Source organism: Macaca nemestrina, chromosome 9 (assembly GCF_043159975.1).
Source record: "Macaca nemestrina isolate mMacNem1 chromosome 9, mMacNem.hap1, whole genome shotgun sequence".
Taxonomy (NCBI): Eukaryota; Metazoa; Chordata; class Mammalia; order Primates; family Cercopithecidae; genus Macaca; species Macaca nemestrina.
In genome coordinates, this window is record NC_092133.1 from 66,606,688 (window position 1) to 66,819,535 (window position 212,848).

The 212,848-nt window shown below is 48.0% G+C and overlaps 4 protein-coding genes, 2 long non-coding RNA genes and 1 pseudogene across 14 annotated transcripts; 3 read left to right on the forward strand and 4 right to left on the reverse strand.

Annotated features, from left to right (window-relative positions):
- Window positions 1–332: 332 nt before the first annotated feature.
- On the reverse strand, window positions 333–32,109 carry LOC105466076 (neuropeptide FF receptor 1). Its single transcript, XM_011714970.3, has 4 exons — window positions 31,892–32,109; window positions 16,971–17,285; window positions 10,874–10,973; window positions 333–7,127 (listed from the first exon to the last, which is right to left on the reverse strand). The coding sequence occupies exons 1-4, from the start codon at window positions 31,896–31,898 to the stop codon at window positions 6,257–6,259; spliced, it is 1,293 nt and encodes a 430-aa protein (XP_011713272.1). The 5' UTR covers window positions 31,899–32,109; the 3' UTR covers window positions 333–6,256.
- Window positions 32,110–47,831: 15,722 nt separating this feature from the next.
- LOC105466075 (leucine rich repeat containing 20) lies at window positions 47,832–135,207 on the reverse strand. 9 transcript variants are annotated; one of them, XM_024788007.2, is made up of 6 exons: window positions 128,633–128,774; window positions 127,261–127,370; window positions 126,837–126,967; window positions 95,685–95,834; window positions 76,293–76,460; window positions 47,832–50,356 (listed from the first exon to the last, which is right to left on the reverse strand). In XM_024788007.2, exons 4-6 carry the CDS (start codon window positions 95,707–95,709, stop codon window positions 50,202–50,204), a joined length of 348 nt encoding a protein of 115 aa, XP_024643775.1. In that variant the 5' UTR covers window positions 95,710–95,834; window positions 126,837–126,967; window positions 127,261–127,370; window positions 128,633–128,774; the 3' UTR covers window positions 47,832–50,201. The 9 variants fall into 9 exon arrangements, 8 of the variants coding, with proteins under 8 accessions (XP_024643775.1, XP_011713268.1, XP_011713270.1 ...); XM_011714966.2 differs by having other exon boundaries at window positions 127,261–127,373; window positions 128,633–128,760; XM_011714968.3 differs by lacking the exon at window positions 128,633–128,774 and adding an exon at window positions 128,207–128,224 and having other exon boundaries at window positions 127,261–127,373.
- Window positions 54,816–55,279, reverse strand: LOC112423897 (non-histone chromosomal protein HMG-14 pseudogene; annotated as a pseudogene).
- On the forward strand, window positions 107,385–121,206 carry LOC105466074 (uncharacterized). The gene is made up of 3 exons (XR_977935.3): window positions 107,385–107,420; window positions 120,883–120,928; window positions 121,102–121,206. It is a non-coding gene; the product is annotated as an uncharacterized lncRNA (long non-coding RNA).
- Window positions 135,208–156,572: 21,365 nt separating the features above from the next.
- On the forward strand, window positions 156,573–184,581 carry LOC105466073 (eukaryotic translation initiation factor 4E binding protein 2). The gene is made up of 3 exons (XM_011714961.3): window positions 156,573–156,975; window positions 175,603–175,788; window positions 177,749–184,581. The coding sequence occupies exons 1-3, from the start codon at window positions 156,831–156,833 to the stop codon at window positions 177,778–177,780; spliced, it is 363 nt and encodes a 120-aa protein (XP_011713263.1). The 5' UTR covers window positions 156,573–156,830; the 3' UTR covers window positions 177,781–184,581.
- A 1,859-nt stretch (window positions 184,582–186,440) lies between these two features.
- Window positions 186,441–204,533, forward strand: LOC139356264 (uncharacterized). The gene is made up of 4 exons (XR_011607831.1): window positions 186,441–186,548; window positions 189,298–189,520; window positions 197,146–197,492; window positions 203,807–204,533. It is a non-coding gene; the product is annotated as an uncharacterized lncRNA (long non-coding RNA).
- On the reverse strand, window positions 189,520–199,295 carry LOC105466069 (nodal growth differentiation factor). Its single transcript, XM_011714951.2, has 3 exons — window positions 199,083–199,295; window positions 191,895–192,592; window positions 189,520–189,701 (listed from the first exon to the last, which is right to left on the reverse strand). Exons 1-3 carry the CDS (start codon window positions 199,273–199,275, stop codon window positions 189,549–189,551), a joined length of 1,044 nt encoding a protein of 347 aa, XP_011713253.2. The 5' UTR covers window positions 199,276–199,295; the 3' UTR covers window positions 189,520–189,548.
- Window positions 204,534–212,848: the final 8,315 nt, after the last annotated feature.

Genomic DNA, 212,848 nt, shown 5'->3' on the forward strand with positions numbered 1-212,848 from the left:
TCACATTTGTAATTCCAGCACTTTGGGAAGCCGAGGCGGGCAGATCACCTGAAGTCAGGAGTTCGAGACCAGTCTGGCCAACAGATAAAATGCCATCTCTACTAAAAATACAAAATTTAGCTGGGTGTGTTGGCAGGCACCTGTAATCCCAGCTACTCCGGAGTCTAAGGCAGGAGAATTGCTTGAACCCGGGAGGCGGAGGTTGCAGTAAGCTGAAATCACGCCATTGCACTCCAGCCTGGGTGACAAAAGTGAGACTGTGTCTCAAAAAAAAAAAAAAAAATTCACAAAAAAAATACCCCTTAGATTTAGGGCAAATTTTTGTGCTAAAATCTCTACAATAAAATCATATTATTATTATTATTATTATTATTATTATTTGAGATGGAGCCTCACTCTGTCACCTAGGCTGGAGTGCAGTGGCGCCATCTTGGCTCACTGCAACCTCTGCCTCCCAGGTTCAAGTGATTCTCCTGTCTCAGCCTCCCAAGTAACTGGGATTATAGGCACACACCACCACACCTGGCTAATTTTTGTGTTTTTGGTAGAGACGGGGTTTCTCCATGTTGACCAGGCTGGTCTTGAACTCCTGACCTCAAGTGATCTGCCCACCTTGGCCTCCCAAAGTGTTGGGATTACAGGCGTGAGCCACCACACCCAGCCAAAATCATGTTTTTAAAAGATAGATTTGAAGATACTTTACAATAAAAGATATAAGAATAACCAATAAACACACAAAAAGATGCCCAGCATCACTAGTCATCAGGGAAATTTTCTTTTCTTTTCTTTCTTTTTTTTTTTTTCTTTTGAGGCAGAGTCTTGCTCTGTCACCCAGGCTGGAGTGCAGTGGTGCAATTTTGGCTCACTGCATCCTCTGCCTTCCAGGTTCAAGTGATTCTCCTGTCTCAGCCTCCCAAGTAACTGGGATTATAGGCGCACACCACCACACCTGGCTAATTTTTGTGTTTTTGGTAGAGACAGGGTTTCTCCATGTTGACCAGGCTGGTCTTGAACTCCTGACCTCAAGTGATCTGCCCACCTTGGCCTCCTAAAGTGTTGGGATTACAGGTGTGAGCCACCACACCCAGCCAAAATCATGTTTTTAAAAGACAGATTTGAAGATACTTTACAATAAAAGATATAAGAATAGCCAATAAACACACAAAAAGATGCCCAGCATCACTAGTCATCAGGGAAATTTTCTTTTATTTTCTTTCTTTTTTTTTTTGAGGCAGAGTCTTGCTCTGTCACCCAGGCTGGAGTGCAGTGGTGCAATTTTGGCTCACTGCATCCTCTGCCTCCTAGGTTCAAGTGATTCTCGTGTCTCAGCCTCCCAAGTAGCTGGGACTACAGGTGTGCGCCACCATGCCTGGCTAGTTTTTATATTTTTAGTAGAGATGGGGTTTTGCCATGTTGGCCAGGCTGGTCTCGAACTCCTGACCTCAGGTGATCTACCCACCTCAGCCTCTCAAAGTGCTGGGATTACAGGCATGAGCCACCACACCTGGCCCAGAAATTTTCAAAAGGCTAATACTGCTAAGTGTTGGCCAGGATGCAGAACACTGGAATACACTGCTGATGGGAGTGCATAATGGTAGAGCGACTTTGGAAAGCACTTTGGCAGCTTCTTACACAGTTAAATTATACACAGACCATGCAACCTACCAATCTCAATCCTAGGTATCTACCCAAGAAAAATGGAAAACATACATACACATACATATAAGGACTTATACATGAATGTTTATAGCAGCATTATTCATAATAGCCAAAAACTGGTGATAACCAAATGTCTATCAACTGATGAATGGATAAACAAAATGTGATCTATTCATACAGTGGAATAGTACTCAGCAATCAAAAGGAAAAACTACTGATACATGCTACAGCATGAATGAATCTTGCAAACATCATTTTAAGTGAAAGAAACCAGACTCGGCTGCAGACTGATTCCATCTACATGACATTCTGAAATCAGATCATTGTTTTCTGGAATCAGGAGCATGGGAAAGGATTGACTATAAATTAGTACAAGGAAACATTTTAGGATGATGGAAATATCTTCAGTGTCGCAGGGACATAACTATATACAGTTGTTAAAACTCATCAAGCAGTACACTTAAGATGGATGAATTTCTTCATATGCAAGTTCTGCCTCAATAAAGCTGTTCTAAGAATGTTAAATATATTGAGAGATACATGCACAGAAAAGGACTCTATGCTTATCTCCTGTGGTAGGATTTGGGTGCTTTTCGTTTTCTTGCCTTTGCTTATCCAGATCTTGTAAAATTTCCACAATGATTATGTAGGGCTTTTGTAGAGACAGAGAAAAACAACAATAAAATGCCATGATCATAAATAATTGGGTTATTCAACAAGGAATGTATTGTTCATTCAACATTGTTTGTTGTAATGAAGCCCATTTAGACCGCCTCCTTCTCATCTATCTTTCATCAGTGGCACTTCTGAGGGGTGAGCTGAGGAAACGGGTGCAAAAAGGTACAGAGCTTAATAGCAATGCTTTGTCCATCCAGCCCTGGGCTTGGCTCTCACCTTGCTTTTTGGATGAATACACAGTAGACTAATGATAGGGGGACTCTCATCTTCCTTTGCCAACTTCGCCCTCCATTCCAATGCAAATTAGCTCATGCATCCTCCAGGCCCCAAGAGAGACTCCTCAGCACAGGGCCGGGCAGACTGTGGTTTGTGGGGTCCGGGCCCGGCATCCGCCTCCAGCTCACATTGGTCTGTTGGGTGCTGCCTGGTCTTGGTAAAGTCAAGAGGCCATTCATCACTGGAGACCCACAATGAGGGTGACCACTCATGCTGCACATGGCAGGACAGGACACAGAGTCCCTCCAGGAGGCCCTCTGGGTGGGGATGCTCAGTGTCAACAGGCCTCTGGCCCTTTTCCCCCATCACACATCCCGTTCATCTCCGAACTTTCCGCTTATGAAAGGGCAGTCACCTTAGGAAACCCAGCCAACCTGGAGGTGGAGGATGGCGCGTCAGGAACGGTCCACACCGCCTGCCCTTGGGTGCCTTGGCTGCACAAGGCCCCGTTAAGGTCCAGGTGTCAGAACATAGGAATCCAGTGAGGATAATAAGTCTATAATTATAAAATAGCTTCATAAAAACATCTTGTAGAGGAAACATACAATTTTCTAGCCACTCTAGTCAAGAAGTAAAGCCCAGCAGAACCCCAGAGCAGCTGGGGTGGGCACAGGTAAGTGAGACACATCACAGCTGTCCTGGAAGCCTCTGTTTTGTCACCCATAAATGGTAAGTTGGGAGAGACCCTGGTTCCCAACCTGGGGTATTTGTCCTCAGGATTCACACAGGCACTATTGTCAGGAACTACTTCTAGCATCTAAAAACTCCAACATTATTCACAGTAGCCAAAAGATAGAAACAACCTAAGTGTCCACTGATGGATGAATGAATAAAATGAGGACTATCTAGACAATGGGATGTTATTCAGCTTTTAAAAGAAAGAAATTCTGACACATGCCACAACATGGATGAACCTCGAAGACATTATGCGAAGTGAAAGAAGCCAGTCAAAAAGGATAATACTGTACGATTCCTCTTGTATAGAAGTACCTAGAGTGGCCAAATTCACAGACAGAAAGTAGAATAGTAGTTACCAGGGGCTAGGAGGAGAGGGGATGGGGTGATACTCTTTATGGATACAGAGTTGCAGTTTGGGATAATAAAAAAGTTCTGAAAATAGATAGTGGTAATGGTTACACAACAATGTGAATATATTTAATTCCAGAACTGTACACTTAAAAATGGCCAAAATGGTAAATTTTGTATTATTTATATTTTACCACATCCACAAAGAAACAAACTCCCTACATACCCACAACGTCTCACTGCTTCATTAAAGCATTAAGTCACACCTGTTATCACTCAGATCTGAATGGGCAGGTATAGCCTAGAAGAAACAAAAACAACAGCAAAATATGTTAATTGTGATCTTCAGTGAGAGTTGAAGGAGTTTTTTGGGCAGTTATAACCTGTCAAAGCATGACATCTTTTGGGGGAGGATAAAGGGGCTGTGATGGAAAGGTTGGCTTGAGTGAGTACCTTGGTATCCGTACCTGCCCCCAGCCCCAAATACTGATTTTGTACTTGGGGAGGCTATGCTAAAGGAGAAACACACCCCATAGGAGACACCAGATGGTGTCTTCAGACAGTTCACACCTAGCCATAGGGATAGGCATTTGGGGTTTGAGATGGCCCTTTCTCTGGCTTACTTTTAGAGCCTGGAGTCAGACTTCTTCACATAAATAGCCCAGAACCAGCTATTTATTCACAAAAATAGCCCAGAACTCTCTGGCCTATGTGACACATGACACTGACACAGTACCAGAAATGCATGGCACCAGCTAATACCACTGAGGGGCAGGACGGCATACCCTCTCTGAGACCCTCATCCATCACCCCCAGGACAAAGTCATGATGGCTCTTGGCAGCCTGCTCAGCATGAGGGTAAGAACAACTCAGGCCGGACATCACGAGAGTAAACACAATAGATTTCTTTCCAGACCAAGAGCTTGGGCACCAGGAGGGGCATTCTGGTTCACTGTTAGGCAAAAAACCTTTGGGGAAATTACCACCTCACCCATCATGCCCACCTTCCTTGAAAGGCAGCATGCAGGGCGGGAAGAACAATCAGAAGACAAATTTTAATCTAAATCCTGCCCCTCTGTGGCCCTGGGAATTTGGCCCCTTTGAGCTTCAGTCACTTTGTGAAATGACAATAACGTTCAATCTCCTTCAACCTCATTACTATGGATTAAATGAGACAGTGTCTGGGGACATGCTTGGAGAATATATTGTACAACTGCTTAGGAATTGTATTCTGCCCCTGTACCTGGAACTTAGAGTGGAGCAAACAGTAAACAGTCATTGTGTATCGGTTAAGGGAACAGAGCCTCAGAGCCCTGACCCCTGGAAAAGTTTCTTTTCTGTTTACTAAATTTCTAGCAACATCGTGTTTTCTATAGAGGTGGGGGGAAATGTCCAGTTAACTGCAAGATGAAGGGGCCTGTGAAAGGACCCCCCAAGGCAATCCCATGTGCCCCTGTCCCCTGGAAAAAAGCCACATTTCTTCAAGTTGATGCAGGGGTGCTGGGGGAAAGCCAGAGTAAACAGGGCTCTCCTGGTACGTCTTTAGGGCACACAAGTCATTTGTGCTGGGGAAGAGTTTAGTGTGTGTCCTTCAGGAGTCTCCAAAGGGCACGCTGGCTGCAGCTTCGGTTGACCAACTTCTCCCTCCCAGGAAGCAGGGAGGAGAGAGACCTTGGGCAAGGCTTTGTACCTGCAGCCCCAGTGAGCAGATGTTTCCCAGTGTGGAAAATGCATACCGTGCTTCCTCTTCCTCGTTGTCTGAGTACTTAAAAGGACACCTCCTGTGGCCCTGCAGCATTACAATGTCTGTGGCATTGTAAGTTCTTGCCTGGGTCTGGGAGTCCCTCCTCCGTTCTCTAAGCTCAGATCCAGAGGGCAAGACCTAGAGTGCCCTGCAACTGAGGCAGCCTCCCCAAGGCTCGTTCTGAAGCTGCCAGGCTCTGAGGACAATGGCTTCTTGGAACTTCTTGGAACAAACAAGACAAACCAACACATTAGAGCTAGCAGCGGGGGCACACCATGTTCTTCTAGAAAAGGATCAAGGGGAGTGGCTTCAGTAACGGAAAATGAAGGACTCCCTCACATGGACACAAAGCATCAAGGGACAGGCCGGCTTTGCTTTTCGCTTCTTCCTAGCTGCCTAATTAGGACTTACTCAGTTCACAGTGTTCTACCTTCCTTACTGGGGCCCTCTTGGAGCCAGCTGGAGATGATAAAAACCACACAGGCATTGGAGTCAGATGGCTTCGCATGCCATTTCCACCTGAGAACCTTGGGCGAGTCACGTCTCCTCTCCAGGCCTCAGTTTTTGCATCTGTAGAAGAAAGAGAAGAAAACCTATCTCCAAAGCGTTGTGACAATTCAGTGAGATGATGTTTGTCAAGCCCACCACACAGAAGGGTTTCAGGGCAAGTTGGTTCCTTCCTGTCCCCCGCATTTGCCTCTACTGAGGGTGAAGGCAGCAGAGAAGACATCACCAGCAGCCGCCCACCACTGCCTGGCTCTGGAGAGGGAGGCACCATGCATCCTCTCCTAACCTCACCAGGCCGCTGTCGCGCGCATGTATCTCGTGTCCAATCGGGGCCCTCAGGCAGGGGCCAGCCCTCCCGGGACCACCTCAGATATCCCAGGCTGGAATGGTGAGGGGCAGGTGGGAGCAGCCAGGCCCTTCCCTGGCCAAGCCGTGGTGGGCCACCCGCCCATTCCGCAGCGGGAGGCGGCCGGGCCTGGGGGCCCCACTGCTAGGGCCCGACTCAGAGGGCAGCCCGGAGTCGCTGGGGCGCACCGCCACGAAGACCCGCCTGTGCAGAAGCCCGCCGGGCCGCTCGGAGTAGGCCTCCTTGTGGTTCCCCAACGGGCGCTGGCAGAGGCTGGCGCGGAAGGCCGCCTGGAAGCCGCGGCGGAAGTTCTCGTTGAAGTAGCCGTAGATAATGGGGTTGGCGCTGCTGTTGAAGAAGGCCAGCCAGTGCGCGAAGGGGAAGGCGTAGACGGTGACCAGGTGCAGCTGCGGCGCGCTGAGCTGCCCGTAGTCGATGAGCAGCAACAGCGCCCAGAGCGGCAGCCAGGACAGTGTGAAGAAGAGCGCCACCATGACCAGCATGTGCACCACGCGCGCCCTGCGCCGCGCAGCCCGCCCGTCCGCCGCCTCCTCCCCACCGCGGGCCGGGCCCGGGGCCTGGCAGAGCTTGCGAGCGATGCGGGCGTACATGACCACGATGAGCGCCAGCGGCGCCAGGTAGATGTGCGAGAAGAGCACAGTGGTGTAGACCTTGCGCATGCCCTTCTCGGGCCAGGCCTCCCAGCACGAGTAGAGCGGGTAGGAGCGGTTGCGGGCGTCCACCATGAAGTGGTGCTCCTCACGGATGACGGTCAGCGTGACGGCCGAGGGACACATGATGAGCAGTGCCAGGGCCCAGATGACGGCGATGGTGACCAGCGCCTTCCGCAGGGTCAGCTTCTCGCGGAAAGGATACACGATGCAGCGGAACCTGCCGCCGAGAGAGAGAGAGGCGGGATCTGGGTGGGTCCTAGGGTCCCCGCGAGGGGAGGGAGGGTCGGATGCGGGCACCTGACCTTCCTTATCGCATCTAGGGCGGCTTCGAAGAACAGCTGAGACCTGAATTGGCTGAGTAGTCAAAGAACAAAGGCAGCTACAGGATTTGTGAGAAGGGAGGAGGAAACCGCAGATCATGTGGGAACAATGAATCCTGTGTGCACTTTTGCACTTTTCTTTTTTTTTTTTTTTTTTTTCCTGAGACAGGGTCTCCCTCTGTCGCCCAGTCTGGAGTACAGTGGCGCAATTATGGCTCCCTGCAACCTCCACTTCGCGGGCTCAAGTGATTCTCCCACCTCAGCCTCCTGAGTAGCTGGAACCACAGGAATGCGCGGCCACGCCGGCTAATGTCTTTTAATTTTTGTAGAGATGAGTTCTTACTATGTTGCCCAGGCTAGTCTCAAAGTCCTGGGCTTAAGCGAGCCTCCGGCCTCGGCCTCCCGAAGTTCTGGGATTACAGGTGTGAGCCGCCTCACGGGGCCCTTTATGTACTTTTGGGGGTAAACTGATTAGCTGGCAGCTAGCAGAGCGATCAGAGTGCACAGTCTGTCCTTGAGAAGGACGATTAGGTGCGTCCAATAACACAGTTTCTGTTTATGGATTCTCCAGAAAACCTCAGGAGGTCAGATGTAGAGCCTACATATCAGGCTGTCCCTATGTCATCTTGGCCATAGTCAGTATCTCCACAATGCAAGGACAAGTCTGCACCATTTATTTCCTCATGAAGACAACTCAGCATCTGTTATTATACCCTTTCTTATTTTTTAAAGGTGAGGCCTTTAAGATAGTTATTATGCTGTTGATTTACAGACAAGGAAACTGGGACTCAAGTGTTAAGCAATTGGCTCAAGGTCACACAGCAAGTTGCAAGGACCAGCCTTGAACCCAGATTTGTCTTGCTTCATATGCCATATAAACCAGTAGCTGTTAACCCTCCATGTGCATGAGACTCTCCTGAAGCATTTCAACAACAAAAACAAAACCCGTTCCTACGTATTCAGGCCAAGGATTCCAACCTAATTAGTCTAGAAAGGGATTTTAGCATTGTTTGTTATTTGTTGTTTTTGTTTTTAAAGCTCCTGGGGTCAGGTGCCATGGTTCATGCTTATAATCCCAGCACTTTGGGAGGCCAAGGCAGGAGGATCACTTGAACCCGGGAGGTGGAGACCAGCCTGGGAAACATTGTGAAACCCCATCTCTACCAAAAAAATTAACCAGGCGAGGGGATACTTGCCTATTCTCCCAGCTACACAGGAGGCTGAGGCAGGATAATCACTTGAGTCCAGGAGGTTGAGATTGAGACTGCAGTGAGCCATGATCAGACCACTGCACTTCAGCCTAGGCAAGAGAGCAAGACCTTGTCTCAAAAAAAAAAAAAAAAAAAAAAAAAGCTCCTGGGGAAGTCTACTGTGCAACCAGAGTTGAAAACAGCTGCTGTAAGGGTAGGTAAAAATCTCCCCCTGCAGCGTGGTGCAAAGGTGATTGCTCAACTGCAAGCTCTTTGAGGGCAGATGCCATGGCTTTTCATCTCGGTAGAGTGTGATTAGATAAATGCCTGAATGACCAGAGGGGAAGTTACTCAAAATACTTTCTGAGCCTTAGTTTCCTCATCTGTGAAATGAGGCCAATAGTATGACCTACTCTATGGGGTAGTTGTGAAGATTAAGTGAGATAACACTATGCTTCTTGAGACATTTCAAATGCTTAATAATGAGGAAAAAGGTGGAGGGCTCCTACTCCCCAGAATGGCTTCTGTCATCTACTGATGCCAGAAAATAGAAACCTGGAGAATGTACAGTCAATCTTACTTGTTTAATGGAGGTTCCGGGAAACCTTGCCCAGTGGGGGTCTTACGGTCACGTGGCTGTTTAGAGTCAGAACCTGCACTGGAACATAGGTCTAGAGCTGACTGTCAGTCAAGTGTCCTTTCCACTTCACTACACTGCGTCCTGCCCTCCTGCCAACCCAGTTTTTGGCCTCATAGCCTGACCTTTTACCTCTCCCACAGCCTGACTCAAGCCTTGTTGTCTTTGACCTACTTTGACCTACTGGCTTCATACTTCACACCCTCAAGAAAGCTCCAGAGAATAGTGGCTTATGCTAGCACTTTGGGAGGCTGAGGAGGGCGGATCACTTGAGACCAGGAGTTCGAGACCAGCCTGGCCAACATGGTGAAACCCTGCTCCACTAAAAATACAAAAATTAGCCATGCATGGTGGTGCACACCTGTAATCCCAGCTACTCCAGAGGCTGACGCACGAGAATGGCTTGAACCTGGGAGGCAGAGGTTGCAGTGAGTCAAGATCGCCATGGCCCTCCAGCCTGGGTGACAGAGCAAGACGCTGTCTCCCCCTTCAAAAAAAAAGAAAAGAAAAGAAATCTCCAGAGAATAAATAATTCTTAAAGCCTGCAGTACTGGCTATGAGTGCAATAGCAGTAAATGGGTAGAGGAGAATCTTGGGGTAATCTGGGCAGGCTTCCTGGATGAGGTGGGACTTGAAGAATACTGCAAACACCACTGGGAGAAGTTGTACACTCTCATTTCATTCAACAATGATAACAAAACAAAGGTTGATGAAAGGAAGGGACTTCTCCTGATCACCCAGCTAGTTAGTGGCCTTATGGAGAGTAGAACCCACTTCATTACTCCAGCTGCCTACTTCACTGAGTTACAAAAAACTGGGCTTGAGGTGGAGAGAGGATGTGAACACTAGATTCTACAAAGGGCAGGGCTAAGATATGCCCATGCTGGGGAGAGAACAAGGAGGAGGGAATGGGTGTGCAGAAGAAACAAAATACTATTAGCAACTGATATTTGGACTCTGTGCCAGGAACTGTGCATAAGCTTTTACAAGCAGGAGCTCACTGAAGCCTCCCAACCATCCTGTAGGGTAGCTACTATTTTACAGGTGAGACTACAGGGGCTCAGAGTAGTTAGGTGACCCACCCAACATGATACACCAAGATAGGAGTGAGCACACCTCCAGCTGATCTGCCTGCCCACCTTTCCCTGGGGTGAAGCAACCAGAGGATGCCCTTCTACCACTAACAATGCTGTGGGGGAGGAGCACTCATGCAGTGCAATATGGAGGCCTCCTCAATAAATCAGTGCTTTATTGATTGCAAAGCCTCCTTGTCCCTGGCTCTGCTCCATACCTCTGGCCACATGATAGACTTATACTTACCAGGGAATCCGATGGAATGTGAAGCTGAAAAACCAGAAGGGGTGAACATGGGGATTGAGTATGGCCTGGGCTGCCAGGAACCAGCAGGAGCCAGTGGGGACAGAATGAGGAGCAGGGAGGAATCCTTCCTCCCCAGCCATACTGAGACCCACCCCTAAGCTGTCCCCCTTAGCTCTGGCTCTCCTGGCTTAGATTCCTGCTGCTCAGGAAATGAGGATTGCTCTTGAGCTCCTCACAGACCCCAGGAATCTCAACGAAAGCCAACTAAGGCTGCCTTCAGGCCTTCCAGAAGGGGGTGGTAGTGTCCTTATCAGGTTCCCCAAGTTTAGGGAGAGGGCAGCTGGGTCCACAACCCTTCTTCTTGCAGGTCAGGATTTAGCCCCACTTACCACAGTGCAGCCCCAGCCTTCCAGCCAATCCAGCATTAGAGGCAGTGGCTCCTCTTAATGCCAGGCCCTAGTTGGCCTAGGGATAATCCATCCAGGAAACCTCTCACCTTTCCACAGCAATGGCCACCAGCGTGAAAACGGAAGCTGACACAGACATGCCCTGCACCAAGCCGCTCATCTTGCATGTGGCATTGTCGAAGGGCCACCCTGCAATGACAGAGGCCCCCACAGAGTGAGAGATGGCCACCCATCAAGAGCCAGAGACCGCAAGCCCTCTAAGCCAAGTCCCCTCTGAGCTTGGATCTTTCCTCCATGTCCTGCAAGCAGTTATCTGGTCTCTGCTTGCACACTTCCAGAAATGAGGAACCAACCAGCCCATAAAACCGTGGACAGTTCTCACTACAGTCATCCCCTCGTTTATACAGTGCATTGGTTGTAGGACCCCCCAAGAATTCCAAAATCTGCACATAATCCATTCCTGCAGTCAGCCTTGCAGAACCTGTGTATAGAAAAAGGAAGCCCTCTGTATATACACGGTGATAATGGTTTGACTGTATCCCCACCCAAATCTCATCTCGAATTGTAGCTCCCATAATCCCCACGAGTCATGGGAAGGACCCATGGGAGATGACTGAATCATGGGGGTGGGTTCCCCCATGCTATTCTTGTGATGGTGAGTAAGTTCTCATCACGAGATCTGATGGCTTTATATGGGGCTTCTCCCTTCACTCAGTTCTCATTCTTCTCTCTCCTGCTGACTTGTGAAGAAGGACATGGTTCCCCTTCCACCATGATTGTAAGTTTCCTGAGGCCTTCCCATCCCTGCAGAACTGTGAGTCAATTAAACCTCTTCCTCTATAAATTACCCAGTCTCAGGTATGTCCTTATAGCAGCATGAGAATGGCCTAATATACACGGGTTTTGCTGTATTTTTAATCTGCATTTAGTTGAAAAAAACCCTCATATAAATGGACCCATGCAGTTCAAACCCATGTTGTTCAAGGGTCAACAGTATTAGTGAGATTTTCTTTATATTGACCGATGATTTCTTTCCATGAGCTTTAGAGCATCCAGTCCTGCCTGGCTCTCTGCTCCCATAGCCCTGGCTCAGGTTCTAGGTCAGTGGTTCTTGACACTGGCTGCTCATGAGAATCACCTGGAGAGCTATGCAAAGAACAAATGCTCAGACCCATGCCAGGCCAGTTACAATCAGAGTCTCTAGTGATAGGACCCAGACATCAGTTGTTTTGTTTTGTTTTGTGTTGTGTTGTTTGAGATAGGGTCTTGCTCTGTCATCCAGGCTGGAGTACAATGGTGTGATCATGGCTCCCTGCAGCCTCAACTTCTTGGCTCAAGCGATTCTCCCGCCTCAGCCTCCTGAGTAGCTGGAACCACAGGCATGTGGTTTGCAAAAAGCAAAGTATAAAGACTGTCTGTAGTATATTACCTTTCATGTAAGAAAAAAGAGATTAAGAAAATATATGCTTATTTTCTCATTGTACCAAAGAAATACAGAAAAGATAAATCAGAATAATGAGATTAGCTTTCTAAACAGAGAGAAGATAAGAACTGGGTAGAAATAGTGGGTGAATGGGCTAGGTGAGATAATGAGAGTGATGCCTCTCTGAGTATATCTTTTTATGGTTCTGACTTTTTAGAACCATGGCAATGTTTCACTCACTCAAAAAATAAACAATTATCATCTATCACAATGTGGTTGGGGAGGGGGACCCAAAGTGAAATACAAACATTAACAAATAAGCTTAATTGTATTACAAATGAATAATATTGTATTTAAATTGAATAATATTTACATTGAAGGGGTGAAGAAGAAACGCACTAACTGGAGTAACTTTGCAAAACATTTTGGCTGTATACTATAACAGCAAAAAGAACTGTATACAAATTCTGTACTGTCACTAATAAATGTGTGTACTCTTGACAAAACTGAATAAACGGGATCTAATTATGGGAAAATATCAGGCAAACCTCAATCACAGAAAGAAGTATGTTAGCAATAATGAAGCTACCTTATGTGTATACTAAGATTGAACCAATAAGTAAATATGTTGTAGATAAATACAGCTAGATTTCTCACTGTCTGAAAATGAAGTTACCAATAAGGAAGAGGGTCAAGTTAAAATGAATCCTGTGACAGTGGGTTGGAATCAAAGGTATCAGTCTGAACTCATGTTAATACACATACAGGTGGACAGATACAGAAATAAAGATATGTGTGTGAAATATTTCTGTTAGTATACATATATTTCCTAGCTCTGTCCCTTGAGAGCACCTAGAAGCAATGACACCCCAATACCCATGAGCACACCTAGAACCCAGACCTTGGCTTCTAAATACTATTCTCAGCCAGTTTAGTAATCCCAGCACTTTGGGAGGAAGAAGCAGGAGGATCACTTGAGCCCAGGAATTCAAGACCAGCCTGGATAATATAGTGAGACTCCAACTCTACGAAAACAAAAATTAAAAATAAAATTAGCCACACATGGTAGCACATTTCTGTAGTCCCAGCTACTGGGGAGGCTGAGGTGGGAAGATCTCTTGAGGCCAGGAGTTTGAGGTCACAGTGAGCTATAATCTCACCACTGCACTCCAGCTTGGTGACAGAGCAAGACCGTGTCTTTTTAAAAAGCAACAACAACAACAACAACAACAACAAAACCCTTGTGGAACTATATACTAAAAAGGCAGATTTTAATGTATGTTAAATTATATCTTAACAAAAATATTTAAATGTAAAACATGCATACATTCACAGCACATTTTCTACGAATGCATACAAAAGACAGAAATATAACAGAATGGCTGCCTCTGGGTCAGAGAAGAGATGGAGAGTGGAATATGTATACAGAAGGAAACAAATAAACAAAAGAAGAGCTTTGCAACAGAGTGGGAAATCACATAGTGCCATGAACTGTAGACTGAATGAATGACTCAACCTTCTGTATGTGAGTTACAAAAAAAAAAAAAAAAAAAAGAAAGGAAGAAAAAGCTGGGCATGGGCTGGGCGCGGTGGCTCAATCCTGTAATCCCAGCAGTTTGGGAGGCCGAGACGGGTGGATCACAAGGTCAGGAGATCGAGACCATCCTGGCTAACACAGTGAAACCCCGTCTCTATTAAAAAAATACAAAAAAACTAGCCGGGCGAGGTGGCGGGTGCCTGTAGTCCCAGCTACTCGGGAGGCTGAGGCAGGAGAAAGCTGTAAACCCGGGAGGCGGAGCTTGCAGTGAGCCGAGATCCGGCCACTGCACTCCAGCCTGGGTGACAGAGCGAGACTCTTTCTCAAAAACAAAACAAAACAAAACAAAAGCAAGAAAAAGCTGGGCATGGTGCCTCACTCCTGTAATCCCACCACTTTGGGAGGCTGAGGCAGGCAGATGGCTTGAACTCAGGAGTTTGAGACAAGCTTGGGCAACATGACAAAACCCCATCTCTACAAAAAATAGAAAAATTAGCCAGTCGTGGTGGCACATGCCTGTAGTCCCAGGACCTGGGCCCAGGGAGGTCGAGGCTATAGTGAGCCATGATTGTGCCACTGCACTCCAGCCTGAATGACAGAGTGAGACTGTCTCCAAAAAAGAGGCCGGTGCAGTGGTTCATGCCTGTAATCCCAGCACTTTGGGAGGCCGAGGCAGGCAGGTCACTTCAGATCAGGAGTTCAAGACCAGCCTGGCCAACATGGAGAAACCCCGTCTCTACTAAAAATACAAAAATTAGCTGGGTGTGGTGGCAGGCGCCTGTAATCCCAGCCACTCAGGAGGTTGAGGCAGGAGAATCGCTTGAACCTGGGAGGCAGAGGTTGCAGTGAGCCGAGATCACACCACTGCATTCCAGCCTGGGTGACAGAGTGAGACTCAAAAAAAAAAAGGGCCGGGCGCGGTGGCTCAAGCCTGTAATCCCAGCACTTTGGGAGGCCGAGATGGGCGGATCACAAGGTCAGGAGATCAAGACCATCCTGGCTAACACGGTGAAACCCCGTCTCTACTAAAAAATACAAAAATCTAGCCGGGCGAGGTGGCGGGCGCCTGTAGTCCCAGCTACTCGGGAGGCTGAGGCAGGAGAATGTCGTAAACCTGGGAGGCGGAGCTTGCAGTGAGCTGAGATCCGGCCACTGCACTCCAGCCTGGGCGACAGAGGGAGACTCCGCCTCAAAAAAAAAAAAAAAAAAAGAAAGAGAGAGAGAGAAAGAAAGAGAAAAAAAGGAAGCTGTGTGAAGTTTTATTTAATTGCAGAAGATTGTATTAGAAACAACATAAATACAAATCAGCATCAATTGTAGTACATTCATACGATGGAATTCTAAGCAGTTGGTGAAAAGAATGAGAAACTCTTTTATCTATTAATATGGGATAACAACATGTAAGTTGATTTTAATGAATCTTTTTTACAGCATACATGATATATTTTTAAGTGGGGTGTGGTGGGAAGTAAAAGTACGGGACTGTTTGGAACCTTAGCATGTGCTTAATTTGCTTGCACTCGCATAAAATATTTTTTGAAAGAGACACAAGAAACTGGCAACATTAGTTGCCTCCCAGGAGGGATAGGAGCCGGGATGCCAGAGGACAGGGGCAGAAGGGAGATTTTTCACTGGAGAACTTTGGTAGCTTTTGACTATTGAACCATCTGAATGTTTTATGTATTCAAACAATATTTTGAATATGAGTGTGTGAAAAAGACTGAGAGACACCACCTTAACCAGGTAGTGACCTCATTATATCACTGTTGACTGGTATGCATGTATTTATGTGTATGCATGTGTGCATCTCTGCACATATATGCATCTCTGCACATATGTGCCTGAGTACACATGTGTGTGTGTCTACATGTTGGAAAGGAGAGGGATGCAGTTTATGTTCAGCATCAGCAAAGGAAGCTGGGACTCAGCAGTGGGTAACAGTTCCACCAGACAGAGCCAGTACTGTGGAGGGGAGCTGACTCTGCACTGTCTCCACTTCCTGGGTCCTAGAACCTACAGAAACCCGGGCTGTGGCTCCCTCTGCCCTGAGTCAGTGAACTCACTCCGAATGGCTCTGGATCCTGAGGACCAGTGAGCTGCTGGGAGCTCTGAGCTCAGAATCTGCAGGCTAGGACCTCTAGGGGTCTCTGTATCTCTGAAAAGCAGTCCCTCACCTCGAGTCTCAGGTTGGTGGAAACTTGATTCTAAAACAAGAAAGGCCAGTCGCATGAGAGAGTAGAGAGTAGATGGTGCTGTTCTGACATCTGCAGGATGCACAGGCAGGAATTTAGAGGTCAAGTGGTCCACTGAGTGGCCGGCCAGTCCCTGCTTAGACACTCCAAGGGATGGAGAGCTCATTACTTACAGGCAGGACTGTCTTCTGTGCCCTGATCAATTTCCAGCTCAGATGAGTGGAGTTTTAGTTCCTGACTCAGAGGAAACCTGCCTCCCTTCCACTTCTCCCCATTGGCTCTAATTCTGCCCATGGGAGCTCCATGAGAGAGTGGGACTGAATGGTATAATACAATAATTAGAAGTATGGGTGTGAGAATGTGGACCTTGACACCTATTAGCTGTGTGACTACAGACCAGTTTCTTTTTTTTTTTTTTGAGACGGAGTCTCGCTCTATAGCCTAGGCTGGAGTGCAGTGGCCGGATCTCAGCTCACTGCAAGCTCCGCCTCCCGGGTTCATGCCATTCTCCGGCCTCAGCCTCCCGAGTAGCTGGGACTACAGGCGCCCGCCACCTCGCCCGGCTAATTTTCTTGTATTTTTAGTAGAGACGGGGTTTCACCGTGTTAGCCAGGATGGTCTCGATCTCCTGACCTCGTGATCCGCCCGTCTCGGCCTCCCAAAGTGCTGGGATTACAGGCTTGAGCCACCGCGCCCGGCCCAGACCAGTTTCTAAACCACTCTGAGCATGTTTCCTCTTCCATAAAATGGGGAGGACCATAAACTCTACTTCATTGGATTGTTGTGAGGATGAATTAAGATAATGCATGAAAAGTAACATCATGCCAGGCACAAAGAAAACAGGGAATTCATTATATCTCTTATTTCTAGTCTAACTCTTCAGCTCCAAGACTGTCTTAAGAGTTCGAGACCATGGCATGGCCAAGAGGCCAGCCCAGCAATGATGTCTGTCTTTCAAGCTTCGATTTCTGGCCTTATCTGAGAAGTTGAAGTGTGGGTGGGGGACACTCCTGCTGCCAACTGCCTGCACTCACCAGTGATGAGGTTGTCCACAAGGGTGGTGGGCATGCAGAAGATGCCCACCAGCAGGTCACTGACGGCCAGGTTGAGGATGAACATGTTGGTGACGGTACGCATGTGCCGGTTCTTGAGCACGATGAAACAGACCAGGGTGTTGCCCACCATGCAAAGCAGGAAGATGAGCGCATAGGCCACAATGAACATGGCCGCCACAGGGGAGGTGTGCTGGTAGTAGGAGGAGAAGGTGAGGTTTGCAGCTGGAGTGGCCTCAGCGTTAGTCCCATTCTGACTTAGGGGCCAACTGCTGTTGGGAGGCTGGGAGGGCTCCCCTAGGACCAAAGGAATATGTGGGTCAGGACCTTAGGCAAAGAAGAGATTACCAATTTCTCACCACTAATGAGACCCTCCGTATCCCAATCTTAACCATGCCCTGGTCCCCCAAGTATGTCTCCAGCTCCAGTTGCAACTGGATGCACTGATCCAAGACTTTCAGCCTAAAACCACTCAAACCCTGATCTTGTACTTCATGCCCTGTCTTGCCCATAACTCATTCTCCACTGTGGGTTATTCTTTATTACCCCCCCCCACCCTATTTAGGTTCCAACTTTCTTGGCCCTGCTGTGTGCCCCAGAGGCTAACCTCTAAGTTCTGCATTGCCCTGGTTCTCTTGTCTTCTGGCTTCTAGCTGGGTTCAGCCAATGCCAGGCACAAAGGAGATGGGAGGGCAGGAACAGAGAGAGAGGTCAGGGTATTTGTCTTCTGACTCCCTTCCTGCCTGGCCCAATTCTTCCAGCAGCTGTTTTTTCCTACGGCCACAGCCTGCTCTTATTGGGTGAGTCCCCTTTCATGGCTCTAGCGCTCGCATGACTACAGTAACGCTCTTCCCTCTCCTTGCACTCATAGGCCTGCAAATGGTAACAGTTTCCTGTGGTTGTGAATCCCTGGGTGCTTCACTGTTTCTAGCTGGTTCTCTTACCGCTCCCCTCTTCCATTAAACTCTATTCACTTAAACCCCTTCTGAGTGCACCATTTGTTTTCCGCTGGAACCCAATTATTATGCCCTTAAACTCTTTGATGTTTTTCCCCTTCATCTCCTCCACGGAACTTTAGTTGAGAAAGGCAAGAAGGCCGTAGAGAAAGGGAGAATGAAGGGGGACTGTGAACAAGGGCTAAGGAGCAGAGGCACATCACATTCAGCAGAACATCCAAAGCAGAGGTTCCTGCTCGACCTTTGCCTCCTCCTGTCCCGTGATCAGCTGTTCTGCCTGCATAGCATTTAACAAAGCACTTCCACATCTGTTATTTTATTTAGCTCTCTGAGCCATCCCATGATGTAAGTCACTAGGTGTTAGCCTCATTTGTTTCCTTTTGTATTTTTTTTAAACCCTCATTGAATTACCCTAAGGTGTTAGTTTCGTTTGAATTGGAGGTCAGAGAGGTTCCATGACTTGCTCAAGGTCCCATGATGATGCTGCAGCAGAGCTGGCCCTGCTCTGTGTGTCTGTGAATTAGGACCAGGCTTTGGTGTGTGTTTCCCCAGGCTTGCTTCGAAGGGAAGGCTCAGTGTCCAACCACAGCTCTTCTGGGAAGTCATTAGTTGGGGTGACTCATGATGTTGTCTCATAAACTCTCCTCCTGCCTTCCTCTGGGACTGAATGAGGCCTGTTCCAGGGGATGAAGAGTCCCTACGGAATCTTTCTGTCACACCCAGAACTCAGCCACTGGCCTGGAGGCTCAATGGAGGCTGGGGGCCTGGAGGCTAAAGACCCTCAGGGGAGCAGGGCCAGTGAGCTGGCACCATCAGGGCTGCAGAGTAGTTCTTCTCCCGGTCTCTCTTGGGACTCTCATGCAGCTGCTGTAGTTATCTGCTGGCTAAGCTGGGGCTGGGAGGTCCAAGGTGTCCCTCACATGGCTGGTGATTAGTGCTGGCGATTGGCTGGGATGTCTTTCAGTTCTCCACGTAGCCTCTCATCCTCCAGGAAGCTAGTGTGGGCTTCTTCAGAGAACAGTGGTCTCAGGGTTCCAAGAAAGCAAGAAAAGAAGCTACAAGCTTCTTAAAACCGAGATTCTGGAATTTTCACATCACATCTGTCACATTTTATTGGCCAAAACAAGTCACAAGGGATGCCCAGATTCAAGCCAGTGGATAGTTTCACCTCTTGATAGGAAGAAAAGCAATATAGCATTGCAGAAGAGGTGTGGACATGGAAGTGTGATTCATTAAGGTCCATTATGATAAAATCTACCACTATCCCCATACTACATTTGGTTGACATGATTCCAAAGTCTTTTTTAGTTCACAGGTCCCCACTCTGTCTCTTTTCCCTTCTGCAGTATATTTGTCGTATGGACTGAGTGGTTGTTCTGTAGAGCTTCTGCAGGCTGGATTTTTCTGATTGCTTCCTCATGATGTCATTTTACATGTTCTGCTCTCTGTCCACTGTATTACCTGCACTTGGTAGTCAGATCTAGAGTCTTGATCAGATTATGTCCAGTGGCCTTTCTCTTTGTGGTGCTAGGCTCAATCGGGGCTCAGGTGATATATCTCTGCCTCCTGGGCTCAAGCAATTCTCCTGCCTCAGCCTCCTGAGTAGCTGGGACGACAGCCATGCACCACCAAGCTGGGTTCATTTAAGGTTATTTTGTAGAGATGAGGTCTCACTATGTTGCCCAGGCTGGTCTTGAACTCTTAAGCTCAAGCAGTCCTCCTGTCTTGGCCTCCCAAAGTGCTGAGATTACAGGCATGAACCACTGTGCCATCAGCTTTTAACATAATATTTTCAGCAGACACTAAGGATCATTGCCTAGACTCCTCACTGCAATTTTTTTTTTTTTTTTTTTTTTTTTTGAGACAGAGTCTCGCTCTGTTGCTCAGACTGGAGTGCAATGGCTTCGATCTTGGCTCACTGCAACCTCTGCCTCCCAGGTTCAAGTGATTCTCCTGCCTCAGCCTCCCGAGTAGCTGGGATTACAGGTGCACGACACCACACTCAGCTAATTTTGTAATTTTAGTGGAGATCCTGTTTCACCACGTTGGCCAGGCTAGTCTCAAACTCCTGACCACAGGTGATCCACCTGCCTCAGCCTCCCAACCCTCATTGCATTTTAAATACAATCCATGCTCCTTTCCGAGGCCTCCAAAACACTTCATGGTCTGATCCCTGTTGACATCTCTCTGACCTCACCCCTTTGCGCATTATGCTCTGGTCACTTTGCCATCTGCTTAGCTCCTCACACACTCCTGTTTCTTCCAACCCCAGGGTCTTTGCTCGTCCCTTCCTTTAGCTCTCAGCATAAATGTTGTCTTCCCACAGCATCTGGTTTATGTTCGTCAATCTGTCAATAGTTTGTTTGTTTCTAGATTGATTGTCTTTTTCCCCATGCTTGACAGCATATGCAAAGCAAGGATCTTCTCTGTCTTGGTGGTGGCAGTGTCCTCAGTGTCTTGTCAGTGCCTGCCCAAAGTAAATGGTTCAATAAATAGCTAATAGTTATGGAATAAATAAATATCTGTAGGAAGGAAAAAGAGAAAGGAAGGTGGATCCTGAAATCAGGTGAGAGGGTCCTGCTGCAGGCAGGCAGTGCTGATGTTGGAAGGTCTTCTCCAGGCCCCTCCAGAAAGAACCCCCATGAGAGGCATCACTCATCCCAGACCCCGTTGGGAGACTTGCTTACCGCTGCCGAGCCTCAAAATTAGCTCTGAATCATCTCCCATGACTGGGGGGATCTGTGGGTGTGGATGGGCAGAGGAAATTACCAGAATCTTTCAGGCTGGACTCCAGTCCATGTCCCCCACTACCCTTCACTTGACCCTCAAGTAAGCTCATCTTCTGAAGAGTGTCCTGAGAAGTATCTGGGAGTGACCCTGCCCATTGCTAGAGCCTCAGCTGAGCCTGGGCATCATCTCTGGACAGGGCCCAGATTCCAGCACTGCACATGAATCCCTTCTTAAGGAGGAAAAACTCCTTCCCATTCCTGGCAATTCCCCAGGAGGCAGGCAGGCCTCCCACCCCATCTGGGCTGCATGCTAGCGGCCAGAGACCTCATTGACACCTTGGACTTGTTCTTCTTGGGATCTGGCGGGTGCCCTTGTAATTACAGCCTATGAAATTTTTATCCACTGAACCCAGTGAAGCCATTCCTCTACTGGAGGAGCTTCCCCGTCTCAGGGTGTGATAATGGTTGTCTCTGGGGTACCCAGGAGAGGTCAGGGTGTGTGATTCTCAAAGTGGGGTCCCGACCACCCATGTCAGCATCACCTGGAACTCATTAGAAACAGAAATTCTTGGGCCACAACCCTGGCCTTGGGAACCAGAAACCCTTGGGACTGGGGCCCAGCTATCTCTGTTTTACATTTTAAAGCATCCTTCAGATGATTCCAATGCACACTGTGGTTTGAGAACCACAAAATTAAAAGCCTTGAGCCAAAGACACCTCGAGTGGATACACACAGTCTGGGAAGTCTCAGCCCTTCTTCCTGCCTCCTTACCTCTGTGTGAACCCAGTATTCTCATATTTAAAATAGAAACACAGGCCAGGCACCATGGCTCACCCCTGTAATCCCAGTACTTTGGGAGGCCAAGGTGGGAGGATCACTTGAGTTCAGGGGTTTGAGACCAGTCTGAGCAACAGAGTGAAACCCTGTCTCTACAGAAAATTCAAAAATTAGCCAGGTGTGGTGGTGCATGCCTGTAGTCCCAGCTACTCTGGAGGTTGAGGTGGGAGGATCACTTGAGCCTGAGAAGTCAAGGCTGCAGTGAGCTGTGATTACACCACTGCACTTTAGCCTGGCTGATAGAGCAAGACTCTTTCTCAAAAAATAAAATATAAAATAAAACAGAAAAACAGACATTTTCTGGGTGTGACCTAGGGTAGGTCATGTCACCTCCCTGGAAGCCAGACTCCTCATTGGTAAAATGGAGATAAATGAACACTTACCAAAGAAGGGCTGTGCTGAGGACTTGATGAGGTGACCTGTGAGAACTGAGATCACATCATACACATGGCACTCCGTGTGAGGCAGCAGCAGCGGGGCTGATAGTTATAAGCCACACAACGGATGTGAGCATAATTTTTTATAATACAAACTGAAAGAAGTGCGAATAAGAAAACAATCCCTGGTCAGGCGCGGTGGCTCACACCTGTAATCCCAGAACTTTGGGAGGCCAAGGCGAGCAGATCGCCTGAGGTCAGGAGTTCAAGACCAGCCTGATCAACATGGTGAAACCCCATCTCTACTAAAAATACAAAAATTAGCCAGGCATGATGGTGGGCGTCTGTAGTCCCAGCTACTCAGAAGGCTGAGGCAGGAGAGTCGCCTGAACCCGGGAGGTGGAGGTTGCAAAGAGCTGAGATCGTGCCACTGCATGCCAGCCTGGGTGACAGAGCGAGACTCTTCCTCAAGAAAGAAAGAGAGAGAAAGAGAGAGAGAGAAAGAGAGAAAGAAAGAAAGAAAAAGAGAAAGAAGAAAGAAGAAAAAAGAAAAGAAAGAGAGAGAGAAAGAAAAAGAAAGAAAGAAAGAAAGAAAGAAAGAAAGAAAGAAAGAAAGAAAGAAAGAAAGAAAGAAAGAAAGAAAATAATAGAAAGAAAACAATCCCTAAATGAATGAGCTTAACCCAGAATCAGTCTGGGTGTTTCCCCGAGTTCACAGGCCTCCTACTGATGGCTTCATCCTTGTTACCATTTGCTTGTTGATCCTGGGAACACATGGGTGCTCCACCTCTTCCTGAGAGGCTGCCAGGGAACCCAGGCCTGGATGGAGAGGGGCTGAACCCACTGAAGAACACAACACAGGGCTGCCGAGTCCATGCAGCACGAACAGGACTGATGGCTGTTCACTACACGAAACAAAAAGTTCAAGTTCATTTGTAATCTAAGCAATGCAATTTTGCTTTGATTGTTGGGTTAACCTTTTCTTCAGTGGGTCCAGAGCCTCTCCATCCAGGCCTGGGTTCCCTGGCAACCTCTCAGGAAGAGATGGAGCACCAATGTGTTCCCAGGATCAACAAGCAAATGGTAACAAGGATGAAGCCATCAGTAGGAGGCCTGTGAACTCAGGGAAACACCCAGACTGATTCTGGGTTAAGCTCATTCATTTAGGGATTGTTTTCTTTCTATTATTTTTTCTTTCTTTCTTTCTTTCTTTCTTTCTTTCTTTCTTTCTTTCTTTCTTTCTTTCTTTCTTTCTTTCTTTTTCCTTCCTTCCTTCCTTTCTTTTTCTTTCTTTCTTTCTTCCTTTCTTTCTTTCTTTCTTTCTTTCTTCCTTCCTTCCTTCCTTCCTTCCTTCCTTTCTTTCTTTCTTTCTTTCTTTCTTTCTTTCTTTCTTTCTTTCTTTCTTTCTTTCTTTCTTTCTTTCTTTCTTTCTTTCTTTCTTTCTTTCTTTCTTTCTTTCTTTCTTTCTTTTTCTTTCTCTCTTTCTTTCTTCTGTCTGTCTAACAGATTGACGATTGAAGTATTCAGTACGGGCCAGTGAATGGATGTGCCCTGTAGGGAGGGGTGCAGGGTGCGGGGACAACAAACCAGCTCTTCACAGTCGAGGCACATCTGTCCAGAGCCCTGGTGAGGGACCCGCCCCCAGATCCAGCCATTCCACTTCTCACGGTTTACCCTACGGAACAGAGTGAGGTCTCAAGGTGACAGGGAAAGTATTGACCATGGGACATAGTAATGGTTACAAAATGGTATGTACATACATTATAAGTCTGTACTCTGTATAAAAAGTGTACGTTTATGTGAACTATAGATGAACAGAAAAAATAACTGTTTGTCCACAAGGGGTGGTGTTTCCTCAAGTGATTTTTATTTTTGGTTTTTCTAGCTTGCATCTAACCTTTCTAATCAGAAGGAAACTCTGATACATGTGATAAAATACTGATGATGTCACTGGTTCTTGGCCCCGACTCATATCAAAATCACCTAGCTTTTAACAATACAGATCCCGCCCCTTCCAACTGGATCAGAATTTCTGCAGGGTAGTAGGGTGATATGGATGATGGGCAGGGAATGGGGTTGTTCAGGCACTGGTATTTTTCACAAAACTCCCCTGGTGATTTCCATGTGTAGCCAGATTTGAGAACCACTGAATCATACAGTCCCTGCCCTCCCACCACTCACAGTCAAGTTTAGTGTGGCTTAACATTTTGGGGGTCATCAAATTCTTTAAGACTCTGATGCATTTTGATTCCTTCACAGCTGCTTTCCTAGGGCTTCCTTTTGTTGTGGCAATCAACAGTTCCTGTCTGGAGGAATTTATGGTCTCCAAAAGCATTGGATCCTCTCCCAAAAAGAGCCCTGGATTTTGACACACACTTTCAGGGGAGTGTTGGGCATGAGGGTTTGGGCTCACCCTGCATCCATGACCCCTTGTTTCTTGAGTACCGATTTTTCCCCTGGGGAGTCAGCCTCCTCCTCACATGGAGCTTTTGAGGGACCGTCCATCAGGAGTCTGCACCAACCCCTGGCCAGAGGATGCCAATCAGACCCCTTCTGCTTTGGATTTGCCTCTGAGTCTTCATAATACAGCTTTTCCTTCCCTTGGATGACCTCCCTACACCCTTCCAATGGATTCCCAGTGTTGGTTAGGTCGGCCAGCACTTGTTTCTGTTGCTTGTAATCCTAGTGTCTTGGTGAATACAAGGGGATTCAAGTTAGTCATCTATGGACCTCCTGGGAGTCTGCAGAGTCCAGGTTCAGAATCCTAGTGTCAGAGGAAGTGGTAGAGATGGACAGGGGTAGCACCATAGACCCCCCAAGGTTCCTGTTCCCTAGATTAGATGTTTGCGCTCACCTCGCTCCCCAACACCATCCCACATGCTGTCTCTTAACAGGCCATGTAATCTTCCACGGAGACTGTGCTCATGCAGAGAGGAAAGGACACGGACCCAGGAATCGGAAAGCATGGCCTTGAGAGCTGGCCCCATGGTGGTCACTGACTGCATATAAGAGAGGTTGGGGGCTGGGCACGGTGGCTCATGCCTATAATCCCAGCACTTTGGGAGATGGAAGGAGGCAGATCACAAAGTCAGGAGTTCGAGACCAGCCTGGCCAACCTGGTGAAATCCCGTCTCTACTAAAAATACAAAAAATTAGCCGGGTGTGGTGGCACAGGCCTGTAATCCCAGTCACTGGGGGGACTGAGGCAGGAGAATTGCTTGAACCCGGGAGGTGGAGGTTGCAATGAGCTGAGATGGCACCACAGCACTCCAGCCTGGGCAACAGAGGGAGACTTCATCTCGGAAAAAAAAAAGGAGAGAGAGAGAGGTTAGGGGGCTGGGAAACTTGGTTTGGAGGAGAAGCTTGGGAACTTGTCTTAAAGCTGCTTTGGTACAATTTTTAAAGGGAGGTATAGTTAGTTTGGGGTGGCTGGGAGACTGATGATAGTAGACCCTAAGCCCCCATGCCACCTCTTGGTATTCCTAAGAGAACTGGGGAGATCTGCTTCATCTCTGTGTTCTCCTTGGCTTTCGAATGTGGATGACCTGGGCTTCCTGCCTCTCCCAACCTCATGGAGTTGTTAATACATTCAGAGAGACAGCAGAGTAAATTACAGAGGTCCTTGCGGAACTTCAGACTGCTTATTGCCAGCATTAGCTATCTGCCAGGCAGCTGTGTGGAACCAGGAGGTCGCAGTGTGGTTTCAGTTCATTTGGGTTTGTTCCCAGGGAAGCAAGCCTTGGCAAAAGCTTTCTTAGCACTACTTAGGAAAGTAAAAAGTAGATGTGGTAGAGGATCTAGGAGGAAGGAGGCCTCTTGAGAATTGCAGCCTCCTACTCTTCCTCTTGCAGGCTGAACCAAAGCCCCTCCATCCCAGGCACCCACCACAGCAACATGGATTTTGCAAGCCTGGCCTCTTTTTGGTGAGTGAGAGCAGGCTGCCCTTCCAAGAATCATTTGGATTGGCAAAGGCCAAATAATTTGAGGGCTGAGTTGCCAATACAGCCATCCAGAGCCCCCAAACGAGCCCCTCTTTACACTTCTCTTCTACTCTGAGCCCTTTTTATTTCTCCTTACTTCCTCCAGGAGGTCTCTGTTTTTACCCATCAAAACTTGTATTCAGAAAAGGTTCTGATACAAGTCATTTACCTCACAGTGAAAACTGAACTGCCTTTATCACATACTGAACCTGTACTCCCAGTCTATTTAAAAGAATTCCAGGCCTCAGAAAGTGGAAGTAGAAGAGGCTTAAGGTGGGAGAGGAGGGGAAAGTAAAGGGGAGGCAGGGATTTCCCCTCTCTTTCTCTTGAAAAGGCTAAACATATGCCTAGAGCACCTTTCTGGGTTCAATGGCTGTCTGCTTCCTCAAGGTCTGCTGGTTCAGTTTACCTGCAGTCCTGGCCACATTTCACATCCTGCTTCAGCTAAGTGTAGAGATTTTTTTTTTTTCTTTTAGTTAAACTAGAAATGTCTTAGGGGTAGAAACCATGCCTTGTTCAGCTTGAAATGCTCCTCATTATCTGGCACAGGGCCTAGAACATAAATATGATTAATGAATGTTGATAAGTAAGTTAGGTACTAAAGGCTATGAATTCTCCTAGAAGCACTGCTTTACCTGTATCCCATAGGCGCTATTAGATAGTATTTCCATTATTCATTATTGTTGAAATATGTTTTATATAACATCAAGCTATCTCTGACAAGGAAAGGAGAATTATCTTCATTTCACAGGAAAATCAAAACTCAAAGACAAAAAGAGACTTGCTCTAAGAATACAGCATGCAGTAGTGGTAGACCTCCAGGTTTTGCTTGGCTCTGGGATTCAGGGTGCATCAAATAAGCCAGGAGACATGTTCTGAGTTTGAGCTCCTGCTCAGGCTCTGCCACCTCCAACCATTTTCTCATCCTCTTTGGGTATCATCAGGTCACATATAAAGACCTCTAGGGTCCATTAGCAGCAATTAGGGATCCTCGATTTGGGGGGAACTTTGCCTTCCTGAGGCTTCTGCTACAAAGCCGACACTTTATGAACAGTGCATATATCACCTAAAACCTTGCCTGAAGCAGGCACACAATGGCCAGAGGCAGAACCAGGGTCACTCTGTGCTCAGCTGAGAAGTAATAAAACAGTACACCTAACCCCTTAGAGATCCATTACCTCCTAACGAGGCATCACCGCTTGGAGTCCTAGGTTACTTAATGTTCTCTCTCTCTCTAACCCTAGCAGAATCTTCTTTTCGGAAATATTCTGATAAACTTCTTCACGTGGATGAGGAAATGACTCATAACAAAGCGCTGTGTCTCTTTTGGGCTTTTGCATTTCAAAAGGAGTCAGACATTAAATTAGAAAAAGGAAAGCTCTAATAATGCAATTTCAGTTATTAACGAGAGAGCTACAAAAAGCTTTTGAGCATGAGAGACTGAATTTAATTCTCTAGGTTTGTGTCTTTTTTTTTTTTTTTTTTTTTTTTTTTGGAGATGGAGTCTCACTCTGTAGCCCTGGCTGGAGTGCGGTGGCATGATCTGGGTTCACTGCAACCTCCACCTCCCAGGTTCAAGCAATGCTCTTGCCTCAGCCTCCCGAGTAGCTGGGACTACAGACGCCTGCCACCAGGCCCAGCTAATTTTTGTATTTTTAGTAGAGATGGGATTTCACCATGTTGGTCAGGCTGGTCTCAAACTCCTGACCTCAAGTGATCCGCCTGCCTCACCCTCCGAAACTGCTGGGATTAGAGGCATGAGTCACGGTGCCCAGACTCAATCTTTTTTTTTTTTTTTCTTGAGGTGGAGTCTTGCTCTGTCTCCCAGGCTGGAGTGCAGTGGCACAATCTCAGCTCACTGCAACATCCACCTCCCGGGCTCAAGCAATTCTCTTGCCTCAGCCTCCCGAGTAGCTGGGATTACAGGTGTGTGGCACCACACCCAGCTAATTTTTGTATTTTTTAATAGAGATGGGGTTTCACCATGTTGGCCAGGTTGGTCTCGAACTCATGACCTCAAATGATCTGCTCGCTTTGGCCTCCCAAAATGCTCTGATTACAGGCATGAGCCACTGTACATGGCCTTTTTGGCAATTTTGAAATGTACAATACTCTGTTATTAACTCTATGCATCATGCTATGCAATATAATTCAAAAAAAGAAAACCGTTTCTTCTAACTGAAATTTTGTACTGTTTGACCACCATCACTCCATTCTCCCCCACCACAGAGCCATTCTACTCTGTGGCTCTATGAGTTCTATTGTTTTACATTCAATATATAAGTGAGAACATGTGGTATTTGTCTTTCTGTGCTTGACTTATTTTATGTGGTATAATGTTCTCCAATATTGTCCATGTTGTTTTAAATGACACAATTCTGTCTTTTTAAAGGCTGAATAGTATTCCATTGTGTTTACATACCCCATGATCCTCATCCATTCATCGTTTGATATACACTTAAGTTGATTCCATAGCCTGGCTATTGTGGATAGCGCTGCAATAAACCTGGTGGTGCAGACATCTCTTCAAGTAACTAATTTCAGATTTTGGGATAAGTACTGAGAAATGAGCTTGCTGGATCATATGGTAATTCCATTTTTAGCTTTTTGAGGAACCTCCATACTGTTCTCCATAATGGCTGTGCAAATTTATTACATTCTCACTAACACCACACAAGGGTTCTCTTTTCTCCACATCTCCACCAACACTTACTTATCATTCATCTTTTTGGTAAAAGCCATCCTGACAGGTAGGGATGATGTCTCATTGTGGTTTTAACTTGCATTTTCCTAATCATTAGTGATATTGGGCATTTTTTCATATACCTGTTAGCCATTTGTATGTTTTCTTTCGAGAAATGTCTATTCAGATTTCTTACCATGTTTTAATTGGGTTTTTTGTTTTCTTGCTGTTGAGTTGTTTGAGCTCCTGGATTTGTTCTTAGTGAGTATAATATAGGCTCCTAATGAACAATACATTATTTTCTTTCTTTTTGAAATGCTTTTTTTGTTTCGTGTGCTTATTATAAAAGAATTCTAGGCTGAGCGTGGCGGCTCACACCTGTAATCCCAGCACTTTGGGAGGCCGAGGTGGGCGGATCACAAGGTCAGCAGTTCGAGACAAGCCTGGCCAACATGGTGAAACCCTGTCTCTACTAAAAACACAAAAATTAGCAAGGTGTGGTGGCACATGCCTGTAATCCCAGTTACTCAGGAGGTTGAGGCAAGAGAATGACTTGAACCCAGGAGGCAGAGGTTGCAGTAAGCCAAGATCAAGCCACTGCACTCCAGCCTGGGTGACAGGGTGAGACTCTGTCTCAAACAGCAACAACAACAACAAAGAATTCTGAGCACCTTAAAAGAGACAGTAAACATGACAGAACCCTCACATCCGGAGAGAACCCCTGTGTTTGTGATGCTCTCTGCCTGCCACATCCCATTGGCCCCAAGATATCAGCTGGGGTGAATGGTTCCTCAAATTTTCAGCACCCACCGAGTCTGCACCTGGGAGTCTCTCTGCTCTGCTTTCTCTGAAGTCACAAAAAGGGACAACCCAAAACTGCGGGAGTGGGGCAATACTAGACCAGTGGGGAGGTGAAGCAGCCAACACCACCTCTCAGGTGCGGTAAACCTCGGGTTCATGCTGCATTTTTCTCAGAGTGTCCCCAGCAGGATAGAACCCCTCAGTTGCCCACAGCTAAAACCAGCTCATTAAGGCACCTATTTCTTGCCTCTTCTCCCTTCTTCATCTCACTCTCCTCATTCCCTCACTTCCACTGCCCAGCATCATCTCCCAAATAAACTCCCTATACCCAAGCTCTTGTCTTAGAGTCTGCTTTCAGAAGCAGGAGAATCAAACAAAGATGTTAGTGACTACCTCTTTGTGTATACACTTGTATATGTGTATTTCCAATAATAAACCTATGTAATTTTGCATAAAGGAGATCATACTACACATGCATTCAAAAACCTGTTTTTTTCTAATTACTCACAGTAGGTAGCGAACATATTTCCATGTCAATAAAGAAAATCCTAAGCACAGTTTTTAATGTCTGCATAGTATGCCATTGCAGGTGTGTCTCATTTTTTATTTAATTTACGTAATTTATGGCTATCTGGATGGTTTCCAATTTTGCACTGTGATGAACATGCTCAGGCACACATCTTTGCAAGGGTGCAGCTCAGAATTTGAAAAAACTCTGAGCTGAGCAAGTGCTTTGTTGTCTCCTAAGTGTACACTGTGTTTGATCATTTCTTCCGGAATTTTAATAGAGGTCAAAACTAATCTTAGCAGTGTAGAGGCTTTTTAAATAAAAAATCTATATTTCCCTTTTTTGAAAATCAGGACATTTGCCCATCTTCAGTTTTCTGGCACTTCCTTCATTCTCTGTAATTTCCTCATAAGCAATAATTGTATCTGTAAATACCTCTGGGCCCCTGGGATGTCATATGTCTGGGCTACAATGAGTGAGCTCATTTAGGTGACTTGATGTCTTCTTCCTATCACTCGACTATCTTGGGTCTCAATCTCCTCCTTATCCTCTTTATTCCACAATTTGAAGTAAAATTGCCTGTGCCTTGCTCTGCCTGCCCTCGAGCCTAAGCCAGAGCAGATTCCTTCTTGTTATTCTTAGACTTTGAAAGCTCTTCACTCTTGTCTTTGCCAATTTCCCCCGACTTCTGTTCACTGGAGCTGCAGTCTTTGCTAACACCATTCTTACAGATCCTGCCAATCTTCCAGATTCCTCTTGGGTTATTGATTCCTTCCTGCCTCTTTTGTGTGTGTGCTTTTCATACCCTGGCTCATTGGAAAACTACAAGTGCAGCCTCACAAGATTTTCTATAAAACTTGATTTTCTTTTTTAACAGCAGTGTTTGCAATTACTAATTGGAATTTTGGGGTTTTATTACCTCTTGCAGCAGCTGTCTCATACTGGCAGGTTGTACAACACATCTTATTTTATCCTCACAGACACCCTGTGAAGTCAGTTGAATGTTAAGTTCCCGCATTTGATAGATGGGTGACCCGTGGCACAGAAGGGTTTAGGCGCCATCTCAAAGACACTCAGCAAGACAGTGGACCAGCCCTCGGTTTTCCAGTTTCTTAGCCTAAATATGGTTCCCCTTGTTCACAATGGCTGAGAGAGGGTTCTGGTAAGGTGGGAGCAAGCAGCCTTATGCCTTGGGCCACTATCCCTTAAAATCCTGGAGGTGAGGTCCATAGTTCACTCTCCTTTCCCTAGGGAGAGAAATTCTGCATGGAGGATATCACCTCTAGAATCTCATCTCCCCCACAACCCCACCCCTTCAAGCAGACAAAGTGGGTGACAATTCCTCTGAAGCTAACAGCCAAGCTGTCCTCACCTCCTCACTTGGTCTCAAATGATTCTCTGCTCAGACAGCAGGGACCGTGTGCGGACACACACACAACACGGACATAGAGTTATCCCTAGGTCTCTCTCTTTCTCTGTGTGTGTGTGTGTGTGTGTGTGTCTTGTACATGCACACACATATGTACAACACAAATACAGAGGCACCCCAGGTCTTTCTCTCTCTCTCTCTCTCTCTCTCTCTCACGCACACACACACACACACACACACGCACAACATGAATACAGAGGCACCCCCAAGTGTTTTTCTGCCTGTCTTTTGTCTCTCTCTCTCAGTGTCTTCTCTATGTCTCTGTCTGTCTCTCTCTTTCACACACACACACACACACACACACACACACACACACACACACAACGAATACAGAGCACCACCAGGTCTTTCTCTCCATCTATCTCTGTCTGTCTTTTTCTCTCACATACACATGCACACACACACACACACACCCTATGAACCCATGGGCACCCCAGGTCTCTCTCCCTCTCTCAGTGTCTCTGTCTCTGTCACGAACAGAGTGTCACATCGTCTGACTCTGGACAGCCGTGGGTGATCAGCTGCCCGGCCCCTCTCCTCTCCCTCGGCCCCATGCCTGGGGTACCGGCCCCACCGCTGGATCCCAGCCCCGGACCACTCACCCTCCATGCTGCCCCCTGTTGCGGGCTCCGGCGGTCTCCGATGGCGGGAGGCAGCGGGCGCCTTCGGGCCAGCGGGCGGAGGGACGGTCCCGGGCACTTGGTTGTGGGCTGCGCCCCTGCCTCCACTCTCCGCTGGTCCGGTCGGTCCGGTTAGAGGCGGGAAGGGGGCGTGCGCTCCCAAGCCCCAGGCCCTGGCCGGTTTCCCTCCCCTCGGGCTGACTGGCTCCCGCGCAGCGCTGCTGCCCGCCGGGCTCAGCCGCCCGCCGCTCCGTGCCTCCAGGCCAGGGGAAGGAGGGGGCTCGTGCAACGCAGTCGTCATGGCACCCGCGCACCTGTGCCCGCCGAGCGAGGGCGCCCCGAGCCTCTCGCATGGCGCTGTCTCCACAGAGCCCGAGCGCCCCTCCGAAGTAGGGGACACACCCCTCCTCCCATTGCAGCCCTGGCAGCGGCGTCCCGTAATTCCGCGCCTCTCTCCCTTGCCCCACATGCCAGCCTCTGTCCCCACTCCTCATCCTTGCCCACCCCAGCCTGGGGTCCAGCACCCTGGGCCTTCCTGAGAAGGGGATGAGAGGTAGCTGTGAAAACAGGAGGGCTTAGGGAGGGAGGCAGGGGAACCCCACCAGCTCCGGGCTCTCCCAGAATGGGGACAAGGTCTGCAAGGTGACCACGACTTTAGAATTAACCAGTCCAGGCATTCACCGGGTGATACCCTTGGAAAAGTTTCTTATTATAAAAATACCTGCACCTGAGACTGTTTCTGCATCTGTAAAAATGATTTTGAGGGGAGTAAATGTGATACCAAAGTTTCAGCCCAGCCCATAGTAGATGCTTAATAAATGGTTCCTCCAGCAGAATTGGAGAATACTCATCTCCAGCCCCTGTCAGGCACCCAGCAGACACAACCATAAATTTCTGTCACATGAATAAAGATCCCAGGTTCTATCTGCACTCCTATGTTTGTTGCAACACTGTTTACAATAGCTAACATTTGGAAGCAACCTAAGTGTCCATCAAAAGATGAATGGATAAAGAAAATGTGGTACATATACACAATGGAGTACTATTCAGCCATAAAAAAGAATGAGATTCAGTCATTTGCAACAACATGGATGGAACTGGAAATCATTATATTAAATGAAATAAGCCAGGCCCAGAAAGCAAACATCACATGTTCTTACTCATTTGTGAGATCTAAAAATCAAAACAATTGAACTCATGGACATAGTAGAAGCATGTGGTTACCAGAAGCAGGGAAGAGTAGTGGGAGGATGGGGTACCAAAAAAAAAACTAGAAAGAATGAATAAGACTATTTGATAGCACAACAGGGTGCCTATAGTCCATAATAATTTAATTTTATATTTTAAAATAGCTTAAAAAGCATAATTGGATTGTTTGTAACTCAAAGGATTAATGCTTGAAGGGATTGATACCCCATTCGCCATGATGTGCTTATTTCACATTGCATGCCTGTATCAAAACACCTCATGTACTCCAAAAATATGTACACCTACTATGTACCATCTATTTTTTTTTTTTTAAAGATCTCATGTTCTAGGCAGATGAAAGAAAGTGAATAGTCTGTTCCTTCCTTTTTTTAGGAGTCAGGAGTTTGCTCACTGGACACTGGGGAACAGTTGGCATCAGGATTCTTCCTAGTCTCGCTTCTTTCCCTAGCTCCTCCTCTGTCCTGAGCAGTGGGCACAGTCTCACAGCTAGAAGGTCCTTAGAGGTCATTGAGTCTAACCCTGACCCAGAGCAGGCATTCTGACCCTAATCCCCAGCAAGAAGTATCCCCAGCAATGGGTACCTCTGCCTTCATGTCCCTCTCTCTTCCCCTAGGGCAGCCCTTCAGAGGTTAGGAGGGAGGGAAGTTGCTTCTTCAATGCTGCTGTTCTACTGGAGAAACACAAGAATTTCACTGGGCTTTTTTCTTTCTGTGACTTGCCTCAGTCTCTTCATCTGTAAAATGGGCATAATAATGGCACCTATCTCCTACGGTTGTGAAGATTAAAGCAGTTACTATATATAAAGCATGTGAAACAGTGCTTTGCATATAGACAGTAAACAAGAAATATTATTCATCTCATCACTATCTTGAGTCCACCTCCCTGTAGAAGTGCTCACATTTCTTGAAGTCCCTCTGATAAAACCCAGAAGTGTGTCAGGTCATATTAAGCCCCCTTGAGCAATGCAGAGATTGAGGCACTGTGCTGTAAAGTCTGTATAGCCCAGCACTGCCATTTAGAGTTGGTGTGCTTTGGGAAAGTTATAAGTCTTTTGCCTCAGTTTCCTCTCATCTACAAAATAGGGATAATAGTACCTACCACCTAGGGTTATGAGAATTAAATGAGTTAACATATATAAAGCCCTGACAACAGTACCTGGAACATGTAGGTACTCAATAAATATGAGCTATAATTACTGGGGCAATAGACTTTGTTTTGGGTTTTTTGTTGTTGTTGTTGTTGTTGCTTGTTTTTTTGACAAGGTCTTACTCTGTCACCCAGGCTGGAGTACAGTGGCACAATCTCAGCTCACTGAAACCTCTGCCTCCCAGGTTCAAGCGATTCTCCTGCCTCAGCCTCCCTAGAAGCCGGGATTACAGGCGCCCACCAACACACCCAGCTAATTTTTTCGTATTTTTAGTAGAGGTGGGGTTTCATCATGTTGGCCAGGCTGGTCTTGAACTCCTGACCTCATGTGATCCACCCGCCTCAGCCTCCCATGGTGCTGGGATTACAGGCAGGAGCCACTGCGCCTGGCCGGAGGCACTAGACTTTGAATAATGCAGTCTCACTTTTTCACTTTCTTCCCTTTCCTTCCTTCTTTCCTCAGCAGCCACATGATTCTAGTGCCTCATGGTCAATTGCTCCACCATCTTTTTTATTTGAATAGTTCCAGATCACAGAGCCTTTTCTTCCTTTTCCCTCCTCTTCCACAGACATTTTTCTTTTACCATTAAAACCTTCCTATAGTGTCAAGTCCACATGGTACCAGACAAAACAAATTCCATGGATCTAGCCTTGGAGAGCAGGCAGGGCAGTGTGTCTGAGTGTGAATTCTATCTCTATTGTTTGTTAGCTGTGTGACCCAGGGTAAGTCACTTAAGCCCTCTGATACAGTTTGGCTATGTTCCCATCCAAATCTTGCCTTGAATTGTAGCTCCCATAATCCCCATGTGTTGTGGGAGGGACCCGGTGGAAGGTAATTGAATCATGGGGGAAGGTAATTGAATCCTGTGCTGTTCTCATGACAGTGAATAAGTCTCACAAGAGCTGATGGTATTACAAAGGGCAGTTCCTCGGCACACACTCTCTTGCCTGCCACCATGTAAGACATGCCTTTGCTCCTCCTTTGCCTTCCGCCATGATTGTGAGGCCTCCCCAGCCATGTGGAACTGTGAGTCCATTAAGCCTCTTTTTCTTTATAAATTACACAGTCTCAAGTATTTCTTCATAGCAATGTGAAAATGGATTAATACACCCTATAACCTCATTTTCCTCATTTGCAAAATGGGATTTATACTACTTCTTCTCAAGGCTGCTGTGTGGATTAAAAGTCACAGGCCATTAAATACAGTGCCCTTCCTCATCCCCAAAGTCATGGGTGGAGGCCAGACAGTTTGGGTAAAAGCTGCTCCATGCAGATAAAGAAAAGTGCCCCCTGTCTTTTTCCTCCTGTTTTGGACTGAATTATGTCTCCCAAAATTGATATGTCGAATTCTTAACCCCACAATGTGACAGTATTTGGAGATAGGAAGTAAGTAATTACAGTTAAATCAAGTCATAAGAGTGACACCCTAATGACATAAGATGGGTGTCTGTATAAGAAGAGAAAGAGGCTGGATGTGGTGGCTGACACCTGTAATCCCAGCACTTTGGGAGGTTGAAGTGGGTGGATTGTTTGAGTCCAGGAGTTCAAGACTAGCCTGGGCAACATGGCAAAACCCTGTCTCTATAAAACATATGAAAAAAAAAAAAAAAAAGCCAGGCATGATGTTGTGTGCCTGTAGTTCCAGCTACTTAGGAGGCTGAGGTGGAAGGATCACTTGAGCCCAGGGGGCAGAGGCTGCAGTGAGCTGACATCACACCACTACACTCCAGCCTGGGTGACAGAGCAAGACCCTGTCTCAAGGAAAAAAAAAAAAGAAGAGAAGAACACACCAGGAATTTACATGCACAGAGGAAAGGCCATATGAGGCCACAGCAAGCAGGTGGTCCTCTGCAAGCCAAGGACAGAGACCTCAGGAGAAACCAAGCCTTTCAGTACCTTGATCTTGGACTCTAACCTCCAGAACTGTGAGAAAATAAATTTTTGTTGTTTAAGCCAGGGGTCCCCAAATTTTTGTTGTTGAAGCCCCAACCCTTGAGTCATGGCCTGTTAGGAACTGGGCCACACAGGAGGAGGTGAGCATCAGGTAAGTGAGCATTACTGCCTGAACTCCACCTCCTGTCAGATCAGCAGCAGCATTAGATTCTCCTGGGAGCACAAACCCTACTGTGAACTGCACGTGCACGGGATCTAGGTTGCACACTCCTTATGAGAATCTAATGCCTGATGATCTGAGGTGGCAGTTTCATCCCCAAACCATCAACCCCCACCCCCCTTCCGTGGAAAAATTGTCTTCCACAAAACCAGTCCCTGGTGCCAGACAGGTTAGGGACCACTGGTTTAAGTCTGTGGTATTTTGTTATGGCAGCCCTAGGAAACCAAGACACCTCCCTACCCCAAAGCAGCTCCTGGGAAACCTGAGGCCACATTATTCTCCATCGCAGATCACGCTTTTCTCCGAAGTTCACCTGACTGCAGGGCTGGGGCGCTTCTCTGCCCTGAACCTTGGATGCAGAGTCTTTCAGTCAAACAAGTCACGATTGCTCCTATCTTACAGATGAAGCCATCAAGGGAAATGCCTTGCCCAATATTACACAGCTAGAGTGGAGGAGAGAGACCAAGAACACTCCCCTGGACTCCTTGGGCGCTTGCCCTGCTGGACCTTAGCCCTGCCTCCCTCAACTTTTTTGGCCCTTTGGGAGAGCATCTGAGAAAGCTAAGGGTGCACCCATCCAAGGTGTAGAAGCAATCCCCGTCCATCTCAAGGAGCCCCACCACTTCCCTGGCCTGCAGGGTTTCTAGCTGCATGCATTCTGGCCAAGAGCTTGACCTGCACCTTCATCCTCAGGGGAGCTGCTCCCCATCCCACCCCACCTCCAACAGCTACAGCTGGGAACATGCGCTGTGGCCTAGGGAGCCTTTGTGCAGAAAGCCCCACCATCCTGGAAACTGATTTCCATCTGAAAAGCTGGATGCCAGGAGGTGGCAGGAAGAAAGTAGAACTGAGAAGTTCTTTAAAAGGGGAAAGCCTCCTGTGCCCACTGGATTCCATGTGGACACCTGCTTGGAAAAGCATCTTAAAGGAGCAGTGGAGGAGAAGGTAGAGGGTGATCTCAGAATCAGACTTTCTCAGGAGTAGTGAGGGCAGTCAAAGGGGACAACAGAAAGCCAGAAATCCAGATATTTTTATTTTTATTTATTTTTTTATTTTGAGACAGAGTCTCGGGCTGTTGCCCAGGCTGGAGTACAGTGGTATAATCTTGGCTCACTGCAGCTTCCACCTCCCAGGTTTAAGTGATTCTCCTGCCTTAGCCTCCCAAGTAGCTAGTATCACAGGCACATGTCACCATGCCTGGCTAATTTTTGTATTTTTAGTAGAGACAGGGTTTCACCATGTTGGCCAGGCTGGTCTCAAACTCCTGACCACAAGTGATCTGCCTGCCTCGGCCTCCCAAAGCACTGGGATTACAGGTGTGAGCCACCGCGCCTGGCCTCTAGATATTTTTCATAAAAAATTTCAGCTCCCAATTTAAAAATGTTGGGCAACAAATTCACAATTATTTTTAAACACGGTGCAGGCCAAACAATGTATCTATGGGTTGAATTTGGCTCTAAACCCTCTTTCAACTTCTTAACATCTCTAGAGACCAGGAGTTCTCAATCCTGGCTGCATATTAGAATCATTTAGGGGAGGTTTAAGAAAAATAACTGGCACTGAGCCTCTAACAAAGACTAAGTGAAGCTTACTTGATTCTATGGAATCAGGCCAGTTCAATTGTATTCATCTCTGTTTGCACAGGGCCTGCACATCAGTGATTTTCCAAAACTCTCCAGGCAACTCCGACATGCAGGCAAGATAGAGAATCACTGCTGCAACCCCTCTCAGCTTTTCACCTGCCACAAGGCTCCTGGTCTCATAGAGTTCGTGCAACTGCGGGAGACATGAATGAATGAGTGAGTGAATGAATGAATGATTACCTTGTTTGTGGTCCACACACCATACTCTCCCCAGTGATCTCCCCAAATCATGCCCCTCATCATCTATTTCCATTCTCCTGCAGGCTTCCAGGTACTTCCTGGTTAAACCCAATCTCTTCCGCAGGCCACCCAAGAGGCCCACGGCCCAGTCCTTGTCCATTTCTCCACCCTCCAATCCTACCGCTTCTCCCTCCCACCTGACCCGCTCCTCACTGAGCACCTTGCTGTTCCGCTAATTACTCCATACCTTGGGATGTGCTATGCCCTCTGCTGGCTATCTTTTTGTGCTCCCTCTCCTGTCCCCCTCCTCACCTGCCCATCAGCCTGTCTCTTGTCCCATCCTCTCTGCTCCCACATTTCTAGAATAGCTCTTAGATCTGTGATTCCCAAACTCTGCTGCACTTTAGAATCTCCTGGGGAGACCTGAAGTCATCACACCCCATACGAATAAAATCAGATTGTCACAGTGTGGGAACCAGATCAGTTTGTTAGTTAGTTAGTTTGCTTATTCCAGCCTGGGTGACAGAGCAAGACTCTGTCTCAAAACACAGTGGTGCAATCTTGGCTCACTGCAACCTCCACCTCCTGGGCTCAAGCAATTCTCCTGCCTCAGTCTTCCAAGTAGCTGGGATTACAGGCACATGCCACCATGCTCGGCTAATTTTTTGTATTTTTAGTAGAGAAGGGGTTTCACCATTTTGCCCAGGCTAGTCTCGAACTCCCAACCTCAAGTGATCCACCTGCCTCGGCCTCCCAAAGTGCTGGGATTATAGGCCTGGGCCACCATGCCCGGTCCCAGATCAGGAGTTTTTAAAGATTCTCAGGTGACTCCAACATGCAGCAAGATTTCAAAATTACTGTTCGGGAGATTCTAGCCATATTTCTCTTCCCATGCCTGTTTCCCCAGCTAGTCTATGAACTTCCCACAGGCTGGGTGGTAAACAAGCAGAATATTTTTTTTTTTTTTTTTATGAGACGAGTCTCACTCTGTCACCCAGGCTGGAGTTCTGTGGTGCAATCTTGGCTCACTGCAGCCTCCACTTCCTGAGTTCAAGCGATTCTCCTGCCTCAGCCTCCTGAGTAGCTGGGACTACTGGCGCGTGCCACCACACCCGGCTAATTTTTTTTTGTTGTTGTTGTTTTGTATTTTTAGTAGAGACAGGATTTCGTTGTGTTAGCCAGGATGGTCTCAGTCTCCTAACCTTGTGATCCGCCCACCTCAGCCTCCCAAAGTGCTGGGATTACAGGCGTGAGCCACCATGCCCAGCCAGAAATTTTTTTCTCATGGTTATGGAAGCTAAGAGTCCCGGATCAAGGTTCCAGCTGACTTGGTTTCTGGTGAGGAGACTCTTCCTGACTTGCAGACACCCCTTCGCGGCCCTTCCTCGGTGTGTGCACACAAGAGAGAGAGGAAGCTCCCTGGTGTCTCCTTTTATAAGGACACTAATCCTAGGGGATCAGGTCCCCACCCCAGGACCTTGCTTAACTTTCATTACTTCCTACAGGACCTATCTTCAGTCACATTGTGGGGTTAGGGCTTCGATATAGGAATTTTGAGGGACACATTCAGTCCCTAATGCCCTCCAAGAGCAGAGACCCTTTCTCTTGCACAGCACCAGGCCCCGTGCTAGCATCCTCCCTGGTCGTAGGCCCTCAGTGGGTGTTGATGGAACCCACAAGGCCTGTGTTGGCCTCACACATACTCCTCATCCTCTAAGCAGAGTTGGAGGCATGTTCTGAGATGCCTGAGAAGGTTGGTAGGTGCCCGGGAGAAGAGTTGGCATGAGGCCCAAGAGAACCCTGCGGGATACCTCCCCTGTGGTGGGGAAGCCAGGCACCTCCCATGGAGACTCAGTCTATCTCTGGCTGGAAATGCACATGGGCCTCTGGGACAAGGAAGGCCATTGGTGTAGCTACCATTTTGAAAAGGCTCAGAATCCACAGAGAAGGGGGTCTCTGTGTGGTGAAAATATGGCGCCTGGAGTCAGACCCCCAGCACATCCCCCGCATTTTCAGTGTGTTTGTTTATGGTGGTGTGAAAGGATGGACTGTCCCCTTGAAAAGCAAGGCCAGGGGAGCTGCAGAGAGGCTGAGGCCTAGGCAGGAGTGGGGTCCCTTCCTAGGAGCCAGGAGGCATCCCTCGGTCTCCAGCCTAGGAGGAGCTGTTGCTTCAAAAGGTTTTAAAATGCTTATTAGTCAGCTCTCCCTAGGGAAGCAGGTCAGCGTCATTATCTGCATTAACAAATGACAAGTGAGGGTTCCAATGGCTGACTCACTTCCACAGCACAGCCAGGGCCGCAGTGGCCACAGAGGAGATGCCAGGAGTGCCACGTAGAGGAGCTCCCAAACCCCAGTGCCCAGTGAGGGCCACAGAAAGAACCCAGGGCATGCAGCCAGGAAACCTGGGCATTCTTCTGGGTTCCACCAACTCCCTGCACGTCCTTGGGTGGGTTGCTCCACTTGCCCCTTGACCACTGTGGAACATTCCCTCTGGAACTCGGGGTTCCCATCTATGAAGCAGAAGAGGTTTGCATCAGAACTTTTCCCCTCTGACAGCCCACCTTCTCCTCTGGAGAATCTGCATGCAAGGAGTCTTCCTGGGATGGGCTGGGACGTCCTGAGGAACTCCAGCGCTCTGTCTGGGGTCCTGCACCCTGGGTGAGGGCAATGAGAGCTTTTGGGGTGGGCACTACTAGGTCAAGAAGGATTCAGGCCACTGTATCAGGAAAACCACATCTCTAAAAGGTGGTGGGAAAGTGGTGAAGCCTCTTAGGAAGAGGTGGGCAGTTATCTGGGATGGCTGGGGCAGCCCTGGGACTCCTCCAGCTTAGATGGGGCCTTCTGTAAACCATTTACTGGGCCCTGGACACCAATTCTACAATACATGGACTCCGCTCTGGATGTGAGGCTGGGCATGGTGGTTCACACCTGTAATCCCAGTGCTTTGGAAGCTGAGGCAGGAGGATCTCTTGAGGCCAGGAGTTTGAGACCAGCCTGGACAATATAGCAAGATTCAATCTCTACAAAAAAATTTAAAAGTTAGCTGGGAATGGTGGCACGTGCCTGTAGTCCCAGCTACTGGGGAGGCTGAGGCAGGAGGATCGCTTGGGCCCAGGAATTCTGAGGCTGCAGTGAGATTGTGCCACTATACTCTAGCCTGGGCAACACAGTGAGACCCTGTCTCTCAAAAAAAAAAAAATGGCTGGATTTGGATCTGAATTGTGCCCCTCACCGCCAACCTCAACTCATGTCTGATCTTGGCCAGGTTGTCCACCTCCTCCTCTCCCCAGATTCTTCATCTATATTGAAATAATAGTAGCTGCCTTCCGTGTTGTTATGGGGGTTAAACGAGGTGAGAAGTGGAGAGCACTTAGTGTGGTCACAGACACCTGGTGAGCGGCTAGCACGTATTTTTATTGATGCTTTTCACTTCCTCTACTCTTTTTTGACACCTCTAGGTTTTTCCTTTCACCTTAAGCTTTGGGTAGCTCTTGCCTTTCTCTAACAGAAACATGGAGCAGCTGATAAACTTGGTCCCAGGAATGTTAACGCTCAAGATACCCTCCCAGGGGAATCTATTATAAGGAAATATGATGCAAAATCTAGAAAAGAGACAAAGATGAAAATTACTACTACTACAACTACTACTACTACAACTACTACTACTACTACTACAACTACTACTACTACTACTACAACTACTACTACAACAACTACTACTACTACTACTACAGCTACTACTACTACTACTACAACTACTACTACTACTACTACTACTACAACTACTACTACAACTACTACTACTACTACTACTACTACAACTACTACTACTACTACTACTACTACGTTGTTCAACAGTCCTGCCTGTAAGAATGTACCACTGTAACTTTGTTAGTTACTATTAATTAAAGGCACAGACTCTGTGAGGTTACTTGTTAACTTATGAATTGGTGTCCAGCAGAAAAAAATAATCCCAACTTGAGTTTATCAGCTGGCAGGACATTCATGCCACAAATCACATGGGAATCCTGTTACAATGCAGATTCTGATTCAATAGGCCTGGGGAGAGACCTAGACAATATAGTTCTTTTTTTTGAGATGGAGTTTCGCTCCTGTTGCCTGGGCTGGAGTGCAATGGCGCGATCTCAGCTTACTGCAACATCCACCTCCTGGGTTCAAGCAATTCTCCTGCCCCGGCCTCCCGAGTAGCTGGAATTACAGGCGCCCACCACCATGCTCGGCTAAGTTTTGTATTTTTAGCAGAGATGGAGTTTCACCATGTTGGACAGGCTGGTCTCAAACTCCTGACCTCAAGTGATCCACCCGCCTTGGCCTCCCGAAGTGCTGGGATTACAGGCCGTGAGCCACCGCGCCCGGCCGACGCTGCCGTTCTAAAACACTCCCACGTGCTGTTGATGCTGATCTTCTGAGGTCCACATTTTGAGTAGCAAGGGCTGGTCCACTAGGAATCCCCTTCTGAATCCTGGCAGGACAGCACTCCTGGCAGGGGTTAAAATAAGATCATATGGACAGGGCAATGCCTCATCAACAGCAGCAGTCTCATCCTGGTGGGCTTTCAGGCACAGTGGCAGGCTAAGGGACAGCATTGGGGACTGACTGTTCTCTCTCAGCTCACGTACACCGACTCCTGGCCACTCCACTTAGGAAAAGCCCCAGCCACAATGCCATGGCTTGCAAGTGTCTGGAAAGACCAACATGAGGAATACTTCCTGCTGTTTTTCAGTCCTGTGGAAGCGGACTCTGCTGGTGAGCACAGGGACCTGAACTTGGACTGGCAGGTGGATACCACACGGCAGTTCTCTCACAAGCAGAGGCCCACAAGCATCAGTGCACATCAACCATCTGTCCATGCGGTCATTCAGTAAACATACATGTGTACCCACTATGGGCCAGGCGTCACTCCAGGTGCTGGAGACACAGCAGAAACCGAGAAGGACAAAGATCCCTCCTTCACAGGAATTTTATTCTAGCGAGAGTAGACAGACAAGAAGCAATAGATATAAGTAAATTATAGCGTATATTGGAGAAGCACGATAGATAAAGGAAACGGTGAGCAGGTTAAGGCCGATAAAAGTGACAGGAGTGCAATGGGGCAGGCCACAGTAGGGTGGTTAGGGTAGACCTTGGTTTGAGTAGACTTGAAGGAAATAAGGGAGTTGGTCATGGGAATATCTCGGTGGGTGTGTGAGGGCTGTGGGGAGCAAATGCGAAGGCCCTGAGACGTGAACGCATGTGGCGTGCTGGAGCACCAGCTGGAAGCCAGTGTATCTGGAGTACGAAAGAGACCACAGAAGTAACAGAGGGCGATGACTCCAGAACTTGAAGACCATGGTGAGGCCTTGGCTTTTATACTGAAATAAGTGGGGAGCCATGGCAGGGCTCGGAGCAGATGAGAGAATTGGGATTTAGAAGGTCTCTCATCTGCGTGAAGGATGAATAGGGAGGGACCCTTTAAGGTGCAGAGGTGTGGGTCCTACTTCCAGAGTCTGGTTTAATGGGGCTCATGTGGGCTTGGTAATCTGCATTTGAGAAAGCTCCCATGATTGGTTCTCTTGGAAATAGTCCAGAGATGCAGCACCAGCCCCAGCACAGCGCCAGGTGGCCCATTCACAATTTTCTATGCAAATGATGCCAGTTACTGAGACTGCATTGTGAGTGACACCCGCTGGAGGCATGCACTGAGGCAGTCCTGCAGTGTGCACCCTGGAAGGCACCCCAACTTAAGTGCTTCCTGGAAGCAGGGTGCCCCAGGTGCTTCTGCAGGCATTAATTTGGATGTACACACATAGGGTAGCAAGGGCTTCAGTTGGCTCCCAGCCAACACCTTGAGTGTTTCATCATCCTCAAAGGCCTGAGACAGAGCCTCTGTAGATTCCTGAACTATGAAGATGGAGGGAGTGGGGACCTGTCAATCTTCTCATCCTCTGTGGGACTAAATCTCCCATTGGCCAGATGAGTTCCAGGTATGTGTGGCATGCAGCTCTGCATGGCACTGAGAAGAAGTGAGGTTTTTATCTGGGCACTAAAGGCTGTGCCCACACAAGGGTGGGCATAAGCAGATGTGAGAGGAAACTCTCTGGTGTGTGACCTGGGCACCATGCTGATGCACTTACCTTTGTCACCTGTTCTTAATCCTATGGGATTAAGGAAGGCAGTGTTGGCATCCACTTTATAGATGAGGGAAGTAAAGCTTCAGAGAGGTCTTTTCACAGGAATGGGTTGGGAGAAGGACCGTGTCAGCTGAAGAAAGCAATCAACCACTTCAGTCCAAGCCGGCCTCCTGAGGGGCCTGGGGCTCACAGCAAAGACCGTGGACTTGCAACCCAGTTTAAACCAACCCCAGCTCTGCTCCTTCCTAGTCATGTGCTAAGCCTGTTTCTTCATCCATAGAGTGGGCACCAAGAGGGGTGATGTTAACGATAAGCGAGAAACACACTGGCCGGGTGAGGTGGCTCACACCTGTAATCCAGCACTTTGGGAGGGTGAGGTAGGCGGATCACCTGAAGTCAGGAATTCAGGACCACCCTGGCCAACATGGCAAAACCCTGTATCTACTAAAAAACAAAAAAAACAAAAATTAATTGGGCGTGGTGGTGGGCGCCTGTGGTCCCAGCTACTTGGGAGGCTGAGAAAAAGAATCACTTGAACCTGGGAGGTAGAGGTTGCAGTGAGCCAATATCACGCCACTGCACTCCAACCTGGGCAACAGGGTGAGACTCCATGTCAAAAAACCCAACAAACAAACAAACAAACAAACAAACAAAAACCACATACCAGTGCCTGCCTGGTGCTGGTGCTGATAAACACTAGGAGCTCCAGGGGTGCTCCTGCTTGGACCTAATGCAGCTGGGCTGTGTCCCTTTTCAGGCATGGATCGAGCCTGCCTGGCCTGGAGACACATAGTCAGAGCATAGCCTGGCCGCTCATGGGCTGGAGAGGTTTTCCTGCCCAGTGACCTGAGTCACACTCTTCCCCCAGGCCTGCCCTTCCTGCCCTTCACATCTGGCTCAGGACTCTGCCGAGGCCTTCTGGGACAGCTGCCAATTCTCGCCCTGTCAGGAACTGCTTCTCGCTTCCCAGGACTGTCTTTCTGCAAAGGGACGGGCACATCTCGTGTGAAGAGCAGATCCAAAGCGGGGCTCTGGGGTACAACATGGTATTTGGGTGAGACTACAATTAGAATCCTGTAGCCCCACACAGCTTCCTGTCTACATTATTCCACTGTCTTTTCCAGCATCACAGTACTAGTCCTAGAAACTCTTGCCTGGGAAGACAAAGTTGTAAATAACTTTATTGTTCGTTTCAGGGGCCTTCTGAAGGAATCATTTAAAGCATTTGCTTTAAGTGATTGATCAGAATGATCAAACTGATCAACTCTTAATCGCATCAAAAGACAGTTTACGCACCAAGACTCTTTGAACCCTTTGCCTCAAAATCCCCCCTTGCTGTGTCCACCGATCCTAAACTATGTCCTGATCTTTACCCAATCCTAATCAAGGTTTCCTTCTCTGCATTCAAAGTCCCACCTAAAACCAAACTCTGGAATCTCTCATCACTTCCTGACTGTCCTGGAATCTCTCATCACTTCCTGACTGTCCTGCCCAGTCTGACGCACTAGGAAAACTGTCAAGTTCGAGCAGGAAAAGTAGGATCAGCTTCCCCTGATTAACAGGTGGATCTGGTGATGTTTTCGGTGAGGCATCCTTCAACAGGAAACTACACAGGTGGGAGTCCTCTCTCTGACCTCTGACCTTTGGGGTGGGGGAGGCCAGCGGCCTGAGTCCAGGCTAATCCACAGGGGACAGTTATAAGTGATCACAGGGCCTTCAGGAGCTAAGAAATAGTGACCATATGAGTTCTGGAAAGGCCCTTGGGGGTCTCCTGGTGCAGCTCCTTAGTTTTACAGACAGGAAACCGGGCCTGGAGAGGAAAAGAGATTTGTCCAAATCACAAAGCTAGCTAGGATTGTTATAGGGATTAAATGAGTTAATATCTCTAATGCGCTAAGACACTGCCTGGTACCCACTAAGCTCTATGTGTGTTTGCTAAGTAAAAATAATGGGGCCAGGCGCAGTGGCTCACACCTGTAATCCCAGCACTTTGGAAGGCCGAGGAGGGTGGATCACCTGAGGTCAGGAGTTAAGACCAGTCTGGCCAATATGGTGAAACTCCATCTCTACTAAAAATACAAAAATTAGCCGGGCATGGTGGCATGTGCCTGTAATCCCAGCTACTAGTGGGGCTGAGGCAGGAGGATTGCTTGAACCTGGAAGGTGGAGTCTGCAGTGAGCCGAGATCATGCCACTGCACTCCAGCCTGGGCAACAGAGTGAGACTCTGTCTCAAAAATAATAATAATAATAATATAATAATAATAATAATAATAATAATAATAGATGTGCCAGGAGTGGTGGCTCATGCCTATAATCCCAGCACTTTGGGAGGCCGAGGTAGGTGGATCACCTGAGGTCATGAGTTCGAGACCAGCCTGACCAACATGGTGAAACTCTGTTTCCACTAAAAATACAAAATTAGTCAGGCATGGTGGCGGGTGCCTGTAATCCCAGCTACTCAGGAGGCTGAGGCAGGAGAATTGCTTGAACTGGGAGGTAGAGGTTGCAGTGAACTGAGATCACGCCTCTGCACTCCAGCCTGGGCAACAATAGCTAAACTCCATCTCAAATAATAGTAATAATAATAAACAATGGAGCGTCTGGCCTAAAACTCAAGGAAAACTTAAGTTGGCCTCTCAGACTTAAAAAAAGTAAAACCTGACTTTAACATTGAACCTAGAGCAGTAGTTCTCTAACTTGAGCAAGCATCGGAACTACATGGAGTGCTTGTTAAAACAGAGTTCTGGGCCCAACCCCCGAGTTTCAGATTCTGCACATCTGGGGTGGGGTCAACAATTTGCATTTCTTTCTTTTTTTTTTTTTTTTTTTGAGACGGAGTCTCGCTCTGTTGCCCAGCCTGGAGTGCAGTGGCGTGATCTCGGCTCACTGCAAGCTCCACCTCCTGGGTTCACGCCATTCTCTTGCCTCAGCCTCCCGAGTAGCTGGGACTACAGGCGCCGGCCACCATGCCCGGCTAATTTTTTGTATTTTTAGTAGAGACGGGGTTTCACCGTGGTCTCCATCTCCTGACCTCGTGATCCGCCCGCCTCGGTCTCCCAAAGTGCTGGGATTACAGGCGTGAGCCACCGCGCCCGGCCATCAATTTGCACTTCTAACCAACTTCCTGGTGCTGCGGATGCTGCTGGCCCAGAGACCCCTCTTTGAGAACCATGGACTCAGAGGAACAAATTACTAAGGGAGTAATTTCTGGCACTGGTAAGGGAGAAATTTGGAGATAGCGGGTCTCTTCATCCTTTCCCAAATACAGTTTTCCCCTGATGTTTAGCCATCCTGCAGCAGCGCGGCTGGGGAGCACGCACCAATTCTGCTTGGCTGCACCTGTGCCCACCTGTGAATAATCCACGTTTCATCCCGTTCCAACTTTCTTTACCTCGTGCTTTCAACAAGAGGGCACCCCTCTTGCATGTGGGCTGGTTAGACGCCCAGGCGATAGGAGGTCCGTACAGTGAGAATGAATCAAACACCAACCAGGCAGATGAAACCAATGCATTCTTTATTGCAGACTGAAGCTTAGGGGCTCACTCACTGTGAGCTCTGATTTGGGGGCTTCTGTGGCTGCCCACACTTTCCGAGACAAAGGCAAACTAACTCTCCCAAGCAGAGGAGAAAACAACTTTCAGAAGCTGCCCCTTCACAGACCTGAGGTGAGGGACCTGGGACAGCAGGCAGCTTGGCATGCAGGGGTTAATCAGAAAGGCCAAGTCTGGAGGGCCGGGCACACCTAACCCTCATCTCCTGGTGACTGCAGGTCACTCCCTTCCTCAGGAGTGCCACGCAGACTCTGAAACAATCTAACAGGCCAAGGGCCTCCCAGGGCTGGGTTAGGGAGGAGGCTGAGCACAGGCTCGGCTCCCTGGAAGTGGCAGGGAGAGAACTTCACCCTCTGCTCGGAGGACATCCCCAGCCTAGGTCCTTGTTTCTCAAACTCTGAAGTGCTTATAGGAATCAGGTGAGGGTCTTGCTAAAATGCAGGGTCTGAGTCGGGAGGTCTAGCGTGAGGCCTAGACTCTGCATTCCTAACAAGCCCCCAGGTGTCACTGCCGCTGCCGGTCCACAGACCACACTTTGAGTTGCAAGGCTCTGGTCATACATTGCCTTTGTGCACAACAGAGAAGCATGCCTCATCTTCAACAAGGAGAAACCCCACTCCAGGACACAAGGCAGGTGGGGCCAGCACAGCCTGGACAGGACTTCAGTCCCCACTTGCCCCCAATACCCACCGATGAACTCGGTAGCTCTGCAGATCCTGTCTTGACTTCCTCATCCTGAAAACCCTTTGCCAAGAGTTTGACCAACCAGGCCCTGGGATATGAGCAGAATAAACAGTCTCTTGAGATACTGAGCACTCAGCTCAGTGATGGCCCAACGACGGCCCAAACTATCAGTTCCTTGCCAAGAGACAAGAGACCTGGGCAGGGACGGGGGAACTGGGAGCATTCTGAGCAGGGATTACTGCTCTGAGCAGTGGTCTGAGCTCTCAACACCTTAGCCTCAGGAGTAGTAAAGTGGCCACTCGTCCACAGGACACAGGATTTGGGTGGCCTGGCTTTGCCTCAAGCCCTGGGGTCTCAGGTGCCTCCGGAGATTCAAATGAAGGTGCAGATCAGGTGGGGTCTGGGGCACTGAGTCGGCTTGCTCCACAGATGAGGAGAAGTTGGGAGGTAGATACCTGAGGACCAAGCAGTCAAGGTTCTTCAAGCCACAGGTGTTCTCAGGAAGCAAGAGCCCCAGGCCCTCTCCTGGTAGGGGACCAAACATCCCCGCTTGCCAGGCACTGTCCCAGTTTTAGCACTGAAAGTTCCATGTCCCGGGAAACCAGGACAGCTGGTCACCCTGTTGCCTGACCATACCCTAAGATGCCAGGTTGAGGGCCTCAAAAGAACTAGGTCATCAGGGCTTTGGGCGTTGGCCTGGGAACTGGCTGGCTACAAATCTGGTGTCCACAGCGCCTTCTGTCCCCAGGGGGCCATGACAAGGCAGCCAGGCTGCTGCTGATGGGACGGTGATGAGGGTGGCCATCTAATCACTTTAGACCAGAGCCGCAGGTGCAAATGGCTCTGCTGTTCTCTGGGTCACCTCTCCTACAGCTCAGGAGTGATGCTAGAGGGACGGAGCACTCAGGACTTCCCACCCTGCCAGTTTGTTAACTGTGGGGAATGACAGAGCTGAAGAGACTTGCTCCCCATTCCCAGCCTGCCAGTCCTCGGGCTCCTATGTGAATGTTCTTGCCCTGCAGCAGTGCCAGCTCATATTCCCACCACAGCTCTCCCAGGACTTCTAGTTCAGGCTCCCGCCAGTCCAGGGACCACAGGACTGAAGATCAGGCCCTGCGGAGGGCCGCATCCAGGTCAGTTCTCAGGAAGCAATAAATAGATGGAGGTTGTCTTCTCTTCTCAGGGCAGCGACTGGCTCTCAGCACTAAAAACAAGGTCTCAAACCCACAGAGGCTCAGAAAATACCCAGCAATGCCCACTTGTGCCTGCTGATCTGGAGGTAACTTGGAGGCATGTACTGCTTAAAAACCTCCAGGGAGCCCAAAGGAGGTAAAGGGTCCCTTTTTTTCAAGTGACAAGGCTCAGAGAGGGCAGGAGATCTGCCTGAGTTTGCACAGCAGCTGTGAGTGCTGAGTCCAGGCTGCAGGCCCCACCTTGCCTCTTCCCTTGGGCATTCCAAAGCCCACTACTGCTGTAAGCTATCTATCCAGACCAGCTGTACCCCACCCACCACGTGCTGCTCGGCCCACCCTCCCCCAGCCCCCAAGCTTGGCCTCCCATGGGCCTCCCTCCCTTCCAGGATTATAGGCCAGTGGCCTCTGTCCCTTGCTGGGTGGGCATGAGGAGGGTGGCCTAAGGTAGGGGGGCTCTTGCGCCATCCGGAGACATGAGCATATCAAACTTGATGAGCGGCGGGGCGATCACGCGCACCTCAGCGTTGAGTGGGTTGAAGCGGAGGTTGATGCTGCGCAAGGCTGGCATGGCGGCCAGCTTCTCCACGGGCACATCTGTTGGGGACAGAATGGACAGGTTAGAGCGGTGGGGGCCAACCAGACAGAAAAGAAGGACGATGGGCCAGGAGGACTCTGAGCACATGATGGTGAGGGGCAGCTCTCCATTACCCACTGCACGTGGGCTCAGCTCCTGGTGCCCAGCCCTATGTGAGGCAACATCAGGCCCACCAGGATATGACAACCACATGGAGGAAAGCATCCTAAAAAATAAGAGTCAACTGCTTCAAAAAGTTAAACGTAGGATTGCCATATAACCCAGCAATTTTACTCCTAGGTGGAACTGAAAGAATTAAAAACTGGCATTCAAACAAATACTTTTATACAAATGTTCACAGCAGCACTATTTACAATAGTCAAATGTCCACCAATAGATGAATGGATAAATGAAATAATATATACATATAATGGAATACTATGCAGCCATTTAAAGGAACGAAATTCTGATACAGGCTACATCATGGATGAACCGTGAAAACATTGTGCTAAAGAAAGAAGGCAGGCACAAAAAGACAACTACCTCCACTTATGTGAGGTACGCAGAGTAGTTAAATTCATAGAAACAGAAAGTAGAACAGAGGTTCCCAGGGGCTAGGAGAAGGGGAATTAGGGAGTTATTGCTTAATAGCTACAGTTTCTGTTGGATGAAAATATTTTGGAAATAGATAGTGGTGATGGTTGTGCAACATGGTAAAAGTAATTAATGCCACTGAGCTACAGTGTGTTTAAAAATGGTTAAAATTAGTCGGGCTATAGTCTCAGCTAGTCAGGAGGCTGAGGCAGGAGAATCTCTTGAGCCCAGGAGTTCAAAGTCAGGATGGGCAACATAGCGAGACCCCAGTCTCTATTTCTTAAAAAAAAAAAAAAAGTTAAAATTGCACACTTTGTTATATATGTTTATCACAATTTAAAAATAATGTAATATGCCAAAACCACTGAATTGCATATTTTAAATGGGTGAATTGTATTGTATGTGAAGTATAGCTCAATAAAACTACTAAAAAACAAAGACTATTATGTGCATAAAGAATATTTTTGCCAAGAGATAGGAAGTTGCATACAGTGGCCTATGGAAATACTTCTTAACTATGGGAATGCCATTCTGTATCATGACATCATACCCCTAAACAGTCCCTAAAAAAGCAGACATGACTATCTTGGGTCTATCTAAGGGAGGTTAGTTACAGTTTGAGTTTATCAGGACTCTTGATAAGGTGCCCTACTTATATCACTGCTCCATAAGAGCTATCTGGGAAGTTCCAGACTATATCGGATCATCACTATGTTGGATCATCACTTAAGAGATGGAATGTTCCCTGGAATCAAAACAAACACATCTCCTGTCCCAGCTCTGGTTTCCAAAATTTAACGTGTAGAATTTGGAAATCAAGTTTCAAGCTGTCATCCACCTAACCTACATAAGATACTAGGGCATTTTCCAACACTTATCAAAAATGCCACAGTGTAATAAATATAAAGATAGTAGTGATCTACTAATTAATTAATTCCAGGTCCAATATTCTCAGTTATAACTGAAGAGGCAGCGCAGCCTAGTGTCATAGACGTGAAATTTAACAGACAGCCCTAAGCTGATGTCCCAGCTTTACCTCCTAAAAATTTGTATTACTTCCCGTACCTTGTTTTCCTAATCTTGAAAATGGAAATAACTAATATTTCCTCAAACAGAATTAAATTGGGGAGCGACTGCTTAAAGGATATGGGGACTCCTTTGGGGTGACAGAAGTATTTTGGAATTAGATAGAGGTGATGATTGCACAACACTGTGAATGTCCTAAATGCCAGTGAATTGTATACTTTATGTGGTTAAGTGGTTCATTTTATGTTATGTGAATTTTGCCTCAGTTTTTTTTTTTTTTAAAGAACCAGAATAAGGCAGCAGCTATATTAATACTTGGTAACCTGTTATAGTTCCTCCCACCTAACCTTTAGGATCACTCAGACAAGATTAGGACGCTTGCCCTCGATGCATGCCCTATCCAGACTGAGGCTCTGGCTGCATCTGCTCTTCCCTGGTCCAACTCTGTGAGCAGCCAGATCCCATAGAACCTCCCACCCTAGCACAGGACGGGGCCAGACCTCATCCCATGGAGTCCTGCAAAACCTCAGGCCGATAGTGATGGCAAGAGCCAGCTCCTGTCCTCTCCTGGGCACAAAACATTGCCCAGAGTTGGGGGGTTTTTGTTTCTGTGGTTATTTTGTTGTTAATTTTAAAACACACTGGTGGATATTATGCACATATTTTACTTTAGGCAAATGGTACTGTACTATATAGATCTCAGGCCACTTCTATATATATATAATATGTATTACATATATAATATATATTTATAATATATATTTTATATATTACACACATATAATATATATTACATATATACATATATATATTTTACTAAGCACCAATAACAATCTTTTTTAAAATTTATTTTTAACTGTCGTAAAATACAAATAAATTTACCATCCTAACCATTTTTAGGTGTACAGTACAGCAGCATGAATACATTCACATTGTCGTACAACCAATCTCCAGAACTCGATCTTGCAAAACTGAAACTCTATACCCATTTAAACAAAAACTCCCTATCCCTCCCTCCTCCCAGCACCTGGCAACCACCACTCTACTTTCTGTCTCTATGAATTTGACTACCCTGGGTACCTCATATAAGTGGAATCATATAGTATTTGCCTTTTTGTGATGGGCTTATGCCGCTGAGCATAATGTCCTCAAGGCTCATCCATGTTATGGCATGTGGCATTGATAAGGCAGGATTATTCAGCCTTAAAAACGAAGAAACGCCAGGCGCAGTGGCTCACACCTGTAATCCCAGCACTTTGGGCGGCCAAGGCGGGTGGATCACCTGAGGTCAGGAGTTCAAGACCAGCCTGACCAACACGGTGAAACCCCGTCTCTACTAAATACAAAAAATTAGCCAGGTGTGGTGGCACATGCCTGTAATCCCAGCTACTTGGGAAGCTGAGGCAGGAGAATCACTTGAACCTGGGAGGTGGAGGTTGCAGTGAGCTGAGATTGCACCATTGCACACCAGCCTGGGCAACAAGAGCTAAACTCCGTGTAAATAAATGAAGAATAAAAAGGAAGAAACTTCAGACACATGTCATAACATGAACAAACCTTGAGGTTCACCCGTCAATGGTCACTTGGGTCGCTCCCATCACTTGGCTATGATGAACAATGCTGCCAAGAACAGGAGTGCACCAATATCTCTTCGAGACCCTGCTTTCCATTCTTCCGGATATATATGCAGATGTATGTGACCCCCACCCAGATAAAAATAGAAAACATTCAAGAACCCCCAATAGGGTTCCTTTGTGCCCCTTTCCAGTTTATACCCCTGATCTTCTTCTTCATTAATTTGGTCTATTCCTGAACGTCATATAAATGGAACCACATAGCATGGGCCAGGCTTTTACTCAAATGTCTTTAGGACTTTCAGTTTCAGAAAGTCTTAAACTTTTTTTTTTGTTTGTTTTCATAATTGAGATTTTATTGGTTGAGGATCAGTACAGACATTTCAATTTGTACACACTTCTTAACTTATGTAACAAAATTCTAAAAAGCCATGTATTGTAATTCTTTTTTAAAGTTATTCCAGTGACTTTCCAGCTTAAAATTTGGAAGCAAATTTTTCCTTAAGAGGCTATCAAGTACCAGTATCTTTACATGTTGGTCAGCTGTTACATATGGCCCATCAGTTCACAACTGAAGAGCATGTACACTACATATTCAAATCTGTAATCTTTCACAGCACAGTAACAAAGTTATTAGGAAAACAGGACTAACAACCAAAGATGTTACAGAGTGCACACAATTCCGACAGGGAGCGCCATGATCAAGGAGTGGTTTTCTTTAGGAAACAATTCTACCAAAAAACATGAGAATAGAAGTAAAATAAAATGTTCAAGACATTAAATGCGGGACTGACTCCATATCGCCATTTAATATGCTTTGTATTACAGGATATAAAAACTAACCCCCCATCTATGGAATGTTAAGCCGACACCCAAGACAGTCAAAGCCTCCCATAATTCAATATCCCACACTATTTTCTGGTTGTACCAAAAAATAAACAACCAGCAAATGATTTCACCTTTTTTTTTTTTTTTAGACGGAGTCTCGCTCTGTCGCCCAGGCTGGAGTGCAGTGGCCAGATCTCAGCTCACTGCAAGCTCCGCCTCCCGGGTTCACGCCATTCTCCTGCCTCAGCCTCCCGAGTAGCTGGGACTACAGGTGCCCGCCACCTCGCCCGGCTAGTTTTTTGTATTTTTAGTAGAGATGGGGTTTCACTGTGTTAGCCAGGATGGTCTCGATCTCCTGATCTCATGATCCGCCCGTCTCGGCCTCCCAAAGTGCTGGGATTACAGGCTTGAGCCACCGCGCCTGTCCGATTTCACCTCTTTAAAAAAAGCATTTACACTTAAAAAATGGGATCAGGTGCGATTCCCTCCTTCTTAAAAATGTTTCTAGAGCTACTAAAAAACTTGCATTTACAAAATAGTTGATAAAGATATTCCTCTGGATTGTACAAGAAGGGAGACAGGGACCACTGGTAAGACATGGTATGAATCAGACTTGGCTTCTTTCTCTCCTGCTTCATCAGAGGCTGGACTCTCCTCAGTTTTCGTTTCCCCGTTTTCTGCAGGTAAATCTTCTTTAGTTTCTTGGTTAGCCACTTCGGCCTGTTTTCCCTTTGCTCCCCTTTTCCCTTTTGTTTGCACTTTTTTGTCTGAAGATTTATCCTTCGCTGCTGCCTTTTTCGGCTTCGCTTCCACTTTGGCAGGAGGTTTAGCTGACAACCTCGCTGATCTCCTCTTGGGCTCTTCCTTGGTGGCCCCTTCGGTGGAGCTGACCTTCCTCTTGAGCATCCCGGCGGCGGGGAAGGCGTGTGCTGGGTGCCTGTGGGCCGCAGCACACCGAGAGCCTTCGCGAAACTGGGCTGCCTGGCCGCTGCCACTCCTCCCCTTTAAACTTTTTTTACTCAGAAAAGTTGAATATTATTGTCTTAAGTCTCTTCCTCCCTTCCTTTTTCATTTGGAAATAATTTCAAATGTATAAAATGTTCCAAAACTAAAAATAATAACAGTAGCAAAAATACCAGATGACCTTTAGCTAGATTCGCCTTTTTTTTTTTTTTTTTTTGAGATGGAGTCTCACTCTGTCGCCCAGGCTGGAGTGCAGTGGTGTGATCTCAGCTCACTGAAACCTCCACCTCCCGGGTTCAAACAATTCTCCTGCCTCAGCCTCAAGAGTAGCTGGGACTACAGGTGCGTGCCACCATGCCCGGCTAATTTTTAATATTTTTAGTAGAGACAGGTTTTACCATGTTAGCCAGGATGGTCTCAATCTCCTGACCTCATGATCCGCCCACCTCTGCCTCCCAAAGTGCTGGGATTATAGGCGTGAGCCACCATGCCCAGCCTAGATTCGCTAATTATTATCATTTTATCCTATTTGCTCTATCATTTGTGCATGCATTTTCTCTCTCTACACACACACACACACACACACACACACAGTTTTTCTGAATCATTTGAGTGTACCATACATACATCATGGCCCTCAGGGTGTATTTCCTAGGAACTGGGACATTCTCTTACATAACCACAGTGCAGTTAAGGATTCCAGGTGTTCACACATTGATAGAATGTGTATCTAAACCCATGGCCCAGAGTTCAGTGTGGTCAGATGCCCTAACATCCTGTACAGCACTTCCCCCTCTAGTACCAGACCCAGTCTGGAATCAAGGATTACATTTACTTCTAACTCTTTGGGCCCCTTTGTCTTTTATGACATTGACATTGTCATACCCCCTTCCCTTTTTAAAAGTTCCTCATTTTGTGTTTGTCTGGTGTTTCTTCACGATTCGACCAAGACTTCGCATCCTCAGCTGAAGACTGCACAGATGCATGTCCTTCCTGGGGTATCACATCAGAGGCACACCAAGTTCATCTTTATTGTTCATTTGATCACTTGATCAATGTGTAACTTGCTTCTCCACTATAAAATTACTATTTTTTTTTTCCTCCCTTGCAACTAACAAGAAGTCTGTGGGGACACATCTTAAGAGCGTGCAAATATCCTAAATGCTGGTTCTCACCAACATTTAGCATTCATCACCCTTAGACTTAGCATCCACTAAAGATTCTCACCTGACCTGACCTTTGTGATGGCTGCAAAATGATTTCCCAATGTTAACAGCCCTCAGCATTCTACTTCTCTTCCACTTATCTATTATCAATATAGACTCCTATGTTTCTAGTGATTTATAATTCATTATTGGACTTCATTATCCTGATGCTCAAATTGTCCAGATTTGACAAGTGGGAGCCCCTTTGGCCTGGCTCCTGTATCTTTTGACATGGCTCCAGCACTTTCTGGATGCGCTGCCTGACTTTCTAGGAAGACATGTCTTGAGTCTTCCCTGTTCCCAGCCCTGGAATCAGCCACTTCTCCAAGAAGTCCTGGTTCCTTTCAATGGGGAAGAGTATTAGTGCCCAATAGTAAGTGTGACTGACTAAGCCATGTTTTACATTCCATGCACGAGGACTGTGCACATCTAATCCATCTGCTTTTGACTGCTGCCTAATATATCATGCTGTTCACCCACCACACTCTACCTCTCTACTCTGCCAGCGATGACACCCAGGCCTCTATCTGTCCTTAGGAGCCAGTGTGGGAAGTCATTGGATGTATGCCCAGGAGCAGGACTGATTGCTCTGTCAAAGAATATGTGTATATACATCCACTACCTGCTCTCTAGAATTCCTGTTGAATCTCCCAGGAGCTTCCTATCCTGTTTCCTATCCCAACAAAGGCTTTCAAAGAGGCTGCTGACCTGTCCTGAGAGAGTTTCCTGGAGATGTTCTCAAATTGCATCTGGAATCTTCCAGGCCTCCTTGTTCTGCTGTGGGTCACAGCACAGAACAAACCTATCCCTTCTTGTTCATGACACTTCTGAAGCCTGAAGCTTAGAAAACACCACCACCTTCTTTAGGCAAAGGCCCCAGATCCTTCGCTTCGTGTTGGGAATGGATGGGTGGTGGTTATTAAGATAAACAAGCTCTGGAGTCAGAAGGATATGCCCAGCTTTCCAGTGACTGTGGTGCCTCAGGCAGGATCCCTGTACCTGAGCTTTCTCACCTGTAAAATGGGGTCATACTGCCCACCTTGCACAGAGGCCCCAGAAGTTGACAAGACGCCTGCATGCAGTACAACAGCACAGTGCTCCAGCAACATGTGTCCAGCTAGTGCAGGTTCCCTGCTCCCTGTCACTGGTCTGGGGCCTGCATCTGCTGAGCAGCAGCCCAGATCGCTGGGGATAAGCCCACAGAGTTTGGCCAGCAGAGTCTCAAGCCTGAGTTCACCACCGAGATAACTCGGATGTCGGCTCACATAGAAAGGAATGAGGGTTGAGCCTCAGATGTCTCCTGAAAGCACTATGGCTCCTGGAGCCCCTCACCACCACTCATAGAAGGCCAAAGCTCCAGATTTGGCCTCCACTGAAAGCACCAACTAGAAAGTTCCTGGACACACTCATATTCATGGGCCACTGACAAGAAGCTGTACAGATCACGGCAGAGAGAACACGGGAGGTAGGAGGGTCCTGAGAGTTGGGAAAACCCAGGCTCAGTGGGAGGAAGTAATTTTGCCTGGGGTCACCCAGCCAGTGGGTGGCAGGGCTGACACAGAGACGGAGAAGATTCTTGGCCACAGAGAAGCGCTATGTAGGAGTCCCCAGGCCCCATAAACAGGCAGCCAGATTCCCTAACAGGAGGAGCTCGCCCACCTTTAGACTCTGGGGTGACCTGGCCTCTCAGTTCCCTGAAGGCAGGCTCTGTGTATGAGACCAGGGGCCCAGTCCATGGCCTTGAATGCTGGGGTCACAGGGAGCTCTGTCCCCAATAAGAAGACTGGCTATAGGGCAGCTGGGGTGGGGAGGGGGTGCTGGTCATCACCTGCCTGGAGCAGGAACCATGTGACCGGTGAGCGAGCCAGCAAGGAGGGGTGGGAGAGGCCGGGACTCCACGGCAAATGGAGGCTCAGGCAGGAAAAGACGCAGAGACAGGCTGTTTTCAGAAGGCAGGGTTATAAGCAGCCGTGACTCCTCGGAGAAGAGGAAAAGCAAAAACAAGTGATAGGAGTACCCACTCACCGCCTTCGCTTTCTCTGGAGCTCATGCGGGTGCAAATGTCACATCACACAGCTGCCAGCAACCTGGCCTCACTCATCCCGGCCTCTTGCAGGGTGTGGGGGCTAAAGAAAGGTGCTGCCTATGGTAGTTCCTGAATCTCTTCTTTCAAGCAGGGCACCCATTTTCCCTACTAATAATGGCCGGGAAGAAAAGGGCTAATTCCTTGGACTCTTGCGCATCTCCACATTCAGCAGCTCTGTCGCAGCCATTCCCCAGCGGCACAGCCAGCAGCGTGGGCAGGGGTACAGATGCCATCCCCTGTGCCCCGATCACCCAGAATAAGAAAGACCCCTCGCACTTGGCTTTTATTTCATGGGGCATCAACCTCCATTGGACACAGAAGGAAATCAAGGTGCAAGGAGGTGTAGCACCTTTGTCTAAATGGGCCCAGCAAAGGGGGCTGCTTCTGGGAACCGATGTTTGAGGCCCTACGCTAGACAGTTCCTCACAATGACCCATTTCTCAGGTAAGAAAACTTGATTCCCAGTTTCTTGATGCCCAAGGTCCCCACGCCAGTAAGTGGTGGAGGCAGGACAGTTCTTGACCCCAGAGCCCATACACTTCAACCCACAACACAGAGGGGCAAGGCCAAGGCCAGAACCTGGTCTCCTTGCACTGGCCCCTGGCCCCCAGAAGATAACAGTGATAGGCAAGTTTCGCTGAGCAATTCAGTAAGGGCTGGAGCCTGGGCTGAGAGATCACAACCTCAGTTGTCAAGATATTCCCATTTGAGAAATGGGGGCTCAGAGCTGCTGTCACCCCTTCTTCCCATCTGCTACTGAAGACCACTCATCCTGCCCCAGTTTCTCCAGAGGAGGCTGAACAGGGGCTTGCTAAGGACCCTCCCCACTCTGGACTCCGTGTCTCCTCTGTCCCTCAGCTGGGAAGGCCAGTGGCCCCCACAGTGGCTAGTACTTCTGAGGGTGGGAGGGGGGTCCCCCTGTCATGCTGCTGCCACAGGCTTGCTGGGCATGGCACAAAGACCCGCTGCAGCCCAGCCCTGGAACACATCCCCATGACTGCAGGCCTAGTGGGAGCGGCACTGCCGGGGTCTCAGCTTGTTGTTTCCATGTCTGCCATAGAGCTGGCCTCTCCGGGGTCTGTGGCATTTTCTGAACCACCCTGCTAAAGGCCAGTAATAGCTTTCACAGGCACAGAGCAGGGATTAGGTATAGCTCTTTCCCCTAGTTTAACTGCAAAAGTCATTTGAGCAGCTTAGAGGAAGGAGCGATGGGACCATCAAACATGCCAAAGCTGGCAGAACCAACACATCAGAGCAGTCAAGCTCACAAGTGACAAGCCCAAGAAAGCAACTGGGAGTTTCCGGATAAAGCTGAAAGATCGTTTATGCTCACAGCATCCTGACAAGAGAGGGAGATCGCTGGAGGCTGCAGAGGAGAATATGAAATGATCTGCATTTTGTGGATGCGGAAACTGAGGCTTGGAGAAGTTAAATAAATGTCCCGAGGCTAGACAGCACAGTGGTCTCTGGACTCTGTTGTACCTGGAGAGGAAAGGGACCTCAGCTTTACTTTCAGTACCATGGGCCATGCTCCCATCACCACTTACCACGTCCTGCTTCTCCCCAAAATCCCAGCTCAAAGGCTGCTTCCTTTGCCACTCCCCTTCATCCCCCTCCAAACTCTCTGAACACTTTCTTTATACCACACTCATGTCATGCACCATGCTCTGCAACCTGTGAATATGTCTGTTCACTCCTGTAAATGTGACACAAAGCACAGTGCCCATGGGGTGCTCCGTATCTGTTGGATGAATGAATGTCTAACCTTCTGAACTAGACCACGAGTCCCTTCAGGCTGAGACCACCCTGAGCTGGGCAAACAGCAGATCCACCATCAATGCTGCTTAATCAGCTCTGTGACCACAGCTACACTCAAGAGTTGGGGCCCATTCCCTGGCCTCACCCATTCTGTGCACATTTGCCAGTCAGGGCCAGGCCTCTGTGGACCAAGGCTATGATAAAACACTTACCCTAGTCTTCCCCTTTGACACTAGTAATCTAATTTAGAAAATGCAAAGATATTGATGAACAAAAGTAAAATCATCACGTCCCATCATCTAGAATGAATCACTATTAATGTCTTGGTATATGGCCTTCCCCACTGTTTAATGTGTTTGTGTATGTGTGTATATACACTCACACACATATGTATTTCCAAATGGCCTCCTGGATAGCATGTCATGGCATGCTATTCTTCATGACATGCCATAAATATCTTTTCAGGTTGCAAATTGGTGACTTTCTATGGCTGCATCATAGTCCGTGGGATGGATGTACCATTTTGGCTCCTGTTCCTATTGTTGGACATCCAGGTTGTTTTCAAAGTTCCACTTTTTTGTTTTTGTTTTTTGAGACAGAGTCTTGCTCTGTTGCCCAGGCTGGAGTGCAGTAGCCTGATCTTGGCTCACTGCAACCTCCGCCTCCTGGGTTCAAGTGATTCTCCTGCCTCAGCCTCCCTAGTAGCTGGGATTACAGGCGCATGCCGCCACACCCAGCTAATTTTTGCATTTTTAGTAGAGATGGGGTTTCACCATATTGGCCAGGCTGGTCTCGAACTCCTGACCTCAAGTGATCCGCCTGCCTCGGCCTCCCAAAGTGCTGGTATTATAGGCTTGAGCCACTGCACTCGGCCCCCAACATTCCACTATTCCAGATAATGAGAGGCTTTGAGTCTACAGGGCATTCTGGGGTTACTTCCATCTCTTTCAGCCTATGACCGTAGAATGTAGGATGTGAGGTTCTAGAGTCCTTTTATGAAGCCAGAGGAATGTTCCTTTAACTTTCCCATGGCCTCCAAGTATATGGGCTTCTGTTGCAAGGCTTCATGTCTTAGGTGGGGACTAAAGTCAAGGACTCAGTGGCCTATAGCAGGGTGAAAACCTCAAGCAGAATTAAACTAGGCACTGCCTGGCCGTCCTCCCATTGCAGACAGCAACCCTGGACTCCCACCTATGTCTGTGGGAAGTTTAGAGTAATCAATAGTAGTAGAAGCAGAGTGGGCAGTGTTTACAGAAAATTACTTCCCTGAGGTCAGCTTGCCCCCATCTCACTAACTGTTAGCAATATTGATGGGTAAACTTGATTCACATCAGTGGAACTGACTGAGAAGCAGGATGATTACAAATGATGGCTCCAGAGCTCTCTCCTGGTCCAGTGTGGCGTCCACAGTGGCACCCTGTGAGAAGGAGGGGGTCAGGACCTGGGGAAGTGTCAAGGGCGGTGAGCGCCTAGCACAGAGGTAACCAGAACTGCTGGCTGGCCTCTGATTCCAGCATTGCTGGAGAATCTAGGCCAGCCCTGGCCCCACATCTCAGCCTCAAGGCAGCTCTAGTGCTTGGATACAAAAACAACCAAGATCAAGGCTGCCCTGCTGTGCTGTGCTGAGCTGCACACCCCCTTTCAAAATGCCACAAGAGATAAGCAAGCAGACTGTGGTAACCTGGCGGAGACAGGGGGTCATGCCGCAACAAGGCGGCTCTGGGGTCACACACACACACCTCTCAGACCACTCCACCACACCCTGCTGGGCAGAGTCAGGTGGGGACAGGGGCTGAGCCTTCCCTACCTCCACAGGGCCCTGGACTGGGCATCCTGGCAGGGGTGGGGCCAGAGTAAATGGAAATAGTACAGCTCCAGCCCTCAGAGAGCCAGGAGCACACTGCACAGCCTTGATAATCCTGCAGGCTGACTTCTAGCCTGCAGAAAAAGCTACACTGCAGGTAGACTGGAGTTCTGAGTCTCCTGCTGATGAAGGGCCATTTGGCAGGGTGAAAAGGGCCAGGGATACAGGCCCTAATTTTGGCACTGCCATTTAAAGTTGTGCACCCTCAGGCAAGCCCCTTCACGTCTCTGAACCTCAACCTTTCATCTTTAAGACCATCCTTCCACCTCATGGTCTGTGGGGTGGGATCATCGGTGCTCTCCAGGGAGGAGGGGGCTAGTGAGGTGCAGGAAGTATGGTGGGCACGCCCATTGACAGGATGGGAAGCAAAGGATGTTTTAAGAATCTACTAATATCAAGCCTGTAATCCTAGCACTTTGGGAGGCCGAGACGGGCGGATCACGAGGTCAGGAGATCGAGACCATCCTGGCTAACACGGTGAAACCCCGTCTCTACTAAAAAAATACAAAAAACTAGCCGGGCGAAGTGGCGGGCACCTGTAGTCCCAGCTACTCGGGAGGCTGAGGCAGGAGAATGGCTAAACCCGGGAGGCGGAGCTTGCAGTGAGCTGAGATCCGGCCACTGCACTCCAGCCTGGGTGACAGAGCGAGACTCCATCTCAAAAAAAAAAAAAAAAAAAAAAAAAAAAAAAAAGAATCTACTAATAAACCTAGAGACAATTTTCTGTCCTTAAGTATGAGCTGCAGGGAAAGAAAAGCAAAGGAGAAAAACCCTTGGCTTTGATTCCTCCTCTGTGCCCCAGGCTGGCCAGCAAGGGTGGGCTAATGGGCATCGAGGGGGCCACCCACCACAGCCTTTCCCTCCAAAGACTCCCCTGCACCCTGATCTAACATGTAATCAAAGCCAGATCATAACAGTTCTTTGCAGAAATGACTCAGTCTTCTTATTGGCCACTCTGGAGACAGCCAAATAAGCAGCTGAAACTGCTGAGCCCATGCCTGACATTTATCCTCCTTGCCCTCTGCACCCTCCCTCCTCCTCCCTTCTGCACTCCGGCCACTGGAAGGCCTGTGCCCTCCCACAGGCTGCTCTCAGGGCTCTCTCAGTTCCTCTGCTTTGGTTAAGGTGCTCTGGGAAGAGCCTCAGAAAAGAATGACAATTTTGCTGTCCCCTTTCATGTGCCTGTGTTCCCTGCCTTGGAGTTGGTGGTGCACACCTGGGGCAGAAGCGTTCATCAGAAGTTCTGGTCTAGCTCAGTGGTTCTATCTAGCCTGAACACTGGAATCATCTGGATAAAGCTGCCTCTGCAAAAGTTATGACAGGGAGATAAATCTGACATAGCGGACTCCATCTTGCTTCTAACCTCACAAGCTGTCCTTGATCATTCTTGAGCGTAAGCCAAGCTAACTATGGGAGGAATTTCTTTGTAGTTTAACCTTAAAACAAAAACAATAACAGTCCCTTCCCAAAACTAACTCCCTCCTTGCTCAGGGACCACCTTTGTAAAACTAACAAGTTAAGCACAAGGTTAGAATTATGGTTCAGAAGTCGTGTGGCCAGGGTCACAAGATTCCTAACCTCCCCGACTGCTGCTACAGATAACATCACAAGTGTAAAACCTATGATTGGTGTTTGAGGTATCTTTCAGACTCTGCATTCTGATAAACCAGCCGGCACCACCTGGACCGGTGTATTAGTCCGTTTTCAGGCTGCTGATAAAGACATACTAGAGGCTGGGTAACGTATAAAGAAAAAGCGGTTTAAGGGACTCACAATCATGGCAGAAGGTGAAAGGCATGTCTTACATGGTAGCAGGCAAGACAGAATGAGAGCCAAGTGAAAGGGAAAACCCCTTACAAAACCATCAGATCTCGTGAGACTTATTCACTACCATGAGAACGTACGGGGGAACCACCCCATGATTCAATCATGTCCCACCGGGTCCCTCCCACAACACGTGGGAATTATGGGAGCTACAATTCAAGATAAGATTTGGGTGGGGACACAGCCAAACCATATCAACCAGTAACCCATACCAAGAAACTGGCTCAGCTGGTCTTGCACCCAGGAACTGACTCAGCACAAGAAGACAGCTTCAACCTCCTATGACTTTATCCCCAACCCAACCAATCAGCATTCCCCTTTCCCTAGTCTCCTGCCTGACAAACTATCCTTGAAAAATTCTAACCTCTAAATTCTCAAGAAGGCTGATTTGAGAATTCTCTCCCATCCTCTGGCTTGGCTGGCCCTGTGATTATTAAACTCTTTCTTTGCTGTGAAACCTGCTGTTCTCAGTGAATTGGCTTTCCTGGGCAGCAGGCAAGAAGAAACTACTGGGCAACTACATTGACAGCTTTAAAAAATCATGAAGCCCGAATCCCACCATCAGAGACTCTGATTTAATAGGCATGGGGTGTGGTCAGGACATGGAGTTTTAAAAGCCTGCCCAATGATTTGAATGCACAGCTAGTCTGAGCACCACTGGTCTTCTCAGTGAAGATTAATGAGAGAATCTGGTGAACATTTTTGCACAGTACTTCTATTCTGGGTGCCACCCTCCCCCGACTTGCAGAGTTGACCAAAGCTAGCAGGAGTGGGGCTGACTGCCTACCTGGCCTAGGGAAACCTGCCTCATTACCTTACACTGTTCTCTTCACCCCAAAGGGGTTTCCTTCCAACCAAAGTTATGCACTTCAGCCATAATGTTCCTGTGGCTTTCTATCCCCCTATAGCTATGTGCAAAAATCTCTCCCTATGCAAAGCACTGTCCTGAATAGTCTGCAGCAAGACTACTTGGGTTGGAATCCTGGCTCAGATGGAGTGACCTTGGCCAAGTTATTTAATCTCCCTGTGCCTTGGTTTCCTCACCTGAGGAGAATAATAGTATCTGCCCCATAAAGTTGTCATGAGGATTAAACAAGAGCATCCTTGGAAAGTGCTTAGAGAAGAGCTGGGTGTGCAGCAAATGGTCACTAGCACACGGGACAATGCCAGGAGCTCTGTGAGAGCAGGGAGTGTGTTTGTTCTATTTGTGTCTCGAGCTCAGCTCCAGCACAAAGTAAATCACTTAGTTAAAAACAGCAACTGGTGAATGAAGGAACATTTCCCAAATGCCTAAATTTAAAAGTGTCCCCAGAGTGTTGACAAAAATTGCATGCCACATTCTGGACTGAAATACAGTTATAATTAAGCATTAATTGGGCTCTACTTTGGCCCACTTCCTTGTTGCTGGAAGTCACACAGCACAAGATCCTGACCATGTGTATCTCAGTTGTTCCTGTAGATAGGATTTCTGACATTAGGGTCCAAAGATTGTTTATAAATCAATTCATGTCCCTGTTGTTCCTATAGACAGGATCACTGACATTAGAATCATGAGCTTTTGCTGCAGGATAGCTTAAGATGTTTTTCAGATCCCCAATTCCAGCAACCAGTCTGGAAACCCCCACAGAGGATCAGTATCAGCATGAAAGCACAGCTGCTTCCTCTCCCTGTCCCATGACCTCACCCTGCACTCTTCCACCCATTAATGATCTCCATGCTTCGGCCCACTCCCAAACTGTTAAAAACTCTAATTCCAAATTCCTTGGGGTGACAGATTTGAGGTATCCTCTCATGTCTTCATTCAGTGACTCTATGATTAAACCTCTTTCTCTGCTGCAACCCAGTGTCTTGGCGTACTGACTTGCTGAGTGCATCAGGCAACAAACCCATCATGGTTACATGCCCATGTCCATATCCCCACAAGCCTTTTATTCTTTGGATAAGGCATCCTTGCAAGGCTGGGCTTGGAGATCCAGGGCATCAGGCGGCTCTCCAGCACTCTGGACAGAGACAGGGACAGGCAGTAGTGGAGAGTGGCAGTAAATGCAGCCTGGAAGTCTTTTGTTGTGTTTTATTTTTTAATTTAATTTAATTTATTTTTTTCTTTTGAGACACAGTCTCACTCTGTCACCCAGGCTGGAGTGCTGTGGTGCAATCTTGGCTAACTGCAACCTCTGCTTCCTGGGTTCAAGCAATTTTCCTGCCTCAGCCCCCCGAGTAGCTGGGACTACAGGTACACGCCACCATGCCTGGCTAATTTTTGTATTTTTAGTAGAGACGGGGTTTCACCACGTCGGCCAGGTCAATCTCAAACTCCTGACCACAAGTGATCCACCCACCTCAGCCTCCCAAAGTCCTGGGATTACAGGCATGAGCCACTGCGCCCGGCCCTTTTCTTGTGTTTTAAACAAGGATCAAAGAACTTCTTGCTGTTGGCCTGTGTGCTACCAGCAGAGCACCAACAGTATCCTGGACAGCTGGAGGTTTTGGTTCACCCAGGTTTCACCACACAGTGGTTGGCACAGAGAATGCCATTTGGGCAAAGACCAAGTGTGTGGCTTGCTACTTCCCTGCGGGTGAACACAAGTGGGGCAGGGGCTGCAAACAGGAGCTTCCTGCACTCTCGTGTCTGAAGGCCACGTCTAATTTGCACTAATTGCTGTTGACACCTGTTTGTTTAATCCCAACCTCTCCCTCAGTGCGGCTGCACAGCCAGCAAGCACTGCCTGCACTGTTTGTCTAATGACCACCTCCTAAGTGCTGGCTAACACGATCAATGCCTGCACCTACTGCTTGATGCTTGTGAGTACAACTCAGAGCTCTGCATACACCAAGCAAGGGTGTGCAGGGCAGAAGGCATGAAGCTGCTGGGCATGCAGACAAGAAGCTACCACCTCAGAGGGCAAGTTATTCTTTCATGGGACTTGTGACACTCAGCGCACAGGGGTCGGGGCAAGGCTCAGACTCTGGGAAGCTGGCTGTGCTCAGGGAGCAATCCAAACTCCATACCCAGGGAGGGGACAAATCAACATCCCTCCAGATGGGCGTGGAGCCCCAGATCCAGGGGCAGGAGAGAAGTGCCACAGGTTTGACTTTGTCCTCCCAGATGTGCCAACCCAGAGGGTCCCTGCCCAGTCCAATCCTTGTCAGGCTCAAGACTGTGCATCATGATTGCTCCCTCTTCCAGATACTAAGTGGCCATCTCGAATCCCTTTTACCGATGTGGTAAGGAAGACAGGGAGGGAGGGAAGGAGGAAGGATCCCCTGCCACCCCAGCACTGTCAGTCCATTGCAGCCAGCCTGCCATTCTGTATTGGCCAGTTACTGGCTCTAATCTTTCCATGCTACACCAGTGTCACTCTGAGATCTTGCCCAACTCATTGAGGTCTTGCCCAACTCTAACAGACCATGATTACATTCCACAAGCCCTCATTTGAGCTGCCCCTTACATTCTTAGAGAGCAACTACCACCATACAGAGAGCTCACTGCATGTCAGCATGGTTTGAAGTGCACTGCATATACTGACTCATTTAATCCAGTATCATCCAGAGACGGAAATGGAGATACTGAGAAATTGAACAACTTGCTGGAAACATAAACCCACATTTCCTTGATCCCCTGCAGTTAGGGTCGGCCAGTCAGTGCCCCAGAGAGGATAGGGTGTGAGTTTCTGTCTTAGCATCCCAGGGTCCAGGCCACCTGCATTGGCCTCCCAATCCCTACTTGGCAGTCCTGCAGAATGACGTGAGCTCACCAGTTCCACTGTGGCCTCCTGCTCTCCCATTCCTGACTATGGGAGGGAATAACTCACCTGGAGGGTTCATCAGCAGTGTTCTGAGAGTAACGGTTGGCAGCCCAGCCTGCAGCCACTGCCAAAGCCTCCCATGCTTTTGTAAGAACCTAAGTCCCCATGAATCCCTTTTTACTTAAAATGCCCACATGGTTTCTGTTTCCTGCACTTCCTGATCAGGTGTCTGGGAGATTAGGGGAAGCACAGTGGGGGAAGGTGCTTTATAACCAGGAGGTATCAGGCATGGGAAGGTTAGTCATCATGATCTACAAACCAGGACATAGAGGGGCCCCTTTACATATGCAGACACTTACACGGGGGGAGGATCAACAATCCCCTTGAAGTCCATGAAGGATTTTATGCTTTATAAAATGCGGTGTGTGCATTAATTTCATCTTATCCTCTGGAGAGGGCTGTGAGGATATAGGTAAGGACTATCTTCCTATTTTTCAGATTTGAAACTCAGTCTCTGTTTCCAGTTAATCGACCTCACACAGATGGTGTTGAAGCTGGGACTCAGACACAGACCTGCAGCCTCCCCACACAAGCTCCTTTCCATCATCCTTATAGTGGTAAGTGGGGGATTCCTCCTGTCATTTACCCTCTCTGCAGAAACTATTTGTCCCCACTCTGTGAGCCACAATGGGACCCAAGACTGAGACCTGAAATGAAGGAGCAGCATGCTTCCAGGTGTGTGCATGGGGAGAAGAAGGGGTGGGGGGGATCTGGGGGACCAGGGAGGGTGTGCCACAACTCTGCTGGGGGCTGGACGCTCAGAATCTTTCAGAAGGCCAACTATGGCAAACCTTCCCTGGCCAGCTGCCTCTGGCCCTGGGCCCTGCAACCATTGGCTAGCCTCCATCATACCTCTGAACAGTGCCCTCTGGTTCCTCTGTCCTGGCCCCTGGGTGCATGCAAGAAGTATATGCAACAAGTGGTCCCATGGGTTAGAGGGCCTTCAAGGAGTGAGCAGGCAGCATGTGGTCAGGACTCCAGGTGGGCTGAGTGGCAGGTGGTGGGCTAAGGCAGGAGGTGATCACAGTGACGCTGCCTCCAGACCCGATTCCAGTGGGTGGCACTGTCCTCCCCACTCTGCAGATGAGGAATTCGCAGAGAGGAGGAGGCCTGCTCATGCTAATGTTGTGTGTGGGGCTTCAGACCTTTGCCTTTCTTACTACAAAATTCTGAGAAGCCAAGGATAAGGAAGGGAGGAAAGGCAACAGTTGAACGTGGAGAGTGGTCAGGATTGAGCGGAGTTTGATTCAGAGGCTCTCTACCCTGCAGGGAGACACAAGTCATCAGGAGAGAAGCAGAAGGATGTGTAAGAGGGAGCCCTGGCTTCTGCTTCTGCTTCTGTTTTTGTTTTGTTTTGTTTTGTTTTTTGAGACGGAGTCTTGCTCTGTTGCCCAGGTTGGAGTGCAGTGGTGTAATCTCGGTTCACTGCAACCTCTGCCTCCCGGGTTTATGCCATTCTCCTGCCTCAGCCTTCCGAGTAGCTGGGACTATAGGTGCTCGCCACTACGCCCCGCTAATTTTTTGTATTCTTTAGTAGAGACGGAGTTTCTCTGGCTAACACAGTAGAGACTGTGTTAGCCAGGATGGTCTCAATCTCCTGACCTCGTACTCCACCCGCCTCAGCCTCCTAAAGTGTTGGGATTACGGGCATGAGCCACCGCGCCCTGCCTCTGCTTCTGTTTTCACCATGGGAGTCTCCCTTTCTTTTTTCTTTTTTTCTTTTTTAATTGTTGTTGTTGTTGTTGAGACAAAGTTTCCCTCTGTCACCCAGACTGGAGTACAGTGTTGCAATCATAGTTCATTGCAGCCTTGAACTCCTGGGCTCAAGTACTCCTCTTGCTTCAGTCTCCTGAGTAGTTGGGACTACAGGTGTGTACCACCATGCCTGACTAATGGTTTTTAAAATGCTTTTGTAGAGATGGGGGCCTCATTATGTTGCTTAGGCTGGTTTTGAACTCCCAGCCTCAAGCGATCCTCCTGCCTTGGCCTCATAAAATGCTGGGGTTACAGGCGTGAGCCCCCAGGCCTAGTCAGGCGTCTCCCTCTCTGTGTCATCCAGGCTGAAGACAGGCAGGCAGTCCCAGGGGACACTGACAAGACTTTTGTGACCATGTTTCAATCTGCCTTATGAGCCCAAAGGAAGTTCTGAGGGCGGCTGGCACTGACAGGTCAAGGCACCCTCCCTGGCAAGCTGGGAGGTCTGAAGCCTCCCACTATGCCACTGTCTGGCCTGGCAGGAGGCAGAGCTTTGGGTCCAGAAGCATTTGTTTCGGCCAAGATTCCCTACTTCCTGCTGACCCCATTCTACTGAGGGTTGGTGGGTCCATAGGATGGGCAGCAGGCCAGGTGTTGGCACAGTCCTTATTAAATGAGGACTTACTATACAAACAAATCACCAGGGATTCTTGCTCAGGTGCAGATTCTGACTCAGGAGGTATGAAGTGAAACCTAAGGTTCTGCATTTCTAACAGGCTTCCGGGATGCCCATGCTGCTGGCCTATGGATGCCACTTTGAGAACTGAAAGCCCAGGCAGAGCTCCTCAGGCTTCAGCATGCATGTGAATCAGAAAGCGGGGCATTGGGGGGCAGGTATTACAACAGACTGCTGCCCCCTCCCGGAGTTTCTGATGTAGGTCTGGGGCGAGGCCAGGGAATGTGCATTTCTAACCAGTTCTCTAGCAATGCTACTGCTGCTGGTCCTGGGACCACACTTTGAGAAATATCGGCTGGGATAGTAAGAGGTGAAACAGGACAAAGACAGAATTAAGTAAATTCAGCCCAAAGCATCCTATATGACACAGATACTTTTCCTCTTAAAAGTGCTGTTGGCTGGGCGCAGTGGCTTGCGCCTGTAATCCCAGCACTTTGGGAGGCCGAGGCAGGCAGATCACTTGAGCTTAGGAATTTGAGACCAGCCAGGGCAACAAGGCAAAAACCCATCTCTACCAAAAATACAAAAATTAGCCGGGCATGGTGGTGGGCACCTGTGGTTCCAGCTACTTGAGAGGCTGAGGTGGGAGGATCACTTGAGCCTGGGAAGTCGAGGTTGCAGTGAGCCAAGATCATGCCACTGCACTCCAGCCTGTGTGACAGAGCGAGACCCCATCTCAAAGAAAAAAAAAAAAAGTGTTGTAGTGTTGTTACTCTATTTAATCAATTCTTTTTTGTTTTAGTTTTTTGTCTCACTCTTTGGCCCAGGCTGGAGTGCAGTGGTGCAATCACAGCTCACTGCAACCTCAACCTCCCAGGCTCAATTGATCCTACCACCTCAGCCTCCCGAGTAGCTGGAACCACAGGTTCACACTACCACACGCGGCTAATTTTTGTACTTTTTGTAGAGATGGGGTTTTGCCATGTTGTCCAGGTTGGTCTCAAACTCCTGGGCTCAGGCAATTCTCCCACCTTCGCCTGCCAAAGTGCTGGAATTACAGGTGTGAGCCACCATGCCCAGCTTAAATTCTTAATGAAGACTTGTTTTCCTCTAATCTCTTGTATTCTCTGGAGCAGTGGGTGCATAGGAAAAAAAAAAACAAAACAGAGAACTGAGGGTTATGGAAAGTTAAATTCCAGCTTAACTGAAATAATATCTCTTACTGGGCAAAATGAATTCTCTCAAATATGTGATGTTTGTCTTCACCCTCACATGTTCCGGGACTGAATTGCTAAGCAGCACCAAGTGCCGGTGAGCAAGTGGTGAGGCCCCGCTGTCCTGCATCCACCTTCAAGTCATGTGTGTCAGCTACTGGGGTGAACGAGCTGACTGCCCCCACCAATCATGTCCCCATGTCATCACTCAGACTACATGCCTCCACCTCCTTAGAAACCCTCCCACAAGGACACAAGGACAGCTACCCTCCCACTGAGAGTCCTCTCCCTAGCTCTGCATGGCACATCTGCCCTCCCCTATGCCTGTGACCAGGTGCTATTTAGCTATCTAGTGTCTGCTGACACTAATACCTGTAAGCTACTTGAGGTCGAGACTTGCATCTCATTCATCTCTGCAGCCTCTCCTTCTCCAGAGATGACATTTCCCAGGTGGTCTTATTTATAAATACTTAAAAACTTCCATACACCACTTTCTGATTTGAAAAATATAGGAACCATCTCATATCCCAGAAACTTATAAATGGCTCTTGTCTGAACAAATATTCTAAGCTACGAACCCTTTTCTTCCTCTTGCAAGTGCCTAGAGTAAACAACTGTGTCCTGGCAGGCCAGTCCCCAAGGACCCCGGAAGCCTCTCATCTGGGCGGGAGACACCTGCTGCTGTGTGTCTGCCAGGGAGTCAGCTGGGAAAGGGAGAAGCCCCTTGACCCGCTCTGCTTCCCTTTCACCTGAACCGGGCCCAGACCTTCAGACCCAGGGGATTTGGCCACAGGCAGAGAAAATGGTAAGACACGAGAAAAGACTTCCAGACTGAGAGCATGGGCCATGTGGGGTGGGTGAAGGGGAGGGATGAGAGGAGGAAGGCTGTATAATGTGGTTGGAGCATGAGCTGGGGAGGATGGGTGGCTGAGTCAGACCCCCAAATCTCTGCAGGACAACTCATAAGAGCAGCTTTCAATATTTTTTCATCATGACTAAGAGTAAGAAATACCATTTTTCATCACGTCCCAGGAGATAGATAGATAGAGAGACAGAGAGATAGAGAGATAGAGAGATAGACAGATAGATAGATAGATAGATAGATAGATAGATAGATAGATAGATAGATAGATAGATCTGTGCATGCACATAGTAAAACTGAAATTAAAAGTTACAACATAGTAATTACCATTTTATATGTGATGATGTACTCTGACATTTTCTATTTTATTGCATTAAAAAATTGCTGGTCTCAACCCACTGACTTGACAATTCACTAGCAGGTCATAGTATGCAACTTGAAAAACTGCCCTATCCTGTCTCATTTATTTCAGAGGAGCTTCGAGGCTTGGGAATTCCTGCTCTACACAATGCTCCCACCCAGCTGAGCGCCTGCTGTATGCCGCACACCATGCCCAATGCTGGCAGACGTGGGGATGGCAGAGAAGGGTCACACACATAGACCAGAGGGCCGTGTGCTAAAGGTGGCAACAAAGGCATCCACGTGCCACACAGACCGGAAACCTGAGGGCATTAAGCCACCAGTGAGCACCAAGGTCAGGCACCACCTCCCAGTGGTTGGTATCAGAAAGCAGACAGAAGTATCCTTGTCCCTCTCAGCCTCCATGCCCTGTTGAGATCCCAACCTCCCCCCTTCTCTCCCTGAGAATGGCTCAGAGGGTGGAGGAAGATCACATGGCAGCTCTATTTGGAAACACGAGGATGACTGAGTTGATCCTGGCAGCCGCCTGGATGCTGAGAGCCTCCATGGCTTTCCAGCGCCAGGCTGGGGACGCTTTGGGGAGGTCCCTTTAGAGTGGCTGTCATGATTCACTTGGGGGCTTGTTTCAGAGCTGCCTGTTCCCCACTTACTAAAGCTTTAACGGGAACTCATGCATCTCAAATTTATTTCTCATAAAAATTTTGTTTTATTTTTTCCACCACCCTCTAAGCATTCTAGAAGGAAAAAATAAGCCACTCTGAAGGCATCCTAAGCTTCTACAATCATCCCAGTGAGGTGCTGCAGGAGCTCAGCTACAAGTAGCAAAGAGTGCAGAACTATTTCCATAATGGAAGACCGTGCAGCCCTACCTTCGTTGCTGTCACTGCAGCCCCTCCTTCCTCCAGCAGGCTCTTTCATTCTCACCTCCCTCCAGCCTGGGGATGAAGGCTGTGGCCTGGCTCTCCTGCTGGTTTGGGAGTTGAGAAGCCACTCAGATCACTCGGATGGATCAGGGAGAAGTAGAAAATAGAAGTAGGGAGACTCCAGCAAGGAAACAGTGGCTGCCTCCATATGCCCCCTCTCTCCAGCTCGGGGGCAGGGGAAGAACAACCAAGGCCTCCTGCAGTGGACAGGGACCTGGGATCAGTCAAGCTCTTTCAGGAGCAGCTGGCCACTTGAGGTAAGCCAGGAGCCCCTCCTGGACAGGGGCAGCCCCTGGCTTCTCCATATCACCCAGGCGTGGCCGAGGCCGGGCAGCAGAGGCTCTATCCCAGGCTGAACTGACTGGGAAACACAGCCCAGTCACTGATGTCTCTCTTACCTGACCAGGTGTGTGATAGGCACTTGGCCATGAAGGCTTAGAGCTTTAGTTTCTACCTGTGTCAAAGGGAGACCATCACCCTGTGGATGTGGGACGGCACATGACCATTCTTGGTAAGATGTAAGATGCTTCCGCATGTCGAAATTATTACTGACATTCTGCAGAAAAGCAGAATATGTCTATGCAAGAGGAGCCAAAACAGCCGATCTTTGCTCTGTGGCTGTGCCTGCTAAGAGATATTGTCTGCCTTTTAGAAGGGTAAGGACCAGGAGATCTGGGCCATCCTTGCTGCCCACTTTGGTGCAAGTCACTTCTTGGACTGCAGCCGACATAGATACCCACTTGACCTGCTCCCCTACCTGGGGAAAAGCCACCTTCTTATCTTGAACCACCTTTTGGGGGTGGGGGATAAGCTTCATCTGAAAGATGAGAGGGCGCTGAGATTCACAGAGCTGCTGTGAGCCTTCCAAGGCCACAGTTAGGATATGGGGAAGCCAAAGCCGGTGCTGGTGAAACCCGCCTGTCCACCCACTGCACACCCAGCTCTGGTCTCGCTCAGTTACTGCCCCATTTGGATGAGCAGCAGAAGGAAGCGGAGGCATCAGGAGGGGTCACAATGAACAGAGACAGGAGAGGAAGGACCCAGGCAAGAAGGGCCTGGCCAGGAATGCAGGGGGCGAGGGGCTCAAAAGCAAGCCCCTGGGTGGGCAGGACAGCACAGGAGGGAGAGCTGCGCAGGCCAAGGCACTTCTGGGCAGGCTGCTTCTGCTTAGAGACTACTCAGAGGCCCCAGTGACCCAGGAGCCAATCCAGGGGCAAGACACTTGAGGACTCTGGTCTTGGGAGCATAAGACTGAACCAGAGCCCACCCCCAGGGGCTTCCCAGAGTCCAGGCAAGAGAAGTCCATCCTGGGCACAGGGCTGTTCTGGAATCACATATTCCTGTCCTGGCACCGCGGCAGTGTCACTGTACAACCCGATGCTCTCTCATGATGTGTTTGGGCCTCGGTTGATTCATCTATCCAAGGAAACATCCAGAACCTCAAAGGTCAGCTGGTCTCACCTCCCACCCAGCCAGGGTCAGAGTCCTGCCTGTGGCACCTCTGACAGACGGGCACTCGCCATCACATGAGGCAGGCCATTCCCCATCAGATGGGCCGAAACTACTAGGACCCATCTGATGGAGAATAGCTCTCACCCTGCCTGGGCCAGGAAGGCATAGAGGAAGCCCTAGGCCACAGAGGGAGCCCCACACAGGGCTGATTCCATGTTTATTTGCACTAGAGGAGGGGTCACCCTCCTACCGCTGCCCAGGGCCTACCACCTGTCACTCCAGCTGAGGTTGCCTGCTGCTGACTTTGGAATGGAAGGCTCTCCCAGCAGAAGCCTGGGCCTCAGCAAGGGGTCAGGAGGTACTGGCTCCTCTCTCAGAGAAATGGCCTCATGTTGCTTTTAATCAAATGGCATAATGGCTATAAAAGGGCTTAAGAAAATGAAAGCATAACTGAAGGGGGTTATGATGAACATCACTGGCGAGGCCATGTGAGACAGGATGAACTGGGGCCAAGCCACCGAAGGAGGGTGCTGCGGAGGGGAGGGCACGCAGAGACCCCACTCAGTGCCCAGGTTCTCTGGGCAGGTTGGACCACTAGCTGGAGTTGAGGCGCGGCTCTCTGAGGTCCTAATGAGACAGGAGACACATAATTGCTGCAAGAGGAAGGAGGGACAGCTTCCTGACCTCAGCAGAACCCACCTTCCTGGGGTTTGCTGTTTGCAGAAGGCACCTATCAGACCCCTGGTTCCCTGGTGGTGAGGGCCCTGGCGGGCTGGGCTGACAGGGAGCAGTGTGTTTGTTCTGGAAGGCATAGAGAGGCTGTGCTGAACATGGCTGTCTAGTGGGCCCTGCTCGCCCCTATGAAGAGGTCTCTGTGAAGCCAGGGGACTCAGGGAGGAAAAAGCACACAGCGGGCCAGAGCCGAAGGGTCTGAGACAGCCTAGGCTGGCAGGTGAGATCTGGAGAGGGAGAGCTTGTGGTCCACAGTGGCCTGGCTAGTTCACAGCTACACTGTGGTGAAAGCCAAGGCCATCTACCTGCCAGGGAATGCCAGTGTCCCACCCAGCACCCAGCAGGTGACAGGGCCTCAAAATGTGTACCTTCCCAGGCCCCATGTCCTTTGCTTAGGCATCTCAGACAGAAGGCCCAAGCTTCTCCTCCCGCCTGTGAAGGTCAACTCCAGAGCCCTGTGCCCTGTGAGCGCCTCGTGCAGCAGCCCAGGGCCAGGTGGGCCAGGCCCACTCACCTACGATCTCGTTCTCCTCCAGGTTGATGGTCTCCAGCGCCGGCAGGGCGGTGAGCTGCTCAGGGAAGTCCTGGAACTGGTTCCGGGACAGGTCAATGGCCTTGAGGTGCTGCAGGGCACTGACTTCGCTGGGGAGGCGGTGTAGGAAGTTCCCCTCCAGGCGGAGCTCTGCCATGTGCAGGGAAGGAGAGAGAACAGGATGAGGAGGGGGACACCCCGAGACCACAGTGACTGCCCGCTGTGGCTCTCACCCTGCCGGGGCCAGGAAGGCATAGAGGAAGCCCTAGGCCACAGAGGGAGCCCCGCACAGGACTGATTCCATGTTTTTTTGCACTAGAGGAGGGTCACCCTCCTACCACTGCCCAGGGCCTACCACCTGTCACTCCAGCTGAGGTCGCCTGCTGCTGGCTTTAGAATGGAAGGCTCTCCCAGCAGAAGCCTGGGCCACAGCGAGGGGTCAGGAGGTACTGGCTCCTCCCTCAGACAAAGCTTCAGCTCCAGGCCCTGATGGGGCAAGTCAGGATGGGCAGCCTCTCCCCCTCGGGGCTCCCCATACTCCATTTAGGGGACACCACTCTCCATGGCCCTCCCTGCTCAAGGGGCCACCAGGGGCAGCCACATTCTTTCAGTGTCATGTGCCCCTTCTCCCCTGGCCAACCACAGCTGACCTAACGTGGGTGGGTTCCTGCTCTGAGAGCAGCCGCTCTGAAAGTTGGCTAGCGACACATGCAGGGACCTGCGTCGGAAGGTAGCTGGGTCGGGGGAGTCCCTCTGCTGGGAACCCCGCTGAGGCAGTGCCAAGAGATGGGGCCAGATATAGTGTGGGCTGAAGCTGAGATGCTGCGATTTAGTGACAGAAGCCGGGTGCCCACAGGGCCCTGTGCAGGGAGGAGAGCTGGGGGGCAGGAAGCAAGGGCAGTAGGTGGCAGAGGAGCACAGCCCAGGGCTGACGGGAGGAGGACCTGGGGTCCCCATGCTTGGGTACACACCTGCCATGCCCCTGCTTTCACTGTTCTTCCTTAGGACGTTATTTAATCCCCACAGAAAGGACATCGTCTCACCTGTAGAAAGGAGCTAACATCACAATGCCTATCTCTAGGGCTGTGAGAAGATTAATCTGTGAACACAGGTGAAGCAGCATGACAGGGAGAGGCAGAGCTGAGGTCCTAGGGGCTGCCCAGTCCCCGTCCAGGTGTGGCCTTACAGTGAGTCTCTCCCCACCCTGTCTGACCCGAGGGAAACTGAGGCCCAGAAATGCTGAGTAACCTGAAGAATGTCCCCCAGTTCTTCTCCCAGGGCTGGCTTTGTGGGCATGGGGCCAGTATATTCACACGAGGTCTCACGATCAGAAGGGCCCCACACTTGGGGTGGAATGCCCTGTATGGCCATCTTGAAAGTCTTAATAATTTTATCCTTCAACCTGTATTTTGTCAGTGGAGCTGGGTCATGGAGTCTGAGCTCGCACATGATCCAACCTCCTACTGCCTCCCCAGGATGGCTGCCGGCTCTCCCACCTGGCCTCCGCCTCCCCATCCCCGCTCTGCAATGACACTGCAGCCCTCCACCTCAGCAGGGAGGGTCACAGTCAGGCATGCGTTCCATGTGTCTCAGTGTGGAGCACGTAGGCAGCAGCTCTCCCTCACCCTCACTCAGGGCCCCTGGGGCTTAGCAGGAGTGAGCCTCTTACCCACCCCTGAGCTAGGTACTGGGCAGGTCCTGACACACAGGTTTAAAGAGCCTTGGAGTTGCCTGCCTGCCATGGCTGAGGGTGGTGGACACTTAGGAATGGAAAACCTGGCTCAGCTTCTTCAGATCACCCCAGGCCAGGGTGGAAGGCAGTCAGTCCAGCATCTGGTAAGAGCAGAAACCTAGCAGCTGTCAGGCCTGAGGGTGGCTGCGTGGGTGCCCTGCATTGTGGACAGGGGCCCCGGGCCCTCTGAGTCTGTCCTTCCTCCCTTCCGCCTTCCAACCTTCCTGAGTCTGGTTTGAGTTTGTCCTTCTGGCCTACTCCAGGCACCTCCGGAGCAAATAAGCCACAAAATATGAATTATATAATTTCATGATTCTACACGATTTTAATGCTCTCATAATCGCACTTAAAACTGGCATTCCACAACATAAAGATAAATGGTAAAATTCATGCTAAATTTTGATCTTTCCTTACTTAGAACGACATGAAATAGTAAATGAAAGGCACCATGACACACTGAGAGAGACTGCAAAAGAAAGGGAAAAGCTTCCTATGTAACTTTTAGAAAAATGACCCCTGATTTCTGGAGTCATTTATCTCTGTGCCCCACCAGTTTTGCAGCTGGCCCTGCCCCGCTCAGTGTCCACGCCTGCTCTTCCATAGCCCCACAACGCAGCTGCTCTGAGCTCCCCACAGCCCCTCCCAGGTATCCCTACAGTGAAAGCTGACCCCCTGCGCCCTTCCCAGTGCGCTGCATACACACACACACACACACACACACACACACACAGACACGCACGCACGCGCGCCTGACTACCAGCCCCGCTGCAAGTGCCTTGCTCCAGCACACTGGGGCTCTGGGGAGACAGGAACTACATCTGATTCATCTTCGTCCCTACATCCAGCCTCTTGCAGACACCTTGTGTCACTCAGCAAATACGTGCTGAACAATGACTCTTCTCCCCTCAGGAGGCAAATAGACAGTGCAGGGGGCCTGGACTGCCTCCCATTTTTCCATCTTCAGGGACGTCAGAACCCAAGGTTCCATCAACAGGTCCAGTGCTCGCTTCATGCAAACCCAGGCCTCCCCTGGCAGCCAGGTTCTTGAATAGCCACACCTTAAATCACAGAACGCTGCTATCCAGATCATCATTAGGTCACAGTGTTGGGGGCTGGGCAGAGTGGCTTATGCCTGTAATCCCACACTTTGGGAGCTCAAGGCAGGAGGATGACTTGAGGCCAGCAGCTCAAGACCAGCATAGGAAAACCCTGTCTCTATAAAAAATACAAAAAAATTAGCCAGGCGTGGTGGTGTGTGGTTGTAGTCCCAGCTACTCAGGAGGCTGAGGTGGGAGGATCACTTGAGCCCAGGAGGCGGAGGCTGCAGTGTGAGCCATGATGGTGCCTCTGCACTCCATCCTGGGCAACAGAGCGAGTCCCTGTCTCAAAAGTAAATAAGTAATAAAAATAAAATGCTCTTTACCCACATATTTGTGAGGCTTGCTACCTGACTTTATGTGTGTCTTTGCTCAAATGTTACTCTATCTAAAGTAAGATCCCCTCCCATTGGATTCCCACTCTCTGCAGTATTTACCTTCATAGCATGTTATCACCTAACATGCTGACTTACCTGTGTATTCACTGCCTCTTCCCATAAGAAGGTAGGCTGCACGAGGGTGAGCTTTGCCTGCATTGTAGAAACGTGTGCATGACACTGCCCAGTACATGGTGAGTGATCAACAATGATGAGTACATTATGATGATTATATAAATGAATTAGTGATGAGTGAATGAATGAATGAATATATCACCCTCCCAGTTCTGCCAAATATCTGTTCCATACACACCACTGTTTGCCCTTAAAATTGATTTGTTCTTTTTTACTTATATAAAAAGAAAATAGGCTGGGTGCAGTGGCTCACATCTGTAATTCTAGCACTTTGGGAGGCCGAGGCAGGCGAATGACTGGAGGTCAGGAGTTCAGCCTGGCCAACGTGGTGAAACGCTGTCTCTACTGAAAATATAAAAATTAGCCAGGCGTGGTGGCATACACCTGTAATCCCAGTTATTTGGGAGGCTGAGGCAGGAGAATCCCTTGAACCCAAGAGGCGTAGGTTGCAGTTGCTGAGATTGTGCCATTGCACTCCAGCCTGGGCAACAAGAGAAAACTCCATCTCAAAAAAAAAAAAAAAAAAAAGGAAAGAAAATAGTTGTTAGTGCGTCCCACAAAAATAATGTTATTCATTTCCCTCTGGACACTGTTGCCAGATGAGGAATCAGGGCCCTGGGTGGATTTATACCAGTCTGGCGTTGGCGGGAAGAGCACATTCCAGGCTGGGGGCAGCTGCCCCATGGAGTTGCTCCGAAGTCACTTCGCTGGAACACACATTTCTTCCTAGCTGAGAACATGGTCCACTTTCTCTGGCTAGTTGGTTCTTGTTTAACGCATTTCTCTAAGCCCTCATTTCCTAGGAACAGGCTGTCATGCTCCATGGTCTGGCTGCCAACAGCACCTTCAAATCCGCAGTTCACAGCCTGTGTGTCAGTAAGGCCTGTATGGGCCACAGAGGGAGCAGCCTGGCCTCTGTGGGGCATCAGTGGGTGCTCATAGGGCATTTTTGAGGACACAGCTTTGCTTCCAGGTTGCAGACAGGGAGGTGGCCAAAGTCCTTGATGGTGCCAGCTGTGCCCAGGTTTGTTTCATTTCCATTTCTGGAATCCCAGCATGCCTACACCACCTACAGGAAGGCTCCCCAACAGCTCACCTAGCCCTCACCCCTCCCTCCCTGGGACGTGCTGCATTCTGCACCCCACCAGAAGATCCGCTGGCCTACACAGACACCCAGGACATGAGCCAGTGCCCAGAAGTGGGGTATGGCCCCATGCAGAGTGGGGAGTGGGGCCGCCCTGAACCTCTCCCCCTGAGGCTTGTGGTGGGAGGCTGTACAGTGGGTGTGGGGGTTACAAACACATGCTGTGGGGCAAGGTGTCCCAGGATTCTGCCTGACTGTGTGACCTTGGGCAAGCTGTTTATCTTTGCCTCCATTTCTTCATCTGTGAAATGATAACAGTACTAGATCCTCTTTCTCTGCAGGGTTGTTGTAAAGTTTCGATGAATTAATACATGAAAAAGACTGAACAGTGCTAGGCACACAGTAAATTCCACGTACGTATTGAGATAGACATGAGGATGGATGGACGGAGACAGACTGATAGATACGGCAAACCACGCAGGGCACCCGGAGCAACCCAGAAATCTGGTTAGTACTGAGTTACTTATGTCCTAGATCTGCATGGCTAACTGCCCATGCTTAGACTGAGGAAAGAAGAAAATGCTCTTTGCCTGAAGCAACAAGAATACCCTCTGTTGCTTCAAAAAGCCCCGGTGAATTAGCCGGGCGCGGCAGCGTGCTCCTGTAATCCCAGTTACTCGGGAGGCTGAGGCAGGAGAATTGCTTGAACCCAGGAAGTGGAGGTTGCCGTGAGCCAAGATCGCGCCACTGCACTCCACCCTGGGCGACAGAGTGAGACTCCGTTTCCGGGGTAAAAACAAACAAACAAACAAAAATCTCCCACGGGGCCCTGAGGCATTTGGGAACAGGGGTTTGGAACACCAAGCATCAGGAAGCTGATAAACACAGCCAGTGTCACAGACACACAGCACATTCACTTGGGGGGAATCTCAGAAGCTGCTGGCCCAGGCTCTCACGCTATAGGGCCAGACCCCACACACAGCTCTGCAGGGCCACCAGGATAACTGCCAGAGGGAGGGGAGGAGAATCTCTCCTTGCTTGATTTTGTTATCCCCAGTTTTTTGACATATTCAGAATTTTTTTAAATGGCCTTTTATCAAACCAATTCAGGCATGAGTCTAATTATATCCCCACAGTGGCTGAGAAAAGTAAGAAGCATCTACCCCTGGAGACATTTCCAAGAGCCTGCTGGGAGCTGGCCCCTGTGTGCAGTGTTGGGGGTCACGGCCGATGTGGCCGTGGAAGCTGATGTGGGGGCTGTAATGGTTAATTTTCTGTGTCAACTTGACTAGGCTAAGGGATGCCCAGATAGCTGGGCATGATTTCTGGATGTGTCTGTGAGGTTTTTCTGGAGGAGATCAGCATTTAAATGGGTGGATTGAGTAAAGATCTCAGGCGGGCACGGTGGCTCACGACTGTAATCCCAGCAGTTTGGGAGGCTGAGGCAGACGGATCGTTTGAAGTCAGGAGTTCGAGACCAGCCTGGTCAACATGGTGAAACTTTGTCTCTACTAAAACTACAAAAATTAGCCAGGCGTGGTGGCATGGCAAGAAGCCTGCAATCCCAGCTTCTTGAGAGGCTGAGGCATGATAATCCGAGGCATGAGAATCCAAGGCATAAGAATCCCAGGAGGCAGAGGTTGCAGTAGCTGAGATCGCACCACTGCACTCCAGCCTGGGCTACAAAACGAGACTCTGTCTCAAAAAAAAAAAAGTAATAATGATAGCTAACACCTATTACTACACTAATAGAGCACTACTACATTTGAGGCACTTGTTCTAGGGATTTACATGTAATCGTCATTGTGATTTTTCCATAACCCATTACCATCAATTTACAAAGAGGTGAAATAACTTGTCCAAGATCACAGAAACCCCAACTTCTCCACAAGGTATGTGACTTTCCTCTCCCAACCCCCAAATCAGGATTTGAACCCGAGTCAGCCGTGTCCAGAGCCTGACTCCTCATCTCATCAATCACTGTCCTGTCTCATGGGCTCTGCATCTGTCCCTTCCCCCAAGAGAAGCAGGCCACCGTGGCACCTCACTTCATCCAGTTTTGCACCCCTAATCCCTTCAATACCTGTTCTCAGAATACATAACCAGCAAATCCTTGCTTATTCAGTGGCCAGAGAATCACAAGAGGGGAACCAGGAAGGACCTGGTTATGTTCTAACTCATCGGGTGTCCTTGGGCCCATCCTCTTTCCAGGTGACCTCATGAGAAGGTCTTTCCTACCCATTTATCATAGGCTGTGATGACGAGCTGAGAGGGATGTGAAAGGCAGGATGAACCACACAAGTCACATATTTACTAAGCACCTACTATATGCTTAGCCTTGTAACTGAATGTAAAAAGGGTAATCTTTGTTTTTTGGAGGTTTTTTTTGAGCTGGAGTTTTGTTCTTTCACCCAGCTGGAGTGAAGTGGTATAATCTTAGCTCACTGCAACCTCTGCTCCCCGGGTTCAAGCAATTCTCCTGCCTCAGCCTCCCAAGAAGCTGGGATTATAGGCACCCACCACCACACCCGGCTAATATTTGTATTTTTAGTAGAGACAGGGTTTTGCTATGTTGGCCAGGCTGGTCTCGAACTCCTGACCACAGGTGATACACCCGCCTCAACCTTCCAAAGTGCTAGGATTACAGGCATGAGCCACTGTGCCCGGCCAGAAAAGGGTAATCTTTGAAAATTAAATACACTCAACAAGGCCAGGTGCAGTGGCTCATTCCTGTAATCCCAGCATTTTGGGAGGCCAAGGTGGGTGGATCACTTGGGGCCAGGAATTCAAGACCAGCCTGCACAATATGGTGAAACTCTGTCTCTACTAAATATACAAAAATCAGCCAGGCATGGTGGTACACAGCTGTAATCCTAGCTACTCAGGAGCTGCGGCAGGAGAATCGCTTGAATCCGGGAGGTGGAGGTTGCAGTGAGCCAAGATCACACCACTGCATTCCAGCCTGGGCAACAGAGTGAGAGTGAGACTCTGTTAGAGATACAAGACACATGACACTTGGTTCCTGGATTATGGAACCTTTGCAGAAACAAAACTGAAAGCCAACATGAAAGCAGGAATCAAAAGGGAAAATAAGAGAGGGTCAGTGCAGCTGTGACACATGGATTGCAGGAAGCCAGTCAGAGCCAATGATGCCAAAACAGCCTCCACTTACTCAACAAATATTACTCAGCACCTACCACAGGGCAGGCTCTGCTAGACAGCGGGAAATCATGGCTAATGAGACGGACTAGATCCCAACCTTAACAAGCTTACAGATGAGTGCAGGGAGAAATAGTAAACAAGAAAAGAAGGTTATTTCAGATTGCTGGAAAGGCATTTGAGGTCAGAGTAAAAAAAAAAAAACCAGTTCTGCAAAAAGCCCACGGAAGAACTATCTTCTTCTTGTTGTCGTTTTATTGCAATGGTTAGAACTTTGAGGATGAGAGTGGACATCCTTGCCTTGTTCCCAGCTTGCGGGAAAGCCTTTCATCATTAGGTCTGATGTTAGCTGTAGGATTTTTGAAGATGCTCTTTACCAAGTTGAGGTAGTTTCCCTGTATTCTTTGTGTAATGAGAGTTGAAGTTTGTCAAATGCTTGTTCTTTGTCAAATGATATGATTGTCTGATTCTTCTTCTTAAACATTTTTTTTTTTTTTTTTTGAGATGGAGTCCAGCTCTGTCCCCCAGACTGGAATGCAGTGGCGCGATCTCGGCTCACTGCAGCTTCTGCCTTCCAAGTTCAAGCGATTCTCCTGTCTCAGCCTCCCGAGTAGCTGGTATTATAGGTGCATGCCGCCACTACACCCAGCTAATTTTTTGTATTTTAGTAGAGATGGGATTTCCCCATGTTGCCCAGGCTGGTCTTGAACTCCTGAGCTCAGGCAATCCACCGACCTCAGCCTCCCAAAGTGTTAGGATTACAGGCATGAGCCACCTCACCCAGCCTAGCCTTTTCATATGATATATTACACTGATTGATTTCTAAAGTTGGACCCAGCCTTGCACACCTGGAATAATTGATAAATCCCGCTAACACATGTCATATGCTCTTTTTATACATTGCTGAATTTGACTGGTAATATTTTGCTGAGAATCTTTCCATCTATGTTCATGGGAGATATTGGTCTGTATTTTCTTTTACTTTCGCATTTTTGGTACTGTCTTTGTCTGCATTTGATATCAGAATAATATCAGTTTCCTAGCATGGATTGGGAAGTATGCCCTTCTCTTCTGTTTTCTGGAAGAGGCTGTGTAAAATTGATGTGAATTCTCATTTTAAAAGTTTGATAGAATTCCCCAATGCAATCATCTGGGCTTGGAGATTTCTTCTTTGGGATCTTTTTATTTATGAATTCCACTTATTTGATAGTCATAGGTCTATTCCGGTTGTCTATTTCATCTTGGCTGAGTTTTCGTGGTTTGTGGTTTTCAATAACGTGGTCCATTTCTTCTAAGTTGCCAGATTGATAAGAATAAAGTTGTTTATAATAAACCTGGGAGGTTTTGAGTGGGAACAAAACCATGGAGCTGCTTCTAGGCCCCCTCCCCAAGGGAGGGCAAAGAGAGCAGATTCCTGGGGATGGATGTCCCACCCCTGTCAGTCACCCTCTTGCCCAACCCCTAGGGCTTTATGAATGTCAGCATATGTGCCAAATTCCACCCAAATTGTTAGAGTAAATCTCCAGGTAGCCAATCTGAGCTCCATGGAAAGGAAGCATTCCAGAAAAAGGCCTTGAATTGGACAGAATGGGGCATGCTTCCTGATGTGGGGGGTGGGGCTGGCAAAACAGCAAGTTCTCCCCAGCCATACAGCTTCACTTCTCAGAAGCCATGGCCCAGCAGGGTCTCTGAGTTGCTTCTGTTCCCACCGTGGTGTCCACTGCCTGTATCATGAGCTGCCTGTATCATGAGCTCTAAAAATCCTCTGTGCAGTAAGGTGGGGTATATATACACAATCAGTTAAAAACAGCCTCTCAGCATTAGCTGAGAAGCAGGTGACCACACTACCTGCTTCCATGGCAAAGAGCCTGACCGGGGACCCGGGGACCCGGGGACCCTGAACTGAGGTCTCGCCCTGCATCTTCCTGGAGGTAGGTCAGAAAAGCCACTTCTCCCTTCTGAGCCTCAGGGTCCCCATCCGTGAAGACATGGACTTGGGGATCTCTCCAGTTCTTTTCTCACTGAAATTCCTTGTGGAGAGACAGATTCCTATGACTGGACCATTGTCCTGACTACTTGACCAGAGACCTCTCTTGTCGACAACTAAGGCCCCCAGTGTCTTCACCATCACCGTATCAGAAGCATCATTCAGCAAGAATTTTACATGCACCAAACCCTACACAGGGCGCTTTATATGCATTATCTCCAACCTCACAAAATCACTGTGGAGTAGATGTTTCCCCATTTCTCAGATAGGGAAACTGAGGCCCACAAAGGCCAACTTAGGCCAGCAAGGCTGCTGATGCCTTAGCTTTCTTTTTATCTCTTATACGGCCCCAAACCGGCCGCTTAAGGTTTTCTCTATTTTTTCCAGTTCAGAGGAAGAACAAAAGTGTGGCCAAAGCCCCAGCCGCGGGATCAGCCAGTGTGCTGAGCTTCCAGCCTAACACAGCCACAGCCACGTCTGGCTTCGCTTCTCCCCTCTGGAGTCACAGCACCCCGGCCATCTGCCCAAGGTCTCACTGCCTCCTCTTCTGGACAGAGAGGGCTGAGATCTTCTGGTCCCAGATGACTGCATTAGGGGTTCCAAAGATTCTTCCTGCACTCAGGCCAGGGTTCAGAGTGGAACAACCAGGGCTCCCAGGATGGACCGGGGCTCTGGAAAAAGACCCCACTCCATTCCACTCCCAAGGTTCTACCCAGCCTGAGAGCAGCCCCCATCATGACATTTCCTTATTGATTACACCTACTGAACTGTGGTTTCCGGTGTCTGTTAAATGGACCTCTTCTTCCCCAAGTTCCTCTTATTACTTCCTGTACCATCCTTATCTTGGACAATTGCCAAGGCTGACTCAGAGGCCTTAGATTAACCCCAGCTGAGAGAGAAGCTTGCCGATTCCATTAAGGGACAGACAAAGCTGGCCTGCAGTAATTATACAACCCATGCTCGAAGGAATGTGCCAGCTCCAAAAATACCTGCTCACCAGAGCTCAATCAGCAACTCAGCTCTGAACCTGCGTCAATGAGCAGTCACAGTCCCTGACTGCACGGACTCCCCGGCAGGGCAGAGTCAGATGGTCAGGTAGGCAGTGTCCTTCCAGCGGCCCATGCTCAGTGCTGAGGAGGCTTCACACAGAGACAGCTGCTGCCCACAGGGGTCAGAGGGCATTTCCAGATGCCACACTCACTCCTCAGGGGTGAACAAGGGGAAGGGGAGAAAAAGCACTTTTAACTAGGTCTGGAACAGACTAAAATGAAGTACTAAACATTTTGCCTCTGTGAAAAGACTAAGGCAGGCCAGGTGCGGTGGCTCACGCCTGTAATCCCAACACTTTGGGAGGCTGAGACGCAGATCACTTGAGTCTAGGAGTTCAAGACTAGCCTGGGCAACATGGCAAGACCCTGTCTCCACAAATAATACAAAAGATTAGCTGGGTGTGATGGTGTGCCATAGTCCCAGCTAGTCAGGAGGCTAACGTGAGATCACTTGAGCCCAGGAGGCAGAGGTTGTAGAGAGCCGAGATTGCACCACTGCACTCCAGCCTGGGTGACAGAGGGAGACCTGTTTCAAAAAAGAAAAAAGACTAAGGTAGCTCTTTTTTCTTGCTGTGTGACGTTGGGCAAGTTACTTGTTACTTATGCTCTGTTTGCTTACAACAGTACCTACCCGTGGTATATTATAAATGCTACTATTATGAAGTATATTTATATTTATATAGGCATGGAATATCTCTAGTACTGGTAATGGTGGTTGTCTCTGGACATGGACTTAGATGTCTGGGGACAGGAGTAGAAGAGCAGCCTTATTTTTCCCTCCTATCCTTTCAATCTTCAAAATATCACATTGTGTGCATCTACTGTCTAATCAAAAATAAGTAAGTAAATAGGATATGCTTTTCAAATGGAGCCTTAGAGCTCTGGAGGTGTGGCAGAGACACAAACAGCAACTAGAGAGGTGCTCGGGAATGGGTAAGAAGGGCAGAGGCAGGTATGGAAACATTTGAATCGCAGAGCTAAGAGCAAAGGAGAGCTGCACGGAGAGCCTGGAAGAGGGAAGTGAAGGGAAACTGCAAAGTCTTCTGCCGTACAGGGTTGCAAGAAGTGTTAGCTTGAGCTCTGGAGGACAGAGGTACCAGAGGCTCAGAGCCACACCGTCCTGGTGTTCCAGTGTGCCCTCCTCCGCCAACACACTGTACAGAGTTCTGGGCCAGGGGTGTAAGGGGGCTGTTGAGGTCTGCTGGTTTCTAGGGGTGGTTAAGATACAGGATGGAAGCGATGCTCTCCTGCTGGTGCAGCAGTAATACATCTCCAGGCTGCCCCAACTCCCCTTCACAGGGAATTTAACTTATTTTTTCTAGCTCTGTAGGTTGGTTGGTCTCTGCTGCATGGTTCTTCCGCTATATGTAGCAGAGCCTTAAAATGCCCTCTGACCTCAGTGATCCTGTTTCTGGGATTCTACTAAGGATGCCGAAGCCCATGACGCTTGGGTTCCTTAACACTGCTAGGAAGGGCTGACCCACTGCCCAGAAGCAGCCATGCAGGGGTCACAAACAGTTTGGCCTTTGCTTCACTGAGGTCATCCAGGTAGCTCCAGGGGTAGGGCGCCCTTGAGGACTGATGGCAAAAACTGAGCAGAAGGCCACACCTAGTCACTGCCTTGATATCAGGTAGGGATTCTTGATCATCTGCAATTGGGGTCTGCCCCTTGTGCATAACTCAGGGGAGATAGACTCTCCCAGACCCCACTATTCCAGTGCTGGGCTGCACTGAAGGCACCAGAAAATGTGCTTCTGGCCGGGCGCTGTGGCTCAGGCCTATTATCCCAACACTTTGGGAGGACAAGATGGGTGGATCATCTGAGGCCAAGAGTTTGAGACCAGCCTGGCCAACATGGTTAAACCCTGTCTCTACTAAAAATACAAAAATTAGCCAGGCATGGTGGCAGGTGCCTGTAATCCCAGCTACTCAGGAGGCTGAGGCAGGAGAATCAGTTGAACCTGGGAGGTAGAGGTGGCAGTGAGCAGAGATAGTGCTACTGCACTCCAGCCTGGGTGACAGAGCGAGACTCCATCTTAAAAAAAAAGAAAAAAGAAAAAGAAAATGTGTTTCTGACAGTTTAGATCTGCCCGATCCTAGGCTACAACCAAAACCTCAGCATCCCCCACCAAACTCACAGACCTTCCACGTCCGCCCGGCTCTCCCAGCACATTTCTGGGCCCCCCTTTTCTTTTCTCTTTTGTTCACTAAGTAACATCAGCTATTTAAAAGAGTAAACCCAGAGGGTTGAAGTGAAGTAGGAAGTTGGGGAGGAACAGCGCACTGTGACCCCACCACGCTAACAGCCTTTCTGAGGACGGTTCCCTTGCTCCCCAGGTTTGGAAATGTAATGTGCCCAGAGGACACCCGCCTTCTCCTCCCTCCCCAGAACACCAGAAAATAAGTCCTGTGGGGCCCTGACATACACCGTTCACTGGCACACCCTCTTTCCACCCCCAAATACCGCCTAAGACTCCTGACCAGGCGTGGACAGCAGCAGCTTTGATGGTATGGCCTGAGGAACAGAGGGGCCCGCCCCATCCTCACCACCCTGGCCTGTCAGCATGGACTCAGTTGCTTTAAACTAGCTTCTCCATGCCCTCTGCCCACACCCACCCCAGGCACCAGGCATGTACGGCCTTTGGAGCAGGAAGACCACTCCCCAAGGTGTGCAGAGAGTAGCTGAGGCTGAGGCGTGGCCCCTCTGGCACCAAGGTGGTTGCCAGAAGTAAAGATAAAGCCTGGCGCCTCACTCCCGCCTGTCCTAATTGCTGAGTTAATGAGGAAAATTGCCCCATTTTATCTGGCAGGCACCAGGAGCTGCTGCCTGGAGAGCCCTGTGGGGAGGGTAAAGGGCGGCCCAGTGAGCAGCCAAGAGCCCTCTGCAGACAGGCTCCCGCCAGGTGTCATGCACCCCGTGGGCTCGCCCTGGGCACATCTCCAAGGTCACCCCTGGGAGGGTCTGGCTCTGAGGAGGAAACCACACCCCCTCCTGGAGTTTATGGCTGGCTGGCATCTCCCTGTCAGGGACAGTGTAAGGAACACACACTTGGGGAAACAGAAAGAGGCAAGAAGCCTGCTGCTGCTGAAAAATCAGAGAAAATGAGCCGTGAGCCCCAGGGAACATCTCAACACATTGCTGGATGCTCCCCAACTACTCACAAGCCCTCTGGGGCCCAGTTCCACCAGGCTGTGTTGCCTCCAGATGCAGGGTCTTGGGGTCAGCAAGTCTCCATGGAGGTCTCAGGCCGGCTGACTGGAGCAACCCACCTCCCGGTCCTCCCGCACCCACACACACCTGCTCCCGACCAACCAAAGCCCGCCTCCTGTCCTGCAGCAGCCGCAGCAGCCACCTCCTGTTGCCCTGGCCCAGGCCCAGGCTCTTGAGGTGAGGGAACTCATCGTTTTGGAGGGCAGAAGGAGCTCGCAACCTCCCTTATGACTCGGCTTTGAGGCCCTGCCTGTTCTGTGCCTTCCCGGCCTGGCCTCACACTGCTTCTCCCTGCTAGGATGCTTCTCTTGGCCTTTTCCACAGGGCCTATCCCCTCCCAACCTCCCAGAACTCTTCCCAAATGTTCCCGACCAGGCAGATGACTCCTTCCAGCCAGTCCCTAACAACACACCATCCCTCTGCTCTGTAACACTCAGTCTTGTACCACTTTTCTAGTTTTTTCCCAAACACACCTTTCACTGTACCAAAAGATGCTATAGAAACTCCTTCTTATTTACCCGGTAAAGCCCTTCTCATCTGTCAAATCCACGCTTTAAGCCATTTCCTCTGGAGGTTTTCTGATTTCCTGCTCACTGAAGGCAGAACTGACTTCCACTGCCTGGACACCCACAGACCGTGGGCAAATGTCTGCTGCACCGCCCCTCACATCATGTATGACATGGTGTCTGCTCATAAACCTGCCTCCCCTGCAAGATAGGGAGCTCCTCCGGGGCCACATCCAGCTCTCAGTTTTCTTATCATTCCCAAATGACACAGGTGCTACCAGGACTAAATGACATGATGCAGGGAGAGCGCTCAGCATGGAGCCGGGGGAGCTGAGCACCTGTGAATTTGGGCTCTGCTGTTATCACTCACCCATGCATCCCCACAGCTACACCAAATCCAATGCCTGTAGGAATCCGCTGGATTGAGTTGATGGGCAGGGGTGTGAGAGACTGAATATACAAACAGACAATGACCAGGCCAAATATAAAAACAGAACTCCACTCACAACCCACAGCAGCCTGCCCAGGAAACCAACCCACGATCCACAGTAACCAGCCAGGACACCAGCCTGCCATACGTCAGATTTGTGAGAAGTCAGACTGCTATCTCTAGCAATCATCCAGGAGGCCAAACAATAATCCCTGTAACAACTGGTCCCAAGTGGCCGGGACTCAATTAATAACTAACAGCTTCCCGATTTTTGTCCCCACTTCCAATTAACCAACAAGAGAAAGCCAATATGCCCCCCTCGTCAATCGCAGAGGATGCTCCGCCTCTAGTTAGAACTCCCCCATGCCAACAATCAGAGAGTACCTGAAGTCTTCCCTTTTTTCCACTCTACCACTCTACTGCCTGCCTTTGAGTCTCTGCCAACACACAAGTGATGGTGGCTGACTCCTTCGCTGTAGCAAGCTCTGAATACATAGCCTTTGCTTGTCTCATTTGGCTGGGCTTCGTTTATTGCCATAGATGTGTCTCCTACACCTCTGGCCTGGCAGTCCCAGGACACACTCACTAAAAAGAGCTAAGACTACAGGAAGAGGGGAAACAGGGATACAGGAGCAGAAGGGACAGAAGAGCCACAGCAGGACATGGGGACACTCTCTGCAGGGCCCACCTGCGATCAGACCAATTCCATGTATGCCCTTGGCTTTCTCACGTCTTGTTTTTTCCTTCCATAAAATGGATGAAGGACATCAAGGGGATGGAATCACTTAGAGATGACTCACCCCTGCCAGGGCCTTGGGCCTTGCAGAAGAGTCCCGAGGGCAGCCCCGGGAAACATTGTGACAGGCAGGGACGAAGCAGCTTGTTCCCTCCCCAGCACCGAGGCAGCCCACCTCTGTCAGGCACCCAGAGGAGGACACAGCAGGTCTGTTGAGCTCAGTCAGGCCTGTTTAAGCCTCCTCTTCACACATAAAAGAAGAGGGCTTTTCTATTTGAAAGAGAAACCACAACAAAGGCTCAGGCCCAGAGCCATCTCTCAAGGTGAGGTGAGAGCCCAACAGGGTGCTCAGCTCCCACCCCCCCTGCTGCTACCACATCCCTCAATCCGCTGCCTCTGTGAATTCGATTAGCAGGCACTTTGTGATTCGAAAGCAGCATGAGGGAGTCAGGAGCCACTGGCAGCAGGGAAGGAGTTCAAACAGCATCTTCAACAGACTTCTGACCAGAAGGTGCTATGTAAATACATTTCCGCATCCCACAGATGCACGGGCTAAGGGCCATTTCTCTGGTACATTTCCCCGTGCCCTCTGGAGAGGGCCTACTTACCACTCCCCAAATGTCAAGCACTTTCAAAGCTCTTGCATCCATGCCCAGGCTCTGCCCATGGCACTCTCTAAGAATTCATTCCTCTTCCCAGCAGTCCCTTCCAGCATTTTGTCCATACCCATATCACAGCACCGGGTAGTGAGGACAATGTGTCCTGCAACCCTAGTCTCCGCAGGGAGAGACTCTGGTGGAGACCTAGGCCTCCAGACCTGGGTCTGGGAGACAAAGGTGTTCGAGGGAAGGTCTAATGAAGGAAAAGTACAAATGAACTCTCCTCTCACCCAAAGGGCCTGACTGTGCCCTTCCCCAAGGCCCCAGACAGCCCCACCCTCTATTTTCAATCATTCTATCCTCCTTGGGAAAGCAAATATCCAATCCCAATTGGCTAGGTACAGCACTAGAGGACCCTGGGACTGACACAGGTGGCCTGGAAAGGCAGCCATGGCCTGGAAAGTTCCAGACCTGGAAATCTAGCCCTAGGGGCCTCTCCGTGTCCTCCAAGTCATAGGGATTTTAGCTTTTCAGACACAAATGCAACAAACTCTGTGAGCTTCACTCAGAAACAGCTATATAGACGAATCCCTCCTCCTTGTCCTTCTGTTTGCATGATGGCCTTTCCAGGTCCTGCCTGGAGCTCCCTCCTGAGCCACTGTCCCTGCACTGTATTTGCCACTTCACGCACCCTCTCCCTCCTGGCCTGCCCAATGCCCATACCTCCTTTAGGAAGCTTGCCCAGCCTAAAGTCAGCCCTATGAGATAGGCTTGCTTGGGTCCCTCATGCATCATCAGCATTTCACGTATTTCTTTCTCTAAACCCTTTTCTCTTAGACCCTTTTCATATCCCTATCATGTAGAGCATTCCCAGAACCTGGATGATATTCCCTTTCATGGGGAGAGCACATTTTGTGGATCCATTTCCCAGTTGATGGACATTTGTATGTTTCTACTTTCTAGCTTTCAGGCTGTTAAGAATAATGCTGCCATGAACATTCGTGAGTAATGTGTTTTTGCACGGATGTATGGTTTTGTTTTTGGGTTTTTTTTTTGGTTTTTTTGTTTGTTTGTTTGTTTTTGAGACAGAGTCTTGCTCTATCACCCAGACTAGAGTGCAATGGCACAATCTCGGCTCACTGCATCCTCCACCTTCTGGGTTCACGCGATTCTCCTCAGCCTCCCAAGTACTTGGGATTACAGGCATGCGCCATCACACCCGGCTAATTTTTGTATTTTTAGTAGAGACAGGGTTTTGCCATCTTGAACTCCTGACCTCAGGCACTCCACCTGCCTCAGCCTCCCAAAGTGCTGGGATTATAGGCGTGAGCCACCGTGCCTGGCAACGTGGACGTATGTCTTTACATATCTTGGGTATATACCTAGGAGGGGAGTGACTGGGTCATTTGGTAAACCTGTGCTCTGTGTTTAACCATTTGAGGAACTGCCTGACCGTTCTGCACGGCGGCTTCCCAGCTGCTGTGTGTACGAGGCTTGCCTTCAGTGTGACAGGACTAGGAAGAAGATCAAACCACAAAGTCTGTGTGAATTGCCTGTTTTGAAAGAAGTAGACTATCAAAAAAAGTGTGAAGCACTTTTTTTTTTTTTTTTTTTTTTTTTTTTTGAGACGGAGTCTCGCTCTGCCGCCCAGGCTGGAGTGCAGTGGCCGGATCTCAGCTCACTGCAAGCTCCGCCCCCCGGGTTCCCGCCATTCTCCTGCCTCAGCCTCCCCAGTAGCTGGGACTACAGGCGCCCGCCACCTCGCCCGGCTAGTTTTTTTTTGTATTTTTTAGTAGAGACGGGGTTTCACCATGTTAGCCAGGATGGTCTCGATCTCCCGACCTCGTGATCCGCCCGTCTTGGCCTCCCAAAGTGCTGGGATTACAGGCTTGAGCCACCGCGCCCGGCCCGAAGTGAAGCACTCTTTAGACTGCATCTGTGCTGTTGAGTCTTTGATGATTCCAAAGGGACTTGTGGATTCTGCAGGGTTTCGAGGGCACTGCTATGAATGCCAGTCATCTTTGTGCCGGCAGACATGATTCTGGCTAGCAGACTGTGGCAACAGAGACGGCGCTGGTACAAATCCTTAAGTTCAGGGTGCAAGGGAGGGACAGGTATGAGTCAATGCCTGTGACGAAGGCTGCTGGAAGACAGAGGCTCTGAAGCCTGGTCCAGGGGAGACAGGTGGGAGGGCAAGGAGGCTGGAAGGGGGCATGGAGTTAGGGTCCATGTGAGTCTGGGATGAAGCAGGATCTGCCCCCCTAGGCTTCCTGTGCCCTCTGCAATTCTCCCACTCCACCCTTTCACAAACGTGCAACAGGCGCCCACGCCACAGCTCTGCCACATGGGTCACTGAGCAGCAGTGACCTCTCATAGAAGGATGGAGGGACTGCTCTCTGGAGAAGACGGCAGGCACTGCAGCAGTCAAGGCACACTGCTTGTCCATCCAGAGGAACTATTTCTAGAGCATCTATGAGGCCCACCTGCTGGCCTCCTGCCACTTTGATACCAAGCACCTACATCCACGTGCTCTGCATATGCCCAGCAGAGAAAATGTCAACATCAGCCAGGCGTAGTGGCTCACACCTGTAATCCCAGCACTTTGGGAGACCGAGGCAGGCAGATCACCTGAGGTCAGGAGTTTGAGACCAGCTTGGCCAACATGGTGAAGCCCCACCTCTACTAAAAATACTAAAATTAGCCGGATGTGGTGGCACATGCCTATAATCCCAGCTACTTGGGAGGCTGAGGCAGGAGAATTGCTTGAACCTGGGAGGTGGAGGCTGCAGTGAGCCAAGATCACACCACTGCACTCCAGCCTGAGCGACAGAGCAAGACTCAAAAAATAAAAAGGAAAGAAAGAAAATGCCAACATCCCTGGCATCTCTCACTCCTGAACTGAGACAGCAACACAGGAGAACAACACTAGATTGGAAGGTGAGAAGGGGGCTCATTCAAGACTACTGGGAAATAATGACTCCCAGGGCCTCAGGACCCAAACATCCCGCGGGTCTGTTCAGAACAAGAGAATCACTCCAAGAACCACACCCTTGACCCTTGGTCAATGTGCTTCACAGCCAGCTAGAGGCAGAAGTGACCTAGAGAGTTCCAAGCTGCAGAGAACACAGGTCCATTTTCAAAGTCTACCCATGGGAATGACTTCATGGTGTTACTGACCAGGGACCAGCTCTGGTGGCACTCCCCAGACAGGGTCAGAGCCTGAAGGATGAGGGCTGGCCATGCCCTTCTGGCTAGAGCTGACCAGGGCCTACCTCGGAGCTGACTGAACGTGGTCATGAACTTGCTGGTGAGGGACTTGAGCTCGTTGTTAGCCAGGGTGATGAGGTGGATCTGGCCGGAGACATTCCGCAGGACCTTGTAGATGCCAATGGGAAAGGAGACCAGCTTGCACTCGGCCAGGTCTGCAGCCAAAGGACAAAGACAAACCAGAGTTATCAGCCACAGCTGCCTGAGAACTTGTCCCAGACTCACATGGACCCCACCTCCATGCCTCCTTCCAGCCTCCTTGCCCTCCCACCTGTCTCCCCTGGACCAGGCTTCAGAGCCTGCCCTCTGTCTTCCAGCAACCTTCCTCACAGACATTAGCTCACACCTATCCCTCCCTTGCACCCTGAACTTAAGGATTTGTACCAGCGCCGTCTCTGTTGCCACAGTCTGCTAGCCAGAATCATGTCTGCCGGCACAAAGATGACTGGCATTCATAGCAGTGCCCTCGAAACCCTGCAGAATCCACAAGTCCCTTTAGAATCAACAAAGACTCAACAGCACAGACACAGTCTAAAGAGTGCTTTACAATAGTCTATTTCTTTGAAAACAGGCAATTCACACAGACTTTATGGTTTGATCTTCTTCCTAGTCCTGTCATGCTAAAGGCAAGTCTCGCACAAGCAGCAGCTGGGAAGCCGCTGCATGGAACAGTCAGGCAGTTCCTCAAACGGTTAAACACAGAGCACAGAGTTACCATATGACCCAGTCACTCCACTCCTAGGTATATACCCAAGAGACAAAAACATACGTCCATAAAAAAACACATTACATGTGGATGTTCTTGGCAGCATTATTCACAACCGCCCAAAAGCCGGAAAGTGGAAAAACACAAATGTTGACCAACTGGGGAATGGATCAGCAAAATGTGGTCTCTCCATGAAAGGCAATATCATCCAGCAATAAAAAGAAATGAAGTGGCCAGGCGTGGTGGCTCACGCCTGTAATCCCAGCACTTTGGGAGGCCAAAGTGGGTGGGTAGCTTGAGGCCAGGAGTTCGAGACCAGCCTGGCCAACGTGGTGAAATCCTATCTCCACTAAAAATAAAAAAATTAGCCAGGCATGGTGGTACATACCTGTAATCCCAGCTACTCACGAGGCTGAGACACGAGAATCACTTGAACCTGGGAGGTGGAAGTTGCGGTGAGCCCAGATCACACCACTGCACTCCAGCCTGGGCAACAGAGCAAGACTCTGTCTTCCCCACAAAAAACATTTTAAAAACAGAAATGAAGTACCAATGTATGTTATAGCAGCTATAGCATGGCTGAACCGTGAAAACATGACGTCAGGCAAAAGCAGCCAGTTACAAAGGCCGGAATATTGTACAGTTTCATTTATATGAAATGTCAAGAACAGGCAAATGCATACAGACGGAAAGGAGATTAGTGAATGCCAGCGCTGCAAGGGATGGGGGGCGGGGGAGTTCTTTGTAGGGGAATAAAAATGTTCTACAATTGGGCTGGGCGCAGTGGCTCATGCCTGTAATCCCAGCACTTTGGGAGGCTGAGGTGGCCAGATCACTTGAGGCCAGGAGTTCAAGACCAGCCTGGCCAATATAGAGAAACCCCATCTCTACTAAAAATACAAAAAAAAAAAAAAAAAAAAATTAGCCAGGCATGGTGGCACATGCCTGCAATCCCAACTACTTGGGAGGCTGAGTCATGAGAATCCCTTGAACCCGGAAGGCGGAGGTTGCAGTGAGCCGAAATCACACCACTGCACTTCAACCTGGGCAACAGAGTAAGACTATCACACACACACACAAAAAGTTCTAAGATTGGATTGTGGTGACAACTGCTCAACTCTGAACATAGTAAAACCACTGAATTGTACACTTTAAGTGGATGAATTGTATGGCATGTGAATTATATCTCAATAAAGCTGATATATATACATATATAATTATATATATTATTATATCAATGACATATATATATATAGCAGCAGACAGACACAAAAAGTATAGGGGTTCAGAAATTAGTCTGTCCAGCTCATCAAGGTGTCACTCAAGTTCCCTGAGCCTCAGTTTCCTTAACTGTAGAATGAAGGTACCATCATCTGCCTAGGAGAGCTGTTGGGAAAAATTTAATGTAGTAAAATAATGACTAACAAAGCGCCTAGAAGATATTTAGCAGGAATGCTACAAATATTGTAGCAGCCCTCCGCTTCCACTTTACCTCCTCTTCCCACTCCATCTAAAGCCTCTCTAGGCTTCCAGGCCAGCTTCCATCCCATCTCTCCCAGAAGTCTTCTGGGTCACTCCTGTGCTGGTGTCCAGTCAGCCCCCAACCTCCCACCCAGCAGCACTCATCGACCCTGACAGCACCACCCCAGTTATCTCTCAGAAAACTCTCATCTTTTCCCCAAAGAGGCCAGGCTCTCCCAGGCTTCTAAGCCTTTGAAAATTGCTCCAAAATAAACATGTGAAACTCAATAATATTTCTATATGCCAGCAGTAAAATACGGTTTTAAAAGATTCTATTCTTAACCAGTAAAATACGGTTTTAAAAGATTCTATTCCTAACCAGTAAAATACGGTTTTAAAAGATTCTATTCCTAACAGCAACAATAATACAAAATACATGGAAATAATCACAATTGAAGCCTTTCTCCCTCATCTGCCTCACAGATTTATTCTCTTGCTCCAAGACCCAGCTCAAATGTCACCTCCTCCATGAAGCCTTCTCTGACTGTCCTAAGCAGTCAGTTGCTCCAGAAGCTGAGCCTCATATAATGCAAACAAGACTTCCTCATCCTGTGTTGTATTAACCCCTTTTTGTGCTGTTTTCCCAGTGGACTGAGAAGACCCCCAGAGCATAGTACCAGAAGTCCAGCAGACTCATGGGAAAAAAGGGACAGGTGGGAAAAGGGCAAAATTACAGATGACTGAGGGTCCACAGGGCTCCTCTGCCAGGCAGCCTATAAGGGGTGTTGTTAATGCCTCCTCTGGTCCAGGGCTGCACTTGGTAACCCAGCCCTGCAGCTGTCTGATGTCAATCCCCAGCTCTTCTATCAGCAGGTGGGGTTGGCAGGAGAGACTGCTAAATCCTGCCAGGGAGGAACAAGGTCCCAAAAGTCAGGCTTTCAGAAGAGGGAGAGCAAGGGCTGAGCTGGAAGCAAACAGGCACTGTGGGCTCAGAGTTTGGGGCAAGCTGGGGATTCTAAAAAGAGTAATACTTCCAAACAATAAGCCCTCTAGCACTTTGTGACAGATATATTAAGGGCTAGAAAGAAGTTTTGTTGGAGTTGTTGTGAATTACACCAGTCCCTTTGGGTAGGAGTAGACAGATCTCATCATACATCCCAGGAGCAACATCAAAGTAATGGAAGAAGCTTTCCCTTTAAAACAAAGAGCAAAACAAGGATGCCTTTCATCACTAGTATCCCTGAACAGCATCATGAAAGTTCTTGCCAGGCCGGGCGTGGTGGCTCATATCTGTAAGCCCAGTACTTTGGGAGACCAAGGTGGAAGGATTGCCTGAGCCCAGGAGTTTGAGACCAGCCTGGGCAACATAGTGAGACCCTGCCTCTACAAAAAAACTTAAAAACTAGCTGGGCATGGTGGTGTGTGCCTGGAGTCGCAGATACTTGGGGGGTTGAGGTGGGAAGAAGATCGCTTGAACGCAGGAGGTCAGGGCTGCAGTGAGCCGCTGCACTCCACTGTACTCCAGCCTGAGTGACAGTGAGACTTTGTCTGAAAAAAGATAAGAAAAAGAAAAGAAAAGAAAAGTCAAGTTAGGTCTGGCCAATTAAATAGAAAGCACAGACATTGAAAACAGACCAAGTGATTCTTAGGTGCATATGAAATGACTGTATAAACTCAGAAACTCAAGACAGTCATCTGACAAACAACATAAATTAAAATGGTCTCAGCAAAGCAGCTAATCAAATAAGCATGCGAAAGGCAATAATATTCCTATGCGCCAGCAAGAAAATAGTTTTTAAAGATACTGTTCCTAACAACAATATAAAATATAGAGAAATGAGCATAATGAGAAATGTATCTGATCAATATAAAAAAAAAGTAGAAAAGTTCACAAAGATATTTTGTTTTGTTTTGTTTTGGTTTGCTTATTGAGACAGGGTCTTGCTCTGTCGCCCGGGCTGGAGCGCAGTGGTGCGATCTCAGCTCACTGCGGTCTCGAACTCCTGGGCTTAAGCGATCCTCCCACCTCAGCTTCCTGGGTAGATGGGACTACAGGCACATGCCATCAAACCCGGCTAATTTTTGTATTTTTTGTAGTTGGGGTTTTGCCATGTTACTCAGGCTAGTCTTGAATTCCTGAGCTCAAGTGATCCGCCCACCTAGGCCTCCTGAAGTGCTAGGATTATAGTCGCGAGCCACAGCAACCGGCCCACAAAGACATTTTTAAGAATGGTTTTGTATGTGGAGATATAATGTGTCCATTGATGACAAGTCAAAATATTGAAACACTGGTTTTTTAAAGAAATTAATTTATATATTGTTGAATGTAACTACTACCCAAATCCTCACAAGGTTTTTTGTTTGTTTGTTTTTGTTTTTGTTTTTTTTTTTAACCTTAACTAAATGGTTTTAAAGTTCAGCTAGGGAAATATATAAGCAAGACCCTCTAAAAAAGGTGAGGTTATAACCAATATTATAAGCCAAAAATAATTAAAACAGAGGGCAAAAGGGAAAATAGATCATAGAAAGAAATTATATAGTTCCAAAAATATAGTCCAGAAATAATGTCATAATAAATGCTAAAGGAGGCTTCACAAATAAACTGGAGAGGGAAGGATTAATCAACTGATGTCAGAATAACCCCTTAACAATTTTGAGAAAGACTCAATCTAAGAATCAAAATACATCCTAGATATAATTACACTTTAAATACTTTTTAGACCAAATTTTTAAAAGTAAACAGAATTGAACATTTATACAACCTTTTAAGTGAGGATGACTTCCCAAATCTAGGAGTATAACAGAATCACAAAGGAACAGATCAAAAACTAACTGCATTGAAAACACAGAAAACACTTTGAAGCTTAGAATAAAGCCAGCAACAGGGATCTGTAAATAGGATGCGTACAGAGTCCTCTTTATTACTGAAACTACTCAATATAATTGAATAAAGAAAAAATTGAGACCACCTGAGAAGACAAGGACGTAAGATATTTACAAAGGAAAAAACATAATTAGTAAACAAATATGTAGCTCCTGATGTGTTTCCAAATTGCTTTCCAGAATATTTATGCCAATTTACATGTAACCTATCCAACAAACAATAGGATCATTAAAAAGAAAAGAAAGCCTTGCTAAGTTGATCAAGGGAAATAGTATCCCTGCTTTAATTTGCAATATTTTCAATAGTGAGACTGATTATCGTTCATGGTTAATTAACTGTTTTTCAGCTAGGCATGGTGGCTCACACCTATAATCCCCAAGCTTTGGAAGGCCTAGGTTGGAGGATCACTCGAGGCCAGTTCACAACCAACCTGGGCAACACAGCAAGACCCATCTCTACACAAAATAAAATACAGCCGGGCACGGTGGCTCACACCATAATCCCATCACTTTGAGAGGCTGAGGCAGGGAGATCACTTGAGTTTGAGACCAGCCTGGCCAACATGATGAAACCTCATCTCTACTAAAAATACAAAATTTAACCAGGTATGGTGACGGGCGCCTGTAATCCCAGCTACTCAGGAGGCTGAGGCAGGAGAACTGCCTGAACCCAGAAGGCCGAGATTGTATCACTGCACTCCAGCCTGGGTGACAGAATGACAGAGAGACTCCGTCTCAAAAAACTAAATAAAATAAATTTGTTTGACATGGTGGTGCCTGTATGTAGTCCCAGGTACTCAGGAGGATGAGGCGGGAGGATCACTTGAGCCCAGTTCAAGGCTGCAGTAAGCTGTGATTGCATCACTGCACTCAGGCTGGGCAACAGGGCAAGACCCTATCTCTAATAAAATAAAATAAGTATTAACCATTTGTTTCCCCTGTGGAAAATTCTATTCATGTCTCACTATTTTTCTACTTGGAGCTGTGGCATTTTTTTCTCCCAAATGTTGGTAGAGCTCCTTAAATAGCATTATCAACCCAGGTGTGTTGATTGTTTCTCTTGTTGAATCATTCATGTTACAGAGCGTAGGGTTTTTTTCTGAAGCAGGACATAAAAAGCATATGCACACTGTAATTCCAACTAGGTATAAAATGATACATGCCTGGAAAAGACAATAGAAAGAAAAATAACGAGAATGCTAACCATGGTTATTTCAAAGGATTTGAGCAATTTGTTACTAAATTATAGTCTTCATGGTTGTTTACTTTATACAAAGTAAAATACCATTCTATATTTATATAAAACCATTTGCCAAGTATCTGTATACAGTGATACTGTACTTTTTAAATAAAAAATTAATGTATCATAAAATTAGCTATTTTTCTGAGACAGGATCTCGCTCTGTCACCCATGCTGGAGGGCAGTGGCATGATCTTGGCTCACTGCAACCTTCACCTCCCAAGCTCAAGTGATTCTCCCACCTCAGCCTCCCAAGTAGCTGGGACTACAGGTACATGCCACCATGCCCTGCTAATTTTTGTATTTTTAGTAGAGACAGTGTTTCATCATGCTGTCCAGGCTGGTCTCCAACTCCTGGCCTCAAGCGATCCACCTGCCTCATGCTCCCTAAGTGCTAAAATGAACTTTTATTGGAAAAAATAACTTGGCAAATTCACAGATAAATTGAGGGCAGCCAGCTCTTCGTCAGTGAGGGAAATAGGGAAAAGCAGACCCAAGAAATACAGGAACTCTGCATTGGGCTGGGGCAGAGCTGTGAATAGAAGCTTTCAGGCACCACCACTCCTCACAGTGGGGAGAGAAAGTGCTTACAAAGGAGGAAGAAGCCATAAAACCATGCAAGTTATTTCCAAGGGTACTCAAAGCAGCCTGTCTTCCTGGAGTAGATCAGCCCAGAAATGTCCAGCCCACAGTCTCATTCCAGCCACCTGGGCCATCCACACACTATCCCAGCCTCACACCACCCACCCTTCCAGTCTTTGGTTTAGGCAACATACAAGTGCCAGGCATGGCAGCTCACGCATGTAATCCCAGCACTTTGGGAGGCCAAGGCGGGCAAATCACTTGAGGTCATGAGTTCAAGACCAGCCTGGCCAACATGGTAAAACCCCATCTCTACTAAAAATACAAAAATTCGCTGGGTATGGGGGCGTGTCCTGTAATCTCAGATACTTGGGGGGCTGAGATGGGAGAATTGCTTGAGCCCGGGAGGCAGAGGTTACAGTGAGCCGAGATCATACCACTGTACTCCAGCCTGGGTGACAGAACGAGACTCGGTCTCAGAAAAAAAAAACCCAAAAAACAAACACACACACACAAAAAAAACAAGCAACATACAAGCCCTCTGCGGCTTCATCTGGCCAACTGACAAGTCGCAAGACCACACTTCCCTAATACTAGAGGATGCTGAGGGTCTGGAATGTCGCCGCCGACACCTGCTTCTTCCTTTCACTCTCCACAAATAGCTATTGAGGCCCTCCTGTGTGCCAGGCACTGATCTGCACTGTATCCTGTGACTTTTTTGTGTCCCCAGGGATTCCATCTCTTTCCTCCATTATGTGACCCCTACACCACCCACCAGAGGCCGGGATGCATGTGACAGGGGTGCACCACCAAGCTCCTACCCAGAACAGCCTGGCTGCCACCAACAGCCAAGGACATCCAGGAGTTCCACAGAAGGGCCCTGCTGGGATGTAATGCAAACACCCCTCATCCCAGCCCCATCGCCAGCCGCTAACACAGCACGTGGACTCTCACCCCTGCTGGGAGGAGAGTGGTCCATGATCTCCAGAACAGTTCTCCATGGTCCCGGGACAAGAAAATGGAGATCCAGGAGCAAATCTCATCCTTACCCAGTCATGTTCCCATCTGTACACAAGGGGCAATATACTGCATGCCATGCAAGGGGGATGGGAATGATAACCATAAACAACACCATTTACTATTTCACATGTGCTATATAAGTATGAACTATCCCCTCTGCACACGGGAAACTGTAATAAAGTGACTTGCCCAAGGTCATACAGCCAGAAGTGAGGACGGGGAGATTTGGATCCAGGTTAGGTGGATCAGGAAGCCAGGGGTCCCAACCACTCCACTCTACCGCCCCCTTGAGCCAAAAACACACCTAAAGCAGGCCAGAGAAAGGGAGTCTATGCTGAGCTCCCCCACAAGAAACTGAGGTCTTGACTACAAACCTTCCAGTTCAGAGCCCTCAATGCCTCCGGGGAAGGGGCCAACAGCCTTCTGCACGAGCCAGTCACCTTCTCTCCTCTGGAAATTCCTCTGCAGGTCTCATTCGGAGGTTGGGCACCATCTATACCCATTCTACCTATTTGCAGAAGGAAAAAGCCCCAGGAGCCCCAAGTTCAATGTTGGGCCCTGAGTTTATAGGAACAGACAGCACTGCTGCCAGAGAACACAGCCAAGATGTGGCTGGGGGCCAGGTCCCACTAGGGAAGGGGGACCCTACCCAGAGAAGAGAAGATCCAGGCTGTAGACAGGAGAGAGTTGTCCTCAAGGAGCTGTGGGATGTCATTGAGAAGGTCTCATTCTCTATGGGTCCTCAGCACAGACAGTATATAGTTCATCAAGGCATAAAGAAAAGGCTCCTGGGTGGGGATGTGAGGACTGCATCAAGGAGCATGGTCAGGCAGGGTCCCCACAGAGAGAATTCCTAAACCAGACAGAGGCTGAGCTGGTGATCTCAAAGGTCCCATTCAAGTTAATAAACACAGTGCTGGGCACGGTGGCTCATGCCTGTAATCCCAGCACTTTGGGACGCTGAGGCAGGTGGATCACTTGAGGTCAGGAGTTCGAGACCATCCTGGTCAACATGGTAAAACCCTGTCTCTACCAAAAATACAAAAAGTAGCTGGTCATGGTGGTGCATGCCTGTAATCCCAGTTACTCAGGAGGCTGAGGCAGGAGAATTGCTTGAACCCAGGAGGCAGAGGTTGCAGTGAGCAGAGATCGTGCCACTGCACTCCAGGCTGGGCAACAGAGCAAGACTCCATCTCAATAAATAAATAAATAAATAAATAAATAAATAAACAAACAAACACAGCTAACAGCACTGAATATTTGCTATGTGCCAGACACAGTTCTAGGCACTTTTTCTATATTAACTCATTTAATTCCTTTAACAACCTGAGTTATCCTCACAGCAGGAGAATGAGGCTGGTGTTGATAGGTGTTGATAGTGTAGGGGTCACATATGGTCATTGTGATACAGCGATGGGATAAAAAAATCTGAATGCAAAGAATCAACACCAAAGATTCAAGTAGGGTGACCAGTAGGGTAGTTTAAGCAGGACTTTCCTAATTTTAGCACTGAGAGTCCTTCATCCTGGGGAATCCCTCCTCCATCACTGGCAGATTGGGATGTTTACGGTCACCCTAGATTCAGGGGGATGGATGAGAGTTCTACAGACAAAAAGGAGAGAGGGAAGGGAACCCAGGAGTGAGCCACAGCATGAGCAAAGGGCTGTCACCCCTCTGGGACTCCCCCCTTGAGCTCTGCCTTCTTCTACCATTTCTCAGAGCCTCGCCCTTGCTGCATGAATGCTCAGAGAGGAAGGCTCCTGGCATTGGAATCTTTTAGTGCTAAATGATTAGCATCATTTTGGCGGTCACAGACCCCGACAGGGGTCAGGAATGGCGTGGTGGGTAATTGGCTACAAGGGGCAATGCCAGGCTCCTCCAGCACCATGTAGACAGCAGCCAGACTTTCCCTAGCAGCCCCAGCCGCTGACACCTGGGCTGCAGCAGGGAACAGAAAGATCCTTGCGGGAGGCGGTAGCGGTACAATAAACACAAGCCATAATAATCCTCTCAATTATAATTATTATTGTAAGAAGACCAAACTGTATGTTCCCAAACTTCTAATTAGAACAGTACTTTGTGTCAATAAAGAAGCCTTTTATTCAAATCGCTTGGGTCCTTTATTAAAGCTTATCTCATTAATTCTAGTGAATGCCTGATGAAAGGTAACCAGTGGGCAGAATCAGGGCAGAAGGAGCAAAATCCAAGAGAGAACATTCAGTTGGAATTCAAGAGCGCCCGGTAGAGCTTGCATGGTGACTTAGAAATATAGAACTTTGACCCCTGTCAGCCCCTGCTGAGAAGTGGGCCTGGTGACAGGGCCTAAGAGTGGGAAGTGGAGAGGGACTCCCCTGGCAACCAAGTCACAGGGCCCAGAGGCAAGGGTGTCAGGGACTCAGGCCAGTAAGCACATGGGCTTGTGAACTAGCCAAGAAGTAAGGCTCCCAAGGCTACTGGAGGAACTCTGTGGCCAGAGTGACCCACTCTCACTGAGAAGCTTTCTTCATGGAACCTCAGGGTTAGGAGACTGGGGGTCATTTGGCCCACGTTTGCCAAATGTCCAAGTTAGAATTAACTGGAGGCTGGGCACATGCCTGTAATCCTAGCACTTCGGGAGACTGAGGCAGGAGGATTGCTTGAACCAAGGAGTTTGAGACCAGCCTGGGCAACATAGTGAGACCCTGTCTCTAGAAATACAAAAAAATTAGCCAGTCATGGTGGTGCACACCTGTAGTCCCAGCTACTCAGGAGGCTGAGGTGGGAGGATTGCTTGAGCCCAGGAAGTCAGGGCCTCAGTGAGCCGAGATCGTGCCATGGTACTCCAGCCTAGGCGACGGAGTGAGACCCTGTCTCAAAAAGAAAAAAAAAAAAAAAAGAGAGAGAGAATCATCTGATGAGGCTGGTCTTTGCACCCTCCCCCAGATATTCTACCTTTCAGTGAATCTGGGATGGTGCCAGGAAATTTGTTTTTAACAATATCCCCAGGTGATTCTTACCAATAGGCAAACTTGGGAAACACTGAGTAACACTGTCTCCAATCTGAGGCCTGAAATCTCTCCATGTCTCCATGTGAGGTCATAGAGTTCTCCTTGAATACTGGTGATGGGGGGGCTCACTCTTCCTTCCATAGAATGAGTTTAACTGTTAGAGAGCTCTTTCATGAACTGTGTTAATAACTGCAATGCTCCACCACTCACTAGTCCTGCTGCTCTCTCTTCTGCATGGTAATCCTTTACATAAATGATGACAAAGGACATTATAAACAGTTTCTTTTTAATTATTGTAAAATACACATAACATAAAAATTTAGCAAGCGATATGACCAAGTTTCACAGGAAAACTCCACTGATTTTCAATCAAACATTGCATAGGTAGCCAAGGAGCAATGAATAGCAGCAACTAGAGTGGTGGAAGCTGTGCATCTGTGGGCATGAGTGGAATGAGAGGGATGTCTAACACGTCCATTGTGAGAGGTGGAGGGAAATGGAATCGATCAATCCTAATCACTGACTCTTGGTCAACTTAAAAAAAAAAAAAAAAACTTCAGCTTAACAGTTTCTGCAGTACAAGCTTGTGATTTATGCTTACTCTCTAGTGGAAATCAGGATTGTTACGAAGACTTAAGGCTCATTATTTTGTAACACAATACTCACCTAGGATGTAACAGTGAAGCCAAGTGAACTACAGCTGTTAAACAAGTTCCAGCTTTTCTCAAGTTAGTTGTATTATAGGATGCACTTAGCGTATTTTAGTGAAGTTGAATTATGTTAAATATTGAACACTGTTTGGTTCAATATGTTTGCTTCAATGTGGAAAGACATGCTTTTTTTTTTTTTGGAAAAACTCAAGGTAAGAGCTGTGTCTGGAAACATTTTGGCATGTTTGTTAATTCTAGTTTCATTTAATAACCTGTAACGCATGTAAGTTTAAGCTTTTTTTTTTAAGTTAATGGGAAAAATCTGAAACGCAATACCAATACTTTAAAATTTTGGTCTTGGTGTTTATATGAAATTCTGAGGCCTTGATTTAAATCTTTCATTGTAGTGTGACTTCCTTTTAGGTATATTGTGCTAAGTGAAACTTGTCAAATAAATCCTCCTTTTAAAAACTGCTTTAAAAAACGTAGCATTTTATCAGTGGCAAGGGATTAGCAGGCAGAGCACAGAGGATGCTCAGGCAGTGAAAGTGACGTGTGGCAGACACATGTCATTATACATTAATCTGAGCCTAAGACTGTGCAACACCAGGAGTGAACCCTGATGTGAACCATGGACTTTGGGTGACAATGATGCACCAACATAGGTTCACCAATTGTGGCAAATATGCCCCTCTGGTGGAGGATGTTGATCACGGAGAAGGCTATGCCTGTTTGTGGGCAGAGGGGAGTATATTGGAAAATCTCTGTTTTTAACTCTTAATTTTGCTCTGAACCTTGGGAACCTAACACTGCCCTTTAAAAATTAAGTATTTTTAAAAATGTGCCATCTTAACCATTTTTAAATGTACAGTTCAGTAGCTTTAAGTGTATTTATATTGTTGTGCAATCAACCAATCTCCAGGACTTTTGCACCTTGCGAAACTGAAACTCTTTACTTGTTAACCCCCCATTTTCCCATCCCCCAGCTGCTGGCAACCACGGAACATTATAAACTTTTTTCCAGGCAAAAACATCCCCAGAAACTTCAATCCTCATGATTCTAGCTGCTCCCGTGAGAGGAGCAGGACCAAGCTAGCTCAGACTCAGACTCTGGCCTGGCCAGAACTTTCTCCTGCAGTGTTGAGTCTCTAACACATAATTGCAGCCACCACTGATTGACAACAGGTGTGTGACAGAAGTTGTGCTGGGGCTTCAGACCTTGTATTCCATCCACTCCTCACAACCACCCTATAAATAGGTCACTACTATGCTTACCCCCGGTTAACAGTTAAGGAAACTGAATCACGGAGAAGTTAAACAAATTGTTCTAAGTCATATGACTTATTCAAGGCCAACCAGTTAATGAAATAATAAAAAAAAATTTACAAAGTGCCTGCTGCTTGCAATTAGTGACCTCAGCATTGTCATGTATTAACTCAGTTAACCCCCACAACATCCCCACGAGATAGGCACTATTTATTATGTTTTATTTTTTTTGAGATGGAGTCTTGCTCTGTCGCCCAGGCTGGAGTGCAGTGGTGTGATCTCGGCTCACTGCAACCTCCGCCTCCCAGGTTCAAGTGATTCTCCTGCCTCAGCCTCCTGAGTAGCTGGGACTACAGGCACGCACCACCACGTCTGGCTGATTTTTGTATTTTTAGTAGAGATGGGGTTTCACCATTTTGGTCAGGCTGGTCTGGAACTCCTGACCTCAGATGATCCACGAGATGGGCACTATTATTACTATTCCTTTTGTATAGAGGATGAATCGAGACACAGAGCCATGGGTCTTGGTTAGTAAGCTGCAGAGCTTACTTGGCTAGCAAGCCGCTGAGCTTAAGGGTTTGCCCCTAACCACCAAGCTACATTGCCTCCCTAGAATATGTAACCCGCATTCAGGACAGCCTGCCATGCTGAAACAGAATGGGAGATAGTAGGTTTCCAACGAGCAGACAGATCTTCCATGACTCACAATGGGTTCCCCGGGAACACTGGTATATTGCAGTTCCCATGGAGCTATATAAAAGGGGACTTAGAGTTGAAAGAGCTGGTGAAAGAGTCTTCAGGGTATCAAGAGCCTGGATTTGTCACTTACTGTCTTTGGGACCTTGGGTCCTTATGCCCTTAGTTTTCAAATCTTGGTAAATTGCAACTGATCATCTCCAAGGCCCCTCGCAGCTGCCACTGTGGATTCTAGGATTTGGCCACGACCAGGAGCCACCTTGGGAGCTCTCTAGACTCTCCATGCCTAAGCCTCTCTCCCAGAGTCTGACTGAATTAGTGGGGGCTGGGGCTTGGGAATGGGAGGGAGGGTAAAAGCTCCCTGGGTGATTCTAACGTGCAGCCACGTGAACTCTGCACCATACCATTGCCTCTTCAACTACAGTGTGCCACCTGGGGACACTGCCAATGTGCGATTCTGATGTCACATGTCTGGGTGAGGCCTAAGAATCTGCATTTCCACCCAGCAGGTCCAAGGACCACACTGAATAGCAAGGGCTAGTCCAGTGCAGTGGTTCTCCAAGGGCATCAGCATCACCCACAGCATCAGCATCACCCCAGAACTTGTCAGAAAGGCACATTCTCAGGCACCACCCCAGTCCCATAGAATGAGAAACTCTGGGGGTAGGGCCCAGGCATCTGTGTCTTAACTGAAGCATCACTGGCCTAGAGGGGCCAGGCCTCCTCCTGCTGTAGCTGCTTCCCGTTCTGATGATGATAATGGGTGGTAATGACAGTAACAGAGCTGGCTGCTCCTGCCTGCCTAAGGGCATGAGGTTTACTCACTCCTGGAAATTTTTTGTGCTGGGGTGCCTCCTGCCTCCCCTCTGAGCAGACTATTTCAGGACAGAGCCGCAGACACAGAGTCTCTTCACTCTCTTCTCTTGCTTTGTTCACGCTTCTGGTGCTCAGAGGCACATGTGACCCTCGGTGTGGAGGCCACCCTGGGCTGTAACTCAGGAGGCCAAATTCTCATCCCAGCCCCTCCACTATCAGCCAGGGGGCTCAGACACACTGCTTCTTCATGGGCCTTGTCCCCTCATCTGTAAAATGAGGGTTTGGACTAGATGATTTGGGGTCTCAACCTGGCCAGACATCCTCTGACTCCATGATTCTGCTAAACAAAGGCTTTTCAGGCAGCCCTCTGCCAAAGAGGAGCCCCCCATGACTTGAGCTGCCAGTATCTGAAATGCCACTCAATTTCCAAAGTAGGGACACACAGGATGCAGAAAGCGAGAAAACAACTGCTCATCAAGGGACCCTGCACACTGGGCACAGTTAGGCATCACTTTAACAAAGCTGTTTGTTGCAGTGCTTACAGAGTTGGCTAGCTCTAAAAGGCTTAAGACACAAAGCAGCCAGACTTGCTCCCCCTCGACAAATCCCCTCCCCCAGGGACAACCACTTTTAGGTCTTTGGGGGTGTTTAACTCCTGATCTCTAGAGCAGTGTTTCTGAGCCTGTTTCCTGTCTCATGCCCCTTATAGAGAAAAGGGCATGGGAGGAATAGCTCACCGAGGACCACATACGTCCAGAAAGTCCCACCACAATAGCACACACAGCTACTGGGCCCCGGAGGGTCGTCGGGGAGAGAAGGGCAGAAAGGCACTTCGGGAACGGGCGTCTTCTAAGACGTGGGGAAACCACTCAACTTGAATGTGCCAGTGGGTTTAGGGGGATTTTTTTCTTTCACTTCCTATTTCATGGACTTGCATATTGTGCAAGAGTTTTACAAGAACTTAATGACTTCTTACAAATACCTTCAGTTTAAAGAAAGGAACATCCCTAACATGCAGTGACCCTTGGGGTATGTTTTCCCTCAAAAACCTAGCTCAGTGGAGATGGGTGTTGATGGGGACATGAGGAACAGAGCTAAAGTCCTGCCAGGGAAAAGCTCACAGGAGCTGCTGGGGAGAGCAGCCGACGGCTCACCAGCTGTGCGGACAACCCTCTGACAAACGCCGCACACACAAATCCTGCATCTCAGAAGTGCCTTCTCAAATCCTGCTGCAGAAGCCCCAGCCTCTCTAGGAAATAATGTGCTACAGAGAGTCGGCCTCGGAGAAGAAAGCTGAGCCCCAGGCCCTCCAGCCAGTGGCTGTCACGCTCAAACAGTCAGAATAGCTTCTAACCACACAAGAGACCTAGAAAGCAACATCTTCTCATAATCCAAATTGAGTCCTTTCTTGGGCCAACTCTTTCTTGCTGTGGGACCTCAGGCAAGTTACTTAACCCCAATCTCAGTTTCCTCTTCAGTAAAGCAAGGACAAGAGCTCTTTCAAAAACCTGTATGCGGCCAGGCTCGGTGGCTCAAGCCTGTAATCCCAGCACTTTGGGAGGCCGAGACGAGTGGATCACGAGGTCAGGAGATCGAGACCATCCTGGCGAAAATGGTGAAACCCCGTCTCTACTAAAAAATACAAAAAAAACTAGCCGGGCGAGGTGGCGGCGCCTGTAGTCCCAGCTACTCGGGAGGCTGAGGCAGGAGAATGGCGTGAACCCGGGAGGCGGAGCTTGCAGTGAGCTGAGATCCGGCCACTGCACTCCAGACCGGGAGACAGAGCGAGACTCCGTCTCAAAAAACAAAACAAAACAAAACAAAACAAAAAAAAACCTGTATGCAATCTGGGCACGGTGGCTCACACCTGTCACCCAAGCACTTTGGGAGGCCAAGGCAGGAGGATCACTTGAGTTCAAGAGTTCAAGACCATCCTGGGCAACACGGTAAAACCCTGGTTCTATAAAAAAAAAAATACAAAAAGTAGCTGGGTGTGGTAGTGCATGCCTGTAGTCCCAGCCAGCTACTTGGGAGGCTGAGGTGGGAGGATCACTTGAGCTTGGGAGGCAGAGGTTGCAGTGAGCCAAGATCATGCCACTGTACCCCAGCCTGGGTAACAGAGATAGACCTTTTGAGACTTTGTCTCAAAAAAATAAAAATAAATAAATAAAGTTTTAAAACCTGTATGTAGTACTGGGCACAGTAGCTCACGCCTGTAATCCCAGCACTTTGGGAGGCCGAGGCAGGCAGATCACAAGGTTAGGAGTTCGAGACCAGCCTGGCCAATATGGTGAAAGCCCATCTCCACTAAAAACACAAAAATTAGTCGGGCATGGTGGCAGGTGCTTGTAGTCCCAGCTACTCGGGAGGCTGAGGCAGAAGAATTGCTTGAACCCGGGAGGCGGAGGTTGCAGTGAGCCAAGATGGCGCCACTGCACTCCAGCCTGGACAACAGAGTGAGACTCCATCTCAAAACAAAACAAAACAAAAAACAAAGCAAACAAAACAAAAAACCCACCTTTATACAAATGTTCACAGCAGCATTTTCACAATAGCCCAAAAGTGGAGACAATCCAAATGTCCATCAGCTGATGAACAGATAAAGGACATGTTGTATATCCATTCAATGGAATAGTATTCAGCCATAAAAAGGAATGAAATCCTGACATGCGCTACAACATGAATGAACCTTGAAAACATTTTGCTATGTGAAGGAAGCCAGTCACAAAACGACAAATGTTGCATGATTCCATTTACATAAAATGTCCAGAAGAGGCAATCTATAGAGACACAAAGTAGACTGATAATGGCCCGGGGCTTGGCGGAGGTCAGGAAATGGGAAAGGATTCCTCATGGTACGGGGTTTCTTTTTTGAGTGATGAAAATGGCTTAGGATCAGACAGCAGTGATGGTTATACAATCTTCTGAATATACAAATAAACACTGCATTGTATATTTTTAAATGTAAATGTTACAGTATTTGAATATACCTCAAAAAGAAATGAGGACAACAGGATCCAAAGAACAGGTCGTTCTGATCATGAAATAAAACATCTGCAAGGCTCTTAGCACAGCGCCTGGCAGGTAGTTTGTGCTCAGTAAGTAAGAGATGCTGCTATAAGGATGCAAAAATATTGTTTTTATTTGAGAATCTGAAAAAGATGTGCTTCAGCTCTGTCATCCCTGGAGGAGAGAAATGACCCCTGGATTGCATTTATTCTAACAACCCCTGGACAAGGAGACAACTGCGTGTGCTATCATGGGCTTTGGGACTTCCCCCCCCCCAAAAAAAAATCTCCTTCCTGGCAAGCCAGTAAGGAGAAAAGAAGCCCATATTCAATTAAAATCAAAAGTAAACCCCACACAGAATACAATCAAATGACACACAGTCAACAATTTGAGATATTAAATTATTTTAATTTAACCGATGACTCACCACAAACATATACATACAAAAGGGAATAGAAACAGCAGCCAGGATGACACGAACAGTGTGGCCACCAATGGCTCTAAAGGGACCACAGCTGGTCCGAGTGGAGGAGGCCATGTGGCCAAGCCAGACCTTGGAGAGGCCTGGGCAGGCCCTGAGGTCTTCCTGCAAGGAAAGCAGCAATCAGTCCCTTTTTGCAGATAAGAAAACAAAAGCCCAGAGAAGTTAAGAACTTGCTCAAAGCCACACAGTAAGTAGGCAAAGGGTGGACCTTGACTTCTTCTTGAGAACATCGCCCTACAGAGAAAGTCCAGAAACCCGGATCTGCTGCTGCCTTTAACTCAGGTGTCCTTGGGCAAGTCACGTGTGAGGCCTCAACCTCCCTATCTGTGAAACGCAGAAATGAACACAGGCTATGTCTCTCCAAACGTGGGATGCACAAAACTACTCTCAAGGTTATCTTCAGGTGTGATGAGATGCCAGACAACCCAATCCACCTGCAGCAGGGCAGAGGGCGAGGGGGGCCGCAGCTGGAAACTGCGAGAGCTGTACCCGCTGAACCGACAAGGCACCCTGGGGATAGAGGGCTTCAGTTACCGACTGACCAGATTTCTACAGTACCTTTCTCCTCATCACACAATCTTTCGGGGCTTGATAGAGCAAGGAATCCATCCCTGTAAGCAATGGTTTCTCAGAGCAGTTGTTTGTCTTCCTGAGCTCACAGATGCATGACCAATGGGACCCAGGAAACAGTAACAAACGTCGCCAACCAGTGCCTTGTGCACCATGTCTTCCCTGGACAAACACCACTGCCTGGAGACTGGGAGCACAAGAATCATTTGAACCCAGGAGGCAGAGGTTGCAGTGTGCTGAGATCGTGCCACTGCACCCCAGCCTGGGTGACACAGTGAGACGCCATCTTGAAAAAAAAGAAGCATTTAGGCTGGGCCTTAAAGTATAAGAAGGGCCCAGACACATGAAGAACAGGGAAGAGCATCCCAGGCAAAAGGAACAGCATGTGCAAAGGCCTGTGGCTAGAAAGGCTTAATAGTTCAAAGGACTGATAGTCTGGGCTGTAAAGATGAGGGAAGCCCCAAGCTACTCAAAGTGCAGTCAGAGAATTTGGCAAGTGTCAGGCCATCCACAGCTTTGTGGTATGAGCTTGGGTTTTACTCATTGCGTAGAAGAAGCCAATGAGGGTTTAATACAGACAGAACTGCTAAAGGTCAGCACTGGAGTCCTACATTTGACAGATGAGAACCTGGCCCTACAATGGGGAGTTAGAGCGAGGACCAGAACCCCAGCTTCCTAATTTCTGGACCACAGCCTCCTATAAAACAGAACTCTCATCTTTTCACATCACCCAACTTTACTTGGTGTGAGCCCTGTCCTGACAGAGCTGACTCCACCCAGCGCCAGGCTTGGCCCCTTACAGGCATGACCTCCCAGAGCAGTGGGCCTCAAAGGGGGCAGTTTTGCCCCCAGGGGACATTCGGAAATGTCTGGAGACAAACTTGGCTGTTACAACTGGGGGTGGAATGAGGGCAGGGGGTGCTACTAGTGTTATCAACTGAATGTATGTGTCACCCCAAAATTCATAGGTTAAAACCTAATCTCTAATGTGATGGCATTTGAGGTGGGGCCTTTGGGAGGTGATAAGGTCATGAGGGTGGAGCCCCATGGACGGGATTAGTGTCCTTATGAAAGAGACCCCCAGACCAGTGCAGTGGTTCATACCTGTAACACCTATAATCTCAACATTTTGGGAGGCTGAGGCAGGAGGATCACTTGAGCCCAGGAGTTCGAGACTAGTCTGGGCAAGATGGCAAGACTTGTCTCCATTACAAAAAAAAAAAATTTAAATTAGCCAGGCATGGTGACATGTGCCTGTAGTCCCAGCTATTCAAGAGGCTGAGTCGGGAGGATCATTTTAGCCTAAGAGTTTGAGCCACTGCACTCCAGCCTGGGCAAAGGAGGGAAGGAGGGAGGGGAGGGGAGGGGAAGGAAGAAACCCCAGAACATTCTCTCAAGGAAGGAAGGAAGGAAGGAAGGAAAAAGAGAGAGGAAAGGAGGAAGGAAGAAACCCCAGAAAAGTCTCTCCCTGGCCCCCCAACCACAGAGGACATAGAGAGAAACATCTGTTAATGAACCAGGAAGCAGCCCCTCACCAAACACTGAGCCTGCCAGTGCCTTGATTTTGGACATCCCAGCCTCCAGAATTGTGAAAAATAAGTCTCTGCTGTTTATATTTTGCTATAGAAAGCTGAATGAACTAAGGCATCTTGCCTCAAGTAGGTAGAGGCTGGGATGTTGCTAAACATCTTACCAAGCACAGGACAGCCCCCCAGAACAAAGAATTATCCAGCTCAAAAACCAAAGGCGTCAAGACGGACAAGTGCCCACCCAGGGATACAAAGCCTTCATTTTAAATAGGTGCAGAGCCCTCAAGGGAAGAAAGCCCTCCCCAGGGGCCACAGGAGAGAAGAGGGAGAAGGGTCATTCTTGGCCTCCCAGGAACCCCAATCCAGAGAGAGCACGTCTAGAGGTGGCATGCTAGGCAGAAGGCTCCAAGTCCCCCCTCACCACAGCACACCACAGAGGAGGTAGAGTTGGGAAAGGTCTGTCTCCTTACAGAGGAACTCAGTCCCCTTGGAAGAGCAGCACAGACCCTGCAGTGGGGACCTCTAGCCCCCTCTCCTGCCTGGCAAACTCCCACCTGCTTCCCCCAAGAGGCAGGGAGCCAAGGATGGCAGATCTGAGGCCTCAGTCCTTGCGGCAAACACAGCCAGGCAGCCCCAGCCGTCTGGGGGCTGCTGTGTGAGAGCGACTCCCTCCCCTACGCTCTCAGAGTTGGACTGTGCCAGGCTGACCCTCAGGACTCGCCAGGCCAGGAAACATCACAGCAAAACACACTCCCCTCAACCCTACCAGGTGCCGGCCTCAGCTATGGGCCAGGAACTACAGGCCTACAAGCCCTGGTGAGGGCCAAGATCACCATCCCACCAGGCCAGAAAAACAGCTCCCACTCCAGTCCCTGGCTGCCCCCTTTCAGTGTAAGAATGTGCTAGAGAGATGTCTGCCTCCCCTCCAGACTGGGCACTCCCGGGCACATGCACTGCCCTTCAGGCAGGGCACACACAACAGCTGCTAAATGTATGTTTTTTTTAAAAAGGAGCCAGTGGTAATTTCTGAACCAAGAAAAGGTTGGGATTCAGTGAGTATCTATTAAGTGTTGGGATTCAGTGAGTATCTACTAAGTGTTTCCTGAGTACTCTTGTTCAGCAAAGGGGTTGCAACATCGGGTCCCTGCAGGTGTTGGACAGGAACATAAACACAAGAAGGGAGTGGAAGCCTTGGTCAGGACACTGAGCAACTGCTCACCAGTCACAGCCTGGCCAGGTCCCCGGGCTTGGCTTCCGGTCCTTGGTTTGGCCTGTGACAGGGCGCCATCTGCCGGCTAGTACAGAAGGAAGCAAGCACTCAGCCAAAGCGCAGGCGGGCCTGGGAGGGAGGAAAGGTGGACACACCCCTCGCACTAGCCTTGGTCTCCCTGTTTTGATTCCACAGCTCCCAGCCTAGCTGCTCAGGTCCCTCCCCAGGAGCACATCACATCCATGTCCGTATTCATCATCTCCCACACGCACACATCCAGAGCCCTGCCAGGCAATGCCCCTGTCCCATCCCACGGCAGCCACCAGGACAGGAAGCTCCAAATTGTAAACAGTAAGCCAGTGATTCTCAAAATACAAGGCAAAGAAGAATCAGACACAGTTCATGTTAAAATGCAGATCACCAGACCCTCTCTGAGATTCTTTTTTTTTTTTTTTTGAGACGGAGTCTTGCTCTGCCGCCCAGGCTGCGGTGGCACGATCTCAGCTCACTGCACCCTCTACCTCCCAGGTTCAAGCAATTCTCCTGCCTCAGCCTCCTGAGTAGCTGGGATTACAGGCATGCACCACCATGCCCAGCTAATTTTTGTACTTTTAGTAGAGACAGAGTTTCACCATGTTGGTCAGGCTGGTCTTGAACTCCTGACCTCATGATCCGCCCTCCTCAGCCTCCCAAAGTGCTGGGATTACAGGCATGAGCCACGGTGCCCGGCAAGATTCAACTTTTAAAGCTCTAGAGCAGGGTCCATGAATCTGTATGCTTAACCAATACCCAAATGATCCTGATAGGAGAAACTCTTCATGACCTTGGGTTAAGCAGACTTCTCACATACAATACCAAAAATACCATCAATAAAAGAAAAAACGATAAATAAAATTTCATCAAAATTAAAAATGTGAGACAGGCAGGTGGCACGCACTTGTAGTTACAGCTACTCTGGAAGCTGAAATAGGAGGATCTCTTGAGCCCAGGAGTTCCAGGCTACAGTGTGCAATGATTGTGCCTGTGAACAGCCACTGCACTCCAGCCTGGGCAACATACCCAGACCCCACCTCTACAACACAAAACTAAAAAGAAAAAACCGAGTGTTTTTTAATGGGCAAAAGATTTGAATAGAGATATAATCAAAGACGAATGGATAGCCAACAAGCACATGAAAAGTTGTACAACATCGGCCAGGTGCATTGACTCACACCTGTAGTCCCAGCACTTTGGGAGGCCGAGGCAGGCAGATCACCTGAAGTCAGGAGTTCGAGACCAGCCGGGCCAACATAGTGAAACCCCATCTCTACTAAAAATACAAAAATTAACCAGGCATGATGGCAGATTCCTGTAATCCCAGTTGCTTGGGAGGCTGAGGCAGGAGAATCTCTTGAACCTGGGAGGCGGAGGTTTCAGTGAGGCGAGATTGTGCCATTGCACTCTAGCCTGGGTGACAAGAAGTGAAACTCTGTCTCAAAAAAAAAAATGTTCAATATCACCAGAGAACTGTAAATTAAAACTACAACAATATACCTCTTAATACTATAAAAAAAGAAAAAATAAATCAAACTACAATGAGATACATTACACCCTAGAGAATGTACAGTTATAAACATACTGAGTGTTGAAAAGGATGTGAAGGAACTGGAGCTCTCAATCTCTTTGGAAAAGAGTGTGGTAGTTTTTTATAGTCAAACATATACTTAATACATATAGTTGGCTCTCTACACCTGTGGGTTTTGTATCCACGAATTCAACCAAACACAGAAAATATTGAAAGTAAATAAATAATACAAAAGCAATACAACTATTTACATAGTATTTACATTGTATTATGTACTATAAGCAATCTAGAAATGATTTAAAGTATACAGAAGGATGTGTGCAGGTTAGATGCAAATACTATAACACTTTATATAAAGGACTTGAGTATCCTTGAATATTGGTACCTGTGGGGCTCCTGGAACCAATCCCCACAGATACGGAGGGGCAACTGTACAACCCAGTAATCCTACTCCTGTGTGTTTATCTGAGAGAAATGAAAACCTTACTGACCAGATGCCGTGGTTTGTGCCCATAACCCCAGCACTTTGGGAGGCTGAGGCGGGAGGAATGCTTGAGCCCAGGAGTTTGAGACCAGCCTCTCCCACACAGGGAGACCCCATCTCTACAAAAAATACAAAAATTAGCCAGGTACGGTGGTGCACACATGTAGTCTTAGGTACTCAGGAGGCGAGGTGGGAGGACGCTTGAGCCCAGGGGGTGGAGGCTGCAGTGAGCCAAGATCATACCATTGCACTCTAGCCTGGGCAAAAGAGTGAGACCCTGTCTAAAAAAGAAAGAAAAGAAAGAGAAAACTTTGCTTCACAGCAAAATCTGTATGCAAATGTTTATACAGGCTTTATTCATGATGTTAAAAAACTGGAAACAGTCCAAATGTCCTTCAGTAGATGAAAGGATAAATGGATCATGGAACACCCACACCATGTAACGCTATTCAGCAGTGAAAGGAATGAACTACTGATTCCCACCAAACACAGATGAATCTCAAATACATGATGCTAAAGCGAAAGAAGCCAGGCTCAAGAGTTTATTTACTCTATCATTCCATTTCCATGATATCCTAGAAAAGGCAAAACCACATGGATGGAAAAGAGATCAGTGACTCCCAGGTACCGGGGATGGGGAGGGTTTGGCTGCAGGGGAGCACAAGGTGATAAAAAGGTTCTGAGTCTTGTTGTGGTTGGTTATAAAAACATATGTTTGTCAGAACTCAACTATATACTAAAAAGGGTAAATTACATATATATATATAAATTATAACAATAAAATATATAAGGTCAAGACATGGCAGAATCATCTGGGAGGCTTGCTAAAATCCACACTACCAGCCCCGTCAGAGATTCTATTTTCACAGCTCTGGAGTAGTACCCATAAATCTGCCTTTTTTTTTTTTTTGAGATGGAGTCTCGCTCTGTCACCCAGGCTGGAGTGCAGTAGAACAATCTTGGCTCACTGCAACCTCCACGTCCCAGGTTGAAGAGATTCTCCGGCCCTCAAGTAGCTGGGACTACAGGCATGCATCACCACGCCTGACTAATTTTTGCTTTTTTTTTTTTTTGGAGACACAGTCTCACTCTGTCGCCCAGGCTGGAGTCCAGTGGCACAATCTCGGCTCACTGCAAGCTCTGCCTCCCGGGTTCAAGTGATTCTCCTGCCTCAGGCTCCCAAGTAGCTAGGACTACAGGCGCCCGCCGCCACGCCCAGCTAATTTTTTTGTATTTTTAGTAGAGACGGGGTTTCACTGTGTTAGTCAGGATGGTCTTGATCTCCTGACCTCATGATCCGCCCACTTCGGCCTCCTAAAGTGCTGGGATTACAGGCATTAGTCACCACGCCCAGCCATTTTTGCATTTTAGTAGAGACGAGTTTCACCATGTTGGCCAGGCTGGTGTCTCCTGACCTTAAGTGATCTACCCACCACAAGGATTATAAGCATGAGCCACCGTGCCCAGCTTGAATCTGCATTTTTTTTCTGAAATTAACTGAGGTTTTATTTTTATTTATTTTTGGCAGCAGGGGGCACCAAGTCTCACTCTGTCGCCCAAGCTGGAGTGCAATGGTGCGATCTCAGCTCACTGTGCAACCTCTGCCTCCCAGGTTCAAGCAATCCTCCTGCCTCAGCCTCCTGAGTAGCTGGGAAAACAGGCGCATGCCGCCAAGCCCAGCTAAGTTTTTGTATTTCAGTAGAGATGGGGTTTCACCGTGTTGCCCAGGCTGGTCTCGAACTCCTGAGCTCAGGCAATCTGCCCGCCTCAGCCTCCCAAAGTGCTAGGATTACAGGCGTGAGTCACCGTGCCTGGCCTGAATCTGCATTTTTAATCAGCACTCCTACAGTCCTGATGTTGGTTACCCAGGACCTACCCTTTAGAAAATCCTGCAGGAGTGAAGGAACTGATGGAGCGACATTTGCCCATGAAAGCAGTACATGGGGGCTGTCCCTATCGTTTCATTAACTTGAGACAGCCTAATAATAATGTAAATATTAGATACAAAAGTAGATGTTCACCTCTGATTATTTTGCTCCTTTTCAGGAACAGTGTGGGCTCACTGTGGTTCCAAGAAGACCTGGGAGGAGAGGTAGGTGTGCGGGTGGGCAGAGGCAGGAAGAGGGAGGTTCACATCATTGGCTTAGTTCTGTCAGCCCTCCTCCTCATCTCCACCCCCATCCCTCAGGCAGGCAGCAGGGTGGATGGGGAAAAGCAGGGCTGTGCACTACGCTGACCTATGAACTCTGCTCCCCCTCCAAACAGCTGTGTCACCAGCAGGTCACCTACACTCAGCCTAGCTCCAGCAGCTATAAAACAGAGGAAAAGTACTGCAAAAGCAACGCAGGAGATGAGGGAAGTTGAATACCCTTATACAACAAAACACGTAAAAACACCAGATAAAATGCTGGAACCTGGGAGGCAGAGATTGCAGTGAGCCGAGATGGCACCACTGCACTCCAGCCTGGGTGACAGAGTAACACCTTGTCAAAAAAAAAAAAAAAAGAAGAAAGAAAGAAGAAAAAAAGAAAGAAAGAAAGGAAGGAAGGAAGGAAGGAAGCAAGGAAGGAAGGAAGACCGAGCACACACTGGATAAAAGATGTTTCTCACATCTTTGTTTCCTCATCTGTAAAATGGGGGTATTAACATCACCTCTGTCATAGGGTTATCACGGAAGATTAAATGAGGTAAAACCAGCAAACTGTTTACCACGATGCCTGACATTTAACAAGAGCAAGTCCAAAAGATCAAAAATAGAGAATCTGAGTCCAGGCGTGATGGCTCACGCCTGTAATCCCAGAACTTTGGGAGACCGAAACAGGTGGATCACTTGAGGTCAGGAGTTCGAGACCAGCCTGGGCAACATGGTGACACTCCCATCTCTACTAAATATACAAAAATTAGCTGGGAATGGTGGCAGGTGCCCAGTTGGTTTTTGGGGAAAGCTAAGGCAGGAGAATCACTTTGAACGCAGGAGGTGGAGGTTGTAATGAGCCAAATCTACTAATTGGTAACAAAAAACAATAAATCATAAAAATCTACTACCTGATAAGACAAAAAGCAGTTTCGTCTTTGCCTGGGCAATGAATTTTTTTAAAAACAAAAATAAAAATCTCCACTAAGATTCTGAAACCACAGACCTGTTCTTACTTAGGGTTTGAATATTCACATTCCTTAATTCATATGCAGAAGCCCTTAGGGCTGAAACATTAACAGAAGACGTGCTTCTAGGCTGGTCACACTCAGGCATCTGACCAAAGCAATCACCACCCCTTCGGAGGACACAGCCCCGCAACCCAGGATTACACAGATAGTCCACCAGGCAGGAGCACAGGGTCCAAATTATTATATAAAGTCTGCCCAGAATAACCTACTGTGAGCAAGAGTCAGCAGGAACAACAGATTCAAACCCTCAAGAATGTCCTGTTATAGACAAAACAGGCTGGGCATGGTGGCTCAAGCCTGTAATCCTAGCACTTTGGGAGGCTGAGGCGGGTGGATCACTTGAGGCCAGGAGTTCAAGACCAGCCTGGCCAACACGATGAAACCCCATCTCTACTAAAAGTACAAAAATTAAAAAGTAACCAGGTGTGGTGGCACACACCTGTAATCCCAGCTACTTGGGAGGTTGAGGCAGGAGAATTGCTTGAACCCGGGAGGTGGAGGCTGCAGTGAGCTGAGATCACGCCACTGCACTCCAGCCCAGGTGACAGAGCGAGACTCCGTTTCAAAAAAAAGAAAAAGCAGTAAAGATTTAAAACAAGTATAGGCTGGGACAAGAGGATAGCATGAGGCCAGGAGTTTGAGACCAGCCTACGCAACATAGTGAGACCCCATCTCTACAAAAGATTTTAAAAATTAGTCGGTATAGTAGCAAGTGCCTGTAGTCTTAACTACTCGGAAGGCTGAGGTGGGAGGATCACTTGAGCACGGGAATTGAAGGCTGCAGGGAACTATGATTGCGCCACTGCACTCCAGCCTGGGTGACAGAACAAGACCTTATTTCTAAAATGATTAAAGAAATAAAAAATAGAGCATAAGAAAGAAATAAGATTATTCCCTTAAATCGGATTTTTTTTTTCAGTAAGAAGCAAAAGATTCATTGGATCTGAAGAGAAACCAGAGTATATTATATCAGATTTTTTAAATAGAACTTTTTCTCACCCAGGCTGGAGTGCAGTGGCCCGATCATGGCTCACTGCAGCCTCAACCTCCAAGACTCTTGCAATCTTCTCGCCTCCGCCTCCCAAAGTAGCTGACACTACAGGTGTGTGCCACTGCACCTGGCTAATTTTTTAAGTTTTATTTTTGGTAGAGACAGGGTCTCTACCAAAAATATAAGCAGTTAGCATGTATTGAGTACCTGCTGTGTACTAGGTGCTTGGGGGCTCCCAGGGATGTGTGTAGTAGAGTCTCAGGCCTCAGGCCTTTTCAAATCCTGCTCCTCTGCATCACGATCATTCTTTAAAAGCCAGCCCCCATGCACACAGCAGAGCTGGGAGCCTAAGACCTGGAGAGGAGCGGGGTGCAGGGAAGCCTGGCCCGCAACCACAGGCTGGAGGGAAGGGTGGGGTCAGACTGAAGCCCCTCAGAGGCCCAGGACCCATGGAAGCCCAGATGGAAAAGGGGCAGGGAAAGAGAGCCTGGCTCAGGGGAGGGAGACAACCTAAGGGGCAGTTTGCAACTCTGCATGCTCCTTAGAAGCATCTAGAAGATGATGCTGGGGAGGGGTGAGGGGCTGGGAGGAAAGCAGCTTCAACTCAAGGTGAGGGCCTCCCAGGGGCCAAATGGAAAGGAGCCCACATCTCCAGGGATGGAGAAGCCTGGAGTGGAGTGAGAAAGGCTGGGATCTATGCCTCGAGTTACAGGAGGAAGCAGGCCTGGCTCCAGCTCTAGCCAGCGGTGCCCCAGGAGCACTGGGGCAGCGTTCGAAGTGCTTACCAGGGTTACTTGCCTGAGTAAGGTGAGAGCAAGCCTGTAACTGAGCTCTTCCAGCCCAGTCTCTACAGGCGATCTCCCACTCTGCAGCAACACCTGTGGCTCTGGAGCACCACCCCGGGAGGGAACCCAGCAGGAAGGGAAAAGCCAGGGAAGCCTGTGCCTCTCCCAGGGGCCTCGGCTTTGAGAATGAGTTACCCCTGAACTCTCATCTGTTGTCGAGATGTGTGTTATTTCCATAGTGGCAGGTAGCCCTTTCCCTAAAATCTGTTCTCTAATTTTAAGAGTAATACGTTCATTATAGAATATTTAGAAAATGCAAAAATAGTATTTTCTAACTCCCATTTGCATATTGGTTATTTCCTTCCATTTTCTTTCCTACATACATGCACAGGTTTAACATAATTCGTATCTCACCCTACGAATTAGTTTGGCATTCTTGATTTTTTCCGATTCACATTATATATGAGAATGTGCCAGTCATTTTTTGTTTTGTGTTTTTTTTTTTTTTTTGAGACGGAGTCTCGCTCTATTGCCCAGGCTGGAGTCCAGTGGCACAATCTTGGCTCACTGCAAGCTCCACCTCCCGGGTCCACACCAGTCTCCCACCTCAGCCTCCCGAGCAGCTGGGACTACAGGTGCCTGCCACCACACCCCGCTAATTTTTTTTGTATTTTTAGTAGAGACGGAGTTTCACCATGTTAGCCAGGATCTCGTGACCTTGTCTCGATCTCCTGACCTCGTGATCCACCCGCCTTGGCCTCCCAAAGTGCTGGGATTACAGAGCCACTGCACCTGGCCGAGAATGTGCCAGTCTTTATTCAATCATACAATGAAATATTATGCTCCATTGTTGATGGCTACGTAAATAGCATTATATAGGCAGGGCAAGGTGGCTCACGCCTGTAATCCCAGCACCTTAGGAGGCTGAGGCGGGTGGATAGCTTGAGGTCAGGTGTTCAAGACCAGCTTGGCCAACATGGCAAAACCCCATCTCCACTAAAAAATAAATTAAAAAATTAGCCAGGCATGGTGACACACACCTGTAATCCCCGCTACTTGGGAGGCTGAAGGAGAATCACTTGAACCTGGGAGAGGGAGGTTGCAGTGAGCCAAGATTGTGCCATGGCACTCCAGCCTGGGCAAGCAAGATGACTCCATCTCAAAAAAAAAAAAAGCATTGTATAGCTGTAGCCAAATTTTTTTACGCAATTTTCTGGTGCTGGATGTTTAGGATGCTTCAGATTGTTAGCAGTTTTACATGAGAACCATATGGAGTTACTTTATGATTCAATTCAATTACCATCTCCTCCAGAAAGCCTTCCCAGACTACTTCAATACCCAGCAATATCTCCCACCTCTGAACTAGGACAACCTGTGTTCCATCCGACACACCTTAGCATGGAGCCTGTGTGTCACTGCTCTCTGAAGACCATCTTGTGGGTGGTGGGCTGGTCTCAGGTCCAGGACTCTACTACACACATTCCTGGGAGCCCCCAAGCAACCAGTATACAGCAGGTATTCAATACATGCTAACTGCTTAGACCCAGCCCCCTTAGATTATATGAGCCTGGTCAGCTCCATTTCCTAAGGGTCAGGATTACAGGTGCCCACTATGGCCAGGTTGGAAATTTTGCTTCTTCTCTGGCCACTGCACAGGTACAAAGGATCCCTGTTATTCAGCCACAACTTTAAGACCCAGTCCTGGCCGGGCGCAGTGGCTCATGCCTGTAATCCCAGCACTTTGGGAGGCTAAGGCAGGTGGATCATGAGGTCAGGAGATCGAGACCATCCTGGCTAACATGGTGAAACCCCATCTCTACTAAAAATACAAAAAAAAAAAAAATTAGCCGGGTGTGATGGCCGGCGCCTGTAGTCCCAGCTACTCGGGAGGCTGAGGCTGGAGAATGGTGTGAACCCGGGAGGCGGAGCTTGCAGTGAGCCGAGTTTGCACCACTGCACTCCAGCCCGGGTGACAGAGCGAGACTCTGTCTCAAAAAAAAACCAAAAGACCCAGTCCCCTCCATATGAAAATCTTGAGCTTCAGGCAAGATCGCCATGGCTAAAGCCTCTCCCAACTTGACTAGAGCTTCACAGCAGTCATGACCCTGGCAATCACCAAAACCTGCTCCCACCCCAGGGCTGCATGGTAGAGACATGGCCCAGACTCCGGTGCCAGACAGTCAGGGTTCCAATCCCAGGCATGGCAGTGGTCTGGTAGAGACCACTGGCCAGAGAACTGCTTGGGTTCCTTGGTGGGTATGGCCCCCCGGCAGTGCAGGGGAGCTGGTCGCAGCATGCCCTGTCCTAGCTGCCCTGCACATTTCACCTGATGCAGGGTGCCCACTCTTCAGCTCACAGAAATGCCCACCTGGCCACCTGACCTTGCAATCTCCAGTCCACAGGGGTTGAAGTTCATGGGGTCCTCAACACGACCTTCCAAGCTCTCCGCCTGCCAGGCACCATCCCTCAACACCTGCCCCAATGCTGCTGTGGTAATTGGGCAGGGTCTCTCCTCCAACTCAGGCACACCCCCGCCACTGCCTGGAGTGCCTGTTTCCTCACCGCTGCCCCCTGAAACATCCTCTCTCAAACAGCACCCACCCCCAAGCAGCTTCCCCAACGGCCCTGGTAAGAATTGTGTTCCCTCCCCTGCGGCCTCTCCACTCTTGCCACATCTGAGTGAAGTGGAGCTGCTGTGTCCCTATCCCCTGTGATGCTTTTTTTTTTTTTTTTTTTTTTTTTTTTTGAGATGGAGCCTAGCTCCATCACCCAAGCTGGAGATGCAATGGCAAGATCTTGACTGACTGCAACCTCCACCTCCTGGGTTCAGGCAATTCTCCTGCCTCAGCCTCCCAAGTAGCTGGGATTACAGGCGTGTACCACCACACCAGGCTAATTTTTTGAATTTTTAGTATGTTTTCGTATGTTGGCCAGGCTGGTCTTGAACTCCTGGCCCCAAGCGATCCACCTGCTTCGGCCTCCCAAAGTGCTGAGATTACAGGTACGAGCCACTATGCCCGGCCCCCTGTGACATTTTGAAGCAGGGGTAGGTTACTCACCACAGACATCTGTCAATTTGCACTGAATCCTCCACTGGAAGGCAGTAAGAAGCACACCCAGCACAGACCTGGCTGGCTGACACCCGCAGAAGGTGCATTTGCGAAAGGAAGGGCTTAGGTCCCACCGCCAGCTTTTGGGAATGAACAAAAATTAAAAATAATAGCTGCCATTAATTGAGCTCCCTATGTGCCAAACACCTTACAGACATTCCAATTACTCTTAACTGCCCTGATGAGGTAGACACAATTACCATTCCCATTTTATAGATGAAGAAACTGAGGATCTGAGAGGTTAAGCAATCTGCTACAGTACCAGGTGAGTGGGTGGCAGAGTAGGGATTCAAATCCAGGCCCATATGACTCAAAGCCTAGCTCTGAACCGCAGTCTCAGTGGTAGAGAGCTTTAAACAACCATATTACTGACCAGTACAGGATTCCAGAATTCCTTCACTGAGGGCTCACAGTCATCAGCTCACTAGCTTAAGGCTCCTTCCAAAGGCTTCCCTCCAACACCAATGACAATCTTCCGTGAACCTGCTGATAGAAGAAATGCCTCTCGCCTTAGCTAAGCTCAGCAAACACTTCCACATGTTTACAAAGTGCCTGACACTGAGCTGGGCTCTGGGGCAGGGCAGGGGGAAGCAAACAACCACAGGGTCCCTGTGCTGTACAGATGCTGAAGGGGTGCTACAGAGGAGAAAGGGAGCAAAGAATGGATGAGGTAAGGTGGAGGGCTTCCTGGAAGAGGCAGTGATCAAGCTCATCTTGAAGGCTGAGTGTCTCTCCACTTCCTGGACCACCTCTCTCTGCCTCTGACTGCCTTTCCAGTCTCTGTGACTTTGCTGAGGCAGTAATCACCATGGAAGGAAGCACTCCTTTGTGAGACAGACAGACAGACAGACAGACACACACACACACACACACACACACCCCTACCTGCCTGTGAAATTCCTCTCTGTGTACCTAGCTCCAATTCTGCCTGCCTATCTGCAAGATCATCCCCAAGGCAGGACTGTGCTCCAGGCCTCTACAGTAGTGCCTGCACTCCAGGGGTGAGACACATGCACACACACACACACACGCACACAAACACACTCGGGCATGTGCACACACACACAGGCACACACACAGGTAACTGCACCGTATCCCCTGCTGCCCCTTGCACTTGGTGGACAGTCAATAAATATCTGCTGAATTCAATTAAATGGGATGGTTTGCCTAAATGCTTGGGAGTCTTGGGGTAATTGATGGAATAAAATGCCCTGGCCAATTCAAAGCAAAAAATACATAAGACACAATTCAAGAAAAATAGTGGAGTGTAAAGAGCTCTCCTAGCTGGGCAACCTCAAAGAAACCCATTTTGCCGTCACCTTTCTTCATGGGATGACTGAGGCTTGCCACGCCCAGCTGGCTTCATTCACCCCAGGAAGCCTGTGAAGATTCAACAAGATAACATTCAGGAGGCACCCAGCACGGGGCCTGGCACACAGATGCTACTTGGCCAGGACCAGCTCTGTTTTTTCACCTAGTCCAAGGGTACACACACTCAGTCATTGGCAGTCAAAGGACAAGCAGGCAGGCCCCATCACTCAGTGGTTTTCAAACCTCTTTGACCAGGACCCACAGTAAGAAATGTCTTACACAAACTACACACTGTTACAATGAAAGTTCTACAAAACACTTATTCTCAGGATGAGGTTGTGCACTGACACTTGTGTCTTTCATCTCTATTTCATTTCTAAGTTGATCTCACAACTGCTTCCAGGGAAGTTGGGAAAAGCCCTGCCCTCACTCACCCAGAGTGTCAGAGCCGCTCTCCACCGTCTCGTTGACCTTCCTTGCTACTCTGGCCACAGCCTCACCCATCTTCTTCAGCATGCAGACACAGGTGTCCTGCCGCCAGCCCCCAGGCTGGTCTGCTGCTCACAAAAGGACCTGAGCCTGGGGAAGATGCAGTGCCATGAAGTGCCTGCCTGTCAGCCAGGGGCCCACCCAGGCATCCCCCTCTAGCATCCTTCTCCCCCAGGACCCAGGCTGCCAGGAAGCCTGCAGGGAGGGCCCCAGGCCACTCACCTCCTCTTGCAGGGCCGAGAGCTCAGGCCACATCCAGCTTGGCCTTTGCACAGGCTGGTCTGCCAGTCAGAGGGTGGGGGCAGCTGGGTCCTACTGGTTTTCGGGGAGGATCAACATGTGTGACCTCACCAGACATGGGGACCAGGCCTGAGCCAGCAGCTAGGGAGGTGTGAGGACTCAGGGGTGTGCTGGCCTGTGATTCACTCTATAGGCGGGGCATTGGGAAGGAGGTAGGGTGCAGCCAACTGCAGGAGAAAGACACCTGTCCCTCCATCCCACAGCCTCTAAGCTGGTGCCCTGTCCACACCCCACCCAGGATAATTTCCTCAGCTCCCCTGTTCACTCCACCCGTATCTGCCTTGTACATGGCAGGAAGTGGGGACATGAAGGCAAATTAGAGCCCTGTGAGCCCATCAGAACACACGGACTGGCAGTTGGCGGTCTGTAAGAATTCCTTTCCCATGTGCCAATAGGAAGGAGAGTTTACAGTACTAGCCTGTGTGATTATCAGCCTGATGCTGCGTCTTGCCGAGGCAAGAAAAGCGGGTGGCAGGGGAGAGGGGTGGGTGGAGATGGAAATGAGAGAAGAGAAAGCGGGTGGGGGAGGGGGTGGGTGGAGATGGAAATGAGAGAAGAGAGATTGGATCACTAGAGGAAAACAGGCTGAAAGAAAGGTGAGGAAGACAAAATGATAAGGTGTTAAGACATAAGGACTTGCAAACACCCTCAACTCCCGGTTTATTACAGAGAAGGAAATGAGCATAGAGAGGGGCTAGGTGACCTGGCCAAAGTCAAACTACAAGTGGCAAGAATCGGGTCAGCCCAGCTCCATATCCAGTGTTCACTTCTTTATAAAAATAGCAGCACCCCGGCCGGGCGCAGTGGCTCACGCCTGTAATCCCAGCACTTTGGGAGGCCGAGGCGGGCAGATCATGAGGTCAGGATATCAAGATCATCCTGGCTAACACAGTGAAACCCCATCTCTACTAAAAATACAAAAAATTAGCCGGGCATGGTGGCAGGTGCCTGTAGTCCCAGCTACTCAGGAGGCTGAGGCAGGAGAATGGCGTGAACCCGGGAGGTGGAGCTTGCAGTGAGCCGAGATCGCACCACTGCACTCCAGCCTGTGTGACAGAGCGAGACTCCGTCTCAAAAAACAAAACAAAACAAAACAAAAAAATAGCAGCACCCCATGGAGAGAGGAATGAGCTCAAGTCCAAGGTCAGCACCCTGCTTTGCCCCCAGATCCCAGTCCCAGCTTCATAGACAGCTCAAGAAGCTCCAATGAACTCACTCCAAGGGCCAAAGGCAGAAGGTGGTGAAGGGCAGAGAGAAGGGGCATGGGGACAGTGCTAAGAGCTAACAGTCACCAAGAAAAAGTTCCCACATGGTCAACTGGACAAGCAGGGCAGGCAAGACCAAGCCAGGGTGGGCCAAGCCCACCCATCTGCTTCGGGGAGTTACTGTGAGTTTAGTATGTGTGTGTATTTCCACTAAGGAGGCTGGCACTAAAGGTTTGAGACACACGCATACAGAGCAGTGGGAAAACACTGATTTTGGAGACAGGTCAAATGCTCAACTCCCCCATTTATTAGCTGAGAAGACTTGGGAGAGTTTCTTAACTCCTCTGAGCCTGTTTCTTCATGTGAATAGGAGATCTAGTAATACCCAACTTGTTAGGTTAATATGAGGATTGAACAAAACACATATACGAGCTAGCTCAGAGCCCAGGACACATAAATACTCAATAAAAGTTAAGATGATAAAGCAGTGCACATGTGGATGTAACACCAGCATCTAACCCCAGTTTAATACTCATGTGACTCTGAACAAAACACTTAGGGAACTCATCTTTGAGGAATGAGTGGAATTTCTATCTCTCCCACCTCCAGGAAATCTCCTCTGATTGCCTCAGTGTTCTCTGCTCCCTCTGAGTTTCAGTAGCACTTAATGACTTAGCACAAGTCACCTGGATTATTTATGAGCTTTTAAATATACACTTGTCAGCCAGGCGCAGTGACTCATGCCTGTAATCCCAGCACTTTGGGAGGCGAGGCAGGTGGATCATTTGAGGTCAGGAGTTGGAAACCAGCCTGACCAACATGGTAAAACTCCATCTCTACTGAAAATACAAAAAAAAAAAAAAAAAAAAAAAAATGGCCAGGCGCGGTGGCTCACACCCGTGATCCCAGCACTTTGGAAGGCCGAGGTGGGCAGATCACCTAAGGTCGGGAATTCAAGACCAGCTGGCCAACGTGGTAAAACCCCATCACTAGTAAAAATACAAAAATTAGCCAGGCGTGGTGGTGGGTGCCTCAGGAGGCTGAGGCAGGAGAATCACTCGAACCCAGGAGGCGGAGGTTGCAGTGAGTGAGATTGTGTCATTGCACTCCAGCATGGGCAACAAGAGCGAACCTCAGCCTCAAAAAAAAAAAAATTAGCCAGGCATAGTGGCACATGCCTGCAATCCCAGGTACTTGGGAGGCTGAGACAGGAGAATCGCTTAAACCCAGGAGGCGGAGGTTGCAGTGAGCCGAGATCGTGCCATTGCACTCCAGCATGGGCAACAAGAGCAAAGCTCCGTCTCAAAAATAAATAAATAAACAAACAAACAAACATACACTTGTCTCCTCCATTGGCCTGTGGGCAGCTTGGGGGCAGGGAATAGATCTACACTGTGCTTCTCCCCACACACTGAACACAGGTGCTTGGTTAGTATCCCCTAACGGTGATGATCAACAGACATCATTTGTGTTTCCAATCTGAATACAGGTCAAGAGACTCTTATAACAAATCTAAGACACTGTCTAAATTGAAAAGGGTCAAAAACCAAAAGGCTAACAGTGCCAGGTGGCCAATCTGCATAAGGTGAGCCAGTGCAGGGCAGAAGGGAATAGAAAGGACTGTGGCAAACTGGACCCAACAACTTCACCATGCTGCCTCAAAGACTGTACCCCTAAGCCTAAATCATAGCCATGTTGCTAGCATCTTCGTGACTTTTTCTAACCCCTTTATGAATGGGAAAGCTGAGGATCCAACAGGGGAAGCAAATCAGCTAGATGAAAACAAAAAACCCACGTATCCTAAGTCCCAGCCTCGGACTCTTCCCACCATTCCATGCTCCCTCCTTTCTCCATCTCCAATTCATCATCAATAATCATAAACATTTACTGAGTATCTCCTAGGTGTGAGGGATAAGAATGAAGAGGGAGAAAGAAATGCAGGAAACAGTTCCGACTTGTGATTCTGATGAGGAATAGCCTTCTGAAGAACAGCACTGAAGCAATCTTGGCCTCACAGCAGAGAGGGAAAGGAAGGGAAGCCACCAAGCTGCCCAGGGTCTGGGGTAGCCCTGGTGGGATCGCCTGGGCTGAACACCTTCAATCAGGCACTATGCCTGCAATTCTACTAGCTGCCACCGGGTGGGGGAGGTGGTGCCTTAGACCAGCGTCCCCAAACTTTTCAGTTTCCTGGAAGACAATTCTTCCCACCGCAGGAGGAGAGGGATGAAACTATTCCACCTCAGATCATCAGGCATTAGATTATCATAAGGAGAGCACAACCTAGATCCATCGCATTCGCAGTTCACAATAGGGTTCAGGCTCCTAAGAGAATTGAATGTGGCCGCTGGTCTGACAGGAGGCAGAGCTCAGGCGGTAATGCTCACCGGTGCTCACCTCCTGCTGTGCAGACAGGTTCCTCACAGGCCATGGACCTGTACCATCCACAGTCCATGGGTTGAGGACCCTTGCCTTAGACCACTGTAGAAAACTAGTCAGATTAAAAATTTCACCACCGGTGGCAAGTTCCCAAACATTCTACTATGTGGGTCAGAGTGGACACAGGCACAGGAATAGAAACATGTAAAGTCTAGGTGTCAGGGCAATTCAATCGGAAGAAGGGTCCCTTTTATGCCAGAGGATGGAGGATGCTCTGAGTATGGCACAGATGTACTCTGGACCCCCAAAAGGTTCCTGCTGCCTAAAATCACCATGCTAAATTATTAACTAGCTAGGAAGCCATCCTCCCTTGACCTAAAACTGCCCCTTCCTCCACAAGGAAGAATTGTTTCATGAAGTCCAGCTGACAGGCCTGGGCTCCTCAGGGTACCTGGTCAATGCCATCTGCAGGGATGGTGGTAGTGGAGAGTCACAGAGTGTCCCGAAAGGGAGAAACAGACACCATCAGCCCACATGGGCCAGATCTCCACTTGGGGCACCCCAGCCAGCTGGCACTACTGGTCCCAGCCAGTCCCAGGCAATAGAGGGTAGGCCTTCGAAAATGTCAAGGAAAGTACTCCAAATCCCAGAGACGCTTCAGCACAAGGTCAAAGCTCATACTCACACTGCCTACATCCTCAAAGCAGGGCCCTCTCCACACACCCCCAACCCCGTTCCTCAGAGTGAGCATCCTGGTCCGGTGAAACGTTTAAATCCAGCAAACGTCTCCTGGGCACCTTGCATAAGGCCCCTACTGTAGGAGTAAAGGGGCAAAGATGGGGTATGGGCTAGAAGAAGCTTCCCACTGGGAGGCAGGATGAGCCTGATACTAGTAAGGCTACAGGGCCAGGCCTAAGGGGGCATGAAGGCACATGGCATGGCCAGGGGGAAGGGACAGGGGCTGAGCAGCAGGTGCACAGAGAGATTCAGGAAAGAGAGACAGGGAGCCAATGGGCTCCCAGATTACTGAAGAAGGGAACTGCAGGCCTCTTGCAAGGCTGTCCTCTGCTTCTCTGTAGTGAACTAAGAGAAGTTTTTTGAGGAAGGCAGCCGAATCCATAGTTTCGCAGTTAACAGTGTTGTGAGCAGTCCCATTTGTAAAATGGAAATACCACTTTCCTCACTGGATAATTGTGAGAAGTAACTGCTATGTAACTTTTGGGAAAGGACTTTGCAAACCATTACATGTTTCCCACACCAAAGCATTACCAGTAGGTAATTAAACAGGTGCAGAGAGGAAGTTTGGATGCAATAAATTCAACACCAGACAAAAACGTTGTCCTGCTTTGTGGGAGCTGGCAATACAGCCCTCCTCTTCCTATAACCTGGTTTCACCTGGACTCAGGCTGGCTGGGGGAGGGGCGATTTTTGCTTAAACCCTGACCTGGCCCCCTGACTCCAGCCCTTACCATCAAGAACTCTACCTTATCTGCAGTCCGGAGACCTCTGCAAAGGAGACGCTGCGACAGCCCGTCCCCACCATCTGCTCCTATATTTAGTTACTGGTGTCGTCAGTTGGGAACGTTAGAGCCTGGCAGCGGCTCGGATGGGCAACCGGAGCCTCCGGAGCCATGTGTGCAAGCTGGCCCTACCGCTGGCTCCAGCCCGGGCTCTGGACCATGCCAAGCCAGGGAGCGGGTGAGGAGGTGAGGAGCGACCCAAGCAGTCCCAAACCCCACTTCACGTCAGAACGAAGTTGACCCACTTTCCCACCCCAGGGTAAGAAGCCCGCTTGGACGTGAGCGGGACCTGCTGGCTCCCCGTTTTCGTGGCATGGGGTTCGGGAAGCTAAGCGCGTGCTCCCTCGCTAACATCCTAGGCATCCTCGGACTGAGCCTCCAGCACTACGCAAGATGGCCAGGCAAGGGTCCCCCCGCCCTTCGTGCCAGGACCCGCCTCACCCCTGGTGCCTGCAGCCAATGGCACCTCGTCCGGCTGGCCCGGCAGGCGGGGACTGGGAGAATAAAGCAGGCAGAGGGAAGAACGCTAGTGATCTCAGAGGGCCCGGGGCTCCTACGCTGCCCAGAGGCCGAGAGGCACGTTCTGGAGCAGGCGTCTACAGCTCCCCAGAGCGGAAGCAAACCCCGAAAGTGTCGCTTAGGGGACGAAATGCACAGCAGCCTCTCCCAGCAAGGGCGCCTCCCGCGAGGAATGGAGGCCCGCCTGGGAGCGCTTCTCCGAGCTCCCTATTCCCTGGCACGGCTGCACCCACTGCCCGGAACCATCGGAGTCCAGCTGCAGTGAGCAAGCAAGAGCCCGCGCATGCCGGGCGCCTTGGCACCGCCAGAGCCTCCGCTGGTGCAACCGCTGCTCTTTTCCACTGGGTGACCTGGGGGAGGGGAGGGGACGCTGCAAAAATCGGGACACTTCTCGCCCTCTCTCCCCCAGCCCCTGCAACGCTTGGCCTTGGACTACGTTTACTTTGCGGGGCAAGAAGCGTGTGGTCCCGCTCCGGGCCGCTTTTGGCTCCACTTACGGCGACAATGCCTCCTAGCGCCCTGCGCCTCGCAGTCACGCTCCCTCCGCCGCCGGCGGCGCCCCAGGCGAGTTCCGAGCCGGCGGGGCGGGGCGCGAGGGGCTGCGGGAACTGCGAGCGCGGCCACTCCGCCAATCCCCGCGCCAGGACCGGCGCCGTGGCGGGAGTAGGCTGGGCCCGGGCTGCGCGCAGCCAATCAACGTGGGAGCGGCGCGCGCGGAGGAGGCGCGCGCGGAAGGGCATCCCGCGCGCTCCCGCCCGAAGGGAGTAACCGCTTTGTGTGCTGCCTCTGGAGGGAGAACGCCAGAGAGGGCGGAAATACGGAGTGGGACGTGCGGTACATCCCAGGATCTATAGGACCGGGGCTCCAGATTGGATTTTCTCGAGGGAATGGAGTTGAATTAGCCAGATCAGGGATACTTCGAAACACGTGAACATGGAGCATAGGGAACTTTTCCTATGATGACTTCGGGTGCCCATTGTTTTTAGTATATGGAAGGCTCTGTGTCTCGGCCCTGTGTCTCCAAAGCCTAATGTTCTCATCTATATAATATGACTTGAGGGCGGGGCGCCGTGGCTACGCCTGTAATCCCAGCACTTTGGGAGGCCGAGGTAGACGGATCACCTGAGTTCGGGAGTTCGAGACCAGCCTGGCCAACATGGTGAAACCCCCGTCTCTACTAAAAATACAAAAATTAGCCGGGCGTGGTGGCTGGCGCCTGTAGCCGCAGCGATTCGGGATGCTGAGGCAGGAGAATCGCTTGAACCCGGGAGACGGAGGTTGCAGTGAGCCGAGATTGGCACTCCAGCCTGAGCGGACAGAGTGAGAATCTGTCTCAAAGAGGGGAAAAAAATATTTAATTCTGCCTCTACGGGGTCTAGGCAGTCAAAGAATGCACATTCCCTTGGGCCTTGATGGATATTTAGAGTTTACTTATGCCCTCTCCACCCCCAACAATATGTTAAAGTTCATCAGAATGTGATCTTATTTGGAAGTAGGGCCATTGCAGATGTAATGACTTAAGGTCATGCTGGAGTAGGGCGGGCCCCTAATCCACTGAGACTGGTGTTGTAAGAGAAGAGACATAGAAGAGACGCACAGGGAGAACCACTGGTGGTGATGGCGACAGGGATCAGCTGATGCATTTTCAAGGCCAGCAGTGCCAAGCACTGCCAGCAGGGACCAGAAGCTAGGAACGTGCAGGGAATAGTTCCTCCTTCAGAGCCTCCAAAAAGTAACTAACCCTCCAGACACCTTGATTTTGGACTTAATAGCTTCCAGAGCTGTAAGTGAATAAATTTCTGTTGCTTTACACCACCCAGTTTATGTCCATTTGTTATAGCAGTCCTAGGAAAAATCTACAATAGTAGAAATAAAGAGAAGAGGATGGTAAATATCTCCAAACTAAGTCTTTTGAAACTGAATGCTTAATATATGCAAGGTCCTGCGTCTTGGGGTATACTGACATGAATCAGACATAGACCCTGCCCTCAAGGAGTTACCCAGTCAAGTAGATACTTAAGCAGCCATGTTTTCTGAGCCCTTGTGCCTTCCCAAGGAAGACTATGGAGACCTCTCTCAACCCATCAACACCACATCCCTACCAGATATATACCAAGTACCAGATATAAATAACTAATGGGTAGAGTCCCATTCTGCCCAAGCTGAGATGCTGCTTGTCACTGTAGACAAAACAGACATAGTTCTTTCTGTTTTCACTGAAAACCAGCATGACACTTCTACCCGACTTTTACACGTGGATGTCTTCTCTCCCCCGCTAGTCCATATGCAGACCTGAGACAGCCAGTACGGTGTTTCTGCACCCATGGTAAGGGCTCAGTATATACTGCTGGTTGATGGCCCCAGCCTGGGGTTTCCAACATTCATGCTTTCCCTCAGCCAGTCCCCTGTCCCAGGCAGTTCATCCTGGACCCTCTAACTCCACAGAGACAAGATCCCTCCCTAGCTCAAATCTACCACTTCTATTCCTACTGTGTTTGCTTCTCAGAGCACTTGGTGCATTACACCCATTATTGTATCATCTGTGCACAAGTCTTTACTCCCAAGAGTCTGCCTGATTGCAAATACCAGAGCTTGATGCATGTTCAGTGCTTGTATCCATCAATGTTTCCTGTATATTAAAATACCCCAAAACTTAGATGTAGCTTAAAACAACAACTACTTATTTAGTTCATGATTTTATGGGTCAGTATTTTAGGCTGCGTTTAGCTGGGCAGTTCTTCTGTTCTCAGCTGGACTCCCTCATGCGTCTGGGTTCATTGCCAGGCAGTCAGAAGGCTCTGCTTCTGGGAAGTAGCTAGCTGCCAACTGAGGCAAGTAGGTCGCATGTCTCTCATCTACTAACAGGCTAGCCTAATTTGTTCACATGGAACTGGAGGGCTCCAAGAGCAAGAGTGGAATCGTGCAAGGTCCCTCAAAGTCTAGGCTCGAAATTGGCACTACTCCACTTCCACAGTTGTATTGACTAAACCAAATGGCAAGGCCAACCGAGGTTCGAGGGTGAAGAAATAGACTCCATCTCCTGATGGGAGGAGCAGCAAAGTCATATTGCAAAGAACATGAGTACAGGGATGAGCAGAGAGTTGGGGCTAATTTTGTAATCTGTCACAGGACTCAGTAAGTATTCTTGGGCCGGGCACGGTGGCTCACACCTGTAATCCCAGCACTTTGGGAGACTGAGACGGGAGGATCACTTGAGCCCAGGAGTTCAAGAGCAGCCTGGGCAACATGGTGAAACCCCATCTCTACAAAAATTACAAAAAGTAGCCGGGAGTGGTGGCATGGGCCTGTAGTCCCAGCTACTCAGGAGGCTGAGGTAGGAGGATAGCTTGAGCCCAGGTGGAAGATGAGGTGTCAAAAAAAAAAAAAAAAAAGTATTCTCACGATACCTAGCATGTAGTGGGTACTCAGAAAATATTTATCAACAGTGGTAAGATTTTCACTCACTATGTTTACTGACTCCATTCAATGCAGTCAATTGGCAAAATATTATCCCTCACTGCTGGGGTCTAGAAGCCTCATGCCGTTCGTGGCCATTTTCAGTTTCAGAACAGCAAGTGAGGGAATCAGGGAGATAGGGCTGTGCAAGGGAAGCCCCTGAGGCTTCTCAATGAAGAAGCTCAACTGGCCCCAAACAAATAGGCTCCTCTGAAGAGATCCGGAGTATTTTTGGAGGCCTGGACCCCTTAACGAGGTGGTCCAAGCCTGGCCACCTGAGTCAGAAGCTGCACACCCTGAACAGACTCAGATGTTTGCCAGGGCTTGGCCACAGCCTCTGGAGATGTTTGAAACCCTTGCAAATTACTTGCAGATAGGAAAACTCTTGTGCTAAGACAAAATTGTTCTATGGCTATTCCCTGAAGGGTCTGCCCTTCACTAGGCAGGATAAATTATCAGGGCACTTGTGAAAGGGACACTATCCCATTGACAGAGTCAGCATCTCAACTCCTGTGACTGAAGACCCTGATGGAGTCTGCTTCTCATCAAACAACTTCTAGGCCTGCTAATTGGTTAATTTGTGCACCCGCCCCCCACCCACCAGAAAAAGAAAAAAAGATATGTTGTAGTCCTAACCCCTAGTGCCACAGAATGTGGCCTCATTTGGAGATAGGGTCTTTACAGAAGGAATCAAGTAAAAATTGAGGTCATTAGGGTGGGTCCTAATCCAATATGATTGGTGTCCTTATAAGGAGGGGTCATTGGTACACAGGCAGACATGTATAGAGGGAAGATCATGTGACGAGACACAGGGAGAAGATGGCCATCTACAAGCTAAAGAGAAAGGCCTGAACAGATCCTTCCCTCACAGCTCTCAGAAGGACCCAACGAATACCTTGATTTCAGATTTCTAGACTCCAGACTATGAGACAATGAATTTCTGTTGGTAAGATACCTGGCCTGTAACACTTTGTTGTGGTAGCTGTAATATAATATAAAACTGTAAATCTCTCCTTTTCCATTCTATTCTCCTCATATTGGCCCTTATCTCACACCTCTTGTAAGAAAATCACCTTTGCCAGGTGCGGTGGCTCATGCCTGTAATCCCAGCACTTTGGGAGGCTGAGGCGGGTGAATCGCCTGAGGTCAGGAGTTCAAGACCAGCCTGGCCAACATAGTGAAACCCCATCTCTACTAAAAATACAAAAAATTAGCTGGGTGTTATGGTGGGTGCCTGTAATCCCAGCTACTAGGGAGGCTGAGGCAGGAGCATCACTTGAACCCAGGAGGCGGAGGTTGCAGTAAGCTGAGACTGTGCCATTGCACTCTAGCCTGGGCAACAAGAGTGAAACTCCGTCTCAAAAAAAAAAAGCAAGAAAGCAGGGAGGGAGGAAAGGAAGGAAGGAAGGAAGGAAGGAAGAAAGGAAGGAAGGAAGGAGGGAAGGAAGGGAAGGAAAAAGGAAAGAAAAGAAAAGAAGACAGGCCGGGCACGGTGGCTGATGCCTGTAATCCCAGCACTTTGGGAGGCCAAGGTAGGTGGATCACCTGAGGTCAGGAGTTCAAGACCAGCCTGACCAACCTGGTGAAACCCTGTCTCTACTAAAAATACAAAAATTAGCCAGGTGCTGTGGCGGACACCTGTAATTCCAGCTACTTGGGAGGCTGAGGCAGGGGAATTGCTTGAACCTGGGAGGCGGAGGTTGCAGTGAGCCAAGATTGGGCCATTGCACTCCAGCCTGGATGACAAAAGCAAAACTCCGTCTCAAAAAAAAAAAAAAAAAAAAGGAAGGAAGGAAGGGAGGAAGGGAGGAAGGAACCTTTAAATAAGAACAAACCATGAAGTTCCTTCCTTCCACAGGTGTGAGTCAGACCCTGCCCCACACATCATCCTGTTTCTTACTGTGTCCTCCACCTGGGGCCGCACCTCTCCCTGGAGCTGAGCTACCAACAGCCAGGAACTAGAGGTCACTCCAAGTCACTGCCATCCTAAGACAGAAGAGTAGTTCCCCCAGTACCTCTTCCAGAAGGTTCAGCCTGTTGAGAGGTGCTCACCCCTCTTACCCTGCCAGGTACTGCAGGTTTACGAAAATTAGCAAGAAGTAGTCAATGCCCTCAAGGCAGTTGTGCTCTGCTATGGAAAAATACGATTCTAATCAAAGGTGACTCAAAAAGCATTTCTCAAGCTTCAGTTGCCATACCACCTTGCTGATTTTTGCTATATCTGAGCCCCACCCAGTGGTGAGCTGGAGTCACTTGTGCAGACTTGGAGCTTGCTCCTTCTGCCCATCTTTTCCCAGCTCTGGGTACAGTGCCATCACCTGGATTACTAGAAATAGGCATGGCGGGAGAACTTAACACCTTAGAAATCAGCACACACCACAAATCATGACCTGTTTTTTTTCTGAAGGAAATACTTTACCAACACACTATAGTATTATTTACTTACATTTGTCCTTTGACTCACTTTTCAACTTAAAAAAATTTTATTTTAAAAAGAAATTTTATATCATTCCACAAGTGGAAAATAGTATCATTTGCCATAGATAAAAAGTAACCTTAAAAATAGGGCCTTGGGGCTGGGCCCAGTGGCTCACGCCTGTAATCCCAGCACTTTGGGAGGCTGAGGCAGGTGAATCACTCGAGGTCAGGAGTTTGAGACTAGCCTGGCCAACATGGTTAAATCCTGTCTCTACTAAAATTATAAAAATTAGCTGGGGTTGGTGGCGTGCACCTGTAGTCCCAGCTACTTGGGAGGCTGAGGCATGAGAATTGCTTGAACCCAGGAGGCAGAGGTTGCAGTGAGCAGAGCAAGACTCCATCTCAAAAAAAAAAAAAAAAAAAAAGAGTCAGTCTTTTAGAATCCAATTCTGGTTGTGACATCTATACTTGAAACTGCCTTTGCTAAGTTATAACTGAGGAAATTATGACAGTGAAAGAAATCAGTCCTAACCGACTCTCTCTTACTTCTAATCCTTAAGCTGTCCTTGTTCATGCCTGGGCGTAGGCCAAACTAACTTTGGGAAGGAATTCAGTTCATGATTTTACTCTGAAACAAAATTGATAATAGCCCTTTCCTGAAAAGACTCCCTTCTTGTGGCCGGGCGTTGTGGCTCACGCCTGTAATTGCAGCACTTTGGGAGGCCGAGGCAGGCGGATCACGAGATCAATAGTTCGAGACAAGCCTGACCAACATGGTGAAACCCTGTCTCTACTGAAAATACAAAAATTAGCCGGGTGTGGTGTTGCACGCCTGTAATCCCAGCTACTCAGGAGGCTGAGGCAGGAGAATCGCTTGAACCCAGGAGACGGAGGTTGCGGTGAGCCGAGATCGCACCACTGCACTCCAGCCTGGGTAACAGAGTAAGACTCTGTCTAAAAAAAAAGACTCCCTTCTTGACCAGTCTGCCTTTGCAGGACTAACAAATTAGCTACAAGATTAGAAATTACAGTTTAGGGGTCATGCAACCTTTGGCTCCAAGAGTCTGAACCTCCCCAAATTGCTCCTGGGGATAACATCACTATGGTAAAACCTAAGATCGGTGCTTGAGAGATTTTCCAACCCCTGCACTCATGGATCAGTCGACACCACCCAGACCCACAATCTGGCTCAACCAGTTCTGCCATCGCACCCAGGAACAGAAGACAGCAAGAAAACCTCACTTCAACACCCTATGATTTCATCTCCATGCTAACCAATCAGCACTCCCCACTTCCCAAGCCCCTACTTGCCAAATTATCTTTAAATGCTCTGATCCCCCAATGCCCAGGGAGACTAATTTGAGTAATAATTAAACTCTGGTCTCCTGCACAGCCAGCTCTGTGTGAATTACTCTTTCTCTATTGCAATTCCCCTGTCTTGATAAATCAGCTCTGTCTAGGCAGTGGGCAAGGTGAACCTGTTGGGCAGTTAAATACTCCTGTCATATTCTATTCAACAGAAGCAAGTCACTAGGTCCAGCCCACACTCAAGGGGACTGAATTACACAGGGCAAGAATACCAGGAGGTTGAAATCATTGGGAACCATATCAGCTAGTGCCAATCACAGTAGCTAATACCAACATTTCTTATAAATGGAATAGACTAAGGCCACGTGTGGTGGCTCACACTTGTAATCCCTGGACTTTGGCAGGCCGAGATGGGTGGATCACTTGAGGTCAGGAGTTAGAAACCAGCCCGGCCAACATGGCAAAACCCCATCTCTACTAAAAATACAAAAGAAAGAAAGAGAGAGAGAGAGAGAAAGAAAGAAAGAGGAAGGAAGGAAGGGAGGGAGGGAGGGAGGGAGGGAGGGAGGGAGGGAGGGAGGGAGGGAGGGAGGGAAGGAAGGAAAGGAGGGAAAAGAAACAAAGCACAAAAAACCATTTCCCCTGTGCATCCATTGATCCTTTCCCTTTTGCCTGTTTTGTTTTGTTTTGTTTTGTTTTTAAGCCATACAGAGCCAACAGATACATCACAGTCTTTCAGGTTCTCCCTATGGGACTAAGAGGCAGAAAAGACAGAAACAGAGAGAGGCACGTAGATATTTAAGAGAAAGAAAAGACAAGTCATTGTAACTGATTAGATATGAGGAATAAGGAAAAAGAGGAATTGAGGTTGACCTTTGGTTTTTGGCTGGAATGATCAGAAGGATCGTGATGTTATGTACCAAGAGAGGGCATGCAGGGGAGGGGGCAGCTGGCAGGGGAGACAGCAGGCTTTGTTTAGGAGACATCCAGTTAGAGGGACACCTGGGGAAAGTTAGATATCTGAGCTGGGGGCTCAGCGAGGAATCTAGGCTGAAGCTACAGATTTGGGAACCATTGGAAGAAGCTGAAGCAATAGGAGTGGGTGTGTGGCTGAGGGAGGTGTGGACTGAGAAAAGAAGAAGACCAACGGCAAAACCTGGGGAACATCAACATTTCTGTGAGGGGCAGCAGGGCAGCAGACTGGAGATAAACACCAGAAAGGGTAGGGCATGGGGGTTTATGCCTGTAATCCCAGCTACTCAGGAGGCTGAGGCAGGAGAATCACTTGAACCTGGGAGGTAGAGACTGCAGTGAGCTGAGATTGCACCACTGCACTCCAGCCTGGTGACAGAGCAAGACTCCGTTAAAAAAAAAAAAAATTAGCCAGATGTGGTAGCATTGACCTGTGATCCCAGCTTTGTGGGAGGCTGAGGCAAGAGAATTGCTTAAGCCCAGGAGGTCTATGCTACAGTGAGCCCAGATCACAAAACTGCACTCCAGTCTGGGCAATAGAGGGAGGCCCTCTCAAAACAAAAACAAAAACAAAAAGAAGGCCGGGTGCGGTGGCTCACGCCTGTAATCCCAGCAGTTTGGGAGGACGAGGCGGGCGGATCATGAGGTCAGGAGATCGAGACCATCCTGGCTAACATGGTGAAACCCCGTCTCTACTAAAAATACAGAAAATTAGCCAGGCGTGGTGGCAGGTGCCTGTAGTCCCAGCTACTCGGGTGGCTGAGGCAGGAGAATGGTGTGAACCTGGGAGGTGGAGCTTGCAGTGAGCCGAGATCGCGCCACTGCACTCCAGCCTGGGCAACAGAGCGAGACCCCATCTCAAAAAAAAGGAAGATGCCAAGAAGGAATGAGGAAAAGCAGAAGAGACCAGTGTCCAGAAATTTGAGGGAGGACAAAGGGTCAAAAAAGAGAACAGTAAGAGGAAGACCAAAATATCCACTGGATGTAACATCAAAGCAGTTTCTGACTGAGTAGAGGTCAAAACATAAGTGAGGAGTGAATGGATGGAAATGAGACAGTGTTTGGCAAATGTAGACAATGCTATTAGGAAGCTTGGCTGGAAGGAAAGAGGAAAGCATGGTCATAGCTAGGAAGGGCCTTAGGACCTGGGAAAGGTTTAAGGCTGGAGAGACTTGGACATATTTAAACTCTGATGCCAACAAAACAGAAGGGACAGAGAAAATCCAGTTGAAGATACTGGAGAACACAAGACTAAGAATGCTGAAGCCTCTCAACCTTATTTTTATAGCACAAAATGGGGCCTTTTGGATAACGCTTTATCTTAGCTCAGACTACCATAACAAAATACCATAGACTGGGTAGCTTAGGCAATAGAAATGTACTTTCTCACAGTTCTAGAGGTTGAGAAGTCCGAGGTGCTGGCTGATGGTTCTGGTGAGGGCTCTTTTCCTGGCTTGTAGATGGCCACCTTCTTGCTGTGTCCTCACATGCTTGCTCCAGGTTCTCTTCCTGTTCTTTTTTTTTTTTTTTTTTTTTGAGACAGAGTCTCACTAGGAGTGCAGTGGCATGATCTTGGCTCACTGCAACCTCTGACTCCCTGGTTCAAGCGATTGCCCTGCTCCAGCCTCCCGAGTAGCTGGGATTACAGGCACACGCCACCATGCCCAGCTAATTTTTGTATTTTTAGTAGAGATGGGGTTTCACCATGTTGGCCAGGATAGTCTCAATCTCCTGACCTGGTGATCCGCCCGCCTTGGCCTCCCAAAGTGCTGGGATTACAGGTGTGAGCCACCACGTCTGGCCTCTCTTCCTGTTCTTAAAAGGGCACCAGTCCTATTGGATTAGGGTTCTAACCTCATGGTCTCATTTAACCATAATTAACTTTTTATGGGCTCCATTTCCAAAGACAATCACTTGGAAGGTTATGGCTTCAACATGAGAATTTTGAGGGGAATTCCATCCATAGCACCCCATGGACTCACCTTTCTATCTATCAGCTATTTGGCATTTTGTGGGCTTTATTACTGCCAAGCTGTAGCTCCCTTCTCCTCACTGCACCCCTCTCTTCTCCCCCTGCATTTCCCTTCTCTGACCATGAAGGTAGAATTCATAGGGAGGATATGGTTAAGAAAGTTATCTGGAGATCAGAATACAAGATGTTCTTCTAGAAGGAGGAAGGACCCTGGAGTTTCCAAGAGAAGCCAAGCCCTGGGGTGGCTCAGTGTGACTGTTTTATGGAAACATATTTCCATCAAGGATGTTCCTAAACATGCTTTAGCTCCAGTTGTTCAGATATGTCACAATAAAAGTGAGTTTCATCTGGGCGCAGTGGCTCATGCCTGTAATCCCAGCACTTTGGGAAGTCAAGGGGGGTAGGTCACGTGAGGTCAGGAGTTTGAGATCAGCCTGGCCAACATAGTGAAACCCTGTCTCTACTAAAAATACAAAAATTAGCCAAGTATGGTGGCAGGTGCCTGTAATCCCAACTACTCCGGAGGCTGAGGCTGGAGAATTGCTTGAACCTAGAAGGCAGAGGTTGCAGTGAGCTGAGATCACACCACTGCACTCCAGCCTGGGCAGCAAAGGGAGACTCTGTCTCAAAAAAAAAAAAACAAACAAAAACAAAAACAAAAAAAAAAAAACAAAACCGGTGAGTTTTTAGGACTATATCATTAAACTTTTCCCTGTGCCATTTTAGCCTCTAACCACTGGGCAATCCAGCCCTTGCCTATCACTCCACTTCTCCTCACTCTGAATGTCCTACAAATCATTTATTTATTCAAAAGATATTTACTGACCACCTTACATGTGCCAGACACTGTGCTAGTCCCTGAGAAAAAGTGGAGAACATGACAGGCTGCTTTCAAAGAACATACAATTTTAGTGGAGGGGCAGATATTAATTGAATCCTCAGACAATTATAACTGGACAGGTCCTGTGGAGGAGAGGCACACAGGGACATGAAAGCCTATCACAAGGAGATTGGGTCTTGGCAGAGAGGGTAGGGAGGGCTTCCATGACAAAATGAATCTGACTGGGAATGGGATTATAAGGGGTGCATAGGAGTCAACTAGGTGAATATTAGAGAATACATTAATTTCCTGTGCTGCATATAAGAAATAATAATGAATTTGCTCAGCCTTTTTTTTCCAACAACAAGCTCAATGGTTTAAAATAACACAATTATTATTATTATTATTATTTTGAGAAGGAGTCTTGCTCTGTCGCCCAGGTTGGAGTGCAGTGGCATGATCTTGGCTCACTGCAACCTCCGCCTCCCAGGTTCAAGCAATTCTCCTGTCTCAGTCTCCTGAGTAGCTAGGATTACAGGTGTCTGCCACTACACTGGCTAATTTTTGTATTTTTAATAGAGATGGGGTTTTGCCATGTTGGCCAGGCTGGTCTTGAACTCCTGACCTCAGGTGATCCACCCACCTCACCCTTCCAAAGTGCTGAGATTACAGGTGTGAGCCACTGAGCCCAGCAAAAACAACACAATTATTATTATTATTATTTTGAGATGTAGTTTTGCTCTTGTTGCCCAGGTTGGAGTGCAATGGCACGATCTCAGCTCACACTAATCTCCGCCTCCTGGGTTTAAGCAATTCTCCTGTCTCACTCTCCTGAGTAGCTGGGATTCAGGTGCCTGACACCACACCCAGCTAATTTATATATTTTTTTAATTAAAAAAAATTTTTTTTATAATTTTTATATTTTTAATAGAGATGGAGTTTCACCATGTTGGCCAGGCTGGTCTTGAACTCCTGACATCAGGTGATCCACCTGCCTTGGCCTCCCAAAGTGCTGGGATTATAGGTGTGAGCCACAGCACCCAGTGAAAACAACACAATTATTATTATTATTATTATTATTATTATTATTATTATTATTTTGAGATGGAGTTTCACTCTTGTTTCCCAGGCTGGAGTGCAATGGCACAATCTCTGCTCACTGCAACCTACGCCTCCCAGGTTCAAGTGATTTTCCTGCCTCAACCTCCTGAGTAGCTGGGATTACAGGCACACACCACCACACCAGGCTAATTTTTTTGTATTTTTTTAGTAGAGACAAGGTTTCACCATGTTGGCCAAGCTGGTCTCAAACTCCTGACCTCAGTTGATCCACCCACCTTGGCCTCCCAAAGTGCTGGGATTACAGGTGTGAGCCACTGCACCCAGCCCAAAACAACACAGTTATTATATTGCAGTTTCTGCAGAAGTGGGTCCCTCACAGTGCTTCAATTAAGATGTGAGCTAGGGATGAGTTCTCATGTGGAGGCTTAATTGGGGAAGGGTCCACTTCCAAGTTCTCTTGGTTCTTAGCAGAGTTTATTTCCCATGGCTATAGGACTCATGTTTATTTAAAGCTAGTGTGCATGACAGAAGAATCTAGAGTGAGCCTACTAGCAAGATGGAATCTTATATAACTTAATATAAGCACAGGAGTGACATCCCATCACCTTTGCCATTTGGAATCACAGGCCCAACCCACACTTAAGGGTGTGAGCACCAAGATGTGGGGATCATGAGGGCAACCTTAAAGTCTGTTCACCACAGAGAACAACAAGGTAAAGGGAATAGCATGTGCAAAGACCTTAGAATGGGAGGAAGCATGGCCTGTTTGAGGAATCGGAGCACAGTAAGTGTGAGAGAGAGGGTGGGAGAGGAGGACAGACCATACAGGGCCTTATTCAAGATCCCAAGAGTTATGGGGAGCCATGGAAGAAAGAGTAATGATGCAATCCAATCTACATTGGTCGTTATTGCTACCCCACAGCTTCTGAGTCCAGTTCAGTGTGGATGGATGAATTACCCATCCAAACCCAGCCAGAAGATACAGATGCAAGGAGCTGTCACCAAGGCAGGTGGATCCCATGGCTAGATGGCAACTCCATGAGGTCTGCCCTTGTTCACCCCTGAGTCCAAAGCTAGGGCCATACCGGGAGCTAGACAAATACTTCTGAATGAATTCATTGATGGATAAATGGAAGCCAAGTAGCTTGTCTAAAGCCTGCATGGAGAATCAGATGCCCAAGAGTCAAGTCAGCATCTTCCACCCTGAATCCAACAGTGCCCACCCAGTCATCGTAAAAATCTGGGCTCCACCCAAGAGAGGTAAGAGGTTCCCCTGGGCAGAGGGAGCCTCTTTTTTGTTGTTGTTGTTGTTTTTTTGTTTTTTTTTTTTGAGACGGAGTCTTGCTCTGTCGCCCAGGCTGGAGTGCAGTGGCGCGATCTCGGCTCACTGCAAGCTCCGCCTCCTGGGTTTACGCCATTCTCCTGCCTCAGCCTCCTGAGTAGCTGGGACTACAGGCGCCTGCCACCGCGCCCGGCTAATTTTTTGTATTTTTAGTAGAGACGTGGTTTCACCGTGGTCTCGATCTCCTGACCTTGTGATCCGCCCGCCTCGGCCTCCCAAAGTGCTGGGATTACAGGCGTGAGCCACCGCGCCCGGCCTAGAGGGAGCCTCTTATCTCTTGCCTCAACTTGGCGAGGACTTGGCTCCCAGGATCTGTACGCAGTGTTCTTTGCCTTGGGCTGTGGCTGGCACAGAGCAGGGCACACCATTCACTGTTTGGATGACAGTGCATTTCCATTTCAAAAGTGCTCTCTCTGGTTGAGCTCAAGCTATGAAAACCAGCACATCCCACCAGGTATGGTGTGGCATTAAGCATCCTACCCACTTTGATGGTTGCTTTCACCTGAAGTCCAGGGGTTATAGGGAGTGGTACCCATGAAGAATCTTCTACTAAATATCAGGATCAAGAGGAAGAAAGACATGAATGACAGGTGTTGAATTGTAGTAAGTAGGCAGAAAATAATACCGGTTTCAATAGATGACTTTATTAGGCCTATGTAACACCGAGCAACTGTACCTCATTTTCTGAAGTCTACAGCTACACACAAAAGGCATCACCTGACAAGACCTCCAAATGAGGGAAATACTAAAACTAAAGCATGGAGCCCTCCAGCATACTGGGCAGACAGACACACTGCTAGCCTGCTACTCCTCTCTAGCCCTAATGCCCCTGGCACCTTCCTGAATCCAGTTTGGTGCTTAATTGCCTTTCCCATCAGCCATGCCTTGGCTAGGCCTGATAGTCAATCCTCAGTAGAGCAATCTCTGAATGAAGGGTTTTTCCTCCTATTTTTTGGACAACAAGCTCAGAGCTCATGGTCATACAGCAAGCTGGTGTTTAGAGCTAGCATTTAAACCAAGGTACGCCTGATGTCAAAGCCTAGGCAGGTATGCCTGATGTCAAAGCCTAGGCACAGTGACCTGTTTCAAACAACTGTGAGAAGCCAGAGAAATTTCTAGAGATACAGCAGATCACTCTGGACAAGCTAGCTACTCTGAGGCTGCTTCCTCATTTGTAAAATAGGCATAATAATGCCTACTGTGTATGGCAGTGGTATGAGAGATAACATCTCTAAAAGACGCCTAACACAGCACCTGACGCAGCTTGGACACTTAAACATGCTCTCTGTTATTATGATCACTTTCTCAACACATTCTGCCTTATATTTCAGGAGCTCAGGAGATGGATGCTGCTCACCCCACAATGAGTTAAGCAGATGTGCTGATAAAGGGTGGGTGTCCAAGGGACACCTTGCATTCTTTAGGAGTGCAGGAAGCCAGCAACAGGTGCAGGAGAAAATGCAGAGGGCCACCAACCAGGATCTTGTGTTCTAGTCCCAGCTCCACCAGGTCCTAGCTATAGGACCTCAGAGAAGTCACTCAACCTCTTTGAGCCTCAGCTTCACCTGTAAAATGTAGATAAGAATAATAAGCAGGCTGCCTCCATCACTGGGCTGTGGCTCAGCTTAAATGAGGGTAATTGTTGTTAAAGTGCTTTGTGAAGTGGAAAAGTGTTATCTAAATGTAAGGGGCTATTATCCTCACAATGATACAGATCTAGCATGAGTGGCTACAACACAGAGGGTGGAAACCAGCCTCCCTCTCCCACTGGGAAAGACAGAACTAGAGGGAACAGGGGCAGCAGGTGATTGCAGGTGATTAGAAAGAATGAGTTTTGGGAAGCCAAAGTGGCTGAACATTGGAATCAATGACTGCAGAAGCAGAAGGGATACCCCTAGGTCAGGAACACTGGGCCACTTCCTTTTTTTTTTTTTTTTTTTGAGACAGAGTCTGGCTCTGTCGCCCAGGCTGGAGTACAGTGGCATAATCTCTGCTCACAGCAACCTCCAAGTCCCGGATTCAAGTGATCCTCCTGTCTCAGCCTCCCAAGTAGCTAGGATTACAGGTGTGCACCACCACGCTCAGCTAATTTTTGTATTTTTAGTGGAGACAGGGTTTCACCATGTTGGCCAGGCTGGTCTTGAACTCTTGACCTCAAGTGATCCACCTGCCTTGGCCTCCCACAATGTTAGGATTACAGGCATGAGCCACTGAGCCTGGCCTTTTTTTTTTTTTTTTTTTTTTTTGAGACAGCGTTTCCCTCTTTTGCCCAGACTGGAGTGCAATGGCACAATCTCAGCTCACTACAACCTCCACCTCCTGGATGCAAGTGATTTTCCTGCATCAGCCTCCCAAGTAACTGGGATTACAGGCATGCGCCACCATGCCTGGCTAATTTTGTATGTTTAGTAGAGACGAGGTTTCACTATGTTGGTCAGGCTAGTCTCAAACTCCTGACCTCAAGTGATCCACCCACCTCGGCCTCCCAAAGTGCTGGGATTACAGGTGTGAGCCACTGTGTCCGGCATTCATTTCTTTCAAACTCCAGTAATATCGATTAATTAAAAAAATTCAGAGACAGGGTTGCCCACATGTGGGATATCTTTCATGTTTGATCCTGGAAGTACATCAGGTATGAATCTAAAGATTCCTGTGTCTGTGGGGTCACAATTGCATCAGCAGCTCCCCAGTCCCCACCTATTTAGATAAACTCATTCAGAGATAATATCCACCTGTACATTTGAGGCCATGTAGAGGGCCTCCTTGTCTCCCATGGTAGGCTCTGGGGATGGGGAAGAAATAGATTTATCCTTTAAATTCGCGTCTGAGGCTGGACATGGTGGCTCACACCTATAATTCCAGCACTTTGGAAAGCTGAGGTGGTGAGAGGATCACTTGAGAGGATCAATTTGAGACCAGCCTAGACAACAGGGTGAGATCCCAAAAAAAGTTTTAAATGGGCAGGGCACATGCCTGTGGTCCCATCTACTCTGAAGGCCAAGGCAGGAGGATTGCTTGAGCCCGGGAAGTTGAGGCTGCAGTGAGCCATGATCATGCCACTGCACTCCAGCCTGGAAAACAGAGCAAGACCCTGTCTCAAAAAATCAATCGATAATAAATAAAAAATATAAACTTGACTGGGTGCAGTGGCTTGTACCTGTAATCCTAGCACATTAGGAAGCTGAGCGGGGAGGATTGCTTGAGCCCAGGAGTTCCAAGCTGCAGTAAGATATGATCTTCAGCTTGGGTGACAGACCAAGAGCCTGCCTCAAAACATATAAATAAATCAATAAATAAATAAAATTCCTCAGCATAAGCTCCATCAAGTTCAAGACATTTTGGTGAAAATGCAACTACTATGTGCCTGGGCTATCTTTTGGGGGCAATAAAAATGTTCTGGAATTAGATAATGGTGATGGATAAACAACTTTGTAAACATACTAAAAACCACTGAATTGCACATTTTAAAAAGGTTGACTTTTGACTGGGCACGGTGGCTCATGCCTGTAATCCCAGCACCTTGGGAGGCCGAGGCGGGTGGATCACGAGGTCAAGAGATCGAGACCATCCTGGCCAAGATGGTGAAATCCCGTCTCTATGAAAAATACAAAAATTAACTGGGCGTGGTGGCACACGCCTGTAGACCCAGCTACTCAGGAGGCTGAGGCTGGAGAATCGCTTGAACCCGGGAGGTGGAGGTTGCCATAAGCCAAGGTTGCGCCACTGCACTCCAGCTTGGAGACAGAGCGAGACTCCATCTCAAAAAAAGAAAAAAAGGTTGACTTTTATAGTAGATAAGTATATCTCAATAAATCTGTTACCAAAAAAAAAAAAAGCAAGTTTTTAGAAAGTGTGAAAAAATTAGTTGAGTGAGCTTTTTATTTTTTATTTTTTGAGACGGAGTCTCGCTGTGTCGCTCAGGCTGGAGTGCAGCGGCACTATCTCGGCTCACTGCACGCTCCGCCTCCCGGGTTCACGCCATTCTCCTGTCTCAGCCTCCCTAGTAGCTGGGACTACAGGCGCCTGCCACCACGCCCAGCTAATTTTTTTGTATTTTTAGTAGAGACGGGGTTTCACCATGTTAGCCAGGATGGTCTCCATCTCCTGACCTCAGGTGATCCGCCCGCCTCGGCCTCCCAAAGTGCTGAGATTACAGGCGTGAACCACCGCGCCGGCCTTGAGTGAGGTTTTTTAGGGTTTTTTAGAGGTGAAGAAATCCACAGATACACAACCACACTCACACACATGCACATGCACACACACATTTTATTTCAAAAGAGCACAAAGGCAATTTTGTGCTGCTACTTCTGAAACCAGACAGTTATAGACTTTTTTTGTTTTTGTTTTTGTTTTTTGAGACAGTCTCGCTCTGTCTCCTAGGCTGGAGTGCAGTGGCACTGCAACCTCCGCCTCCCTGGTTCAAGTGATCCTCCTGCCTCAGCCTCCCAAGGAGTAGCTGGGACCCAATGTGCACAATGATGCCTGGCTAATTTTTGTATTTTTGGTACAGATGGGGTTTCACCATGCTGGCCAGGCTGGTCTCGAACTCTTGAGCTCTGAAGCTCAAGTGATCCACCTCAGCTTCCCAAAGTGCTGGGATTACAGGCATCAGCCATTGCGCCTGGCCTGACTGTTGACTTTTAATTGAGGAAAAGGTGCAGGAGACAGCAGAGGTCCTAATGGGAAAATCTAAAACCTCAATTACCGAGGCAGGAGGATCACTTGAGTTCAGGAGTTTCAACATGGTGAAACCTCGTCTCTACTAAAAATACAAAAAATTAACCGGGTGTGGTGGCACGTGCCAGTAATCCCAGCTACTCGGGAGGCTGAGGCAGGAGAATCGCTTGAACTAGGGAGGCGGAGGTTGCAGTGAGCCGAGATCATGCCATTGCACTCCAGTCTGGGCGACAGAACGAGACTCTGTCTCTAAATAAATAAATAAATAAATAAAATTAAAACCTCAGTGGGGCATGGTGGCTCACACCTGTAATCTCAGCACTTTGGCAGGCCAAGGTCAGGAGTTTGAGACCAGCCTGGCCAAGAGACTAGCCTAGCCAATATGGTGAAACCCTGTCTCTACTAAAAATACAAAAATTAGCCAGGTGTGATGGCAGGCACCTGTAATCCCAGTTACTTGAGAGGCTGAGGCAGGAGAATTGCTTGAACCCAGGAAGTGGAGGTTGCAGTGAGCCGAAGATCACGTCATTGCACTCCAACCTGGGCAACAGAGCAAGACTCTGGCTCAAAAAATAATAGTAATAAAAAATAACACCTCAATTAATTTCAGTATGACTTTGTCAAGAGGCAATTATTTGCTAAGCACTTTATATGCTAACTCACAGGGCTACCAGATGAGGTAACATGGTTATTGCCACATTACAGATGAGGCTCAGAGAGCATAGGTACCTTGCCTGGGGTCACACAGCTTGTAAACGGCAGAGTTGGGATTCAAATCCAGTCTCTTTGTTCCCAAACCTGTGCTCTCTTCACTTCCCCCAGGCTGTCTGGCAAAATAAATAAAAAGCCACCTGTCCCCAAAACTTCCAAATTGTACTTTAGTTCCTTTATTCCATTTCATCCCGTCTTTAGTCCTAGCCTCTGTGTCTTTTTTTTTTTTTTTTTTTTTTGAGATGGAGTCTCGCTCTGTCACCCAGGCTGGAGTGCAGTGGAGCGATCTCGGCTCACTGCAATCTCTGCCTCAAGGGTTCAAGGGATTCTCCAGCCTCAGCTTCCCAAGTAGCTGGGACTACAAGCGCATGCTACCACGTCCGGCAAATTTTTTTTTTTTTTGGTATTTTTGTAGAGACGGGGTTTCACCATGTTGGCCAGGCTGGTCTTGAACTCCTGACCTCAGGTGATCTGCCTACCTCGGCCTCCCAAAGTGCTGGGATTACAGGCGTGTGTCACCACGCCCAGCTTAACTTTTTTGTAGCATCTTCACCCTTTGCTCTGGCCAGAAGGGTCTCTCCTCACTGTCCCCAGAACACCCCCAGAATTTATAAATAAAGACAGTTCAAAGAGTGATGCACTTTATTTTTTAATTAATTAACTAATTTTTTTAGAGACAGGGTTTTACTCTGTTAAGCTGGAGTGCAGTGGCACAATCATAGCTCACTACAGCCTTGAACTCCTGGGCTAAAGAGATCCTCCTGCCTTAGCCTCCTGAGTAGGCTGGAACTATAGGTGCACACCACCATGTCTGGATAATTTTTTATTTATTTTTATTTTTGCAGAAATGTGAGAGGAGGGTCTTGCTTTGCTATCCAGGCTGGTCTTGAACTCCTGGCTTCATGCCATCCTCTTGCCTGAGCTTCCCAAATTGCTGAGATTATAGGTGTGAGTTACTGTGCCCCTACTGGACTGATGCACTTTATAAACCACACACTGTAAGCTCTACACAAATGTAAACTAGTATCTTCTCCTTTCCTTCCACTAGAAGTGTCTCTGTTGGCATGTCCAAAGTCTCAGAGTTTTTCAAGGTTAAACTCAGTCCTCTGCAACTCTGGCAGCTTCCAGATGGCAGGATAGGCAGGGGACTTTTTTTTTCTGGATTCTTGGGACACTCACCACAAAATCAGTACCATGTAATGCCCTGGCCTGCCCTGGGCTGTGTAAGTTCTTTTGTCTATGTTCTTGCCAAGCACCTGTTTGACCCTCTGAGCAGTGAAGCAATAGCTGTTTTCCACTCAACCTCTCTTACCCTTATTTTTCTCATTTGCAAAATGGGAATGATGGTAGCTATGTTGGCCTTACCCATGAGTCTCTTCCCAGTCCCACCTTGGGCATGTTGTGGGCAGAAGCAGTGCTGCCTTAGTGCAGTGGTTCTCAAAGTGTGATCTGCAGAGCCACTCAGGGATCTGAGACAATCTTCTTTTCTAACTACATACCTGTGTGAGGCTGGGTTTTCTTCATATACTTGAATCAACACATTACAACTGCTTGAACACAGAAACAGATATGAGAATACAGCTGTCTTCTATTAAGCCAGATGTTAAAGCATTTGCAAAAATATGAAATAAGGCCGGGCGCGGTGGCTCAAGCCTGTAATCCCAGTACTTTGGGAGGCCGAGGCGGGTGGATCACGAAGTCAGGAGATCGAGACCATCCTGGCTAACATGGTGAAACCCCGTCTCTACTAAAAATACAAAAAACTAGCCGGGCGCGGTTGTGGGCGCCTGTAGTCCCAGCTACTCGGAGGCTGAGGCAGGAGAATGGCGTAAACCCGGGAGGCGGAGCTTGCAGTGAGCCGAGATCGCGCCACTGCACTCCAGCCTGGGTGACACAACGAGACTCCGTCTCAAAAAAAAAAAATAAAATAAAATAAAATAAAATAATGCCACTGTTCTATTTGTTTTAGATAATTAAAAAATATATGTCAACATGTAATAGGTTATTATTTTATGAATTAATAAACATTTAAAACATTCTCAGTTTTAATTTTTTTTTTTTTTTTTTTTTTGAGACGGAGTCTCGCTCTGTCACCCAGGCTGGAGTGCAGTGGCCGGATCTCAGCTCACTGCAAGCTCCGCCTCCCGGGTTCACGCCATTCTCCTGCCTCAGCCTCCCGAGTAGCTGGGACTACAGGCGCCCGCCACCTCGCCCGGCTAGTTTTTTGTATTTTTTAGTAGAGACGGGGTTTCACCGTGTTAACCAGGATGGTCTCGATCTCCTGACCTCGTGATCCGCCCGTCTCGGCCTCCCCAAGTGCTGGGATTACAGGCTTGAGCCACCGCGCCCGGCCAATTTTTTTTTTTTTTTTTAAGAGACAGGCCTCACTCTGTGGCCCAGGCTGGAGTGCAGTGGCTATTCACAGGCACAATCCCACTACTGATCAGCAGGGACTGAGTTTTAATTTCTAATACAATAATTATCAGTACATATAATCCACACAAACAAAATATCTTGGAAATCCTCAATAATTTTCAAGAATATAGAGGTACTGAGACCCAAAGTTTGAGAACCCCTCGAGGAAATAATAGAGTTCCAGATCTAGATTTTTCAGGTACTTGGTGGTCTAAGCCCTCTCCTATGCCTCAATTTATCTCTAATACAATAATACTCATTGTTGTGGCGTGGGTGCCTCTTGGTTTCTTCCGTTTCCTAATGTTTAGATCTTGCTTTATGTGTGTATACAGGGATGGTCTTTGGAAGGATACACAATTAACTGGTACAGCGGTTGAAGGGAGTTCGGAAACTGGGAGAAAGTGGCACCATAAACCTTTCTGCTCTGTTTGATTTTAAAATACAGTACATCGTGGATGCAGTGCCTGAATTAATAATGAACAATTAGAAGTAAAATTACATTTGTAATCGTAGGAATGCATGAGAGACTCAAGTCTGCTCAAGTAAAGTGGTGTTAACCGGCAAAGACAAACAATAAGACAAAGAAAGTTATCCTTGTCTGCCCCTTCACCGGACTCACAAACACTTAGCTCAGGTTCCCTCTGGCTCCTCTCCCGCCCGCTGGGGTTAAGCCACTCTCATCCTCAGCCCCGCCCCTCGGCCCCACCCCCTCAACAACTGCAGCCACGCCCCTCACCGCCTCGCCCCGCCCCGCGGCGACGTCACCTCCGGCCAACCCGCTTCCCCAACTCCGTCTGGCTCCCGCCTTCGCCCGCTTCCGGTCGTCGTCGTCGCCGCTGCTGCCGCTGCTGCTGCTGCTGAGGCTGCTGGCGGAGGCCGGAGGATCGGGCGGCGGCGGCGGCGGCGGCTGAGAGGGCGGCGGCGGGAGCGGAGCGGGACGAGAGAACGAGAGGAAGCGAGCGAGGAGCGCGCAGAGCGCGCTTTTCCATCCGCCTGAGGAGCCGAAGCAGCCCCGGCCCCGCCGCCGCCGCCTGCCCGCCGGACAAAGCCGAGAGCCCGCGCCCACAGCCATGTCCTCGTCAGCCGGCAGCGGCCACCAGCCCAGCCAGAGCCGCGCCATCCCCACCCGCACCGTGGCCATCAGCGACGCCGCGCAGCTACCTCATGACTATTGCACCACGCCCGGGGGGACGCTCTTCTCCACCACACCGGGAGGTGAGCGCCGGCCAGCCGTCCGCCGCGCCCGGTGTCCCGCCGCGGTCCTCTAACTCCTCGGCGTCTCGGTGCCCGGCCGCTTCGCCCCCGCCCCCGCCCCCAGCTCCACCGAAGCCCCGGGGACGCTGCCTTTGGGCTCGCCCGAGCGTTCGGGATCCTTTACTTCGTGTTCTTTCTTGCCCGCAGCTCGAGTCCGCGTGCGCCCCACTCGGGAATGGGGCTGTCCTGTCGCGAAAAAGAGCTCTTGTTTCCGCTTCGTGGCAGGCTTACGCACTCGACCCAGTTTTCTCTCCCCTCTCTGCCTCCTTCCCGGGCGGATTTGGCTCCACTTGGCCTTGCATTACATTCTGCATTGCCTGTCTCTTGCAGATTGTGCAAATTAATGCGTGATTTTGAAGCTGGCTCCGGGCCTTTTTAAAAAAGAACTTTGGGAGAGGAATTCGGCCCTGGGATCCTGCGATGGCTTGTTTTACTGCTTTTAGAACACCGGGAGGAGGCTGGAATGCCTAGTGTGGAAGCCTCACCCAGCGTTATCCCGCTTTGACAGCATTGTTTACTTTGCTGGATGAGGCCCCACGGGTGAGGGGAGTCCCCAGGCCGGGAGGATAGAGTGATAAAATAAAGCTCAAGTAATAGCCAAGGGAAAGTAGGTGGGGGTGGTAGGGCCCTGGCAGCTGTCTTTCGGCGGCGACGCCTTTTAAATGGATTGAAGGACCTTTGTCAAGGACACCCCAGTTGGGTGGGGTGGTTGCTTGATGCTGTGAAAGGGGCTAGAGAGAGGCAGTCCAGAGAGAGGGTGGTTCCCTGGCATTGCTTTTCAAAGCATGACCAGGAACTGTTTACAAATAAGTAACACTGGGGTAGAGGTGAAGCTTGGTCACGGGAAGAGAGCTCAAAGGTTGTCTGTGCCCTAACTGGGCTGTCCTCCAGAGGGAGGAGCCTGGAAAGCGATTTTGAGGAGCCTTATTGAAGGGAACGGGGCCTCCTTTTTAACTTCAGAACTTTGTCTTCTTTTGGTGCTGGGGTGGCCTCTTGCTAGAGGGTGGGGACTTCGCAGCTCCTGCCGTCTAGAGGATTGCTAGCCTTGTTCCTGTGGGCAGGGCTCAGGAGCCGTACTGCAACCAATCCGGTGCAGTTAGACCTGGACCATCCTTAGATGAGTTGCACAATAGCAAGGCCTGTGGAGTAAGACCTTCTTGCCAACACCAAGGGATAAAAATCTAGGAGAGAGCTTTACAGAGAAATTCAGCCAGGCCGCTCTAGGTGGGGGGGCTGCCTTGGAAGGCTTTTTAAATGACCCAGGCAGAAGTTCATTAATATGTATGGAGAGCTGGGTTTAAGGAAATGTTAACTTTGCAGAATAGTCGAGTTCTTAGGTGGCTTAACTCATGGAAGAAATCTCCCCCCGATATGATCAGTTCAAGACCAAGTCCTGTGTTTGAGCATGGGACAGGGTCTCGCTCTGTCGCCCAGTCTGGAGTACAGTGGCAGGACCTCGGCTCACTGCGTTCTCCACTTCCTGGGCTCAAGCGATCCTCCCACCTCAGCCTCCTGAGTAGCTGGGACCACAGGCACGTGCCACCACGGCTGGCTAATTTTTTTGTATTTTTGGTAGAGCCTGGGTTTCTCCATGTTGCCCAGGCTGGTGTTGAACTCGTGGGCTCAAGTTATTCGCCCCCTCAGCCTCCCAGAGTGCTGGGATTACAGGCGTGAGCCACTGCACCCAGCCAAGATCTTGCTTTTTAATCCTGAAAAATTTTGGCAGACCAGAATCTGCTCCATATAAGAGTTGTCTTGAACTTGAACTGATTGCTTTTAAGAAATAGATACTGCCGGGCGCGGTGGCTCAAGCCTGTAATCCCAGCACTTTGGGAGCCTGAGACAGGCGGATCACGAGGTCAGGAGATCAAGACCATCCTGGCTAACACGGTGAAACCCCATCTCTACTAAAAAAATACAAAAAACTAGCCAGGTGAGGTGGCGGGCGCCTGTAGTTCCAGCTACTTGGGAGGCTGAGACAGGAGAATGGCGTGAACCCGGGAGGCGGAGCTTGCAGTGAGCCGAGATCCGGCCACTGCACTCCAGCCTGGGCGACAGAGCGAGACTCTGTCTCAAAGAAAGAAAGAAAGAAATAGATACTGTTTTCTGAGGTGATGGAAAGGGATTGATAACTTCTTCCAGAATTCTTTGTGGTATTGTTCAGTAAATGCCTGCGCTTCCAGCAGTTCAGAACACTTCATAGTAACAACTGCACTCAGCTATAGTTTATTTGGGAAAGGAACTAAACTTTCAGCTATATATTAATCCCCTGAGGGAAGAGCCACCTAGATGCGTTTTTGGCTTATGTCAAATAGTCAAGCTACCGTGCTTTTAAAAATAAGGGCATAGTCTTTAAGCGTTGCTTCAAAGATAGAAGCCTATCTCATAGCCTGGATTAATTCTTAAAGTGCTTGCAAAGATTCTGCCGGAAATACTGATTCGTTACCCCTCCTCCTAACACTCAATCACTGTTTTCTCAAATATCACTTAACTTCCCCCCAAATTGTTTCTACACACAGTTTTTTTGTTTTGGATTTAAATACTTGTCATCTTGGCTCTTCTTTAATGTTGAGCCTGTATTTATTGGGAGAGCCCATCGTAATCTTTGGATTTGTTTATTTGTTTGTTTGTTGTCTTTTGGAGATGGAGTCTCGCTCTGTCGTCCAGGCTGGAGTGCAGTGGTGTGATCTCGGCTCACTGCAAGTTCCGCCTCCCAGGTTCACATCATTCTCCTGCCTCAGCCTCCCAAGTAGTTGGGACTACAGGTGCCCACCACGCCCGGCTAATTTTTTATATTTTTAGTAGAGACGGAGTTTCACCGTGTTAGCCAGGATGGTCTCGATCTCCTGACCTCATGATCCGCCCGCCTCGTCCTCCCAAAGTGCTGGGATTGCAGGCCTGAGCCACCATGCCCAGCCGTAATCTTTGGATTTTTAACATGAGGGCTTATCTATTATCTTTATAAGGACATGGTACTGTTGCAGTTGGATTTAATCACTATTAAAGCAATGAATGCTGTTTAGGTGTTCTTTACTTACTGATTTAACTTCCCCCTCTGATGGTTTGTGTATCTCTAATGCTACATTCATCTTCCTGTCACCATGTAATTTTATTTCCCTCAACCAGGGTGCAATAGTTTGTTATCTGGCCACCCCCAGACGCCTGGATTAATGTGGTTAGGTATCATTAGTAAATTTTGCGCACCCAGGGCAGTGGTTTGCACAAAAGGGGACAACAGACAAAAGTAGGAAATACAGTCCTTGGTCTGAACAGGTTTAAATTCTTGATTTGGGGGTAGGGGCAGACAGAGAAGATTTTTAGTTCTGAAAGGGTAGAGTCAAGTGCTAACATATATTTCAGACTTGAAAACATTTAGAAAAATGAGTGGTAGGTTTGTATTGGAAATCTCTGTTTAGTGGTAAGGGAGGGGATTAACATTTCCTGCCTCAAACTTCTGGAAACCTTCTGGAGGGTCACGTACACGTCAGAGCATTCCAGCATAACAACAGTTGATGGATCGAATGCCCTAAATGATCAGACTGAGCAAGGACATTCACAGCCTAGCAAATTTAGAGTTTCTCCCTCCTTGAAGAGTCCTTTATTCATTGGGGATCAGAGGAGATACAGCTTACCCTTGAGGTTTCTCAAAATTGCCTTCCTGTGGTTTGGGAAATGAGAAGTGGGTGAAAACACACTTGCTGTAACCTCTTGGATTTCTCGTATTGCTAGAAGAGTACCCTTTCTCATTACAAAGGAAGAAGGGATTTTGTGTTGGGCGAATTTCAGGCCAAAAAAAAGGCTCTTGGATTTTATTTATTTATTTTTTCTATCCGCCTGTGGAGGAGTGGATGATATTTGGTTCTTCCATTGAGAAGCTACTTCTGCCCTCAAAAGAAGGTAAAGTTACTATAGTCGGCTCCACTTTTAATAACACTAGTGACCTGGAAGAAACCTAATGCTTTCATTTTATTATTAAGAGAAACTGGGACCCAGAGAAGTTAAGTAACTTGTTAGTATTAAACAGCTAATTATTGTCCGTGGGTCCCTCAAATTTAGTATCCTGATCACTATTCCATTTTTTTCCTCCACTGTTTTGAGATGCTTATCTTACTAGGAAAGGAAGTTTGCAGACATTTTTAAAGAGACTTTTCTACCTCCAGAATGCTAGCTAATGATTCTTTCTGCTACCTTATTTCCTTTCAAGGTGCTGAACTGCCCCCTTGTAGAAGAGTTGTTTTGCTCTGGGGAATGAGCAGAAACATAGACACGTCTTTTACCCTTTCTGTTTGCCTTTCTTTTCCAGCACAGCATTCTCATCAGCTATGGAAAAGTATGCTGTTACCATAACAGGGGCAACAGAGGGGAACTAACTGTGATGGTCTGAAATTTTATCTGAGCTGTAGCTCTTCCTTTCTGCCTCTTGGATAGTTGATGTGATTGGTTCACTGGGACAGAATTTCATAAAGGCTGTTGGATGGGTTTGGAAAAAAGGAGAAAGCAGGAAGAAGGGAAAATAATCCACTTGTTGTGAACTATCCCAAAATAAAGAGTATTGGGGGTGAAGAGAATTGCTTTTTTTTTTTTTTTTTTTTTTCTTTTTTCTTTCTCTGAGACAGTTTCACTCTTGTTGCCCAGGCTGGAGTGCAATGGCGCCATCTCGGCTCACCACAACCTCCACCTCCTGAGTTCAAGTGAGTCTCCTGCCTCAGCCTCCCGAGTAGCAGGGGTTACAGGCATGTGTCACCACGACCGGCTAATTTTGCATTTTTAGTAGAGACGGAATTTCTCCATGTTGGTCAGGCTAGTCTCGAACTCCGGACCTCAGGTGATCCGCCCACCTCGGCCTCCCAAAGTGCTGGGATTACAGGCATGAGCCACCGTGCCTGGCGGGAGCTGCTTTTTAATCTGGTTCCTTTCTTGGGAGGAGTAAGTAGAGTTCTGGGAAGGAAAGCCAGCTTCTGACCATGTCATAAAATTTCTAACTCGGTATCCTTGGGCTGAGTTTATTCTAGACCAGTAACTTCTGAACCCACAAATGGTGCTTATTGAACTCTCTAACTAAGTTATTAGCCAGAGGACTTCATTATTACATGTGAGAAGTGCATAAACAACATAGTTTAGGGTGTTCAAACCCTTTGCCTTGTGTTTGAGCAAGATGGCATTTACTTGTATCAGAGTAACACAAAGTATGTTGTCATTTTGTGGGAGATTCAACTTTAATCTCATATTCATCAGCTGCCAATATATATGTAGAAGAGAGTATACCTCAGTTTTTATGTTGGGTGCATTTTTGCTGGCAAGGGACTGAATTCTAAGCCTGAGGAAGGCAGTAGCCCTCATCCTCAAGGCAGTGTACTGTGTGGAGGGAGCGCCCTTGCCTGACCTAAGCGAGCTACCGTCTGACAAGGGAGGAGAGCACAGGTGGATAGTGCAGCATGCACGACAGAGCTGTGCACAGCACCCTACCGCTCTCCTGAGGCCTGCTGTGTGCAACAGGAAGAAGGAAAAGTCACTAGCCTGTAAACTGGCACTACTAAGGTTATTCAGCAGAAACCTTTTGAGGATAGGAGTCTTAAAGACAGTTTTATAAGAGGGATCTTGCGTGGTTTGGAGACTGTAGGCTTGATTGTGTGTGTGTGTGTGTGCGTGCGTGCGTGTGTGTGTGATGATTTGCAGATCAGATGGGGTAAAGTTAACATGGAGAAAGTTAGTTAATCTGGTTACAGAGGAAGAGAGCCTGAGCAGGAGGACAGTTTATTGGTGAATGGCAGAAAAACTTTCATCAAATTGGTGTTTATAAGTTTTTTTTTTTTTTTTGAGATGGAGTCTCGATCTGTTGTCCAGGCCGGAGTGCAGTGGCATGATCTCGGCTCACGGCAACCTCCACCTCCCAGGTTCAAGCAATTCTCCTGCCTCAGCCTCCCGAGTAACTGGGATTACAGGTGACTGCCACCACGCCTGGCTAATTTTTGTATTTCTTGTAAAGATGGGGTTTTACTGTGTTGGCCAGGCTGGTCTTGAACTTCGGACTTCGAGTGATCCACCTGTCTTGGCTTCTCAAAAGTGCTGGGATTACAGGCATGAGCCACCGTGCTTGGCCTTTTAAAAGATTTTTGACATTTATTTATTTATTTTTATTTTTTTGAGACAGAATCTCACTCTGTAGCCAAGGCTGGAGTGCAGTGGCATGATTTTGGCTGACTGCAATCTCCGCCTCCCAGGTTCAAGCAATTCTCATGCCTCAGCCTCCTGAGTAGCTGGGATTACAGACATGCACCACCACACCTGACTAATTTTTGTATTTTCAGTAGAGACAAGGTTTCACCATGTTGGCCAGGCTGGTCTCAAACTCCTGACCTCAGGTTATCCACGCACCTTGGCCTCCCAAAGTGTTGGGATTTCTGGTGTGAGCCACCGTGCCCAGCCTGTGGGCTCAAAAGATCTGAAATCCATGAAAGAAAACCCTGTGCGCTCTCTTTAACACCCAGTAGCTGTCCATGCAGTATGTAGCTGGTTCTCAGGCCACAGCTTAAAGCCGAAAGCTCAGAAATCTTTGAGTGTTTACATCTAAATAAATAATCGTTCAGCTCTCTAGGACAAATGCTTGACAAACAGAAACTGTTCATTTTATTGAGTAGTTATAAAAAGTAAAAACTTTAAAAAGGATAAACAAGGATAAACTGGAAAATACAATTCAGTGCTTGTGTATTCCTTGGGATTTTCTGTATACAAGATCATGTTATCTGTGACTAGAGATTGTTTTATATTTTCCTTATCAATCTGGATGCTTTTGATTTATATTTCTTGCCTAATTGCCTTAGCTAGAACCTTAAGTATTGAATAGATGTGGTGAGTCATCAAGAATGGACATCCTTGCCTTGTTGCTGTTCCCTAAGAGGGGGAAAAACATTCAGTCTTTCACCATTTCACTATTAAGATGTTAGCTGTGTTTCCATAGATGTCGTTTATCAGGTTGAGAAAGTTTCCTTCTACTCCTAGTTTGTTTTTATCATGAAATGTTGTTGGATTTTGTCAAGTGCCTTTTTTCCCTCTATTGAGATGGTCATGTGACTTTCGATTTTCATTCTATTGACATGATAGATTAATTGATTTTGAGATGTCGAATCAGTCTTGGATTCCTTGGATAAATCTCAGTTGGTCATGGTGAGATTTATGGTCCTTTTCACATATTGCTGAATTTGGAGCTGGGCACAGTGGCTCACACCTGTAATCCCAGCACTTTGGGAGGCTGAGGTGGACAGATCACCTGAGGTCAGGAGTTCGAGACCAGCCTGACTAACATGGTGAAACCCCGTCTCTACTAAAATACACAAAATTAGCCGGGCATGGTGGCGCATTCCTGTAGTCCCAGCTACCTGGGAGGCTGAGGCGGGAGAATCACTTAAACCTGTGAGGCAGGGGTTGCAGTGAGCCGAGATCATGCCACTGCATTTCAGCCTGGGTGACAGAGCGAGACTCCATGTTACAAAAAAAAAAAAAAATCAGAATTTGGGTTGTTAATATTTTGTTAAATTTTGCATGAGGGATATTAGTTTGTATTTTTCTTGTGATATTTTGGTTTGGGTAATACCAAATTCAATTTTAATTTTTTAAGAAATGGTCTGTTGTTTATAGCAGAAGTGCTATTTACTGGTGAAGATAGACCGTTGCAGCTTAGGTTCTAAGAAGCACTTACCAGAAAGCATGAAAGGCTTGCAATTCTTCATTTTAAGATGTCATGATTAATCATTAGTGCCTCAGAGAGGAGCTTGTCTCATTATATCAAAGACTGTTTATGTTTGTGTTAGGTGTTGGGCTGCTTTTAAGTTGAAATAGAACTATTCTCTGGTCTGATAAGTTCCTAGAACTTTTATGAATTGGCAGCAGATAAAAATAGTAACGTAGACCAGGATATCCAATAGGATTATTTCAAGTTCCTTACTATAAGTAAAAATGGAAGATGTTGATAGATATCCATTATTTTATTTATTTGTTTGTTTGTTTTTGAGACAGAGCCTCACTCTGTCACCCAGGCTAGAGTGCAGTGGCATGATCTCAGCTCACTGCAACCTCCACCTCCAGGGTTCAAGGGATTCTCCTGCCTTAGCCTCTTGAGTAGCTGGGACTACAGGCGTGCACCACCACGCCTGACTAGTTTTTTGTATTTTTAGTGGATACGGGGTTTCATCATGTTGTCCAGGCTGGTCTTGAACTCCTGACTTAAGGTGATCCACCTATTTCGGCCTCCCAAAGTGCTGGAATTACAGGCATGAGCCACCGGTCCTGACCTAAATATCCATTGTTTTTAAATAAGAGGTACCCAAGAGGATTGAAAATGAATTTGGGAGGTAAGCAAATAGTTGGAATGAAAGCCAGGTTTGAATCTGAATGTTTTCCACATACCATTAGCAGTGATCTTTCCTTATTTTTTTTATTTTTTATTTTTTATTTTTTTTAGATAGTCTCTCCATCACCCAGGCCTGGAGTGCAGTGGCACCATCTCAGCTCACTGCAGCCTCCACCTCCCGGGTTCAAGCAGTTCTCCTGCCTCAGCCTCCCGGGTAGCTGGGATTACAGGCATCAACCACCATGCCTGACTGATTTTTGTGTTTTTAGTAGAGATGGGGTTTTACCATGTTGGCCAGGCTGGTCTTGAACTCCTGACCTCAAGTGATCCTCTCGCGTCGGCCTCCCAGAGTGCTGGGATTGAACCACCATGCCCAGCCCTGTTTCTTTTGTTAAGATAAAAATTGTCTCTGTTGGTTTATTAGCATTTCAGCGATTTGATGGTTGTGCACACTGAATGTGGTTTGGCCACCACCCGTCTCCCTGGAGAATACAGAGTTAGGCAGCTTTTAATTTCCTCTGGGTTATTTGCCATAGAGCTTTTCAGGAGTCTGTCTCTTCATCCAGAGTCTCCATGAAGAACAGATGGTTAAAACTGAAGTTCATTCATGAATGTTCTATAACTCAGTCAATAAGACATGGACCTTGTTTCCACCTAAGTTGAAAGAATAAAAAGCAGAGAAAACGCTTTGTTAAGTCCTTTCTGTGTTTTCCTTTCTTATTTTCCCTTCTTATGGGGGTGGGAGAGAGAGAGACAGGCTTAGACTTCTTTTCTGAGTGCATTAGAAGCACTTGCTGCTTGTTCGTCTTGTATCTGTTTCTGATCTTTTGGTGGGCCCTTAACATGAGGCAGAGCTGGAGAATTGTCAAGAATTCCTGGTAGAAAATTGAAGTTACATGCCAAATGCTTTGTCTGGGCTTGAAGGATACCTTCCTCTTCATGGTCCCTGCTGCCCTAGCAGTGTTGGTCTGTATGTATATATTTATAAGATATTTTGTAAGCATCTTTTTTCTTAGTTCCTTATAATGATTTTTTAATATACTATCTCTTGATTTTTTTAAACATACATAACAAAAATTTCCATTTTAGTCATTTTTAATTGCGCAGCTCAGTGGGATTAAATATATTCACCGTATTTTGCAACCATCACCACCATCCATCTTCAGAACTTTTTTCATCTTCCTAAACTGAAACCTCATACCGATTAAACAATAACTTCCCATTAAGCACTACCACCGCAGCCCCCAGCAACTAATCATCCTACTTTGTGTCTTCATGAATTTGACTACTCTAGGAACCTCAGTTAAGTGGAACCGTGTGGTAATTGTCCTTTTGTAAATGAACATTCATCAGTGTTCATGCTTTTTTTCCTCGCCATTTTGCTTTTTTTTTTTACATTTTTTTTATACCTATGAAAGCAACAAAGTTTTAAAAGTCATACAGTCTTATTGACCATACAACAAAAACCCGCATTCCAACATCCCATTCCTTTATCTCCATTTCCACTCCCAGAGAAACCATTTTAAATTCATTTAGCTAATGTGCACTGCAGCCTTGACCTGGGCTCAGCCTCCTGGGATCACAGGAGTGCCACCAAGCACAGCTAATTTTTGAAATTTTTGTAGAAATGATTTGTCACCATGTTTCCAAGCTGGTCTTGAACTTCTGGGCTCAGGTGATCCTCTCACCTCAGCCTCCCAAAGTCCTGCCATTTAGGTGCGAGCCCCCACACCCAGCCTGTTTCTTAGTTCGGGATATTAACAATTCGTTTTCTGCTATGGCAGATGAGGATTTAGTTGCTATATACACCCTTCTCGCAATGTATATACTTCTGTCCCCTATCCTCTTAATTTACCTTTCTTACCCTTTTTGGTTAAACTAATATGTATGTAATATTTACTAAATTTAGGTAAATATTGAATGCAGATTGGCTGACATTGTTGGTTTCCTGCTCAATAGCCATTCCCTCTTCTTGCTTGCTGCTGGATTCCTTCATTTTTTAAAATGGCAAGGTACTAAGCCCCGGGATATGCACCGTGACAGCTCTAAGCCAGTCATAGTCTCCCCAGTGTTTGCTCTGGTGGGCATCTGAACCAGTTCTGGCCAAATGAGATATAAAGGAAGTCTGCTGGTGGCTTCTGAAATTTTCCCCTTTGACAGAGAAAGTCCCAGGAGGAAAGCCCTGTTTGACTTCATGTTCTCCTTTCCTGCTTGGAACTCTATTTTATGAGGATGTAAGTCTATCTCAGCCTTTTTGGAGGGCTTGTGGGCAAGTTACTTAATGTTTCGTTTTCCAGGCCGTCTATTTGCATGAGTAAATGCTTAATTTAATTCTGGAAGCAGACTTAGTTAAACAGAATTTTATGATGTGGGGGGTCGTCTCTGTAAAAATATAGTTAACAACTACCCTGTAAGTTAACCATGTTGCCGGGCACAGTGGCTCAAGTCTGTAATCCCAGCACTTTGGGAGGCCAAGACTGGCGGATCACGAGGTCAGGAGATGGAGACCATCCTGGCTAACACGGTGAAACCCCATCTCTACTAAAAAAAAAAAAAAAAAAAGAAAACTAGCCGGGCGGGGTGGCGGGCGCCTGTAGTCCTAGTCCCAGCTACTTGGGAGGCTGAGGCAGGAGAATGGCTTAAACCCAGGAGGTGGAGTTTGCAGTGAACTAACATCAGGCCACTGCACTCCAGCCTGGGCGACAGCGAGACTCCGTCTCAAAAAAAAAAAAAAAAGTTAACCATGTTATAATGAATTTTCTCTGTGTGATTTTATTTCAGCTTACATAGTTTCTTAAGTATATAGCTTAATGCATGGATTATTTATCATTTAAAGTACTTGATATTGAAAGAGGCCCTTACGCTTGAATGACCTTGTTTCTATACTAGCCATCTTGGCAAGCATAACTTTGGGCTGTATTCATTGACCTTCTTGCTTTCTGCAGTTTGAGAATCACTGGTGTTTAGATTCAAAGGTAGATAGGGTTTTCCCCCCTCTCTATCAAAGGGACTCAGTTTTACTCTCATATTACCCTAGTAATGTTAGTATCTAGAAAGTCCTGGATGAAAGTATTAGATTTATCCTAATATCTGGTCACTAAGGGATGAAAAATTTATAAATAGCTAATGTTAACCTAGATCTAAAGCTTCCTATTCTGAAATCCAAACAGGAAGACAAAGAAAAATATGTACATTTTTGAAACAAAACAGAAAAATGAAACTTAAACAGTGTAAAAGAGCATAAAATGCCAGTAGACTGCCACTTTCAACAGTTTCTGTTTATAGTACTTTTGCTGGCTACCATTGTTGCTGTAAATAATATATGTATACTATGATTTCTTGATTTTTTAACATTAGACAATACTGTTAACTCCCCGTTATGAAAGATGAGGAATCTAAGATACTTTTATTACTTTCTGTCTCGTTTCTCATCCCTTCTCCATTTACTAATTTCTGTAAATTGTATTATCATTTTTGGCTCTTCTAGTAGTTATCTTTAAAACTCTGAATAATATGTGTCTCAACCTGTCAACTTTAGCTCTCCACTATCTAAAAGTACACCATTCACCTGTCTTCCTGCCTTTACTTTGCTGATATGTAACCTCATTATTTTTATAATATCAGGGTTTGTTTGCAGGCATGGTGGCTTACACCTATAATCCCAACACTGTGGGGCCAAGGCAGGAGAATTGCTTGAGCCCAAGAGTTTGAGACCAGTCAGAGCAACACAGTGAGACCCTATGTCCACAAAATATAAAATTAGTTGGACTATAGTTCCAGTTACTTGGGAGGCTAAGGTGGGAGGATCACCTGAGCCCAAGAGGTCAAGGTTGCAGTAAGCTGTGATCGTGCCACTGCACTCAAGCCTGGGTGATAGAGCAAGACCCTGACTCTCAAGAAAAAAAAAAAAAAATTAGAGTTTGTAACATTTACATACTCTTCCTTAACTGTAATTCTTCTATGCTTTTACTATAGTTTGACTGTAAACGTTGAAAATCAAACAGCATATACAATATTGTGATTTTTTTTTTCACAACTTTCCAATATAAGACTAAGGAGCATGATTATTTTCATAGAAAAGGAATGGAAAATTGTTTTTCAGTTTTTGTAACACTCCATCAATTGATCACAATCATGCCCCATTTTAATATTGTGTTATATGAGCTATGGATTTCTTGTGTAGTCTGTTTTCCTTCTTCAGTAGCTTAAGGTTAGCTTGTTTCTAGTTACTTACGGCTGCACTGGTTGACATTAAATTGAGCTGACATAGTGTTGGAGGGAGTTTGGGTGAAATGTGAATTGCTAGGAATTCCTTGCTTCAGAAAATGTACATCTGTGCATGCATATGTATAAGAGACCTTAAATATTTTAGATTTTTTAATAGATTGTCTTGGAATTTATGTAAGTTTGTAGTAAACATAATATTCAATAAAGGAAATAAAGGGTTTTTTCCTGCCATTTTATCCATGATTGAATCTTAATTTTTTTCTTTGAATAATTTTGGTTTTTTAAAAGGTCAGTTTCTTTTGAATTACACTCTAAAATCATTAGTGATTAACAAGCTGATTCCCTATTTTTGCTTTATACCCACTACAATTAAATTTTTTTTAGCTTGCAGAGAGTACTAAAATTCAAAAACTTATAAATACTATACTTTCATAGTCATATTTTCCCTGACTATATTTGAGAACATTTACAGCATTAAGACGCTACTTCTTCAGTGTGTCTTGTTGTCTGAATTATTTGCTGTGTTGGCATTCAAAATCAAACATATCTTAGGAATGCATTAAAAAACTATTAGAAATCATAGGTGAGTTTGCCAAGGTTGCAAGATAAAAGAGCCATATAGAAAAACCAGTTCTGGGCCCGGCACAGTGGCTCACGCCTGTAATCCTAGCACTTTGGGAGGCCGAGGCGGGCAGATCACTTGAGGTCAGGAGTTTGAGACCAGCCTGGCCAACATGGTGAAACCCCATCTCTACTAAAAATTCAAAAATTAGCTGGGCGTGGTAGCACATGCCTGTAATCCCAACTACTCGGGAGGCTGAGGCAGAAGAATCACTTGAACCCAGAAGATGGAGGTTGCAGTGAACTAAGATCACGCCCTGCACTCCAGCCTGGGTGACAGAGGGAGACTCTGTCTCAAAAAACAAAAAACTGGCCAGGCTTGCGCCTGTTATCCCATCATTTTGGAAGGCTGAGGTGGGCGGATGGCTTGAGCCCAGGATTTCGAGACCAGCCTGGGCAACATGGTGAAACCCTGTCTCTACAAAAAAATACAAAAAAAATTTTCTTTTTTTTTTTGGGTGATGTGTGCCTGTAGTCCCAACTGCTAGGGAGGCTGAGGCAGGAGGACCACTTGGGCCCAGGAGGTATAGGTTGCAGTGAGCCAAGATTGCATTTCTGCCCTCTAGCCTGGACGACAGAGCAAGACCCTCTCTTGAAAGAAAGAACGAGAGAAAGAGAAAGAAAGAAAGAGAAAGAGAAAGGAAAGGAAGAAAAGAAAAAGCAATCCCACTTACAATAGCATGAAAACAATCTGATAGGAATAAATTTAGTCACAAAGCATAAAACTTTTACTCTGGAAACTACAAAACATTGTTGAAAGAAATTAAAGAAGACCCAGATAAGTAGAAAGACATTTGGTGGTCATGGATCAGAAGACTTAATATTGTTAAGATGGTAGTACTCCACAAATTGACTTTCACATTCAGCACCGTCCCTATCATAATCTCAGCTGGCTTCTTTGACAAATTGACAAAATTCATATGGAACTTTAAGGGACCTAAAATAACCAGAATAATCTTGAAAAAGAAAAACTAAGTTGGGAGACTTACACTTCGTGGTTTCAAAACTTATTACACATCAAGACAGTGCGGTACTAGCGTATGGATAGACATATAGATCGATGGAATAAAATTGAGAGTCCAGAAATAAACCCTCACAGTAATGGCCCATTGATCTTCAACAAGGGTGCCAAGACAATTCCATGGAAAAAGAATAGTTTTTAACAGATAGTGCTGATACAACTGGATATGCACACAGAAAAACTGAAGGTGGACCAGATGGCTCAAAGACCTAAATGTCAGAGCAAAAGCTATTAATGTACAACCTTTAGAAGAAGACAGAGGCAAATCTGTATGACCTTGGATTAGGCCGTGGCCTAAGATACAACTCCAAAAGCACAAACAAAAGAAAAAAAAAAAATTCCGTTGGATATCATGAAAATTAAGAACTTTTGTGCATAAAAGAACGTCTTGAAGCAAATGAAAAGATAACCCACAGAATAGGAGAAAATATTTGCAGTCATATAAGAGATTTATATCCAAAATAAATAACTTATCATAATTTAGTAATAAAGGTTCTGAATAGACAGTTTCTTCAAAAGAAGATATACGGTGGAATGGCCTGTAAGTACATGAAAACAGCATGTTCAACATCATTAGCCATCAGGGAAACACAAATTAAGATCAAACCACAGTGAGAAACCACTTCATATCTGCTATATGTTGGCTACAATATATAAAAATTAGAACTCTCACACACTGCTGATGGGAATGTAAAATGGTACAACCACTTTGAAAAACAGGCAGTTCTGGCTGGGCACAGTGGCTCATGCCTGTAATCCCAACAGTTTGGGAGGCCGAGCCGGGCAGATCACGAGGTCAAGAGATCGAGACCATCCTAGCCAACATGGTGAAACCCTGTCTCTACTAAAATACAAAAATTAGCCGGTCGTAGCAGCATGCGCCTGTAATCCCAGGTACTTGGGAGGCTGAGGCAGGAGAATCGCTTAAACCCAGGAGCCCAGGAGGCAGAGGTTGCTGTGAGCCGAGATCGCACAGTTGCACTCCAGCCTGGTGACAGAGCGAGACTGTCCCCCCAAAAAAACTGAAAGAAAAAAATGGCAATTCTTCAAATGGTTAAAGGTAGAGTTACCATATGACCCAGTAGTTCTACCTTTTGTTTGTTTGTTTGTTTGAGACAGGGTCTCACTCTGTTAGCTAGGCTGAGCGCAGTGGTGCAATCATGGCTCACTGTAGCCTCCATCTCCTGGGCTGAAGTCATCCTCCCACCTCAGCCTCCCCAGCAGCTGGACTACAGGCATGCATCACCACGCCTGGCTAATTTTTGTATGTTTTTAAGAGACAGGATTTTGCCATGTTGCCCAGGCTGGTCTTGAACTCCTGAGCTCAAGTGATCCACATACCTTGGCCTCCCAAAGTGCTGAGATTACAGGTGTGAGCCATCATGCCTGGCTAATTCCACTTTTTTAGTTTAGTATATACCCAAGAGAAAGGAAATGTGTTCACACAAAAACTTGTACGTGAATGTTATAATAGACAAAAAGTGGGAACAACCCATTTATCAGTTGATGGACTGTTGTTTTTATCGACTTACCAGTCCATCAACTGATAAATTGATAAAGTGTGATATATACATACAATGAAATATTTGGTAATGAAAAAGAAATGAAGTACTGATAAATGCTACAACATAAACGAACTTTGAAGACATTATGAAAGTGAAAGAAGCAGTCACAAAAGACCATATATTGTATGATTCCATTTATATGAAATGATCAGAATAGGTAAAAAAAAAAAAAAATAGAGAGACAGAAAATAGATTAGTGGTTGCCTAGGGCCAGAGGGTGTGGGGAGATTAGGTGGCATCTAAGGGGTTGAGGGGAGGTTATGGGGTAATGAAAAGGTTCTAAAATTGATTATGGTGATGATTGTACAGTTCTGCATATGAACTAAAACTATTGAGTTATGCACTATAAGTGGATGAATTGTAAGTGAATGCTATTTCAATAAACTTGTAAAATACCATATCTTATCGGCTCTTTAAGATCATAGAGGTTCTTCAGAGTTTCTCTTATATCTCACACATTTAGGCAGAATCTCTACTACCTATATCCTAGTTGGTTTAATTGCAATTCTTTAATGTATATGTTATTGCTGATACGTAATTTAGAAAGCTTGCTTCTGTGCTGTGCTTTTTCACCACCTCATCTCCACAATTTCCAGGCCTGATGTACTACAGAAGTAAGAATAATCTTGTTCCAATTTGCAGGTTGACTCATCTGACAGTGAAACCTTACCCTTCTGAAATCTAACCATGAACAAAAATGTGGTAACTCAAACAGATAGGCAAAGTCCATCGATAAAGCTCCTTCCCTTTGTTCATTGGAAGGCCATCAGACCCCCTTTCAGCCTATTTGCCCTTATTTTACATAGCATGCTAATAAGCAAGTTGCTGATTTCCAAACACAGCAGACTAGAAACACCAAGTTAGAAAGGGTGTTAAAGGTGTGCTATACAGATTGAATTGTGTCTCCCCCAGATTCTTATGTTGAAACCTTAATTCCCAACATGATGGTATTAGGAGGTGGTGCCTTTGGGAGTTAATTAGGTTGAGTTGAGGTCATAAAGGTGGGACCCTCATGATGGGATTAGTGCCCTTATAAGATGGAACACCACAGAGCTGTGGCCGCCTCACCCCATGTAAGGGACACAATGAGAAGGCAGCTACCTACAAGCCAGGAAAAGAGCCCTCACCAGAAACCATCCATGCTGGCACCTTAGTGTTGGACTTCTAGCCTCCAGAACTATTAGACAATTTCTGTTGTTTAAGTTGTGCAGTCTGTGGTATTTTGTTATGGCAGCCTGAGCTGACTGAGCCATAGTAGCCTGGAAAAAAGGCAGCTCTTAGTCTGACAAGAGACAAGGACACTGGGGGGGAAGGGTGCACCAGCACAGCCTTGACCACCTGAACTCTGTATAGTGATTTTCAGCTCTACAGAGCATTAGCTTGATAGGGCTTGAGACTTCTTAGGTCATAATATAGTATAATAAACAATTTTCATAATAATGACTGTGATTCATTAAGAGGGTTGAATCATTTTCTGTTGAAGGCCATAAAGGGATTTAAAATCTGTATTAGAAGTATTTCCATTCAAGATAATTGAAGTTGTTCACTCTTTGAAAGTTGAACTAAGTTTTGTGCTACCCAGAATACCTCGTTCCTCATAATATCTAGATGCCTTGTTGAGTGCTACTCTAGTTTTTGTTTTTCAAAGCAAAGAGGATGAAGGTAAGTTTCTACTTTCCTCATCCTAAAATTATATTTGATCTAAATTTTGAGGCAGGATCTTGCTCTGTTGCCCAGGGTGGAGTGCAGAGGTGCAGTCGTAGCTCACTGTAGCCTCGAACTCCTGGACGCAGGCTATTCTGGCTCAGCCGCCATGTAGTAGGGACTTCAGACCAACAACACCTCACTTGGCTCTTTTTTAAATAATTTTTTTGGAGACAGGATCTCCCTATGTTGCCCAGACTGGACTCAGACTCCTGGGCTCAAGCAGTCCTCCTGCCTTGGACTCCCAAAGTGTTGGGATTACAGGCATGAGCCACCATGCCCAGGCTCTCTTGTCTTTTTGATAATAGCCATCCTAAGAGATGTGAAGTGATACCTCATCATGGTTTTGATTTGTATTACCTTGATGATTAGTAATGTCGAGCACCTTTTAATGTACCTATTGACCATTTGTAAGCAGCATAATTGTTTATCAGTTAAAGTGTATTCTTCAGAACTGTTGTTTTTAAAACATTCAGGTAGTACTTACTGGTAAGCAGATTGTTTTGTAGAATAGAGAGGGACTGCCAGTTTCAGCTTTGATAATAGCTGTGAGAAGAATGTCAGTCTCAGTCCTTCTTTGGAAAGCCTTTAAAAGGGACTGTTTATTTTTTCTCATACTTGTTTATTCTTTCATTTAAAACTTTTTTTTTCCTAGTATCATAAATTTAAAACTTTTTTTTCTTAAAGATGTTAATATTAGGGCCTAGGTCACGTATAAATAAGACATAGCCCTGACATAAGAAACTCAAAGTCTATAAAGAGAGACAGATGTATAAACAGGAGTCCTGTAATACGTGATGTGTGTAAGATGGAGAGGAAGAACCTTTTAAAAAAGTGAGGGGTGGGGATGGCTTCATAAAGGAAGTGATGGTTGGAGCTGAGTCTTGGAGGATCAGCAGGAGTGTCCCTGGCAGAAGAGAAAGAGGGCATTCCAGATGGCAGAGGAGCCTGTTTACAGGCAGGGAGGTTAGAGATTATGCTTTTGACTTCAATTGTAAAATCCTTAAAAGTTAGGATTACATGGGATTTAAATTAAATTGCTGGATAGTATATGGTGATAACCCCTTAAATTGTTTCAAACTCTTTTTAACCCTGTTTTACAGGAACTCGAATCATTTATGACAGAAAGTTTCTGTTGGATCGTCGCAATTCTCCCATGGCTCAGACCCCACCCTGCCATCTGCCCAATATCCCAGGAGTCACTAGCCCTGGCACCTTAATTGAAGACTCCAAAGTAGAAGTAAACAATTTGAACAACTTGAACAATCACGACAGGAAACATGCAGTTGGTAAGAGAATGGTGGTGTTGGGGACCTAGAGCGTGGCTCTTAGAATTTGAATGTCTGGTTGCTATAGGTTGAGAAGCTATTGATTCTTCAGTTTTTATTTTTTGTTTTTTTGTTTTTTTTGTTTTGAGACACAGTCTCATTCTGTCACTCAGGCTGGAGTGCAATGGCACGATCTCAGCACACTGCAACCTCCGCCTCCTAGGTTCAAGTGATTCTCCTGCCTCAGCCTCCCGCGTAGCTGGGATTACAGGCGCCTGCTACCACGCCTGGCTAATTTTTGTATTTTTTAGTAGAGACGGGGTTTCGCCATGTTGCTCAGGCTGTTCTTGAACTCCTGACCTCAGGTGATCTGCCCGCCTCAGCCTCCCAAAGTGCTGGGATTACAGGTGTGAGCCACCACGCCTGGCCAGTTCTTCAGTTATAGCTAATGTTCAGTTATATGTCTGTAAAGTTTCCCTCCTCCCCCAAAGGTTTCTTGAAATGCTCTGAAAACCCTGAGTTCTAAATCATAAATCTGATGTAGTTGGTGGGAGAAAAGAATCCAGAATCAGTATGATAAACTCCAAAAGTGACTTCTCGAACCATGCCTTAAGGACTACCTGGCCTAGGCTTCATTGGACTAAGAATAACACAGAAAACAAAACAATTTCAGGCCGGGCACAGTGGCTCATGCCTGTAATCCCAGCACTCTGAGAGGCCAAGGTGGGCAGATCACGAGGTCAGGAGATCGAGACCATCCTGGCTAACACAGTGAAGCCCCATCTCTACTAAAAAATACAAAAAATTAGCTGGGCATGGTGGCGGGCACCTGTATTCCCAGCTACTCGGGACGCTGAGGCAGGAGAATGGCGTGAACCCGGGAGGCGGAGCTTGCAGTGAGCCGAGATCGCACCACTGCACTCCAGCCTAGGTGACATAGCGAGACTCCGTCTCAAATAAATAAAAAGAAAGAAAGAAAGAAAATGAAACAATTTTCATAGCCCCCGTTTCCATCACCCTCAGGCAAATAGACCTTGTTTCTTTTTTTTTTTTTTTTTTTTTTTTTTTTTTTTTTTTGAGACGGAGTCTCGCTCTGTCGCCCAGGCTGGAGTGCAGTGGCGCTATCTCGGCTCACTGCAAGCTCCGCCTCCCGGGTTTACGCCATTCTCCTGCCTCAGCCTCCCGAGTAGCTGGGACTACAGGCGCCCGCCACCGCGCCCGGCTAATTTTTTTGTATTTTTAGTAGAGACGGGGTTTCATTGTGTTAGCCAGGATGGTCTCGATCTCCTGACCTCGTGATCCGCCCGTCTCGGCCTCCCAAAGTGCTGGGATTACAGGCTTGAGCCACCGCGCCCGGCCAAGACCTTGTTTCTTATATGAATTTCTTTTTTATAGTATGAGAAAAGCAATATGGTTTATTTCCTCTATTTTCCGGAACTGCCTTTAAGATTTACCTAAATTACCCCTCCTCCAACACATTCTTTTATTCTTTATCTCTGTAGAAGCAGAATGGTGAGGTAGGAGTGGCCAACTGCTGAAATACTCCTCAGGGACTGCACTTAGTGATCCCTAGATGTGGGCCAGCATTCTGCTTTGTGATATTTCAGATGAGTTTTTTAATGGACAAAGTGTCAGTTTGGAGCAGGGCCAAAGTCCAAAGCCTCCAGAAGAATGTGCTCCCCTGAGAGACAGCAAAGAGCTCCCCAGGAGCTGCTGTTTATTCAACCTGAAGACAAAGAGACACTGGGGATGTTTTCACTTGTGTCCTTTTCCCCAAAGCTTCCCCCCATGGGCGATGGAACTGCCATTCTTCTTTTTCAGATTAAGACCAGCCAAAGCAAAGCAGAGTAATTGTTTCAAGGCAGCAGAGAGTAGGACAGTTTGAATTATTTTTTGTCTCTCAGATAGAGGGAATGACAGTTAAAACTGTTGTGCTTTTTTGTGTATGTGCTAAACTCTTCATTTCATTTGTCCTAACTAGGGGATGATGCTCAGTTCGAGATGGACATCTGACTCTCCTGCAAGGATTAGAAGAAAAGCAACACTGATACTTGTGTGCACCTGATTTGGCTAATAGGATCAACAGTGAAAAGACAGAAGAGGCAATACCTGCAGTCCCCATTACAGTCTCCACCTCCCCCTCTTCCTCTGGGTGCCAAATGATGGGAAGATGAGCTTCATCTGACCATTTCTTCTCCCTGTCTCCTGTTCCCCTTCCCAGTTAAACAGGTTAGATTGAAGGCTGTGTTTCTGTAGAGCTAAGCAGCCCTTAGAGGACAACAGTTCAACTCTGACTTTCCTAGTTGTTTTTTTATTGAGAGCCACCCTCCTACCCTGTAATTTTGTCCCACATCGAATCTCAACCTATCAACAACTGCCTGTCTGGGAAGGGATACAGAGGTTTGGTGGGCCTAACACCATTCATGTTCCTTACCCTCTGTCTCTCCTCCCTCTATCCCACCTATGGTTCAGTGTTGCAAGAGTCTGGGCTTGGGATCTTTACAACCAGCAGGGGGAAATGATAAAAAAGAGAGCTGCTTTCCCTTTTACCTTGAGGTATTTGTCCCTCGGGACAGAGCACAGCTTGTGCAACTCTAGTAGCATTACCTTGTGACACTGTTTTGAGGTCCACTTTCTTTCTTTCCTCTGGGAGGAATGTCTTCTGTCTTTGGTATTATAGTTCATCTTCCTGTTCTTTTACTTAGTGCATTTGTGCAGATATTTTTAACTCTGTACATCAGAAGAGAGCCCTTGGTAACCAGTTTTGCTCTTCTTCTGCCACTCTTCCCTGCTTGCATCTTGTTGCTGGCAGAGTCCTCTTGTACTTCAAGAAAGCGAAGTGATTTTGTCTGCTCCTAAAGCAGGTCCATACCAAGTAATAGAAGCACTTTAGCCTCTACTTGGTGGGTAAAGCCTCATCATAGTATTCTGTCAGATAATGCCTAAGAATGACCTCTGAAGAACGTTGACCCATTTGAGTACCCGGTCTCAGTTGTCATTTTTAAGTCCAGTGAGCATTGTGATAGTTGTTCTTAGATTGCAGTTTCTTATGTTTTGAGTTTGAAGTTGATTTTCAGAATGTTCTTAGAAAAGAACTGCATTTTTTCCTTTGTGGATCTGCTTTGTTTGGCTGCTGGAATAGATAAGCATGGGCTTAAAAAATGTATTCCTCCCAGTTTTCTTGCCTTTCCTGTTGTATTCTGAATTTCTCTCCCTACCTTCCTCACTTTCTTCCTCTCTCCTTCCTTTCCTTCCTTTTTCTCTACCAGGCCATTTTTCAAATTTACATCAAAGATACCTCAAGTGTTGGTATCTGAGAATATCTGTCACTCCTCTTATCTGAGAAGTGACCTTTTATTTTTAAGATGACTACAGACCTATTTTTAGATATGTTTTCAGTACAATTTTGAACAGCAACTTTTTAATTAAACATCTTCCAGTGTTAGGAAGATGAGAAATGTTCATAGGCGAGTCTGCTGTTCTATGTCACCATCTTTTGTCTCCCCTAGTCCCCCAGGAGCTCTTTCCTTTCCCCTCTAGTTTTGAGTGTGCATGTTTGGAGTTTGTAGTGGGTGGTTTGTAAAACTGGACCATTCTGCCTTGCTATGGGTTGTTCATGAAAGCCTCATTCTTTTCTCTGACCCTTTAGCTTTTGCATTCACCCTCCTTCCCACCTACCTCTCCTGGAACTATTGAGCAGCATAATAATCCCGGGAGAATGATTCCCCTCATAGAAAGACTAAAGCATCCATCCCCTTATAGTTAAGTAGCCACTGGTGTCCTGGGAATTTCTGGTTAGATTTGGTGCCCTGAACTTTTTTATTAAGAAATCAGATCCCAGGGTGAGAGTAACAGCCATTTGGCCAAGAAAGAAACCTGTTTTTCTTTTGAACTCTGAAAAGACCCTGTTTGTGAATACATTTTAGAAAGAAGAGAGAAAGGATGTCTGCAGAACTTTGTTCTGTTTTCTGCTACAAAAATGTGAATAGTTCAGAGTGAAAACCTTTTGTGATGGTTGATGTCTCAGGAATAAGCTGGATCTCCAATGTTTTGGGGATGCTTTGAGTCTCAAAAAAATTGATAATCAGAAAAGTATTTTTTGTTTGTTTGTTTAGTGTATCCCTGTTCTGTTTAATTAAACTCCAAGTCTCATTTTACATATTCTTGGAAAAACCTAAGTTGCGCTGTAATTTACATAAGAAGCATGCTCAGGACCTCTCTGCACCCTGGGGAGCCTGATTCTTTGGGAATGAAGCTTTTCGTTCTTCATACACTGGCCTTGGCATCCTGTGGAATTTGACCCAACTAGCAGCTAGTCAGTCCGTCAGTGAGCGGAAGAGTGAACTCTTCTTGATCTTTATTGCTATGTGTGAAAACTTGGCTTCCTCACTAATTGGTGGGGAATGGATTTAAAGCATGAGCTTTAGTAGTATCAAGATGCCATTTTCCTTTTTCTTGCCGTCTTGGGGAGCTTCTGCATGTGACCCCCTAATCAGAAGGCATGTTTTTAGTATTTCTTGGGAGTGTCAGCTGTATAATGCGGCAGCTGTTCAATCCCTTACCCTTCTCTGCCAGGACTTCCTTAAGGCTTGGTGCAGTTCTTTCCCAGAGGCCACCACTACTAGACAGTCTGTGACCTCCATAAGTTGGCATTTAAAAAATAATTTCACAGGGCATGAGATAAACTTCCAATAGATGATACCTTTGTGTCATGCCTCATAGAATTATTTTTAGAACAAGCCAGAGTCCATTGGGTGGTTTGCCTCTGCATGTTTGGAGGGAACCTCACAGATGAAACCCTTAATGAATGTGTCCTGGGTTTTTTAGAGGGAAGGAATACTCTTAAGTTACCACTTTGACTGAGACAGCTCTTAACATCTTAGTTTCCATTTGTAGTTTTCTTTTTACGAGGAACCCATGCTTCTATACTTGTGGGGACAATTGATCATAATGAGAAGTGACTTTCCTTCAAATTCCAACAGCAGACATGCATTGTCATGGTTCTGCCTTCTTTATAGTGTGGTTTATTGAGTTCAGCAGTTCTCATATGCTGTTTAAATAGGTACAGCATTTTCAAGGGCACAGATACAGAGAAGCTGACTTTCTAGGCATTGGGCTTCCAACCAAGAGTTTTGTCCTTCCACCTGTATTAGTTATCTGTTGCTGTGTAACAAATTACCCTAAATTTAGTATGTTAAAATAGTAAACATTATGTGTCAGTTTCTGTGGGTTAAGAATTTGGGAGTAGTTTAACATGATGGTTCTGGCCCAGGGTATTATGAAGTTACAGTCAAGATGTGAGCAGGGGCTGCAGTCAGCTGGAGCTGGAGAAACCACTTCCAAGTTCTCTTTTTGTGGCCGTTGGCAGGATGCCTCAGTTTCTTCCCATGTGGGTCTCTGCATAAGGCACCTGGCTTATCCCTGAGCAGCTGATCCCAGAGATTGTGGGGCAGGGCAAGGAGAAAGCTGCAGTGCCTTTTAAGACATAGGCTTGGAAAGGACACACCATCACTTCTTACCCTAGTCTTTAGAAGCAAGCCGCTAAGCTCAGCCTGCACTCAAGGAGAGAGGACACATACCTCTACCCCAGTGGAGCAGTAGCAAATAATTTATGGACATATCTTAAAAGCACCACACCCCAACTGAGGATGAAAGTAGGTCAACAGGGAGGTAGGTTTAATGTAGATAGGCTGAAAGACAGATTGCTATCAAAAACAATTCTCCAAGATGTGCATAACCAAACTGGGACAGAAGGCAAACTCCCCAAAGCTACCTGCTGGTTTTGAGAGGGTGGTAAGAAATGGCAATTCCTAGGAGTAGTAGAAAATAATATGCCTAACTACCAAGAGCTCAAGTATGCTTATTTGCACGTCCTAGACTTGGTGTCCGTAAGACTCATTTACCACTTTTATTTGCCTGTAGCTAGGAATTAATGAAAGGAACTGGGGCCTTCCAGCTGAGCCACTAAACCTGTCTTGTTTGGAATGGGGATTGTCCAGCAAAGGGAGCAAACATGAATTAGATGTTAAGCTATTGAGCTGAAGAAAAGAAAGCAGTTCACATTTAGGTGAAATAGATGACGTTATCAGGAAGCCAGGTTCCCACCAGCGTGGGTGCTTGGTCCCTGGTCTCTCCAGTCTCAACAGACTCAGGTCAGGTCTCTCACCCAGGAAGCAACCACTCAATAAAATAGGGAACATCTAAGAATGACAAATGTCAGTGCTTGATTGCTCCTCTAAATCCAGTGCACAGGTTAACCCTGCATGCCCGCCCATCTTCCTGGGCTTCTTGATGGCAATGTGTTCTTAAAGAACTGGTCTTGTGTTCTCCCTCAAGACAAACTTAAGTTTTTCAGTTCAACACATTCTAGTGAATGGCTACTATGTGTTTCTGGCACTCATTCCTAACCAAGTCGTCTTTCTTTCTTCTTTTCTTTTCTTTTCTTTTCTTTCTTCTCTCTTTTTTTTTTTTTTTCCTGAGGCAAGAGTTGCGCCCTGTCACCCAGGCTGGAGTGCTGGAGTGCAGTGGTGTGATCTCGGCTCACTGCAGCTTCTGCCTCCCAGGTTCAAGTGTTTCTCCTGCCTCAGCCTTCCGAGTAGCGGGGATTACAGGCATGTACCACCACGCCTGGCTAATTTTTAATTTTTGTAGTTTTAGTAGAGACGGGGTTTCATCATGTTTGCCAGGCTGGGCTTGAACTTCTGGCCTCAAGTGATCCGCCCACCTCAGCCTCCCAGAGTGCTGGAATTACAGGTGTGAGCCATTGCACCCGGCCAAATATGCAAATTCTTGTTTAGATTTATGCTCTGTCTCTTCCCAGCTTTTTCTTATCTGTAGCCCTGCTTGCTTGAGAGTATACTTGGATAAGAAGTACTGCTATTGAGGGAGCTATAAGAAAAGGATACTTCTTCCAGAAGTAAATAACTCATCTTTAGAGTACCCTTAAATGAATTTTGTTTTTCTTTCTTATTTTGAGGTGGATTGGTCTTCTCTTTTTTTGGGTTTCCAGCTCTTTGAGACTCTCAGACCTTATCTTTCCAGCTCAAACACCATTGGTTAAATTCCCTCATTCTCATTAGAATGCAGCCTGCTGAGTATGTGGGTTTCACTGCCGGAGTCCGTCCATTAGCCAGTATACATAGAGGGCCTGCTTCAAATCAAGGCAACTGGTGAAGGGCTCAGCATGTTGGCAGCAGTATCCAAGAGATTGAATCTATTTCCATTTTCCTCATCTAGGATAACAGCTGCTTGAAGCCAGGGCTCTTAGCCCTTTGCATTCCTCTTTAGAGAGGAAGCCACACTGCCTTTCTGTGTCTGGTTCAGAGCTCTTCCTTCTTGGCATGTTTTCTGGACTACATGCACATGGGCAGCTATTGATTAATCTGCAAAACCCAGTCACTTGCCTACCCATAATATCTGGGAAGGCATGGTATTTGTTTTAAAGAAACGTTTCTTTGGGAGGGCAGTTTCTGTCTGGACTTTGAGGTGGACTTAGTTATCCCTACAGTTCTTTTAACTATCAGCTTTTAATAAAAGATGAAATCAGATATTGATGCAGTTGGGTCACAATTCTTTAGGATGCTTCTACCCCAGGGCTGCTTCCTGTTCCTAGTCATGGTTTTCCAGTTTAGTAGTGGAGTTTCTTGAGGCTAACTTAGAGAAATTTCTCACTGAAAACTTTAAGAGTTATTGATACTTACTTGTTTTTTCAGTTAATCATTTACATCACCTTTCCTACTCTCTGGAATTTAAATTTATTTCTCTAGGCTGGTCCTGGAAGTTGATAACCTTTTGGCAAAGCTTAGATTTAGGAGAAGGCTTATGAGTCCCTGTCCAGAGGGTCTGTAGATTCTCTTTGCTTATGACTCTCTGCCTGCAGCCCTGGCAGACCATACTGTGTGTCATGGATACCCAGTGGAAATATTACTGAGATGAAACACATTTCCCAGGGTATTTAAACTCTCACTCTGCCACCTTTCTAAGGGCGGGAGGCTGGCAGAGAGATGCTGCAATGCTTGATAATCATTTGGCCACACTGAAATTTCCAAAGGGAGCTCTTGCCGGTGCTTAAAACCAAAACACCTGGACACTTAGAAAATTCCATGAATCTAGCACAAAATATCCATTCTTGCCCAAGTGTATCCCCTTTCTCTCCAGCTTAATCTTTTTTTTTAAAGCCCAGGCCAAGGGTACTTTTAACTGGAAACCAGGGGAGGAGGGAAGAACACTAGCAGGGAGCTAAGAGGCAGGTTGCTGGGTAAGCCATCCTGCTCCTACCTGGTGCCTGTATCTGAATTGCTGAGTGCCGTGCGCCAGTGCCTTTCCTTCACCTGCAGATGGAGCCCATCTCTTTCCACCTGGGTGAGGAGACCCTCTGCTACTCCAGGGGTAAACTTTAAAGAAGGTGTCTTGAAGAGCCCAAAGGACACTCACATGCTAAGGTGTCCGTTTTATGCATCTTTAAAATATTTTATTTAAGAAAAAAAAATAGCCCTGCCCTGTCTTAGTGCCACTAATGGCCCAGTTCCATCCATTCTGAATGGAAAAGCAGAGACTGCCAGCACTTTCCTTGGTCTTCCCTTTGTCTCCCATGATGTGTTGTCCCCTCATCCCTCCCATCCATTTCACTGTGTGTGGATGGATAGCAGAGGGTACCACGCAGTCCTTGAGGCAGTCCTGTGTGATTCCATGATCAGTTGTTTTTGTATTCTAACTATCCTTCCAAACCAGCAGATGTTTGGAAATTAGGGAAAAAATTAAATTCTCATCAATGGTTGCTGTTATAGTTAAATCAATAAAGATCTTGAATATCAACTTGGTGTTTTAATTTTTAAAAAATATCAGGTGAAATCCTGCTAAGGTTATTTCACATTTCAGGAGTTTAAGCTGGGCGGGGGGGAATATGGGCAGAGGTAGTTGGCTGTTTATCTGTTAGTTCTCCACACTTGCGGAGCATGCACTTTGTCCATGTGGACCTGTGTATGCAGAGGAGATGGTGGGACTCTCAGGGAGCATGACCCGGGTCCTGTGCTCAGGAGCTTGGAGGCAAACGTGTATATGCTGGGCTGACGGCACCCAAGCATGTCCTTTTCTTAAGTACCAGCCCTGAGGAAGCCCAAACAACTTTTCCTTTCTCAGAAGAGGGGCTGCCTGTGCCCCCGGGAGCACTGGTTAGATGTCCATCATGCCTGGTATCTCAAACCAAGCTGTGCTGCATGAGCGTCAGATTCCCTGCTGTTACTAATCTAGCAGGTCTCATGTATTAGTCCGGAGAACAAGAATTCTTTCATGTGAACAGAGGTCCACAGAATAAAACTGGACTGGAGGAAGCTTTCCCATTGGAACTGTGTAGAGGTTTGGGGCACAGGCTTTGGAATCAGGCAGCTTCAGTTCCAGCTGTGCTGCTTAGTAGCCGAATTACCCAGCAGAATTCCTACTCTACAAGCCTCAGTTTTCTCTAAACTAAGGTTAAGAAATAACTGTTTGGCCGGGTGCTGTGGCTCACGCCTGTAATCTCAGCACTTTGGGAGGCCAAGGCAGGTGGATCACGAGGTCAGGAGATCGAGACCATCCTGGCTAACACAATGAAACCCCGTGTCTACTAAAAATACAAAAAAATTAGCCGGGCGTGGTGGCAGGTGCCTGTGGTCCCAGCTACTCGGGAGGCTGAGGCAGGAGAATGGCGTGAACCTGGGAGGTGGAGCTTGCAGTGAGCTGAGATCCGGCCACTGCACTCCAGCCCAGGCGACGAGAGCAAGACTCTGTCTCAAAAAAAAAAAAAGTAACTTTTTCCAGGTGGTTGTGAGGCCCAGTTGATGTCATAAAGAGCCCAGTGCCTAGTACACTCAGTTCAGTAAACAGCAGTTAAGGGACTCAAGCACAGCCTGGTTGACATGGACACCCAAAGATTATTCAGCCCCCTCTCCCCTTCCCTCCAAGTGTGTAAGTTTAGGAGTGGAACAGGTTTGAGCACTGCAGCTACCACCTACTCATGGAACCTGTAGAAGAACTAAAGAATCTAAGGAAAGATGGGACCAAAACCTTAAAAGCCCTTTCCTACATCCTTTACTGTGCCCTAAAGGCAATTAGGATAGATAAGGATCTTACTGCTAATGAAAGGGAAGACTTCTTTTTTTTTTTTGAGACTGAATCTTGCTGTGTGTGTCGCTCAGGCTGGAGTGCAGTGGTGTGACCTCGGCTCACTGTAACCCCTGCTTCCCGGGTTCAAGTGATTCTCCTGCCTCAACCTCCTGAGTAGCTGGGATTACAGGCATGTGCTACCACACCCGGCTAATTTTTGTATTTTTAGTAGAGACGGGGTTTCACCACGTTGGTCAGGCTGGTCTCAAACTCCAGACCTCATGATCCGCCCGCCTCAGCCTCCCAAAGTGCTGGGATTACAGGCGTGAGCCACTGCGCTGGCCCGAAAAGACTTTTAAAGATGGAGACAAACCCCAGGTTAGGGGTGCTATCCCAAGGTCACAGCCACTCCCCACATCTCTATGGATCCCGTGCTTCTGTTTCTTATAATGTTTCTAGTTTCTCCATGCTTACATACTGCCAGGCCCACCCGCTTGCCCAGCCAAGGAGTGTAATGTGTCCAATTTTCTCGCAACTGACTTGGCACTGCTTGAGAGCAAGTTAAAATAACTCTTGAATACTCTTAAAACCCTAGGTTCAGGCCAGGTGCAGTGGCTCACATCTGTAATCTCAACATGTTGGGAGGCCAAGACAGGACCATAGCTTGAGCCCAGAAGTTGGAGACCAGCCTTGGCAACATGGCGAGACCCTGTCTGTGCAAAAAAAATCTAAAAAATTAGTTGAGTATGATGGTGCATGCTTGCAGTCCCACCTACTTGGGAGGCTGAGGTAGGAGGATTGCTTGAGCCCAGGATGGCAAGACTGCAGTGAGCCATGATTGTGCCACTGCACTCCAGTCTAGGTGACAGTGAGATCCTATCTCAAAACAACAGAAAACATCCCAGGTTCAGACAGGACACAATTCTCCTAAGTAGTATTTCCTGTGACTTACAGAGCCTTCAGCAAGCACATGGCCTAGAGCATGGAGCCATTCCCTAGGCTCCAGTAGGTAGGCTTTGCCCCAATTACTTTGTCCAGGCAACAGAATGACTCTGCTGCTGACATAGCAAACACTGGGCTTTCAGCAGGGGTCAGCAAAACACAGAGTTTCACTACTTTGTGCACTACTTTTGTTTGACATGAGGCAATGCCCTGTCGTCAAGGGTTTGTTCTTGGAGTCAATAGAGCCGCTGACTGTAAACACGCCCACAAGCTGTAGCTACAAATAGCTCGACCTTTCGCTCTCTGGCACCAGCCATGTAAGAAAGTCCTGGGGTGATTTTCACTTCTAAGAACTAGTTCAGTAGTATAATTGGGTTCAAATTTTTGGTTCTAAAGGCTAAGGCTTGGATTCCAAGATAGGTGAGCACAAACCTCTAGTTGCTATTAAGCAGTAAGTGCCCCTAGGGCTCAAGAGACCAGAGCTCAGCTCTTGGCCCTGCCACCCCTAGCTGTGTGGTCAGGCCCTGAGGTCTCACAGGGGTCTCGTTTAGGAATGGGGATCAGACAAGCTGACCTCACAAGTTTGCTCGTGCTCGGCTATTCTGTACATGGTCAGATGCAGAATCTTGTTGTGATTCTGAATTGTTGGGTCTGGGCAGTCTATTTCTAGTCCAGGCAGTGAACAGCTGGATCAGCTTTGTTGTGGAATCAAGGCACTGAGGTTTCTCAAGCCCAGGCCTGGCTCTAGCCCCTTTCTGGGCCACGACTATAGTATTGACTCAAACAAAGCCTCAGTTGAGTTCGTCTGAGCTCAACAGGGTTCACAAATGATTGGAATCATTTTCTTAAGGTTGTAGCGTTAAGTGGGTAGGCTTCTTGGGAAAGCAGGATCTGGTAGATACACTGTGGGCTCACATTCCCAATAAAGTGGCCCCTTTGCTCCATGAAACTACAAAAAAAGTGCCTCTGCTTTGGCAATGTTCAATGAGATCAAGCTGTTAAGAGCAGAATTGCTTCTTTTGTTTGTTTTATTTAAACAGAGACAGGTTCTCACTATGTTGCCCAGGCTGGTCTTGAACTACTGGACTCAAGCGGTCTTTCCACCTCTGCCTCCCAAAGTGCTGGAATTATAGGCGTGAGCCACTGCACCCAGCCAGAATTGTTGCCTCTGAGGTCTTTTTACCCGGAAGATAACTGTGGTCAGGGGTTTTGGGGGGTAGAGCTGCCTCATTCAGGCTCCTTTTGCTGTGCTGCCCATGTGGAACCTGAAATTAAGTCCGTCTTAGAACCCTGAGTAACAAAAGAGCTGATAAAGGTTATATTAAGGGCATATGGCAGGGACTGGGTTTAGCAGGCTTTAGAAGCTTTAGAGGGAGATAGGGATAAGGCAGCATTTCCTATTCAGTCTACAGCTTAAAGCTGATGGCTCTTCTGAGCCTGACAACAGACATTTAATATGAATGCGTTAGGAATCACCAGCGTTCCTTTTTCTTTTTTTTCTTTTTTTTTGAGACGGAGTCTCGCTCTGTCGCCCAGGCTGGAGTGCGGTGGTGCGATCTCAGCTCACTGCAAGCCCCACCTCCTGGGTTCACGGCATTCTCCTGCCTCAGCCTCCGGAGTAGCTGGGACTACAGGCAACCACTCTGCCACCACACCACACCCGGCTCATTTTTTTGTATTTTTAGTAGAGACGGGGTTTCACCGTGTTAGCCGGGATGGTCTCGATCTCCTTACCTCGTGATCCGCCAGCCTCAGCCTCGCAAAGTGCTGGGATTGCAGGCGTGAGCCACCATGCCTGGCCCACACCAGCATTCCTTTTACAAGTGGAGTCTGGACAGTGAATTGCTCACCTGAGGTCACACAGCTTCCAGTGGCTGAGCTGTGACCATAGAGCAAGTATCTTGCCACCCAGGGCAAGGCCTTCACCACTGCTGGATAGGAAGCTCAGAGGCCTCATTAATAGCACACATTGAGAGACTGAGGTGAATTGTCAGCAACTTTAATAGATTCAGGTTGTGTCTGCCTAAGCAGACTGACATGGGGATGTCTGAAAGCTCCAGCTTCTGTAACCTAACATGGCCAGTCCTCTTGGATGAGTTCCTGCCTCTGCCTTCACAGGCACCAGCTGGCCCAGGAGAACTAGACAATGGCTTTATTGTTGTACAGCTCATTAGCAGAAGCCCACTCCAGTGAGCCTCTGGACAAGGCCAGTAGATTAACACTGGCCAGCCAGAAAGCTGTGGGGCTCCCCCAACCCAGCCTGAGGCAATGAGAGTGATGGACTCTTTTTAATCTATACAGCGATCCTTAATCTTTGGGGAGGGGCACAGGTCACACACAGACTACTTTGGAAAATACGTGAAAGCTATAGGTGACCTCATCCCACCTCCAGAATACATGCACATATGTCTCAACTTTCACATACAGTTTCAGGGGGTTCACAGGTTTTTTAAAAATCCATTAGAGAACTCAACGCACTTGTGCTTTTCCTCACCACTGTCTTTTCAGTAAAGAGAACATCCAGCAAGCCCCCTGCACAGGCTTCTTCCTCCCTCTTCCTGACAGTGGCCTCTGTGCTTGGCCAGACTCCACCGAGCCCTTCATTTACAGAGTGGGCAGCCCTTCCTCTTCAGTTCCGGTGGGCAGAGCAACTTTGCCCCTCTCTCTTTCTCCTTACTGGATTAGATGGCTATCATGTCTTCCAGGAGCTTCCCGGTCTTCCAGAGTGCAGGTAAATCCAGTCTCCCTCCAGGATGTCATCAGAGGCACCCACATTCTTCCACAATCATGTCTTTGTGGTGATCTAGGAGCACTCTGCCATTGTCCACATACAGCATGCTCAGCGGCTTGGTCTTCACTGGGGCACAGCAAGTAGAAGGGACTCGGTGGGGCTGGTAACGTTTCAGCAGACTCTGTAAAGGAAAGGAAAGGAATGTCAATTCACATCCTGATGGGCAGGTCAGAATAGTAGTATTTCTGGGTAAAGAGTAAAAAAGTTATGGAGTTAAAGTCATTTCCTGAGTGCAAAAATAGAAGAAAATTATTTCCATAAAGGAATTAGCTTGCCAATATATCATCAACTCTAAAGTCTAAACTGACTTTAGCTCTGTGCTTGTTTTGTGAAAACAGCCTTTAAACAGATTCAAAAAATCACATGTATCTGGGTAGAGTAGTAGCTAATTTTTTTTTTTTTTTAGTAGTAGCTAATTTTTATGTTCTCCTATTATTCTAATCTAAAGCAAATACTATTTTTTTTTTCTTTTTTGAGATGATCTTGCTCTGTTGCCCAGGCTGGAGTGCAGTGGTGTAATCACAGCTCACTGCATCCTCAACCTCCTGGGCTCAGGTGATCCTCCCACCTCAACCTCTTGAGTAGCTGGGACTACAGGTGCATGCCACCATGCCTGGCTAATTTTTGTATTTTTTGTAGAAATAGGGTTTCGGCATGTTGCCCAGGCTGGTCTTGACCTCCTGGGCTCAAGCGATCCACCCACCTCAGCCTCCCAAAATGTTGGAATTACAGGAGTGAGCCACCATGCCCAGCTGTGAATACCAATTTTTAAAATATTCCAAGAAACTCATGGTTTAGTTCTAGAAATATGAAGCAGAATAGTTAGTCATGTGGAAATTCTTATGGGATTTGCTGTCAGCCAGAGAAGGACAGAGAGAGTCAATAGGAGGAAAGGTAACAAGACCTTGGCATTTTGGAACCAGGCCCTGTCCCTGTGGTCTACTAACATCTTTTTAGATCAGAGTGTCAGAGTTGGCAATTGGGACTGTCTGGGTCTTTGTGGTGCTGCAGGTGGGCAATGAAAATCAGCAGGCCTGGGTGAGGCTCAGGACAGGTACTTGGAAGCTCTAGCACCCCCGATGACTCCTTGCATGACCTTAGCCCATGTGCTCACGCTCTCTAGAGACCCTGAACCCCGCCTGAGGCTTGGCATGGAGGATATACTGCAAGCCCAGGAGATTCTCATTCCAGACTTCATGGAGTAAAATGAAAACATTTTGGTCCCATATGACCTTTGACAGCAGGGCAGGGCCACCTATAACATCAGATCTACCGTATTAGGCTCTATTTTCTGTTCTCTCCATCTTATTCTCATTCCTAACTCACCAGCCCTGTTCTTCCTCCACCACCTCCCAGACCTTAGGCTGACTAGTGGCACCAAGTGGCAGCCTCTGGCCTTGTCTACTTCTTTTTCTTGTTTTTGAGACAGAGTTTCACTCTTGTTGCCCAGGCTAGAGTGCAATGGCATGATCTCGGCTCACTGCAACCTCTGCCTCCTGGGTTCAAGCGATTCTCCTGCCTCAGCCTCCCAAGTAGCTGGGATTACAGGCACGTGCCACAATACCTGGCTGATTTTTGTATTTTGTGTCACCGTGCTGGTCAGCCTGGTCTCGAACTCCTAACCTCAGGTGATCCACCCACCTCAGCCTCCCAAAGTGCTGGGATCATAGGCATGTGCCACCGCACCTGGCCGGCCTTGTCTACTTCTGTAGAATGAGTAGTCAATTCTCAACTAAAATACTGTAGCTGGAACAGTGTGATTCCAACCATGGCCCCATAATGCAGCCAAACATGCCTGTTACCTACCAACTACTTTACATGTCATATGCATGTCATCTCATTAACCCTACAGCATCCCTATGAAATATGGCATTGCCCTCCTCATCTTACAGGTGGAAAAACTGAAGCTTGAGAGAATAAGCAACCTAATCAGTATCACACAGCTAATAAGGAGTCAAATGCAGGCCTGCCTGTCCCCAAAGTCCAGATTCTTCCTTTCCTAGAATGTCAGGGCTAGGGAAGTGCTGAGACCCTCTGGTCTACCCCCACCCCCTAATTTTATGGAAGACAAGGATAAAGTCCCAGGGAAACAATGTGTTCAAGGCTACCCAATGACGCATGACCCCATACAGGCTTTATAAGGATGTTACACTCGGTCATCTCTACATCCCTGATACCTAGCACAGGATCTGGCACATTGGAGATGCTTGAATAACTGTGAATGCAGGAACACAGTCATTTAATAGCTAAGCTAGAGCTCTGTCCCCCAAGGCTGGCTTACTGCCTCCCCTTCGCCTCATGCCTGGCATCCCACCTGGATGTATGCATGGTTGGTTGGATGAAACTCCTCCCCGACAGGATTAGGACACTCGCCCTCGCAGCGATAGGCGTTGTACTGCTTGGGGTAGATGATCCAGGAGCCCCATCCGATCAGGTTGAAGTCCACCTGGAACTTGACCTTCCGACACAGTTGACTTCTGTCTGGCAAGTGATGTCGACGGTGCCTCTTGCCCCACTCCCAGGACAGCTGTCCCTCCTGGGCCCGCCAGGAGCTCTCGGCTTCCCACAGCAAGGTGGACCCACCCAGCTGTCTCTGCTCCTGCGAGAGGTTGGAGTAGAGCATAAGGAGCACATCGGTGGCAGGCGGTGTGGGGGGCCGCTGCCAGCACTCTCCAGCTACCCTGGACATCTGCTTCTCCAGGGTCCCAGGGTGCTTCAGCCACTTGGAGAGTGGCCTGGTCACCTCCAAGACCATGTTGCCCAAGGAAAAGGTGACCTGGGACAAAGTGACAGTGAACAGGTCCATCTGAAACCGCTCAAAGCAGCTGGCTGAAGCCTGCTCTGTGTCAGGCTTTGGCTGGTGGAAAATCTCAATGGCAAGTGAGCCCTCAGTGGGGAGGTCCACGGGGCTGGACAGCTGCAGCCGGAGCTCAGCCCATGCCAGATCCTCTTGTTGGCTCAGGAAGGAGAAGTCAAAAGCAAAGGTCCAGTTCTGCCCATCCACCTCCACATCTGGGTAGAAGAAAACCAGGAAGGAAGCAGGGTGAGTGAGGGCCTCCCCCAGCCTCAGTCCGTGTCACAACCAACATAGCTCTTGCTGGAGGCCTTACCTTATATAGAATTACCTTTGAATTCTCACCCCAACCCTGTGAATTGGTAAGATTTTTGAGTCCCTTTTACAGATGAGGAAAACTGAGGCTCACAGTGGTTAAAAGACCTGACCAAGGTGTCATTCTTGGAAGGTGGCAGAGCCAAGAGTAAACCTGGATTTGCCCAACTGCCAAGCCCAGACTCCGAATCACTGTTCTTCCAATCCCCCTTCCAAGATAACTTGCAAAGCCAGAGGACAGTCAGTAAAAATGTGATGAGTTGCATCTCCCTCTCCCCTCTCTCCTCTGGTACATAAAGTCTGACCAACACGGAGAAACCCCATCTCTATTAAAAATACAAAATTAGGCCGGGCGCAGTGGCTCAAGCCTGTAATCCCAGCACTTTGGGAGGCCGAGACGGGTGGATCACGAGGTCAGGAGATCGAGACCATCCTGGCTAACACGGTGAAACCCCCTCTCTACTAAAAAATACAAAAAACTAGCCAGGCGAGGTGGTAGGCGCCTGTAGTCCCAGCTACTCGGGAGGCTGAGGCAGGAGAATGGCGTGAACCCGGAAGGCGGAGCTTGCAGTGAGCTGAGATCTGGCCGCTGCACTCCAGCCTGGGCGACAGAGCGAGACTCCGTCTCAAAAAAAGAAAAAAAAAAAAAAAAAAATAGATCGGTGTGGTGGTTTGCACCGGTAATCCCAGCTACTCGAGAGGCTGAGGCAGGAGAATCATTTGAACCCAGGAGGCAGAAGTTGCAGTGAGCCGAGACAGTGCCATTGCACTCCAGCCTGAGCAACAAGAGTGAAACTCTGTCTCAAAAAAGAAAAAAAAACAAAAACAACAAGACAAAACAGAGTGGCCTGTTTTACAGACACATTGAGTTAAATGTGAATATCATGGAAAAGCTCAGAGCTCTCAGGGAGGCACAGGCAATAGAAGCCAAAGACTGGGCCGGGCTCAGTGGCTTACGCTATAGTCCCAGCATTTTAGGAGTCCGAGGTGGGCAGATCACAAGGTCAGGAGATCGAGACTGTTCTGTGAATGGTGAAACCCCGTCTCTACTGAAAATACAAAAAATTAGCCGGGTGTGGTGGCAGGCACCTGTAGTCCCAGACACTTGGGAGGCTGAGGAGGGAGAATGGCGTGAACCCAGGAGGCGGAGTTTACAGTGAGCTGAGATTGCGCCACTGCACTGCAGTCTGGGCGACAGAGCGAGACTCCATCTCAAAAAAAAAAAAAAAAAAAGAAGGAGCCAAAGACTGGTCACCCTCTGCCCACTCCCCGGTTCCTAAGAGTTTTTGGCAACCTTACAAATAGGTTTCGAAAGGCTTTTTAGGCATGACTACCCACCTACAGGATGCTCGCCCATTCCTTTCCCAGGTCATTCACACACCTAGGGCACACAGCAATCGCATGCACCCAGAAGCTTCCAGAAGGCTGAAAGTGGGAGTTGCCCCATTACAATGCAAGGTGGATTATTTCCCAAAGAAATTCACTTTCTCTCTGACCAAAGATGCTCTATGAGACAATACATGAATAAACTGTTAGATGCTCAGACTGGACCTACCTCAGAGATCATCACCCGGAAGACACACACACCCAGCCCTGTTCCACTCACCCAAGACAACCAAACCCAAACTGGATGACAAGGAGTAGGGGAGCACACTCCATTTATTCTGGTCCTGGATTGATTTTCCCTGATGTCTGGGAATAGCACAGATTTGTGGATTTTCAGGTCACTTAATAGTGATGCCGGGCGCGGTGGCTCACGCCTGTAATCCCAGCACTTTGGGAGGCCGAGGTGGGTGGATCACCTGAGGTTGGGAGTTTGAAACCAGCCTGACCAACATGGAGAAACCCTGTCTCTACTAAAAATACAAAATTAGCTGAGCTGGGTGTGGTGGCTCACACCTGTAATCCTAGCTACTCAGGAAGGCTGAGGCAGGAGAATTGCTTGAACCCAGGAGGTGGAGGTTGCGGTGAGCCGGGATCGCGCCACTGAACTCCAGTCTGGGTGACATGAGCAAAACTCTGTCTCAAAAAAAACAAAGTGATGAACTTTCTTCAAGCTCAGTTTCCTCTTCTTTGCAATGGGAATAATGCTGCACCACCCTCTCTAATTATCACAAGGATCCAGAGAAATAAAGAGGTTTGAAGGTTTATTGCTAAATAAAAGTCAGGGGTTATTCATTAGAAATAAGACAGGGCGTTTGTAACTCTTTGTGAATAGACTCTGGAGGTAGTTATGATCTCTAATGTAGTTCTAGCCTGGCTGCATAACAGTTTATTCATTGACTGTCTCCTAGAGGATCTTTGGTCAGAGAGGAAGTGAATTTCTCTGGGAAATCCAGCTTGTATTGTAAAGGGGCCACTCCCAATCTCAGCCTCGTGGCAGCTTCTCCCACCCCATCTCCAGCAGCTCTTTTTCACTTAATTTCCACTTCCCTCCTCATTAGCACCTATAGGAGGCAATAACCGGCCCCTGACTAGCAGCTTTCCCCAGAAGTGTGGGGAGGAAGCTAACATTACTCAGCACCCACTGCTGCCACCTGTACCTGGAGGCTTGGGGCAGTGAGTTTAAAAACACTTTATCTTGGCCAGGTGTGGTGGCTCACGCTTATAATCCCAGCACTTTGGGAGGCTGAGGTGAGTGGATCACTTGAGGTCAGGAGTTCGAGACCACCTGATCAACATGGTGAAACCCTGTCTCTACTAAAAAAAAAAACAAAATTAGCCAGGCATGGTGGTGCACGCCTGTAATCCCAGCTACTTGAGAGGCTGAGGCAGGAGAATCCCTTGAACCCAGGAAGTGGACGTTGCGGTGAACCGACATTGCGCCATTGCACTCCAGCCTGGGCAACAAAAAGCAAAAACTGTCTCAAAAAAAAAAAAAAAAACTCTTTTAGAAGAAGGCACTCCTGCTCAATGGTTAAGAGCAGGGGCCCCTGAGTCCCCCCATGATGGCTCAAATTCTGTCACTTGCTGTTTGACATTGGTCAGGCTACTTTCCTTCTCTGAGCCTCAGTTTCCCTCTCTTAAAAGGGAGATGGAGGGGCAGGGCGCGGTGGCTCACGCCTGTAATCCCAGCACTTTGGGAGGCCAAGGCGGGCGGTTCACGAGGTCAGGAGATCGAGACCATCCTGGCTAACACCGTGAAACCCCATCTCTACTAAAAATACAAAAAAATTAGCCGGGCATGGTGGCGGGCGCCTGTAGTCCCAGCTACTCGGGAGGCTGAGGCAGGAGAATGGCGTGAACCCAGGACGGGGAGCTTGCAGTGAGCCGAGATCACGCCACCGCACTCCAGCCTGGGTGACAGAGCAGACTCCATCTCAAAACAAAACAAAACAAAACAAAACAAAACAAAAATGGGAGATGGTAAGAGTAGCCACCTCACAGGGGTGTTAGGATTAACAGATAATTCATGTAATGTGCTTTGCCCAGCACAACCAAAATTCAATAAACACTGGCCATCATCAGCTGCCTCATTATTTCCCAGGTCCAAAAGTTAGAAACGAAGGTGTCCGGACAGGCCACAAGGGACCTGGACAGAAGTGCAAAGTCCCCTGTGAACAGGATGGACAGTGGGCAAGGCTGGGCAGGGAAGAGACCGCTCCTTCCTGCTGAAAGAAGTCTGTGACTCCACCACCCTTCCTGCCTTCTCCCACTGCTGCCAGGGTGCCCTGGGACAGGGCTGATAGGTTCTCTGGTTCATCTTAGAATAAGAGTTCTAACATTGTGGGTGTCACTGGTGCCTGACGCAAGGTAGGAGTGTTCTCAGAAAAAAACAAATGCATCCAAATACAACAAACGTGATTTTAAGGTGGGTATGAGGAAGGGATTCATGGACACCCAAAAACCCATTCATATGCTGAATGCAGACTTAGCCACACAGATGCCCCTGATGTCCTGCTGGCCCACCTCCAGTTCTTTTTTTTTTTTTTTTTTTTTGAGATGAGTCTCGCTCTGTCGCCAGGCTGGAGTGCAGTGGTGCAATCTCGGCTCACTGCAGCCTCCACCTCCTGGGTACAAGCGATTCTGCTGCCTTACCCTCCCGAGTAGCTGGGACTACAAGTGCGCATCACCATGCCCAGCTAATTTTTGTACTTTTAGTAGAGACGGGGTTTCATCATGTTGGGCAGGATGGTCTTGATCTCTTGACCTCATGATCCGACCGCCTTGGCCTCCCAAAGTGCTGGGATTACAGGTGTGAGCCACTGCGCCCGGCCCCACCTCCCCTTCTGAAGAAGAAAGTGGCTGGGCTCACGCCCTTGGGTTCTCTTCCTGTCGGACACCACCGTCCCCAGACAGGGCTGTGAGGCAGGGCTGTGAGGGCCTGACACTGAGTGCCCACTCTACATTTTCATAAATTATAAGAGTCGTTACCACCAGTGGCTTCCCGTGTGCCAAGTGTTTCACAGGCATTCTCTAAATCTCCTCACTGTTCCTCTCATCTCACCATTTGCAGATGAGAAAACTGAAGGTCCAAGGTGAAGGTTAAATAGCAACAGATACAGATGTAAACCCAATTGGACTCCAACATCCCTTTCATGCAACTGCGGTGCAGCTTATTCGAAATAAATCCAAGATGGAAGAAGTGGGGCTAGGACATCCCTTCTCCTCCAGTCTCCCTCCAGGCGGGCTCTTCCCACTGCTCTTAGAAAATGAGGCCGATTCACAACGTAAATGTGCCGCATGCCGCTGTACACTCAAAAGCAGTGTTTAGGCCCGGTGCGGTGGCTCACGCTTGTAATTCCAACACTTTGAGAGGCCGAGGCAAGCGGATCACGAGGCCAGGAATTCGAGACCAGCCTGGTCAGTATGGTGAAACCCTGTCTGTCCTAAAAATATTTAAAAAATAGCTGGGCGCGGTGGCGCGCGCCTGTAGTCTCAGTTACTCGGGAGGCTGAGGCAGGAGAATTGCTTGAACCTGGGAGGCGGAGGTTGCAGTGAGCCGAAATCGTGTCACTGCACCCCAGCCTGGGCGACAGAGGGAGACTCCGTCTCGAAGAAAAAACAAAAAACAGTGTTTAGCTGAAAGAGAACAGTCTCCTAATTTACAGAAGGGAAGGCAGAAAGAGAACCCAAGACACACCAGGGACAACAGGGAATCAGGAAGCAGGATTTGAGGCCTAGAACCCAGTTTTCCAGATTCCTGTCCATCACCGCACACATCTCGAACTTTCCAGAAGGGAGAGAACTGGAAAAGTGCTCCCTCCCTTCTTTGACCACTCCCATCCCCGGCCGCTTTTCGGTGGAGGGGCCGAGCAATCCAGCAAATTTCTCATTGCCCCGCCCCCGAGGGTGTCCCCTACTCTGGCTGGTCCCCAGATGACCCTTCTGGAGAGGGTCACTGGCTGGCTGACCCCAGACGCGGGAGCGAGGAGCCCCCGGCATCAGGTCACAAGGGGCGGGCAGGCTGCAGGTCGGATCAGATTAGCCGATGTGGATTGCGCCCCAGCCCCGGGGAGGGCCGTCTGGCCCCCTCAGGCGGAGGGAGGCGCGGGCGGCCGCGACTGCCCAGGTGGCGGGATGTGGATTGAGGCGCGGAAGGGGCTCCCCCTCCGCAGCACCCACCTGCTCGCCGCGCTGGGTGCCCAGAAAGCGCTGCCAGGTACTCGAGGGCGATACCCTCAGATCCCTGCCGTCCTAGACACCCACTCCCCTGCAAATCATGGCCCCGAACCCGGGGTTAACTGAGACACTTGACACCTCCCCGGCGCGGCTGGAGGACCCAAGACTGCCACAGTTCGCGACTTCGGGACAGACCATCCCTGATCTCCGGACCGTGAGCCCGAATCCCCGATGTTACCAGCTCAGCTGCCGATACTCCCGACGTCACACCCCGGGACCCCTTCACTCTCACTCGCAGAAAGAAAAAAATTCGCCAAGACGGAACCATTTCAGTAATAACAACGACCATTTACTGCGCCGTGCCGGGTACTGCGCTGAGCGTTTCGCGCCCATTGTCGTCTCGCGCATTCCACAGTCTGATAGACGAGCTGCTATTTATTACACCTATCCTACAGATGCGCAGACCCAGGCGCCGGGATAAGCAGCTTCACAAGACGGCAGCGATCAGCGCCTCCCACCCTTCTGCGCTGCACTCCGCGCAATCCCAAATCAAAACTCAGAGACTATGGTCCCCGTCGAGGACACACCCTGAACGCTAGAATCCCTACCCGACTCGGCTGTGGATACGCCCCCAGCCACCGACGCTGCACCCGGAGCCTGCTGACACGGAGACACCGGCAGAGCCAGGCCCTGGGCTCGGGACGCCCAGGCGGCTGCATGCCCGGCTCGGAGCCGCAGCCCCCAAACCAGAGCACTTCCCGAGTCCGCCGGCTGGAAGCGGCGGAGGCGCCCCGGGGTGCCCAGCGGAGCGCGGCAAGCGGCATAGCCTACCTTGTGCCTGCAGGCTGCGGATGATGTCCGCCCGCGGCAGCGGGTTGCGGTAGAGGCTCAGCATGTACGCCAGAGGGGACGGCGACGAGGGCTGCCCCCGCGTACGCAGGTGCGCAGTGGCCACTGTCGCATCACCCGCCTGGAGCAGGGCCCACCAGGCGTGCAGGAGGAAGGGCAGGCAGTGGGCGTGCATGGTGGGCTGGCCAGGCCTGAAAGCAGCACCTCCAGCCCTTATATCCTGGGCCTCAGCAGCCGCCCCGCCCCCACCTTTCCTCCCTCCGGGGAAGTTTTAAGTTCATATAACCCCCGTCCGGAGGGTGGGGGGCAGAGAGACCTCCTGCTGGGGATGGGCGAGACCTGATCCTGGTGCGGAGGAGGCCCGCAAAGCTGGCGGAGGACCTAGTTCCAGGGACGGGATCTAGGGCTCCTGGTTTGCCTGGTCTGGACACCCTGGCACCCTGCTCCTGTAGGTACCAAAGGCCTTGATGCTGAGACAGAGCAGGCTTGTCCCGGCAGACTCCCGGGTCAGAACTGCAACTTCCTTACTCGGCCTCACCTGGGATCCCTGCCCCATCCTCTCCACTCACGCTGCAAATGGACCGCTGGCTCCTCAAGAAGCAGGAAGAGAATGCCAAGGGATCCTCGCGGCCCTCAGGCAGACTTTGGCCCAATCTGGCCGGGGCAGCCTCCCTGGCCACTGTCTAGATGGCCTCGGGGAGCACCCCTGGCCCTACCAAATACTGAAGTGCTCTCCTGGGGAAGACAGAAGGCAGGAGGAACTAGGACGATGACTTCTTCGTCTGAAAAGGGAGTGTTCAGCAGAAGCTGGAGCCGGAAGGAGCAAACGGGATGATCCTGGTTCATCAGGCTCTTCCCCTACAGGCAGACATCACCCCAGTAATTTCAGGAGGAAAGGTGTTACCCTTGTTGCCCACATCCCCCAATCCCTGCCTGGTGTGGCAGGGCCACAGAAGACCTGGGTGGCGGCTCAGGGCCACTCACTTTGATCTCTGGGCCCTGCTTTCCTTATTTGCACAAGAGTGATCCTTGTCTGGCCTCCTCCCTTCCAGGTGCAAAGTCAAGTCAGGGCTGGAATGACCTTTAAAGAAATGTAAATCCCCGCTCCAGTGTCAGGCCCCATCCGTTTTCCTTTACACCTGAGGGCGCTTTCTCTTCCCAGCTCCCCCCACCTACCTAGCCTTGACAAGCACGTTAGCTGCGGGCCAACACTTACTGAACACTTACTAAGTGCCAGGCACAGAGCTAAGTGCTCTATACACCTGGCTTCTTTCACAGGATGCCTCTAGCTCCAAAGAACTGTAGGCTGCTGGCTGGGCACAGTGGCTCACACCTGTAATTTCAGCACTTTGGGAAGCTGAGACTGGCAGATTGCCTGAGCCCAGGAGTTCAAGACCAGCCTGGTCAACATGGCGAAACCCTGTCTCTACCCAAAAATATAAAAATTAGCCAGGCATGGTGATGTGCGCCTGTAGTCCCAGCTCCTCTGGAGGCTGAGGTGGGAGGACTGCTTGAGCCTGGGAGGCGAAGGTTGCAATAAGCCAAGATCGGGCTACTGGACTCCAGCCTGGGCGACAGAGTGAGACCCTGTCTCAAAAAAAGAAAACAACAACAACACAACAACAAAAGAACCATAGGCTGCGACCTGAGCAGGTGTTAGAAAATGGAGAAAGGTCCAGCAGGCTCAACTAGGAGCTCCAAGCCTTCGTCCTCTGTCTTAGGGGAAGAGGCTGTACCACCTAACTGGGGGCCTCATCTAAGATTCAGGAGACCTGGGCTGTCCACCACACGAGCCCTGGACGGTCTGTTAGTTTCCTAAAGCTGGAACTGTCTTGTTCATCCTGCTGTCACACAGTATATACCATCATCATCGTTGGAACTCAAAAAATCTGTGTTAAGTAAATCATTCAGGCCAGGTGTGGTGGTTCATGCCTGTAATCCCAACACACTGGGAGGCCAAGGCTGGAGGATAGCTTGAGGCCAGGAGTTTGAGACCAGTCTGGTCAACATAGCAAGACCCTCTTAAAAAAAAAAGAGAGAAATTTAAAAACAAGTAAATAATTCAGTGAGGCCAGACGCAGTGGCTCACACCTGTAATCCTAGCACTTTGGGAGGCCGAGGTGGGCAGATCACCTGAGTTCGGGAGTTCGAGACCAGCTTGACCAACATGGAGAAACTCTGTCTCTACTAAAAATACAAAATTAGCTGGGCATGGTGGCACATGCCTATAATCCCAGCTACTTGGGAGGCTGAGGCAGGAATATCATTTGAACCCAGGAGGTGGAGGTTGCAGTGAGCCAAGATTGCGCCATTGCACTCCAGCCTGGGCAAGAGCGAAACTCCATCTCAAAAAAAAAAAAAAAAAAAAAATTCAGTGAATGGCACTATGTCTGGACTTCCCTGAAGATAAGCATCACCTTGGTGTTTGTTAAACTATTGATTCCCCCCCCCCCTTTTTTTTTTTTGAGATGTAGTTTCGCTCTTGTTGCCCAGGCTAGAGTACAATGGCACAACCTCGGCTCACTGCAACCTCTGCCTCCCCAGTTCAAGTAATTCTTCTGCTTCAGCCTCCCGAGTAGTTGGGATTACAGGTCCCCACCACCATGCCCGGCTAATATTTGTAGTTTTAGTAGAGGTGGGGTTTTGCCATGTCATCCACCCACCTCAGCCTCCCAAAGTGCTGGGATTACAGGCGTGAGCCACTGCGCCTGGCCAAAGTATTGATTCTCAAGTCCAGACCCAAACCTTCAGATTTAGAATTTGGTGAGAGGGCGTGGTCATCTACATATTTCACAAACATCCCAGTGATACTTTTTTCTTTTTTTGAGACAGGGTCTCACTCTGTCACCCAGGCTGGCATGCAGTGACATGATCTCGGTTCACTGCAGCCTCTACCTCCCAGGTTCAAGGGATTCTCCTGCCTCAGTAGCTGTAATTCCTGCCTCAGGAGCTGGGATTATAGGCACATGCCACTACGCCTGGTTAATTTTTGTACTGTTAGTAGAGACAGGAGTTTCACCATCTTGGTCTCGAACTCCTGACCTCGAGTGATCTGCCCACCTTGGCCTCCATAAGTGCTGGGATTACAGGCATGAGCCACCATGCCCGGCCCTCCAGTGATTCTGATCAGCCAACTTTGGGACCCACGTGGGCTAGGGTTCTTGCTGCAGTTTGTAACTCACCTCTCTACATTGTTTCCTCATCTGCAAAACATGTCTAGAGATTACTCCTCCCATGTAGACTAAACGAAATGAATGTAAAAATGCTTTACTGGCTGGGCGCGGTAGCTGAAGCCTATAATCCCAGCACTTTGGGAGGCCGAGACGGGCGGATCACGAGGTCAGGAGATCGAGACCATCCTGGCTAACACAGTGAAACCCCGTCTCTACTAAAAAATACAAAAAAACTAGCCAGGTGAGGTGGCGGGCGCCTGTAGTCTCAGCTACTCGGGAGGCTGAGGCAGGAGAATGGTGTAAACCCAGGAGGCTGAGCTTACAGTGAGCTGAGATCCGGCCACTGCACTCCAGCCCGGGTGACAGAGTGAGACTCTGTCTCAAAAAAAAAAAAAAAAATGCTTTACAAGCTCTAAAACCTGATGTCATTGTAGAGGATGATGCATGCGGGTATTATTGTGAGTGGTCCATGGTTGTCATCTGACTTCCCCAGCCTAGAGACTCAGCCTCAGCCCTCTGTATCAGACCCGTCCCCAGAGGCAGAAGGCACCCTCATCCAGGTCATGCACATATAAATACAAAAATGACAGGTTGTGGTTAGTGCTGTGGGAGCCTCTGACCAGGACTCAGGTTCCAAGGATGGCAGTACAGGGAAGGCACAGACAACTAGATGGAGGTACGGGAGTCAGACTCAGTGAAACCAGCTCCAGAACCCAAGTCTACCAGATCACCATGTGGCCTAGTGTGTAGGTGGTCCCTGTTTAAACATGCTCAGCTCAGCTCAGAGCACCCTCATCCACTGAGACTGGAAACGAACAAAAACGATGGCATGCTTCCCATCCAGGACCAGAAGCTTCTTCTTCTTCTTCTTTTTTTTTGAGATGGAGTCTGGCTCTATCACCCAGGCTGAAGAGCAGTGGCACGATCTCAGCTCACTACAACCTCTGCCTCCTGGGTTCAAGCAATTCTCATACCTCAGCCTCCAGAGTAGCTGGGATTATAGGCATGCACCACCATGCCCAGCTATTTTTTTTTTTTTGTATTTTTAGTATGTTTAGTATGTTAGCCAGGCTAGTGTTGAACTCCTGACCTCAAGTGATCCACCCGCCTCAGCCTCCCAAAGTTCTGGGATTACAGGCATGGGCCAATACACCCAGCCCAGAAGCTTCTTGAAATTAGGGCTAAAGCTTTATTCATCACATGTCCCTTGCACTACAGGCACTTAATGGGTGCTCACTAACTGTTTAAGGTAAAATGAATGATAACCATAGCTAACATTTATTGAGCACCTAATGCACTAGACATTCTGCTAATAATTGCATTGATTTTATCCTCATCCCCACTTCAGAGGTGATGAGAAAACAGAAGCTCAGATAATTTACCCAAAGCCACAAATTTACAAGTGGAAACAGCCAGTATGTGAAGGGTCAGTCTGCTTGTTGCCCAAACCCGTTGCTTCCCCATAGAAGAGGAGTGAAAATGTGCTTTGTACTAAGACTTTTAAGAAAACTCTCAATGTCTTGCCTTTCCCAGGGTCCAACAGCTGCAGACAGCTCATTTCTGATGTGTATTGGCTTAGAGCCCTGTGGAGGCCTGGAATTTCTCTCTGACCCGCAAGAGCAACTAGCTGACAAAGCTCATCCATCTCTGAACTTTCTTGGGCTCTGGCACTATCCCTGGAAGAACCTGAATCTCTGTTGCTTTTTTAGGACCGAGGCTAACAGTCACCCTCACTTTTTAAAGACCTTAGTTGGTCCAGGATCTCTTTCGTATAAGAAAAACCAGAAGTGCCCTTTTCCCAGGTGAGGAATGACACCTTCTCATTTCCTCTGCCCCAGACAGACTGACCGTCAGATTCCCTGACCTGGGAGATAACCTTTGAGGCCATCCCAGCTGGCAGGAGGGTGGGGGCAAAGTCCCTTGAGATTCTCAGATGCTTTCCAGTGCTCTCCATCGAGACATTTGGGACCCTCCCTTGACATGAGCAGCAATGTGTGACATGGTTAAGTGCTTGGACCCTGAAGCTGAGCCTCCAGGAGGCAGAATCTGGATGCTTCTCTGCCACTTCCTACCTAGGGATATTAGACTTAGCATCCTGAAGCTTCTGCTTGCTCAGCTGTAAAATGGAGACAAATAATATCTACTGACAGGAATGCTATAAATAGTAAATGTGTGTGAAATGCATAGTGCACGTAGCATTTAGTCATTCATTCATTCATCGAACAAACCTGCTTGTCTAGTGAGTCTCTGGCAGGCTAACTCAGAGCTAGATTCTCAGGGAATCAAGGACACGTGTTTAGTGAGCATTTCCTGTACAGCCAGGGCGCCTGTATATGTTGCCTACGTAAGCAATCCTGTTCACCCCTCACTGATGTTCTCTGTGCAGCAAGCCTTTCAGGGATGGAGAAACTGAGGTACCCAGGAATTAAAGCTTAAGCTTTGTGAGGGTGGAGGGCACCTGCTTCATCATATCCCTCTGTGCCTAGCATAGCTCCTGGCACACAGGTACCAGTGAGTATTTGCTAAGTGATTGAATGAACCCCGTATTCCCAAAGTGGGGCCCCCAAGCACCCTTGCCTTTCACTTGTTCTTTCCTCCTGCTGTCTGTATTTTATCTCCCCCAGTAAACTCCTAAACTCCTACTCATCTATCAAGACATAGTTTTATTTATTTATTTATTTTTTATTTTTTGAGATGGAGTCTCGCTCTGTCGCCCAGGCTGGAGTGCAGTGGCGTGATCTCGGCTCACTGCAAGCTCTGCCCCCCGGGTTCACACCATTCTCCTGCCTCAGCCTCCCGAGTAGCTGGGACTACAGGCGCCCGCCACCTCGCCTGGCTAGTTTTTTGTATTTTTTAGTAGAGACGGGGTTTCACCGTGTTAGCCAGGATGGTCTCGATCTCCTGACCTTGTGATCCACCCGTCTCGGCCTCCCAAAGTGCTTGGATTACAGGCTTGAGCCACCGCACCCGGTCAAGACATAGTTTTAAAGTCTCCTCTTCTATAAACCTGTAACTGCCCCCGCAGCAATTTAGCAGAGCCCTCCTCCTCCTCCTCCTCCTCCTTCTTCTTCCAGAGTCTCACTGTGTCGCCAGGCTGGTTTCTTCTTCTTCTGACAGAGTCTCACTCTGTCGCCAGGCTGGAGTGCACTGGTACGATCTTGGCTCACTGCAACCTCTGCCTCCTGGGTTCAAGTACTTCTCCTGCCTTAGCCTCCTGAGTAGGTGGTATTACAAGTGAGTGCCACCAGGCCTGGCTAAAGTTTGTATTTTTAGTAGAGATGGGGTTTCAGTATGTTGGCCAGGCTGGTCTCAAACTCTTGACCTCAGATGATCCATCCACCTCGGCCTCCCAAAGTGCTGGGATTACAGGTGTGAGCCACTGCGCCCGGCCAGCAGAGCCCTCTTCTAAGTAAAGCATCAGGGCGGGGTGTGGTGGCTGGTGCCTGCAATCCCAGTGCTTTGGGAGGCCAAGATGGAAGGATCGATTGAGACCAGGAGTTTGAGACCAGCCTAGGCAATATGGTGAGACCCTGTCTCTACAAAAAATTTAAAAATTAGCCAGCTTGGGCCGGGCGCGGTGGCTCAAGCCTGTAATCCCAGCACTTTGGGAGGCCGAGGGGGGCGGATCACGAGGTCAGGAGATCGAGACCATCCTGGCTGACACGGTGAAACCCCGTCTCTACTAAAAAATACAAAAAACTAGCCGGGCGAGGTGGCGGGCGCCTGTAGTCCCAGCTACTGGGGAGGCTGAGGCAGGAGAATTGCGTGAACCCGGGAGGCGGAGCCTGCAGTGAGCTGAGATCCGGCCACTGCACTCCAGCCTGGGCGGCAGAGCGAGACTCCGTCTCAAAAAAAAAAAAAAAAAAAAAAATTAGCCAGCTTGTGCCTGTAGTCCCAGCTACTTGGGAGGCTGAGATGGCAGGAGGTCAAGGCTCCAGTGAGCCATGATCACACCACTCCACTCCAGCCTGGGTGACAGAGTGAGACCCTGTCTCAGAAACAAAAAAAAAAAAAAAAGGAAGAAGAAAATCAACAAACAAAGTAAAGCATCATAGAGCAGTTGTCTAAACTCTCTTCAGTGAAGGCCACCAGCCTATCAGACTGTGAGCTGCCTAGGAGCAGGAGGGACCCCTGACTCCTTTCTCTCTGAGACCCCAGCTCCTGGTTTATAACTGCCCACTGTTTGCTGGAATCTGCAACCTACGTGAATGAATTCAGTCTCATAAAGGCAGGTCTAAGACAAGTCTCTTGCTTCTACCTTTAGTCTGTACCCCCAACTGTTGGTCTTGGAGGCTGATGCCCAGGCTCAGAGGTGCCATCCAGTGACTCTGCTGGGCACATGTGGCTCTCTGTGATCTCAAGCTAGAAATGAGCCTCCATCTCCCGCCTGGTTTTCCAGACCCCTCCCCTGCAAACCCCTTGGAGCCCAGAAGCACTCCAGCCCCATGCAAATACTTGCCCTTCCCCAAAGTTCAAAGCGGTTCTTTTTCCGCCCAAAATGAGTTTGCCTCCTCTTCATTCAACAAAACATTCCTATTTATCCCACAGATCCAGCCCAAGAGTCTCTTCTACCATGAAGTTTTCCTTATATGATCTCTCTCCCCTCAGGCACTCTCCCCGAGACCCCTTCCTTATCCAGGCTCCGATCCAGCCATTCTTTGTTTATGGGACAAGATCTTCGAGCCCCTGGGAGTTTCCCACCAGCAAGCCTGGTGCTGGTTTGCACTGTAGTCTTCAAAGTGCTGGGCAAAGGACCTGGTATACAGTAAATGGAGGTTGCAAACCACCATGCCTGCAGCTGGCCCCGGCTGATGTGGTGTTTTGTCTGCCACCAACTATGTTGTTTTTAAAAGTTTTTTACTGACTGCCATGACTCGCACCTGTAATCCCAGCAGTTTTGGAGGCTGAGACAGGAGGATCATTTGAGTCCAGGAGTTTAAGACCAGCCTGGGCAGCATAGCATGACCTCATCTCTAAAAAAAAACAAAAAAGTACATCCAGGCCAACATGGTGAAACCGTGTCTCTACTAAAAATACAAAAATTAGCCGGGCGTGGTGGTGCTTGCATGTAATCCCAACTATTTGGGAGGCTGAGGTAGGAGAATCGCTTGAACCATGGAGTCGGAGGTTGCAGTGAGCCGAGATCGCGCCTCTGCACTCCAGCCTGGGTGACAGAGCGAGACTCCACCTCGAGAAAAAAAAAAAAGAAAAAGAAAAAAAAAGTGTCTGGGCGTGGTGGCCTACGCATGTAGTTTCAGCTATGCAGGAGGCTAAGGAGGGAAGATGGCTTGAGTACAGGAGGTTGAGGCTGCAGTGAGCCATGATTGTACTACTGTACTCCAGTCTAGGTCACAGACTGAGACCCTGTCTCAAACACAACAAAATGAAAACAGAAAGAAAAGTCTTGAAGATGCCGGGTGTGGTGTCACATGCCTGTAATTTTTGAGATTGTTCATAAAAATGTTTTTGTTTTCTTCTCTTCATTTGAGAAATGGAAAGAAAGTTCTGGGCCCTCATTTCAACATGGCAAAGGTTCCCTAAAGCCAAATAGTCACTATTTCCTTTAGGCAGGGTCTATTCTCTCTTTTTTTTTTTGAGACAGAGTTTTGCTCTGTCACCCAGGCTAGAGTGCAGCGGCTCAATCTCAGCTCACTGCAAGCTCTGCCTCCTGGGTTTATGCCATTCTCCTGCCTCCGCCTCCCGAGTAGCTGGGACCACAGGCGCCCACCACCACACCCGCTAATTTTTTGTATTTTTAGTAGAGATGGCGTTTCACTGTGTTAGCCAGGATGGTCTCGATCTCCTCACCTCGTGATCCACCCGCCTTGGCCTCCCAAAGTGCTGGGATTACAAGTGTAAGCCACCGTGCCCGGCTGGGTCTATTCTCTTAAGTGCTAGAGTCAATCCTTAACTTATTACATCTATTTGCCTGGCCCTGGAGATCCTTGTTATATTTTATTTTATTTTAAAATTATTATTAGTTTTTTCTTTTCTTTTTTTTTTTTTTTTTTTGAGATGGAGTCTCACTCTGTCGCCCAGGCTGGAGTGCAGTGGTGTGATCTCCACTCACTGCAAGTTGTGCCTCCCAGGTTCATGCCATTCTCCTGCCTCAGCCTCCTGAGTAGCTGGGACTATAGGCGCCCACCACCATGCCCGGCTAATTTTTTGTATTTTTTTTTTTTTAGTAGAGATGGGGTTTGACCGTAGCCAGGATGGTCTCGATCTCCTGACCTCGTGATCCGCCTGCCTTGGCTTCCCAAAGTGCTGGGATTACAGGCGTGAGCCACCGCGCCTGGCCTATTATTAGTTTTTTGAGATGGAGTCTTACTCTGTCACCCAGACTGGAGTGCAGTGGACTGATCTTGTCTCACTGCAACCTCTGCCTCCCGGTTGAAGTGATTCTCATGCCTCAGCCTCCTGAGTAGCTGGGATTACAGGCATGCACCAGTACGCCCATCTAATTTTTGTATTTTTAGTAGAGACGGGGTTTCACTTTGTTGGCAGGCTGGTCTTGAACTCCTGACCTCAGGTGATCTGTCCCTCTCAGCCTACCAAAGTAGTAGGATTACAGGTGTGAGCCACTGCTCCCAGCCCCCCTTGTTATATTTTAGATGAGAGAAAGACACTCTGGAGTCAGGAGTGTTTGGGTTGGGCTCATCTCATTGTCCTTCTCCAAAGGGACTAACTCATGCATTGTGGGTAGGTGGCCCAGGCTGGATAAGATAGACATAATCTATTATTCTATAAATGCTTACCATAATGTGTTTGCACTCTCCTATCAATCCTATGAAGTGGATTGGATGGTTACTCCCATTTTACAGGTGAGGAAACTGAGGCTCAGAGAGGTTAAGCAGCTTGCCACGGTGGAGAATTTAGCAGGTGGTAAAGTTGTGAGGGGCTCCAAATCGCTGTGACTTGAGAACCCACACTGGATGCTCCCTTGTCCCAGCAGAGTCACTTATTATTACTTTCCTTGCACAGAGAGGTCTTTCCCAGCTTCCCCCATCTAAACTGACATCCTGCACTCTGTTCTATCACTGTTTATTTTCTCCACAGCTCTTCCATGGTCAGAAATTACCTTGTGGCTGGGTGCAGTGGCTCATGCCTGCAATCCCAGCACTTTGGGAGGCTGAGGCGGGCAGATCACTTGATGTCAGGAGTTTGAGACCAGCCTGGTCAACATGGCGAAACCCTGTCTCTACTAAAAATACAAAAATTAGCCGGGCGTGGTGGCACATGCCTGTAAGTCCAGCAACTTGGGAGGCTGAGGCAAGAGAATCGCTTGAACCTGGGAGGTGGAGGTTGCAGTGAGCCGAGGTCGTGCCATTGCACTCCAGCCTGGGCAACAAGAGCAAGACTTTGCCTCAAAAAAAAAAAAAAAAAAAAAGAAATTACCTTATTTTGTTTTGTACTGTGTGTTTCTTTTTTATCCTTTCCCCTCCCCAGCACTAGGCTGGCTATAAGCAGCTTCTCTGTTTAGTTCGTTGCTGGACCCCAGTCGTTAGCCCAGTTCTCGACACATGCAAGTGTTCATAGTACACGTTTGTTGAATGAATGCATTTAACCCGGTGTCTGCATTGCAGGACACAGAGGTAAGAAGGCAAAGACAGGGAAGGTGCTTCTTGGTGCGGTGGTCACCAAAAGGACGTAAGTCCCTCAGGTCAGCAGCTTCCACTGCTCTCAAGTTCTTCCACCTCACTCTCCTGAGCACATGGTCGGGTACACAGTGGGTCTCACATACTGGGTGCACTGTCTTGGCATGCCGACATCTGGACATCAGCAAGACAATGGCTTCTGTGTCCCCATCTCCTTATGGATATGATTTGTGTTACTGCACTTTCTGTGTGCATCACTCATGCCTCCAGTCTCTCTCGTGGTCCTTGCAGGAGCTATGTGACCTAAGCAGGGCTGGTACCACCCTCAGACAGAGTGACTGGCCCCACATTGTCCAGCTGGCAGGGCCTGGCCTGTCTGACTCTGAAACTCAGGCTCCTCCAGCTCCCATGGCCCCCCAGCCTCTTGGGGTGGAGCCAAGTCGAGGCTTGTGCTTCCCACAGGGTCAGGAGGTGAAGGCACAGCCTGGCCTTGGAACCCCCGCGGAATGGGAAGGTTTTGTGAAACAAACAGAGAGACCACCAGGAGGGTGCCCTCCCCTCCCACCCCGGAAGCTTCTCAGAGATTCCCACAGCCCGGCCAGCTGCCTCTGCCTTCTACCTTCCCACTTCCCCTCCACGGGGAGTCACTGGTGCTGAAGTTAAGCTGGAGTTTGATGACCTAACTCTGAGCCTGGGGGTGGGAGAAAGGCTCTGTGCTTGAAAGGAAGATAGAGAGAGAGAGAGAAAAGCCATGAATAAGAATCAGAACTGACCGGGCGCGGTGGTTCACACCTGTAATTCCAGCACTTTGGGAGGCCAAGGCAAGCGGATCACCTGAGATCAGGAGTTCAAGATCAGTCTGGCCAAAGTGGTGAAACCCTGTCTGTACAAAAAATACAAAAATTATTCGGGCATGATGGTGGGTGCCTGTAATTCCAGCTATTCAGGAGGCTGAGGCAGAAGAATTGCTTGAACCCAGGAGGCAGAGGTTGCTGTGAGCCAAGATTGTGCCATTGCACTCCAGCCTGGGCAACATAGTGAGACTATGTCTCAAAAAAAAATGAGGCCGGGGACGGTGGCTCACGCCTCTAATCCCAGCACTTTGAGAGGCTGAGGCGGGTGGATCACCTGGGGTCAGGAGTTTGAGACCAACCTGGCCAACATAGTGAAACCTCCTCTCTACTAAAAATACAAACTGGGCGTGATGGCGGGCACCTGTAATCCCAGCTACTCGGAAGGCTGAGGCAGGAGAATCGCTTGAACCTGGGAGGCAGTGGTTGCAGTGAGCTGAGGTGGTGCCACTGCACTCCAGCCCAGGCGACAGAGAGAGATTCTGTCTCAAAAACAAAACAAAACAAAACACAAAACAAACAAAAAAAACGCCAGGAGCGGTGGCTCATACCTGTAATCCCAGCACTTTGGGAGGGCGAGGCGGGGGGATCACGAGGTCAGGAGATCGAGACCATCCTGGCTAACACAGTGAAACCCCATCTCCACTAAAAATACATAAAAGTTAGCTGGGCGTGGTGGTGGGTGCCTGTAATCCCAGTAATCCCAGCCACTCGGGAGGCTGAGGCAGGAGAATGGTGTGAACCCGAGAGGTGGAGCTTGCAGTGAGCCGAGATCTCGCCACTGTACTCCAGCCTGGGTGACAGAGCGAGACTCCATCTAAAAAAAAAAAAAGAAAAAAGAATCAGAACTAAGAATAAACACTAAATAAACTAAGAATAACACTAAGCACTTAGGGAGTGCTTACTGTGTGCCGGGCACTGACTGCGCCAGAGATTTATATGTGCAATTAACTCATTGTCTCCCAAAATTGCTTGATGACGGTTATCACTGGGAGCAATTATTAATCATAAAGGGAGCTCTAAAAGTCCTAGTGCTCTGTTTTAGTCATATTTAATCTTTGATAACTTCAAAAGTATAAATGATAGAAACTTACAAAACCAGCTTCTGATAATTTATTGATATTTCTTTTATACTTATTTAGTTTTGCGATCTTTGAGTAATATATTTTCAATTTTATTGTTTTGTTTCCGTCAACATGGGCTATCTTCAAAAAGCATTTATATTAAAAACGTATTATTCAAAATTCAAAATTGTCCAAAAGACCATTGATAATTCAAGTTCAAAGCTGAACAGATAATGACCAGGCATGGTGGCTGTGATCTCAGTACTTTGGGAGGCCAAGGCAGGAGGATCACTTGTGCCCAAGAGTTCAAGGCTGCAGTGAAATATGATCACGCCACTGCACTCCAGCCTGGGTGATAGAGTGAGATCCTGTCTCTTAAAAAAAAAAAAAAGTGAATGAGTAAACAAATTGTGGTATATCCATATATTGAAATACTATCTGACAATAAAACGGAATGCACTATTGATACACATGAAGGGGATGAATCTCAAAACAATGATACGACAATGATGTGGAGTGAAAGAAGCCCAACAAAAAGTAGTATGCACTGGATGATTCCATTTCTATAAAATTCTAGAAAATGCAGACTAATGTATAGTGACAGAAAGCAGATCAATGGGTTGCCTAGGGATGGGGAAGAGGGAGGGATAACAAAGGGCAGAAGGAAAGTTTTGGGAGTGATAAATATGTTCGTTTTCTTTTTTTTTTTTTTCTTTTGAGACAGAGTCTCACTCTGTCACCCAGGCTGGAGTGCAGAGGTGCAATCTCTGCTCAATGCAACCTCTACCTCTGGGGTTCAAGTGATTCTCGTGCCTTAGCCTCTGGAGTAGCTGAGGTCACAGGCGCGCGCCACCGTGACTGGGTAATTTTTGCATTTTTAGTAGAGACGGGGTTTCACCATGTTGGTCAGGCTGGTCTCAAACTCCTGACCTCAGGTGATCTGCCCGTCTTGGCCTCCCAAAGTGCTGGGATTATAGGCGTGAGCCACTGTGCCTGGCCTATTAATTTTCTTAATCGTGGTGATGGTTGTATATATATATGAAAGCTTATCAAAATGCACACTTT

What these genes read in the sequence shown, in the direction of transcription:
- LOC105466076 (XM_011714970.3), bottom strand. An exon ending in TGTGGACAACCTCATCACTG is followed by an intron (nt 10,974 to 16,970) that starts GTGAGTGCAGGC and finishes CTGTCATTGCAG; the next exon opens with GGTGGCCCTTCGACAATGCC. An exon ending in GTGGCCATTGCTGTGGAAAG is followed by an intron (nt 7,128 to 10,873) that starts GTGAGAGGTTTC and finishes TCTCGGCGGCAG; the next exon opens with GTTCCGCTGCATCGTGTATC.
- LOC105466075 (XM_011714962.2), bottom strand. Translation starts at nt 128,714, where the DNA reads ATGCTGAAGAAGATGGGTGAGGCTGTGGCCAGAGTAGCAAGGAAGGTC. An exon ending in GAGCGGCTCTGACACTCTGG is followed by an intron (nt 95,835 to 128,632) that starts GTGAGTGAGGGC and finishes CTTTGGCTGCAG; the next exon opens with ACCTGGCCGAGTGCAAGCTG. An exon ending in CACGTTCAGTCAGCTCCGAG is followed by an intron (nt 76,461 to 95,684) that starts GTAGGCCCTGGT and finishes TGCACATGGCAG; the next exon opens with AGCTCCGCCTGGAGGGGAAC.
- LOC105466073 (XM_011714961.3), top strand. Translation starts at nt 156,831, where the DNA reads ATGTCCTCGTCAGCCGGCAGCGGCCACCAGCCCAGCCAGAGCCGCGCC. An exon ending in CTTCTCCACCACACCGGGAG is followed by an intron (nt 156,976 to 175,602) that starts GTGAGCGCCGGC and finishes CCTGTTTTACAG; the next exon opens with GAACTCGAATCATTTATGAC. An exon ending in CGACAGGAAACATGCAGTTG is followed by an intron (nt 175,789 to 177,748) that starts GTAAGAGAATGG and finishes TGTCCTAACTAG; the next exon opens with GGGATGATGCTCAGTTCGAG.
- LOC105466069 (XM_011714951.2), bottom strand. Translation starts at nt 199,275, where the DNA reads ATGCACGCCCACTGCCTGCCCTTCCTCCTGCACGCCTGGTGGGCCCTG. An exon ending in CCGCAGCCTGCAGGCACAAG is followed by an intron (nt 192,593 to 199,082) that starts GTAGGCTATGCC and finishes TCTTCTACCCAG; the next exon opens with ATGTGGAGGTGGATGGGCAG. An exon ending in CCAACCATGCATACATCCAG is followed by an intron (nt 189,702 to 191,894) that starts GTGGGATGCCAG and finishes TTTCCTTTACAG; the next exon opens with AGTCTGCTGAAACGTTACCA.